General features: G+C 37.1%; 1 protein-coding gene and 1 pseudogene across 5 annotated transcripts; one reads left to right on the top strand and one right to left on the bottom strand.

The window, feature by feature from the left end:
- Positions 1 to 12980: 12980 nt before the first annotated feature.
- Positions 12981 to 161125, bottom strand: LIN28B (lin-28 homolog B). Of its 5 annotated transcripts, none has more exons than XM_047734770.1 (6): positions 160802 to 161125; positions 152036 to 152084; positions 144824 to 145078; positions 143809 to 143996; positions 79457 to 79641; positions 12981 to 18303 (listed from the first exon to the last, which is right to left on the bottom strand). In XM_047734770.1, exons 3-6 carry the CDS (start codon positions 144831 to 144833, stop codon positions 17934 to 17936), a joined length of 753 nt encoding a protein of 250 aa, XP_047590726.1. In that variant the 5' UTR covers positions 144834 to 145078; positions 152036 to 152084; positions 160802 to 161125; the 3' UTR covers positions 12981 to 17933. The 5 variants fall into 5 exon arrangements, with proteins under 5 accessions (XP_047590726.1, XP_047590727.1, XP_047590724.1 ...); XM_047734771.1 differs by lacking the exon at positions 160802 to 161125 and adding an exon at positions 159887 to 160275; XM_047734768.1 differs by lacking the exon at positions 144824 to 145078.
- On the top strand, positions 96221 to 106254 carry LOC125102554 (cytochrome c oxidase subunit 6B1-like; annotated as a pseudogene).
- Positions 161126 to 215050: the final 53925 nt, after the last annotated feature.

Genomic DNA, 215050 nt, shown 5'->3' with positions numbered 1-215050 from the left:
ACTCCTAGGCCTCGTTCTCATTCCACTTCGGCGCCATTTTCACAGTCCCACTGTGGCCTATACCAGCTTCCTGTGGGCTGCGACAGCCCTGGGTCTTGGACGTCAGACACTACACTAATATTTCCTTGCTGTTTACCAGGGACAGATATATCCCCAATGACTTTGAAGCTCCCCCAGCCTCCATCTTCATCCTGAGAAAATCCTCCTCCTCCAGCTTTTAACCGAGGCTTTCTAGGCTTCTTCCCCCAGTGGCTGGTCACAGCTGCAGGTTCCACTATAGGACTGGACGTGGCTGGGCCAGACCCCAGAGCCCATCCACCCCCAACCCCCATAGCAAAGTACGGCTGGAGGGGATTTGATGCTTGGACTCCTCGCATGACTGGCCCACAGGACAAAACGTGATGTGAACAACGCTAAAACTACCTCACACCGGATAAATGGAAGTCCCACAACAATAAGATGGCTCTTATAAGAACGGCAGCCAGGGAACCTGGGTGGCTCAGTCAGTTAAGCGTCTGTCTTCGCCTCAGGTGGGGATCCCCAGGTCCTGGGATTGAGTCCCACATAGGGCCCCCTGCTCAGCGGGGAGCCTGCTTTTCCCTCCCACTCTCCCTCTCTTTGTCTCTCTCAAATAAATAATAAAATTTAATTTAATTTAAAAATAAAGGAAGACTGCCTTGAGAGGAAAATGATTATAGCCGCTTACTTCTTGATATCACTGGCAGATGATGAACATTTACCCACCGGCTCATCTGTTGGTGGTTACAGACAATTACCCTGTTTTTGCAGGGACTGACGGGCCTGAACACAAGTCCCTTCGAAGGAGCTCAGACAGAGGCTGTAGACAATACTGCTCGTCGAGACACAAGACCCCGTTTTCATCTGCTCTGAATTCATTTCTCTTAAAATAGCTGCTATCTTGGGGATCTAGCTAAACTTTTTCAATGTGCTGCTCACTATTTTTGTTATTCTTATCTGATCTCTTTAAATGTCCTTCCTTAAGAGTATGGATGTATTTTGCTCGTAAGAATGATTATAATATTTTACATTTTTTGGTACCTGTATTATATAGAGAGTTTTTTTTAGAAAGAAATACTAGAAACTGATATTGAGAGGTGTCTGGGTGGCTCAGTTGTTAAGCGTCTGCCTTCAGCTCAAATCATGATCCTAGGGTCCTGGGATCGAGCCCCGCATCAGGCTCCCTGCTGGGGGTGGGGTTGGAGCCTGCTTCTCCCTTTCCCTCTGCTGCTCCTCCACCTTGTGCCGCCTTCTAGCTCGCTCTGTCAAATAAAAAAATAAATAAAATCCTTTAAAAAAATCTTGATATTGACCTTCAAATTCATCTATCCTTTATGTGAAAATGTGGGTTTAGTTACATGTTACGTGTCAAACAGATTTCTTATCTCTGTTGTTCACCTCAATCTCCTTTTTGGCTCAAGGAAACTTAAAAGCACTGGCCTGAGTCCTGCCCTTCTCCTTGGACATGGATTTGAAGTCAGACAGATGCAGTTCTGAACACTGTCTCTGACTATGGGATCTTAGGCAAGGTGTTAAACCTTTTAAAGCTACTGTGTCATCATGCGTCCACTAGAACTTTTCCCAACACATAGTTGGTACTCAGTAAATGTTCTCATCCCTTTTCCCTTCTTTTCCTTTGGTTTTCAAGTTCAGTCCTTAAAGCTTCTGGAATCTTGGCAACCACAGTTCTTATAAGGAGCCAGGGTGCCAGTGCCAGCAGGACCTGAGGGACAGGCAGAGCAGGGAACTGTTGCCATGACCCCTTCTGCTTATAGCAGAAATGACTGAAGTCCCCAGGAGCCCTGTGCTCCATGTCCTTGGATACATTTTTTTTTTAAGATTTTATTTATTTATTTGACAGAGAGAGATCACAAGTAGACGGAGAGGCAGGCAGAGAGAGAGAGAGAGGGAAGCAGGCTCCCTGCTGAGCAGAGAGCCCGATGCGGGACTCGATCCCAGGACCCTGAGATCATGACCTGAGCCGAAGGCAGCGGCTTAACCCACTGAGCCACCCAGGCGCCCCTCCTTGGATACATTTGACTGGGGAAGAGAGAAGAGCCCATCCTGACTTCAGTAAGTGGCCCCAGAAGGCGGTAGGCAGGAGAAGAAGGCTGTAGGCACCTCTCTGAGTTGGCTAGTGGGTAGAAAACAATAGCTTTAGGCTAAATAATGCTTTCCATGAGGTTCTTCTCTAAGAACCTTAAGCACCAGTCAACATTTAACAAATTATCTGAACTAACAACCTTGCTTGTCTCTCCGTGGTGATGACTGAATTGTGAGCAGGTGGGATGGATATGCACGCAAGACATTACGGGTAAGTTCTAACAATAGGAAGGATGGAGAAAAGTTTATCTTGACCCCACAGAGTGTGGGAGAAGGAAGAGAATTTATTCCTGATGCAGTTTGATTCCTAAAGACAGTTTGATTGCCAGGATATCAGGAAGGTCACATTACCTATTTGGATCTCAGTTTTCTCTGGAAAGTGAGGTTACATCAGGAGAGGACTCTTCCGTCTCCGTTGTCTGTAATTCCAAGTGTGTGCCCTTTTTAAAAGCTGACATAGTATCTCCTCATTTCACGTGTCCATTATCCATTTGAGTTAGGACTTTTTTTTCCTGGTTGAGGATGATTTGGGAGGTTAGGCAAACTCTCAGCAGCTGTCCCACCTCTGGCTGTCCTACTTACCAAGGGCAGTCGCATCCTTGCCCTATCCTTCATAAATGCCGTGCTGGTTTGAAGTCATGAGAGCATTATCAATACCCAGGACTGTGTTGGGTCCTTTCATCAGCAAGCACACCATGTTTCCTTTTCTACCATTGAAAGGGGTTCTTGAAAGTTCTTGCTGAAAAACCGCTTCTTAACTCTTCTCGAATGGTGATGTCTGAAGTTTTCCTCCAAAGGGGACAGAACTGTAGAGTTTCAGAGCAGATAGAATATGTAAATTTCAATGAGTTCTCAAACTTGAGCAGGCATCAGAATCACTAGGATTCTCCTTAAAACCCAGCTTGCTGGGTCCCACCAGCAGTGTTCAGCTTAGCATATCTAGGGAAGGGTCCAGAAGGTTTCATTTCTAATAAGTTCCCAGATGGTATTGACCCTGCCATTAACATGACCACATTTTGGATCCCCTTAACTAGCCCAGCTCCCTTATTAACAGACAAGGAGACCATGGCTGGGAAAATTGAGCCCAAGAAAAATTAAAGTCCAAGTATTCTCATTCGCTACCCAATGGCTTTCAGTCAAAAACAACTTTTTTCTTTTGGCTGTAGGCCAATAGTTTTCAAGCTTTTAATTAAAAAAAAAAAATCCCTTAGGGCACCAGTATAAATAAGAACTGCTAGATCCTGACTCAAGGTACCTAGAACAGGGTTCTTCACCTGCCGCACATTGCCTTCAGAAATTCTGATGTCTTTCATCCAGGTGTCAGGCTTCCCAGAAGCTCTGCAGATGATTCCACAGGTGGGAAATGGGAGAAGCCCTGGTCTGGAGGAAGGCCTGGGCATCACAGGTGATTTGGGTACAGCTTCTGGCTGGTCCAGATTTTGCAGGCAAATGCTTTCTTGGTCCTGTCTCCTGCTCTAGGAACCATAAAGGAGCAGCAGTGGTGCCAGTTTGCGGTTTGAGAGGCAAACAGTAGAAGTGGGCAGCATTGATGGAGAAGCTCAGACCAAAGAGAATGGAGGCTGTCTGGTCGGGTAGGGGGGTGATCTTTTTTTTTTTTTTTTTTTCCCTGTGTATGTCAACATTTATTTTTGATATATTTATTCTTTTTTATTGAAATACAATTGACATAGAGCATTATATTTAGATTTAGGCATACAACATAATGATTCCATATATGTATATACAGCAAAACAATCCCCACAGTTCAGTCTAATAACCAACGGCAACCACAAAGTTAAAAATTTTCTTTCTTGTGATGAGACCTTTTAAGATTGACCCTCTTAGCAACTTAGAAATACACAACACAGGGGCGCCTGGGTGGCTCAGTGGGTTAAGCCGCTGCCTTCGGCTCAGGTCATGATCTCAGGGTCCTGGGATCGAGTCCCACATCGGGCTCTCTGCTCGGCAAGAAGCCTGCTTCCCTCTCTCTCTCTCTCTGCCTTCCTCTCCGTCTACTTGTGATCTCTCTCTGTCAAATAAATAAATAAAAATCTTTAAAAAAAAAAAGAAGAAATATACAACACGTATCACTAACTATAGTTACCGTGCTGTACATTACAACCCCAGGACTTCTTTATTTTCTAACTGTAGGTTTATACTTTTTTGACTACTGTGGATGTGTGATTTTATTTTTTTAAAGATTTTATTTATTTATTTGACAGACAGATCACAAGTAGGCAGAGAGGCAGGCAGAGAGAGAGGGGGAAGCAGGCTCCCCGTTGAGCAGAGAGCCAGATGTGGGACTCGATCCCAGGACCCTGAGATCATGACCTGAGCTGAAGACAGAGGCTTAATCCACTGAGCCACCCTGGTGCCCCTGATGTGTGATTTTAAATCTTTAAACTCCCTCAGTCACCTTCCTTGGCCCCCTGTAGCTGCCTTTGGAAAACCAGAGTCAGAAGCTTACTGCCTGCTTCTGATGCCCAGAATGAGAGAATGCTTTGGCTTTGACTTCTGAGGTGTCTCTTCTAGCTCCAAGACTCATTATGTGACCTGAGCAGTCGATGTCTTCTCCCTGAGTCCAATTGTAATTCTTTTGTAATATAGGAATATTAATATCTGCCATCTTTACCTTTGAAGAACTTCGTGAGAACCCAACTTAGCTCACTGTGGAAACTAGAAAGCACTATAAAAATGAGACCTATTACTGTATTAACCAGTGACACATACACGGGGCCTTAAGGTGAAAGAAACATCTCTTGACTAACTCATATCCAGAAATTCTCTTGGACTTTGTATCTCATTTGTCCTTGCTTCCAGGTGCATCTATTCAAATCTAAAACCCGGAACACCTGAGTGTACGATCCTGTGAGCATTTTAACAAGATAAGTTTCTTCTCAGATAATGGGGAAACAGATCTTTTTAAAGGTGTCTGAGAAGAACAACATCCGAATTTTAAGGAATAAAATCCCAACTAAAAATTCTAGAAGTCTTGTATTTCTTATAGATTGAGAGGTGGATGAGTAACTTATGGGTTAGTAATGCTGTGTGTATATTTAATGCAGTATGGGTATTTATAGGTTGGAAGTTTCTTATGACAAGAAGTCCTAGAAATGCTTAGATAAAATACTTTGTCCTATAGGGCACCTGGGTGGCTCAGTCGTTAAGCCTCTCCCTTTGGCCCAGGTCATGATCCCAGGATCCTGGGATTGAGCCCTCCATCAGGCTCCCTGCTCAGCAGGAAGCCTGCTTATCCCTTTCCCACTCCCCCTGCTTGTGTTCCCTCTCTCACTGTTTCTTTCTCTGTCAAATAAATAAATAAAATCTTTAAGAAAATAGAATAATTTAAAAGACTTTCTCCTAGACAAGTTACCTTATCAGTGCCTTTTCAGCGTCATGAACTCTACATTGACAGCCTGTGTCTTCTGCATAAGAACCCATAAATTTATCACTCACAATTACATATTTTTCCTGGGAGGAATTTTCCTAGGCAAATTTATCAATCATATGAAATATTGAGAAATCCAGTAGTAGCTAGGAGGCAAGGTTAAAACGGTTTCAGAAAGCGAGTGAAGAGTGCCCTCTGGTGGTATCAGGCAGTAACTGACATGCGTCAATGTTTGGTCTTCGATCGTAATTATTACAGTTCTACAGTTCCTTAAAGTCAGACTTTCATACTAACCGTTAGAAATTTTTACACTTCCAGCGATCCACTATGCAATGCACTACATTAGGGCATGCTGTTTATATTATGTTGTGTTATGTTATGTAGGTTATCTTTTACACAGCGCTAGAGAAAATTTTAGTTAGACTGCTCCATTAAGAAATGATATTTAGGGGCACCTGGGTGGCTCAGTCGTTAAGCGTCTGCTTTCGGCTCAGGTCATGATCCCAGGGTCCTCTCCGGCTCTCTGCTCAGCAGGAAGCCTGCTTCTCCCTCTCCCACACCCCCTGCTTGTGTTCCTTCTCTTGCTGTGTTTCTCTCTGTCAAATAAATAAATACAATCTTAAAGAAAAAAACGTGCTTTTAAAAAAATGATTTTTAATTAAAAAGAAGCACTAAAGGTTGTTAATATGACACTTCCAAATGAGATCTCTTAAATAATTAGATCTTGGCCCGCAGCTTTTTATTGCTTGTTTCCTTATTTTGTTTTTGGGTGGGGCTGGGGTTTGCATTGGAACATTTAGCTATTGTGATGGGGTTCTAATGGAACATGTGGAATCTTTGGCAGGTTTGGGGACTAACCACCTGGGATAATCTAGTGTAATTCTAGAGGAGCACAGAATATTGGACCAAATGATAGTCCAGGGTCCCTTCCAACCTCTCCGTCCTATGTTAAATTTTCCCTAGCAATCTGATGTATCTCACCAATTTGTAAATGTTGTACAGTATTTATACACAAAAAGAAAATAATGACCTGGAAATAGAGCGGGCACGCCTCCAGATGGCTTCAACAACAGCTCCTCTCACTTCAGCCCCTCCTTTGTATTTTCCAAATTTTCCACCTTAAGAAACTTGGTCTGATTAGATTCTATTGTTGTTTTTATTTTTTTATTTTTATTTTATTTTAAGATTTTACTTATTTATTTGACAGAGAGATCACAAGTAGGCAGAGAAGCAGGCAGAAAGAGAGGGCAGGAAGCAGGCTCCCTGCCGAGACCCTGCCTGGTCTCTCCCAGGACCCTGTGATCATGACCTGAGCTGAAGGCAGAAGCTTAACCCGCTGAGCCACCCAGGCACCCTTCTATTGTTTTTATTTTTATTTTTATTTTTTTAATTTAATTTTATTTATTTGACAGAGAGAGATCACAAGTAGGCAGAGAGGCAGCCAGAGAGAGAGAGAAGCAGGCTCCCTGTTGAGCAGAGAGCCTGATTCGGGGCTCGATCCCAGGACCCTGGGATCATGACCTGAGCTGAAGGCAGAGGATGAACCGACTGAGCCACCCAGATGCCCCCTATTGTTGTTTTTAAAGGATTGTTTTGGGTAAGTGGCCAAAGCAACTTCAACCCAGGACTAACTAAACTAATATCTGGACCAGCAATGAAAATTACTTGTACAGAATTAATTTCACAAAGAAAAAAGGGGAATTTGAAGAGCCAATGTAGAGATAACTGTCATGGCCTGAGTATGTGACGTAATGATCTAAATGAAATAAGTGAGAAATAGAACTTGAAATATCTGACATGTGAGTAGTGAAGCCACACTTCTAGAAGAAAACATGGAAAAGCACCAAAGGACCACGTATCAATAATACATCTATTTGAACCAATTCGAATGTAAATATGGTTTGATTCTTAAGTTGTCTTTCCTTGTACTCTGACTTTGCCATATTGCTGTTATGGTAACAGCATAAAACAGAGAAAACAGAGTCCAGTTTTCTCAACAAAAGAGCAAAACTAACCATGTTATTTGGGGTACAAGCAAAACCCACAAGGTTAGAGTTGGTACTTTAAAGAAATTAAAACTGGAGCAGGCAAATAGCTACAGATCCTAAGCAGGTTATAAATTAAATAATGATGGGGCACCTGGGTGGCCCAGTGGGTTAAGCCTCTGCCTTCGGCTCAGGTCATGATCTCGGGGTCCTGAGATTGAGCCCCGCATCGGTCTCTCTGTTCAGTAGGGAGCCTGCTTCCCCCTCTCTCTCTGCCTGCCTCTCGGCCTACTTGTGATCTCTGTCTGTCGAATAAATAAAATCTTTAAAAAGAGAGAGAGAGATTAAATAATGGAGGTTCTTGTCCTTCAGAAAACAGCTAGCATTTTCAAAACACTGATTAATTTTAGAAACAAAGTACACAACTGTATCCTAGATAGGAAACTTTTTGAAGTAGAAATTTTGTTTTGTTTTTAGAGATTTTATTTGTTTGAGAGAGAGAGAGAGAGCGCATGGACACGCACACAAGTGGAGGGGGGAGGTGGGCAGAGGGAGAGGCAGAAGCAGACTCCCACTGAAAAGGAGCCTGACTCAGAGTGGATCCCAAGCCCCTGAGATCTGACAACCTGAGCCAAAGGCTGACACTTAACGGACTAAGCCACCCAGGCGACCTGAAATTTTTTTTAAGAAACATGCAGTCTCAGAAGTATTAACCATTTTCCAAATACCTAAAACCATTTCAGAAAGTGTGTGTGTGTGTGTGTATGTGTGTGTGTGTGTGTGTGTGTGTGTGCGCGCGCGCGCGCGAGCTGGGGGAAAGGGGATTATAAAGGGTAACATATGCTGATTTCTAAATTGAGGGTGACAAATAATTTGAGCAGAGGTAAAAGCTTTTCTTTTAAGTTTCAGTTGTTTCTAGAAAGTAAAGCAGACAAGAGAACCCCATAGTTTTTTGAGAGGAAAAAAATCAATTTCATGAAAATAATGAGAAAACTGGAGCAGAATCTATCACAAAATGATAGATTATAACATAAGCAATTTTTTTTTATTTAGTAGCCTACCAAGCAAAAGCTTCATATAAAGGTTCTTACAAAAAGCTTATGTAAGAGGTGAAAATGGGAGTAGGTTGTACAAATGTAGCATTTTGTGTCCACATAAGGAAAGCCTAGGATTCTGGGGTTTTCTATTATTCTGCTGTTCTTTATTACAAAAAAGGAAAAGAAATATTAATTGTGGAAATATCCTGGATTCCCCCTATTCAGTTGTCAGTCTCCTACCTATGGTTTAAGCACTGTAACTTCATTCTTTTCCCCAGTGTAACTCCCTGGAGAGGACAAATACAGTGAACCAGGCTTCTCCAAATCAGCACTTGGGTGAGCCGCCGTAAAATGCTTGTGTATTTCTAAACATTATAGATGTTCAGAACACCTGAAGCCACTGCTTCTCAATGATGCTCTAGGGAGCTTATGCCCACCCCCTTCAAATGGCTACTTCAAGTCCTCCAAAATGGCAACCCCCCAGCACTGGATGATGAGGAAAGCACCGTTCATTCCGTTAGCATCCAGCCAAAGGCTGGACTAAGGTGAGACCAGAGAGGTGCTCAGGGCAAGGTACCACCCTGAACATGGACACTTCTTTAAATTTTACACCCTAGCCACCTCTTGCCTCCTAGTTGTGGCCCTGATTTCCTCAGCTGCAGTTTTCTGCTGAGTCTTTTCAGTCAGTGACTTGAAAGGAATCTGTATAAAGATTTCAGGGAATACCTTCTCTGCGACCCCTCTTCCCTGAGATTGGTCTCTCAATTTTCTGTTGTTTTGGCAGTCCTGAATTTGTTTCCTCAGCTCAGGAAGAATGCCACTTTCCTTTGGGGGTTTATCATTCTGTGGTGTCTTCAGGGAACTGGAAAATGCCCTTAGGGGGCAAGCTGGGGGTAAATGGGTGCTCACCTCCTATGCTTTTTTTTTTTTTTAAGATTTATTTATTTATTTGACAGACAGAGATGACAAGTAGGCAGAGAAGCAGGGTGGGGGGGGTGGGAAAGCAGGCTCCCCGCTGAGCAGAGAGCCAGATGTGGGGCTTGATCCCACATGAGATCATGACCTGAGCTGAAGGCAGAGGCTTTAACCCACTGAGCCATCCAGGCGCGCCCCCCCTTTTTATTAACATATAATGTATTATTTGCCCCAGGGGTGCAAGTCTGTGAATCATCAGGCTTACACACTTCACAGCACTCACCATATCACATACCCTCCCCAATATCCATCACCCAGCCACCCTATCCCCTACCACCCCCGCCCTCCAGCCACCCTGTTTATTTCATGAGATTAAGAGTCTCTTATGATTTGTCTCCATCCTGATCCCATCTTGTTCCATTTTTTCCCTCCCTACCCACCACAACCCTCCACCCTGCCTCTCAAATTCCTCCTATCAGAGAGATCATATGATAATTGTCTTTCTCTGATTAACTTATTTCGCTTAGCATAATACCCTCTAGTTCCATCCACATCATTGCAAAAGGCAAGATTTCATTTCTTTTGATGGCTGCATAGTATTCCATTGTATATACCACATCTTCTTTATCCTTCATCTGTTGATGGACATCATGCCCTTTCCATAATTTGACTATTGTGGACATTGCTGCTATAAACATTCAGGTGCACGTGCCCCTTCGGATTACTACATTTGTATCTTTAGGGTAAACCCAGTAGTGTGATTGCTGGGTCATAGTGTAGCTCTATTTTCAACTTTTTGAGGAAACTCCATACTGTTTTCCAGAGTGGCTGCAACAGCTTGCATCCTTACCAACAGTGTAGCAGGGTTCCCCTTTCTCTGCATCCTTGCCAACATCTGTCATTTCCTGACTTGTTAACTTTAGCCATTCTTACTGGTGTGAGGTGGTATCTCACTATGGTTTTGATTTGTATTTCCCTGATGCCAAGTGATATTGAACACTTTTTCATATATCTTTTGGCCATCTGGATGTCTCCTTTGCAGAAATATCTGCTCATGTCATCTGCCCATTTCTTGATTGGATTACATGTTCTTTGGGTGTTGAGTTTGATAAGTTCTTTATAGATTTTGGATATTAGCCCTTTATCTGATATGTCATTTGCAAATATCTTCTCCTACTCTGTCACTTGTGTTTTGGTTTTTTGACTGTTTACTTTGCTGCGCAGAAGCTTTTGATCTTGATGAAGTCCCAATAGTTCATTTTTGCCCTTGCTTCCCTTGCCTTTGGCGATGTTTCTAGGAAGAAGTTGCTGTGGCTGAGATCAAAGAGGTTGCTGCCTCTGTTCTCAAGGATTTTGATGGATTCCTGTCTCACACTGAGGTCTTTCATCCATTTTGAGTCTATGTTTGTGTGTGGTGTAAGGAAATGGTCCAGTTTCATTCTTTTGCATGTGGCTGTCCAATTTTCCCAACACCATTTGCTGAAGAGACTTTTTTCCATTGGATATTCTTTCCTGCTTAGTCAAAGATTAGTTGACCATAGAGTTGAAGGTCTATTTTTGGGCTCTCTACTCTGTTGCATTGATCTATGTGTTTGTTTTTGTGCCAGTACCATACTATTTTTTTTTAAAGATTTTATTTATTTATTTGACAGAGAGAGATCACAAGCAGGCAGAGAGGCAGGCAGAGAGACAGGAGGAAGCAGGCTCCCCGCTGAGCAGAGAGCCCGACGCGGGACTCGATCCCAGGACTCTGAAACCATGACCCGAGCCGAAGGCAGCGGCCCAACCCACTGAGCCACCCAGGCGCCCGACCATACTATCTTGATGATGACAGCTTTGTAATAGAGCTTGAAGTCTGGAATTGTGATGTTGCCAGCTATGGTTTTCTTTTTCAACATACCTCTGGCTATTTGGGGTCTTTACTGGTTCCATATAAATTTTAAGATTATTTGTTCCATTTCTTTGAAAAAAGTTGATGTATTTTGACAGGGATTGCATTAAATGTGTAGATTGCTCTAGGTAGCAAAGACATTTTCACAATATTTGTTCTTCCAATCCATGACCATGGAAGGTTTTTCCATTTCTTTGTGTCTTCCTCAATTTCTTTCAGGAGTGTTCTATAGTTTTCTGAGTACAGATCCTTTGTCTCTGGTTAGATTTATTCCTAGGTATCTTATGGTTTTAGGTGCAGTTATAAATGGGATCGACTCCTTAATTTCTCTTTCTTCCGTCTTGCTGTTGGTGTATAGAAATGTAACTGATTTCTGTGCATTGATTTTGTATCTTGACACTTTACTGAATTCCTGTATGAGATCTAGCAGTTTTGGAGTGGCATCTTTTGGGTTTTCCACATAAAGTATCGTATCATCAGCAAAGAGTGAGAGTTTAACTTCTTCTTTGCCAATTCAGATGTCTGTTATTTCTTTTTGTTGCCTAATTGTTGAAGCTAGGACTTCTAGTGCTATGTTGAATAGCAGTGGTGTCCTATGTTTCTTTCTTTTGAATTTGGTGGCCCCCCCAAGTGTCTGGCTACATTGGTTGACCTCCAATCCATTCATAAAGTTTTTTCATAATTTATACCATCAAATTCATCTCTTTACTGGTTGACTGAACATGAACTACTTAGTCTTGACTCCAGTTTTTTGTTGATGCTGTTTCTTCTGTCTCAGAGTCTCTTCCTTCTCCATCCAAAACAAACCCATCCCTCCCCCTCCACCTCAATCTCATTTCTTCAAACCACATATGCAATTATCAAAAACTTGTTTTTGAAGAATTTTTCTTGATAAGACATGTTTAATGATGTTAATGGGAAAGTGTAAAAGTTCCCAATCCTATTCAATAAAACCTAATTTTATTTTAAATCTATATTAACTTATGGGAAATAAATTAGAAGAGAGTTAAGGAAAAATATTAATGGTTATTTCTAGATAATGGATTATATATTTTTCAAAATGTTTCTCATATTTGAAATTGATGAAATATGTCATTGGTCATTTCCAGGTGATGAGATGATGTACTATCTTTTCTTTCAAGGCTCTCCATATTCTTTATAACAAAATACAATGCTACTTATATAACAAAGATACTCTTTTAAATAATAATTATCAGTGAAACATTTATGCACTCACTGTCTCACGAGCATGAGATCTTCCCATCCTAAAATCACCTCCGCACAAGATGAAATACTTACCACTACTGAATTGGACATTTAAAAAGGGTTAAGATGGTAAATTATGTGTTTCGTACCATAATAAAAAAGAAAAAGCGGCAGGAGTCATGGTACCACACACACACACACACACACACACACACACACACACACACCCAAAGAAAAAGGAAAAGGAAAAGTGAATCATACAGGTGTAGAGCAGAAATGAAAATGAGTTTAATTGTCAGACTGGTCAATTTATAGAACACAACAGTTTTATCAAATTGTTTTTATAGTATGCCAATACCATATACATAGTTTGATAAATCTACATTCACATTTTAGATATTTGGTACTGGTATAATCTGGCTTTGATTGTCCTTTTCGAATACTTTAAAACTACTAGGAAAATATTGTAGGAAAATTCTAAAATGGTTTTTCCAAAAGGGTTGAAATTTTTGTGTTTGGGCCACTTTTCATGACCACATGAAGTATGTGTCTTGACTCCCATGCTTGCATACTCCAAGTTAGCTAACCCAGGATGATTCCTGATGAGGACAGGACTCACCTTTCCTCATTAAGATTTAGACTGAATGTATTCACCATCTGTATTGTCATAAGTTCCACATTTCTAATCACTGATATCTGAAGGTAAGTTAAAACTTATGTTCAGATAGGTGTAGATACTGCCTAAATGGCCTTTTATCCATTCTTTTCTTTGAACAATCATACAAATCATGAAAAATCTCGAAAACTCATCATAAATGCCAACGTTATATGTTTTATTTTTTAATCAAGTAATTTTTTAAACCTCAAAATATCCATAATTGACAGAATAAGACATTAGGCATGAAATGAGAATATAAAATCCATGGTCTGCAGAAAGGCAAACAGTACTCCAGTCTATCAAGATGACTGTACATGAGTGAAATGCCATTCCGAACATCTACTCCTTTTTTGTCCTTTAAAAACATATAGTTCAAGTGTTTTTTTATTTTCACTTGTAAACAACATGAGCCAAAATGGACAATGAGGTAATCTAATTACTACACAGGATAATTTAAAAACACTAGATAAAACACCATATTAAAGACATATAGAAATCAGTGTTCACTTTGGTCTCTAGTATGGTTAGAGTTGTTAATACCAAAAAGCAACACACACTAATTAAAGCCAGCTTGGTGGTGGGTGCCAGTGGTTGATAGATACTAAGTAATTCAAGAGGTAGTCAACACCATCATTTTCAAGCTGGTAACACTCAGAGGTGTTAAGCCACAGATGTATTAAATATTGTAATAGTTTGTCACAGTACAGTACTTTACCATAACTTCGCAGCTTTGTTCCAAATATAAAATTTAAGAACAATTCATAGGTCAACCTCTCACGCTAACTGAACAACTATGACACAGATCACAGAACCACCACATCTTAAAGAGGCTGCTGACAGCTATGTAAGACAGAACTTGAGGCTTTTCACGAGTTGTTCTTTTCTAAAACAAATAAATCTCATTAAGACATCTAGAAAATTAAAGTCAGTGCAGCTGCACTTGTACACACTTTCCCAAATTTTATAACCGAAGGGGAAATACACATATATATTTTATGATAAACATTTCTTAGAGAAAACAGATAAATTAATTTAAATTAACTTTAAGACTTAATGAGATTTCCCATGTCCTGTATAATTCATCTTACAGTGAATGTTACAAAGTCTATTAACACTTATGGGCTTCTATTCACAAACTAAATACAACTAGCAGTAACTTGGGGCCACACTGGTGCAAAATAAAACTGGGCCAGAATATCTTAAAATATTGGCATTAAAACATCCTATGTTTATAGATGGATCGATGTTAATACCGTGATGTTTCTTGATCTTTTTCCCTACATTGCACGCCAAACTTCCAAGTTATAAGCAGGTAAAAATCTTTTAAAATGTTTTAGTTGTAAAAATAGATCCAAAGTCTTCGAGTAAATACTAGAAATGCAAGTATAAAAAGGTTTCTACTATAATCTGCCATGTAGTGATGAATAGCTCCCAGGGCTAAGAGACGGGCAGAGCATCTTTCTTAGGAATTACACTTGTGTTGACATGGGGGTGAGATCAAGGGGCAACTAGTTCACACACCTCCTGCCCAACCCATTAGTAACCCCCGTAAACCGATGCTTCACACAGACCCTTCTCTTCAGTAGCCAGAAATGGCATTGCACATTTACTCTATGTTCACTCCTTGGCAAGCCAGTGCTAGTTAGTTATGTGCCTAGGGCAATAATGCTGAACTACGCTTGGCCTCAGGGCAGCACGGACACACAAATGGAGATTGGCATCCTTTATACTTTTGCCCAGCATGAATACACTCATACACCAACCTCTTCTCCTGCTACCCCTTCCTGCCCTTCACCTCTGGGCAGAGCAGCTATTTCCAAGATTGCCTCTGTGTTTTGTTTTGCTTAAGTGGAAGGGTGCCCATAAGTCTTTAAATTAAATACCTGATAACTTTAAAGAAATGCTTGGAGACTTTGCTAACTAAATGAGATGCGTCCTCATTCACAAGTGTTTGTTAGAAACACAGAGTTGTGAATTGCTATCTACAATACAGATTAAAAGGTTCTGTACCAGAAGATATCAGCCTCTGTATGGCTGGAGCAGCACAAAGGTGAGCTATGCATCAACTATGAGGTAGCCTTTTGCTGTAAACAGAACATTTCACCCATGTAAATGGACATGTGCTCACATCAGTGATATTCACATATGCAAGGAGCTTGGGAATTTTGCTTTAGCATACTTTTCACAGGAAATAAAAATAGGAAAACGGATATCTGATATTTGGAAACTGTGATCAAACTCAGAGGTAGTTATGACTAACATCAGTACATAATACTTATACAAAGGTCTAAATTATTTGGTTTGTTTTGAGTAAGCAGGACTGTAGACTATTCTGGAAAGAAACAACAACATTATATGGTATGTTCCCTGAGCAAAGTTCTTTGTCCTGAGTATGTTATGTAATAGTGATAATATTTTTATATAAAAAATAAACCCCAGCTTTTAATCATAAGATAGGTTTGGTATGTGCTCTTAGTTCAGTCTGGTAAGATGCTTAAAATGATTTTAAATTGCACCCATAAGGTCCAGTTATAAAATGCTTTTTTTTTTTTAAACCAAGATCTTAGCTCTGAACTTTTTATATGTAAACAGGGAATGTCCAATTCTCAAGTCCATAACTTCCTATGTCTATAAGGTCAAGGAACTTTGGTTTGAATTTTCAAAGTGACTTCTTATGTTTTGCATTTTTACTGTTAAACCTGCTTATTTTGCCTGCTAAAAATTAAGCAATGCCACTTTGATTTGTCTACATAATTTAAATAAGCTTACAATCCTCACATAAGGCAAGGAAGTACTTCTCTATAGCTATTTATCACATTCAATATCGTCAAAGGTAAGCTTTGCATCACAGCACGTGGATATTCCAGAATACACCGTGGAGAGTCTCACAAACACTGTCCCAGAATTCAAGCTGAGAGGTAAAGGGCTGGCGGCCCAGCCGGAGGCATTTCCTCCGAGGCATTTGCTCCTGATGGGGGCTTGCTCAAACCCCAGGAACTGCCTACGACCCTCAGGGCAGGACAAGTTGGGGAAGGAGCAGAAGCTGCTCGGCAGAATGGATGTCCTTTGACTCATGCTTTTGTCTTCTTCTGATTATCTGAGCTTACACCAACAGGCTCACACACAATGTTGTCTATTGCCAATGTTAAGCATTATAACTAATCGGTACCTTCTTGGAGATGTTTCAGAAATTTACACATAACATCTAGAACCAGGAGGACACCAACATTTTTTTTTTTTTTTAAATGACTGAAACCTAAAGGGACCAATATGAGGACTGGTCCCAGGCCAGTTGACTCACATAATTGAGGACCAACCTGAGAAGCGTCTCTATCTCCATTACTGAATGTCCACCCTGAATGCACCATTTCGGTTACTTCAGCATGAGTAATGAAGGGAACCTCTGTCAAATTCACTTTAATGTACGAAATTCTTGTCGCTTCTGGTGGGACAGGCCCAGCACCTCGGCCCCAGGCCTATCACTCCAGCTGCCTGCCACCAAATGCTGAACTTTTCAATATCCTTCACAGGGCAAACGTATTGGGTAATTATGAACACCCACTTAAATTTTCATTCTCAACCCCGGTATTTTATTCTCACCTGTGCTGTTTTGTTTTAGAAACAAGTCAGATAACTCTCTTGGGGGAGGGGGGGTAATAAAAAACAGCCACAAAAAAAAAAAAAAATTACACCAATGACTGGAGCTTTCCTCCAAAGTCTTCAGTAGTAAACAAGGAGACCCCTGCTCGAAGGGATGGTTTGGACTGACTTCATCAAGGGAAGCTGCTGTTGCCACAACCCCTTCAAAACTTCACAACACATAAAAGATTATAATGAGCTGGTATCAAAATACCACTGAAAACAATCAAGTCACTACATTTCTACATTGCCCTCCCCCTTCATTTTTCTGAATAGGCATCTAATTCACAATCAAAACGTATGAATTAAAAACATGGAAATATCGGCACGGAAATTACACATTCATTGTCTTTTCTGGAGCTCTGTATCCCAGATTCCAAAAAGCTTACGGCAGTCAGAGGCATGTGGAGTTAAGGTACTGCCTTCAAAGGGGGTAGGGGTAGGGAGAAAATACTCTATAGATAACAAGAAAAAGAGGCAATCCCAAACTTGGGAAAACTGATGACGTAAAACCTTTAGTACCATATGATTGGCAGCTCTGAGATCTGAAGTAGCCTTTGGTTCACACAAAAGGTAACAGTCATGTTTTTATTTTAATGTAATATAAAGGGAGTGGTATTTCAAGAAAAAAAAAACAAAAACAAAAACAAAAAAAACTCCAGGGGTTAGCTTTGAAACCATCTAAAATGCTTCCTACAGGTTTTCAATTCTCGGGGCTGTCCAATTCCGTGAGGGAGGGTGTGTGCTTCTATCTATAGACGCACATACATAAAGACAAATCCGCTTTATATACGTGTCTACATTCCTGTATCGATGCCTCCTACACACACACACACACACACACTCAGTCTCTCTCCCTCTCACACATGCACATACAGATATACATAGTATTTCATTCTCTGAATAACATAAAACATGACACCCTGCTCAAATGTAATTTGCTTAGAGTGATTTGTCTGTTTAAAAAAATTCACAGTTCCGCAACAGTAGTTAAAAATCCCGTCAGCTGCTGCTGTGAAATACTGCTCCCCTGTACTTGCATGAGGTAGACTTCCCAACCGGGGAAAGAAAACGATACACTTAGGAAGAAACGTTATGTCTTTTTCCTTTTTTGAACAGAAGGCCCCTTTTTGCTTGGTTCTTCCGGCGCTGAGGAGGACTTCGCCGAGGAAGCTTCTTGAGGGGACCTGCCTGGCCATTCTGAGATCTCGAACCTCGCCTCCTGAGGAAACGGCGGGGACGTGCAGCCATGCCCTCCCCCCAGCTCTCGAGGAAAAGTCGAAGTGCATGGCTGTGCTTCTGCTTCCTGTCTTCCCTGAGAACTGGCAGGCGGCTGCACCACAGTCTTGTGTGGGCAGTTTGCCACCATGTGTGCGATGCTCTGACAGTAATGGCACTTCTTTGGCTGAGGAGGTAGACTACATTCCTTAGCATGATGATCAAGGCCACCACAGTTGTAGCATCTGCAACAAGAACAGCGGAAACGTCTCAGCCGCGGGGAGCAAGTGTCATAAAATGTGTTACAAATTTAAAAAAAAAAAACAAAAAACTGACGATGAGATCAGCCTGTTTTAATGTGCCCTCTTAATAAGTATGTAATGCTATTTTTAAAAAAGATTTTATTTATTTATTCATCAGAGAGACAGAGAGAGAGAGACCGCACAAGCAGGGGGAGCAGCAGGCAGAGGGAGAAGCAGGCTTCTCACTGAGCAAGGAGCCCAATGTGGGATCCATCCCAGGACTCTGGGACCAGGACCCAAGCTGAAGGCAGACGCTTAACCCACGGAGCCACCCAGGCGTCCCTGAAATGCTGTGTGCTTCCAAGACCAACTCACCAAAATGCTCTCACAAGGTTATAAAGCTATTTGTGCTAAACACAACAGTCAATGAAAAACAAGAGTACTAAAACATGAAACACTAGTCACTTCCACAGAGAAATGACTTTTTTTTAAAGACTTGACAAGTTCTTTTAAGAGAACAGTGTAGTCCACTAGAGGGCAGCCAATGTTCAACAAAAAACCACCAGCTCGCTTTAAAAAGAAGCCTTTTAAAAAAACAAAGCTGTTGTAACATAGAAATACACACTGGGAATGCGCTTCGCAATTGAGAAAATTATAGACCAAATTAAATTTAATTTCTTTAACAGTTCTTTGCGTGTTAACTATGTTGACTGTGGAAACCAGATGAACTGAAAGAATTTTTATCCTTTGTACAAATTAAGTAATGGAGAGAAATTTGATATATAAGAAGTCCGATGTCTTTGGTGAGTGATATCTGGAAAATTACCAAGTAATTTTAAAGCAATACAGTAAGTATTTGAATCAGAGGAAGCTATAAAAGAAAGCTTCTAAATTCTGGGAAGAATTTATTTTCTTCTCCCTCTGTAAGAAATTAGTTTTCCTTTCAGGTAACTTCTTTTAAATTGAAATAAATCTAAATCTACCCTTAATTAGTATTTGAATGCAGACTGAGGGCATGGCTTTGTGTGAGATGTCCGAAAATCTGACTTTGTTTCTAAAAGCTGAACAAGTAAATTATTTGAGAGATATATTTGCTCAAATTTAGTCAGATTTTCTTTGAAAATTTTACATTCAAAACAAGCGGAGAAAATAATATTGTATACTTAACAAAGGTTTTTAGTCTACTTGTTGAGTATAGAATGTTCTTGTTTTGTCTCCAAATGAAATTTTTTAAGAGTTTTCTGTTTTAAATTTATTTCCAAATACATTTATGAGTCTGTAATTCTTAATATGAAGCACAGACGACAGGTCACAACATTTTTTAAAAAGATAACAAAAAAGTGATACCAGTGAGCATCAACTTAAGACTATAATGACAAAAATTAATTATAATTATGTATGTATGTGTGAGAGAGAGGGAGAGAACAGCAAGTTTAACAACTTATACTACCATATATTTCAAAGACAAATGACTAAACTACTAACCAACCGAGCAGTATATGTAGGACAATTAGTATTCTGTTTTCTGGGTCAACGTATGAAGAATATTTTGTTGTTATGTGTTTTGTTTAGTTTTTACCAAGCAGAAATTAAGGGAACCTATGGCCTATTTCTTCAGTTACCAATATTACCTTACAGATACTAGAATAATGGATTCACAACGTGGGCTTTTGTTCTTTGTAATAATTAACAAGTATTTTATCCCAGGGAAAAGGAATGCATCATATTTTTAAAAATTTAAGGGAAGAGCTGAAAATCCACTTTTTCTGATTATTTATTGTGCAATTATATACCTTAATATAATAAATTAATAAAATAATATTACAATCCAGATTCAACACTGTTTCAGCCATATATTCTAAGAGATAATGCAAAATTCAAGAATAAAAATTACCAATGAATGGTTGAAATTCGGGTCCCCCAAATAATACCCTCAAAAATGGCATCTTTGAAAAATATAACCGTATTACTTCTCAATAATGTTTTCCCACACAGTTTTCTTCTACCATGGATTAAGTGAATTCTTAAATTAAATTTGCCCATCTACAAAATGTCTCCTTTTGAATTTAATTCACTTCCTTGAGGATAACATCCACTCAGGAGCTCATTGTCGAAGAGGAGAAAATAGGTTAAAGCCTTCAGTAATAGAACAGGCTCTCCTGCGGACACATCAATTTCATCCATCACTGTGGTGTGCACAGCGTTATCCAATGCAGGGATCCGTTCTGCCTACTCAATTTACCAAGGGCCTCATGTCAGGATTCCACTTTTACAAATGGGGCCTTCCATCGTATTTTGTATGTGCATTTACCATTACATTTGGGTTTAAAACATCATTTTAAAGGATACTGTATAATTTTTTGTTTCCTTGCATCTTGATCTACTCCATTCATTCACTTTCCTAGCTTTTCAGATATGTGTTATCATGAGGCCAGACTGTCTTCCACAGAAAAGATTTGCATTCAGTGGATATGTGCTCAGTCTTAAAAGCAGAGGAGTGGTATTTATTCCCCCTCTTCTATTTAATCATTCAGCGTCAATCATGCTTACTAAGAGTGCAGATCACACCCCATTATGAAGCCCTGTCCTTCCCCAGGGACTGATACCAAAATGGAAATGTTCAGCTACCTTTCAGCCCACAAATGATACCACACCACACACCCCGTACAAGCTCTACATGGTACTTGTTTCCTTTGTTCAGTGTCCACACCTCTCCCAATCAGCTGGCCTTTGTTAGTTTGAATGAATCTTAACATCTGATGTGAGCATAAAAATGGCATGTGTGCCCTTGTATAGTTACATGCTTAAGAAATATAAGGACCCAGACTCACAAGCAAAAGACTACACATGAAAAAAACCATAATCATACTTCATTATACATTCCTATACCCAACAATAGAAAGTAAAATCATACATAGTATTTTATAAAATGATGAACCAATAGCACAAAGGATATTTTACCTATTGAACATAAAGTAAAATAAAAATGTTTAGTCTCAGAACTTTATCAAGTTCTTTGTAAAATTATAAATACTTTAATTCTAATGAGTTCCACATTCTACAGATATTACTTCTTATTTAAGATGCTTTTGAAGATGGAAAATAACAATAAAAATGGAGCCTATTTTTTAAAAAATTATCAAAATAAGATGAACATTTTTAAATGAAACAATGCCAACAATAGATATAGTAGGATAGAAGCATCTAAAATAGCAAAATAAATGCAAGCAAATATTTAGGGCTTGAGAACTATATAATTATGTTATGAAATTGGGGGGGGGTCTTAACAAACTAAGCCCAAACAATGACATTACTTAATAAGTTAATTAAACATATGCAAAGTTCTGAGGATTCCAAAACAAAAATGAAAATTCTCATCCTGAAATCAGAATTCAGATCTGCTATGACCCTTTGAAAAATTCTCATTTTTGAGGTCCAAGCTGCAGAACAACTAAATTATGTTTTCAAATGATAATAGTAACAATGATTAGAACTGAGCTCAATTGAAAACCATTAGGTTAGATATGGATGTTAATTTTTTAAATGATACCTCAATGATTTAGATGAAATAATTAATTAATTGTATGTTCTGCCTGGATCTCAAAAGTGATAATAACTTGGTGAGAGGGATGATACTTCACGGAGAGCCAGCTTTGCCTATCTATTTTTTTTTTAAGATTTTATTTATTTATTTGACAGAGAGAAAGATCATAAGTAGGCAGAGAGGCAGGCAAAGAGAGAGGGGGGAGCAGACTCCCTGCTGAGCAGACAGCCTGATGCGGAGCTCAATCCCAGGACCCTGAGATCATGACCTGAGCTGAAGGCAGAGGTTTAACCCCCTGAGCCACCCAAATACCTCCAGCTTTACCTATCTAAAAGTGTAATGGGAATAACAGAAGATAGGCACTTCTAAGTATTTGGAAGTGTTAACTTTGTAAGAATTTATATGGAAAATTAAACCTACATTCTGGGGGGCTTGAAGGGGCATTAAGGACAAGGATACAGAGATCTGTAAGCTTCTCAAGAACAAACAAATACTGAGACAACAGTGAGTCAAGTTATTGAGGAGAGAAAATGGAAAAGAGGACATAAAAATCCATGGAAAAGAAAGATGTGAAAAACAATCAATAAAGTTTCCAAGCGGGAGAACAGAAAAGTCACAGATTGTAAAGAATTCCAGAAACCAATTTGGAGAAAGAATAATTCACTCTTTGAAGAGACTGTTTATCAATCCTGATACAGTCCAACTAAAATCCGGAAATGATACTAATGACATTCACGACTACAGTTTTTTCATTTTATTTTTAAAGATTTATTTATTTTAGAGCGAGGGTGTGAGAGAGTGCGAGTGGGGAGAGGGACAGAGGAAGGAAGAGAGAATCCTTAAGCAGACTCCCTGACGAATGCAGAGCCCCAAGGGGGCTCGATCTTATGACCCTCAGATCATGACCTGAGCCAAAACCAAGAGTCGGATGCTTAACCGACTGAGCCACCCAGGCCCTCCAGTATAGTTTTGGATTTTAATATGACTGACACTTGTTCTCTAATTCAATTGTCTGCCAATCAACCCAGCCACCTGGGAGTGTGAGATGCCAGTGTGGGAGTGGGAGGAGGTAGATGGCAGAAATGCCATCAAAGAACATAATAGAGAGCTAAAGAAAAGGAACAGATCCAGAGAAGCTTTTGATGGAAGCAATCTGCCCACCCCGTACCTCCTGAGGGTCACCTGGAGGGCTTAGTCATTAAGTGTCTGCCTTTGGCTCAGGTCATGATCCCAGGGTCCTGGGACTGAGCCCCGCCAGGGTTCCCTGCTCAGTGGGAAGCCTGCTTCTCCCTCTCTGACTTCCTTTGTTTGTGTTCCCTCTAGTGCTGCGTCTCTCTCTGTCAAATAAATATATAAAATCTTTAAAAAAAAAAAAGTTTCTTATGGAACAAATACATATTTAACACCAAAAAAAAGGTATGTGTATCTTTTGAAATACAGAAGCCAGTATCCCCCTAAATTACCATAATTCATGTGAAAAATAAAATGAGTTATAGAGTAGGGCTGAACATATTGTTAGCAGAATTAAAATAATAATAGAAATAATAAGAGGTTTAATTTATTAAAAGCTTACTATGTTCCAGACACTGTACAGAAGGTTTCTAATGTGTTACATAATTTACTTCTCCCCCCAAACCCTATAAAGTAGGTACTATAACATCTCCTCTGTGTTGATGAAACAACTAAAACCTGAGTTTACAAAGAAGGAAATTTTAATTGAAAATAATTTCCCTTGCATTTTCTTTAAAGATTTTTTTTTTTTTTTTGGACAGAGATCACAAGTAGGCAGAGAGGCAAGCAGAGAGAGGGGGAAGCAGGCTCCCTGCTGGGCAGAGAGCCCAATGCGGGATCATGACCTTGAGCCTAAGGCAGAGGCTTTAACCCCCTGGCCACCCAGGTACCCCTCCCTTGAATTTTCATTATATGAAAAATTATACCTAACAATAGATGTAAATTTTATTACATGTAAGTCTAAAAAATAGAGTCCTGAATTTAAAACAGCAACACACACACACACACAGATTTGTAACAGATTATTTCCCAAGATTTGGCTCACTGCTGTCACTATGATAGAGGAGATGAGTGTCTCTCACTGAATGATCCCATCTATGCCATGAAGGTTGGGACTAATCTAGTCCAGAGTTTTCAATGCCAATGCCCAGTTTTATTTCTACTCCTCTTGTACCATAGGTGGAAAATTTTTGTCTAAAAATTAGTAAATAATTTTCCCATTTTCCTTAGTCATATATGTTTAAGTCTGTAAGTCAGAACTGCAGGATGACATGTTATAATCAGAGCTATCAAACTAGCTCAATAAAATGCCAGTCAAAATAAAGAACTCTGACATTTTAGTTAGCCCATGAAGACATATTATGATGTGAATGATTTATTTAGGCCTTGAAATAAATACTATGATGAGATTCTACTGGTTGGAATGAATGTTAATTGAGATGGCGTCTTTTAGAGGGCAATTTGACAGTGTATTTAAAAATATTGTATGGCACATATATTTTAAAAATAAAATAAGTATTATATAGTACATATATTTTAAAAATAAAAATATGGTACATACCCTCTCACCCAACAACACCAACTCCAAAAATCTGTCTGTAGAGATACGCTACTATATTAGAAATAGTGTTGCCCGTATCAGTAAAAAATAGAAAAATCGAACAATAGTAATACTAACAATAATAATAAATGCTTGTGATCAAAACTGGATGATCTGCTACAGAATCGACGTTCTTCACCACTGAGCTACAAACGTGTGAAAATGGAAAGGAAATGAGAGCCCACTCATATCGAGAAACACTGCAGATCTAGCAAGAAATGAAGTAAAAGAACATTTTTTTAAAAATAAGGTAGATTTGTATGTATTCAAATGAAAAGATCTCCAAGATAAATTAAGTAAAAAAGGCAAACCACTGGATAACACATACAGTATAATACTACTTATGTTTCAAAAACTGTATATGCTTATAGGTAATAGTATGCATTTTTTCAAATGCATGGAAAAACCACTGGAAGGATAAATGGTAAACTAAAAGGGGTTACATCTGAGGAGAAGAGAGGTATAATGTGAAGGAGGACTTTCATGTTTACTCTCTAATTTTTGTAGAGTTTCCTTTTTATTTATTTTCTATTATTTATGTCTTTATTTTTATTTTTAGAGAGAGAAAGAGAGTATGCGTGGTGGCGAGGGACAAAAGGAGAGGGATAAGGAGAATCTTAAATAGGCTCCATGCCCAGGGGGGAGCCTGACATGGGGCTTGATCTCACAACCCTGACATCATGCCCTGAGCCCATATCAAGAATCTGACGCTTAACTGACTGAGACACCCAGGAGCCCTGAATTTCTTTTTTAAATAACAGGTAAGAATTTATATGTTGTTCGTGTAATTAGAAAAAGAGCAATTCTATAGCTTCTTCTCCATTTTGTAATTCAACCATTATTACTGTTTGTCACTGGACGGTGAACTTGTATACCAGCAGTTCTAGAATCATCTTGGAAGCTTTTAAAAAATACTTATACTGAGATGCTACTCCACACCAATTAAATTAAAATCTCTGAAGTTGGAGGCCCACGTCTGAATACCTTTTGAAAACTTCCCAGGTGGCAGTGAGCAGCTTCTCGAGAACTGTGTACAATCCGAGTTAGCACTGACGACCGTACGAGGAGGTCATTCATAATCCCAACCATTAAGGAATGTGGTTCAAAAAAGAATAAATCTTCCCAAACACTGTTTCAACAGATCACAGATGCCTCAGAAAGGAGGAAGGAAGGAAAGGAAGGAAGAAAAAAGTGTGTATGTATTTTATTTCCTTACTGGGAACGAAAAAAAATCTCCGGTTGTGGGAGCACAAAAGCCCATCACCTTTTACCATCACTGATCCCTGCTAATTGTGGAAGTAAACCAGTGCAAAGAACTACTGCGTTTAGCTTTAGAAGTAGTTTCTCTACTTCTGAGACCATTATTCAATTCTGAATTCATCAATCAAGGATGAATTCAATGTGTAAGAACCCATGTCATCAAATGGGTGATAATTTACAGCTCTTCATCAATTGCTACTTTCTCTTAACTCCACCATCATTACCAATTAACATTTATTGATTTCCTATAATAACTCAAGTTTCCATCTTCTGTTGCTTGCATCTAAAATAATTCTCAAAAGCATATAAATTTAGTATAGATAAGACTCCTGCAAACATTTCTATGACCAAGTTTTGTTGGCTATTACATAAAAATTACTTCCTTATGAATATAAATATAAAACCAAGATCTTTGCTTTTTATATAAATCTATAAGCCATGGCATTTTAAAAAGTTCAAATATTTAAACTGCATTTCACCTGAAAGAGTGCCATGGATAAAGTAACTACTGCTCACTCTGTCTTCCTTAGAGAAAGGGAAAGTACAGGATAGGTGGTTGAAAGAAAACTGGCTTAGTTAGACCACCTTAAGGGTAGGTTTTCAATATATTTTTTAAATAGCGAAATTTAGTTAGTATAATTGCCATTCAGTTCTTTCTGGTGCAAAATTAATGGCAGATGTCTGGATGGCTCTGTATTGTCTAGTTCTAGTCAGAGTAAGGGTCAGTCTGTTGTGGCATAGAACTAATGTGAATTCTAAACTCTAAAACTGCTGGCAGTGGAGGGGCACCTGGCTGGCTCAGTCGGAAGAGCATGTGACTCTTGATCTCGGGGTTGTAGGTTCGAGTCCTAAGTTGCGTGTAGAGATTACTACAAAAAATAAGTAAACTTAAAAAAAAAAAATTGTTGGCAGTGGAAATAAACACTCTAGGTCTCCTCCAAACTTTAGTGTTCAGACCATTTAACTACACTGATCTGGGGTATGCACTGAGTTCAGAGGGTATTTTTTACTTATCAACTATTGTTCTATCCTCTTTCATCATCTGGTTCTATGATGGGAAGTTGTCTAGATACCTTGTCTATCAGTGAATTAAACTGCTTCTAATACCCATGTAATCATTTTCATAAATTGAAAGGAAGAACAAAAGAAGCACTTACGAGTATCTACTATGGGCAGGGAGAAAATTATCTGAAAAGTAATGTTAAAAAGAAAATCCATACTAAAGGATCTAAGTTTCCAGAATGAAAAGGAGATCAATTTCCCAGGGCAACCGATTAATTAAAAAAAAAAAAAAAAAGTCAACATAAGAAATATTTTATTTATATTTCAGAGCACTAGGGATAAGATTATAAAAATTTTTCAGAAAATTGTATCAACAGTAATGAACATTTGATGATATTTAGATGTCTTACAACTAAGACTGGAAAGAAGAAGAAAATTTAAAAATGCCCTTAGCATTTTGGAGAAAATTATTTCCAATATAGAAAAAAATATAAGTACAACTTGGCACTAGACAGTAATGGAATGTATGTAAATAGTGAGCTGAATGGTAAGACTTATGTATTTACACATTTTATGTTGCTTAATGTCTTCTGACTGCTTTCTGAACCATCTTATGTTTATTAGTTTTGGGACATTCTCTCTGATAAATGCCATGGCCTGTCATCTGTATCATAATGCCAGCCAAAAATGCACCAAAGTATCTTGAAAACCAGCTAAAATATTGTAATAGTGCTATTTGCAAACCTTTCATCATCTTATGATAACAAAATGGTAAGATGGAAAATGTGGGGGGCAGGCATGTGATAAACGGCAGTGCCGGGTTTCCAGCAAAGCAGGGATGAAACGCATAGCAGTTTTAAAAGAGAAGAGGACACGGAAGGAGAGAGAAATCACTGAAGAAACAGGGACAAAGGGAGCCTTTCTCATGGAAGGGCACTTCAATCAGGTATAATTATAAGCCAGACATTTTGGTATTTCATTCCACTATGGGGAGAAGTACTTGGTAGATCTTGTGGCAATCCCACAGAACAATGATCATTTGTTCAGAGTCTGTACCATAGCTTAAGAAAGAGCATAATAATGAATTCTAGGTCAGAAGCTAAATCTGTATTTCAGATAAAAATGTTATCTCCCTTGTAGGTAACAAACAACATTCCAGTCAGGTAATCGGTTCTGTCTAATGGAAAAGTTGAAAAAACAAGGAGAAAGATGTACTTAAACACAGATAACTCAATGCTTTCCAATGTCTTGGAAGAAAAACCAGTTTGTTATGGAATTGGACCCAATCTCACAGGCAGTGGACATTCTGCCAGCATGGCTTTTATGATCCAACACAACTAAGGAGGAGTGTCCAGCTCAGGATCTCTCTCTCTCTCTCTCATACACGTGTACACACACACACACACACACACACACACACACACACACACAAGCATGTGCCACAAGCTGTCCTACAGTGGTAGTGTGTAACCATCCAAACTGTGGATTTAAATGTATCCTTGTTGAAACCAAGTTCAGTTGATCTACCATATTTGTCACAGTGGCTTTTAGGTAGAGAGTATTTTTAAGTTACTGCTGGTATCAAATACAAAGGAAAGGAAAGACAGTCAATATTTAACTAAAAATGGTTAAAACTGGGTGTCTGTTTAATTGGGACAATCAGATTATAATATGCAACCTGAAAATGTTGGTTCATTTATCTATTTTAGCAGTCTTCCTGAAAATTTAAAACCCCCAGGGCTGCTTGCATTTCCCTAGACCATTTCACATCACCAGTGACAGAGGGGCGACATTGGCTGTAGGTAAGCCTTGGTACAGGCGGAAGAAATGCAATTCCCCTGCTGCTTTTGTGGCAACTTTTATAAATTTTTTTTCTCTTGGTCATCACATGATTTCTTTCTTTCGCAATGTAAACCAGCCCTATTTTTATGCTATTTTACAAGTCATTCTAAAGTGATAGCTCTCTCTTTAGATATACGCTGACTTTTTTTTTTAATCTATTAAAGCACAAGCAATTTTAAAAGAGTAGTTTCATCATGACTACTTGATGTGTGAAATAATCTGTTATCTAGAGAAATAGATGTAAACATCAAAACAATATATGAAAGAATTTAAATACATAATAAAAAACACCTTAGGTTTATAAACAAAGACTATAGAATAAAATTGACTGGCTCATATCTTATCACACCTTGCTGTTAAAACACAGAAGGAAGAGAAGGCATGAGGAATTTCAAAAGAAAGAAAGATGTACAGAGGTCAAGAATCAATTTCGCTGGCATGACTGATGCCCTGCACAGGAGAAGGTTAGATTATAGTTCCAGATTTATGCTGGTTGTTTGCAAGCTGGAGGCAACAAGAGGGCTAAATTAGAAGATTTTAGCCAAGTGAGCTATTATTTAGCCAAACGGGTTATTGAAAGCATTGAAATTACTATGACTAAGTTACTTTTGGTGCAAGTATCAATACTGGTAGTATTTGAGTTTCTATGAAGATAGAGGGTTTAAACACCTCCCAGTTGTTGTATTACTAAATTAATATTAACACTGAATTTCCGCTATGTTATTGAATTAGTAAGAACTATGTATAAACTTTCCATTTTGACAATGTTTATATGGGTAGCATTAAACATATTTATAGAGGTCCTGTTGTTCTAGAGTATGTTGCTTAGTACGATCTACCCAAAATGTATCCTCAGGATGAATCGTGTGTGGGAGGCCAAAGAAGACTGTGCCAAAACATCCCCATTTCTAGGGCTATTCAGGAATCTGGAGTTAAAACTATTCTGCTGAAATCACCAATGAGAGGCTTCTAATGATCAGTAAGTTTGGTCTCCTGTTTCAGCATCAGCTAGTGCTGAGGAAAATGATGAACTACAGATAAGAAGTACATGACCTCTGTCCACTCCTCCTCTAGCCCAGTTGGTCTTTCTGTGACTGATGTCTTTTGCCAAGAATCAGCAGCAATTAAATTGTTCACCACGTAGGTAGGTAGGTGAAAACCGAATGAAGAAAAATTGTGACTATGTCTAGATAACCTCCCTAAACGGTGATATCAAGTCCTTTCTGTATAAGACTGATCTTGGGGGCACCCGGGTGGCTTGGTGGGTTAATCCTCTGCCTTCAGCTCAGGTCATGATCCCAGGGTCCTGGGATCGAGCCCCAAATCGGGCTGTCTGCTCAGCAGGGAGCCTGCTTCCCTCTCTCTCTGCCTGCCTCTCTGCCTACTTGTGATCTCTCTCTGTCAAATAAATAAATAAAATAAATTAAAATAAAATAAAAAGACTGATCTTGAAAATTAAAGCTTAAGGTAAAGTCATGGATGGCATTCTTGGCTTCACGGCTACTTCTTTTTTCCCTTCCTAACTGGTTGCAGCTGCCCTTCGTGGTTTCCAGCTGTTTACATGAATAAAAGCTTGAGGGTTTAGCTGCTAAGGCACCCCTGGCAGATCTTTTCTCTGGTCACGGATCCCTTAAGGAGTCTTGTTTTTTCCCTATTTGAACATTTTAAGGCTGTGACCCTGTGAACACATGGCCACAGTTGTAAAAGAAATGGCTGTCAAGCCAAGGATGGAGGTTAAAAACTGGAGGTAGGCATGAGAAAGGCAGACAGGTCCTCCTCAGAGCCAGGATAGTTTGCACATGTCACAGTACTCCTAACTGCTAAGATTCGGGCTAGATTCTACACATTAACAGATTTGTTTGTGCATACTCTGTAAGCCAAGACAAGCTCCTGAGTATCTGAGCAAAGGAATTTTCACCTCCTCTGGACATACTCTGAATTTGGCTGATAAGAAGTTTGTGTGAAGAATTTAGTTTATTCCTTTAGTGAGACAAAAGAAACAAAGCCACTGAATGATTTTTTGATGTTTTCCTAACAAAAAATAATATTGAAAAGTATGGCAGATATAGTGAAAGGCAGTAAATTTGGCTAACACTTAATCTTTTTACTTTAAAAATGTACATATTTCAGAAAAGTAAAAATTTTAAAATATGGTAGCTGCAAATGGAAAAGTGCTATTTATTTATCACACTGAATGTGAAGTTCTCTTTAGATGGTCTATTTTTATAACTTAATTGAATATAACACATTTATAGGGGAAAAGCTGTACTTCAGTGAGAAACTGCATTGTCTACATCTAGAGCTCACACTTATGGATTAACTGATGCTGATTTAAGAGAGTAATTTTCCAGCTCTTTAAATCGCCAATAACTGATAGCAATGCAAAGCTATTCTTGGCCATACAGAGGCAAATTCTGTCCTGTCAGGTTCCACTGACTTTTCCCACCCTGAAAGAAGCATGTTTTTCATTCATTGGATATTGATTTCAATATTCCTGATCTACAAATCTGTCTGTTCTTTGGACCGTACTTTGAACAGGTTATTCCAGCTGTCTATTTTCCTCATTTCATTGGATTAAATAAAATCTTTAACACTTGCTCATTTTGTATCTGTATCAGAGTCAAGATGTTACCATTTTTTAAAATTATCCTTTAATTCTCACACAGTAAATATTTAACCATAGAAGCCTCTGGTTGAGATGCAAAGTTCATTATGACATTGTTAGGATCTTAGTCTTTAAGCACGTAGAATCTAGACTAAAGTAAATGCGCAACTAACTTTAATCCCCAGGGTTACTGAACCCGTACTAGTTTCTACGTTTATTCTCAGTGATCTTATTTTTTTTATACCTTGAAATATTTTGCTCTTTCATAATCCTGGGAATTACTTCCAACTTCACTAAAAAGGAGATTAAAATAATACAAAAAATTTAATTTTTCCAAAAAAGACATGTAAATGGCCAACAGATACCTGAAAAGGTGCTCAACATTGCTAATTATCAGGGAAATGCAAATCAAAACCACCATGAGACATCTCACTCCTCTTAGAATGGCTGTACCAAAAAGACAAGGGATAGCAAGTATCAGCAAAGATGTGGAAAAAAGGAAATCCTTGTGCACTGCTGGTAGGATTGTAAATGGTACAGCCACTATGCAAAATAGTATGAAGGCTTCTCAAAAAATTAAAAACAGAAATACCATATGATCTGGGCATATATCCAACTGAAATAAAATCACTATCTCAAAGAGATATCTGCCCCCCTCCCTTGGCTATTCACAATAGCCAAGACTAGGAACGACTTAAAGGTCCATTGATGAATGAATGGATAAAGAAAATGTGGTATACATACACATAAGAGAATATTATTCAGCCATAAAAATGGAAATCCTGCCATTTGTGACTACATGGATGGATCTTGAAGGCATTACGCTGAGAAATTAGTCAGATGTAGAAAGACAAATACTATGTCATTTTACATTTGTGGAATCTAAAAAAAAAAGAAAAAGTCAAAGTCACAGAAACAGAGAGTGGAAAAGTGGTTGCTGGGCTTGGGGGGAAGAAGAAGTGGGAAGGGGTTGGTAAAAGTATACAAATTTTCACCTGTAAGATGAATAAGGTCTGAAGATCTCAGGTATAAATAACATGGTAACTACAGCTGATAACATTGTATTGTATAACTGACACTTCCTTAGAGAGTAGAACTTAAGTCTTCTGCCAAAGAAAAAAGAAAAGAAAAGAAAGATAAATATGTGAGGTGATGAATGTGTTAGTTAACTAGTTAACTAGATAGTGGAATCTTTTCACAGCATATACATACACCATGTTATCACAAGTACATTGTATTTTACAATTTTATCTGTCAATTAGACTGCAATAGAGCTGAGGTGGAGGAGAAAGAATATTTCCATACAGGCCTACATGACACCTTAATAGCTTTTTCTCTTATCTCATATTTTACAGAATTTTCCCCTCAGCTTTCCGGCTTTTTGACTCACTGTGATGGAAAACAATGAAACAAAGGTCAGGAATCTTTGGCCCTTCTTTTTAGCTCTAATACTAACTTTCCATCTCACTTGTAAGACCGTGCTAGGATTTGAATTCTCTCAATTCTCTCCCATGATCTTGGTATCACTGTACCCTTGTAATCAACTCAGACTGGTTTTATAACTTTCTCCAAGAAATATGTACCAGCCCAGTAGTGGGCAAAGCAATGGGAGGCAGAAGAGACCCCAATTTTTTTTTTTTAAAGATTTTATTTATTTATTTGACAGAGAGAAATCACAAGTAGGCAGAGAGGCAGGCAGAGAGAGAGGAGGAAGCAGGCTCCCCGCTGAGGAGAAAGCCCGATGTGGGGCTTGAACCCAGGACCTGGGATCATGACCTGAGCCGAAGGCAGCGGCTTAACCCACTGAGCCACCCAGGCGCCCCCAGAAGAGACCCAAATTTATCTAGAGATGCCGTTGGCAAAGTGGATGTTGGGAAAAAACAGGAGGGTCAGGAGGACTTAATTCATTCATAAAAAGCCTTATTGAAATGAGCACTCCAAACTGAGAGGACAGGCAACTGAGACCAGAAGAACTCAGATGATGAGAAAAAGGGAGAGAGGATTTCTGATACCTATACTCAACAGCTCAATTTCTTCTACTTTCATAACATTAATATCAGTAACATTACATGTTCATTTGGAATCAAGATTATCTAAATCACCTCTCAACTGCCTCATGCAATCCTGGAATCCAAAATTGGTGGCACAAAACTTAAATCAGCTTAACTGATTCTGCACTGCCTCCACAATATTCTATTAATTATACAATTAAATAATTTTCTGATAACTGGGAAATAACCATTTTGAACATAAGGTTTTCACTGAAAAAAAATTTTTAATAATGTAATCATCTAGAGGAGTAGACAAAAGAGTGAAATAAATCATCACATTCCATCATCCTTCAGCTTCATTACTGCATTGTCCAAACTCAGGAGATAGAATTTTTGTAGTCGTTTTCTTTTTAACCTTTTATTAAACAACATTGAAAACTCAGAATTTTTCACTTCCTGTCCATAATGGCAAAGAGAAGAAAATTGACAGAAGATGTTTTGCAATTGTTAGACAAGTAAGAATACAAATATAAAAAGAATAGACAGCAGTACTCCAGGCTAATGATGATGGTAAAACTACATATAAGCTAAACCTCAGATTATGAGTCGTTATACAAGATAATATCCTAAATATATTTTCTCTAATTGAAAAACAGACGAGTGGACAATATGTTTCTATGAAAAACAATGAAATCTGTTATCCAGTTAGTCATCCTACAGGGAGGACGCTGTCATCATGCAGTATTTTCTTGACCAGAAATTTTTGGGAAAAGACATGTATTCTTTCATCTTTCATCAAGTTTGTACTAAGAAATTTACTTGCTATGGTTCATAAGTGGGCAACTGCTGAAGGCATTATTGAAAGGAGGTAAAGAGCACAGAAATCAAAAGGTTCACTGAACTGATCATTCTAATCAATAGTATGAAGGTATTTTGCTATTACGACTGAAGAAATTGACCACCCTATCTTCGACAAAACTATGAGCCATGAAACTTTTCAAAGCACTGAATTTTGTGGATAAAAGTGTAAGAACCAGGGTGCCTGGTGGCTCAGATGGTTGAGTGTCTGCCTTCGGCTCAGGTCATGATCTTGGGTCCTGGGATCAAGTCCTGCATCAGGTTCCCTGTTCCTTGGGGGGCCTGCTTCTCCCTCTGTCTCTGCCTCTCTCTGTTTCTCATGAATAAATAAATAAAATCTTTTTTAAAAAAGTCCAAGAACCAGAGGTAATAACAAAGCTGGAATCTCTTAGAAATATATTTAAAATCTGGAGCAAGATTTGTAAGATGAGTATGTTCCAGGCCATTCATGAGCAATTACTTGCATTTAAAGGATAATGCCTATTTTGGATACATATATCTTCATACCAGAAAAATATGAAATAAAGTTTTTTTAATTACATTTAAATTCTTATTAATTTCCAATATAGCTATTTTTCACATCCCTTTATTTTTTTATCTGTAAATTATTTGTAAAATGACTTCCAAAATGTGTTTTAAAAAGGGTTCCTTGGACTCAAATAGCAAATAGTAATGATTGTTCTTCCTCACCTACTGCTGGCTAATAACATACAGAATTTGATAAATAGTATAAAATAAAGTGCTGTACCTTTTCAAGAGAAAACATAATCACAGTCATTGGGAACAGGAATGGTTTTGTAAAGGAGATGGCCTGGTTACAACAAGCTAGGTAAAATTAATTAAAAATTATTGGGTTTGGGACACCTGGGTGGCTGAGTTGGTTAGTGTCTGACTTTTGATTTCAGCTCAGGTCATGATCTCAGGGTTGTGAGTTCAAGTCCTGTGTTGGGCTCTGCACTCAACAGGGAGTCTGTTTAAGATTCTCTCTCTTCCTCTCCCTTTGCTCCTCCCTACCCTGCACTCACTCTTTCTTGCTCTCTCTCAAATAAATAAATAAATATTTAAAAAAATAAATGAGGTTTATATAGATGGAAGGAAAATATGCCAGAATATATGGCATGAATACAAAGACAGAAGTGGAAAACTAGAGGATATGTTTAGGAAAGTGAGTTGGGTAGCCTGGAAAATAAAATGGAAACCAAGATTACAGAACAGAATTTTAGATATATTTTATAATTTACTACTTTAAAAACCTTTCACCTTATAGTTGAAAGAACTGAGTTTTGAAGTTGATAGATAACATTGCTCATGACCACAAACCTACTAATGGAGAGCCCAAGATTTCAGCCTACAACTCCAATGATCCATGAAAATCATTTAATCTCTCTGGGTTTCCTCATCCGTAAGTAATTTTCATCATCTAGGAATCCTTTTTTAAAAATGATAATAACTCCCACTTACTTCTTGTGGTTGCTGCTGGTCTTGAATGAGATAAATATTTTAAGATGCTTTGCAAACTACAGAGTTCTATATAAATAGTAGTTAGATCTCTTTCCCTAATCTCGGATATTATATTCCCAAAACACTTTCACCCTACTTGTAGTAAGATAATTAATGGTAGAAGAGCTAAAGTTCTCATGAATTAGGGGAGGCAGGCAGAAGAGCAAAAATAAGTAACAGGAAAAGCTTAAAGTATTTTTTTGCTTGATATTCTGCGTATTTATTTATTCTCTGTAATTAATTTGCATTTAAGATTCCTTATGTCACTGTGATTTCCTTTACCATCTCCTCCTCTTCTATACTGGTAAATTCACTTACTTTGTTGTAGATGTCACACAGTTAGTGTATATAGGTCACTGTTAAAATGTTCACTATTTTTCTGGTTTATATTTTATAGTCCCTAAAAATCAAATCTCAGAATAACTTTGTTTTAATAAACTGTATCAGAAGACTTTGTAGATAAAGGAAATTATAAAGATGTTAATCTGTGTATCATACAGTTTAGGTATGGGGAATTTGCTCATTATTCTTATATTCTATAAACTCTTCTTTCATCTGGCCTTCAGGATACTTTATTTTATTGGATTTTTCCCTACCTTTTTCCCATTATTTTCCTACCTTACACTTTGTGCCTTTCTGGATTCACCAAGATCTACATTTATGCTTGTCTATCATCTCCCCTTCAAAAAACTGATCCATTTCCCTTAACAAATTACTTTCTTTATGCTGATCACTCACAAATTTTCCCACCTTGATGTGTTCCTGTAATCTCCAATTCAACTCATCTCTTTGAGGTCATTTGACCCCTCGTTTCCAGATCTCTTCCAATATTGGTTGATTTTCCTATAAATTCCATCATTCATCACTATATTCACACTGTTCATTGTGAAGTTACTTGGTTGACTCAAAGAAAAGGAAAAGATATTAAACTATTCACTGTCGTTTGTCTTTTAAAAGCAAAATGGAAACATAAAGCTTACACTTAGGCCAACTCTCTTAAACCTATGAATAATTTCCTCAACTTCTTGTCCATTTGGGGACAGATCCCCCATCTCCTATCTTTGCACCATGTCAAGATCAATCGTGCTAACTCATACTTCAGGTACATCTATTAGCCCATTTGGCCCACTCAGTCACCAACCAGTGGTGACTGGTTACCTTGGTTAATTTAAATGATACAAACAAAAATTTACAAAATCAGTCACCCTGTATTACTTTTTAAAAATAGTGTAACAGAAGAATAAAAACCGTGAAAGGGAAAACTATTATAAGCTGTTGGAACCTGAGGGTGAAAAGAAGAGTATTTAGTACCAAAAGGGCAGGATCATTAAAGTGAGAGAGGTGTTGAGTAGCCAATGTCAAAAAGACATAAAAGCATGAATTCCCACCTAACATACTTTTTGTTCTGAATATTAAGGTCATGGACTCTAGTCAATATTACAGAGTAACAGGGACTCACTGAGCTGTCATGTAACCCTATGGCAGAAGCCACATCTCCTGGGCAAAAACTACCAAAGTCAGATCAATTTCCCTTTATCTAGACATCTTTTGACAAGTCCTCTTGACTTTCTGACTAAGTTTGAGTAGTCACTATTTAAGGAGTTTTCAAAGAAGTAGTAATGGCAAAAGTTAACTATATGCTGATGTGCATCTCTGGAGATACCAGATAGAAGCTGGAAGTCACAGATTTGGGGGAATATCACGGGAAGGACAGACAGTCTTAAAGCCATGGGATGAAGGTCAAGCAGCAAAGTGTGAAAAGTGAGAAGAGGACTCCAGACAAAGACATTCTTCTATTTAATAATGTTCAAGTGTTAAAACCAGTTAGGCATCTAAGAAGGAAAAGTCAGAGAAGTAGTAGGAAGGCAAGAAAAGAGACATTTTCCTAGTTAAAAAAGAAGATGCAGTTTTGGGGCGCCTGAGTGGCTCAGCTGGTTAAGTGACTGCCTTCTGCTCAGGTCATGATCCTGGAGTCCGGGGATCTAGTCCCAAATTGGGCTCCCTGCTCCCTTCTGCCTCTGACATTCCCCCTTTTGTGCTCTCTCTCTCTCTCTCTCTCCCTCTCAAATAAATAAATAAAATCTTTAAAAAAAGAAAAAAAAGATGCAGTTTTGTATTGGAGAAAGTGGCTGAAAGTGATAAAAAAAAAATGAAGTATTAAAATAGGTTGATGTAAATCCAAGCAAGCCGGAGAGAAAGAAGCCTCAGGTAGAACATACAGTGAGTATAAAAGAATTAAGGAGCTGTAACTGAACTGCAGTGTCAGTATTAAACTTAACTTCCTTGGGCACCTGGGTGGCTCAGTTGATTGGGCGATTGCCTTTGGCTCAGGTCATGGTCCTGGAGTCCTGGGATCGAGTCCCGCATCAGGCCCCCAGCTCCATGGGGAGTCTGCTTCTCCCTCTGACCTCCCCTCTTATGCTATCCCTCACTCTGTCTCTGTCTCAAAATAAATAAATTAAATCTAAAAATAAATAAATAAATAAAATATTAAACTTAACTTCCTCAAAGTCCAACATGCATATCTTAGGAAAAATAAGTCTTCTGAGGGGATTCACTTCCTCAGAAAGCCCTTTCCAAAGCTGTACATTACATATTCTTTTAAAAATCACCAGAGTCCAATAGAAAAACATTCAAAAGACACAAACAGGAAATTCACAAATATAGAAAGAATAACAACAAATAGCTTTAAGTACACTCACCCAAACAAAAAAATTTTTAAAAATCAATGATACAACGAACCATGAGAGACTGTGGACTCTGAAAAACAATCTGAGGGTTTTGGAGGGGTGGGGGGTAGGAGGTTGGGTGAGCCTGGTGGTGGGTATTATGGAAGGCATGTATTGCATGGAGCACTGGGTGTGGTGCATAAACAATGAATTCTGGAACACTGAAAAGAAATTTTAAAAACTAAAAAATTTTTAAAAAATCAATGATAAAAAAAATGAATGATATACTTTTCAAAGTAGCATATAAAATATTCTGACCATATCATCAAAAACAATTAAAAATACTAGATAAAATATTTTTAAAACATCTTTTAAAATGCATTACTGATCAGGCAAGAAAATAAGGAATGCTTAGAAGTAAAAAAATGAAGTGAAAGCAGGAAACTAGGGCAGTAAGTGGAGCATTGAAACAGACTCTCACCCTGGAGGCATCACAGAACACTGCCAACCTTAAGCTTTGACCTTGTAAGGTGGGGGAGGGGTCAGAGGGAGCAGAGGGGTCAGGAAACAAAGTCCAGGACTTGCCTGGAAGCTGGGAGTCTTATTGGAGATCCTGTCCCACAGAGCTAGAACCCCCCCTCCCCAAAACTCCACTCACAGTGTAAAGATAAAAGATAAACTTGCCCAGAAAAAGGGGATGGCATGGAAGCTTGTCTACCCAGAACATGACATTGGGAGGAACGTCAGGGGAGGAAGTTCTCCCCTGAGAACTGGTAACTATAACCCAGACTCTGTATGGTGTTACAGCTCAAGCGGGCATATGGCACACACTGAGACTGAGAGTTCATTATAAAAGGGTTCCCAGTTGGTTCAGTGCCTCCAGGCACATGAGGAAGCAAACACAGAAAGTCTCTGGAAAAAATGCACCTTTCAAGCCAGGAGTGAAGAAATTTGTATAGATAAAAGTCCAAGAAATATAACTGGTTAAAAAAAAAATCATAAAAGATGAAAGAAAATAGGGTACCATGAACTACAGACAGTAGAATCAGACCCGAAGACTTTTATTGGGTTGATCAGATTCAAGCTGTAAAATAAGTAAGTTTTGATATGTTTAAAGTAATGGCTCTTAATATTATCAGGCCAATGTCTACCTTTTTTTTTTAAAGACTTTATTTATTTATTTGAGAGAGAGAGAGACAGAGAGTGAGAGAGAACACGAGACAGGAGAAGGTCAGAGGGAGCAGACTCCCCACAGAGCTGGGAGCCTGATGCGGGACTCAATCCCGGGACTCCGGGATCATGACCCAAGCTGACAGCAGTTGCTTAACCAACTGAGCCATCCAGGCGCCCTAATATCTACCTTTTATAGTAAGTATTTTTAATGCTCTTGTTCCTATCCTGAAAGAAGTGTAAAATAATATAATCTATAGACACACATCATGCATGCATATATATAATTCTTATTCCTTAACTATAATATATAGAAGAAAAAAGTAATTTATAGTAAAAGAATACATACATAATAAAATATGCAGAAACCAAACTATGTTAGAAGACAGTGTACTTGTCTATGTAAATAAATTTGGATTTAAGAGAAGCCATTCCATACAAGTACAGGAAAATAAAAAAAGAAGAGTCACAGAGAAATACTAGAATAAAAATTAGTGTGAGTACCCCAATATACAATAAGAAAAAGGAAAATGGGGTGCCTGGGTGGCTCAGTTGGTTAACCATCCAACTCTTGATTTTAGCTCAGGTTCTGATCTAAAGGTCGTGAGATCAAGCCCCACGTCAGGATCCATGCTGGGAATGGAGCTTGCTTAAGATTCTCTATTCTTCTCCCTTTGCCCAGCACCCACCCTCTACCCCTGCCCTTAAAAAAAAAAGAAAAGGAAAGGAAAGTCATCTTAATTAAATCAGCATAACATTTCAAAATAAATTTAAAAACACTCAACACATAAAAAATGAGAAAATAAAATATTCTTCAAATGAGCTACACCTCACTTATACATGTAGTGCCTAATTAATTCCTCATGCTATAACATGGTAGATGATAATGATGAAGTACAGGAAAGAAATTTCTACCACATGCTGATACATACATGCAGTATCAAGCATATCATAAAGACCCTGGAGGCCATATCTTTTAATGGGTGATAAGACTTGAAAACGGCTAATGGACTGGAAAACAAAATATAATATATTCTAAAACAATTGTTTTTGGAAACAGTATCACAGTAAGGATGAAAAAACAACTTGCAACTGCAAATAAATAATTTCTACATGTAATTTTTCAATATAGATGTTTTATCTCTGTTATTAAAAAATAGGAATATGTAGACTATGTAGGGACCATATCCTAGAGGAGGGGCTGCACCCTAAACCAAAACACATTTACACTAACCTAGAATAAAAACAAGGCTGGCAGAATAAAAATTTACCAGTAATTCAACTGCCTGCCAGAACAACACTCAAGAAAGAAGATAAAGACCCAGACTCCCTAGAACTTACCAGCCACAACATTCTGCATACAATGAAAAAAAATTAGTAACATGTAAAGAAACAGGAAAAACCAATTCCACATTCAAGGAAGTATTGGTATACTCCCACTAATTTTTATTCTAGTATTTCTCCGTAGCTCTTCTTTTTTTATTTTCCTGTACTTGTATGGAATGGCCTCTCTTAAATCCAAATTTATTTACTATATACAAGTACATTCTCCTCCAGCATGGTCTAGTTTCTGCATATTTTATTAAATAGGTATTTTTTTACTATAAATTACTTATACTCACACACGTTATCATAGCTCAAAACAGCTATGATAAATACATTCAACTCTATGAAGGAGAAGGATATGATAAATGAAAAAGTGGGGAATTTTGGCAGAAAAACTAAAAACTATAAAAAATAAGCCAACTGGAAATTCTAGAACAGAGAGCCATATCTAAAATGAAAAAGTCACTGATTAGGTAACAGCATCATGGAAACTGCAGAAAAAGTCTGTAAATTTAAAGACAGATTAAAAAGGAAATAATACAGATGGATTACAGAGACCATAAGGGACTGAAAAATATGAACAAAGCTTCTCTGACCTGGGGGGTGATAAGAAATGGTGTATTATAAATGTAACTAGAGTCTCAGAAAGAGAAGAGACCTACCATGGGGTAAAAAAAAAAAAAAAAAAAAAAAAAAAAAAAAACCACACCATGGAATAGAGAAATTAATGACATTTAATGTCTTTGCAGAAATAACAGAGGCTGGGTGATAAATGAGCACTCGAAACATGTTTGTAGCACATGAAACATCATTAACCAAGAAGAAAGGAGAAAACGAAGAATAGAGGGGGGAAATGAGAAAAACAGATAACAAATAATAGCAAACTGGTAGGCTTCTATCTAAATATATCAATAATTAACTACAAGCAGACTCAATTCTCAAATTAAAAAGTAGAGATTGTCAGGTTTGATTTTTTTTTAAAAAAGGATCTGAGCGCCTGGGTGGCTCAGTCAGTTAAGCATCTGCCTTCTGCTCAGGTCATGATCTCAGAGTCTAGGGATCAAGCCCCGAATTGGGCTCTATGCTCAGCAGGAAGCCTGCATCTCCCTCTGCCTCTCACCCAGCTGATGCTCACTCTCTCCTTTCACTTCTTTTTCTCAAATAAATAAATAAAATCCTTTTTAAAAAGACCTAATTATATCCTGACTATTGGAGACACACTATATATAGAGTCACAGATTATGTTGGAATTAAAAGGAAACATAAAGTACTCCATGCACACAATAATCACAAAAATGTTGGTATAGCTATATTAGTACCAGACAAAAGATACTTCAAGATGAGATATATTACAGGAGAAGAAATGGGAAATTTTGTAAACACAAAGTGTCAATCCATCAGGAAGTATAATAATCCCACTATGAATGCAACGAATCTGTTAGCAACAGAGTTTCAAAACAGGAAGCAAATACTGTCAGAACTCAAAAGAAAAAAAGGGAGGAAAAAAAGAAGAGAGAAACCCACAATTACAGTTGGATTTTTATGACTCTTTCTCAGTAACTGATAAAACAAGTAGACACACATCAGTAAAAACATAGATAATTTCAGCAACACTATTACTAAGAGACATCATAGAACAATGCACTCAATATAAGCAGAAAATACATTGTTTCCAAGTGCACATGGAACATTGGCCAGAACAGAATAATAACTTAGGACATAAAAGACGTCTTCATGAATTTCAAATATAGAAATCCTATGAAATGCATTTTCTGATCACAATATAATTAAATTTAGAAATAAATAAGACATACAGAAAAAATATTTTAGAAATTACCTAACACATTTTCAAATAGCACAGATCAGAGAAGAAATCACAAGAGTAATGAAAAAAAATATGTTAAAACTCGTGCAATACAGGTAAAGCAGTGCCTAGAGAGAAATTCAGGGTTTTAAATGTTTATATTAAAAACGTTTAGTTTGGCTATTGTAGACATTGCTGCTATAAACATTCGGGTGCATGTGCCCCTTCGGATCACTATGTTTGTATCTTTAGGGTAAATACCCAGCAGTGCAATTGCTGGGTCATAGGGTAGTTCTATTTTCAACATTTTGAGGAACCTCCATGCTAGATGTCCATCTACAGACGAATGGATAAAGAAGATGTGGTATATATACACAATGGAATACTATGCAGCCATCAAAAGAAATGAAATCTTGCCATTTGCGACGACGTGGATGGAACTAGAGGGTATCATGCTTAGCGAAATAAGTCAATCGGAGAAAGACAACTATCATATGATCTCCCTGATATGAGGGAGAGGAGATGCAACATGGGGGGTCGAGGGGGTAGGAGAAGAGTAAATGAAACAAGATGGGATTGGGAGGGAGACAAACCATAAGTGACTCTTAATCTCACAAAACAAACTGAGGGTTGATGGGGGAGGGGGTTGGGAGAGGGGGTGGGGTTATGGATATCGGGGAGGGTATGTGCTATGGTGAGTGTTGTGAAGTGTGTAAACCTGGCGATTCGCAGACCTGTACCCCTGGGGATAAAAATATATGTTTATTAAGCTGTAAAAAAAAAAAAAAAAAGAAAGAAAGAAAGGATGAATCCCCAAGTTTTGTAGCAACATGGACGGGACTGGAAGAGATTATGCTGAGTGAAATAAGTCAAGCAGAGAGAGTCAATTATCATATGGTTTCACTTATTTGTGGAGCATAACAAATAGCATGGAGGACAAGGGGAGATGGAGAGGAGAAGGGAGTTGAGGGAAATTGGAAGGGGAGGTGAACCATGAGAGACTATGGACTCTGAAAAACGATCTGAGAATTTTGAAGGGGTGGGGGGTGGGAGGTTGGGGGCACCAGGTGGTGGGTATTGTAGAGGGCACGGATTGCATGGAGCACTGGGTGTGGTGCAAAAATAATGAATACTGTTATGCTGAAAAAAATAAAAAAATTAAAAAAAAAAATGAACACTCTGGGAGAAATAAACTATATAAATCAAAAAAAAAAAAAACAACGTTTAAAAAATCAATGGTCTAAGTTTTCACCTTAAGAAGCTAGAAAAAGAGCAAAATAAATCCAAAGTAAGTAATATGAATTAAATAATTGAGTAGAAATCAATGAAATAGAAAACAAACAATATTGAAATTTAACAAAGCCAAACATTGGTTTGAAAATTTAACAAAATTAATGAACACCTACTAAGACTGATCAAGAAATGAATTACCAATATCAGGAATGAAAGAGGGAATATTGCTACATGTCTTACACATATTAAAACTATATAAAGTAATATTATAAATAATTTTATGCCCAAAACATTCCACAACTTAGATAAAAAGGACTTATTCTTTGAAAAAACACAATATAAGAAAACAAAGAAAATCTAAATTGCTTTCTATGATGGTTATTAATGTTATGCATCAACTTGGCTATATGGTTATTGGTCAAACAGCAGTGTCCCTGTTTTTGTGAAGGTCATTTTTAGATGTGATTAACATTTAGTTCAAGAGACTTTGAGTAAAGCAGATTATGCTTCCTAATGTGAATGGACCTGATCTAATCAGTTGAAGGCCATAAGGGAGAAAGACTGAGAGGTCCCTGAGGAAAAGGAATCTTCCTGCAGACTGCCTTTGGATTTGAGCTGCAACATCAACTGTTCCCTAGGTCTCCAGCCTGTTAGCCTGCCCTGTAAATTTGAACTTGTCAACTCCACAACAGCATAAACTAATTACATATTACTATACTTATAACACATATATAGTATATACATTATAACAATATACTATACTGTATATAATATGTATTATATGTAACAAAGTATGCTATAAAATATATATATATTATACTAGTTTTATTTCCCTGAAGATGTCTATTACACCTTAAATTTGTTAAAGAAACAGAATTTATAATAATAAAAAAATTCCTACAAAGAAAGCTTCAAGCCCAGATGGTTTCACTGGGTGAGTTCTATCAAACATTTAAAGAAAAAAATTTTAAACAAATAATACAGTCTTACAAAACCTCTTTCAGTATAAAGATAGAAATAGGTAATAAGATCTAAATAATCCAATACCAAAACCTGACAAATATACGAAAATAAAACTATGCAACAGTATTCTTCAGGAACACACAAATCATTAGTAAAATATTAGCAAAAAGAGTTAGCAATGTAAAAAAAGAATTATATATTATGAGCAACTGTAGTTTATCCCAGAAATATATATTGGTTGGTATTATCATCTGAAAAGTCAATTAATTAACCATATAAACAAAATAAAGGAGATAAAAACATCTGGTCATTTCAGTGCGTCCAGAGAAAAGCATGACAAATGCACATTCATTTATGATTAGAAACTCTCATAAGAATACTCCCTTAACCTAACAAAGGACTACCACTATAATTAATAGTAAAATATTGAATATCTTGCCCTAGAGACTGTGAAGGCAAGGATATCCACTCTCACCATTTCTATATAATGTTACTGACAATATAAGAAAATACCTTCATAACCTTGAATAGGCAAACATTTCTTAGAATACAGCTAACACCAACCATTAAAAATATGATAAATTGGGCGCCTGGGTGGCTCAGAGGGTTGAGCCTCTGCCTTCGGCTCAGGTCATGATCTCAGGGTCTTGGGATTGAGCCCCGCATCGGGCTCTCTGCTCAGCAGGGAGCCTGCTTCCTCCTCTCTCTCTGCCTGTCTCTCTGCCTACTTGTGATCTCTGTCTGTCAAATAAATAAATAAAATCTTTTAAAAAATATGATAAATTAGACGCTACTAAAATTAAAAAGTTTTTGTTCATCAAAAGACTGGTATGAAGAGGAAAAAGATAAAATTCAGAGGAAATTTTCTCAGTACATTATCTGTCAATGAAATTGTATCTAGAATAAAGAATTCTCATAATTCAGTAATAAAATGGCTACCCAATTTAAAAAACAAATAAGCAAAAGAAAAATACAAATGGCTTAAAATACATGAAAAGATGCTCACTCATCATTATGGGAATGAAAATTAAACCCAAAAGGTGATACCACTCACTATACAATCGGTAGGAAGCCTAAAACTAAAAACACTGAAAATTTAAATACTGAGGAGGATATGGAACAACTTCAACTCATAAAATTTGCTGTTGTAGAAAAACTGGTGGTTTCTTATAAAGTTTGGCAAGCTACTCTATAACTCAGCAATTCTACTTTTATGTAATTCTTTAAGAGAAACAAAAATACATGTCTACAGAAAGACTTTTGTAAGAATGTTTATGGCCCTTTTATTCATAACAACATACTGCAGATGAGCCAAATGTCTGTCAACAGATAAATAGTTATATAAATTGTGGTAAACTCATACTAAAAACTACACTAATTAAAATTAAAATGACCCAATAACATACAAAACAACATTAATCTCATAATCAAATGTTTAGTAAAAGGAACTAGATGTAAAACTGTATACGGCATGATTAATTTCATTTATGTTAAGTTCAGGCAAAAGCAATCTATGGGGACAGAAACCAAAAGTAGTTAAATATAGAAAGCATAGCCTGGTTGGAAAGAGGCACGGGATATCTCCTGGAATGATAAAAATATTCTATATCTTGATGATCATATTTGTTATATGGATGTATATTTTTATCCCAATTCACGAAATTACACATTTTAAATGTGCATTTCTTTATATATAAATTACCTCAAATATAAAAAAATTACAGAAAAATTGTTCATAATATGAAGTATTTTAAAGTAAACCTTATACTCATGTGTATATGCTAACTTGATATTTGAATTTAAATCTATTAAAATAAGTCTCAAATCTGCTTTGCAACATATTTACATTTGCCAACTACAAATGCACACTGATATCAATGTCCTTTATTGGCCATTCAAATACTAACAGTGGTATTTTTTTTTAATGTTTTATTTATTTATTTGACAGACAGAGATCACAAGCAGGCAGAGAGGCAGGCAGAATGAGAGGAGGGAGCAGGCTCCCTGCTGAGCAGAGAGCCCGATGTGGGGCTTGATCCCAGAACTCTGGGATCATGACCTGAGCCAAAGCTAGAGGTTTAACCACTAGCCACCCAGGCACCCCAACAGTGGTATTTTAAACAAAGTATTAAAAAAATCTAAAACAAAGTATAACCTTCCCTCAATTTATAGTATAGTTTTATTTCAATAAAATTTGATATATATAATAGACCGCAAAGTATTGTAATGTAAAACAAAATTTAGTTTGAGACTCTGATATTTCTTTCTTTTTTTTTTTTTTTTTAGGGGCGCCTGGGTGGCTCAGTGGGTTAAGCCTCTGCCTTCGGCTCGGGTCATGATCTCAGGGTCCTGGGATCGAGCCCCACATCGGGCGCTCTCAGCAGTGAGCCTGCTTCCTCCTCTCTCTGCCTGCCTCTCTGCCTACTTATGAACTCTCTCTCTGTCAAATAAAAAAAAAAAAAAAAAAACTAAAACAAAGTATAACCTTCCCTCAATTTATAGTATAGTTTTATTTCAATAAAATTTGATTATATATTATAATAGACCACAAAGTATTATAATGTAAAACAAAATTTAGTTTGAGACTCTGATATTTCTTTCTTTTTTTTTTTTAAAGATTTTATTTATTTATTTGACAGAGATCACAAGTAGGCAGAGAGGCAGACAGAGAGAGAGGAGGAAGCAGGCTCCCCTCTGAGCAGAGAGCCCGATGCGGGGCTCGATCCCAGGACCCTGAGCTTATGACCTGAGCTGAAGGCAGAGGCCCAACCCACTGAGCCACCCAGGTGCCCCGAGGCTCTGATATTTCTAAACAGGTTTTTTACTAATATGAGTACTGGCATGAATATTCAAAAGTCAAAATGTAGATAGGACAATGTGTAAGTTTTGGGATACTGTGTCATACACTGAAATTATCTAGCATTCCCACATAACAGTAACTATCCTTTCTTAACACTGATTATCATTTGTAAGGGAAATGACCAAAATCTGCCCCACCCCCAAATTTCCAAACACCTTCTTTGTGATGGTACAATGCTTGTTGAGAACTATTAATTTAAAGAAATTGCAAAGGTTTAAACATATGGTCAGGAGCAAAGGACTCTAAAAACAACACCAAGCAGATTTTTAAAAGAAAAAAAACAAATAAAATACTTAGAAATAGAAAAAAAATTAGCAATTGAAACAAACTCAACAAGGAGCACCTAAGTGGCTAAGTCAGTTAACCATCTGCCTATAGCTCAGGTCATGATCTTGGGGTCCTGGGATCGAGCCCTATGTCAGGCTCCATGCTCAGTGGGGGTCTGCTTCTCCTTCTCCTCCTTCCCTCCCCACTCCCACTTGTGCTCATGTGCTCTCTCTCTTCCAAATAAATAAATAAATAAATAAAATCTTTTTAAAATTAAAAAAAAAAAGAAAAAGAGCTCAATGAATAACTTAAAAGGAGCAGAAATAGGGGCACCTGGGTGGTTCAGTGGGTTAAAGCCTCTGCCTTTGGCTCAGATCATGATCCCAGGGTCCTGGGATTGAGCCCCGCATCGGGCTCTCTGTTCAGCAGACAGCCTACTTCCCCCCCACTCTCTGCCTGCCTCTCTGCCTCCTTGTGATCTCTGTCTGTCAAATAAATAAAATCTTTAAAAAAAATAAAAAATAAATACACTGGAACTTTAAAAAAAAGAGCAGAAATAGCTGAAGAGAACATCAAGAAATGCTTCCAGCAGTATGACCAGCTAGGTACCTAAAGAACACCAGGTACCCAAAACACACATTTCCATGCACTGCTGGGCTTGCAGAAAATAATGGAATTAACCCCCTCAAATAAACCCAGAGGTAGAGATAGAGGAAGGAGAGGCAGGGGTACCCTAATGGTGAATGATAATATTAGTACCTAACAGGTAACTAGACTGAGTCATGGGGCCAGCAGCATCTAGACTCATTTCCACACCAAGGCAGGGATCCCTGAAATTAGTTACACAAGGCTATTAAAACTCCTATTTCTAGGCAGAAGCAAACACAATTCTTTCAAAAGAAAACTCTTCTCAACTTAGGCCTGCACTATTTCCATAAATTATAATCAAATATGTATAAGCTCATAATCAAAGATCACGAGACACTAAGAAATAAACTACTATAAGGTGAGGGTCAGCTGAAAAAACAAATTACAGATTTAGACTCCCAAAACAGTTACTGGAATTGTCAAAAGCAAACTATAAAATAGCTAGAGACAAAGAGATGAAGTTTTTAAAGAAATAAAAGATGAAATCACATAAATGAGTAACAGCCAACAAGAGACCAGCAAAAATACCCAGGTACACTTGAAAATATGAAATTCAACAGAATATTTGATATTAAAATAATAGTGTTGAGATTTAAAACTCAGTGGAATTACTAAACAGCAATGCAGACATAGCTAAAGGTAGGATTAGTGAACTGGAAAATATATCTAAAGAAATCACATGAAACAGGGTAGACAGATAAGATTTAAAAATGTAAAAAGTTAGGAAATATCAATAATAAAGTAAGAATGTCTAACATACATCATATATGTGTGTGTGTGTGTGTGTGTGTGTGTGTGTGTGTTAGGGAGGGGGGAACAGAGAGAGAGAGACAGAGAGAGACATTAATTGAAGAGATGATGGCTGAAAATTTTCCGGAAGGGATAAGATTTGAACATGTATAGAGAGAGGGAGTATTACATATGCCAAGGAGGATAAACAAAAATGAACAAAAAGATCTTACAAGGAACTAGACAGAAAAGATCATTTGCCAAAGAAAACAGCAATTAAAGTGATGGCAGACACCTTTACCTGCAATAATGGAAACCAAGAATCATAATAATATCTTGAAATACTGAGAGAAAATATCTGTTAACTTAGAAATGCATATCATGTAAAGCTAGATTTTAGGAACAAAAGTAGAATAAAGACTGATTCAGATAAAAACAAAAGAATTTGCCACAAACAGATATTTCTATAGAAATTTTTAAAAGATATATATTGGGAAAAAGGAAAATGATTGAGAAAGAAATTCAGACGTTCAAGAATAATGAGTATACAGTTTGGTAAACATGTAGGTAACAATGACTGATACTACTACCAGTACTACTATTACTAATAATTATTTGTAAAGTTAAAAAGCAAAATTGAAGCATAGCCTATATGCTTGGAGGAGGAGGTTTCTAGGCCTTTAAATATTCTATATATTATTGTTTGATGGAAATGAAGTAATACTAAAAACATTTAACAACTATTACACCATGGGTACCAACCAGATGGAATGGTCAGTAAAATAAACAGTATGAGTATACCTGTGTGTAACTGCTTAATACTGGTCTTAGTTAAGCTGTGGACTAACTGAATACTTCATTAATTTATGTAAGCATGATAGGATTTCAAGGGAACCACGAAAAAATGGGAAATAAATAGACTGTATTACCTTAGGACTACTAGGTATTTTTGACTAAAAAAATAGATTATAAAAAAATTGTATGTTTTGGCAAATACATATTTGTGTAAACACATACACACAGATTTAAAAAAAAGATCCAGAAAACTACATAACTAAAGTTTTCACATTGGTACTCTGATAAGTGTATGGTCCTTCCTTTTTTGGCTTGTGGTATATTTTTAAGTTTTAATAATGCTCATGTATTGTTTCTGTAAGAAAAGTTTGTTTAAAAAATAAACAAACTGAGGGGCTCCTGGGTGGCTCAGTCAATTGGGCATCCACTCTTGATTTCCATTCTTGCTGTGATCTCGGGGTCCTGGGATGGAGCCGCCTGAAGACTCCCAGCTCAGTGGGAAGGCTGCTTTTTCCCTCTCCCTCTGCCCCGCCCTTCACTCACATACACATGCACACACCTGCTCTCTCTCTCAAATAAATAAATCTTTAAAAAAATAAACTGAGAAATAAGCAAGAGGCAAAAGCATATGTTATAGTATGCCATCCTTCATAAGAAAAGAATCTATTTGTTACGAGTTGCATACAATCTAGGGGGTTGGAGAAAGGAATGTGTTTATAGATAGGAATATATGCTAAATAGGAATATATGCTATCTTAAAGATCGTTGGTTAGAGTGAACACATAAAATAGAGCTACTACTTTAAAAAAAAAATTTATTTACTTATTTGACAGAGAGAAACACAGTGAGAGAGGGAAGACAAGCAAGTGGAGCAAGAGAGGGAGAAGCAGGCTTCCTGCAGAGCAGGGAGCCCGATGTGGGGCTTGATCCCAGGACCCCAGGATCATGACCTGAGCAGAAGGCAGACACTTAACCGACTGAGCCACCCAGGAGCCCTAGAGCTACTATCTTTTAAATGAAACATTCTGTAAATCCATATATGACTTGAGAAAATTTAAATATCAACACCAAAAATCTGAAAATGCAGGATCTGGGAAAAAACTATCTAGCCCAGTGAACTATTTTTTTTTCTAATTTTTCTTTTAAAGATTTTATCTATTTGACACAGAGAGAGAGACATAGTGAGAGAGGGAACACAAGCCTCAGGAATGGGAGAAGGAGAAGCAGGCTTCCCGCTGAGCAGGGAGCCTGAGGCAGATCTCGATCCCAGAACCCTGGGATCAGAAGCTGAGCCGAAGGCAGATGCTTAACTACTGAGCCACCCAGGCACCCCTAGCCCAGTGACCTTTTAAATGATAATACTTTGTTTTGATTTCAATCTCTCCCCACCCCCAGTTTAAGAACAAAAGACTGTGTAGCATGTACAGAAAAATGAATAGTGAAGTCACGTTTCTGGCTAGATAAGGAAGTAGTCATCTAATCTACCTCTTTAACCTATAAGCACCAGAAACACCGCTTTGTTAAAGTCACCACCAACCTCCGACAGCTGCTTCTCATCTGACTTTCTCAGCAGTGTTACCAACACAATCACTGTCTCTGAGACAAGGCTTTTGATGAACCACTCTCCTCATTTTCCTCCCTTCTGCCCACTTTTTTTTTTAATGCCCACTCTTTCTTAGCTGTACCTTTTATTTTATTTTTAAGGATTTTATTTATTTATTTGTTTATTTATTTACTTACTTACTTACTTATTTCAGAAAGAGAGAGAAATAAAGGAGAGCACAAGTGGGGGAGGAATAGAGGAGAGGTACAAGTCGACTCCACATTGAGTTTGGAGCCTGACATGCGACTGGATCTCATGATCCCAAGATCACGACCTGAGGAAAAACCAAGAGTTGGATCCTCAACCGACTGAGCCACCAGGTGCCGTTAGCTGTACCTTCTAATCTCAACTTATAAATTTTTGTCCTCAAAGTGCTATCATCCATCCCATAGCTTTCAATACCGTCAGGACATTGATGGTTCCCAAATTTAGATTTCCAGTCACTACCATTACCTCGAACTTCAGGAAAGAATCACCCGAATATCCATTTGACATCTCTGCTCTAGAGTCAGGTCAAAATTAGTATGTCCAAAACAGTACTCCTGACTCTCCACTCTGCCTGCCTGCCTCCATCCTCATCTCAGCAAATTTATACCCTCCTCCACCCAACTGCTTACACCAGAAATTAGAAGTCACCCCATTCCCTCTCTTTCTCTCATGCTTCATACCCAATGGAACAAAAGTTCTTGTGGGCTCAAATTACCTCCAGAATTGACACCTTCTTTCCAAGTCTACATCCCTGCCCATGTCCCCATCACTTCTCACCTGCCTACATTATTGTAGCAGCCCCCAAACGAGTCTCTCTGCTTCTGTTCCTTCCTCACCAACGCCTGTTTTCCAAACCTCATAAACAATATGTCCTCCACAGCCCTATCCAATCCAGCCCCTGCTAATTTCTCAGCACTCATCTTGTACTTCTCCCATCAGTTGCTTCATTCCCTACCAGCTGGCCGGCAGCCCCTCAAACAGGCGGAATTCATTACTGCCTCAGAGTCTTTGCATAGGTCTTGCCTTTTGAATAGAAATCACTTTCCCCGGAGCTGTACAAGGCTTGTTCTATCTTTGTACAAGGCTCAGATGTCATCTCCACAAGGCATTTCCAGACCACTTGACCTATATCAGTCCTACTGTTGTCCCCTGGCACCTTACCCTGCTGTATTGTTCCTCACTGCAATTACTACTACCTGACTTTACGTTATGCATTTATTTGTATATCTGTTTGTCTATCTGGCTCAAACTCTAAAATGTTTGCTCCAGAATGACAAAACCCTTACATATCTCATTTTCTGCTATATGCTCAGTACCCAGGACAAGTTTGGCCCACAGTGGATAAGCAACAAAAGTTGGTGGAATTAATGATTTTAGAGGTGACAGAACTGAAGCATAAGGAAAGTTAATTGCCCAAGGTCACAGCTACTTTATTCAAGAAACATTTACTGAGGACGTATATACCACACCAGGTGCTTGGACCTAGATATACACATTGATAAGGAAGATCAGATCCTGTCCTCATGGATTTTACATGTCAAAAAAGCTCAGATCACAGGTCTCATGGTCTACTGTTTTTTCTAGTACAAACACTTTTTTGAAACTTTAAAAAAGTCCTTTGGAAGAACCGAACAAAGCTAGACTACAACATTCCTTAGCAATTCAATTATAACCAGGTGTCCCCTGGATGCTTATTAATAACCGCATTTTTTCCTTTTTTTTTTTAAATTGAGGTATAATTCTCATACATTATATTGGCTTAAAGTATACAAAATAATGATTCAATACTTGTATATATTGTGACACAATCACTAACAGGTTTAGTTAACATTCATCACAATATATAGTTACAGAACTTTTCTTGGTGCTGAGAACTTTAAAGCTTTACCCCCTCACAGCAACTTTCCAATACAACTATGTTTGTTTTCTTTTAGATATACTTACTTAGCCTAGGTGAGCCTCATATACCTTTCACAGCATCATTTGTAAGATAGTCTTAAGTATTTTATACCGTGCCTTTAATTTCCTAATAAAACAAAGTACCAAATTCAACATTTCTCACTTTGGTGATCTAATTTAAACAAGAAACGAATTTTAAAGAAAATTAATGAAGCCTATAATTGGGCTGAGTATATAAAATATAAAGTGATTTTTAAAATATTTTAAATCATTTAGTACCAATTAAAATTACTAATTGTGAAACATGCCATTTCAGAAAATAGAATGAAAACAGTACATGGGAAAAAGAATATCCAAGCTTCAGATATATATTTTTTAAGTGGTATTAAATAGTACATCATATATTGCTCATTAGGAGAGAGATGTGGTCAAATTTAGAGTTCTGAGTACTGGCCAGTTTTTGCTCAGCATCCCACCTACTGGACTTTCAAAAGCAGCCTAGCCATACACTACAGGACATCGGACACTTCCTTCCTCAGCCAAAATACAAGTAATTTTTTTAGCCTTGTCCAAGTATGTGCAGATATGATAGTTTTTTTCATTTTTAAAGAAAATATAATTTTTAAAAAGTAGATTTTAGGGTTACCCAGAATTTAATTAAACAGGCCCACCTATATAAAATATATGTAGAATGAACAAAGAGTTCCTTCAGGTATTCTTCTATTTCTTCTTAATATATTTCCTCTTAATCTGTGATGAGATTATTTATCTGCTTTTTCCATTACTACTCTTAACAGTCTATTAGACTATTCAAAATACATATACCTGTAGCATTATTTTTCCCTTATTTGACATTGCCTTTCTAATACATCATAGATCTAAATTTTGCTAATTACCCTGTTATAAAATATTAAATATCAGAGGTAAATTATTATGAATAGATACTAAACTGTTAAAATAATTTCCAATGACTATATCAATTCAACTCTTAAGAGTATGGAAAAAAAATAGATGAAGCTATATGAAGTAACAGCTTACAGATATGATTAGATTTATGGCTTCATTAAAAAAATTAAAATTTCTATTTATTGAAATCTCAGATTTACAAACTATAAAACTGGGATTCCACAGGAATTCCATGAGTAAAATAACTTGAATTCCATCAAAATACCAATGGGATTCTTTTTAAATTCATTCAGAAAAATACATGAGAATTGCTACAAAAATATTTTAGAATGTAATAAATGGAGATTTGCCTTCCAGGTACTAAAAGGTATTACAAATGTATAAAAATTAAAACAATTGGTGGAAGAAAAAAACAGGACAAACCATGTAAAATTAAAGTGTCCTGAAGCATACATACTTAGAAGTATTATACAGAAGAAATCATTATATAATAAAAGTGGTTTCACAAATCATGGAAAGAACAAACAAGACACAGAGTGTAAGAAAATTCAGAATAATTCTGAATAAACTTTATATTACATGAATTTATGAATTAAATTTCAGATGGATTTAAGAGTTAAAAGAAATAAACCAGAAAAAATATAGATCAATATTTATAAGATTACCAGATGGGTAAGAAACAAAGGCAGAAACAAAATGAAAGAACTCACCAAAAGAAAAAGCAGTAACACTGGACATGCCTAAAATTATCACAGATGAGGCAAAATTATTATTTGTAGGTAAACATATTTTATACCTTGGAAGCCACAAATGCATTAAAAATTATTAAAATTAATAGAAGACATTAGTAAGGTGGCTAGTTACAAAATCATATAAAATCAATCCTATTTCAAAAAAAAGATTATAAAAATAGGACAAAAGAAATCCCGTTTTCAATAACACACACATACACGCACACACAAAGATAACATACCGCAGGATAGATTTTACGTATGTGTTTAGATGCATGCAACTTTTCTTTTATGCTAACAATGTACAGTTTTTGTTTTCTCCATTTAGGTCCTGCATACCTCTTATTAAGTTTTATTCCTAAGTGTTTTCATTTTTTTTGTACCTTTGGTAAATGGAATACATTCTTCAGTGAACAGAGGAAGATACAGAGAGGGTCTTTCCTCAGCCATCCATCCTCCATCCTCCTATCTCCCTTAGCAGAAGAGTCATGCTTTGATAAGTTTGTTTATAGCCAGCTCAGAAGAGCAGAAACTATACCTTCCACAGTTCAGAGATATGCCTCTGCCCAAGAAACACTAAAAGCCAGGTCTGTATTCTTGTTAAGTGAAGAAAAACCATGACTGGAGAAAAACAACAATAACTCATAGGGACAATGTAACCTAGGGAGGAAAGATACACTTTTAAGAAAATGTGGCTCCCACTGAAATTCTCTGAAGAGAATTTTAATGCAAACCAATTAGATTTGAACAGGAAACAAAAAAGCTCTCTGGAACTAAAAACATGATTTCAAATTTTAAAATTGAATAGAAAAAAAAAAACAGTAACAGGAGATAGTCACACCTGAGAACTCAATATTCTGGAAGTTCAAGAACAATCTTACAACAAAAAGCAAAATAGGACATGAGGCAGCTGAGAGAAAAATGAAACAAAGATCAATTTAGAAGCACTAACAGCTGACTAACAGAAGTTCCAGAAGGAGAAAAGGAAAAAAAAAGAAAGAGGTAAACAAGTAACAGAAGATAATTTCTCAATTTCTAAGAAACGAATATTTAGTACAGGTGACACGGTTTTTGAAGTAAGATTTTCTCAGTGTAGGAAGTATATATAACACTTTCATTTACATAATGGCACAAATTCCTCATATTGTTGGAAAGTGGAAAGAGTTTTGCATTCTCGCTTCTTTGGTGTAGCTCTGTTTTACGAACAAAAGTTAATTTTCCTGATCTCATCGAATATCTCTTTTTCCCAACACGCTGATTTGCCCCTTAAAGTCCTCCTTCCCCTACTTGTAACCCTTGTCATTTGGATAGGGCTCACCTCACCCCTCAGCTCAAGGGCTGGGCAAATGACTCAATCTAGCAAATCAGAGTGTTACCTTATAGTTCAGATCAATAAAATCAATCATAAACCTTTGTTGGAATTGCTTCTAATTCTGTCCCCCTAGGCATTTGGATTGAGCACTCAGATCTAGATGTATATGAAACTATTCTAATTCCTGGAATTATAAATTATGTGAGTCAATACATTTCCTTTTTTTCTCCTTACGCCAGTGGTTCTCAGACTTCAGAGTATAACAAGATCACCTGGTGGGTTTTTTGAAAACAAAATAAGACAGATTGCTGGGATCCATATCCCAGGAGAAGTCTGGATGAGGCCTGAGAATCTGCAATGCTAACAAGATCCCGTGTGATGCTGACACTGCTCCAGGGGCCGTGCTTGAGAACAACTGCCTTAAGCCATTATGAGTTGGTTCACATTTCTTATACCTGAAAGATTAGGGACCACTATTATCTCCAGTCAGATGAAAAACAATAACCCTTGGAGCAAAATTTAAACTGAAATTTTAAATTATCTAGAAAATAATGAAAATAAGTAGAAATTCATACCAAAACCTGTATGACAATAGTTTTTCTTAAAGGAAAAGGTCTAAAATCCTTATGACTTATAAAAACAAAGACTGGAAATATGCTAAATATTCAACTTAGGAAAATAGAGAAATATAACCAAATTAACAAAAACAGAGGACTTGATACAGGTAAGATCTGAAAGTTTAAAAAAAAATAGAAAACAACAAAAGCAGCGGAAAACATACATAATATTAAAGCTAATTATTTGAAAAGCCTAATAATCCATGAGAAACCTAAATAGGAAGAAGGAGAGAAAAGAGAAATGTAAATGCTAGGGATTGTTAAAGTTCACTTGCACATATGGAAGAAACTAAAAGAATATGAGAATCTTATTGCCAGTTTAGAAACAAGAAATCTAAAGGAAGTAAATGATTTCCCAGCAAAATACACCAAATATGACCTAACAAGACGCAGAAAAACCTAATAGATGAGATAAGTCTCTGGAAATATACAAAAGGCAAAGGGCTTAGATGTTCTGTAGCTTAGTTCTATCATCCCCTTTCGAAGCTGTGGGTTCCAAATTATTTTGATGATGCATACTTATTAGTAAAACACTTTTTTAAGGTTTCATTTATTCATTTATTTGAGAGAGCAAGAACTAGACAGAGAGAGAGAGCAAGCAAACACCAGTGGGGATGGGGGGAGAGACAGAGGGAGAGGCAGGTTCCTTGGTGAGCAGAGAGCGTAACGTGGGGCTTTATCCCAGGACACTGGGATCATGACCAGAGCTGAAAGCAGACGCTTAACCAACTGAGCTACCCAGGTATCCTTCAGTAAAACATTTTTTAACACCCATCCCAATATATGCTTATTTGTTTGTATTTATAAATTAGATATGCACTAGTATACACTACAAAACAACAAAAAAGTAAATAAATATAAAAACAGGTTGCGGTTTTTTTCACATATAAAGAAACTGAATCTATTATTTTGGAGTGTAGACTTTCCACTTAGGAGTTCATTATTTTAATTGTTATGCTTATTACATTATTCTATAACAGAGAAAGAGACAGAAAACTACCTAATATATAAAGCTAGAATAACCCTACTAAAAAAACATGATGCAGAAAACACATTAAAAAGTCCAAGTATGTGTATGGCCAATAAAATTATGAAACTAAATACATCAGAGCACATCATGACTAAGAAGGGTTTTGACACTCCCAAACCTCCCCAGCATATGAGAATCGTTCAACTTCATAACATCTACAGATATAATTCATTTTATCAATAAAATAAAGTTGAAAAATACAAATTATGTCAATAGATGCTTAAGACTTTTGATATAGTCCAGCAGCCATCCACAATAACTCTGAGGAAGAAGGAAGCAATTAAACATGATGATTATTTACTGAAAAGCAATAGCAAACAGATTACATTTGAAATATTAAAGCCATTTTCATTAAATTAGAAGACGGGATGCTTGCTGACATCAGCATTATTCAACATAGTTTAGGAAATTCTAGTCCATTCTATAAGAAAAGAAAATGAAATAATAGATATAAGTATTTTAGAAGAGTCAAAGCTATGAATCCTCCATACCTATAACTTTTCTTTATAGTAGCAAGAATTAGCTAAAGCTAAAGGAAAAAAATTCATTTATAATAGCACCCAAAATTATAAGAATGTGTTAAAAAAAGGAAGGTATGGAATGCTACTGAAGGACACAAAATAACTTGAAAAAAATGGTCCAACACAGTTTATATGTTCCTCCTATTCCCTTCCTTGCCTCCCTAGAGTAAGCACTATTGTGAACTAGGGTTTATCATGTTTTTATATTTTTACCACACATAGAAGATCTTTAGTATCATTGGTAGTTTTCAAAAATTAGTAAAGATGAAATAATATTGCATGGACCACTCTGCAGCTTGCTTTATTATTCAACAGTATAGTAGGCTTTTTTTTTTTTTAAGTTATCCAGATTGATAAAGGAATTCAAATTTGTTTTAACTGTCCTAAGAATATGCTATAATTTAACCATTCTTTTGTTAATAGACACTTAGGTTGTTTCCATTTTTTTTGCTATTACAAATGATGTAAGAAAAAAATAAACATTTTTGTAAAATTTTCTTTGTGTACATGTGCCCATGACCCACACTGAGAAAACATTTTGCATTACAGTTTCAATACTCAAACACACACACATACACACACACAGCATAACCCAAAAAGTTTATGAAATAATTACTCTTACTACATGAAATGCATTCCAAGGATTTTTATTCTGTAATCTTTCATTAAAAAATAATAATGCTGGTTATAATCCACCAAGTTAACATAAAGAACTAGTGGGCACCAACCCACAGTTCGAAAATTAATGTCCTAAGAAATCCACCTGGAAGTGGAACACAGGAAACACAAACAATTTTGATTCTACCAGATATTGCCAGTTTGCTCTTTAGAGTATTGTATTGGGGCACCTGGGTAGCTCAGATCGTCCAGCATCTGGCTTGGGCTCAGTTTGTGATGAGGGGGAGTCTGCAGCTTGGTGTGGGAGGAGGTCTGCTTCTCTCTCTCTACCACCCTCCCACCCCATGCTCTCTCTCTCTCTCTCTTTCTCTCAAATGAATAATAAAATCCTAAAATAAAGTGTTATATCAAGTCCCACCAGTATTATATAACATTCTTCACAATATTGTCAGACTTTGAAATTTCTGCTTAATTTAATGCGAGCAAAGAGATATCCCATTTAAATTAGTAATGCTAAGCATCTTTTTGTCCAGTGAATATATTCCTCTTTCATAAATTACTGTATATTGGTTCATTTCCTATTGGGTTTTTACTTCTTTTTTATTTGTAGTCCTTTATATATTTTGGATATTAAATTCCTTATCAACAACATGCACTGCAAATATCTTTCCCACTCTATTTTCTAACTTTGTTTATATTGCTGATGCTGGATTTTAGCATGTCAATTTGGCTAAGGCTGGTAACTATGTTTCTTAGAATCTCTTTCTCCCTAAGCACGCTGGGTTGGAGTTAGCCAAAAGAGAAATTTGTATAAGACCTGGAAGGCAAAAATGAAGCAGAAGCCATTATTCTTGGAGGGTCACCGTGGTCAGACATCTGCAAACACAGAGAGGCTGCAACTACAGAGACAGCTATTTCCATAGGTTTTCCCAGAGGCTCCCTTTGCAACACCAGATGTGCTTGGCTTTTTAGAATTCCCTACAAGGTCTGGTTCGTCTGTCTACTACAGGGTTTGTGCAAAATGGTTAGTCGCTATTTCTCTAATTCACTGACTCCTCCCTTCTCTAGCAACTTCCATATTTGCTTAAGATCTAAATCCCCCAGGGGCACTTGGGTGGCTCAGTTGGCTGAGCGTCCAGCTGAGTGACTAACTCTTGATTTAGGCTCAGGTCATGATCTCGGGGTCCTTAAGACTGAGCCCTGCGCTGGGCTCCATGCTCAGCGTGGAGTCTGCTTACTTGAGGTTCGCTCTCTCCCTTTCCCTTTGCCTATCCCCCACTCACTTGCATGCTCTCTCTCTCTCAAATAAAATCTTTTAAAAAAAAAAAGGACTATTAAGATCTAAATCTCCAATTTTTATAATACTTAGAGTTCTATCTTCCTGAATGAAACCTTTGCCAGGTATAAGTTATACATTCTGAAGTAGTTAATTTAATCTTACATCTTATGGTTTGTGCTTTCTATATCTGGTTTAAAATTATTTTTTGCCCAGACCTAAGAGCATAATGATACTCTCCTATATTTCCTTCTAATAGAGCTGTAAAGTTTTGCCTTATACTTTTAGGTCTTTAAATATGGTATGAGGTAGGGGTCCACTTTCATTCTTTCTCTATAGACAGGTATATTCCCAGGACCATTAATAATATTTTTATTATTTTCCAAGATCTGAAATGCCATCTCTGCCATGTATTAAGATTTTTTTTTAAGATTATTTATTTGAGAGAGAGAAAGAACAAGCAGTGGGTAGAGGTAGAGGCCGAGAGAGAGAGAGAGAGAGAGAGAAAGAGAAAGAGAAGCAGACTCCCTGCTGAGCAGGAAGCCAGCTGCGGAACTGCCATGTATCAAGATTTATATATATTCTCTTAAGGTCTATTTGTCTTTCACTGGGCCATTGCATCACTTAATTACATATTGTTACCTAGTTGCATAACAAATATTGATATCTGGTAGAAAGAGTGCTCACACTTTGGTTCTCGTCTACAAAACTGTGGGGTTACTATTGGCGCTATAAACTTCCAAATCAATTTTAGAATCAAGCTTACTGGAACTCTGAATGGAATTACATTGAATTTGTAGATTAATTTATGGTGAATTACCTTTTTAAAATATTGAGCCTTGACATTCATTATTTTGTTAAATATATCTTTCTCCATTAATTTGGATCTTTTATATCTCTCAATATGTTTATCATTTTCTTCCACAGTTTTGTTAGATTTATTCCTAGGTACAGTGTGTTATGGTTAGTGTTCCAGTTGTAAAATAAAACTTTTTTTGAAATTACAGTGATTTCCTGGAGTATAGAACTGTTTTGACATTGCTGATACTCAATTGTTTCTTTTTCTGATATTCAGTTGTTCTTAGTTCAATTTTCTTGTACTGAACTTAAAACTAGCAATGTTGTTAAATTACTTTATTTATTCCAACTATTCTGCTAATTTTCCTGTAGATTACTATGGATATAAAATCCCGTTGCTATGTATAACAAAGCATTTCATTTCTTCTTTTTCAATCCTTAGATTTTCAATTTTGTTTACTTTTCTTATTGCATCAGTAGTACCTCCAGTTCCAGTATTCTCAATAATAAACCCAAAAAAGGACTCTAAATGGGCTACTAAAACTGAGAGGACTAAAAGCAAATGCTTAAATCAGGGAACACAGTCTTGAGTCAGCCAAGTAGGAAAAAGCAGGAACTGACTTAATAGCAGTTTCATACAATGGTCCTGTTAAAAAACTGCTATCCAGATAAGCTTTTGTTTGTGACGGTGCAGAATGGCTAATGAGGAGGCAGGCTCTGTATGAAGAGCCCAGGTTCAAATTGAGCTCCTCTAACTATGACCATATCCTGCTTTCCCAATTAATGAGAAGAGTTTAAAAATTCAGCTGTCCTTGTATACGACTTTTGAAAGACAGAGTTTAACAAATAATTATAAAAATTGTAGATGGTATTTTTAGCCTTCATGGAAGGGCTAAGTAAAATTTTTTGCATTTCTAGGGATTCTTAACATTTTCTATAGCCACTAAGAGTCAACACAAACTCTCCCAAAAGAAAGGAAAACACCTGGGTTTTGTTCCTTATTAACTCCTATATTTAAAATAAGCATACAACAGACAAGACTAAACTTAAAAATTTTAGAGGCCAAAATTCTTGAATTCTTGTTTGACTTGAGATTTTCTTTTAAGAAAAGATGATGGCAAGAGCATTTTTCCTTTACAAAACATCTTCTAAATTAAATATTTATTCTCTGCTTATGCAGAGTGCAAAGGATTTACACTTTAAAAACCGTCCTTCATTATGTGAAAATGTATATGTTAAAAACATTACTTTATATAAAAGCTTATTATGAATCTGATTTTACTAAAATAGAACCTGATTTACTAAATTACTACTTTTTACTGGTAAGTGCAAGCAGATTAAAATTTATACATTATAAATTATAATATAAATAAGGTAATCCTATTTATACCAATAAAAGAAAATCTCATTGTACTATGAGTACAGTTCAAGTCATAACTCTCAATCTGTTCATTTTAACCAAATTTCAAAAAATTAAAATTCGTGTATAAATTTGAAAGAATCTTTGCATAGGCTCTTCAGATTCATCAGAACAAAATTTGACCTGTACTTCCTTATTAATGGAGAATAAAGAAAGGCTAGCTCAAAGCTGCTAACAACTTTGTAATTCCCTGGATTGTTCCTTGGGCTTGGGGCTTAGGACCAGTATTTCAGTGGAGGGATTTAGCAGTGTAAAGAATGGAAATTTTTGGTTGATTAGTCTCCATCTTAATCAGTTTTTATTGGGTTCACACAGAAACACAATGGATACCACAGTGGATATATAAACTTGATGATTTATGTTTTACAAATTTAAAAGTGATACTCTGAACAATGTCATATGTTCATTAAATATATAGAGTATTAAAGGTTAAATTAATTTCCTTTTTTGAAAAGATCTCCAAATTTTGAACTATTAGACAATTCTCATAATGAACCATACTATGAATATTTGATCTCACTTTCACCAGGACCATAGTTTAAAGGAAGAAAATCATATAAAGTTACTTATTAAACCCACAATTTCTAGGGGCGCCTGGGTGGCTGAGACAGTTAAGTGTCTGCCTTCAGCTCAGGTCATGATCCCAGGATCCTAGGATCAAGCCCTGCATGGGGCTCCCTGCTTTGTGGAGAGCCTGCTTGTCCCTCTCCCTCTGCTGTCCCCCCTGCTTGTGCTTGTACTTTCTCTCCATCAAATAAGTAAAATCTTTTAAAATAAATAAATAAACCCACAATTTCTACTTGAAATGTCATTAGAGTTGCTTCTGGAACATTTTTTTCTGCATTACTTTACTATTTATTATGCTTAGAATAAAACAGCAATCAAAATCAACCTAAAATTGTGATGATTTGCCACTTGGCTTCTGCCCACTCTCATCAGGCATCTGGGGAGACCTATGCAGCGCCAAAGGAAGCTCAGCCCCACACAATGTCTTGTGCAGGGTGATGAGAATGGCACATTGTCTGCCCAGTCTGAACAGAGGTCACAGCAGGGAGAGCATCTGCTAAGATAATGTGAATGAAGGAAACAACTATAATTGCCTCATTAAGAGATCTCTGGCAAAATAATCACAAGAAGAAAGGACTTGGGAAACCACCCTAAAATTAAGTCTACAATAAGGAAAATTTGGGGCAGAATAAAAAATGCTTAAGAATTAAGGAAATGTGGGTATTCCATTGGTTTTACTAATGCCCTTAGTCACTATATAGATGAATGGAAACTTCGATGCAACAGTTCAGTTATTCAACTCCAGCTCTGCCAGTCATTAGTAGGAAGCAGAAGATGCAAATCCACAGCTGTCCAGGATACAAACAAATGTGAAATAAAGGGTAGTGGGGAACTGTTTACAAGGGACAAAAACTAAGTAAGATTTAAAGTTTATATTTTGCAATTGTAATAAAATATAATTAAAGGAACATCTCTAGAGGGAAAAGTAAAATATAAAAGACCAAAGTCTAAGAAAGACAAAGGAGAAATTGTCTCTACTTGACCAGTTTACGTTCTTCTATTTTCTATCACTACCATTTAAAAATACATTTTTCTTAAAAGTCAAAAGTATATAATTACAACTAAATCCTGTCACTTTCTAATTATCAGCAAATATAGGTACACACACATTTCATTCAACATTGTTGAATAAAATTATCTCATGGTAAAAGCTAAAGTAAATGTTATTCCAATTTAAATTTAACTTAAACATCCAAACTGGACACAAGACTAAAATGTACTGAAACTGACAAGTTATTTTGCATTTTCTGACATTTTGAGATTAAGCTTGGTGAACTTAATTTGTGCTATACAGTTAAAATTTATTATTAAATAGAATCTTCAATTATGTTTACTAAATTTTTCTGATTCCAACAAAAACAGTAAAATTAGCTTGTTACACCCATAAGCCAGGTTTAAAATAAGCAAACTATTTGATGACTTTGATGTTTTGCACCCAAAATGTGCTGGCTAATTTTTCCATTCCATTTACCATTCCGGTCTTTAAACTGCCTTAATCTCCTGCCCTCAGATGTTGACCTTGTAAGAATAGGGGTCATAGGTCAGAATAGACAGACCTCAAAGGATCTGGACTATCAATTCATGCCTGAGAGATTTCTCTTCCACAATAGGAACCTACTAAACAGCAAATTCCTAAATCTAATCACACAAGTATCAGGGTGAAACAGTTATTTATTGGAATTTGTTGATTTACAGTTTTCAAACATCACCAGCATCTAAAGAGCATTTTTCTTTTTCTTTTGGGAGCAGGTTCTGGGATATAATAAACATGAAAATAAAATCACTGAAGAACTTTTAATGTGAAACAGATATCTTTAATAAAATGGCATCATAAACTTAAGTAGATTTATTATTTTCAGTGATGCTATGTATGTAGATTTCAAAATGAGAAAAACATAGCACTCTAATTCCTAACTATAAAGTACCTGAAAAACTTCAAGTTATACCACAAAGATAATGAGAGAAAAGACATTACATTCTTGAGGAAGGTGGGGGAGGGGGTGGAAGAGGGTTACTTCTAGATAGTTTTGAGCTCATTTGCTCTAAAGGTAAATAAGAGCATTAAATAAATATTTTTTCTTTTTAATAAATGAAAATACAGTCTTTCAATGAGAAAAGCCTAAGCAGATTTAAAAAAAAAATCTTACGGCTTTCAAAACCCTTTTCTAAATTTAAGGAATTTGAAATAAAAAAATTAATGGCTCTGTAAAAATAACTTTACTCTCATATATCTTCACTTTTACTTTTAAACAAAAGGCAAGTTAGCTCTTGAGAATAAATTAGACATACATATTGAGATTCTGTTTATATTCACCTTGGTCTTTTTGACCATAAATTTCCATTCTAATACTACTTTAATACTGGACTATAAGGAATGTCAAATTTCAAAATCAGTTTTTAAGTCTACATGAAGAACATCTTAAAAATGACAAATTAATCTTTTCAATGTGATCAAATCAAAGGAATTTCCTACACTTCAATGTGAAAAGCAGTAATACTAAACAGAACAATTAACCTTCTTTCTAAACAAAATATATTAAAACTTCAATTCGTGAAGAAAAATCAAAAAGCTTAATCATGTGCTGTTGCAGTGATGCAAATGAAATACTGCTTGAAATGAAATGAAAGCAGTAAAACATTGGTATTATATTTTGTTATTTTAAAAATCTCAGGTCAACACTGTTGAAAGGAACTGCATTATAATGAACACACTTCTTGGATTGTGTGGTTGGGTCAAAAGACATGGAAGGTTAAGGAGAACAAAGAAAATAGTTGCTACCCTAGGAAAAATTTAGAATTAAAAAGGGGGTAATAAAAGAAACCATAAACAAAAAAAAAAAAAAAAAGAAGAAGCTTATATGTATACACCTAATAGATACATTTACCATGTATATATGCACTTCAAATGTTTTTAAAGCTTACGTGCATTTTTATTCCTTAATTATTAATGATTAAAATCATGTAATCCTCATAGAAAGATTTCCAGACCATCTGTTTCAGTCTGTATCATTTTTACTAATATAATACATTTGTTAATATAAAATAAATTTTATTACATGGAACATTTAATTCTATATTATAGTCTGACATGATTATTCCACATAAATCCTAAAAATTAATAGTGGCAAATATAATAACCATTTTACTGTCTTTTCCCACAATTTCATTCTTTAGAAGTTACTTCTTTTACTTCACAGTAAATTGTGGCTTTATAAAAAATAAAAGTTATCAAGTATAGGCCAGATTTTGAGGGGAAAAGTACAGTTTTAAATTAATAACAACCTTCATTTTATTATAAAGAGACCTTTATAGGAACCATTAAATCTCTACTCTTTTGATAATGTACATTTAAAAAAATGGCAAATATAAGTCTGAAATTATTTCATTTAGAATTTTTCAAAAACATTTTAAATGCAGAGGATTCAAAATAAGATAACCACCCTGCTACTGAGTAACTGGACACTGGTAACTGTGTAACTAAATTCAGAAGAATTTTAAGACAGAATGAAAAAAAAAATCCCACTTTCTTTTGTAAAACAGTTTATGTAAAATTAAAACAGAATCCTTAAAATTATTTTATATTTCTTGCCACAAAGACATAAATCTTCACAAAATATTATTCTATCATATATGTATACACACACACACACACATATATATATATGATTTTAGAGTTGAACAAACACTTTCTTTTGAGTGATAGAACCAATTTCATATTTTTTAAGTATGCTAATTCCATGTAATAAAAATTTTAATAGAGTTTTAATTTTTTAACCTGAAATGACAGAAATTGGATTAAACATATTATTCATGAAAAAAAATGAGCCTGGATCTAAACCTCAACCCCATACAAAAATTAACTCTAAATAGATTGTTATGTAAATGTAAAACACAAAACCATAAAACTACAAGAAGAAAACACAGGGAAAAAAATCTCTGTGTCCTGAGGTAAGCAGTAATTTCTTAAACATAACATCAAATAAACATGACACAAAATAAGAGATTGATAAATGTCCTTATCAAAATGCAAAACTTTAGCTCTGTGACAGATATTTAAGACAGTGGTAAAAATAACCCTCAAACTCAGAAAAAAAAAACAAAAACACCTGAGTCATATGTCTGACAAAGGATTAGTAGCTACAGTTTTTATAAAATGAGCTCTCAAAATGCAACAATAACAATCCAGTAAAAACAGGCAAAAGGTATGAACAGACACTTCATCAAGGAGATATAAGGATGACACAAAATGTTTAAAAATGTTAATATCAGTAGCCATACAGGAAATGAAAATTAAAACCATGGTATCACTACACATCTTTTAGAATGGTTAAAATTTTTTAAAATTCTGATAATATCAAATGCTGACAAAGATACAGAGCAGCTGGAACTCATATACTGTTGGTGGGAATTCAAAACAGTACCAACACCCTGAAAAAAAAAATTGGCGTTTTCTTATAAAGCTAAGTACACACCTATGATCAAATAATCCAACAATCCACTCCTAGATACATGAAAACTTTGTTCACAAGAAAACCTGTATACAAATGTTTGTAGAAGCTCTGTTCATAATTGTCAAACTGGAAACAAGCCAAACGTCTTCCCACAGAAGAATGGATCTACAGTGTTATACCCATTCAATGGAATACTACTAAGCAATAAAAAAGCATGAACTATTGATACACTCAAATTGGCTTTTTTCACTCAGCATAATGACTATGAAATTCATAGTCATTATGCTGAGTGAAAAAAGCCAATTTCAAAAGGTTACAAACAAACTTAAGCCCAAATTAGTAGAAGAAAAGAAATAACAACGACCAGAGTGGAAATAAATGAAATAGAAACGAAAAAGACAACAGAAAGATCAGTGAAACTAAGAGCCAGTTCTTTGAAAAGATAAATAGAAAAGACTGGCATGCCTGGGTGGCTTAGTTGGTTGAGCATCTGCCTTCGGCTCAGGTCATGATCCCAGGGTCCTGGAATCGAGTTCTGCATCAGGTACCTTGATCAGCGAGGAGCCTGCTTCTCTTTGCCTGCCACTCTCCCTGCCTGCCACCCTCCCTGCTTGTGCACTCTCTCTCTCTGACAAATAAATAAGTAAAACCTTTTAAAAAATAAAATAAAATAAAATAGAAATGCCTTTAGCTACACTTACCAAGAAAAAAGGAGAGAGGATTCAAATAAATGAAATTAGAAATAAAAGAGGAGACATTGTAACTGACGCCACAGAAATACAAAGGCTAAAACAGACTGTGAAGAACTATACACCAACAAACTGGACAACCTAGAAGAAATGGATAAATTTCTAAAAACATACAACCTATCAATACTAAATTATGAAGAAAAAAAAATCTGAGTATACCAATTATTACTAAGGAGTAATAAAGAATTTCCTAATAAGGAAAAGTCAGGGACTGTATTGCTTCACTGGTAAACTGCACCAAACATTTAAAGAAGGCTTAATATCAATCCATGTCAAAGACTTCAAAAATAAAGAAGAGAAGGGAACAGTTCCAAACTCATTTTATCAGGCTAGCATTACCCTCATACCAAAACTAGACAAGGATACTGTAAGAAAAGAAAATTACAGGTCAGTATCCCTGATAAATAGAAATTCAAAATCCTCAACAAATTATTAAAAAACTGAATCAACAATACATTAAAAGGATCATACATCATTATTAAATGGGATTTATTCCAGAATTACAAGGATGATTTAACATCTACAAATTAATAAATGTAATACATCATATTAGCAAAATAGAGAATAAAAGTCATATGATCATCTCAATAGACACAGAAGAAACATTGGACACAATTCAACATCCATTCATGAAAAAGTGGGTATAGAGGAATACACCCCAACATAATAAGGGCCATATATGACAAGTCCGCAGCTTAACATTATACAATGGTAAAAAGCTAAAAGTTTTTCTTTCAACATCTGGAACAAGACTTGCCACCTTTATTCAACATAGTACTAGAAGACCCAGCCAAAGCAGATACATAAGAAAAAAAAAAAGTCTTCTAAACTGAAAAGGAAGATATAACACTGTCTCCATTTGCAGATGACATGATACAGAAGCCTCAGAAGATCCCACCAAAACACTGTTAGAACTAGTAAACAAATTCAGTTAAGTTGGAGAATACAAAATAAATATATATAAATCATTTGGCTCCTATACACTAACAATGAACTATTGGAAAGAGAAATTAAGGAAACAGTGTCATATACAATTGCATCAAAAAGAATAATATACCTAGGAACAAATTTAACCAAGGAGGTAAATACACACTGAAAACTACAAGACATTAGTGAAAAAAAAATTATAGAAAACACAAATAAATGAAAAGCTATTCTGTGCTCATGGAAGAAATAATATTGTTAGAATGTCCATATCACCCAAGTGATCTACAGATTCAATGGAATCCCTATCAAAATTCCAATGGCAGTTTTCACAGAAATAGCATACACACATCTAAAATCTGGAAGGAACCACAAAGTCACTGAATAGTCAAAGAAACCTTGAGAAAGAACAAAGCTGGTGGCATTACATTCTGATTTCAAACTTTTGGGGTTTTTTAATTTTTATTTTTTAAAGATTTTATTTGACAGAGAGAGACACAGCAAGAGAGGGAACACAATCAGGGGGAGTGGGAGAGGGAAAAGCAGGCTTCTTCCTGGGCAGGGAGCCTGATGCAGGGATCAATCCCAGGACCCTGAGACCATGACCTGAGCCAAAGGCAGACACTTAACGACTGAGCCACCTAGGCACCCCAGATTTCAAAATTTATTATAAAAGAATAGTAACTAAACAGTATAGTACTTACATAAAAAGACTCATAGATCAATGAAACAGAACAGAAAGATCAGAAACAAACCCACACATATATGGCCAATTAATTTAGACATAGGAGCCTAGAATATACAATCAAGAAATGAAAGTCTCATCAGTAAATGGTGTTGGGAAAACTGGGCAGTCACATGTCAAAAAATAAAACTGGGGGCGCCTGGGTGGCTCAGTGGGTTAAGCCGCCGCCTTCGGCTCAGGTCATGATCCCAGGTCCTGGGTTCGAGCCCCGCATCGGGCTTTCTGCTCAGCAGGGAGCCTGCTTCCTCCTCTCTCTCTGCCTGCCTCTCTGCCTACTTGTGATTTCTCTCTGTCAAATAAATAAATAAAATCTTTAAAAATAATAAAAAAAATAAAACTGGACCACTATCCTACACTGTGCACAAAAGCCAACTCAGAATAGATTCAAGACTTGAACATGAGGGGCACCTGGGTGGCTCACTGGGTTAAGCCTCTGCCTTCAGCTCAGGTCATGATCTCAGGGTCCAGGGATCGAGCCCCAATTCAGGCTCTCTGCTCAGCAGGGAGCCTGCTCCTCCCTCTCTCTCTCTGCCTGCCTCTCTGCCTACTTGTAATCTCTCTCTCTCTGTCAAATAAATAAATAAATAAATAAATAAATAAAATAATTTTTTAAAAAAAGAACATGAGACCCGAAACCACAAAACTCCTAGAAGGAAACATAAGGTTTAAGCTCTCTGACATCAGCCTTGGCAATGATTTTTTTGGATTTGACAACAAAAGCAAAAATAAACATATCAACTAAATAAAACTAAAAAATTTCTACACAAAAGAAACCATTAACAAAATGAAAAGGCAACATATAGAATGGGAGAAAGTATTTGCAAATTAGATATCTGATGAAGGGTTAATATTCAAAATATGTAAAGAACTAATACAACTCATTAGCAAACAAACAATCTGAGTAAAAGTGGACAGAGGAACTTAACAGGTATTTTTTCAAGGAAAACATACAAATGGCCAACCAGTACATGAAAAGGTGCACAATATCACTAATCATCAGGGAAAGTCAAATCAAAAACACAATAAGACATCATTTCACACCTGGCTATTAACAAAAAAAAACAAGAAATAACAAATGTTGGCGAGGATGTGGAGAAAAGGGAACCCTTATGCACTGTTAATAGTAGGAAAGAGAGGCTACATGTACAGCAGATTCTTATCACTGCTGCTCGTTATTTTCACTTGTTATTACATTGCCCTATTTATCACAGTTTCTTTTGAACAGCTTTTTAAATATTTGTGAAGTGTGTATTGCCACCTTCCCCCTCCTGGTTCTCTGTACCCAACTGTCCCACTATTGGTGGGAATATATATTATTCAGCCAAAATGGAAAATAATATGGAGGTTTTTCAAAAAATTAAAGATAGAATTACCATACGATCCAGCAACTTCACTTCTGGGTATATATTCAAAGGAAATGAAATCATTGTCTCAAAGAGATGCCCGGCCTGCAACATGTCCTCTGCAGCATTATTTACAATAGTTAAGAAACAGAAACAAACTGGGAGTCCACCAACAAATAAATGGATGATGAAAATGTGAGATACACACACATATACACACATGAATATTAATCAGTCATTAAAAAAAGAAGGAAATTCTGTCATTTGGGACAACATGCATGGATTTTGAAAGCCTTATCCTGGGTGAAAGAAGACAAGACAGAGAAAGATAAATACTGTATTACCTTACTTATATTGGAATCTAAAGAAACCAAACTCAGAAATAGAACAGATCAGTGGTTGCCAGAGGTGGGTGTTGCGGGCTGGGTAAAACAAGTGAAGGTGATCAAAAGGTACAAACTTGCAGTCATAAGACAAGTAAGTTCTGAGGTTTAATGTACATTAATGCATGGTGACTAAAGTTAACAATACGGTATAGTATATTTGAAAGTTGTTAATTGTAAATCTTCAAAGCTCTCATCACAAGATAAAAACTGCAACTGTAAAGTGATGGGTGTTAACTAAACTTATTGTGGTAATCATTTCCCAATATATACATATATGAAATCATTACGTTGAACACATTATAGCTAATAAAACTGAGGGGGAAAATGTATAATTACACTCCTAGTTATGAAAAGACAAAATTATAGTGATATGGGTCAGTGGTAGCCAAGTGTTTTAGGTGGAGTAGGAGTAACTACAAAAAACAGAGGGGGGAAAAAGACAGAGGGTCAGGACACTGGGAGGCTCAGTTAAGAGTCTGACTCTTCATCTCAGCTCAGGTCTTGATCTCAGGGTTGTGAGTTCAAGCCCTATGCTGAGCTCCACACTAGGCATGGTGTGGAAAAAAGGGAAATTTGGGAGGTGAGAGAATGTTCTGAATCCAGATTATGATGGTAACTACATGAACACATGTGTGAAAATTCATAGAACTGTGCACCAAAAGAAAAAAGTCAATTTTACTATATCACAATTTAAAAAATAAAATAAAAACAACTCTCTAAGCAAACAAAATATCCAGAAATATATCAATGCTTACTTTTTAAAATAGAAATTAATAGGAATTCTAGCTTTCTAATACTTTAGCAAACCAAAGCAATTATTTAATATCATTATTTAAAAATTTTGTAGGTTATGAGTTTGAAAATATCTTATGTCTATAAGTAAAGAAGTACTCAAAAACTGATGAGGACATGTCAAAAGGACACAGAAGGGGGGATGGGATAACTGGGTGATGGATATTAAGGAGGGCACGTGCTGTGATGAGCACTGGGTGTTATCCACAACTAATGAATCGTTGAACACTACATCAAAAATTAATGATGTATTATATGCTAACTGAACATACTAAAAAAAAATTAAAATTTTAAAAATAAATAAATAAATGACATAGAAACCAGCTGGAAGGGTCTCTTAGTGACAGAATCTAAAAAAAAACTGAGCATTAAATATTGTAATTTATTGAAAGAAACAGAAACTCATGATCTGTATTGGGACAATAAATAAGTGAAAAAATGGAAAGTCTGATAAAGAATGGGATATTTAAATAACCTCAAAGTGTCTCATCACAAATTGCTAATTAATTATGAAAAGAAAATGTAGCGGGAAAAATCAAAATCTTCTGCCATCTGATCGGATACAAGAGAAGAATGCAGCATCACTTCCATGACATTCTCGTCAAAGAGGACAATCTCAATCTAATCATAAGGAACTACTAGACAAACTCAGGCTGTGATCTGATTCATCCTGGTGTTTTTCCACTCGTCCCTCTAACCCTAATACCGCCTGTAAACTAAAAGTCAGATTGAAAGGATTTTGTTAGGTTCAAGATACACATTTTTGCATAATACTTCCAATTTAAGGAAACATAAGTGTTGGAGAAACAACTTTATGGCACATTCTATAAAACAGTTGGCCTAATCTCTTTAACAAGTTAGTGTCATAGAATTCCTTCCTAAAAAGGATGTGTGTGTGTGTGTGTGTGTGTGTAGGTGTGTGTGTGCACATGTACGCGTGTGTGTAGGGAAGGGGTGTTCTAGATTACAAGAGACTTAAGAGAGATAAAACTAGGGGTGCCTGGGTGGCTGAGTTGGTTGAACAATGGACTGTTGGTTTCCGCTCCGGTCATGATTTTGGGGTCATTGAATCATGCCCCATGTCAGGCTTGGCAGGGAGTCTGCTTGAGATTCTCCCCTCCCACTGCCACTTCCCTCTCTAAAATAAATAAGTAAAATCTTTTTTAAAAAAGACATATAACTAACTGAAAGCCATGTTCCTTAACTGCATTCTGATTTGAAAAAAGCAGCCAAAAAGATAAGTTTTGGACAAATGGGGATTTTTTTTTAAGACTTTATCTATTTATTTGAGACAGAGAGAGATCACAAGTAGGCAGAGAGGTGGCAGAGAGAGAGGGGGAAGCGGGCTCCCTGCTGAGCAGAGACCCCGATGCGGGGCCCAATCCCAGGACCTTGAGATCACGACCTGAGCCGAAGGCAGAGGCTTTAACCCACTGAGCCACCCAGGGGCCCAAATGAGGAATTTTAAAAATGGATCAGGTATTGCATGTTACTTAAAAAAAAAAAAAAGATTTTATTTATTTGATAGAGAGAGACACAGTGAGAGAGGGAACACAAGCAGGGGGAGTGGGAGAGGGAGAAGCAGGCTTACCGATGGGCAGGGAGTTCAATGTGGGGCTGGATCCCAGGACGCTGGGATTATGACCAGAGGCACCCAGGTACCACAGATATTAGATGCTATTAAGGAAGTACCATTTTGATGGATGATGAGGGATGATATTACATCTTTATGCACCTATAATATACTTTAAAACTTTAAAAAAATTCCCAAAATGTTTACAATTACTGCATTATAGATGTGGGTATATATGGGTGATGACCATACCACTTTTTCAACTTTTTTGTATTCTGAAAATTTTCATAATAAAAAGTAAAGTGGAGGGCAACTGGCTGGGTCAGTCAACAGAGCATGTGGCTCTTGATCTCAGGGTTCTGAGTTTGAGGCCCACATTGGGGGTAAAGTTTACATAAAAAAAGAAAAAATTAAATGGGGCACCTGGTTAGCTCAGTCAGTAGAACATGAGACTCTCAATCTCAGGGTTGAATTCAAGGCCCACATTGTGCATAGAGCCCACTTATAATTTTTAAAAACTAAGAAATTAAAAAGTAAAATGGAAGGAAATAGAAGCATCACACAAAATATTCAGAAAAAAACAGTGTAACAAAAATTAATCCAAGAACTGTTCCTTTAAAGATTTTTTTTTTTTCATTTATTTGACAGACAGATCACAAGTAGGCAGAGAGGCAGGCAGAGAGAGAGAGGAGGAGGAGGCAGGCTCCCTGCTGAGCAGAGAGCCCGATGCGGGACTCGATCCCAGGACCCTGAGATCATGACCTGAGCCGAAGGCAGAGGATTCAACCACTGAGCCACCCAGGCGCCCAAGAACTGTTCCTTCAAAACAAAATAAAAAATTCAAGGAAAAATGTAACAAAAATAGATAATGGGAAGTAACTAGAAAATCTAGACTATTTTAAGATCTTTGAGGATATTTTACATAACTAAGCAAATAAACATGAAAATCTGGATCAAAGCACAATTTTATTCTCTTTATTAAGGCTTTCTCCAGAAGCAGACATAGTTAATAACCATAGAAGAAGGCAAGAAAGTTACAAAAGATCTCTGAAGTCTTTTGAGCATTTAGGGCGCAAATCAGTGCATTGGAGACTGTTCTAAACATCAGTTAACACTGCCCCTACTGCTCTCTCATTGTTTCAGTTTCTACGCAGGGGTCTGTGCTTATTTGATTATTTTATTGCAGCCTTTGTCACTTTACAAAAAGGGTAGAATGCTAATCCTAGTGACAAAAACTATAAACATCTTGAACTATGCAGTTGGAAATTGTAAGATACCAAATTGTGTAAAAGCCTTCATCACAGTAAGACACACAACAAACACAAGCAGTTATTCACCCTCTGGTCACCACTAACTTCTACCCTCTCGTTCTTTCTAGCGCCCCAACTGCAGCAATTCTAGAACCCCATCTGTAACCCACCCACCATGAGCCTGCCACCTAGTTTATACTATATAATCCATCATTACAACTGCTCCCTTGCATACATTGTCAGTGCCTTTGCTTCTCTCCCTTTGTTATTCTCAACTAGGAAAGCCCCAACTCTAATTATATCCATCTCTGTGCCTATTCCACTGCTGTAGCCACAAAGTCACCAGTGGCTGGAGAAAGAACACAATCATACCAACCGACATTACTTTAAACTCATGTCCACTTATCTTCAGTGGGTTTTTGGTATAGCCTGGAATTCTACCTTTTCTCCATAATGCCTTCACTCTTTTAATTTCTTATTTCAGATTTTTAAAAAAAGTACTTATGTATTTATTGAGAGAGAGAGAGAGAGAGAGAGAGAGAGAGAGAGAGAGAATGTGTGCACTTGATTTGGGGGAGAGGCAGAGGAAGAGAATCTTTAAGCAGACTCCCCACTGAGCGTGGAGCCTGACATGGGGCTTGATCGTACAACCCATGAGGTCATGACCTGAGCCAAAACCAAGAGTCAGACATTTAACCGACTGAGCCACCCAGGAGCCCCTTGATTTCCTATTTCATACATTCTCTCTTTTTAAATCTCCAAACCTCCTTTCCTAAGCAAAGAAAACACTCCAGCAACCGTCTTCCTCTTTCCTGCATGCTCAGTCTTCCCTTTCCACTGGACACATAAGCAGGTTATACATTCTTTGCCTCAGCTACTGCTTCATTTTTCTGCTCTCATTTAGAGGAAAACTCAAAAAATTGTCTATACTTGCTGTCTCCACTTCCTCTCCTTTCTTTCTGTTGAAAACAACCCACTTAGACTTTCATTCTCAACAGTCCACTGAATCTGAGCTTGTCAACTTCACTGGTGACTTCCTTGTTGCTAAATGCTCAAGTCTTGGTGGTCATCTTAATCATTTCACCATCAGCACCATTCCAACACTGGAGACCCCTTCCTTCTTGAAATACTTCTTTCCTTGACTTCTCAGACAAAATCCTCTTGATTTTCCTATTTCCCTTTTTCTAACATAATGCCCTTTACTATTCCTCCTACTTTTCCTAATCTCTAAGTGCTGGAGTGCCCTTGGGCTGAGTTGTCTTCTCTTTTCCATGTATACTCCCTTTGACGGTGATCTCATTCAATCTTAAGGCTGTAAATATCTTTCTGCTGATTACCACCAAGTTTTTGTCTATAGCCCTGGAATTCCATACTCATGTATCCATTTGCCATATCTATTTTCCCATTTGGATATCTACTATAAATCTCTAGCTTATACATATCTGAGACCATACTTCTCATTTCCTGCTCCTTCCCTAATCTTCCCTGTCTTGGTAAATGATCCCTCCATCCTTCTGATTGCTCAGGCCAAACAAACCTTGGAGTCATCCTGAATATTCACTTTCTCTCACGGTCCACATCTGATCCAACAGTAAATCCTGTTGTCTCTACTTTCACAATGTCAGGATTTTTGTTCCTCACCTCTACTGCTACCATCCCAAACTGAACCACCATTATCTCTTTTCTGCATTAATGAAACTGTCTCAGAATTGAGTTAAATTATAGGACATCCAGCTGGGGTTACGGAGGACTGCTTAGTGTGGGGGTAAAATCTCCACACATTTGGTGTCAGAAACCAAGTGCTACGTAAAAGTAAAGGAGATACACAAGAGAAGAACAATAGGGAAGAACAGGGTTTTTCACAGTGGGAAAGAAGAAAACAGAGTTCTTTCCTAAATAGAAAACTTCCATATCAATCACAGCAAATGAACACCTTGATAGAAACATGAGCAAAAGACAAGAAACATATATTTCATAGAAGAAAAAAATGAAAATTGACATAAAATTATATTTAACCTCTAATCAAAGGATGCAAAGGAAAAAAATGAGCTGTATCTCTTAACCTATTTGAGAGAAAGAGAGACAAAGTGTGTGCACGAGCAGGGGGAAAGGCAAAGGGAAAGGGAAAGAGAGAATCTCCAGCAAAATCCCCACGAGCACACAGCCTAATAAGAGGCTCAATCCCTGACCCCGACCAAAGTCAAGAGTTGGATGCCCAATCAACTGAGTCACCCAAGTGCTCTGGAAAAGATTTTTTAAATGACATCATACAGGGTCACCTGGCTAGCTCAGCTGGTAGAGCATGTGACTCTTGATCTCAGGGTTCAGAGTTCAAGCCCCATATTGGGCATGGAGACCACTTTAAAAAAAATTCGGGGGAGTCTGGTTGGCTCAGTCAGTTAAGCATTGGTCTTTGGCTCAGGTCATGATCTCAGCATCCTGGGATTAAGCCCCACAGGCAGGCAGTCCAGGCTCTCTGCTCAGCAGAAAGTCTGCTGCTTCTTCTTCTCCCTCTGTCTTTCTCCACTGCTCATGATTTTTCTCTCTCTCAAATAAATAAAATCTTAAAAAATAAAATAAATTGAAAAAAAAAAAAAAAACATTCAAAATGTATATTTAAGGGGAGCCTGGCTGGCTCAGTTGGTAGAGCACGTGACTCTTGATTTTGGGATTCTAAGTTCGAACCCTATATTGAATGCAGAGATTACTTAAAAAAAATAATAAAAATCTTAAAAATAAAATAAAATTACATCATTCAATGAACAGTCTCATTTTTTAAGGGGTTGTATATTGGCCCTAATCATTTCTGGAGAATAGTTTGGAAATAGATAGGAAAAAATTTTAAATGCATTGTTTTTGATCTAAATTTTTCAGTATTTATTCCAAGGATATAATCAGACAATTTTTCAAAAATGTACACATATGGATTCCACTCTGGTACTACTGATAATGTTAAAACATTCAAAATAGCCTAAATTTAACAAATTACTTTAACCTTGTTTAAATTCTGGTGCATTCAAAAAATAAATTCTGATATATTCACACAGTGGGAATTTATGCAGGTGCTAATGACCACTATGAAATGTTCCTTGATCTACTGTTAAGTGAAAAAAAAAAATGCAAGTTTCAAAAATACTCCATATATATTATGATTCCCACCTTAGTTAGGATTCCAAGTGATTTTTTTCCTGATTTTTTATAATTTTTATATTGCTCGAATTTTTTATGTACCAGTTATCTTTTAAAAACAGACAAAATAATAAAGGTATTTTCATTTTAAAAAACAGGTGACGGAGCACCTGGGTGGCTCAGTGGGTTAAAGCCTCTGCCTTCGGCTCAGGTCATGATCTCAGGGTCCTGGGATCGAGCCCCATATCGGGCTCTATGCTCAGCGGGGAACCTGCTTCCCTCTCTCTCTGCCTGCCTGTCTACTTGTGATCTCTCTCTCTGTCAAATAAATAAATTAAATCTTTAAAATAAAATAAAATAAAATAAAAAGCAGGTGAGGTGTTAGTAAGTCCAAGCACTGTCTGTTGAGAACCTTGACTCCTCATTTGTGATCTCAGAACAGTCTGGTGAAAATAGTGCAGAGTTCAAACTGTAAGATAGGCTATATTCTTTTTTTTTTTTAAGATTTTATTTATTAATTTGTAAGAGAGAGAAAGAGAGAGCACAAGCAGGAGGGTAGCAGGCAGAGGGAGAAGCAGGTTCCCCTCTGAGCAGGGAGCCTGGTGCGGGACCAGGACCCTGGGATGATGACCTGAGCAGAAGGCAGCCACTTAATCAACTAAGCCACCCAGGCATCCTGATGGCCTATATTCCTGATAAAGTTTATTCCTCTATACAATGGTGGCATTTATTTACATTGGCTAATTTATTTACTACTGGCTAAGTCCAATAACATAATAAAAACGAAAAAAATTTTCAGAATTTTTTTCCAAATACAATAAACTCATAAACTAACAAAGTAAAATGATTACCTATCTCCCTTTGGTTTTCTTTTTTGTAGTGTCTTCCCTTTGGGTCTTCTTTCACTTCCTAAACAGGGGCTCCCACCAGGTCCAGTTACCCGTATTGATTCAAGGCCTTTGGAAGATTTTTTAAATGTGAATTCCACTGGTTCTCCTTCTTTTAGGCTTCTAAATCCTTCCATGAATAATTTGCTCTGTAAAGTACAGGGAAGGGAGAGAGAAAAAGAGAAATCATGATTATTAATACTTTATAAGTTTTTTCTATGAGTTAAAAATTAATATAGCAAGATAGTCATTACTACCCATTATAAATCATAAAGTCTCTTTAAGCTCAGTAAAAGTTATACCGTTTGGCAATACTTACAAAAATTTTAATGTGCACATTATTTGACCCAGCAATTCCACTCTGAGCACTCTCCTACAGACATACTCACACACAAAAGTTCAAAAACAGAAGGAGAAGACCTACACCAAAATTCACTACAGTACTATTTGTTAAAAAAAAATTACAACTACCCTCATGTCCATCAATGGGAAACCGATTACACAAATTACAGCAGAGCTATATTATGTAGTACTATTAAGCCATTAAAAGAAGATCTATATGTCTTGCCATTTAAGACATGGATGGACCTAGAGAGTATTATCCTAAGTGAAATGAGTCAAACAGAGAAAGAAAAAACTATGTGATTTCACTTTATGTGGAATCTAAAAAACAAAACAAACAAAACAGAAATAGATCCACAAATACAGAAAACACACTGATGGTTGGGGCAAAATGAATGAAAGGTAGTGGGAGATACACACTTTCAGTTACGGAAAGAATAAATCACATGGTAAAAAGTCACAGGGAATATAGTCAGTAATAGTGTAACAGCACCATATGGTAACGATGGTAGCTACACTTGCGGTGAACACAGCATAATGTATAAACTTGTCCAGTCACTATGCTGTACATCTGAAGCTAATGTAACATTTTGGGTCAACTCTACTTCAATTAAAAAAAAAAAACACATAATTTTTAAAAAGATCTACACGTATTAATGTGAAAAAGTAAACATGCAATATCATTGAGTAAAAATATATAGGGAAGGACAGCGTATCTACCATAATTCCATCTATGCAAATAAGTTTTTAACAGATAAATGCTTATTTTTATAAAGATAGGGTTTCACACAACAGATAGCAAATCATAAACAGTCATTTTCTTCAGTCTTTTTTTGTTTTTGTTTTTGGAAAATGTGGAAGGTTGTTGGTATACATATTATTATAATTTCAAAGGAAACAGATTTTTTAATTTGAAAGATGGTTGATTTTTGTTGGGAAAAATGTTCCTGATTGCAAAAGTGTAACCTTGGTTACAAATATTAATTGGCTCTTTTGATCTAACTCTTTTCATCAAAGCCAATGTGTGAATTCAAAATATACTAAAAATAATCAAATCGTTAGTTTTATTTCTTAAGATACCTTTGTGTATTTTATGGGTCTAATTTGGAACATCATGTAGTTTTCAAAGACTTTTATGAATTTGGGGGTAAAAGGAAGCAAAACTAAATATGATGGAGCCCTTAGGTCAAGTCCATTTCTTTAAGTAAATTGCTATGCAGCTTCGAATGAGCCATTCCTTCTCTTTTCTGTTTATCCATAAATTTAAGGGATTTGAGTTTCCCCACGTGTGTTCTGTGGCACAATGGTTCTGAGAAAGACTCCATGAAAAAAGGATTTTGTGGTCAAATAAGTTTGTGAAATGGTCTATCTTGCGTCTCCACAGTTGAGTCACATTAGCATATTAAATCTCTGAAATTCTATACCCCTCCCCTCCGCCACCTAAATAAAAATCTTGTTTGACTGTGTTTATTTAACCCAGCAATTTCCTGACCAAACTGATCCCTGAGCCCTTTTTTTTATGGCTGCGGTTGACAAGCACACTTAGCGAGATACTGGACCACAAAGTCTTTACTCCTCCCAAGTCCATGACTCTAAAGGCAGCTGAATAACAACATACAACCAAATAATTATATGGAACGAATAAAAACAACACTTCAAAATTTAAGATTAAAGGAGACTATTCACGGTGAAAGTGATATGACACATGAAAACAAGGTTTTTAACCAGTCATCCGTGGAAGTCTGCAAATTGGCACCACCTTCTTTGCTGTCAGATGCTATGCAGAAGTCAGGAGGAAAGAATCACAATTGCCTATGCTCTTTAAAATTAAATATATATATATATATATACATATTCATACATAGTTCTTAAAGCTTTACTTAATATTTTCATATCTTATTTTTCCCTCCTAGGCTTTATCCTCACTAATTATAAATAGTCCTTTTGCTTTCCTTTCCTTTCTTACTCCCTACTCAAGAAAGTGCAGATTATCAAATCAGATGAAAGTGGAGCATACATGAGTCAGTTATAGTAATTAAGAAAATGAAGGGAAAACAGTTTTAATTAGAGCTATCATAGGTTCATATGTTTTTTGCTGTAATAAAAATTCTATCACTTATTTTCTCACAGTTCCTAGTATATGGGTGTTCTTTATTTTCTATTATTATAATTTTTTTAAATTTTTTTTTTTATTTATTTATTTGACAGACAGAGATCACAAGTAGGCAGAGAGGCAGGCAGAGAGAGAGAGAGAGAGAGAAGCAGGCTCCCTGCTGAGCAGAGAGCCCGATGTGGGACTCGATCCCAGGACCCTGAGATCATGACCTGAGCCGAAGGCAGCGGCTTAACCCACTGAGCCACCCAGGTGCCCTATTATTATAATTTTTGATAGGTTTCATTAATAAATTGAATTGCTTCTCCAAGTTAAAGTTAAAATTCTACCTAATGGACCATTAAGTTCTGGCTTTTCTTTGTGGTATTCCTAAGGAATATTTTTTAAAAATTCTATCTCATATTACTCCTTCCCCAAATTAGTACATAAGGCAATTCAGATTCATACTAATTGACAAGAATTATTGACAAGGAACAATAACATCCCTAAGAAATTATAATCGCTTTGCAAGAAACAGATAAGGATTCAGAGATTCTTGTATCTTTGTTACTATATCAAAATTGCTGCTACTTAGGTGGGAAAGATTTGTTGAAAGATAGGGAATTCTCTATTATTTCTTCACAATAAATCAACTTCTCCCCTTGACTCAAAAATTTTTATTAAAGGTGCCTCCACTATTTCCGATCCTTAGTTATACCCAAACCATTCATTGAATCTTGTGAATTCTTACTTCACAATCTGTATCATTGGCCCAAACCATTTTATTGGATTGCCACTGCCCTACTTCAGGCCCTAACTATCTCCTACCCAGATGAGAGTAATGGTTTCCTCATTGGTATTTCAATGTCGAGTCTCCTCCCTACTCCACAGCATCTTCCATATCCACAGTCTCTCAGAATAAATCTTACCCTACTAGCCTCCTGTCTCAACATTCTACAATATCTCTCCTCGACTGTAGGTTGAGACAATTCATAATCTTATTTTTAGTATGCCTTCCAATTCTTTTCTCATTACTGTAAATCACAATTTCTCCATTAGTAAAGATGGCTGACGTGTACTTCCCTGGAAACACTTTATTTTCTCATCTCCGCACTCCAGCTTATGCTGGTAGAGACGCACACTCCTAGTCAGAACTGTCTGTCAAAATCTTACTCAATATTCCGGACACAGTTCAAATGATCCTTTGTGTAATCATCCTCAACAGCTGCAAGTTGTAAATTCTCTCCTCTTTCATTTAATTGATTCTTCTGTAGAGTTTTCACAATATACTGCTGTATATGAAGATACTTGTGGATGCCTTACTTTTTATTTGTTCTTTTGGCTTTATCTTCTCCTGAAGGCCAGGAATTTTGATATATATCTTAGTATTTCCCAAAGGGCTTATTTAGCAAAATGCCTGCAGATAAATATCATTCAGTATGTACTTAAAAGAAATCCAACTCCCCCTTGAAAAAAAAAAAAAGGTGAACTGCACTTGAAGGAGTGAAGTGAATGCTCATGCAAAGTCAAATTTTCCAGCTTCTACTTCTACTACATAAAATAAATTCTCCTATTTTCAATGTCAAGGAGACATTGTGTATGGTACATGTGGGATAAAATACTTACATACTTACAGGATTATAATGTTTCATGGTAATAGCATTATTCTCTAACTCCATTCCTTGTTCTTCCTTCTTCTACCCGTATTCTCTAATCATCCTCATTGAGATGCCATACAATCCATCAAATTCTGCCCATGGTGAACAGATTTATGTAGAATTTTCAGAATTCTAGATTTTGAAATACAGATTTATGTTGATTTTTCCTTGACCTACACATAAGACCTTCATAAGGCAAGACTCTGGTGTTTGGGCTTATATCCCAACTGTGCCACTTGTTTGGACAAAACGAAAATTTATTCTCTATAGGAGAGAATCACAGTTATTAAAGGAATGAATGAACAAAGGAAAGAAGAAGCATTTAGAAAAAGTTGCTGACATGAACACTAAGATATCAGGCACTTACAATAAGGACAGGCCAATTTTGAATGTGTTCCTACTAATTCATCTGACACTTTTCATTCATGTTCTTCTTCCTCCGATCAAATAAGGTGACCTTTTCTCCCACTTCCCTTTATTCCAAATTTTTAAATTCATTGCGGCTCAAATTTATTTCAGAAGTAGAAAAATACTGGCTTTCAATTTCCTCGTTATATTCCCTTTCCTCTTCCCAATCATTTTAAAATGACTTGCAGAGAATGGCAGTAATATGGAGACAAACGAGAATGGTCCAAATGCTATACTTTATTTGTCAAGTACCTTTATCCAACCTTCCAGTTAGGAATAGGATCACTTATTGCTCTTGGCACATGCTATTTCTTTCCAACTAGACTGGGAAGGCTCTGAAGTGTTGCTACAGTTTTGTGTTTGGTTATCCTTAGAAGAAAGAGTATATTTTCTTCTCTGGGAAGCTTAAGATGACTTCTAATTCAAGATGGTCTCATGTTATTCATTAAAAGCCACCAAACTGACAGGAAAATAATAAAAAGAAACAGACTCAGAAGAAGAGAAATAAGAGAGGAGCCATCAGGGTGTCTGGGTGGCTTCATTGGTTAAGTGCCTGACTCTTGATTTTGGCTCAGGTCACGAATTCAAGTTGTGAGATCAAGCCCTGTGTCAGGCTCCACACTGACCGTGCAGTCTGCTTAGGATTCTCTCTTTCTCTCTCCCTCTGCTCCCACCTTAAAATGAAAAAAAAAAAAAAAAAAAAGAGCCTCTCCCTCTGCCCCCCTAAAAAAAGAGGGGTGCCATCAACAGAAAGCTAATGCAAGAAATTTCTGGAAGTTAGAGAGCTGACTGGGGTACCAGGCTGGCTCGGTCAGAAGAGCATGTGACACTTGATCTTGATGATGTGAATTTGAACCCCACATTGGGTATAGACATTACTTAAAAAAAGAGAGCTTGTTGATTAATTAAATTGAAGGAGCCACACCCTAGAAAAACCAATCAAACAGGCTACAGCAGAAGGAGAAACCAATATTCCTAAGATACCCCAGAGAGACTGCATGGAGACTCAACATGTACAATGAAAAGCAAGAGTGAGAAGTGGGCTTGGAACTCAGGGGATTAACGGAAGGTTTGTAATGGACTAGATGCTCATTTATCCTCTATCCCTATTCCTACCTTACATGTGCAAACAGCCAAACACTATCCCAAAACAAATATTGTAAGGCTGTTCTCTTAAGACACTGAAGGTAATATCTGGACAACTGGTGAAATAATGGATCCTACACACAAATCCTTATTTATTCTGGCAATTTAGAGTGTGTTAGAGAAGGGCTATCTCCCTACCCACTCAACCTTCAATCATTCCTATCTCTCATTCATACATCTGCAGGGCCAACTAAGAATCACAAAACATGCAGCTTAGTAAAAAAAAGGTCAAGATAAATGAGGAAAGAAAGGAAATTTCATGCACCATCTAATCAGTATCTCCAGAGATATCCAAAACAATGTAATATCATAAAACAAAACAACCACAACCAGAGAATTAAAAAAGCACTCTCATAAAGTCAAAAATGATAGTTGAAATCAAGTGGGATGGAAGTAAAAGATTAGAAAGTCACTCGGGACATAGAAAAAAGGACCCCCAAAAATGAAATATATGAGAAAATATTTCAGAAGTAAAGAGGACTAATCTAAAAGGAAGAGATAACAAAGAAGATGAAGGGGAGCCTGGGCGGCTCAGTCAGTTAAGCAGTTGCCTTCGGCTCAGGTCACGATCTCAGGGTCCTGGGACAGAATCCACTGGGAACCCATTGGGCTCCCTGCTCAATGGGGAGTCTGCTTCTCCCTCTCCCTCTGCCTGCTGCTCCCCCTGCTTGTGCTCTCTTTCTCCATGTCAAATAAATAAGTAAAATCTAAAAACAAACAGAAAACAAAGACGATGAAAGAAGAAAAATGAAATATAAGAAAATTGCCCAGAGCTAAGGGAAATGCCAAGGAGAGGTCCTATATTGGGTGGAGGCATTACTGCAACTTTTATATAAGATGTACATTTTTTTAGTGCATGGAGAGAGAAATGTTAATGGGGACTGAAGATAATAATCCAAACTGACATAACAGTTTAACCACATGCTTGAGCTGTAGTATCGTTAATACATGTCTGTGATAACCAGAAACTTAGTTTAAGGGTACTATTAAGGGTGTGACCAAAAATGAGGTTGAAAAATGCTAGTTAAAGCCAGATAATGGAAAATTTTAATTGCCAGCCCAAGCATTTTATTCTATCTAAAATAAAAATCTACTTGATTTTTCTTTTCCTGGCTTTTTTTTTTTTTTTAAAGATTTTATTTATTTATTTGACAGAGAGAGAGATCACAAGTAGGCAGAGAGGCAGGCAGAGAGAGAGAGGGAAGCAGGCTCCCTGCCGAGCAGAGAGCCCGATGCGGGCCTCGATCCCAGGACCCTGAGATCATGACCTGAGCCGAAGGCAGCGGCTTAACCCACTGAGCCACCCAGGCGCCCTCTTTTCCTGGCTTTTAGATTGAATGTGTGTTTTAAAAAATTTAACTTCTTTGGCAATACTGTGGATGTAGGGGGATAAGAGCAACTTATGTGGGGGTGCCTGTTACAAGGTACTATCATAACCTTAGCAAGAGATTCTTACAACTAATCTGAAAGATGAAAGAAGGAATTGATTTTGCAAAACACTTCAGGAGTCATACTATCATCTGTTGTAAATTATTACTTGCCCCATGTAACAATTCACTGTTAAAATGGATAGTGATGTTGTAACAATAATACATGTTTACAAGATGGTCCAAGAGCTTCACCAAAAAAGGATCATCTAACTCAGTCACCTAGGAGACAACTCTAAAAATCACAATCTGGCTTTTTCCTTTCTTTTTCACTATCATTCCTTGAACACATCAATATCTTGATAGTTGACTCTCTCTCTAACTATAACAACAACTTTAAATGATTCACTCCATTTTTAAGACAGCATAATGAGAGTATAATCAAAAATTAAATTGTTGGGGTGCTTGGGTGGCTCAGTTGGTTAAGTGTCTGACTCTTGGTTTTAGCTCAGGTCATCATCTCAGGGTTGTGGGATCAAGTTCCAAGTCTGGTTCCCACTCAGCAGGGAGTCGGCTTGAGGGTCTCTCCCTCTCTCTCTCTTTCCTTCTGCCCTTTCCCCCATGCTTACATTCTCTCTCTCTAAAATAAAATAAATGAATATTTAAAAAAATTAAATCGTAGGGGTGCCTGGGTGGCTCAGTGTGTTAAGCCGCTGCCTTCGGCTCAGGTCATGATCTCAGGATCCTGGGATCAAGTCCTGCATCGGGCTCTCTGCTCAGCAGGGAGCCTGCTTCCCTCTCTCTCTCTCTCTGCCTGCCCCTCTGTCTACTTGTGATCTCTCTCTGTCAAATAAATAAATAAAATCTTTTTAAAAAAATTAAATCGTAGAAGAATTCTAGTCCAATAAAGCTGGGTGGTAGAGGTATGTTTAAAAAACAAAAACAAAAACAAAAACAAAAAAAACACAGATTCCTGTATAACAGTTAATAGTAGATTAAAGAGCTGAAAAACTTCATGAAAATTCAAATATATTGTTTCTTTTCAATATTTTTATGAGGCAAAGACTGTTTTTCTCTAATGTAGTAGTGGAAAAATATACCATTAGTGAAGGGGAATTAATTATTACACAATATACAGTTGTAGAGGTATTATATAGGTAATTCTGGGACTTCTAAAGATTATATGCTTTTGATCTACATGCCAAGATACTCCAGGATAATTAAGCCTGCACCCACAAGAACACAACAGAAAGATCACTAGAGTAAGCAGGGATCTAGCCTTGGCTCCATAACGTAAGTGTGGTACAACCATGGACAAATTGCCTACAATTGAGTAAGTCTCCACCTCTTCTTTTTGTTATAGACACAGATCTCTAGCCTTTATTATAACTCTCCTGGAAAAGAATCTGTGTCTTCACTGTCCTTGTAGACATAAATGGAATATATTTTAGCTAATGTTGAACTATCCTTTTATGTATTATTATTATTTCTTAATTTATTGAAGAGTAGCAAGACTTTAGTTCTTACTTAACTCAAATTCCTTAAGAAAACAAAAACTAATGATGTCCTGCATGACAACTAACATAACATAATAAAAAAAGAAAAAAAAACTAAAAGAAATATGGTAGCAGTGTCAGGTATACTCAGGAGAATTAAAAAAAACAAAACAAAAACAAAAGGGATGCCTAGATGGCTCAGTCGGTTGAACCGTTGCCTTCAGCTCAGGTCATGACCCCAGAGTCCTGGGGTCCTGGGATCCTTGCTCGGCAGGGAGCCTGCTTCTCTCTCTGCCTCCGTCTGCCTCTCTGCCTACTGTGTGCTCTCTCGTTCTCTGGCAAATAAATAAATAAAATCTTTAAGGAAAAAAAAAAAGGAAAGAAAGAAAGATGCATGCTGTACTCCAGAAGTTGAAGTTTACTGACCTTTACCTAAATAGATCAAATCCAGCTGAACCCCAATCAAATCACTACATTTCACATAAAAAATGGGATTTTTCTACTTTCCTTGAATATGAATGGAAGCCTTTGGAAAGTCCCTCCGTTTGGCCTGTCCTTCAAAATTGAGAAGGGCAGCACTAAAACTAGCAACACTACTAGGATGGCATTTAAAAAGGCATCATGGAAAGCATACAGGTTTAAAGCATACACAGTTTAAAGGATTTGAATACTGGGTTTGAATCCTAATTCAAACCCAGTATTCAATTTAATTAATTCTAATTAATAATTCTATTAATTAGAATTCTTACAACCCCAAGCTGCATGACCATACACATATTTTAAAAAAACAAAAAACAAAAAACAAACTGGGTTTGAATCCTAATTCTATTAATTAGAATTCTTACAACCCCAAGCTGCATGACCATACACATATTTTAAAAAAACAAAAAACAAACTTGTGCTCTCGTTTCTTTATCTGTCAACCCATGATAATAATATCTTCTAGAAATAGAAAATATCTACTACAGTTATGGTTAGATTCCAAATAACTAGTGTAAAATGCCTACAACAGTGCTTAGCATACTGAATAGGACTTCAATAAATAGTTTCTACTATTTTTGTAAGTATCCAGTCTGCGCCTCTACCTGCTGACACAAGTATGGGAGATGCAGAAGAAAACAAACAGGTTCAGGAACCCATTCACAAATAGGCACCGTGCTGAATGCTTTCACCTGTTGCCACATTGGATCCTATTTAATCCTACCCCTGACCCACACTTGGCAAATGTCTGCATGTTACTGAGTTTTGGTTTGAACATCATCTCATCTTCAAACCCCTCATGACATTCTTGAGCAAATACACGCACCGCTATTCTAGTGCTCCAATTATACATGGTATATATCACCATTTTAACACTTAGTATGCAGCATTATTACATGTCTGTTTTCTTATAAGGCTATAAACTTCCTGAAAGGAAATATTATAGTTTTTCATTTCAATCCTCATGCCTAAAGCCAGCCCAGAAACACACAAGGTACTCAAGATATATTTGAGGCAGGTGAGAAGAATCAGGGTGGTTGGGAGGAAAGGAAAGAGGAAAGGAGGAGAAGAAAGTAACTGTGACCTTCTCTCTTTCAGATGACAACACTGAGAGACCCAAGACCAAATCTGATGAAAGGTAGAGCCAGGACAGAGACAAATGTTTGACACCAAAACCCCTTAAAAATAGCATGGTGTGGGGCACCTGGGTGGCTCAGTGAGTTAGGCCTCTGCCTTCGGCTCGGGTCGTGATCCCAGAGTCCAGGAACTGAGCCCTGCATAGGGCTCTCTGCTCAGCGGGGAGCCTGTTTCCCCCTCTCTCACTGCCTGCCTCTCTGCCTACTTGTGATCTCTCTCTCTCTGTCAAATAAATAAATAAAATCTTAAAAAAAAAAAATAGCACGATGCTTAATGTAGCATTCTCCAGAATGTTTCATTATTTCCTCAATACCATAATCATAATATGAAGATTTAGAACATTGAAGTTATAGGTCTCCTCAATTCATGTTCATCTTTTATTCCTTGTTTTAATATTGCTTAAAATTTTTTCTGTAAAATTTCTTACCTGATGTATTAAATTGTATGAAATTAATTCTCATTGTGGGACATCTTATTTTACAGCCTCTCTTTGAAAATAAGAGATACTTAATACATGATGGCTACAAAAAAAATTTTTTTAAATCCCTATCAAATCTAAGCTTCAATGATATTCGTGTTTCATGAAATTGAAAGGATTATACACTTCAGTTAGATCTTACTTAAGAAAATACATCTCAACAAATGATGCTAGATTAACTGAAATCTGTATTCAAAAAAAAAAAAAAGATTCCAAACATTTCTTTCACGAAAATTAACTCGGCATGAATCTTTTAGTTAAATTTAAAACACAAACTATAAAACTCCTAGAAAATACAACCGGAGAAAAACCTAATGACCCTGGGTATGGTGATGACCTTTCAGATACAACCGCAAAGGCATGAAACAGAAAAGAAATAATTGATAAGCTAGACTTGATTAAAATTAAAAACTTTTGCTCTGCAAAACACGTGTCTGATAAAGAATTGTTTTTCAAAATGCACAAAAAACTCTTAAAACTCAATAATAAAAAAAGACCAACAAACTAATTTAAAAATAGGCCAGAGACCTAATGTATACCTCACCAAACAAGATATATGGATGGCAAAGATGCATTAGAAAAGATGTTCAGCATCACATGGTATCAGGGAAATACAAATTAAAACACCTGGTAGAATGGCCAAAATCTGAAACACTGACAACACCAGATACTGGTGAGATATGGTATAGTTACTGGTAACAACAGGACCTCTCAATCATTGCTAATGGGAATGCAGAATAGCACACTCACTCTGGAAGACAGTTTCAAATATCTTAACAAAACCAAATATACTCTCACCACGGGATCCAGCAACTGTGTTGTTTGGTATTTACTCAAAGGAGCCGAAAACTTATGTCCACACAAAAATCTGGATATGGATATTAATAGCAGCTTTATTCATAACTGCCAGAACTCAGAAACAACCAAGATGTCCTTCAGTACATGAATATATAAGCTGTGGCATATCCAGACAATGGAATATTATTAATCGCTGAAAAACAAATGAATTATCAAGCCATGAAAAGATATGGAGGAAACTTAGGTGCATATTACTAAGTGAAAGAAGCCAATCTGAAAAGGCTACATATTGTATGATTCCAATTACGTGACTTTGTGTAAAAGGTAAAATGGCAACAGTGAAGAAATTAGTGGTTTCTAGGGATTGGGAAGAGTGGAAGATGAGGAGGGATAAATAGGTAGAGCATGGAGGATTTTCAAGGGAATGAAAATGGTCTGTATGAAACCATAACAATGGATAGATGTTGTTATACATTTGACCAAACCCACAGGACATCAAGAATGAACCATAATATAAACTAAGGACTTTGGGGTAGTTGTGATGAATCAGTGTAGGTTCATCAATTGTAAAAAATATACCCCTGTAGCAGGGGATGTTAAGAATGGGCCCCAACCCACACCACACCCCAAGCTCTAGGGAGTGGAGAGGGGGCTAGAGATTGAGTTCAACTACCAATGCTCAATGTAGGTATTGTAGGTCAGTGTAGTAGGTTTTGCAATGAAACCTCCATAAAAAACCTAAAAGATCCGGTTTGGAGAGCTTCCAGGTTGGTGAACCCGTGGAGGTGGTAGGAAAGTCTTGTGTCTAGAGAGGGAATGGACGCTCTAAGCCCTTCCCACATACCTTGCCTTTTGCATCCCTTTCATCTGCTTATTCCTGGGTTATGTCCTTTTATAATATACCAGTGATTTAGTAAATAAAATGTTTCTCTGTGTTCTATGAGCACCTCTAGCAAATTAATCAAACCCAAGGAGGAGATCACTGGAAACTCTAATCTATAGCCATTAGATCAGAAGCACAGGTGACAAAGTGGACTTGGGACTACTGTCTAAAGTAGGGTTCTGGGAGCAGTCTGGTACCAAGATCCCTTAACCTGCAGGATTTGATAATAACTGCTGGCTGACAGTGTCATAACTGAGCTGAACTGTAGACTGTATGACCCTCAGCTGGTATCAGAGAATTTGCTCGGTGATATGGGAAAAAATTTCACAAATCTGAATTGGAATCAGTATTTTACAGAGCAACTAGAACTCCCATACATTGCTGGGAGGAATATAAAATGGTAGATCTACTTTGGGATTAAGTTCAACTTCCACAATTTCTAACAGAATTAAATATATACCTGTCTTATAACCCAGCATTTCACACTCCTATTTATTTATCCAAAAGAAATGAAAACACATGTCTACTCAAAGATTTGTAAACAAATATTTATAACAGGTTTACCCATTGTAGTTAAAAACTAAAAATAGGTTAGCCTTCAGTAATAAAACAGATAAATAAATTGTGCTATGCACATATAATAGAATACTACTGAATAAAAAAAGGAATGAACTACTAGCATACACATCACAATACTTTTCAAAAACTGTAAAGGGTCTTTGACTTTTACCTCAAATGAAAGGTGAAAACTTAGCCTACTAGAATTTCACAGGTGCTTACAAAGCACAGTACTATGGAGTCAAAGGACAGCTTATTAATCAGAGCAATAATAGTAACAAGTAATCAGCATTTTTGAGCTGGTTCTACAAGTCCTTATTCCCACAGGGTGATAGGAAGAAGGCCAAATGAAACGTACACATGGTGTGTTGCATTACAAGAGAGGAACACTGAGCTTAGGGAAGCTGAATTTTTCATAATGGGCAGTAAGCACTCTTGCCCTTTACTCTGGAAGGAAACACTATCTCTGTGTTCCAAGGTAGTTTGCTGTAGAAACATCCTCGAAAAGGTAGCCCAGAACAAAGAAGAGCCGTTGCCTCACTCACAAGTCATGCAGCAATCTGAGAGAACTAGGGAAAATTGTCTCCCAACAATACTGAGTGAACGCAACTTTATACAAAAAAAGAGTACAGACTGTGCATTCCATTTGTTTGAATTTCTAGAACACACAGATCTGACCTATGTAGGAAAAACATTTAGAATAATTGTTGCCTGTGGATGGGGGTGGGATAACTGAGGAGGGACATGCAGAATCTTCCTGGAGTGATAATGTTCACCCTGACAATGGTTCAGGTTACAAAAGTATAGACATTTGTCAAAGTTATTGAAAGGTACACTTAAAATTTGTGCATTTCATCATATATCAATTTTACCTCAAAAAAGATATTGAACTCTAGTTAATGATAGGCATGATGAAAGATTCAGGGGAAGTATATTGATGTCTGCAACTTCTTTAGAAATGCATCAAAAAGTTAGATTAATGGATCCACAGAGACATAACAAGTATAGAGTTATGTGACAAAAACAAGTATAGAAAAACATTAATTACACAATCTAGATGTTGGATGTAATGGTGTTCACTGTTAAAATTCTATCAACTTCTTTGTTTCAAATTTTTTATTCAAAAATATACAAAAGTACATCTTTAACAGATACTTTATGGGTGAGAGACATCTTGGCATACTTGATTTTTTTTAAAAAGTAATAAATTGAAATGGAAGTTTTCATTATTATATTTATAAAGTATCTAGTAAGACCAATGTGTACATGGTACTATATTGGACATTACCAACAAATTTCAGAAAATCAAATATTCTAGTGACTTACAATCTGACATTTTATATTACTTATGTAATTGGAAAAGGACAGAAGGTGAATGGCAGGATGGTGAGAAATAGAGAGATGAATAAGAATTAAGAAATGAACATGAATGAGACTAAGGAAAATGAATAATATATTTATAGTCATCTACAGAGAGAATCTTAAGAATTAATGTCAGGATGTACACTCTAGACTGCTGGGCTGATGCCCAAATCAGAAAGGCAGCAGGAAGGTGATTTAGGGAAAAACACGTGGGAACATAGATCATGAAACTAAAGCAAAAAATGATACAGAGATCATGCTTTCCTTTTATGCATATTTTCTGAGGAGTTATACTTGATCCTTTCCTCCCAGATAATTTCTACCTTCTGCTTGGGGCTGATTTAGCTTTGAAAACAGTATGATATTCACTCTTTATTACAATGGGGATAAGTATAGGGAAGATGAATCAATGAGAAGTGTGTCTACTTTCCCTTTAGAGCTGGCAAAAAATTAGAAACCTCTCAAACTGCACATATAATACTAAAGATTCTGAACTTATCTTTCTGGTTTTATCCAATGGAAAGAAAAACAAAAACAAAAACAAAACACCACATCAGCTATCTACAGCTAATACTACTTAACCCCCATCTGAAGCCCTATGAAAGAGTGATTTTTTAAACTAAATTTTTTTCTTTTTCTTTAAGTAGGCTCCACACCCAGCATGGAACCCAATACAAGGCTTGAACTCACAACTCATCTTAAGACAAAACCTGAGCCAAAAAAAGAGTTGAAAGCTTAACTGACTGAGACACCCAGGTGCCCCTAAACTAAATTTTTTTTACAAATTTAAACTCTAGAGTACAGGGAAATGCTTCAGTGACTCTAAAATTTACCTGAATTTTTACTTTTAAGTATATTTTTAAGTGCATTAAAATCTATAACATAAAACAGTCATATTATGCTCTTAATTAAGTCAGTGGAAACCATAATGTTACTTGGCATCACGAGGTTTACAAATTTCGTGTGTGTTTGCAGATTTCCGAAGCTTCTACTGGTATCTTTCAGTGAGTGTATTAAAACTTGTGCTTTTGGGGTGCCTGGGTGGCTCAGTGGGTTAAAGCCTCTGCCTTCGGCTCAGGTCATGATCTCAGGGGATCGAGCGCCGCATCAGGCTCTCTGCTTAGCAGGGAGCCTGCTTCCTCCCTCTCTCTCTCCCTGCCTCTCTGCCTACTTGTGATCTCTGTCTGTCAAATAAATAAATAAAATCTTTAAAAAATATATTTAAAAATATACATGTTCGTTTTCAACCAAGAAATAACCATTTAAGATGCCTGAGGTATCTGGTCATTTAAAACCTCCCAAGTAGACATTTATAATTCAAGGATCCAAGTACTTGTTCAATATTGCCAGTGATTCAACACAGAAACAAAAATGTCTTGCAATTCTGTCAAGCTACTGAATCTCTTTTTATTTAAACCACTGTTGAGAAAAATAGCTCCCAACTTTTAGGGAATATTAATGTTTTTATTTTTGCTATATTTATTGAACACAGTAATTTTCAACAAGTTGTGCGGGGTGAGTGGTAGTTTTTAAGTCACACAGCCAGAGTGTTAAAGCTGGAAGGGAACTTAGACTTCTTATTCTTGGAAGATACAAATATTACAAAACTCATTTAAATAATAAGAGCATAAAGAAATTATAGAACATGAATAAGTGGAGTGCCATTGGGGTAGCCATTACAGATGCTACAAATATGTTGTTTGCCTTCTCCTTCAGGGCAAATGGCAGGCTTGCTTGCACTTCACTGCTACATTTTTAGTGAGACATGGCCATGTGACTTGCTTTGGCTAATGAAATGTGAGTATAAATCGTGTGGCCACTTTTGTGTAGAAGCTTTTAGAGATAGTACACAATCTGCCATATTCCCCTTTCCTGCCTCAACAATTCTAGAAGTATGTTTCATGACAGAGCTTCCATTTGTCTGAGTCCTGAAATGAGAACCAGGAGCAGTACTTACTGCAGACCACATTGTATATGTAGTTTGAGAGAGATAAAACTCACTGTGTAGGCTTGGCTACTGAAAATTTGACATTGTTTATTGTCAACCATAACCTAGACTGTGGTACAGACAAAGAATCTGGAAGTGAGTTGTGGCCATACCCAAAACTTAAAATATCTGGCATTATCTTACAGGTTGTTAAGTGGAAGGAAAATTATGCTCGATGGCAATTCATGCTAGGTGGTGGCTATGCATCTTAGTAAAACTGTCACATAAGAAAATATCTCAGTCACTCTTAAAACTGGACAGCCAAGAATCACAAGAAACTTCAAATTGAAGAAAAGAGCCAAAACAACCAAACAGAAAAAAAGAGCGTGGAGGAAATAAGACAATGTAGGGAGAAGAAATCTTAGAATCTGCAATTAACATCTTCAGACAGATATGATTATATTGCATCCATGAAACCGTTCTGGATTCTCCTGAAAACAAGAGAGAGCTCTTGAAAATTGATTATATAATTAGGAAAAATTCCATGGAAGTGTTAGAAAATTGACTGCACATTCCAAAAAGAGCACAAAGCAAAAATGGTAACAGTAAGAGTGAAAGGCTTAAAATAAAATAAATCATCTACCAGTAGGAGTTAAAGAAAGAATTCAGGAAGGAGAAGGCTTTATTGAGAAGAGTACTAGGAAGAGAAAGACAGAAGGTTTCACATTGAAAAGATCAAGTCATTTAAAAAATCCATTTAAAAACTGCACATCACTGTAAAACCTCAGAACAAATAGGGTTCTGTGCGGAAAAGGGGACCTAAAAGCTTCTAAGGAGAATGAAAAAGGGGGGGGCTCTTATGAAAAGGAGTAAGAACCAGGATAGACTCAGACTTCTCAAAGCAACAGTGAACATTAGAAGATAATAGAAAAATATTTTCAAATCTGATGAAAAAGCATTTGTATATGAATTGTATATCAAGCCAAACAATCACAGAGTCTTAAAAACTTTACCTCTTTAGTACTCCTTTATTTTAGAGTACCTCAGGAGGTTCTCCAACCAGACAAGGAGAAAATCCAAGAAAGAGGAAGACACGAGATCCAGAAATAGTAATAAAGCAAAGGAAATTCCAAGGTGAGAGTAAAGGAAAGCATGGGTACAACTACTATCCAGCAGACCTGCAAAGAACAGCAAAGTTCAGACTGGAACAGGAATGTAGTAAGCTCTAGGAGAGATGCAGCAAGAGAAAAAAGGAAAAAAAGAAACTGGCAGATGACCTGAGAAGTCTGAAGCTACTGAGCAATTTCCAGTTCTGCTGTAATTTTGGAAACATGCTGATGATACAGATATAGAAAATTAAGCACAAATAAATAAATGGTAATTATCAACTTTAAAAGCTGTTTTAATCTTTAAGATTTTATTTATTATTTAAGAGAAAACATGTGCATATGCAGGGTGGCAGAGGGCACAGGGACAGGGAGAGGGAAACAGAGAGAATGCCAAGCAGATTCCACGCTGAGTACTGAGCCTGACTTGGAGATCAATTCCACACCAAGACCATAATACCTGAGCCAAAACCTATAGTCAGATGCCCAACCAAGGGAGCTACGGAGGCACTCCTAAAATCTGTTAGTTAGTTAACTAACTAACTCCAGTTAGTTAACTAACTAACTCCAGTTAGTTAACATACAGTATTGGTTTCAGGTGTACACTAATTTAACACTTCCATACCTCACCCTGTGCTCATCACAAGCCCACTCCTTAAACCTCACCTCCTATTTAACCTATCTCCCATCCACCTCCCCTCTGTAAATTGTTCTCTATACTTAAGAATCTGTTTCTTAGTTTGCCTCTCTATCTTCTTTTTATTGCCTTTGCTTGTTTGCTTTCTTTCTTAATTCTACATATGAGAAAAATCATATGGCATCTTTCTTTGACTGATTTATTTCACTTAGCACTGTATGCTCTAGCTCCATCCATATTATTGTAAATGGCAAGATTTCATTCTTTTTAATGGCTGAGTATATTCCATTGTATATATAAACCACAGGTCCTTTATCCATTCATCAGTTGATGGAGACTTGGTCTGTTTCCATAATTCAGGTATTATAGATAATGCTGCTATAAATGTCAAGGTGCATGTATCCCTTTGAATTAGTATTTTTGTATTCTTTAGGTAAATACCTAATAGTTTATGAAATACGGCAGTAAATACCAGAAGACACAGCTAGACTAATTTTACTTTGGCTTCCTGTATAAAAAGTATAGATGGAGAGAAAAGGGACATTGGTTTGCTTTTCCTTTTTTCCTTCCAAACCATATAGAACTATTTGATTTTTTAACTATTTGATTTTTTTTAAGATTTTATTCATTTATTTGACAGACAGAGACCACAAGTAGGCAGAAAAGCAGGCCTAGAGAGAGGAGGAAGCAGGCTCCCTGCTGAGCAGAGAGCCCGATGCAGGGCTCGATCCCAGGACCCTGGGATCATGACCTGAGCTGAAGGCAGAGGCTTTAACCCACTGAGCCACCCAGGTGCCCCACTATTTGATTTTTTAACTCTTACTTTTATAAAACTAAACTTAAAAAACAAAATCAGAGAAAGAGATCTAAATTTACCATTTCTATTGCCTTCTGATCCATTTATTCCTCAGTCCTTGGTAAAGTGACTTCTACACCAAACTCTAAAGAAATGCTTTCACTAAGGTCAAACTTTGACTTCTTCGGTGCAGATCCAGAGGACTCTTCAGTCTTACCGTATTTGTCAGCTTTATACACCTGGCATTAATCACTCTTTCACTGCTCTTGGCATGTGGGACTCTGAGGCCTAACTTTATTTCTTTTTTTTTTAAGATTTCATTTATTTATTTGAGAGAGAGAGAGCACAAGAGGGGAGAGGTTAGAGTGAGAAGCAGACTCCCCAGCTGAGCAGGGAGCCTGAGGTGGGACTTGATTCCGGGATACCAGGATCATGACCTGAGCTGAAGGCAGGTGCTTAACCAACTGACCCACCCAGATGCCTGCCTAATTTTATTTCTTATACATCTACTCTCTCCCCCTCAGTCACATTTATAAGCTCGTCTTCCTTGACTTTTAAATTATCTTTGTTCCATAATGTTCCATTTTTGGCCCTCTCTCTATATCTGCTTACCCTGGGTATTTTCTTTTCTTTTTTCTTTTTTTTCTTTTTTAAGATTTTATTTCTGTAAGAGAGATAGAGTACAAGCAGACCCCCCCATGGAGCAGGGAGCCCTATTCGGGGCTTGATCCCAGGGCCCTGGGATCATGACCTGAGCCAAATAGAGATGCTTAACCAACGGAGCCACCCAGGTGCCCCTCCTTGGTGTATTTTCCATATTCCCTTTTCAACTACTACTTATATAACCTCCATTATGGTATTTCAGGCCCAGACTTCTCTACTGGACTCTAGTCTCATATTATATAACTGCATATTACATATTTCCATATGACTTTCCCTCATGTCTAAAAGTGAACTAGCCCATATCCTCTACTACTGTTGGTAAACACATACAGAGCTTACATGCCAGAAATTATTCTAAGCATTTCACACATATTAACTCATGTATAAATGAAGCTAATGAAATAGGTGAAGAGGATTAAAGGTACCAACTTTCAGTTGTTAAATAAGTCACAGAGATGAAAAGCACAGCATGGGTAAGACAATAATATTGTAACACTGTCGTATGCTGACTGTACTTAATATAGTGAGCACGGAGTAATGTGTAGAATTGTTGAATCACTATGTTGTACACTTGAAATCAAACACACCTGTCAACCATACCTCAATAGCAAATTTTTTTAATGAAGCTAATAAATGAAATTAAGGCTCAAGAAACTAAGTAACACACCCATGGCAACAAAGCTAGTGAAGGGGAAAGCCAGGATTTTTAAACCAGGCTTCAAAGTGTAGCCTCCTAAATACACTGCATTACCTCACTAGTCAATTCTTAATATACTCCTTACCAAGTGAAAAGTCACCAACATCCATTCTGTCACCTGAGACAGAAATCTCCACCTTCCTCAACCCCACACCAACCACCAATTAATACTAATTTTACTTCCTTAATATGTGTAGACTCTGTTCCCCTCCTTCATTTTCCTAATAAAACTCTTAATTACTTCTCACTTAAACTAGGGAGAGGAAAAAAAAAAAAAGCTTCCTATGGTCTCTTTCCTTTTAATCCATTCTCTACATTGTTGCTAGAGTGAACGTCCTGAAGCAAAGATTTTCTCCTTCTCTCCCTTTGAGTTCACATTACCCTGCTCATCAATACAGGCTTTAAAGTTTTCAGTGTGATCCCACAGTGCTCAGCATGAAGTCTGAACTCTGAATCCTTTCTTTTTTAGCCTTTGCCTATATTCCCAGGCTTCATTTTTACCATACCCTTCTACTCCTTCTCTATGTTTTAGTTGTACACCTCACATACCAGGGTCTCTGCACACACTACTCCTCTGCCTTGGAATACACCCTTCCACTATTCTCTTCTCTTCCTTCTCTACCATGGCCAGGTGTCAGTTAAATAACCTTTTCTGTTTTTATAATATGTGGTACACATCTATAACAAACTTTCTCACCCATTACTGTAATAATGTGTCTATTCTTCTGAATTGGCTGCAAGCTCTAGAAGATAATGGTAAGGTATCATTTCATCCATCCAACAGGAAACTGAGGCAGACAGATTATGTAACTCACTAATGCCAAAGAGCTAGTGATCAGAGGAAATGATACCTAAATTCAGATCTACATGACTCCAAAGCTAATCAGGGTCTTTATAGAGAAGGAATGAACATGATGAAAGCAGTATCTTGATAAGCTGCTACAAGTTAAGACCAACAGAATCATCATACTTCTTGGTATTGGTTTAGTGATTTACACAGCTAAATGCTGTCTTAAAATAATTGTGTAGGACAGCCTTCTCTCAGCAGCATCAACACACCTCTTCTTTCTTTTTGTATTAGCTCTTCCATTCAAAACCATAGGTCAGGGGCACCTGGGTAGCTCAGTCCTTAAGTGGCTGCCTTTTGGCTCAGGTCATGATCCCAGGGTCCTGGGATAGAGCCCCGCATTGGGCTCCCTGGTCTGCAGGAAGCCTGCTTCTTCCTCTCCCCCTCCCCCTACTTGTATTCCCTCTCTTGCTGTGTCTCTCTCTGTCAAATAAATAAATAAAATCTTTTAAAAAAACACTTATAGGTCTTTTATAAAAGTTGTATCAGAAAAAAAAGTAATAGCAATTAACTTACAACAAAAGACTTTTTAAAATATTTTATTTAAAACTACAATTTAGGGGTGCCTGGGTGGCTCAGTGGGTTAAAGCCTCTGCCTTCAGCTCAGGTCATAATCCCAGGGTCCTGGGATCGAGCCCCGCATCTGGCTTTCTGCTCAGTGGGGAGCCTGCTTCCTCCTTTCTCTCTCTGCCTGCCTCTGTGCCTACTTGTGATCTCTGTCTGTCAAATAAATAAATAAAATCTTAAAAAAAATAAAAATAAAAATAAAACTACAATTTAGAGATGAATAAATTAAGTCTCAAATTAACTTTGGGAAATCAAATGCCCAAAGTCTTAAGGCAGCAAAAGTAAAAATAAACAAATGAGACTGTATTAAATTAAAAAACTTCTGCATAGCAAAACACACACAGGCACAAAACAAAACCAAAAAATCAACAAAATGAAAAGGCAACTTACTAAATGGGAGAAAATATTTGCAAATCATATATCTGATACTGGGCTAATATCCAACATATACAAAGAATTCATACAACTCAGCTGCAAAAATCAATCTGATTGAAAAATGGACAGAGGGGGTGCTTGGGTGGCTCAGTCTGTTAAGCATCTGCCTTTAATTGCTTCTTGGCGTTCTGGCTAAGATCAAGTGAAGCATCTGCCTTCAGATCAGGTCATGATCTCAGGGTCCTGGGATAGAGTCCCATTCCCCCCTGCCCCTGCTCTCTCTTGCTCTCTCTCTCTCTCTCTCTGTCTCTCAAATAAATAAATAAAATCTTTTTTTAAAAAAGAAAAGAACAATGGACAGAGGATCTCACTAGACATTTTTCCAAGAAGACATACAGATGGCCAACAGATACATAAAAAGATGTTTAATATCACTCATCATCAGGGAAATGCAAATCAATACAACAATGAAATATCACCTCATACCTGTTAGAATGGCTGTATCAAAAAGACAAGAGATAACAAGTGTTGGCGAGAATGTGGAAAAAAGGGAACCCCTGCACATTGTTAGAGGGAATGTAAATAGGTACAACCACTATGAAAAATAATATGGATGTTCCTCAACAATTTTTAAATACACCTAACATATGATCCAGAAACTCTACTTCTGGGTATTTATCAGAAAAAAATTAAAACACTAATTCAAAAAGATATATGCACCCTCATGTTTACTGCAACATTATTTATAATAGCAAAGATGAGGAAACAACCTAAGTGCCCACCAACTGAATGTATTAAGAAAATGGGACACATATTATGTGTTTACATATATTATGTGTGCGTGTATGGAATGGAATATTTTTGAGCCATAAAAAAAGAATAAAATCTTGCCATTTGCAACGACATGGATGGACTTTGAGGGCATTATGCGAAGTAAAATAAGTCAGATAATAAAAGATAAATGTGGTGATTGCACAAGTGGAATCTTAAAAAGCAAACAAACAAAATTCCAAGCTCACAGATAAGGAGAAGAGACTAGTAGTTGCCAGAGGCAGAGGTGGGGAATGGATGAGACAAGTGAAGCAGGTCAGAAAATATTTCCAGGGGCATCTGGGTGGCTGGTTCAGTTGGTCAAGTGTTGGACTCTTGGTTTTTGGCTCAACATTGTGATCTCAGAGTTGTGAGACTAATCCCTGCTTCAGGTTCCACACATAGTGGGAATCTGCTTGGGATTCTCTCTCCCTAAAATAAATAAATAAATCTTAAAAGAAAGTATTTCTGATAATAACTTTCCAGATATAAAATTTCTGGTTATGAGATATATTTCCAGCTACAAAATACTTAAGTCATGGAGGAAAAATGCCCAAAGTCTTATATTTAGTTAGTGGCAAAGCTGGGACAAGATCACATTTTCTATATTGGAAGTAAGCATTCTTTTTCCCTACCTACATAATGGTATTTCTCAGAGACCCAACTTTAAAATATTTTATAGGTTAACACAGTAAATCTCAATGACTGAGTAACTTGAATGAAGCCTTCCTCATAGTAAAGTTAGCTAACTTGCTAATCTACTGTCATTATAATATATTGTCAAAGTTGTGAGAACAACCTTGGACCAACTTTAAAAAAATATGTTATTTCTGTTCAATAAACTTACACTTTAAAAGACATGGTTGAGGCAACATTGCTGACCTCCTCAAAAGACATGTATACATACATATCTATATCTCCTCTAAAGAAGTACAGACCAATAGAATTTTATGTAACAGATAGACATGTTCTACATTTGCGCTGTCCACGGTGGTAGCTAATAAGTAGCCATGTGTATGTAAATAATGAGCACTCAAGATATTGTTAGTGCAACTGAAGACCCGAATATTTTATTTAATTGTTCTTATTTTAAATTTCAAGAGCTATACAAGCTAGTGAATATAACTTGGAAACACAGTGTTAGAGTTACATCATAAAGATCTGAGAGGTACTTTGCAAAGAAGGTTTGGAAAGATTACATCTCTGTACTGTTCAGTCCTATTAATGTAAAATAATTAACACAGAGTAATGACTATGAGATATTACACTATTTTGAAATGTTTTTATAACTCCATAACTACCTTCTTCCTCCAATCTATGTCTCAGAGAGCAGGATATTATATGTTATGGGAGAAAACCTTTATAGCAGGTACAAGGTTGGGCAAAGAATGAACAAACCCTCCTCCTCTAAAAAAAATCAGAGGGGCGCCTGGGTGGCTCAGTGGGTTAAGCCGCTGCCTTCGGCTCAGGTCATGATCTCAGGGTCCTGGGATCGAGTCCCGCATCGGGCTCTCTGCTCAGCAGGAAGCCTGCTTCCCTCTCTCTCTGCTTGCCTCTCTGTCTACTTGTGATCTCTCTCTGTCAAATTAAAAAAAAAAAAAAAAAAATCTTAAAAAAAAAATTTAAAAATCAGAGAATCTCTTCAAGTGCCCAGCCTGCTCCAATGATCACAGAAGGGTCACGAAGCCCCAGGGGATCTTTCCAGGCATGAAACAAGTTCTACAACTCAGCTCTAATTTTTCCACTGGATACATGTAAGGCAAGGTCCCAGGTACACCAAATAACAATTTTTACATTACTACAAATTATACAACCAAAGACAAAAGAACCACATGTAGTTTTAGGCAAGGGCTTCATTAGTTTATGACTACATATGGATTTATGTGTTACATATGGATTTTCTAATGCTTAAATACTTATCTATACATGTCTAAATATTATCTTTCAGCTAGGGATACGGATTTTTTAGCATCAAGAAAAATGTGGAGAAGGGCTCATTTTATTCATTGAGATATCATAATCTTTCACTGATTAGGTCATCACTTTTTAGTAATACTGTTTTAATTTCTATATTTTCATTAGCACACTTCCCTATTCTGTATTCTCCATCCATTTCTTTGGCATCCTTCATTACCCTTGTTAATAATTCTTCCTTTCTCTTACATGACCCTTTTCCCTTATAATCTTTCCAACCGTCACCAAACCTAAATAGTATTTTATCTGTTCATTTTTGAAAAAAGCACATTACCTAGGGATTATTGGTCTCTAAATGCACTCAGTTGCCTCCTAGCTTTTTCACCTAGCTCTGTTAAGGCCCGAAGGGTCACAGATAAGAGAACATGTGGATGGGTCAACACAATCACTTACTACCATAAATAAGTCAGGCATAAATCTTGCTGACAGTGGGAAGTCAAACCAGGAAATAATACCAAACAGAATGCCATCTTCAAGTATAAAAACACATGATTTGTGTATGTTCCAAGGACAAATGATTTCTATGTTGTTCCAGAGGCCCAGCATGTATAGACACTGTACATTATCTGTATGTATGTGGTGCTCAGTTTGCTTAAAAACAAATAGTAACTCAGGGCCAGGGCTATCACAAACAGGTTTCTAAAAGGTTGTTGTTTTTTTTTTTTTTTAAGGTATTTATTTATTTTTCTTTTTTTAGAGAGGGAGGGAGAGGTGGTAGGACCAGAGCAAGGGGAAAAGAAAGAACCCTAAGCAGGCTCCATGCCCAGTGCAGAACCGGACATAAGACTCGATCTCACAACCCTGAAATCATTACCGAGGCTAATAAATCAACAGTTGACACTTAACCAACTGAGCCACCCAGGTACCCCTAAAATGTTTTAATAAGGATGAGCATCTGATCAACTTAGAAGATCCTGTTTCCTATCTGCATATGGTGGTGGCAATGAGTGAAGTTATAGCAAGTCAAAGGTTTTTTTTTTTTTTTTAATTTTTTTATTTTTTTCAGCATAACAGTATTCATTATTTTTGCACCACACCCAGTGCTCCATGCAATCCGTGCCCTCTACAATACCCACCACCTGGTGCCCCCAACCTCCCACCCCCCACCCCTTCAAAATTCTCAGATCGTTTTTCAGAGTCCATAGTCTCTCATGGTTCACCTCCCCTTCCAATTTCCCTCAACTACCTTCTCCTCTCCATCTCCCCTTGTCCTCCATGATATTTGTTATGCTCCACAAATAAGTGAAACCATATGATAATTGACTCTCTCTGCTTGGCAAGTCAAAGGTTTCTAACAGGATGAGACCAACAACAACAAAAAAGCCTGAAAATACAAGCAAAATACAAAATAGATAACAAACATGTCACTATATCTCTACATTTTCACATTTAGCACTTATAAACTACTTTTGAAATTTATGGGAATTGGTTATATGAGCTGGGGTTTAATAAGATGGAATTCTTTGTAAATAAGAGGTAATGTATCAAGGAGATTCAATCAGCAGCATGACTTTGCTCACATTGTATATATTAATAATACCTAACTAGGATTGTTATAATAATTAGATGAGTTAATACATGTCAACTGCTTAAAACAGGAGCTGGCATGTAGTAAATCTGATACTTAAATCATGCCAATATTAAAAGCAGACTTTGCATGTAAATGTGATAGCATTTAAAAAGTATTTATAAGTAATTGCTATTGCTTTTTTTTCAATCTCATCATACATAGCATGTGTTCATTTTATAAAATACAGATAAGAAAAACAGAGGGTAGACATTGAGCTATGAGCTGTGGAGGGTGTAGGAATTAGCACCACGGCAGAAGAAACCGTGGTGCTAATCAAAACCAAAATCAAGAACTACTGGGCTGCCCCTCTGAGAGACACTTCCCCAACCAGAACCAGACCAGGATACATAATAATAATAATTATTGTTATTATTAACAATAATAATTGTTAAAATCTAGATAATAATAAAGTTCTGCTGGCAGAACTATCTTGACTTCCACCACTATGAGTAGACAATGACTGATAAAGGGGGTGGTATCTCCACATGTGAATGGTACCAGTACGTGTACAAGTCCCTCTGCCCCATAGCCTGGGTGTCAACCTAGGATGACCACCAGGCAGAAGGCACATTTTCTGGCAAGATTTGAACCACCTCTCCTCTGCCCTCCATCCTTCTCCCAGTGTTGTGAAGAAGGTACATGGCGATCCTCATCCTGGGATCCTGAATCATGACTTAACTAATAATAAATACTTCTTGGAAATGTGTTTTAAAAAGAAAACAAAAGAGAAGAGAAGGTAAAAATCACCTGAAATTCCATCACATCACTACTGCCATTTTTTTATGATTTTATTACCCTATTTATTAACCATAAACTTCTACTTTCTTATAGGATAGATGGAGATACATTTTTTAAAACATTGAGACCCAACTATACCCAATGTTTTATACTTTACTACTTCTCATCCAACAAGGTAACTAAATATCTTTCCTTTGCATTGAACACTTTGAGGCTGTGTTTTTTAGCAGCCAAATGCTCCCCACTCCCACCTTTTCTCCAGGTGTATTCTCAATTTTTGAAACTTCTATATTAAAAAACAGGGACAAAGCTTCTCCAGTTGAGCAGAACGAAGTTGTGCTCATCCTCCCCATCTGCCAGTGGTCCTTAAAGTACCCCCAAGGAAATCAAAGAGACTTCTGAAAACAGTTTAACAATATAAGTTAAAAAGCATCATTTTTAAAAACTGGCTACATTACATGGAGGTTTATAATTTAACCAATCATCTAATAACAAACATTTAGTTGTTTCCAATTCCTTGTTTTTATAAAAAGTGCTATGAAAAAAAATCTTTATGTACATCCATCCTATTCATAGGCTTTTGATGTATACTGCCAAATTATACTGTAGAAACTTGCATTAGTATATATCTCTGCCAGAAGTATAGAATATTTCTCTCCAACTTCCACAGCATCAAGTATTATCATTAAAATAATAATAATAATAACTTGTCAAACTCTCATCTGTTAAACGTTGCTTTAAGCTTTTATTTGTTTAGTTTCTGTATTTTTACTTTCATGAATTTCTACATTCCTGTCCTTTGTCTGTTTTTGACAAAGATGCTTGTTTTTTCTTACTAATTTACAAAACTTCTTTTTACTGCAAGGACATTTACCCTTTGTCGATGTATTGTAAATAATTTTCTTAATTTGTACTCTGTCTTTCAATTTCCTAACAAGTTTCTCTAAGAGATTGAAGTCGGGTTAATGATACAGTTAATATGAAAAAGACCTACACATATTTAATTTATACTTAATATATTCACTTTACTTAAATGTCTGAGATTCTGATCTATAAATGAATTGTACTTTATAAAATTAAAATATATTTGGAATAAAAGATTTCACTTATTATATAAACAGCCATCATTACTTTTATAAGTAACAGGTAATCTATATATAAATTTGACTTTAAGTGTCAACATCAGTGAATGACTAATGGTACTGGATTCTAAGAGGAAATGAATGAGCAAGAAGAAATTAATTTTTTATACATGCAGTTGTAACATGACACAGCTGTGACATTTGGAGAGAAAAAGTAGTTTTAAAAATGGTGAAGGTCAAAAAGATTTTTAAATCACAAATAATAACTTGATTATTATCTAGACATTACCATGCTAAGAGTAAATTTAGATGAAATAAATAATCTAATCCTAAATTATTCGGGTATATGTTCATTGTTAAGTATATTCCCTATTAAAATTTAACACTGAAAAATCTAAATAAAATGATAAAATGTTAATGAATGTTACCCTCTTTTAGCTGCACTTTATGGTTTAAGAATGAAATGTGGTCTCAGGATTTCAATTATATGATGGGTTTGAAGTCCAGTGCAACGGACTTCAATCATTTCTAGGTTTTCCCTTGTGGAGTTTTATAATATAAAACACTTCTTAAAATTACAGACCATGAATTAGATAGATTGATTTTAATATTTTGTTATAGGATTTATATAACATATCATATCTAAAATTATTTTATATATATGGTTAAAATAAGTTAGGTATAGTACACCTTTTAACTTTTATAGTGTAAAAAGATTTAAAACAATCTTTCAACAATCAGGCTTCTCCAGTAATAGAAACTTTCTCTCCTTAGTTTATTATGGTGTATAAATAAGACTTTTTTTTCAAAGGCATCTAAAGAAGACAACCTTATTAAACAAGCACAAGGAAATGAATTAAGGATAAAAGGCTAGTGTTCCTTCCAATGAGCACCACCAACATTAATGGGGATGCCAGGCATCTTAAACCCGGAAGTATCAGCCTTTGCTAATGCTCTCAGACTAATTTTTATAGGATATGAACCCAGCCACATGCAGATTATAAATTCTGATTTCAGTATGAGTATCCACATCATACCAATTGCAAATTCTAACCTCATCATTATTTTCTAATATTTTTAACATTTTTCTTTTTTAAGATTTTATTTTATTTTATTTTTTTAAAGATTTTATTTATTTATTTGACAGAGAGAGATCACAAGTAGATGGAGAGGCAGGCAGAGAGAGAGAGAGAGAGAGAGAGGGAAGCAGGCACCCTGCTGAGCAGAGAGCCCGATGCGGGACTCGATCCCAGGACCCTGAGATCATGACCTGAGCCGAAGGCAGCGGCTTAATCCACTGAGCCACCCAGGCGCCCCTAAGATTTTATTTTTAAGTACTTTCTACACCCAGCGTGGGAGCTTGAACTTACAACCCCGAGAACAAGAGGTGTGTGCTCTACTGACTGAGCCAGCCAGGTGCCCCTCATTGTTATTTTCTACCATTGTCACCAAATGTCCAATCCCCAACCTAAAAATACTTTATCATTTTAACCATCAGGTATATTTTGCAGCTTTCAGGATATCTTGAAGAAATAGTGTTGGTGGGTGTTACAAACTCTTGTTTATATTTTATTATTATACATCATCCAACTGAGGAACTATGTATATAAATAATGGTTCAACTTTGTCAGTTTCAAGGATTCAAAAACAATTTTTTTAAAGATTTTATTTATTTATTCATGAGAGACAGAGAGAGAGAGAGAGGCAGAGGGAGAAGCAGGGTCCCCACTGAGCAGAAAGCCCAATGCGGGACTCAATCCCTCGACCCTGGGATCATGACCTGAGCCAAAGGCAGATACTTAACCATCTGAACCATACAGGCACCCAAGGATTCAAATTTTTTTATTCTCTTCCCTTACTCCATCGCATCAGTAACAGATGTTTGTTAATTCTTCCTCCCAAATGTCTATTATATCCTCCATATTACTGCTTTTCCCTTTCTGAGAAAACAGCCTCACCGACAACTACTACAATAATACTTATCAAACAAGACAAAAACACAGAATAAAGTGTATGATGGTATATTAAGCAGATATTTTTTAAAGTTCAGTACACAAAATAGTAATTGTAAGAATGTAAAAAAGTATATGGACAAATATTTTGAAGGAAAATATTTTGAGTTATAGGCAAGGTAAAATGTTCATTAAAATCATTTTTAGATATTTAATAATTTTAAAAGGCAATAGTACTGTTCACAAACACTAATTTCATCATACCATAATCTGATTCAGAAATCTACTTAAACTATATTCAAAGGTGATCATTTAAAAACCATTCACCTGGGCACCTGGGTGGTTCAGTCAGTTGGGCATCTGACTTTTTGTTTAGGCTCAGGTCATGATCTCCTACATCATAGGATTAAGCCCCAGGTAAGGCTCCATGCTTAGTAGGGAGTCTGCTTGAAGATTCTCTTCCTCTGCCCTCCCCTCCCTCTCTCTCTAAAATAAATAAATCTTTAAAAAATCATTCACCAGTTGGTCACTCTTCTCCTTACCTTTCCATCCTTCTAAAGTTCCCTTAATTATCTTCCTTACTATATCCCAACGATAAACTTACTAGAGCATAGAGCACTCCTAACAACACCTAACATTTGTCTCTGCCACCAAGACTTTGCTGAATTCTCTTATTTCTGTTAGAGACTAAGAAAGACAAAAACGAGCTCTGGACAGCCAGGAGTTGGCCTGTCACTCTCAGTCAGGTCTTGTGTTGCTGGGAGTTGGCTTGGCACTTAGAGCTATGCCAGGGTGTTCGTAACATTTTATTTGAATATAAACAATTTCAGAGAACAGCCAAAATCAGACAAGGCCACTCTGACTTTATGTGAACAGAGACAAAAACAACACTGTCCACACCAAAAAATGGTCAAACACTCCCCTTTCATGGCTAATATGTCTGTTTCCTTACCAACTCTAGTTTTAGCACCATGATGTTCTTCCTGCCTTCTAGGTAAGAATTATTAGGATCCCTGGGGCCCTGGAGGGGGCTCAGTTGGTTAAACAGCTGCCTTCGGCTCAGATCATGATCCCAGAGTAGCGGGATAAAGTCCTGCTTCCGACTCCCTGCTCAGGGGGTAGTCTACTTCTCCCTCTGCTCCTCACCCTGCTTGTGTGCTCTCTCTCGCTCTCTCTCTCAAATAAATATATAAAATCTTCAAAAAAATTATTAGGATCCCCAATCACAAAATTACTTCTGCTTTTTGACAGCATCAAACCCCTGTTTTCTTGACCTTTCCCCAAATCACTTAACATGAACCCAAATCCTAGAAGTCCTTTCTTTTTTTTTTTTTAATTTTATTTTTTATTTATTTGTCAGAGAGAGAGAGAGAGAGCGAGCAAGCACAGGCAGACAGAGTGGCAGGCAGAGAGAGAGAGAGAAGCATGCTCCCTGCCAAGCAAGGAGCCCGATGTGGGACTCGATCCCAGGACACCGGGATCATGACCTGAGCCGAAGGCAGCTGCTTAACCAACTGAGCCACCCAGGCGTCCCCTAGAAGTCCTTTCTAATGCCTTCTCACTGAGATGCTTCAAGGTTCCATGTCCCTTAGTGCTACAAGTTAATAAATCCAATTTTTTTTATTCAGGTGAGTTCCTGATGGCATTTTTTACATATTTATTATTAACAATACTACTTGCTTTTTAAAAAAAGATTTCTTTTTAGAGAGAGCAAGCAAGCACGCAGAAGAGACAGGGAGAGGGATTGAAAGTCTTAAGCAGAGTCTGTGCTGAGTATGGAGCCTGACGTGGGGCTCGATGTCACCACCCTGAGATCACAACGTAAGCCAAAACCAAGAGTCAAATGCTTAGCTAACTGCACCCCCCAGGGGCCCCAAATACCATTACTTTTTACAATGGTTTTCATTTTTATATATTTTAATCTTATCCCCCCAAAAATCTGAAAAGTCTCTTTTATTTTCTAACATGAAGCTGTTTTTAGTTTCAGTATATACTCTTATAGTTCATACCATGTTTCATCCATTTAACTTATATGTTAAGTAATTTTTTCCATCACAAGCACATATACATTTGCTCTTTAATTCCATAAAATGGTTAAGTTCTGGGATGCCTGGGTGGCTCAGTTGGTTAAACGTCTGACTTCAGTTCAGGTCATGATCTCAGGGTCCTAGGACTGAGCCCCACAAGGGGTTCCATGCTCAGCAGGGAGTCTGCTTCTCTCTCTCTCTGTTTGCCCCCAGCCCTTCCCTCTCTCAAATAAATAAAATTCTTTTTTAAAAAGGTAAGTTCCTTAAGAGTACAGTCATTGTGATGCACATTGAATAATATATAAAATTATTGAATCATTTTATTGTATAACTGAAACTAATATTATACTGTTAATTATATTTCAATAATAATAAAATGATAAGCTCCATGTTGATCAAAATATTTATATTTTTATAACATTACAAAGAAGGCTGTCATTAATTCCTTTTATTTACTGGAAATTCTGATCCTGGCTTCTTTTCTTCAACTCTACATTTCCTTCTTTTAAGATGCTTTCCTACCTTAGTTTCATGACCACCTAAATATGATGGCTTCTATCTAAACCTATAACCATAATCGATACCCCTCTTCTAAGACCCACACGGATATCCAACTGGATAGTCTCACGTTCCCCATTTCTAGAACAAAACTCAGTATCTAGTCCACCAAACTTTGACACTCCATCTCCTTCTCTAACTTCCATCCTTGTGTCTCTCCCAATCACTCAAACACTCAAATCAGAAATCAAGTAGTAATTCATATTCTTCCTCTTCTCTCACCTCCCACAACCAACAGTTTGCCAAGTCTTGAATATTTTGGATATATTCCTTAACTTTACTTATCTCCCAGTTTATATCTAGTGTAACTAGCTTAGTTAAGACCCTCACCCCCTCTCCCAAACTGTAGTTCTCTTACCTATCTCAAAATCCATCTTCAACCTAACACTGCAGCAGAAACCATCTAGAGTAACAATCTGTTCAAATTAATTCCCTGCTTTTAATTCTTTAATGACTTAAAATCCATTAAAATCCTTCAATGGTTCCACAGTATCAGTAAGTTAAAGGCCAGACCTACTTCTTCCACCTCCTCAACGGACTCTCCCACACTGTCCCCTCACCCTTCATCCATATCCAGTGATCTGAAGTGTTCAAAAAAATGCCAGGCACCAGGGATAATGCTCCCTCTGTTGAGAAGCACTTCCTAGAGATGTCTGACAAATACTCTGCTCTCACAAGCTCAGTTTAATATTCACCTCATATATAATAAACACTTTGACAAATCAAGCATATTCTCCTTTCAGAGTCCAATATACAAGTTTCCCTGACAGCATCGAAATCACTAAAAATAGGGTGGCATGGGTAGCTCAGTCGGTTAAGCATCTGCTTATGGCTCAGGTCATGATCCCAGGATCCTGGGATCGAGTCCCCTATTGGGCTCCCTGCTAGTGGAAAGCCTGCTTCTCCCTCTCCCCTGCTCATATGCTCCCTTTCTCACTCATTCTCTCTCAAATAAATAAAATCTTTAAAAAATTAAAAATAAATAAATCACTTTAATATATTTCAGTATTTACAGTTTCTTCTCCTACTCTGAACTGCAAGGTCCTTGAAGACAGAACCCGTGACTTAATATAATTTGTATCCAAAGTAACTAACACTATGCCTGGCACAAAGCAGACCTAAACAAACAAGTTAAGTAACTGATTTGCTAATTCACAGCAAAAGAAAAATTTTATTTTGCCATGAAACCTCATCTAATTAAGGTTAAAGGCAAAGAATATCATATCAAGCATTGCTGTACTTTTTAAAGATTTTTTATTTATTTATTTGACAGAGAGAAATCACAAGTAGGCAGAGAGGCAGGCAGAGAGAGAGGAGGAAGCAGGCTCCCTGCTGAGCAGAAAGCCCAATGTGGGGCTTGAACCCAGGACCTGGGATCATGACCTGAGCCGAAGGCAGCAGCTTAACCCACTGAGCCACCCAGGCGCCCCAGCATTGCTGTACTTTTTAATGACAAAAAAGCTTCTTCATAAAATGCTGCAAGAAAGAATAATTTTACAAGAAAGGGTAACGTTACATGATGATCAGCTTATTGCTTTCAGAATTGCTACTTATGCCGATGCTCATAAGAAATAAGATTTACGATCCTACCTATAATACTATGTTTTAGTTTGGGGATTTTTTGTTTTTTTTTTTAATATTTTATTTATTTATTTGATAGAGATCACAAGTAGTCAGAGAGGCAGGCAGAGAGAGAGGGAGGCAGGCTCCCCGCTGAGCAGAGAGCCCTATGCGGGGCTGGATCCCAGGACCCTGAGACCATGACCTGAGCCGAAGGCAGAGGCCTTAACCCACTGAGCCACCCAGGCGCCCCGTGTTTTAGTTTGTTTAAACAAACTATACAACGGCTGCTCTATAATAAGTTTTAAAATAATGCTAATATAAACATGTAAAATCAGGCACTGTTTACAAGTGAAAGAGAGCATTTTAAAGCTTTAAAAATAAAACAAAGGAAGACAACTTTATAATCTCAGAGTACAAACTGATATAACCAATGTAGAAAATAATTTAACATTTCTTAATCAAATTGAAAATACACATGTTCCAACACAAAAATTCTATTTCTAGGTTATATACTCTGGAAAAATGTTTGCATACATGTACCTGAAATTTTGTAAGAGAATGCTCAGTATAGTATATTCATAATAGCAAAAACATTTAAAAATCAATTGATTAATAACAACAGAATATAGCATATTCATATGATGGCATACCCCATGACAGTAATTATGGATATATGAATATCTATATATGAATATGAACTATACCTATATTCAATAACATAATCTTAAAATATTAAGTACAAAAATCAATTTTGATATAGTAAAATTATAATAAAGAATGTTTTAATTTCTAATTTACTTTTAATCCATTTAAATGGGGAAACTATAGTGTCACTGCCATATTAGATAAGAATTTCTCTTTAGGGGAACCTGAGTGGCTCAGTTGGTTAAGCATCTGACTTCACCTCTGGTCATGATCCCAGGGTCCTGGGATCGAACCCCAGATTGGGCTCCCTGCTCAGCAGGAAGTCTGCTTCTCCCCCTCCTTCCCACTTCTGCTCTATCTCTGTGTTTCTCAAATAAATAAATATTTTTAAAACAGAATTTCTTTTTATGTTTTTTAAAGTATACTTACTTATTTTATTTATTTTTTTTTAATTTCCACACCCAAAGCAGGGCTCAAACTCATGATCCTGAGATCAAGAGCTGTATGCTCTTCCGACTGAGACAGCCAGGCACCCCCAGATAAAAATTTCTTTTTTTTTTTTTAAGATTTTATTTATTTGACTGAGAGAGATCACAAGTAGGCAGAGAAGCAGGCAGAGAGAGAGGAGGAAGCAGGCTCCCCACTGAGCAGAGAGCCCGATGTGGGGCTTGATCCCAGGACCCTGAGATCATGACCTGAGCTAAAGGCAGAGGCTTTAACCCACTGAGCCACTCAGGTGCCCCAGGTAAAAATTTCTTAAAGCAAAAAATTAAGCTCACAACTACCAAACTGAAATTATTTCCTATAGAATAAAATGAAGAAACAAAGTCAGCACTGTCCAGTAGAACTTTCCATTATAATGGGAATGTTCTATAACTATACTGTACAATAAGATAGCTACCAACTACATGTAGCTACTGAGCACTTGGCTACCACAGTAGAGAAACTACATTTTTAATTTTAAGTAATTTAAAGAGCTACATTTTATAAGTGGTTATCATATTGGACAACGTAGCACTAAATATTTCTTTGTAGAAACATAACCTAGAAGAATAGTTATACAATACATACTCTAAAATATCTAGTTTTAGCACCTAGTTGTTACTGATTTTCCTTGATAAAAAAAACTTTTTTTTAAAAAGATTTTATTTATTTATTTGAGAGAGAGATCACAAGCAGGCAGAGAGACAGAGAGGGGAGGGGAAGCAGGCTCCCTGCTGAGCAGAGAGCCCGATGTGGGACTCGATCCAGGACTCTGGGATCATGACTTGAGCTGAAGGCAGAAGCTTAACCCGCTGAGCTATACCCAGGCGCCCAATAAAAAACTATTATTTTATAAAGTTCTTTTCCTTCTCCCTTCTCACAATTTAAAGCAAATTTCAGATGTTTGATGTATAGGAGCTTTGGTTATAAAAGACATTTTAAATACTTACTCTAGGTCTTTTTACATCTAAAATCTCCAGTGAAACTATGTAACTACTAAAAAGCACACAATTAAATTTCCATTCAGCCACTAAAAATATAATAGGAAAAGGCTCTGTTCTCATGGGTGAGAATACCAGTTCTAACTTCACTTACTAGTTCTGGCACTTACTAGTTCTAACTTCAGTCAAATTTATTTAACCTTCTGAGCCTCAAGCTTATCATTTTAAATGAAATATATCTAACTCAGATGAATATAAAGTGTAAGTGAAATAAAATGATAAACTCGCATTACACAGTGTCTGACCCCCTGCCCCCACCTGCTTCTCTGCCTACTTGTGATCTCTCTGTCAAATAAATAAGTAAAATCTTTAAAAAATAAATAAATGCATTTTGATCAGTTCTGTTTTCTTAAGCACAATTATAAAGAGGCTGAACACCTTCCTTTCTTAGCTACTCCCAATATTTAACTCTAGTGATCTATAAAACATTGCTGAGTTCATTTCACGATGTGTTACATGTCTGTTATGACTTTTTGACATATACCTATATATATTTTTTTTAAAGATTTTATTTATTTATTTGACAGACCAAGATCACAAGTAGGCAGAGAGGCAGGCAGAGAGAGGAGGAAGCAGGCTCCCTGCTGAGCAGAGAGCCTGATATGGGGCTCGATCCCAGGACCCTGAGATCATGACCTGAGCCGAAGGCAGAGGCTTTAACCCACTGAGCCACCCAGGCGCCCCAGACATATACCTATATTTTGACAAAATGTTTTTAAATATGTTAAACTGTTATATGTTATAATGGTGTGGACTATAGCATGAAATATTTTTCTGATGCTCGGGGTACATAATATTATGTTTTTTCTAAGTTATTTAGAAGAAATCTCTAAGAAAAAAAAATGAAGGAAAAAGGAAAATGTCATTTTACTCAGAAATAAGAGAAAAAAACATGGTGTGTTTGTTTTGGAGAAAGCAAAGGCCTTTTATTTAGGAAGGAGGGGAAGGAGTGGCAAAGGTACATGACATTTAGTAAGTATCTAATAAGGGTCAGAAAGAATTTTTATTTACTCTGAGTTCTAAGCTTTTCCCTTAACCTTGGTGAAACTCCCTCTTCTTGAGTAAATGTATTAGTTGGGCTGCTCTGGAACAAGGCTCTGTATTTTATACATTTGTACTAGATATATTGTTTTTAGGTAATGTTTACAGATCTTTGAACTTTTTTTTTTTTTAAGATTTTATTTATTTATTTGACAGAAAGAGAGATCACAAGGAGGCAGAGAGGCAGGCAGAGAGAGAAGAGGAAGCAGGCTCCCTGCTGAGCAGAGAGCCAGATGCGGGGCCCAATCCCAGGACGCTGAGATCATGACCTGAGCTGAAGGCAGAGGCTTAACCCACAGAGCCACCTTGAACTTATTTTCTTAACCAACATTTAGGTAGTATCCAAAATAAGTTGCGTCTTTAATTTACTCTATTAATTACTTAGACTTAAGAATTAAATACAATCTTGGGGTGCCTGGGTGGCTCAGATGGTTAAGCATCTGCTTTCAGCTCAGGTCATGATCGAGCCCAGAGTTGAGCCCGGAGTCGAGTAGGGCTCCCTGATCAGTGTGGAATCTGCTTCTGCCTACCCTTCTACCCCTCTGGCTCATGCTCTCACTCTTAAATAAACAAATACAATCTTTAAAAAAAAAAAAAAAAAAAAGAATACAATCTTGTTTTCACTATTTTATTATTTTCTAAATGTTATTATCTTTGTTCCGGTAGCTCCATGTTAATTCAAGAGATTAAATTTTTATGTGTACCAAAATTAATTTCTATTCTGAAGGAAATAGTTATTGGATCCAAATATAATTTTTATTTTTATATTTTTTCAGACTTTATTTCTAGATAATAATTTTAAAGTTTTATCACTAAGTTGAAGCTTTCTGAATACCCATCATTATGATTAAATGATGTATCTAGTATTTGTGGTGGACAGAATTCTAGGACTCCCAATTACCCTAACCTTTCAAAATTCCTTCCTTCATCAAGAAGACTGGATATCATTCCTATGATCCTGATTATAGATATAATTAAAGTTACCAACAAGGTGACTTTAAGTTAATCAAAGGAGATTACGAAGTATGTTTCTTGAACTCTATGTAATCATACGTTAGAGGAAGAAATTTTTCTCTGGCTGTTGGCAGAAGGGAAAGTCAAAGCTTTGAAGAAGGATTTGACCCACCCTTGCTGACCTGAAGACAGATGGGAGGGTCCTCAAGGCAGGAATGTGAGTTTGGCCTCTGGGAGCTGGGAGTGGTACCTGGCCAACATCTGATAAAAACATGGAAGACCAGTCCTACAGCCACAAGGAATGATTTGTACCAACACCAGGAGTGAGTCAGAAAGAGAACTCTGAGTGAGAGATAAGAACACAGCTGGTCAACACCTGGACTTCAGCCTTGGGATATTCTGGGCAGAGATCCCATTTACATTGTGTTGGACTCCTGCTCTATAGACCGTGAACTAATTACTGTGTATTGTTTTAAGCCACTAAGTTTGTGATAATAAGAAACTTAATTCAGTATCAAAGTGGGAAGAAGGAAATGATGGGCAAGAGGAGTGTTTTAAAAAATGCATATACATCATAAACTGCAGGGAGTAACGTACAAAGTAGTGCTCAAGACCTACCCAACAGCTGAAAGATAACAGTCCCAGGGTAGTAGAACCTCTTACATAGCATCCGCCTAGTGAGGCACTGTAGAAGATTTAAAAGAAGACCTGCACAAAATTTTAAGTCTTTGAGATTTGTTTTCTAACATTCTTTTTTTTTTTTAAGATTTTATTTATTTGGGGGTGCCTGGGTGGGTCAGTCGGTTAAGCGTCTGCCTTCAGCTCGGGTTATGGTCCCAGGGTCCTGGGATTGAGCCCCACATCAACTCCCTGCTTCTCCCTCTCCCTCTGCCTGCCACTCTACCTACTTGTGCTCTCCATCTCTCTGTCAAATGGATAAGTAAAATCTTAAAAAAAAAAAAAGATTTTATTTATTTGACAGAGAGAGACACAGTGAGAGATGGAACACAAGCAGGGGAGTGGGAGAGGGAGAAGCAGGCTTCCCGCTGATCAGGAAGCCCGATGCAGGGTTCAATCCCAGGACCTTGGGACAAGGACCTGAGCTGAAGGCAATCGCTTAACCAACCGAGCCACCCAGGTACCCCTGTTTTCTGACATTCTTATCTATGAGTGACTCTCCTTATGCCTTCAGATTATAAGGATTCTGAAGACCAACAGTAACCTGCCATCTGTACAAAACAGAAAAGTATCTGGGTGATCATTGGTACTTATTCACTAGACTAAATGAAAAATAGCTTCATCTCCTTATTGCTATACTACTCAGAGGATAGTGATGTCTAAATAGCTATGTACGAACTCAACTTATGTTTTAAACCCTGTGTTAAAGAAATGTAAAAAATAAGAACAATGGCTATGCTTGTAAGTTGTCTTCCTTAGGGTTTTTCTTTTACTCAGAGATGATATCCCTCTTATGAAATGACATCAATTACAAATAAATAAACGTCCTTCCATGGCAAAACAGCCACTGGAGGAGTGTGCTGCCACGGGCTTAGACCCGCTCAAGAGAACTAACTGTTAATCTGTAAGAATTCTATGAGATCATTGTTAAAAACAGCCATTATTAAAAATTAAATTGTAAAAACATAAAATTATATGAACAAAAGAATAAAAATACTTAAAACTCATTGCTTCCTAGTTATTGTGCTATATTTTACTATTATCTTTACTATTACTTTACATTTACTGAATCTGTACAGTAGAATTACTACATAATGGTGCATCACCGTGCATTTCTTCCCAACTCCACACAGACATCACACTGATAGCTTGAAACTAATTGGCAAATGCTACAAATCAGAGCTTTTTAAACAATTTTGTTGATTGTCTAGACACTGAGGAAAGTCAAGGAGAAACTGTTAATAAAGCAAATGAATTGTAACAGTGTATCATGTCTATAGCTGTTACAATGTAAATACTATAAAATAGAGGAATTCTTAGTGTTCAAAAACTGTTTTTCAATTCAGCAAAGGAGTCACTTTTAATAAAGTTCTGATATACATCTTTGTCTTTGTCATTTAACTTTTGTGTTGTTACTCATTTAACATTCATATAAAAATTACCCTTGATCATCAATTGCTATCAGAGTTTAGCTATAGACATAAGAGTTCCAGAAAAAAAAAAAATCAACAAAAGCATTCCATGAGAAACAAGTGGCTACACAGAGTTTATAATAAAGAATACTGTGTATGTATTATTATTATTTGTAAACTGTATTCTATATCCTTTATGTCAGTAAAATGCATAATATACACAAGATGATTTTTAGAAAGCCAATTATTAAAAATTTATCAAATCATCCACATTTCTTGAAATGTTTTCTGGTCTATAAATTACCAAAATTACAATCAATGACATAGAAACAGCATTTACATTTTTAAATAATTTTTTTTCCCACTTGTAGAACTGTTAGTCCTCAGTAGGAAACACTATAGGCAGTTGTAAGCAGCGAGACATACTCTAGTTGAGAGCATGGTAGAAGTGGTGATAATCCAGTCACAGTGTAGGTATGGTCAGAGGATCAGCACTGCCAGTAAACTGTTCATTACTAGACCACAACAAGTATGTAACCTGAGGACAGCATTTGTGCAGAAGTATTCGAGCTGCAACAGATCAGAAATTTTTAAAAATTAAAAAAACAAACAAACAAACTTGGAATCACTGCTCTGGGACACCAACATTTGCCACAAAACTAAAATGAATTGTCCTCTTAACAGGGGTAAGTTACCTTCAAACAAACTGCTGTTACTCAAAAAAAAAAAAAAAAAAAAAAAAAAAAAAAAGCCCTGGACTACAGGCCAGAGGCTATTACCAGAAGCTGTAGTTAAAGGCAACTGTGTATGACTGTGTATCACTTGTTTTTTTCATCTGATTCAGAATCTATCCTGGCCAGATTTCAGCTTCCCTATACCACCACAACCACCATTTATCAATCTTGAGCTATCCTCACTCTCCTTTTAAGTTGCCCAGACCCACGGTTGATGTTTTCTAATACTTACCTGATTTTATCTCATCTGTTAAGCGACTTTCATTCAAGGAAACACTATCTGCTCCTGGGTTTTCCGGATGTCTTAAATACTAGTTAGGTCTCTGGTTTTGTAAAATAAAACATTATCATCACTAAAAATGTTTAGCAGATATTTAAAAGAGCTTTAATTTTTTCTAACGTACTGATAAATTATAACCTGAAGAGTAAGATGTTAATATTGATTAATGCACAGATTGTTGGCCATCAGCCAGGAGTTTCTGAGTGTTTGCCCCATGGAACCATGTCCTATGAGACTGATAGCACAGTACTGTATGACAAGGCATTAAGAAATCATGTATTAAATGAAGAAACAGGCTGAATTTGTATAACCAAGAATGTCCCAAACTTACTGAAGATGGACTTTCTTTTCTGCTCAAGGAACACTTAATATACCATGAAACAACTTACTCATAAAATATGCTTTAGAGCATTAGTCATCATTCAATCTTACCACTGAACCTAAGGCCATTCAAATTAACTCCTTCCTATGATAATCCTGTCTATTATCTAATATCACTAAGTGCAAACACCTTTTTTTTTTTTTTTATGTGACAGAGAGAGAGAGATCACAAGTAGGCAGAGAGGCAGGCAGAGAGAGAGAGGGGAAAGCAGGCTCCCGGCTGAGCAGAGAGCCCGATGTGGGGCTCGATCCCAGGACCCTGAGATCATGACCTGAGCCGAAGGCAGTGGCTTAACCCACTGAGCCACCCAGGTGCCCCTGCAAACACCTTTATGTAATGTGTAAGAGGTATCCCAAATACACTTTGCTCATTTTGTCAATTTTCTCTTCAGATCTTATAATCTACTTTTGAGGCTTTAACTTGGCTGTTCAAACTTGTCCATGACCTAAAGGCACATTCTTTTAATTCTGTTTCTAAATATAACAGTATTTAACATGTTTAAAGAAATATCCTTATTAATAAAGAACTCCCCCTGTTTTTTTTTGGATTTCATTGTATTAGTTTTCTATGTCAGCATGATTTCCTTTTATTGAGTGCTCTGGAATTGCTCCGCCTGGGTTTTTGTAGGAAAGTCAACACAAACTAGGAAAAAAATGCACTCATTTTGCTTTGTAGGCACTGTCTTTTGAATAGGAATCAGCTTCATAAATTAAATTATGCAAGTACCAGAATTAATAAGAATCACTGAGGATATATGAATTATAGGAAAATAGCTCTTCACTCTCCATTACAAATGAGGTAACGAAAACCTAAGAATTAAAAGTTTGTAATAAAAACATAAAGTGACAGAGAAAGAAGAGCAGATATACGCAGGGCAGCAATGAGCAAATGATTGAAATTTCAAGCTAGTTTTCTTTTGTTAAAAGCAGCTTCTCCAGTAAAGAAAAATTGATTAATCAGAGAAACTGACAAGGATCACAGGAACCTGGTCAATTTCTCTTAACAGCCAGCTCCACTTGTTAAAGACTTTGAAGCAGAAAGACACCGATTGTCAATTTCCTACAGAAGCTCTTTACACCAGGAAGAGAGAGTGGGGGTGGAAGTTGAGAAAGAGGAGAAAAAAAAACACACACACAGAGTGGTGAGAAGAACAAAATGAGTGGAAAATTTTAAAATAGTGTTTTAGAAAAATGGGAAATAACAGCACAAAGAAAACAAAAGCTAAGGTGAATTTATAGTGTGTGAGGATATGTCCCACATCCTTTGTGACACTCTATTTTTGTTAGCTAAAATAAGATGTTTCAGAACCTACTGTGGTGTCCAACCTCATTTCTAATTAGCATTATCTTAAGAATAGGCCAAGCACCCAGGAGGCAAAAGAAAACTTACAACAGAAAATGATAGCAATAGGCATACCTTTTAATATATGGCAGGAATTCAATTAATAACACTAGATTAGGGATGGGCAGTTCCCTGTGTTTGTGTTGAGAAAATGAGTAGGATGGCCAACAGTTTAAAACATGATATGAAAAGGTTAATTCAGTCTGAGTACAGAGAGGAAACCTCAGTGTATGGAGAACTTACATGGATGACAACTAATGTGTACGACTAGAAAATGAGTCAATCACTCTGGAGAAAGGTATATTTAAAGAGGATATAAAGACTGTTTCCTTTCATATTAAATGAAAATTTTTCCTTTATTTTTATTTCCTTTATTTTTATAAATTATACAATCTCTATTGTGTAAGACAGAACCTTAAGTGTATTTGCCACTTAAATTCAGGTCAGCATATGACCCGTGCATAAAAAGGAATATATACATTTGTGCATCTCTGAAACCAATTTAGGAATTTAAAGTTGAGAAGGGCTCCTGGGAACTCCTTGTCATAGAAAATTTTCAAACTCAAAGGACTGCTTCTACCATTTAACACCTGCATCATTTTCTGTGCCCAGAATGCTCTTCCTTTTTGCTATGTGGCCAAACATCTTCCTTTCGAAAGATACAAAAATTCACCTTCCCAGAAATGCAAATGACAAGGATATGGTATTTAATATACTTTGGTTAGATATACAGATTCATCTACACTTGCATAAATCCAAAAATTATAGTAACAATTATTTCATGGCATTTTATTAAACTTACAACAACTATGTTACAGAATTTTAAGTAATATATTTTAGAAGTGAAGGTCATCTCTAAATGTAGTTAGCAGAACTGAATTCCATTATCAGGAGAAAAAATATTAATTTGCCTATAAAACTGAAAAACTAGCTTAAGATTTCATAATGACCTAATTTTTTAAAATTTTTATACAAAATAAAAACTTTTTCTATACTTTGCATATGAAAATAAAAACATAGTAATATAATTCTGTTACTGTTTTTCCCAAATGGCAAAATTTCCCAAAGGATTTAAATTTAAAAAATAAATGTCTCACATATTCAGAGGTGTGAAATTATGAGTAGATTAAAGGAAGAAATAATAATAATATAAGTTGTTAGGCTTAGTTTTATTCCAAAAAATTTATATTTCATCAACAAATATTATTTAGAATCTATCATTCAAATGCATAGTATGTGCTTCCCTATACTTTCTTTTTGCAATTTCCAAATCCCTATTTTTTCCTATTACAATTTAATTAGTTTTAAACTCTTTTTTTTTTTTTTTTAACTCTTCTAACTTAGGACTGGCAATAACTTGACAAAGGGAATTGAAAATTCTTTTCCCTGTTTTTAAAAAAACTTTAAGACAAAGCGCATAAAAAAGTAAATGACTCAAAACTAGAATTTAAGTTACAAAGAGAAGAAAAACAGTAAAACAAAATATAGTAAAAGTTAATAAGCAGTAATTTCCTCCGGGTGACAGAGGAGTAAGTGATTTTTATTATGATCTTTGTATTCTTGTCTAAATTTCTTACACTCAACATGTACTACATCTATAATTGGAACAATACATAACACTCTTAAACTTAAAATGTTAAAATGTTTCATATTTAGCTTTCAGTCCATTATGTTACTTAAATATGAGCTTAGTGGTCATTTCTTATACCAAATGTCCAGGCTTTCTAAAGTCATTTTAGACTATATTTCTGCCTAAAGAAAAGATTATATTCATTATGAAGTGTAATATATTTGGTAAAGCACTTATCAAAGTCATTAAAGCAGAGGTTCTTAAATGGTGGCAATTTTGCCTTCCAGGGGACATTTAGCAATGTTGGAGACATTTCTAGTTGTCACAACTGGGGAAGTGTAATGCTGGCATCTAGTAGATAGAGGTCAAGGATATTGTTACATACCCTACACAGCACAGGCTAGCCCCTCACAGCAAAAGAGTTATCTGGGCCAAAAGGTCCAACCTGACCCAAAGTGCCAAGGTTGAGAAATTCTGCTGTGGATCATTAACCTATATTTCTCCTTAACATTATTACTATAGGTACCTCACGGTATAATTTTTTGAATGTTCTAGAATTCAGACTTAGAGTTATTATTATTTTTATCTGCTTCCCCCCAAATAAAACACCTTCTTTTACTTTGTTCATTATGTTTCAATTTTCCTGAAATTGATTTCTGGAGTTCAAATATTATTGTAAGGTTTTCAAAAAATTAAAGATGCTCTATTTTGTACTTGATATGGTTAGTCTATGTTCCTAGTTTTCACAGTGGAGATAGAAGATAGAGATGGGGGGAGTGAGCACTGGTGCATGAGGGCAGGTATTTAAAATCACCCATCTTGTTCTGCTCACTGCTGTAGCTCACATATTAAGTGTTCAATAATTTTTGTTGAATAAACTGATGGAGCTAAGTCCTGACTAGACAGACTGCTTACCGCTGGATTCCCTCTGAGGAGTGACGTACCTGCAGAAGCTCACCAGTGGAAGACTCTAACATCAAGTCATACCATATGCCAGAGCTTCTTTATCTGATATGCCGAACTTTCAGGCGCATATTCTTCTAGGTACTAACACAAGAGCAGCCGAATGAAGGTTCTGCTCTGATGAACACATCAAGTATAGATGACAGGAAGCTGCACGGCATTTTAAGATTATTTTTTAAACTATCGATTGGACATGGGGGATAAGGAAGAGCCATGAGTTAGAAATGATACTAAATTTTCTTTTTTTTTTTTTAAGATTTTATTTATTTGAGAGAGAGAGAGAAAGAGCGTGCACACGCAGGGGGAGCAGTAGTGGCAGAGGGAGAAGCAGGCTCACAACCAAGCAGAGAGCCCGACACAGGGCTCGACCCCAGGACCCTGGGATCATGACCTGAGCAGAAGGCAGATGCTTAACTGACCGAGCCACCCAGGTGCACCAACACTAAATTTTCATATCCAAATAACCCAATTTGGTGGAAAGCCTGAGATGCAAGAGGGTGAGAGCTGTGTCCTCCAAACTGGAATTCAGTATGTATCAAAGGAATTGTTTCTGGTGAAAGTTCTAACCAAGGAAATAGAATGAAGGGAGAGAAGAGGTAAGAGTCACAGAAGTAAAAAAAACCAGTAATCTTTTAATAGTAAAATGCAAATAACTGTTCCCTCATGACTGAATAAGCCAATTTAAGTCTTATCCCTGCTACTGGATTTAAAACAGTTTATAAGAGAATGCCATGTACTTAGACTGATTGAGCTACCCCTTATCTTAGAAGTGGAGTCATCTTTCCCAGGGACACAGAAAGATAGAGGTGAATACATGAAACAAAGAAGTAGGGTTTTGATCAGAAGGATGGAAGGAAGAAATGGATACTGGTTATGCAAATAACGGCTTCCAACAAAAATTTTAGATCTTTTTCACACAAGCAGATATTAAGATAGACTAGCCCCATCCTATACTTAAGGAAAGGACTTACATTCATTATGCTCTTTAATTTTGTTATGAACAAAGATGTGGATAACTATATTTTTCTCCATTATGTTTTACAGTGTGTGGGTAGTCTCACTTAACTCCTACATTTGGACCCTGCCATCCCTTTTACCAGATATCCTTTTCTGCATTGTATCAACTGTAGCATATCTGCATTTTTTTTTTTAAGTTAAAAAACAAAGAAACAAAAAGAGGAGAACAATCAGGATACCCGGTACTCCGGTTTCAGGCATGAGGCTAGACACTTAAAATTCATTACCTCAAATCCTCTTAACTCTAAAATTAGTACTGCTAACTGATTTCTATAGATAGGAAATGTGAGGTAAGGTAATGTGACAAAATTCAAACAGCCAGTAAGCACTGGAGCTGGGATTCCAACCCAGGTCTATCTTACTGCAAGGTTACCACTATTTCCATTTAATATCATCTCATCTCCCTAATGGTATTGCCACTTAAAACATTTATTGAACACCCATGTCAGTTTTCTCTGGACTTAAGAAGAGAATTAGACAGGTAAGTTCTTCCCCTCCAAAAAACTACAGACATTTGACACTTATCAATAAACTATTGTAATAAATATAGCACAAAAGCCAGTATCTTTTCTGCTAAGAGCTGGGGTACAGAAACCCAAAAGTGTTCTGGGCCCACAAGTGCAGCGTTTACCAGACATAACTCAATGTATAATGAACACGTAAGAGTGACATAAAAAGGGAACTGAAAATAAGAACACTAGGTTTTCTAAACAAGGTGAGTTCACATATGCTCTCTTGGTCAATATCAATTTTGTTAGTTCCCTATGAGCCATATCTTTTTTTTTTAATAAGCCATATCTTTTTATCCAATGGATGATAAGGAAAAAATGTTCCTAATGCAATGTGATTTCTTCATTATTCAAGAAATGTTTTTGAGTAGGAATTACATAAAAAGCATGCACTTCTGTATTGTAGGAAATACAAAATTTGGTAAAACAATTCCACTTAGAGTTAACAATTTTTTTTTGAGGGAGAGTGAGTGTGTACAAGTGCGGTTGGGGGCAGAGGGAGAGAAAGAATGTGAAACAGGCCCCATGCCCAGTGCTGAGCCCAATTAGGGGCTGGATCCTACCACCCTGAGATGACCTGAGCCAAAACCAAGAGTCGGATACTTAACCGACTGAGACACCCAAGTGTCCCAAGTTTATACTTTATTTATTTTTTTTAAAGAATTTATTTATTTATTTGACAGAGATCACAAGTAGGCAGAGAGGCAGGCAGAAAGAGAGAGTGGAGGAAGCAGGCTCCCTGCTGAGCAGAGAGCCCAATGCAGGGCTCCATCCCAGGACCCTGGGATCATGACCTGAGCCGAACGCAGAGGCTTTAACCCACTGAGCCACCCAGGCACCCCGAGTTTACACTTTAGTAGGAGAAACAAAACAAAATATAACAGAAGACAATCTATGACAAGTGTCCCATTATTTATAAAAAGTTTTGGAGTTTATAAGAAGGAACTAAGCAATTCTAGCTAGAATAAGGAAAGGCCTCAGGAAAGAAGAATCCGAATCTGGGGCTGGAATCCGAAAGATGGCAAAGATTTCCCAAAGTGAAAGAATGTAGGAGGAATTTAGGGGAAAGGCACAGTACAGTCTGTGCAAAGGAGCAAAGACAAAGAGGTACACAGTATGTTTACAGTGGCAGATTCTAATTGGCAAATCAAACAATTTAAATAAGAAGTATGAAAAGAAAAAGTAGATAGGTGGACTCAATCAGATGATGAAGAGCTTGGATACCAGGCTAAAAAGTCTAAATTGTATTCGGAAAACTAACAGCCAATGAAGCTTTAGGAAGAGTACTAAAAAAAAAAAAAAAAAAATCACAGATAGCTATGTCCATGGTGAGGACTAATGGTGGCTACACCTGCCTGATCACAAGCTGGCCTAGCCCCAGCACGAACCTCATCTTCCACTCCCTTTCCTTGCTCCTTCTGTACATCAAATACCCAGTAGCATAGCTACACATTGCCCTGTCCAAGAGGCTCTTTCACCTCTCCACATCTTTGCACATTTATAACATGGAATGCTCTTGGGGTTGGCAAGGTTCTAGGTATCTCCAATCTCAAATGGTCTCTATCTTTATAAAGCCTTTCCTGCTGCTAAAAGCATGAGCAATTCCTACCTTTATGCTCTTATCTGAGCATTTATCACTCTGTTGTAACTGTTAGTCACACACACACACACACACAGTCACACACACACACACACACACACACACACACACACACACACACTGCAAGCTACTTAAAGACGGAGACTGGATATTAATGATCTTTACAATGCTATAATGTCCAATAAAGTTTAAAGTTTCATTTTCCCTCCTGCCTGTGTACAGCCCCCCCAATTCCTCTATTATAATATTCTTTTCCTTGTTGTCTACTCGTTCTTCATCCCTCATCATAAATTTACCAATCCAAAGAAGCCTTCTGACCCAAAGACTAGGTCAGGTCCCTCACAGTTAATAGACTTACAGCACCATGAATCTTTTTTTCATAGCAGTCACAGCAGTTTTTATTTTATTTTCATTTGTGTGATCTGACCGTCTGTCTCCCCTACTGTTCTTTAATCAACCCCAAGTCAGAATCCCTGTCTGCTTTTTTGCTCACAGTTCAATCTCTAGCACTTAGCATAAGATAAGCACATTAATATAAAATTTGAACAGCTAAAAATGTTGCTGGAACCCAGAGATTTAAGGGCACAGCTCTGGAATCATACAGCTGGCTCAACTACATGAAGTTAGGCATTTAGGCATTCTAAGATAATTTCTTCATCTACAAAAAGAAGACAGTAATAGTAATTCTCTTTCAGAGTTGTGAAAATTTGATGGATGTAGAATGCATACTATAGTAGTTGGCACAGGCAAGCTCTCTATTAAAGTTACATGATAACTACTGTTATCATCCTGTGTCATTGTTACTGATGTCATGATTACCAACATTGCTTCAATACTGATTGGCCATAGCTGAAGGGCTTTCTTATGTCGGCAGAACAGAAGCATTGGTTGAGGGGAGTTACAGCAGTGGCTTTGGATGAATGGCACACAGGATCAACTGGTAGCAAACTGAAGTCTATTCCTGCGCATGCAGCAGTGGGAACTCAGTATCAGCAAGCAGCCAAAAAACAAAACAATTTGTTTATCTGGAGGAGGGCTGGACCAGTAGAAAGAAATATATGATTGCATTCTAACTATATTTTTAAAGTTATTCTATCGAAAGATTGCTTACAGTTACCATTTTTATATTACTTGAAATATGCTTGCTATTATATGTTGTATTTGCCTTTTAAGTACATAATATTTAAATTTTTCAAAATATCTTTGGCTCATTCCTTAAAAACGTAAGTATTATGTAACACTTGCTTTTACATTTATCATTTATTGTTATATTTATCATCTGTCAGATATAATTAGACTTCTAAAATCCTCGTTGGGCTCATTGTGAGATCCCATGACCATTCTGCTTAAGTTTTTCAAACCAAGGTCAACAAATAGAAGAGATTTAAAAAATGCATGTGGAGCTAAGTAAGCGATTGCCCTTTAAGATGAGGAAATGCTAGCAGAAATATGTCCAGTACAATGGAAGAAATTTGGACCCTTCAGCAATCTTACACTACAGTTTATAGTGTTTACCCCACTGTATCTGCAGTTTTTACTCATCTTGGGGAGGGGAAAGAGATTTTGTGAACAATCTCTCCAAGGAAGCAAATAATTACAATTCTAGATCCATCAATAACAACTTATTTTCACTGTTGGCTATTTTATAATTCAATTTGTGGATTCAAAAGTCCTCTTCTACGCAAAAATATGTTATACACAAAAATATTATTTTTAAGGGTGACTAGGCGGCTAAGTCAGTTAAGCATCTGACACAGAGTAAAACAGTTCATACATACTTTCTTTAGAAATTTAGGTAAATGCTATAAATATCAGTTAAGTGTTCAGAAATGTTAAAACTACCTAACCATCCACTGCTTTTGTTTATAACTCATCCTCCTCCTCCATGTTAGGAAAATCACTGGCAGCAGCCATTAGATAAGGTACAAAAGATTTAACCAAAAGCTAAGAGAGGAAAAGTGGTGAAGGACTAGGCGGGACTTTGCTAATGCCTAAAGGGATGAAGTAGACTTCTTTTTCAGTAACAACAGTAATATCTAGTGTACCAAAAACGAATTTTGAATTAACTTAGAATAAATCTGAAAAACTCCTATATCTATTATTAACATTTTCTCAACCATACTCTTCTCTAAGGGATGATACTTCTGCTAAAGACAGACGCTTTGTGCTGAGTGATTGCTTTTTTCCTGGTATCTCTAGAGTGAGGGCCTCAGGCTTCCTTCCGAAGGGGTAAGAGGAGGGGGAGGGGAAACAGGGTAGAAGGAGACTAACTGGAGTCCACTTAGGGCCTTCATCATTCCTAGTGGCAGATCAAATGATAATGTTAGGACAGGGAATACTTTGGGAATATCATAGTGCTTTAATAATCTGAGTAATTTCTTTCTCCAATTTACAGCTAAGAATTTTTTAAATGTAAGCTAAAGTAATTAACTCTCCTGTCTTAAAATCTTACTCTGAAAACATTTTTTTTTTTTTTTTTAGTTTTTCATATAATGTTCAATGATTCACTAGTTGGGTATAATACCCAGCGCTCATCATATCACATGCCCTCCTTAATGCCCATTACCCAGTCACTCCATCCCCCCCAACCTACCTCCCTTTCTACAACCCTCAGCTTGTGAAAACATTTTCCAATATTTTATGAGATTTTTCAAAAATCGTTCACATTTTGTTATTCTGAGTAATTGAATGTATGTCAAACATTGAATCTCATAGGAAATTCTAGACTAACTTTACCCATATTAATGGTTTAATAGTGACCAGATATTTTTTAAAAGTAATGGCAGAAAAGATGGAAAAGTGGTCAACACCTAACAAAGCAAGTCCCCAAACATTATCTCTTAACATTTTTAAAAATCAGAATGTCTTTACAAAAATAAACATGAAAACCCTAAGATAAAGAATATGTACTGAAACAAATGTTCATGTTTCTTGGCCTGTCATTCATTTCAACTACTTAAACAATTATTTCCCATTTATTATGAAGTTCATTTTAGGAGAAAGAAAATCTAGAAATTAAATCATTCATGAACTGGATAGTCAGAATAACCTACCATGAAAACGAGTAGCAATATCCCAAATGATATTACTTCCACAAATGAGCCTTATACATTTGAACAAACATGAAGTCACTTAGAGCCATCCAAATTCATTATAAAAATTATTTTCTCTGTGCAAGTTTAAAAAAATTTTGCAGAAAAAAAACACAGAGTTATAAAAGGAAATCACTCAACATTTCACCTTCATATATTAAAATTTGTTTGAGGTAGGAGAAAAAAAGCATAGTACACATACCAAAAAATCCCAGTAGCATTTTTTTAAAGTAGGCTTTTGTTTGTTAATAATTTTATTTTAAACTTACAGTGACACCAAGATACTAGATTATTTCAACAATAAATATCAATACTAGATTTAAATACTTAATAATAGCCTTGATGTTCTATGAATAACTTGCTACCTAAATGAATATGAAGTAAAACCACAGAATTTAAAGATTTGGTATCCTAAGCCTTTCCCCAAAGCAAAATTTTAGTGATAATTTAAACATTAAATAAAATGTCAATAAATATTTATATTAATTAAACAGAAACTGAAATATTCTGTAGTAAAACACATGTAAAATAAATCACTTGCTATAAATTTTAATGTCAATAAAGCATGGACCAGCACATTAATTACAGACTTCATACCAGATCCTAGTTATTGAAAAGCTGATATATCTACTTTTATTAATAGAAACTTAGGAAATTTTTCTATATGTCAACAAATTTTTCATATTGTGAAATCTAATTAATCAAGTTATCCAAGACTGATAACAAACTCATAGGATTAAATATCAATGCTTTGTAAGATCTTCAAGACTATAAAAATAAAACAACGTTTTTCTATAGAAAAACAGTCTGGAACATTTTATTGAAATATAAGATTTTAAATAAAAATGAATCCTAGATTTGAAAATAGTATTGTTCTCAGAAGTCTTTTAAAAGTATTTATGTGCTTGGAAATATCATGTGCCAAAGAACACTATATCTTGGAATCTTTGAAAAGATACTCTTTTAAAACTATCATTATTTCAAATATTTTACTTATTATTTAGTGAGAACTATATGCTTTACTAAAATAGAATTTAAATACTTGAAAAGATAGCTTAAGAGCAAGTTCAAATAACCTTAAAGATTAAATATTTAATGATTCATAGTAAATCATAACATAACGACTCAATCACCAATTAGAACAAAATATCAACATTTTCCTCAAATTATTTAACTTCATAATAAAATATTTGTCCGTTGATATTAATAGCTTAAGAGCTGCTTAGCATTTTCTCCCAAACAGCTACCTATAATTCTTATTATTACTGAAAGGTTAGACTGAAGAGGAACAAGAGAAAATGTAACCAATTAATTTCTTCTTATATTTACATGCAATCCTGTAGAACATTTCTTTCTTTTTTCCTACCAGCAGCTTTTCCTTGCTAAATCATCCCAACCACCATTCCTACTTCCTTTACATTGTTGAGTTCTAAGAAATAAGCCACAATTCAGAAACCCCAAATGATGCTAAAAGAAAAGTAAGTACACCAAATGTAGATAAGAAGAGTAGTATTATTTAAAAAATCTATTTAGTGACCTTTTTTTGGCTTCCTAAAAAAACAACAGCATGTATGTAAAATGAGGTATAGTTGTTTGAAAACAAATATTTTAATGCATAAAACACATGATTTCAATAAATATTTCCATGAATATTTCATACATGCATAAAACTTTGATATCTTACTCATTTTGAGATTCACTTCCATCCTATCTGTAGCTAACCAAAAGGGAAGTCACATGACTTACACAATGAAAGAGAAAGAACAGTTTTCTTTCCTTTCCTTTCTACAGAAAGAAACAAAAGCTCGGTATTAGCTATCCAAGGCCAATGGGTGGGGCCTGCAAGCCAAAAAGCTGTAATGGATTGAGGTTAATCTTAATGGGGGCCCACTCAAACCTTCTGAAAGCATCAAAAATGTGAAAACAGCAACCAAAGCTTACAGAAAATAAGAAGCATTTAATGTAAGTTAGTTTTCACATCTGGAAAGTTCTATAGGGACCTAATTCAGTTTATAAACAATGTTGCTGCTTTTGTTGGGATAAAATCACCTAACTGTGATTCCCTATACAGATACACACACCATCCCCCACCAGCACACAGATACTTCACAAGCTTCTTGAATAAATAGGAGTATCCAATGTCCGGGGTGATGGGTGGTCCTGAGGTCCTGAACCAGAGCTGTATACTTTCAAGGGATGCTGAGATAAGAACAAAGTGTTTTGTGTTTGTTTAAACCTGGCTCTATATTTAAAGTCTTCACACCATTATTGATACGGTTCATAAACTTGTACTCTAATTGATTCAAGCAAATTTTAACTGTCAGCATAAATACTGGAAATTAAACATATCAAAACAAAATAAATACTTTGGGACTTATTATAGATCTGATTGAAATTAACTAATTCAATTTACTTAAAAGTAATCACCACATTTCAAAGCTGTTAATTCTCAACCCAAGATAGAATATAGTTATCATCACACTTTCACTACCAACAGGGTACTTTTATAATATCTTATGAAATAACATGTATTTAAATGAAATTATATACACCGAGTAAGTTGAAATGTAATGAAAAACTTCTAAATTAGTGAAATCAACCCATGCTGAGTCACAATCAAGCATCAACTATTATGCCCATTTTTATACACCAGGCTTTATTATAAGTCTAATAGAAAGAGATTTTTTACAGAGCAGAAAGGCAGGATTTTCAAGTGGCCCAAGGAAAAGATAAGCAATGAATAGTTCTGACCCCAGCTTCTCTGGCTTGATCAAGTGGGTCTGCAACCTGAGCCAAAGGACGCAAATTCCTCACCATTCAAAATTCTTCAATGGCATGGGGGAAGAAAGAGTGAAAGGGGCAAACGTGCAAATCCAACTGTCCTTAGATTTAGTATTCAACTAAAAATTTTAATTAGAGAGTTAAGTAAATGAGCTCAATACTGTGTGATTAAACTTGGGATTCATAGATTAACCAGTCCTAAAAAAAGGAAGCTTTATTTACTTATTAAAAATGAAAAAAAATTATTCATTTATCTTCTTAAATGTGTGACTTAAACAGAACTGTGTTAGGTATGTGTCTCTGACATAATTTATTCTATTTAAGGAAGTTGTTGATAGTGGAATTAGTCTCCAAGTACCAGTGTTTCCATATCATAAGCAAAATGATGTATTATTAAAATCATACTTTGGTAAAACAGTTGAAAGAATTCATTTCAAGCTCCACAATATATCAAAGATCCATGAAGTTTTTAAAGCAATAGGTGGAAACTGTGTTGTCAGACTTCTGTTACAAACTGAACTAAGGATAAAGAATTCCCCTGAATGAAGAAAATGTTAAGATAAAAGAATTTAGGCATTATAGTATCTGGGAATATTCTAGCTACTATCAGTAATGGTCTAGGCAACTGCTTACAAAGCCTAAGGAAATAAATGGTCATGAAGAAATCATGGCCAGAGTAAAGTTAATTTGAATTTTATATAGAGTCTTTAGATAATACAGCACAATAAAACTGAACAAAAATAAGTTTTGAGCAAACTTAGAAGATTTTGAAATAAATGCCAACTTTAAGACTAACAAAGTAACAAATTAAAGTGGGTTTTGATTTTAAAAAGTGGACTGTTATGGGGCGCCTGGGTGGCTCAGTGGGTTAAGCCGCTGCCTTCGGCTCAGGTCATGATCTCAGGGTCCTGGGATCGAGTCCCGCATCGGGCTCTCTGCTCAGCAGGGAGCCTGCTTCCCTCTCTCTCTCTGCCTGCCTGCCTCTCCGTCTACTTGTGATCTCTCTCTGTCAAATAAATAAATAAAATCTTAAAAAAAAAAAAAAAAGTGGACTGTTATAACAAAATGTTAAAGCAGCTAGTAAAAGTTAAGTGTGTTATTAATAGCACAGTAAAATGATTCTAAACATTGGTAAAGAAAGTTTCTACATAAGAAATCTGAAAACTATGTATTTTAAGACTGATAAGAAATCACTGTATTTAGCTCAAAATTTGAAAGCTAACATTTATTATTTTGTCATCGTTGACCCCAATTTAAATGGGTAGAAGCTGCAAAACTAGGTTTCATAAAAAAGTGAATGGTTCATGGGAAAAATGATCCACTGCTTTTATACCTTGTATGAAAAGAATGAGAATTGGAAAAATCTTATTAAAAAGTTCGCTAGAAAGAAGAAAATAATATGTAGCAAACTGGAGAGCAGAACTCTTTATCACCCAACAGTGCTTTACAACTACTATGTGATCAATTAAAAAATACTTGAATAAATATAGAACCAGAAATTTTTCTAGAGTAACCATTTTCTTACAAGTTAGTACTTTTACACAGTAAACCATCTTGTCAATTAACACCTCTAAGATTGTTTACTCAGTTGAGATAGAAATTCATTAAATTTGGGGGCGCCTGGGTGGCTTAGTGGGTTAAGCCTCTGCCTTCGGCTCAGGTCATGATCCCAGGGTCCTGGGATCGAGCTCCGCATCAGGCTCCAGAGAGCCTGCTTCCCCTTCTCTCTCTACCTGCCTCTCTGACTACTTGTGATCTTTCTCTCTGTCAAATAAATAAATAAAATCTTAAAAAAAAAAAAAGAAATTCATTAAATTTCTAACAAGAAATATGAGTATCAGCAAGCCTAATTATGCCCTTTAAGTAGGCAATGAGTTTACATTGCATGAAAAAGTACCATAAGGATAAATGAAATCAACACAGAAGACCAGTGAAATGCATACTAATTAATCTCACTTTCACAAACATAGAAACTACTAGTAAAAAAGCAAGCAGAGGGTCCCTGGGTGGCTCAGTGGGTTAAGCCTCTGCCTTCGGCTCAGGTCATGGTCTCAGAGTCCTGGGATCGAGTCCCGCATCGGGCTTTCTGCTTGACAGGGAGCCTGCTTCCTCCTCTCTCTCTCTGCCTGCCTCTCTGCCTACTTGTGATCGCTCTCTGTCAAATAAATAAATAAAATTAAAAAAAAAAAAAAAGCAAGCAAGCAGAAATAACTCTGAGAGAAACAAAAAAATAAAATAAAATAAAAATCAAGTGTGGGCTGGATTTGATAAAGGATACTGAATTGTAGTTTATGTCTAAGGTGATAAAGTTAAAAAGGGCCAGGTCAGTTAACCAGTTACTATGACATATCAATAATCATATAGAACAACTAAAATTCTTGTCTTCAAGGGTGAATGACTATAAATAGACACAAGGGAACTTTGGGGGGAGATGAAATGTTCCATATCATGACTGTGCTGGTGGTTACATAATTTGTCAAAACTCATCTAACTAAAACTTTAAGTTAGAGAATTTCATTCTATATAAACTGTATCTTAATAAGCAGAGAATGCCAAAAATAAATGACATGAGCTTACTATCTTTTAAAAATTTTAACGGTTTACACGATGAGAGTATTAATAAAAATATAGTGCTCAAAATAGAAATTTAAACTAAAACCCGGTATTCTTACATTCTTAAATTATTTTCATGTATATTACCTCAATGAGCCCTTTCCCTAACTCTGAAAAATGGGGAGGAAATATATTAGTGAACACATTTCACCTATAGGAACACTGATGCTCGAAGGAAATGACTAGCCAAAACTAAGAAAACCACCAAGTGGCAGATCCAAATCCAAACTTCCATTTCTGATCCTTTATCCCTTAGTCTACTGCACTACCACTTCTTAGTAATATTAACTATGTACAACAAACATCACTGAGTGCTTACTATCTCTCAGGCTCAGTGCTAAATGCTTTACATGTGTAATAACATTTAATCCTCATAATAACCCTATACAAAAGTGGTTACTGTTTTGTCCCCTCCCTTTATGGGACCCTAGACACTGACAAGATAATTCACTTCCCATACAAACAATGAACTGGAATTTGAATACTGATCCATTTGACCAAAAGCTATACCACTATATAGTACCTCACAAAGATTAAATACTTAGTTATACAGCAAAAAGTATTAAATTGTCATAGCAGGTCTACTTAAAATAATACTTTTTCTTCAGCTTATACTTAAGAATATACAAACTGGATATGTACAACTGAATACTCACATAAAATCTCATGATAAAACAAACTATTAAAACAACCTGTATAACTAATTCATTTTCAAGTCTCAATTTATATCCTGTATTTTAAACAATATTAAACAATATGACATAAAATTATAATAAAATGTTTTGTATTTCACTGTAATGGAAATTAAGCTGTTAACATTATAAACACATTTTCCCCAATTTTAAAGAGACCAATCAAAGAAGATACCAATTTAATCTTCTACTATGAATATATGCCACTGAAAATAACTTATCTGTGATTTTATTGTGACTAGGTTACATTTTAGTTTATTTATTAAACACACACTTGCTATACAATTTTTATAACAACCTCAAAAGTTAGGTATTAATTACTCCAATTTGCTGCTGGTTATAAAAAGATAAGACAAGACTAAATCTATCAAATGTCTATAAATCTTAGGTTAGACAGCATTTCCAAATTGTCAAATATTTAGACACTGGGGGGTTCTGTAATTTTCAGATAATTTTCCAATTTGTTGCCAGATGGAAAATAAGACAATCCTGATATATCAAAATGCAATATAACAAATACTTTTGCTACTCATTCAATAGAAGTACTCATTAAAAGATAATTTCTAAATGTACCCCACTGATCTACAATATATTTTCTTGAATATGTTACTGTTAACTTTTGAGTATTAGAAACTGTTATAATCAAATTATTTTAGAGAAGAATATAAACCATTTAAGTTTCTTATTGACTGTATATGTTACAATGTCATAACCTATAGTAACTGTATGTTGAACAAGCTGAATTTCTTATTACTTAAAATTCAGTGAGAAATATCTCAAGATATAATTATAGAATTGATAATAATTTAAAAACTCTATTTCATATGTAGTTCGAAATCAATCAAAAGAATATAGTATTTAAATATATTTCCAGTTTAATTAATCAGAAATAACCTCACTTTATTTGTTTAGGTTATACTTGGATTAGAAATAAAAACACAGCACACCATATTTTTAACTAGTAACTTTTAGGTTAATCACAATACCAAAAGAACTACTCAGTTAAGATATATAAAACTATCTGTAATTTCTGAACAGAAAGAATTCTGGCAAGTTTAAATAATAAGGCTTTCTTGCTGCCCCAAAGCAACAAAATTTACAATGATCTCACTTTTTATCCACCATGTTGAATGTAGGCAACAAAAGAAGTTTTTAACCTCCTATGAAACCCAAGAACTCTAAGATTCTGTTAAAGGTATGTTAAAGTTGTTATGCTAAATACTTGTAAGTGGTTTCTCACATATTTGTTTAAAAAACAATTCTTTGATTTATTGCCTTCATTTTTTTGTGAATAGTCTTTAAAAAAAAGAAAAATAAAAAATAAGAGGAAAATACAATAATCTTTATTCATTTTTTTACTGAAGTATAATTAATATGCATCAATAATCTTTAACATGAGGAAGACTATTTTAAACATGTGGCCATTTCACACTTCATGTTTAAATTGAATTAGGATAAAAATATCTTTTAGAAGTAAACAAAAACAAAACAAAAAAAGGGTCTTGAAAATGGACCAGCATTTGAAAATTGGAAGGAAATTATCTAATATCTTTTAAGACAATAAAAGTCATAAAATTTTGATTTAAATGTCTTTAAATGTAATTTTCTAATTAAATAGCTTTAAAGCATTTCATTTAGGATTCTTCCAAATTGGTCAACTCAGCAAATCATCTTGAAAATTTGGTAATTTTAGGAACCATTTTCAAAATATTAAAATGTGTAACTCACTAATAAATGAGCTGTAACTGTTAAATGGTATTTTTATAATTGCTAAGATTTTACTTTATCTAAATAGTTTTTGACACTGACATTTTCAACAGCCCCAAGAATAATAATAACCACAATTATTTTCCATGTGAAAGATGTTTTCATGCTAAACTATGATAAAAATAAAGATGGCTAATAAATTGGTGATGAAATATTATGAAAAAAAATCATTAAACAAGAACATACTGGTGTAAATTTGTTTTCATAAATTGTATAATTAATAACCACTGAGACATGAACTTTCTGCTACATCAATTGAACTGTGTATAATACATAAAATTTTCATATATTTAAAAACTATCCATCTCCAAAAGTTTTCATATCCTCTACTGTTAATAAAAATGCTTTAAATTTATCTCAGTTATACTAATTATTCTTATTTCTTCTATTTCCATTGCTTTGAGATATTTTCTGAGCAAAGTAATAAAAGGAACATAAAAAATATAAATCATTGTAACACAGACATTTGTGTTTTTCATTAAGATCAAAGTATAAGTCAGAAATAAAGAGCATAAGAAGAAAACATCAATACATGGAAGGTAAATTAAGAATTCAAAACCAAATTATTAATAAATATTTAAGCCTAATCAAGTAATGGTAGCTAAATTATAGACATTTTAAAATTACACTTTTCTCTCCAGAAAAAAAAATTGTTACATAAGCAGTGAAATAAATGAAATACATCTATGTTAAGAATTCTTTATACCATAGTGATGGCAAAGAATTATAGATATATAACTGAAAAAGCAAAGAAAATATTATTATGCAAATGAGCTGAAGAGAGGAAAATAAAGAGAATGGATTCTGCACCCCACCCCCAACAAAATAAGATTTACTTTTTCTTATTAGGTAAGAAAAATGACTTTGGAAATAAATACCAAAATTTATGTAAAGAAAAACTTACATGATAATAAACATCAATAAGTAGTTATTAGGGAACACTGCCCTTCTCCAAAAAGATCTAACTTTAATATGTGAGTCATCTAAACTATCATTAAATATTTAAGGTCTGTCAAAGTTTATAATATTTCAAAAGGTTGTAAGAGACCTCTCCAGGTAATTTAAACATGTTATCCCACAACCTAACTGTGGATGCAATTTCTTTGAACTTATCAGTAATGATAAACTAAAAGAAATATTAATTATTAGCACTTACAAAATAATTGTACTCTCACTAACGAAATCACCTTAGTAGCAACCTAGACTTACAAATCTGAACTAACCATGTATGTATATTCTTAATTCAATTAAGAGACAAATCTCTATGCTTTGCACTGGACTCTCAAGTAAGAAATTCCTACAAACGTATCCTATTTACAAACTAAATCATCATCAAGATTTTCCAATTTTAATTATCAAATATTTTAAGGAACAACTCAAAAACAATAAGCTGTAACAAAATTCAAAAACATAGTATCTATATATTCTTGTAAGTTTTTAAAACTATTATTAAATGCTATCAAGTGTCCATATTAACGTGTGTCAAAATACACATATTCATTACCAGTTCATAATCATATGATCATTTAAATCACAAGTTAATATTAGGAAGTCAAATGAAGACTGTCATTTTTAAACTACCAATGGTCACATAACATTCTCAAATAGCAGAATCTCACTGCATTTATCAAAAAGTCTAAAGATAAGAAAAGTACAGCACCTAAGTCATCTTTATTTTTGAGATGTTGGTAACACTACAGAGACTAGAAGAAAATGTGATTGTATTCTTGCCAACAAATTTTAAATAGAATTATGTTAACTATGAATGTACAGCTCTATTTTAAAACTACACATGCATGTATTCTCCTAATTTCATAGCAACTAAATTGTTCTTAATGTGCAATTCTTTGCAGTAGAGATTTTTTTTTTGTTATTCCTGTTTATTTTTATGTATTTTATGTATTTATTATTGAAGTATATGTAGTCAATATTTTTTAAAGAAAAAAAATTCCTGGGAGCCATGGCATGAACTTTGAAATATTATGTCAAACTAAATCATTTTTTTATTTCCCCAAATATATACAATTAAAAATGTTTTGTAATACTTAAAAAATACCTAGTAACACATGTATTTCTAAAGACTAAAAAGAAACCCCAAAACTATTCCATGTACTTAAAATAATGAGTAGATATTGGTCCAGCTGAACATTCAAAATTCCTAATTACCAACAATGATTATTCTTTCATAACAAAATAGTATATAGACATAATGGGGGAAAATCTAATTTTAATTATACATTAAACATAGTATGTGTTCCAAAATTCTCATACAGTAAAAATGGCAGTAAAATAGTAATTTAAAAAGTATTTTAAAAACTTTTGTTATGTGGTCCTGAGCTGCAACCTGATTGTGTAAGTGATGCTGACATCATGCCTGCAGACATCATTTATAAACATCTAATTATTGCAATTGCTTGGCTAAAATCTGTAGGATTCCTGCCTTGTTCAAAAGAATTATTCATATGATTTATATGTAATAATGTGAGTCCCAATATAAGAGAAACTCCTCTACCAAGGCATCTAAATCAATAAGAAAAAAATAAAAAAGCAACTGAAATCTACATAATTTTCCCCTAGGAAAAAAGTGAGATATGTTTCAAAAAAACAAATACTGTAGCCATCAAAAAGACTCCTTAAAAAATCATTTTCTAATTTTAATTTACAGAGTATCACTGCTCTGGTTTTTTACATCACAAAAATTCTAATACTTAAGTTTTATCAACTTTTTTACATACTTCTTCCTAAAAATGTAAGAATACAAATATACAAATTTTATGAGAATTTTTCTCATACACCATTTTAATACCGTTTTATTAGTAAATATGTGATTTGTAACATAAGATTAAAGCAAGTTTAATATTAATAACCAATATCTATACTCTAGAAACTCTTCACTATCTGTAAGTAAAACTTTTCCAGCAATATGGTATTTCATAATTCAGTGGATACACTTGAGTTTGGCAACATATAACCATTAAACAGCTTGAATTTGGATTAATTGTGATTCTAAACATTAATGCTGGTTAATGAAATGTGTAATATTTGAATGTATTAAAAGGTAAACACAGGAAACCAAATTATAACAAGGTGTGATCAAAGAAGAAAAGGGCTATTCTTTTTCATTCATCTATAAAACAAATTTATGAGATCGTAAAGAACAATTTAACAACCTCAAGAAGGTTCAAAGTGGGGAAAGCCAGAGCCTGAGAGAAAATGGATTTGTCAATGATTTCAGTCATTCAGTATAGGGAGAAAAAAAAAGCAGAAAATGTAGGTTCATTTTGCAATATAAAGTAGGGGGCATAAAATCCAGTAGCCTGTCTATGGACTTCTATTTATATATTTAAACCTTGTTTCAATTCACAGATTATGCTGATCCTTCCACATGTAAACAGCCAATATTGATGGCAAGGCCCTTAGGAAAGGAAAACACACACCACACAGCAAGGTCAGGAAGCTACCAACCACCACAGGACAACAGATCAAAACAGAATGGTTTCATATGTTTCTATTGTTTATATACTTAATTTGAAGATGATATTCCTTGGGGAGTATAGGAGGTTGTAAATATTACCAGGAACATGCAACACAGTATCAAATAAAATATATACTTTTCATGCAAATATACTAAGTGTTTCCTGCACTCAGTCAACCTGTAGTATTGAGAGCATTTCACTCAATTTTTTAAACTTAAATGTCAAGCCAAAATAAACCTCTTTGGTCTTAAATCCCTTTACTCCTAAGAATTCCTTACAGAGAATTACCTTCTTTCAATGAAATAATCAAGCTCACAAATTGTATTTTTTTTTCTTTTTACTAGATTAAGCAATAGAGGAGTGAAAATGAGTGAAAATTCACTTGTTTCCAGGTTAAAATTTTGAAAATGATAAGCAATGACATTCTGTTTGGTATTTAAGCATCTTACAAATTACAACATGATATAAGCAATGGTGGAAATTTATTCAAAGTAGCAGAGGAGAGCATTTTAAACATAAAAACTAGAGCCACAGCTGGCCACATGTTTTTTGAGTTCAGTTTCTTAAAGAGACAGTATCCTTGGACCCATGCCCTAAAAGGGAGCACATTTCCAAAATGCCTGATTACCAAACATCTTCTCTTGGCATTTCTTCAAACCCACAGTAGGCCAACAGTGTTCTATTTTATTTTACTATAAAATCAAATTATTTTTATTTGGCTCTACAAATGACTCTCCGGGAAGCAGAAACAAATAAATAGGGGAAGCTACTGCGACTGAAGATACCAAAAGTAAGGGGATCCAGACATTTCCTATAATAGCAATTTTTTTAAACTTAAAATGATTACTGTCTCTTCATTCATTTCCCCATTCGTTCACTCTGCCTAGGCGACAGACAGAGTATATTGTAACCGGTAACACCGGAAGCCACACTACAGCAGTTTCGCTGTCGAATGAAGAGGGGAACTTGCTAATAAAGTCAACCAGCACCATAGCAATGAAATTTCAAAGACTACATTTTCTGATTAGAAAAAGATACATAGTAAGGGGTCCGTACACATACCCTAAAAACCGGATTAACTCAGGATGGTAAGGAAGAGTTCCTTTTTCAGTGTATGTCCATTGACAAACCTACTGACCAACTCTGGCACATGGAAAAAAAGAGAAGGGGGGGTAAAGAAGTTTGGCTTACTTGGTGTACAAACACATCGACTGGAATTTCCAAGGGGCTTCCCTCTCGGTTTATCATGGAGATGAATCCAAATCCCATTCGCACATTGAACCACTTACAGTGGCCAGTTCCGTGCAGAACCTGGGATTCTTCCTCTGCCTGCTCTGGCAGCTTCCCGGGCTCTTCTCCACCACCTTTGCTTGCCCCGCCTGAGTAGAACAGGACAAAAAGAGTCAGTTAGTCTGGATTCCCAAACTGTTCACTGAAAGAGAGGGGGGGGGGGGGGAACCTGATTGGGGTGTGGGGGGTAAGAAATAGAAACTCAAAAAAATGGTTGATTCCTTTTTTCTACAGAAAATATTTAAAAGGAAAGGGTTAAAAGGGGGAAGCGGGGGAGGCGGGAGCCACACTATTCTATCGATCACATCAACTTCCACTTTTCTGTACATACGTGTACTTTTTCATTTAACTCCATTTTCCAGCCACATAATACAGTACAGCATGCGATATTTTACTTGCATATTGCTGATTTAACACTGATCCCATTTACAAAGAGAAATTTTCAGCGAAACTATTCTCTCCTGAGGGCACGAGGAGGAAAGAGAAATCCTGAAGATGGTTAGAACTAGTTAGTGCACATGCGGCAGCAGCGAATCCAGGGTTATTTGCACTGTGCATTCCCCTCCCCCCCAATAACTTTCAATTAAAGTTGGGGTGGAATGGGGGAGGGGGCAGGTGTATAAAAGTTTTCTTGGGCTCACTAACTGAAACTGCGCTTAATCACACTCAAACAATTCAAACAATAGCCCACTGAAAGCTTTTCAAGTTGTGAATCAGTGTGGGCGGTACAAAACATTTTTGGAGATCTATAACAATAGGTTGCAGAAAGCCCTATTGCGCGATGGGGAGCGGGGGTAAAGCCCAGTATTGGGGTAAAAGGGGAAGGGGGGGACGGGCAAAGAAGGGTGGGAAAGGGGGAGGGTGGAGAGAAAGGAAGAGAGAAAATCACAGTAAAACAATAGAAAAGAAAATTAACCTTCGGCCATGTTGCCCCACGGGCCCTCAGCTCCAAACTCGTGAGATGAAAAGTTTCCCTTTGGAACGGAGCGATCTTCTGCATCAATCTAACATCTTGATTTTGTGCGATCACAAATTTAGCTCGCATGGTCTAATGTGCTTTCCCTCTTTTGATTTTTTTCTCTTCTCTCTCCAGTTTCTGGCCCCCTGAGCCACGTGACTTTGTCAATTACATGCTTTCTTGCTACTAATTTCACCTCGGATCCTTAAGGGGCTGGCAAGAGGAAGAGATAACCAATCGCCATTTCATCTATGCTGACATCAAAATAATTTATGAATGAACATGAAAAACTCAAACATGTTATCTTAAAGAGAATTTGAGACGCTTCTTTACGATAAATCAGATTGCTGATTTCGTGCTTTTACTTAAACACAATGGAGGGTTCCTATGAATCGTCGATTTAGAAAAACGGCAGTCATATATGTGCACACGCGTGCCTTACACACAAGCCTGTCTAAATAATCTCATTTAGGGGGAAAAAGCCATTTAAATAAAGCAACCGATGTTACGCTTTTTTTTCACCCCTAACAAGTCAGCTGCTCCATAGTAGTAAACCTGCCCGGAGTGCAAATTTCATATTTAATTCAATTCTTAGAGGAAAATATATAATTTACAAACGATCTAATTAAACCTAATTACATCTCCACGAAACTTTGGATAATAGTAACATACACATACAATAAGACGAAAGCGTACAATTACCTGATCGTGCCCAGAAATTTTTTTCAAATTTAAAATAAGACCCTACCGGAAAAATCGCTAGCACCTTCACGTACTCAAATTACGTTTAGGTTTATCATTTCTGAACATTTTGAAGGGGGAATTGTACTTCACAGGTTTCTCCGCCATCTCTTTCCGGGGGAGGAGATGTGATTAATGACTTCCTAAATAACAGACCAGTTTTCCAGCCTAACATAGAGTGAACCTCAATCAGCGGCGATTGTTCCCCAAGAGCAAGACGACGTAAGGCAGGGAGGGGGAGGGGAGCGCCAGGCAGGGGAGGTGAAGAGGAGCCGCCAGCACAGGCGGCTGCAGAGCCAGAGAATGAGGTGGGGGAGGGAAAAAAAAAAAAAAAAAAAAAAAAAAGCGGTGGCAGGCGGGGGGGAGGGGAAAGGAAAGAGGACAAGTGGGAGAAAAAAGGTAAATTCATATCATATTGATCGGACCCTGACATTTAAAAAGTCCACTACCAATGGACAGACGAGTCAAATAAACGAAAATGTAATAACGGATTAGGCTCCCACTGTCTCTTCTCTGGCCTGGCCCCAGTTTCAAAATGCTTATCCTTTACCTTTCAAATTGATTCAAACGATCGTTGATCACTAGATGCTGACTCCAATATTACCGCCCTCATCGAATACAATAAATATTATGGGTCAACTAGAAATGCTTTACTTCCTTTAAAATATAAAATACAACCTGTTTTTGAAACCTTAAAAGCCCCACCACTCTTTCCCCTACTATACCCCCCATTTTCTTAAACAAGCAGTTTACGGAGAAACTGTACAGATACCACTTCCCTTGGGCAAAGCTACAGCGTTGACCCTCCCCCACCTTACCCGCAATCCCCCTCCCGGCGCTTCAAACAGGACTACACTCCTAACTCCAGCCACTGTTTCTCACAAACTAAAATGTGGGCACTCTGAATCTAAAAGCATTTGAAAACCCACAGAATGCACCTATTTACACCTCGTCCCCATATTAAATAACTAAATATAAATTCATACTAATTGGTTCAGAACTGAAATAAATGGGTGTATCTAAATATGTTTTTTTCAGCCTTTTTTGGTAAAAGGCATCAATCAAGACTGATTAATTTGGAAAGATTTTTCGTGTTTATTTCTTTTGTTGCTTCCCAGAAAAGGAGATAAAGCTTTCTCATTTTATTTACTTTGGGGAGAATAACCATGTTCTAGCTGGTAGGGAGGGAAGCAAAAGTGTAAAAATCCAAATGATTTTGCAAGAGTAACAAAAGTGCTCAAAAAAATTATTTGCTAACAAAACATTTTTAGGCATTAATTACGCTGACCTATAATGAAGTAACTTTAACGATGGCATTTCAGTTTAAACATCTTACATAATATTGAAATATAAAAAACTAATTTAAAATAAGTTATTTGTTTTTTATATCTTAAATGAGAGAATTGTTTTTTAAAATCAACATATGATAAAAAAAATTAACATCTGATAAAATCAACATCTGGAAACAGAGAAAAACAATCTGAAAAAGTATTCATGGAAATTAAGGGTTAAGTGCCATTATTTATTAAAGTAATTATCATAAAATTCATAGACCAGTATAGTCTAGTGTTGTCACCAACACACATTTATGGTAAACAATATTTTATCTGTAAGTTTATTTTTAATTAGAAGATAGTTAATCATCATAAAAATCAGAAACCATATATAGGTGGATTCTGAAACCCTTGCTAATTGTTAAATTTGATGAGATTCAAACCTATCGATCTATATATGAAAAACTGTGAAATACCATAACTGAACCACATTGAATGGTATGGTTATGAGAATCAGAGCCTCGCCTGATTGGGGGCCTCCAGTATTAGTGGAATTAAGGTAGGGTTCACTGGACTGGTCACTGGTGTCAGAGGTTATCGACTCATTCATTTCCTGAGAGGGACATCAGCCTTTCAAGTTGTGTAGAAGGCTTTTTCCAACTGGGAACTCTGAGAAATCCTCTAACATTCATTCACAAAGAATTTAAGCCAAATACGTGTACATACCTGGGGGATGGGGAGGAAAGACAGAGGGAGAGAAGAGAAGAGAAAGAGTAAAAGAGGAGGAGGGGAGCAAATTGGGAAGGGAGTGAAGGAAGGAGACACAGTGAGACAGAAAATATCACTATTTCAGGGATATGGCATTGTCGTTCAAATAGATTCATCTTTTCTGCTTAAAATCCTTTTATAAAACTGACCATAATCTCTTTAAGCTCTAAAAGTGCTTCTTTCACAGAAAATAGTCCTATGAATCTCCTAGAATGCTTTCCAATTTGTCACCTTCCTGAAGTCTTCTGGTTTTAATTTTTTTCTCATTTCCTACTTGTTTTTAGTGCCAGAAAGACCTGTGTTTGACTCAAAATGCATGTTTTGTGAAAGCCAAATCTTTTAGTAGCTTGGTTTATCATAGTTCTTTCAAAATGTTTCAAAAATGAGTTCAAGTAGTGACAAAGAATCATCAACACACTGGGGAGAGAAATTAAGGAATTAACCTATCCTATGCCTATTCGTCATCACAATCTAAGATCTCTTCTTCATTTAAAAAAATGAAGTACATATTTTATTGGCTGTTTTCTTTCTTTCCTTTTTTTTTTCCCCCTCCAAAAACTCCAACAGTACAATGCAAGGAGCCTAAAGAGGTGCCAGAGCCACCAAAGTTGCTGTCAACTATAAGCAATGAGTGACTTCTATTCCAGCAGAAACAATGCTTTGGTTCTTCTTAAAACTAGGAGGAGGGGCCGTGGCACTGCGGCGAGCGACTCCACCAGCGCTCTCCTCCCGGCAAATAAGGCTGGGGTCTGCAGCCCCAGCGCCGCCTTCGCAGCCGCGAATCTTCCCGCGCAGCTTGCGCCCCAGGGTCGCCAAGACCCCCAGGCCAGCGGATCCGCCCTTTCCCTCCACCTCCCGCCCCAGCAACTTCCTGTCCCCTTTCTCTCCCCAGTCACCTTTCCCTTTATTCATCACATCCCCACCTCCTCTCCAGAAGTCAAACCATTCCAAAGAGGCTGGTGATTTCTCATTAATAAGGGCTTTTAAATTTGTCATTTTTTCCCCAAGAACACTAAACAAAAGAAACCCATGCCTTCACTATTATGAAGGCAACACTTGGCACAATCTTCTTTTACTGCATATGTATGGCACTTATAATTTGGTCCCTTTATCTGTGAGATGTCAGATGTCTGCTATCTAGGAGAAGTGAAGTCAAAGGGGAGCGCAATCAGAACCCGAGATGGACCACCACCACCACCTCCACTCCCCCATCAAGTCAAACCTAAAATGGAGCTGTCTTCAGACAGAACTCTGGCGCCGTCCTTTCGGGAAGCCGGGAAAATGTGGCAATGCGCCTTTGGAAACCAGGAAAAGACTTATGCAGGGAAGGGGGTGGGGGGCAGCTAGGGATCATTTTAGGGAACCAACGCTGGAGCCCGGAGTGAGGTTTCCCTGCCAAAAGCTGCGCACCCACACGACGTGCAAACTGTTCCCGATCCCTCCCACTCACTGTGTATCAGTAAACTACTCGCAAATTACTTTTCTTGAAATTGTTACAATACGGAGTCAAATGAAAGAGTACTTGCCTGGGTGCACTGGTCTTACAGTAGAGGCACTTCAGAATTGGGGGAGGGGGATAATTTTGTTTTTGTTTCCAAAAAGCAAAATTCCATTCTCATTTAATTTCCTTACCTGGAAGCAAAATGCTCTGGCTTAAATACAATTGTTCCAATTTGAGGATTTTTTGATAATTTTTAGACAGCTGTAAAAATCTCTTAATTTTTTTCCTTAAATATCTTTACACATTTCCCCAGGTATAATTAAATTACAGAAAAACAGGAATTGATTAGCATAAAGCTGAAGTTTTCCAGATAAATTGCCTTCAAATTTCAAAAGCAAACAACTTTCTTTCCTTTTTGATCAGTTATCTTTCAGCAAAATATTTAAAGCAACACAATTAATTCAGAAAAGGAGGATTATTTTAAGACCACCATTTTGTAGAAACTTTCTTTTAAAAAAAAAAAAACTGGAATAGAAAAAAATCCTATTCTATTAATATACTTCTCCCCCAATGAAAAGGAGAAATATAAATTTTGTTATTATTCCTCCCAAATATTTTCTGAATTGTTCTTAAAACTTCCTTAAATGATTTTAATTGGAATAGAAATAGGTTTGAAAGATCATTTGGTGATAAGCATTACATTATTTTGCCCAAAATAGCACAAAAAGAAGCTTCATGTTTTATTTGAAAAAATGAGTTATATTTTTCACCTATAATATTTGAACATGTATTTTTCATAGTTTAAGAATATTTTTGCAGTGAATACTTTCTGTTTATAGAAATTACACTAAATAATGTAAACATACAAGTCTTTCCCTGTAATGAATGAAAATTTATTCTTTAAAACTTGATCTCATCAAAAGAAATAATAAGCTGAAATAAGAGTATAGACTGCTTCCAAGTTATTTCTTTAATATCTTCACTTTGGGTTTATTTGCAGGAAGGAGACGGGTAGATGGAAAATGGAAAGGAAAGAAGAGAGCAGGAGTAAAAGATTAGGCAAGTGAGAAGAAATCTTCAGACTTTGAAGATGCCTACATGAGAAGCAAATCTGTGGAGAAAAAATATCTAACTATATACTGAAGACCAGGGTTGCCTGGCTTGCTCAGTTTGGTAGAGCATGGGACTCTTGATCTTGGGGTGGTGAGTTCAAGCCCTATGTTGGGTGTAGAGATTACTTAAACTAAATAAAATTTGAGAAGGGAAGAAAGGAAGGAAGGAAGGTAGGCAGGAAGGAAGGAAGGGAGGAAGAAAGAAAGAGGGAAAGGGAAAAGAAAAGGAAACTGGAGGCCAGAGTTCTGGTCCCATTTAATGACCTTATGACCGAAGGCTAATCATTGACCTTCTCTGGGTCTCAGTTTCCTCATCAGCAATGTGAGGAGACTGAACCAGTCAATCTTCAAGTTTTTCAGCTTAAACGTAATCTCTGGAAATAAACTTTCTTTTGGTCAAAGTGGAGCCTCTCCCTGGCCAACACTTTTTTAGTCACAAGGAAACACAGACATGAAACTTTATTGCAGTCACTTAACACGTTGGTGTTAACATTATTTCCCAACAGAAAAGAAAAAGGTCTCTGAACTGCCTCCAATTTGCCACCAGAGAAAAAATATAACCAGTAGTAAGGAGCAACTCGTTGGTAAATGAAAATATTGTAGCAACTTTTCAGAATCTTCTAGTTCAGGATACTCATTAAGAGCATCATCTCCATGTCAAAGGATTCACTCTAGAGAAAAGTAAAGTGTTTGTCAAATAGCAGAGCCCATCAGTGGCTTCCTCATTAAAAATTTGATCTCCACTACTTCCTCTTGCTACATGCAATCTTATATTTAATAAGTTTACAGAATAATAGAATAACAGCTTTTTATTTGTACTTACTAATGCTCATAAACCTTGTCATATTACAGCACTTAAGTATGTTTTCAAACTAGTATTTATCAAAAGTAGACCCAAGACACTAAATTCAGCACAGCAGAAACCAAAATACTACATTATCATCAAATAGAATTATTACTGAAAAGTAAGTTTTCAGTTAATTTCAGTAATAGAAGGTTTACTTATCATGACGTCTGGGTGGCTCAGTGGGTTAAGCCTCTGCCCTCGGCTCAGGTCATGATCTCAGGGTTCTGGGATAGAGCCCCACATCGGGCTCTCTGCTCAGCAGAGAGCCTGTCCCCCTTCTCCCCCGCACCACCCCCATGGCCTTCTTCTCTACTTGTGATCTCTCTCCGTGTCAAATAAATAAATTTTTTAAAAATCTTTTAAAAAAAGGTTTACATATCAAAAGTCTAGGTTTTATAGCACACCTAAAGAAATAAAAGGGTATGTATTTTTTAAAGTCTAGGTTTAAATTATTATGAGTTCATATGATTTATTTTTGCAGTACAATGAGGAACAAATTTCATACATGTTCTTGAAAAGCAAAATAAATGGAGCTTCCAGATTAAGAAAATTTCCTGAATCACTGAAAAATGTTTAATATATTGTGCTGTTTATGTTATGGTAAATTATCTGGAAATAGCACCAAGTGTTACCTTTAATTCAAACAGGTATCTCTAAGTTCCTATTTTGTTATGGGAGTTATAAAAATGAACAAGCCACAAATCTCCATAAGCATTTAAATATCTGTTATCTATCTTGCATGAATAACAGAAAAGGAAATCACAAAATCCAATTCTGCTAAAATAAGAAGGAAAAGGAGTTAATTAGAATATTTCTTCCACACAATTCTGGTGGGAGTATGAGTTTATAGATGAAATCATCTGGAGTACAGTAGGATATGGTACCCTTCTTGCCAAAGTGGAGTCAAGTTTTCTTATATGCCCCCAGTAACCTTTTCATAACCTTAGTCAAGTTAAATATTTAATTGGAAAAAAAGTAAAGACTAACCTGGGGCTGATGAAACCTGGTTGAATGACCTCATCATCTTCTGAAGAACCTAAAATCAGAGAACTCAAGTCAGTACTACATTAATTGCCTACATAATTGCCTCTTCTTCAGTTTAATGGCTTATTAGAAACCAATAAAATGCTTAGGTGTTTGACTCTGTGAAGTGACCCGTAAACTTTTTTTTTAACAATTTAAGACTTAACCAGCAAAATCACAACCAATTGGCATAAACTTGCCTTTCATTCCTATTAAAGGACATTGGTTTAAAAAACATCTTAAACAAAACCATTAAGATTACTCTTAATTGTTCACGACCCAATTTTATGAAGAATAGTTTTAAATTTTTTCAGTTTTACACTGTAATTAAAAAATCCTATTTTTGAAGCCACTGTTAAAAATCAATCTAACTTAACAACATTTTATTGATGAACTTATTTGACTCTTCAGATATTTTAGAAGATAAATCATGAGAATATAATTGTGGTACTATACCATTCATATTGGGTCCATTACATTCATATACTATGTGAAAAAAATTGCTTTAATGGTAGTATGCTTAATCACTAAGTATATTTAATTAAAAGTATAAGATATATGAACCTACAATTTAAAAAGAAAAAACAGTTTTATTTCAAAAATATGAGTATGTACTAATGTTTTTAATACTTCCACTGGCAGATCTCATGACACAATAAAACTTGAAATAAAGAGGTTACCTGGTAATGAAGTATAGCAATTGGAAGAGAAACTGCTGCTGACCACTGATTTATCATTTTTTCCCTGGGTTTAGAGTTATGGAGGTTTGGAAAATAGATTGGTTTGAACATGCATCCACTCACCTGCTACCACCCAGGATTGTCTTTCTTCCCTTAACCAACCTTTATACACTACATCTACCATATCAACTCACAGAAAATAAACCATTATGTGTAAATTCTTTAAGTTGCAATCTAATTTTCTTCTGAAAACGAAATGAAGGCTTTTCCAAGTGCAGAGTTCTACTGAATGTTGACCCAAGATTCTTCTTACAAAGGATGACAATTCCACTGAGCAAGATTTGGAAAGAATAGAGGAAGAATGTGAACAAAAGGCACGTGAACCCCTGTATATTAAATCCCTCAGTTATCCGGTGTTTACAACCAAAAGACAGAAGACAATGACAGACCCTAAAGTTAACAAAATCCATTATTAAACTTATTGAAATAGTTTCCCCTTGTATTGAACCTATATTGTTTTGTTTTGTACCTCTAAGTGGGAGTGTACTTAAATATTGTACATAAATTTCAACAAAACCCTAGCTCATGTTTTCCTATTCTAAAAACCCACAGCCTATGCTTGATCTTCTCTATGTGCTTATAGTTACAGAAAACTTCAAACCAAGATATTTGAAAGACGTGTAAAAATCAATAGGGATTTGTCTAAAATTTTTTCAAATACTTCATTTAATTATAAATGGCAGATTTAATAAAGTGAAAATCAAATGGTGTAAGAAAGTTAGCTAAATGCTACTATAAATTTGAATGATGACGATGTTCAGATTTTTCACTATCTAAACTTGACATATGATTTTTTTTGGTTTTGGGTTTTTTTTTTTTTTTTTTTGACAGTTTTAATATTATCATCCCTTTCAAAGAAAAAGTAAGATGGAATTATTTTGACATTAATATACTTTATTGAGGTTAGGTAATGGTTTAAAACTTTTCAAAAACAAGGGTAGGAAAAAAATAGAATTAAATTTAAAGATGGATATTAAAATCTGTCCATCCAGTGTTTACTGAACAACTATTTCAGGAATGAGACAAATTTTAAATGTTCCTATCTTTACTATGGGTGACTATTTTATGACATGAATAATAAAGAATTAAAAAAAAGCCTTTGAATGCATGAAAATTCCAAAAACATCTTTTTGTAACTTCATACATGGGCATTTTCATTTAATAATAAGAGTTTTTGGTAAATTTTAGAAAACAAAAATCTAATTGAAACTGTGATATCCTAAAATACCCTTCTCTGCTCCTTCACTAGAATAATCTCTTAATCATTTAAATCTCCACTTAGATGTCTTTTTCTTATTGTTCCATACTGAGTACAATGCCTCTCCCATATAATACTGTACTGTAATTGGCTGTAATAGCCCATGAAAATGTTCCCCGTCCCAACCTGACGCTATGCTCTGTGGTGGTAAAGGGCGGAGGGGACTGTGTATATTTAGCTCATCATTGTAATCCTAACATTCCTTAGTGTTCAGTACATATTTTTTAATGAACCAATGACTTAATGAATTTCTGAACCCCAGCAGACTACTTCTAGGATGGTTTTTATGAATTAAATGGACTTGTATACAAAATTTTCTTAAAACCATCTTTTCATAAAAGAGAATGTGATAGGCAATTAATCACTTGACAATTGCTAATATGAAATATACACATATGAAGTGATTTCAATAATTTTACTTTATATATACATATACTATTACAAAATTGCTTAACTTATAATCACTGTTTACTACATTCTTAGATTTCATATTTCCTCCTATTAAAATATGTAACAACATTCTTCTCAAGTACTTTACATATTGTTGTTAATCCACTATTGTAACTATTCAATGTAAAAGAAAACTATTCTTTACTATACGCTCTTATTTTAAAATTGCCAAGCTCTTAAGCCCAAAGAATTGAGTAGTAATAAATAAAAAATGCTACTACATATTACTCAGAACTTTATTTCAATTCAATTTACATCATGTTGGTTTTTACTTCTTAAAAGAAGTTACTTTAAGTTGCCAAGAAACAATTTAGCAATAAAAAATATTCACTATAATAAAAGGAAAATTATTTCATTACTTATTCTCATCACTATAATTTCTCTACATTTAAAAAGATATCTAAAATAACAAATTTTGTTTCTCTTACTATCAGTATTTTCTAAGATAATGTAAATGCAAAGTACATTATGGTTTACTAAATAAAATATTCACTTTATGGCTTATAACAAAAATTAGCCTATTTACAATATATCTCAATTATCAATGAACTAAATAAATTCTTTGGAAAGCAAAATAGGTAGCAATGTGACTCTTCCTTCTTAGAATATTTGGGAGGAAAGCTTTTAAAAAATTACTATTTAAGATCATATAGCAAACATTCTACATAAACACCACAGTAAAGCCTAAAGCACAATACCTTTATGTTTATCGCAACTTAAATATAACATATACACATTTGAAATAAAATATTAGATATAGAAGTTCAATATTAAAGTCAATGTGTGTGCTTTATGAAAATGTTTTCTTACTCTGTTCTCTAAAGGAATGGTAGTATGTATTAAAACCCTTCACTGTAATTATTTTTTGCAAATTGAGTCAATAGATAAATTCAAATGCTGCCTAAGTAAAATCAGGATAAATAATTTTGTAATTTCACTGAATATCCTACTGTAATTTTAGATAAAACTGAAAATGCTGTATTCTCACCTACACACAGACACAGAAAAATCAAAGAAAATTACCTACTTCAAACTAAGGTAAAACAAATATTTCCAGGTGACTTTACACCGTTGAAAACCCATTGTTATTGGAATGTTAACACAGAAAAATTCACATTTCTTAAAATGCTTAGAACATTATCTTGAAGAATGAATTTTTATTACTTTAAGAAAACATTTTAAAATTGCATTTTTATACTTATGAAGTAAATTATAATATATTACTTTTTAGTATTTATAATACATTATGTAAACACTTAACCTTAGAGGCTAATATCTATAATACAGCTGAAATACAGAGATGAATTTAACTTTCTCAACTATTTTATAAACTGCAGTTTTATTGGTTTCACATAAAATATGAGCAGCTCTAGCAACCTCTTCAAACACTATAGTAAAATTTTATTCTAGAAAATAAAAAACTTCAATAAATAATAACTTAATTCAACTGGCAAACTGTCAAGACCATTTAAAGGCACTATGTTAAACGTTAATTGGTAAACAATTCTTTAACTTGAATGTGAGTGTTGTAGCACAATTAAGGCACAGCAGCTGGTTTTGCTAATGAAAACTGTATTTTTCACCATAAGAAAGAATAGTTTTATATACTAAAGCTCATAGTTGAGTCACTCTTGGAGTTACACTGAGTAAAATAAAAACAATAGTGGTTTTAGATTAAAGAGTCAAAATAATGGCAAAATTCCTGTCTTAATGAAGCTAATCACATATACTTTGAAGGCCCACCATAACTGTAAGATGAAAACTTTAGAGTAGCTTCTTGATATGGTAAACAAAAATGACTCTAAATAAACCTAAACACTTCCAGTTAATTAGAGTATTAACAAAACAATTTTATTTGATAATACATTTTAAGTTTTAATATATAATATTAATGGTTAAAAATTTATACCACAAGAGATTAATGACTAAATGAGAAATTTCAGTGCATTTGAAATACTTTCAATAAACATTTAACAAAGATCAAAAAATGTTTTAGAGGCTGCTCACCCTTATCTCACTGCCAGTGATCTAATGGTATAATAAATGTAATACTAAATAAAAATAATAGGATTTTAAATAGCAGAGAAGATTATATACTAAGAGAATAATGCAAAAAGATAAAACAATTTACAGATTTTTTTCAAAAAAATTTAAAACTACAGAAAAAGTAAAATCTCTTTTTAGTCTGTACAGCATAGAATATTTTAGCTGAAATATTTTTGAAGAATCTGAAAAAAATGTTACATAAAAGAATTGTTTGAAAAACATAAAAGTAGCATTTTGGTTCTTGAATTCCCAAATAACAAACAGTGATTTGAAATATGTAGCAAATTTAAAACATGTTTTTCCACCATTAGAACTGGTCATTCAACACTAAGTCCTTTTTTCTATATAATTAAGCTTTTGTTCAGCCATGAAAAAACTAGAAACTGATTGCTTGAAAATGAGCTGCATGCCCTTTGTCCTGGTTTGTCACCTTTGACCCTTAATTTGATGATCCTGCATATCAACCCATTCTATTTTTAAGAAAATAATGTCAAAGTTCTATGCCTAAAATAGTACTTTTTACAAAAATATTAAATGTATCACAACATTCCTTTTCAGGTAATTTCTACAATGGTTTCACACTAGTGTTCATTTCACAGAGTACAGAACTCAATAATATTGTAAGCAATAATAGCCTGGTATTTATCCTGCTTCAGACAATAGAAAATTTCCTCAAAGTACTAAATCAAGATCATTATAATTTCAAAATTTATATTTTTCTCTTTCTTTAGAAATTGCTTATATTATTGTTTCTAAGTAGAATTTAGTTGAGTGATTTCTAACATTATTAATTTCAATAATCACAAGTTGTTATGTTGATTTTGATAGTGCCAGAAAATAAACCAGAATAAAAATGCAAATATCAAGTTCTTACTGAAACTTACAGTGGTATCAACTAAAAGTGTAGTTTTTGAGAACTCATTCGTTGCTTAAATTGGTTTTAAAACCTTGTCTTCATCTAAGTGACAGCTTTTGAAAAAAGGAAAAAACTCTAGCATTGATCCCATTGATTTTACTGACATTATTCAAAATCAATTTTATACAATAAATTAATATACTTAAGAAATAAAACTCTATCACAATTTCTTGTTCATTTCAATACAGCTGGGTAAAAAGAATACATAAAAATATGTATGAAATGTAATGTATATATTTCCTACAGTGATGATGTAATTGAACCTCTATACAATTTCTCTGTACAGTTTTCAGTCAGATTTAGCAGTGACCAATATGGCTGTCTTGGTTCAGCACTATGGTCAGCGACTTTATAGAGTCATTGTGTCAGAGAACTACACCAGAGTATACATGCACACAGTGGGCAAACCAATGTGAGTCTATATTTCATATATTCCTATATATGTTCACATGAATCAATCTTAGTTTTTTAATGTAAGGAATTTTCATTGTTCTGAGTGGCAAGCTAGAAAATCTTTTTTTTTTTGTGACTCATCAAAAACAGTACTTATTTAAAAAGACAATATAGTTCCTTTAAAAGGCAAGAAAATTAGGTACGGGTTCTAAGCATTTAAACATTAAAACTGGAAATTTGTAGACTTACAGAACTTTAAAAGGAATTAAGATTCCACTAAAAATTATCAAATAAGAAAACTCTTTAGCTGACAAAAATTTGCAATGGCCCTTTCATAATCAATTACTTCTAAATTGTTTCATCTATGAATCTCCACTTTCTTTCTTTAAAATCAGCTCAGCTATGGATTAAGATAAATGTTTATAGGTCATTTTCTGACTGGAGCCTTCTAATATTGTCCCCAAAACTGGTATTTATGAATAGCACTTTAATTATTTTAAAGAGACATCAGTCCTAAACCCGAGGACTGTTTGGCATGTATGTTTTATTTAAAAATTTAGTTTTCCTTTATTCATAGTTTGTAAATTATAATAGCAAGGTGTTACAAATACCAAAAAAAGTTATACATGATCAGATAGCAAACAGTATCAAACTATCAGAGAGGTAAGATATGCTTAATCTTTTTCTTCAGAGTAAATAGGATTAAAAAAACTTTAAACCACTTTATTTACAAAAATCCTGGTGTTTTTGGAATTTACATGTGCAACACACTTTAAATCATTCTGAAGACTGACTTTGACCACTACCATATTAACACTCAATTTGCTTCACTTACAAAATCTAGTGTATTTCCCCCTTAACAAAGATTTTTTTATTTAAATCCTGATTAATTTCACAACAAATTTTTCATTGTTTCTGAAAGAAGTTTGGCATAGACAGATAATAAGATACTGCAACTGGACAAGGATTAATGAGAACTGATCCTCGAATCATTTGGTTCCAGATCTGTTGGCACAGAAGCACCTATAACTGGTTCTTATAACCAATATGCATTACAAATTGATCCAGACACTTAAATTCTTAATATTTTATTATCAAGCAATGATTAGTTGATCCTATTTGCAAAACAGAAAAGTCAAATAAAGCATTTTATTCATTTGTAGTATCCTCCCCTCCCTACCAAGTACTAGAAAGAGGCCTGTATGAATTTAATTCCTGAAAATGTTCAGTAAATTTAGGCATGCTGTATTGTCCTATTTCATACATTCAGAGATAAATAATTTGGGAAGAAAGAATTCTCCCCCAAATGGACAAGTGTCTAATTATTAAGCTCAGTGGAATACTGATTATTACACGTTCTGTTAACTTACAGTATAACTCCTCTCACATATGTGCATATCCATAGCAGAAAAAAATGGCATAAATTTCATCACAAATTTGTATTTTGAGAATCACATAAACTGGCATAAATTTCCAAGAATGTAATTTTAAATTTTAAAGTTCCCCTGAAATCTTTTATAAAGTTAAATTGTGATGTTTCATAAGTTACTGTTGGACTTAAAATTTTGCTATACCAACAAATGCGTTTCAGAAAGCATTTTTACATGTCACCTAGCTAACTATGATAATCATCTGGACAAAAAGGAAATATGAGGATTTTTTTGATCAGAGTAAAAAATCACAAAAATCCACCGATATTGTAAAATGTTTTAAATTCATTCTAACACTAGTTGCCATGTATAATTTTAACTTGCACAATATTTGCGACTAAGAAATAAAAACAATAAAACAGTAGTATAATTTATTCTTCCCTTGCATTAACAATTGTAGATAAAAAAATCTTCACTGGAGAATTTAGTTCCATGAACGGCAATCATACCTGGTAACCTTAAAAACGTATGGGATGAAAACAAATCCACAGAAAGAACAGAAAGGAACTCAAAGAAACACAGGAACCTAAGATTTCAGTCTGTGTTACATGAAACAATTCAAAATGGCGGACTATTACTTACATTTAAGAAATTTCCGCAATGAGGACACTAAATACATACTGTAAGATGTTACTCGAAAACACTCAATATTTACCAACGTGCAATTAAAAAAAAAAAAAAGTTTTGCAGTACAAATCTTCGTAATGCACCCGCTTCCGATGTTCCAGTCAGTAGTCAGTTAATGCTCCTGCGAATGCATCGGGGTTTTTTTCCTTTTCAAAAGCAACCTAAATCCAAGTGGGTTTTTCTCCGTTTTCCTCAAACCCTTAGTTTTAATTCATTAATGTATACCACCACTACCGAAGCAAAAAGGATCCCCGACGCCTGCCTGTTACAAAGCAGCACCGCTGGCGAAGTGCGCGAAGGGCAGGTGCGGACGCCCTCTGCTGGTGCGGCCCCGCGTGTCCGAGGCGCCAGTACCGGCCGCGGGAACCGGCCGCCGGGACCCCAGCCGGCGCCGCACCATTGCGACCCGAGTCGCCCGCGCCCCCTCCCTGCTCCGCCCTCAGCTTCCAGCCGGCTCCGAGCGGCGGGCGGCGACCGCGGCGGAGAGACTGGGTGGCCGCGCTGGCGACGCAGCGCCGGCACCGAGCGCCGACCCAGCGGCACAGAGCGGGGAGAGAAAGGTGTGAACCCGGAAGTACATCGACCGCCCGCATCTCAGTGGTAACACGGGGGCAATAAATCAGGGCCGGAGAAGGAAGGACGCGGCTCCGGTTCCCGCACGACAACTTGCTGCGAGACCTGTCACTTCCCCACCTTGCCCTGTCCTTTCCCCTCCCTGGCGCTCGCGCCTCCTCCTTGCTTCCTGCTCCCCGGCACCGAGCTCCCCTCGACGTTGCTCACGTGCCAGACCCGGGGCCGCGAGCGGCGTCCGCACCCGCGCGCACACCCGGCCCCACTCGCACTCGCCCGGCTGCGGGGCGTGCTGCTTACCTCCGGGGCCTCATGGTCGTGTCGCTAGCCCGGGTGTGAGCGGGAGAGAGGGTGTGAGTACGTGTGTGGCGTTCAGTCCGGGGGGACGGGGCGGAGGAAGGGGCCTGGAGTCTGTCACTTCCTGAGGGAGCGCGGCGGACGGAGACCCGGGATGCGCGCGGCGGGGCCGCGAGGGTCAGCACATTGTGAGCGGGAGGGGAGACGCGATGCGGAGGGGCCGGGGAGCGAGGGCGGCGCGCGGCTGCCGGGCGCGGAATCTGCTGTCGCCGCCGCTCCGCCGCCGCAGCCCGGCGGGTGGCTGGGCGCGGGGAGGAGGGGGCCGGGCCGGGGGGCGGAGGGGGGCGGCGGGCGCGGCGGCGGCGGCGGCGGCGGCGGCGGCAGGCTGCTCGACTCGAGCCTGCGTCAGGCGGCAGCACGCGCACACCTGCCCGCCGCCGCTCCCGGCCGCGTCATTGGCTGCCCGCGCCGAGCGCGCGAGATTGAACTTTCCATTCATCCTCCGGCTGGGTTGGCGTGCTCGGCGGTGGCAGAGCTTTCCCCGCCGGCTCCGGGGGAGGCGCACCGCCTCCTGCTGTTGGAAGGGCGCGTCCCCGCGCGGGGTGTGGACGCGCCGGGTCGTCGCCGCCGCCTGCTCCAGTGAAGGCTTCGAGTGTCCGGGCCTGTCACTCTGATCCCACGGCGCTCTGCGCCTGATCCTGGAAGAGCCTTAGTTGGAGGTCCCTGGGGTGCGCCTGGAGGGAGGCAGGAGCGATACCGTACGAAGGTATCAAATCGCATCCTCAGCCCGGGTCGTCTTCCGCTTAACAAACGCTCTGGAGGTACCATGCAATAGTGAACGGCCAACTGTGCACTTCCAAGTAATAATGGTACGTATCTCAGAATCCACTATTACCTACTATCAGCTGTGTTCCATATTACACTTCAGTTAACAATAATTACTCAGCCTTAAATTGAATACAAACATTAATTATCTCACAAAGTACCAAAAGATCTGTGGATACCTAACCGTGGAATTTTGGTATATTTTCCCAAATATCATTGCCTTCTCTCCTCTTGTTTTCTATTTCATGACTTCGCAGTTCTTTCTCATCAAAAGTTTCTCTTTCTACTCTCAGAACAAATAGTCCTGGTGAACCACTGTCTGACAGTGGTTGTGATCTGTGATGTGTGATCTGGACTGATCCAATACAGACAGTCCCTGACTTACATGACTTACCCATTTTTCGACTTAAAGATGATGCGAAAGCAATAGGCATTCAGTAGAAACCGTTCTTCGAAATTCTGGGTTTTTATCTTTTCCAGGGCTGGGATTAGGCTGCAGATTCTCTCTCCTGATGGTGGGCAACAGCACCAATTTGCAGCCCACCCCACCTGCCACCTCCCTGTCAGCCAAGTGATCTCAGCCAGATTCACTTATAACCATTCTGTAACTGTACAGCCGCTGCGTTTTTCACTTTGAGTACTTCACTTTTTCACTTTCAATTTGAATAAAGTACGTGAGGAATTCAATACTTTATTATAAAATAGGCTTTGCGTTACATAATTTTGCCCAGCTGTAGGCCAATGTAAGTATTCTGAGCAGTAAGTATTCTGAGGTAGGCTGGGCTAAGCAATGACTTTTGTAGGTTAGCTGTATTAACTGCATTTTCAAATTACGATATTTTCAACTTGGAATTGTTTATCAGGTCATAATCCCATTGTAAGTATAGGAAGAGCTGTATTCGGTGGAACTGATTAAAGGGGTTAAACATTTCTGCAAACTAAAAGCCAAATGTTTTTTTAAAAATAAGCACATATGGTATAAAAACAAATTAAAAGTGAAAAACTTTTAACATGACTAATAAAGGCCAGTTAGCTGATAACCTATGACTAAAAAGCATATCTCCAAAGCATTACTATTTGATGATGACCACATTCTCCCTTCCAGTTCCTAAATTGGGATGAGGAAACCAGTTCATCTCTCAGGGATAACCAGAGTCTAGAAAAAATGTTTCTGACCTGGGGATGAAATAAGTGCAGACAAACTGATCAGAACCGAAAGTCCATTGTGACCCCCCTAAGAATTTTCTGGACTGGCTACTTTTGGCAAATTCCCTAGATGGCTGCCTGACTTTCTGTTGAGCCTGTGTAGAATGTGCATGGCTTTAAAGATGCTTTTTCATTGGCAAGTACATAAAGTATTTCTTACATTACTCACTGACTAGTGCAGAGTAGTACAGAGGATTCTCTTACATGCAATTGTTAGTTATAGCCATTGTATCAGTCAATTGCATTTGTTATAATGCTATATACTTTACACTATGATTCCAAATATAATTTAGTGGAAAAGGCTGCAGACATTGATCACTAGAAATGAAAAACAACAATTAATTGTATATTGCCATCTGAAATATATACTTTGACTTAAAAGCATTATAGTAATTTTTTATTTATGAGTAGGGCTTACAAATGATGCACTTACAGAGTGGGCTTTATTTTCTTTGAATAAATATGTCTTTTAGGTGCCTTATCAGACTTTGGGTATATTTATGTAATACCTACGTGAAGTCCTGAGAAGAATTGCAAACAGAATATAAAAATTAAAACTAATCTAGAGAGTCATTATTCTAGACAAATCAAGAGATATTTTTCTTTTTTATTTCAAATTAATTACTGTCATGGCATCATGCTGCTGTCACAAAAATGAAAAATAGGACTTATAATATTTAATATATAATTTCATATCAGGTGCCAGGAAGGGGAGATAATGAACTCTGATAGACTAAGCACTAGCTGAAGAATATCTTAGTGTGATTAGGAGTGGATGAAAAGCTACAAGAGAAAGTTAAAGGCAAATGAATTTATTATTTGTATATGGCTTTTGGCAATTTCACTCAAAAAACATTTTTTTTTAATATTTTATTTATTTGGCAGAGAGAAAGAGAGCACAATCAAGGGGAGCAGCAGGGAGAGGGAGAAGAAGGCTCTCTGTGGAGCAAGGAGCCCAGTGCGGGACTCCATCCCAGGACCTCGGTACCATGACCTGAGCCGAAGGCAGACACTTAACTGACTGAGCAACCCAGGTGCCCCTAAAAATGTATTTTGCTAACTGGGGCCACGGTGATAAGTTACTTTACTCTTACAGTTATGTCTGATAATTACTCTCTGAGAGAACAGGCTCTGTCTTACCATTCTTAGTATTTCCAGTGTCTGCAACATTGCCTGGCACATGGTGGGTATGAAAGAAATATTGTTTCTTATTTTTTTTTATTTTTATTGAAGTATAATTAATATATAGCATTGTATTAGTTTCAGGGAAAAATGTGTTTTTTAAAATACTTATTTCCAAAGATTTTATTTATTTATTTTTTAAGATTTCATTTATTTATTTGACAGAGAGAGATGCAGTGAGGGAGGGAACACAAGCAGGGGGAGTGGGAGAGGGAGAGGCAGGCTTCCTACCAGGCAGGGAGCCCAATGTGGGGCTCGATCCCAGGACCCCAGGATCATGACCTGAGCCAAAGACCGCTTAATGACTGAGCCACCCAGGTGCCCCTAAAGATTTTATTTTTAAGTAATGTCTGTACCCAATGTGCGGCTAAACTCACAACCCTGAGATCAAGAGTCATATGCTCCAGTGACTGAATTGGCCAAGGGCCCCAGAAAAATGTTGTTTTTTAATTGGTGTCTAAGAATGGTCCCTGATGGGGCGCCTGGGTGGCTCAGTGGGATAAAGCCTCTGCCTTCGGCTCAGGTCATGATTCCAGGGTCCTGGGATCAAGCCCCACATCGGCTTTCTGCTCAGCAGGGAGCCTGCTTCCTTCCTCTCTCTCTGCCTCTCTGCCTACTGTGATCTCTGTCAAAAAAAAAAAAAAAAAAAAATCTTTAAGAATGGTCCCTGATTACATTATCAAGCAAATAATTAACAAGGTATTTAGAAAATACAAATGCAGTTGCAGTGTCTCATATCTCATCCCCCCCCTCCTACCTGGCTGGCTCAGTTGGTGGAGCATGCAACCGTTATTCTCCAGGTTGTGGGTTCGAGCCCCACAATGGATGAGGAGATTGCTTAAAAATAAAGTCTTAAAAAAATAAATGACTGGAGTATATGAAAGTAAATCCTATAATATCATGTCCTTTTGCTTATGAATTATAAGTATTGAGCATTATAATACTGAAAATGAGGTATTTTGCATATTTACTCACCTGTTCTAAAACAATATTTATTTTTTAAGATTTTTATTTATTTATTTGAGAGAGAGAGAACTAGCTGGGAGAAAGGCAGAGGGTGAGGGAGAAGCAGGCTGCCCGCTGAGCAGGGAGCCCAATGTGGAGCTCAGTCCAGGACCCTGGGATCATGACTTGAGCCAACCGCAGACACTTAACCAACCCCTCAAACAATTTTTAAAATAGAGTTTTAAGAATAGGAAAGAATACTATTGTATTTGTTTGCTAGAGCCCATCCTAATGACCTCATCTTAACTTGATCATCTGTGAAGACTTTTTCTAATTAAGGTCACATTTGCAGGTATTGGAGGTTAAGATTGCAACATCTTTTGGAGGGGGAATAATTAAAACCCCTAAGGTATCATTATTAGAAGTAGACGATTTTGCTTCTTCACTGAAAAATGAGTATCTTTCTGGGCACCTGAGTGGCTCAGTTGGCTGAGTGTCTGACTCTTGGTTTTAGCTTAGGTGGTGATCTCAGGTCATGGGATCAAGTTTCATGTCAAACTCCATGCTCAGCGTAGAGTCTGTTCGAGATTCTCTCTCTCTCCCTCTCTGTCCCTCCCCCTGCTCACCAGTGTGCTCTTTCTCTCTACATAAAGAAATAAATAAAATCTTTAAAGAAAATTTAGAAATGAATAACTTTCTGCAGAGAACTGATTAGATCCACATCAGTTTTTTTTTTTTTAAATAGGTATAAACCCTTTTGGGTTTTTTTATCTTCTTGTTTTAAAGATTTTATTTATTTATTTGACAGAGAGATCACAAGTAGGCAGAGAGGCAGGCAGAGAGAGAGGGTGAAGCAGGCTCCCTGCTGAGCAGAGAGCCCGATGTGGGGCTCGATCCCAGGACCCTGAGATCATGACTCGAGCCGAACGAAGGTGGAGGCTTAACCCACTGAGCCACCCAGGTGCCCCAGTTTATCTTTTTTTTTTTTTTTTTTTTTTTTTAGTATTCTCTACACACAACATGGGGCTTAACTCACAACCCTGAGATCAAGAGTTGCATGCTCTTTCAACTGAATCAACCAGTTGCCCCTCACATCCGTTTCTCCCCCACCATTGTAATAGAAAAAGAAATAACTCCAGGCATAACTGTTTGCTTTAGGATTCTGTATACTTATCACAAATATAATTTATCTTGTTTTCAAAATTAAAAGTTTATAAGGGAAGCACTACCACCCAAATTATAAGTTATCTAATGGACTCTCCTTCACATATAGAAAGGAAAAATGAAAACTAGGCAGAAAGTTTTGCTTTCCTAAAATTATGACAAATTTGTGCTTGCCTATCAAACAGACAAAAATCCTGAGGTTTGACACTCTTTTGGCAAGGCTGTGGATAAACCACTACTGTGGGAGTGTAAAAGGAACACAACATTTAGAGAGGTGAAATGAAATGAAAACAGAAAAATTACAGACTAATAGAAGCTTTATCTCTATTCCCTTATTTCTGGAAAACTAAAATCCAAGACTTAATGATGGTACATCAGTAGTGTCATTTTCATATATTACAACATAATTTAATTTAATCCCATGAGGAGGTGTTTTTCTTGCTTTTATACTTCGGGTAAGTACCCAATAAATAGCTGTAGAATAGATTAAATAAATAGCTTGCACTGCTTTCATCCAATTCTCCCAAGCCTTGAGGCAGAGAAGGATTTATTAGTGCTAGCCACAAGAGGGTTAGAAATCTAGGGTCTTGGAATACTTAAAATGGCAACTGCATTTTTACTTCATGTGGTAGAACATAAAAGTTTGTAAAGGTTTGGTTAATTAAAAATTGGTCTTGGAGCAGAAGTTGAATTAAACAAAAACCTTTAGAGGAATTAAGAGATCTCAGAACAAAGATCAAATTAAGGATGACATATTTGGAATATATCTGAATATGTAAAAGCAAAAAAAGAAATACAAAACAGTGGCCTAAGTAAAATTTAGTCCACTTCAATTCTAGGGGCTGGATCCTTGGCTCGGTAGAGTAAATGTGAGAGAAGCATTTACCTCTGACAACTGCCTTCAGTTTGCGCTCTCTCCCAGTGAGAATCACCTAGCCAACCCAAAGATACATGAGAAATAATTGTGTTTGAAGTTTTAAGCTGCTACATTTCGGGGTGGTTTTTTACACATCAATATTGATATGAAATTCTGATCCTTAGGTCGTTTTCCAGCTTCAGTCCTATGATGTCTCCAGGTCATGGGAACCTACTCATCTGCAACTTTTGGAGAAATGCGTCAGATCATTTTTGCATGGCCTCTTTCTTACCCTTCCATTTTCATCCAGACCCACCTGCTCTTTGATGAGAACTAACCTGGTAAGTAAACTCTTTGTGCACATGTAATCATAGGCTAGTATTTTTTTATGTGGCTTCTCACACATTTTTTCCTATCATTGCTTTCTAACCAGGACTTGGGGAAGAATTACCAAGGTAGGCAAATTTGTTCTGAGACACTTGGAAGAGTAGGGAGTGGTATTTGGGGAGAAGAGATGGAGAACACTTTGCTAACCTTCAGACCATGTCCATCTTTTTTTTTTTTTTAAGATTTTATTTATTTGACAGACAGAGATCACAAGTAGGCAGAGAGGCAGGCAGAGAGAGGAGGAAGCAGGCTCCCCGCCGAGCAGAGAGCCCAATGTGGGGCTTGATCCCAGGACCCTGGGATCATGACCTGAGCCGAAGGCAGAGTCTTTAACCCACTGAGCCACCCAGGCGCCCCATGCCCATTTTTTTATCCAAAATTATTACTGACTCAGGGCACCTGGGTGGCTCCTGTGGTTAAGACGTCTGCTCAGATCATGATCCTGGAATTGAGCTCTGCATCGTGCTTCTCCCTCTCCTCCCCACTCATGTTCTCTCTCACTCTCTCTTTCTCTCTCTCTCTCAAATAAATAAACAAAATATTTAAAAATAAATAAATAAATAAATAAATAAATTATTACTGACTTACTGGCCATTGAATAAAAAGGTTAAAGAATGACATACAAATAATGATAAATTCAGGAACTTCCATATTTTTACATTTTTCCCTTCAGTAGTGTTACTCAGAATTTTCTCTATATAATAAATTATAAGAGGTACTGAGGCAATATGGTTCAAGGTTCTGTTGTATGATTATTGTTTAATCTAGAAAAGGAGTTCCTGGAATCATCTGCTTTTAGTTTCATCAGAAGCACAACCTACAAGGCAATACATTTAAAATAATTTTTGTAATGCTTTAAAAAAAAAAAACTAGAGACCCCTTTTCCCCCATCAGGGTTGTAGGTAGTGGTAGGTATGAAGAGGTCTCTGCTAATTTTTAGAGTCCATTTTCAAGTTTTAAATACAAGATTTGTCCCCCAAAAATATTCACAAAGAGTTTACGGATTGTCCATAAAAATAGATTTATTGAGAAAAGAAAAACACTGGATTTTTTTCATTGCAACATATTTTGAAATGTCAAGGAAAACAATGGAGGATGCCTCAAAATTTTGCAGATTCATATACACCTTTTGTTACTTAACTTTAACATAGATTATATTAAGTGCTTGATTTTAAAAACTTTTTTTTAATTTAATTTAATTTTTTCTTTTCAGTGTTCCAAAATTCATTGTTTATGCACCACTCCCAGTGCTCCATGCAATACGTGCCCTCCTTAATACTCATCACCAGGCTCACCTAATCCCCCACCCCCCTCCTCTCCAAAACCCTCAGTTTGTTTCTCAGAGTCCACAGTCTCTCATGGTTTGTCTCCCCTTCCAATTTCCCCCAAATCATTCTCCTCTCCATCTCCCAAAAGCATCCCACTTTTGATTTCAGTTCCAGTCACGATCTTGGGGTCGTAAGATTGAGCCCCATAGCAGGCTCCACACTGAGCATGGAGCCTGCTTGGGAGTCTCTCTCTCCCTCACCCCCTGCTACTTCCTCCCCCTTCACACTCCTGTCTTTCTGTCTAATAATAATATAATACTAATAAATAATAATAAAATAATAAAATTTAAATAAATAAATTTTTATTTTATTATTTATTTATTTATTTATTTATTTAAAATAAAATAACATAGAAAAATTACTATAGAGTTGGGTCACCTGGCTGGCTTAGTTGGTAGAGCATGTAACTCTCGATCTCAGAGTCATGAGTTTAAGTCCCATGTTGGGGATAGAGTTGATGGTAAGGAATTCCCAACCAGTGATCTGCCTGGAGTCATTTCTTCCATTAGTCCTACCTTAATAACTAAAATTGCTGTGCTTTTAGCCTTACAGATCAATCATGGAAAGATAGTGTTAAAGTACAAGTGGTGGGCGCCTGGGTGGCTCAGTGGGTTAAGCCGCTGCCTTCGGCTCAGGTCATGATCTCAGGGTCCTGGGATCGAGTCCTGTGTCGGGCTCTCTGCTCAGCAGGGAGCCTGCTTCCCTCTCTCTCTCTCTCTCTGCCTGCCTCTCCATCTACTTGTGATCTCTCTCTGTCAAATAAATAAATAAAATCTTAAAAAAAAAAAAAGTACAAGTGGTATTTGGTATTTAAGATAGTGACAAACAAGTTGACTCAAATTACAGGAGAGAATTAAAAAATTATAACAGCCATCTTGATTTCATGTATTAAAACATAGTATAACGGGGCGCCTGGGTGGCTCAGTGGTTTAGGCCTCTGCCTTCGGCTCAGGTCATGATCTCGGGGTCCTGGGATCGGGCCCCGCGTCGGGCTCTCTGCTCGGCGGGAGGCCTGCTTCTCCCTCTCTCTCTGCCTACTTGTGATCTGTCTCTCTCTCTCTGTCAAAGAAATAAATAAAATCTTTAAAAAACAAAAACAAAAAAAAACCAAAAAAACACATAGTATAACGGATGTTAAACTGGAGTAGATGGTAGACCAGTCTTAAACAGTCAGTAAAGGTATTCAGAAATAAACCTAACGGAACACCAGAATGCATTTATTGTGATGTGATTGAGTAGAGAGAAATTATATTGTAATTCAACACTTGTCCTTTTTGTATAGTGGAAAGCAATTTCTAAAATAAGAAGGGATTGGGACGCCTGGGTGGCTCAGTGGGTTGAGCCTCTGCCTTTGGCTGGGGTCATGATCTCAGGGTCCTGGAATCAAGTCCCGCATCAGGCTCTCTACTCGGTGGGGAGCCTGCTTCCTCCTCACTCTCTCTCTCTGCTTGCCTCTCTGCCTGCTTGTGATCTCTCTCTGTCAAATAAATAAATAAAATCTTTAAAAGAATAAAAATTTAAAAAATAAAATAAGAAGGGATTTGGGGTGAAGAATTAACATGTGTTGAGTCCTTACTAAATGCCAGACTCTAAGTATTTATATCTCCTATCTCATTTATATCACATAAAAAAGCCTATAAATGATAAAAAAGCATATAAATGATTATGCTCATAATCATTTTCATTTCCAGAAGACGATTCTTTTTTTTTTTTCCTTTTAAGATTTTATTTATTTATTTATTTATTTGGAGAAAGAGAAAGGAGACAGAGAGCGAGCCAGGGGAGGAGCAGAGGGAAAGGAACAACAGGACTCCACACTGAGCTTGGAGCCCGACACAAGGCTGAATAATGTGACCCAGAGATCATGGCCTGAACTGAAATCAAGAGTTAAAAACTTAACTGACTGAGCCACCCAAGTGCCTCTTCAGAGGAGGATTCTAAGGTTATTTATTTACTTCTTGTTTCTCAAAGGGTGTTCTACAAATCACTCACATCAAAATCTCCTGAAGAGCTTAATAGAAATTTAAATTCCTGGGGCACCTGGGTGGCTCAGTGGGTTAAGCCTCCACCTTCGGCTCGGGTCATGATCTCAGGCCTGGGATCGAGCCCCACATCGGGCTCTCTGCTCAGTGGGGAGCCTGCTTCCCCCCTCTCTCTCTGCCTGCCTCTCTGCCTACTTGTGATCTCTCTCTCTGTCAAATAAATAAATAAAATCTTAAAAAAAAATAAAAAAGAAATTTTAATTCCTGGACCTCAATTCAGATTTCCCCGAATCATAATTTCTGGGACACTTTCAAAAGAACCAATGAACTAAATGATACCAATTTGAAAAATACATGAAAGTTTTCTCTTTTGGCAAGTGGGTGTTAAAGTCATTGGTTAACCTATCTCTGTTCATGATAAAGTTGTTTAGTGACCAGTATCTGTATCTACAATTATATTTCGGTGTAATCAATGGTCAATTACTAATTTTTTGTCTGCACATAAAGGCAGCATTATAAAGAAAAAAGAGGTCAACATTCTAGACTTTAGTCTACTGAGTCTCCTTCAACTGGCTATCAGGAATAGCACTGAAAGCAATTGTTAGTGCCTTTCTTATCACTTTTAGTTGTTTTAAAAGTATATATTCCTTTGTTTTTATTTTGCTTTTCTTATTTCAGTCTCTCTTTTCTACTTTTTTTAATAGTTATTTTATTTTGTTTACTTTTTATTTTTTTATTTTTAGAATTCTTTTTTTTTTTTAGTTTTAGGGGTTTTTTTTAGTTTCAGTTTAGTTTTAATTCCAGTTACTTTATCTTTTCTACTTTCTTACTGTACACTAATTTTTCTTCTCCCCTTGCTATACATTGCTATTTTCTTCTCCCCTTGCTATGCTATGAAACTGGTTTGTCACCAGTTTCAGTTAACTTGGTAAGGCATTAAATAATACTCCATTTTCCTTTTCCCAGTCTGAACCAGTTATGATATATACAGAGAGGCAAGACAGATGGAGATTAAAACAAAAAAGCTATATTGAAAACTAGGGCTTAGATCAACAACCAGTCATTCCTCCTAATACTTCTCACCAAGTCTAGACCCTGAAATGACCTGCTGACTTAGAATCACTATAAATGTCAAGCCCAGGGATCAGTAACAGAGACATGTAGTATCCTTCGGCCATGTTTCTAGAAGATTGTCTAAAGTTTTGGTATTAGTACATTTATATTGAACATATTTAGAATACATATGAATGTAAATAAAGACAACTTTTTCTACAAAATGGGGACCTAAGTAAAATTTAGTCAGCTTCAGTTCCAGAGGCTGGATGCTTGGCCTGGTGGAATAAATGTGAGAGAAGCATGTACGTCTGACTACTGCCTTTAGCCTATGTCCTCTCTCCCAATGAAAGTATACAGAAATAAGAGGGTGCCTGGGTGGCTCAGGTGGTTAAGCCTCTGCCTTTGGCTCAGGTCATGATCCCTGGGCCCTGGGATCAAGCTCAGCATGGGGCGTCTGCTCAGCGGGCAGTCTGCTTTTCTCTCTCCCTCTGCCCCTACCCCTAGCTCAAGCTGTCTCGCTCTCTCTTACTCTGCTCTCTCTCTCTCTCTCTCTCTCAAATAAATAAATGAAATCTTTAAAAAGAAAAAAATATATACAGAAATAAAATGATGTCATACAGATTTCCTACCAGGTTCACCTTGCTTGAAAATCCACCTTGCTTGAAGAGATTCAAAAAATCATATAGAATCATGATTAATTAAGTGAATAAATTATGCTACATCTTCCAGTGAGAATTAATATATGTTTCAAGAAGTCACACAGTGACAGTTAGAAATTCAGATGCCCGGGCTCCTGTGCCAATCCTCTGTGACTCTGAATGGGGTTTTGAGAAGTAAAGAGCCAGGGATATCTCTACTGCCTTCTGATATATTTGGTGATATCATAGCAAAGCAAGCATTGGAGTCCCCACCAAATTAGAAGGCTGTTGTGGCAGGCATTTTGTAGCCATGTAGCAGAGTTCTGGTTGGAAAAATGTGACAGAGTCGGTGGCAAAGGTGATGTGAGTGGTGGCAACAGAAGCCATGAAAAGGGGTCAGTCACTTTCAGATGAAGCCTCCCAAAATGGTAACAGAGATGATGAAGACTGTCCTGACTTCACAAAATTTATAATTTAGTAAATAAAGGGTATGGGAACAACTTAATTCAATGATAAAGAAGAGTGACAATAGCTAACATGTATCAAGTGCTTACTATATTCGAGGCACTGTTGATCACCACAGTTGATCTTCCCACAGAATCGTAATATAGTACTCATATAATTCTCCATTTAAAAAATGGGTAAACTGAGACTTGGGGGGCTGTTAAATAGTTTACTCGGACACACCGAAAGTAGGTCCTTAAACTAGGATTTAAACTCAGGAAAAATAATATGCAAAGTAATATGAACACAAAACTCAAGTTAATCAGATGGGAAGAGCGGCTTGACTGGGGCGATGCTTCGGTGTGGCTGCTGTCAGCTCCCTTTTCTCAACAGACCATTACCTTGCCTGGAATACTGTAAGCACTTGTTGAAATTTATTTTTTAATAACCGTATGAAGTTATGAATTTGGGGAGAAAGATGTGGCAGGAGCCGCATTCTGTGATTTGTCAGTTGAGTCCATGTTTTCCTCTGTTATTCTCCCAGTCTAAAGAGAACCAGGAAGGAGTGGGTTTAGCCGGCAAGCTTCAGAACGGAATGAAGCCAAATCTGACAAGTGAGAGAAGTGCCAAGAATTCAGGTCTCGGAGATTATGGTGGATTCAGGGATAGATAGCTAGGGCAATTAGAATATGCAAGCAATTAGCCAGAGCTAATTAGTTAACAACAGACTTCCCCTAATCTGAAAACCTAGTTACAGAGCATTTGAAACAGCTAAAGTAAGGCTTTACATGTCAAAACGTTTCCCAAAGTAGTACACACAAATTGAATCAGCAGGCGTAACTGTGAGCAGTTTCAAAATACTGTTAAGTAGAAGATTTATATTTTTCTGGGGTGACTGAGGGGCTCAGTTGGTTAAGGGTCTGCCTGGGCTTCCTGCTCAGTGGGGAGCCTGCTTCTCCTTCTGCTGCTCCCCCCGCTTGTGCTCTCTCCCTCTCTCTCTCTCTTAAGTAAATTAATTAAAAATCTAAGGGAAAAAAGATGATTTATATTTTTCTTAAGGATCGCAAAGAAAACCACAGATTAAGGAGTCGTTGAGAAAAGTTAAGATTTACTCTGAAAGGGGGAGGACTTGTACAAAATAAAAGTTTCTTTTATACCGCTTTTTGTATATTTTTCACTTTGTATAATGAGTAGCTAACTAATTTATAAAATCTCAATAAAAGTTTATATATTTAGATTTATAGAGCTATATATTTCAAATTTATAGAGCCAATTTCTCAAGTTCAAAGGATTGTCATAGATTCTAGCTAGGAGACTGTGCTTCTGAGTCCTGATGGGGCAGCCCAATGCTATCTCATCAGGAATGATTAGAAATATGTTAGATGGGAGATGGAAGGATTCAGAAAGTGACATTAGTTGTTAAGCTACCCAATGTGAACCTTGAAGCAGGTTACAAAATTTCCTTTTTGCTTAAAGTCCCAGGAGCCCTTGGAGGAAGCTTTGGGACTGATAGCTACGTCCCTGTGATAATGAAATTAGGACAAAGAAGGGAGATGAAGTCCACCCAGCTGGACAGGAGTGGGGTTTAATACATCAGGATGGGAAACAATTCACCGCATAGCAAAAGAGGTTCTTTTTGATCATCAGGGAAAGGGTATTCTTTTCATGAAGTCTATTTTTTTTTCTGTTATTCAGATTTGGTGAATTCTATTTATTCTCAACTTCACTGATTCTGTCCTGTCATCTGCATTGTACAATTGAGCCCATCTAATGATTTGTTGGTGTTGGTTATTATATTTCTTTCAGCTTTCTATTTTCCATTTTTTTAACATCTGTTTCTTTACTGAGATTGTCTACATTTTCCTTTGTTTCAAGAGAATTCACATTTGCTTGTTGAAGCATTTTTATGATGTCTGCTCTATAATCCATGTCAGATAATTCCAAAATCTGATTCATGTTGGTGTTGGTATCATTTCATTGTCTTTTCTCATTCAAGTTGTGATTTTCCTGGCTCTAGGGATGACAGGTGATTTTCTATTATATACTAGACACTTGGGTGATTCTAGGTCTTATATACATCTTCTATTTTAGCAGGCAGTCACTCTGTTTAGGTTTACCATGCAGATCATATTCTACTTATAGACTGTGGTTCCAATGACAATTTAATTTTTGGAGACTTTGCTGTGTTATTTTGGTCTGCTTTCCTCCCCTGGTACCACCAGGGTTCTGACTGATCTCTGCTGATGCCATCTGCGGAGATAAAAGGCACTTCCCCAGCCAAGCCACCTGCGCCTCTAGGTGGGGAAAGGAATTCTTCAGCTCACAGGGATGAAGAGTAGTTCCCCAGAGCCACCTGTTGTCAGAGGAACTTCTACTCTGTCCCCCTGGTCAGTGCCACTGGCCTGCCTTGTGTTATCTGCAGGACTCCTATTTGATCCAGGGGGCGAATGAGCCTACCTGGTCCATTTCCTGCCATTGGACAGGAGACATGGGGCCTGGGTTGCTTTCTGTTTCTGGGTGAGGAGGACAATTAAGATACCTGACCGCTGTGTTGTTCCTCTAGTCTTTGGTCCCTAGCCAGTCTGCCTTTCCCTTTTCACCTTTCAAAGGCCTCCTATGATTGCCTCTTTCATTGTTTCCAGGGTTTATAGCTGTACTTGGCAGGAACAAGGAGAGAAGTCTATGCTGTCTTGTCTGAAAAAGTCCACCAGAGAGGATATGTTTAAAGTCAATGTTGTCATTTATGTACTCTCTAGCCAGTCCTTGAAGGACTTAGACCATTCATTGAACAAATATGATTGAGCACTTACTATGTGCCAGGAGGTATCCTAGAAATATGGATGGTTTTGTACCTGCCCTCATGGAGGGAGCATTTCAGTACAATGAAGAATCATTTCATAGTAAGACTTATATTTGGAGACCAAAAGAGTATCACAAAAAAACAACAACAGCACTTTATCGTCTCTCTGTCTTCCACTGTGGGGTCAATACAACAAAGACCAGGAGAATATTGTGGGTGGAGATACAAAGACATGTGCCGACATCAGGATGATAGTGAAAACAGTAATCCAGAAAGTACTGCCAAGGAACAGAATCCTTCAGTGATTACAAAAGAAGAGCATGAGCCACATGGGCTAGTCAAAGGAATGGACTTGACCTGGTCCTGATAGTGGGTAGAAGCTCTAGCAAATTCTCATTGCCTCCTAGAACCACGTTGAGCAGAGATGTAGGGGATGGTCTGACAATCCCAAGGGTTGTTTGGATGATAATAAGGCACACAAACATGAGACAGCTGAGGCTATGTTTCACACAACTAATAAGCAGGATTGGGACTATAAAATGTTATCTATATTGATTTATAAAACACTGTTTTCATCTAACCACCCATTTCACTGTAGTGATGCTCATCTTCTAAATAATAAGAAAATAGCCTGTAGAAAAAATAGATAAAATTATGATTAAAGAAGTAGCAGTAAAGAAATTTTTTCCAAACGAAGATAAATACATTAGAGCAAGTACATGGGCTGAGGAAGGGCACTAATTTTATTTTTTATTTTTTTAATTTATTTGACAGAGGGAGCAAATGAGCAAGTTGACCCATTCCATATTTAAATTTCCAGGGTACTAAATTTTATTTGCTGCAAAATTGAAGCTGACTAATTTTTTAAAACTTTTATTTTTTTTTTAAAAAATATTATTTATTTATATGTCAGAGAGAGAGAGAGCACAAGCAGAGGGAGTGGCAGGCAGAGGGAGAGGGCGAAGCAGACTCCCCGCCAAGCAGGGAGCCCGATGCAGGGCTCAATCCCAGGACCCGGGATCATGACCTGAGCTGAAGGCAGATGCTTAACTGGCTGAGCCCCCCAGGTGTCCCTAAAATCTTTAATCTTAAAATTATGGAAATGAAACAAGTTTATTGAAAAAAAATAGAACATGATAGGGTCCATAATGTAACAAGTAGAATTCTCAGAGTTGAGAGTTTTCCCATGGCATCAACAAAGCATTTCCTTGCTTGAGGTCATACAATATTATCAGAGGTAAGTTAGGGTAATAGGGTACCTACCGTTTTGAAGATGCAAGACTGAAAGCATGGGAGGCTGTAAGAAAGGCAAAAACCGAGTCTCCTAGAGCCATTTCTCCATTGCAGAGGGTAAATTGTAATACATCTGTGGCCACTAACATTTAAAAGTTTGTCTAATCTAGCTCCTTAATCAGGATGAGGGGGCTCTGAAGGGTAAGAGGGGATTCTATATTGGGAACTAAATTTGCAGCAGATGAATATCCAGTTGGATGGAGAAAAGGACAAGTTGACCTGTAAAAGAAAGGAAAGAAAGAAATGGAAGGGAAGAAAAAAAAGGAAAGAAAGAGAATTAACAAACATGAGCTGTCACATTAACCTGATTTTTTACCAAATTCTGTAACACGCCCTTAAATTACAGAATAAACCAACATCTGTGGATATCCCACTGAATAAGAAAGATAAAGTATTTTTCATAATTTGGCATCAGTGTACAATGGTTGAACTGTTAACATAAAGCCCTAATACTGTGGGCTACCTATAGCCACTGGTTTTTATACCCATCACTTGCCCCTTTAGGCCTTGGGAACTAATTATAAAATAATGACATCAAAAAGAAACTTCCACATTGTGTCTAAGGTAAGGATTCAAAGGGTCTCCAAATGAATAAGGGAAGGTATTAAGATCATTCTATCTCACTCTTTTTGACAGGTAATAAACACTCATATGGGACCTGTACAAAAATGCTGGAACAGAAACAGAATGAAGTAGAAGATGTGTATTACAGATGAAGAGCACACTTCAGAAGAACAAAATTTTACATAATTGCCTTGATTCCCAAAGAGATTAAAAAAATTATGAGCTCGACAAAGTAAGAAAAGACCATGTAAAATAACCCTATCTCTGACCCATCATATAATCTTGACTGGAACAAAAAAATAAAATCTCTTGTGTGTATTTTTTTTAATGTAAGCTCTATACCCAACACAGGGCCCCAACTCATGATCCCAAGACTTGGTCACACACTCTACAGACTGACCCAGCCAGGCACCTCAATAAACAAAAGTACTTTGAGATTTCTCCGTCATAAGGCACCGTGAATAGAAATGCTAATTCTGTAATGGGATTTTAGTTTTTGTTTTTGTTTTTTTTTTTAAATTTTTAAGTAAGAATAAAAACAGTTTTCACTTCCTTAAAACTAAGTGCAGGTGGTACAAGAAACAGGGGCTATTTAATTAGTCTCCTGTATTACAGAATTTCAATATGGAAGAACTCTCTGAGGCTACCTATGAAAGTATCTAATGGCCTAACAGATTCTATTGTTTCCTTTCAGGCTGTGATCAGAATGATGCCAGTCAGCTGAGCCAAGTGTGTACATTCCTCACTCAACCCCAGACAGCTTAATAATGGTTCATTAAGCAGCTAATTAGACTTGCATTACTCTCAGCCATAGGCTCACAGACCCCACCCTGTGGACACACCTTTGCAATACTCCTTGCTTTTTTTTTTTTTCCCCAAGACTTTTTTTTTTTTTTTTAAGATTTTATTTATTTATTTGACACAGATCACAAGTAGGCAGAGAGGCAGGCAGAGAGAGAGGGAGAAGCAGGCTCCCTGCCAAGCAGAGAGCCCGATGCGGGGCTCGATCCCAGGACCCTGAGACCATGACCCGGGCCGAAGGCAGAGGCTTAACCCACTGAGCCACCCAGGCGCCCCTCCCCCAAGACTTTATTAATTTATTTGACAGAGAGAAAGAGAGTGAGCACAAGCAGGTAGAGTGGCAGGTAAGGGAGAGGGAGAAACAGGATCCCAGCTGAGCTGAAGGCAGATGCTTAACCGACTGAGCCACCCAGGCGTCCCACCATACTCTTTGATCATGATACATCTTTCTTTGTTTGCTATTTAGAAACGGCCAAAGAGACACTATTTTTTTTGTTGTTGTTGTTCTAGAAAAAACCAAAACGAACAAAGGTTTGTAATTTAAAGGGCCTGTCAGTGCACTGATTTTTTTTTTTTTAAAGATTTTATTTATTTATTTGACAGAGAGAGATCACAAGTAGACGGAGAGGAAGGCAGAGAGAGAGGGAAGCAGGCTTTTTGCTGAGCAGAGAGCCCGATGTGGGACTCGATCCCAGGACCCCGAGATCATGACCTGAGCCGAAGGCAGCGGCTTAACCCACTGAGCCACCCAGGCGCCCCTTTTTTTTTTTAAAGATTTTATTTATTTATTTGACAGAGAGAGATCACAAGTAGACGGAGAGGAAGGCAGAGAGAGAGAGAGTGCACTGATTTTGATTTGTTAAATATGCTTCAAAAGCAAAGGATATTTAGTGATCGGATGGCTTATATTTAAAAGGAGAAACTGGGGTGTCTGGCTGGCTCTGTGGGAGGAACATGAGACTTGATCTTGGAGTCTCGAGTTTGCGCCCCATGTCAGGTGTAGAGATTACTTAAATAAAACTTAGAAAAAAAAAAAAGAAACGGGAGAAAGTTGATGGTTGACAAGAACCAACAAAAGTCCTAACAACTAGTATGGTTTTGTGAAGAAGAACTTCTTATTGTCCTGATTTGAAGAAAATCCCAGATATATAGATTCAAAGTCCACTTTTTCAGTTTTTGAGATGATAGGGTGTTGCCTGTGGGGACTCCTCGCTAGGAGAATCCTGTCTTGAGCTGTTTCGGCAAGGTACCGGTTGGTGAACCTCCCTCCAGTGTTTGCAAAATGGTTACTTAAAATGAGATTTTTATTCTTGTTAGAATTGTTGCCATAGAGTTTATTTCCTAAGCAGATTATTTTCCCTATTTCAAACAAACATTACAAATGTTTTCTAATTGTCTTTTATCATAAATCATAATCTTGAAAACAAATTCAACCGACATTAGAGACATTGGCGGGGTTATAGTTCTTAAGTGCTGACATCTAGTGGTGGTTGCTCTTCCTCGAAAAGTACTTTCGAGGTAATCTCTTCTGTGGGTTCTGTCATCAGTGTTTAAAAAAGTAATTACTTTAAAACGTAAGTCATTTGATTTCTCCTTGTAAAAACTCTATGCGTTTAAGATACTTTGGTTAAGAAAAATAATTCTCAAACCTTCAAATTAAACAATTTTCAAATATTTTCCCCCTGCAAGTATGGCATTCACAAGCACTTTCCCTCAAAGTCTGCTATATGCAATCAGGAGGGTCTGCTGTATGCAATCAGAAGGGTCCTGGAAGAAACATGGGAAGTCCTAGAGTACAGGTAAGGAGTTTGCTAAACCTCTTGAAAAGTAGTTTTAAGTTTTTCTTCAGTGTCTGCTTATGAATGCAGATAGCATCAGGGGTGGTCATAATACTTAATTGGGATTTTGAGGAAGCTTAGATCTATTTTGGTGATCACAAGGAACACTGAGAATGAAAACATAAACTTATTAGTTGTGTGCTACTCCCAGATTTGCCCTAGGGATGCAAAATGAACTTTTCTGGACACTAACAATGAGAAATTTTAAGGTAAGGAAAACAAATGTTTCCATGAGATCACTGCCATTTAGTATGATAGGTAGAATTTTTGACTATGATAGGTTGAAAAGCAGAAAGGAAGAAATTATTGAAGAGGGGGAGAAAAAACTTCATATAAGAATAATCTCCAGGGGCACCTGGGTGGCTCAGCCGGTTAAGCAGCTGCCTTCCACTCAGGTCATGATCTCAGGGTTCTGGGATCGAGCTCCATGGGGAATCTCCTTGCCTCCTTCTCCCTCTGCTCATGCTCTCTGGCTCTTTCTCAAATAACTAGCTAAACTCTTTAAAGAAAAAGAAAAGAATGATCTCTAAAACAGCTTTGAACACTGAATTAACCAGGTGGCGAAAAAGAGGCTTCTACATAGCCATTTATTCATTAGCCACTCATCGAATACTTATTGAGCACCCACCATATGCCTAGGTACAGCGTGTGCAAAGGCTTGAGAGAGAAATGCTGCTTTAGAGTATGTTGTTGCTGAAGCAGAAAATAGAAGAAATTACGGGAGAAGTAGGAAATGACAGTGTGTAATGGGAAAGACAAATCTGAGTTCCAATCTCATATCCACTACACTTAGTATGTAAAGTTAAGCAAGTAACATAAGCTCAAAAAATACCACTTCTCCCATCCATACAATGCAAAACAAAAACAAAAACTTTCACGATTTATTGAGAAAGTTAAATGAGCTAATAGGTGTGAAACTTCCTGACATGAAATAATAAATTTTAGTTATTTTGCCCATCAGAATTTGCTGCATAATAAACAACCACAAAACATCTTCATGGCCTACAACAATTAGCATTTATTTTCAGGCTCACTGGTCTGCAGGTCAATGGCAAATAGCTAATGTTGGGTTGCCTGGGATGTTCTGCTTCACATTGAGGGTCCAGCCCACATACTCATTATGGGTTTAGGATACAGGGACAGAGGCTATCAGGTATGTTCCTCTAATAGTGATGGAAGAAGTGCAAGCCTTTGTTCATGTCACATTCCTAACATCCCAATGGGCAAAGCAATCACAATGTCAAATCGAAGGTCAAAGACTGAAAAAGCACAAAATGCCTCCATGAAGCCATGACGTGGGTATGAAGTATATACTACCAGGGGGAACAAGATTTGGGAGTGATGTATTTTGTTAGTTGTCTGTTTGTTTGCAGAGCTGTACATATCCTAAGGAGCTTGGAGTTCATCCCGCAGGTAATGTGAAACACCTGATCAAGGCTGTGTTTTTTGTTTTTTGTTTTTTGTTTAGAAGGCTCATTCCGTTGATGCCATGGAGGGTAGAATTGAAGAGAAACAAGATGAAAAGCAGAAATACCAGTTACAGTAAGTTCTTAGTCTAGTGATGACAAAGACCTGGGCTAGAAAGATGCTTTGGGCTACAGAGAGGCAGGAAACTATTGAATGAAGAGAGTAGTGTAGTTCATTGAATCCTGAGTCTGAATCCCGAAGAATTTATTAGTTTTATCTTATTTGCTTTTTTTTTTAAGGTTTATTTATTTAACAGACAGAGATGACAAGTAGGCAGAGAGGCAGGCAGAGAGAGAGGAAGCAGGCTCCCTGCTGAGCAGAGAGCCCTATACTGTGCTTGATCCCAGGACCCTGAGATCATGACCTGAGCCGAAGGCAGAGGCTTTAACCCACTGAGCCACCCAGGCGCCCCTTATTTGCTTTGTTTTTAAAAATCACTGAATAACTCTAACTAGAGTTGTTCTTCTTAAGGCCATGGAATTTAGACTTGATAAGCTAGAAATAATCTTATATTATAAAATAATGTCTTTGGGAGCCTGGGTGGCTCAGTTGGTTAAGCGACTGCCTTCAGCGCAGGTCCTGATCCTGGAGTCCTGGGATCGAGTCCTGCATCAGGCTCCCAGCTCCACGGGGAGTCTGCTTCTCCCTCTGACCTTCTCCTCGCTCATGCTCTCTCTCACTGTCTGTCTCTCTCTCTCTCAAATAAATAAAATATTAAAATAAAATAAAATAATGTCTTTGCCAACTGATGCAGAAAGTGAAGGTCAGGCAGAGGTGTGCTAGCCTATACTGGCTTGTGAGAGCCAGTTAAAATCTCAGGAATTTTGTAGCCATGTAACCTACACAGCCATTATTAAATACTAAACTGTATAAACTTATACTGAAATAAATTGTACTAGTAATGAAGGTAATCACTTTCGCTTCCAGCCAAGATGAAGTAATAGGAAATAGATTTACTTGTCCACTTGGAAAAAAAAAATACGTGATACAATTTTCTAGCCACTGGACATCAAGTAACAAAAGACAGTGATCTCTAAGAGATGAGAAACAGTTGCCCCCAGCTCACCTCCTTGAGAAAGTTTCCAGGCCAGGAGCAAAGAGGAAAAATGTGGGCAGAGCCCAAGACTCTCTAAGCTGAGGAGACAGAGCTGAGAGTCCCGAAAGACCAAGGCAGCTAAAGTTCTCAGGACAGTACCAGAAAGGAGAGAGCTGCAGAGAGAAAACATCTCAGAGCTCTGTAGGGTGCTCTGCAGAGTACTATCAACACATGCAGTAAGGGAATCTCTTGAGGCCTGCCAAATAACTATCTGAAAGGAGTAGAGGAAATAGTATTCTGGGCTCACAGGTAATCTGAAATAGTGTCTGTTCCCACAAGCTGGAAAAATTCGTAATTTGGGTACAATACTCAGAGGGGTCTTGCCTCAGGAGTGGGGAATAATTAATTCTAGACTAAATGCTGCTGTGGCCCTACCCTAAGAAATCTGAAAATTGAGACCCCAAAGATAACAAACTGTTTTCAAGTAAAAACTACTTATCAGAGGGACGCCTGGGTGGCTCAGTGGGTTAAGCCGCTGCCTTCGGCTCAGGTCATGATCTCAGGGTCCTGGGATCGAGTCCCGCATCGGGCTCTCTGCTCAGCAGGGAGCCTGCTTCCCTCTCTCTCTCTCTCTGCCTGCCTCTCCGTCTACTTGTGATCTCTCTCTGTCAAATAAATAAATAAAATCTTTAAAAAAAAAAAACTACTTATCAGAAATAGCTCAAAAAAATTAGAGGAGTATAAAAATATGCGGCACTCAGCAAAGTAAAATTTACAGCATCCAATCTAAGATTCCCAGGAATGCAAAGCAGGAAAGAAGGAGCCATTAAAAGAGAAATCAATCCACTAAACCTACTCAGAACAGATGCAAAGGTTACAATTAAGGAGTATTTATTTTAACTATATTATTTACTTATTTTTAGCTATATTGTTTAAATTATATCCCATGTATTCAACGTATAAGTAGAAACTTGGGAGATATAAAAGAACACCCATACACAATTTCTAGGGATGAGAACTACAATGTCAGAGAGGAAAAAACACTCTAGATTGTATTAACAGCTGATTAGACAGGACAGAACACTGGCAAACTTCATTCAACACGTAGCAATAGAAACTCTATCACGAACCCCAAAGAGTAAAAAGAATTTCTTTCTTTTCCTTTGCAATAAAGTATTTCTTTTATTCATGTTAGAGAAGGGGGCTTACAACAAGCAACTAAATAACCTGTGTGATAATTAACCTCAGGTGATCTTTTATTTCAAATTCAGTATTTCTTGTTTTGGTTTCTTAGCATCCTAGAAGAGCATAACGGCCTCACATATTAAAGCTATGACTGGACTGATTTAACCTGGTTTAACTGTTTCTCCCCCCGCCCCCGCCAAGTTTTTATTTACATTTCAGTTAACATACAGGGTAAATTTAGTTCCTGGTGTACAATATAGCGACTCAGCACTTCTACACATCACCTGCTGCTCATCACAAGTGCTCCCCTTAATCCCTATCCCCTATTTAACCCTTCTGCACGCCCACTTCTCCTCTGGTAACCCATCAATTTGTTCTCTGTCGTTAAAAGTCTGTTTCTTGGGGCGCCTGGGTGGCTCAGTGGGTTAAAGCCGCTGCCTTCGGCTCAGGTCATGATCCCAGAGTCCTGGGATCGAGGCCCGCATCGGGCTCTCTGCTCCACGGGGAGCCCGCTTCCCCCTTCTCTCTCTGCCTGCCTCTCTGCCTACTTGTGATCTCTGTCTGTCAAATAAATAAATAAAATCTTTTAAAAAAAAAAAGTCTGTTTCTTGGTTTGCCTCTCTTTTTTCCCTCCTGTTCATCTGTTTCATTTCTTAAATTTGACTTTGGAGTGAAATCATATGGTATTTTCTTTCTCTGACTTATTTCACTTAGCGTAATACTCTCTAGCTCCATCCACATTGTTGCAAAAGGCAAGATTTTGTTCATTTTTACGGCTGAGTAATATTAATTTTGTGGATTGTTTCCTTCACTGTGCAGATTGTTTTTTTTTTTTAATGAAAAGAGCATCACTGGACTTTGGGATAGAAACAACCCAAACACCCATCAACACATGGGTGGAGGGGGGCCTGGGTGGCTGAGTCAGTTAAGTGTCTGCCTTCAGCTCAGGTCATGATGCCAGGGTCCTGAGATGGAGTCCTACATTGGGCTCCTAGCTCAGCGGGGAGTCTGCATCTCCCTTTCCCTACTGCTTTTATTCCCTCTCTCTCAAATAAATAAATAAAATCTAAAAAAAAAAATGAGTGGATAAACAAATTATGGTATATTCATACAATGGAATACTGCTCAACAATAAAAAGGAATAAACTATTGACATATACAACATGGATATATCTCCAAATATTAGGCCATAAAGAAAGCAAGATAACAAAAGATGCATAGTTATGATTCTACTTACATAAAGTTCTATAAAATCCAAATTAATCTGTAGTTGACAGAAAGCAGATACTGGTTGCATGGGGGATAGAGGACAAGAGGAATAGGAAAGGGATGATTACAAAAGGACACAAAGAAACTTGGAGATGATAGATATGTTCTCCATCTTGATTTTGTTGATGGTTTCATGGATGCATACATATGTTGAAAATTATCAGAGTGTACATTTTACTTTTTTAAGAGTTTTTTTTTTTTTTTAAGTAATCTCCAAGGGGCTTGAACTTATACCCCCAAGATCTAGAGTCACATGCTACACTGAATGTGCCAGCCAGGCACCCACCCCCACAGTGTACACTTTAAATATGTACTGTTATTTTTTTTAAGATTTTATTTATTTATTTATTTATTTATTTGAGAGAGAGGGCATGAGCCGATGGAGAGGCAGAGATACAAGCAGACTCCATGCTGAGAGTGGAGCCTGACACAGTACTCAACGCAGGGCTCGATTCCAGGACGCTAAGATCATGACCTGAGCCAAAGTTAGACACATAACTGATTGAGCCACCCAGGCGCCCCTAAATATGTACTGTTTATTCTATGTCAGTTATACCTCAAAGGAAAAAACAAACTGAATACCATGGGAAGAATATTTGAAATCTGGGTTTTACCAGAATATCCATATAAGCTAATTCCTCAGTCTTCACCAGCCTGTGGGTACAAATGGACTTAAATAAGTGATCGATCATATTTCACATTCCTGCCCCCACCTTCCTCCACCCCCACTATCACAGGGCTTCCAGCCTCTCTCGAACTTCCCAGGGCAAGCCTCGCATCATCTTGGGAAGCCCTCTTATATGCTCTGGAACTCTGGTCACCTGGTTAATGTGCTGCCTAAGAAAGGAAGCCTCCAGAAGTGATGCCTTCCTTTGTTGCCCACACCCAATATAATACTGGATCTGTTTAAAGTGCCATCTTTCTTTGTTTTCAGAGCTGCCAAATATGATGCCAGGTCATGCTGTACTGTGAGAAAACATGGAGAATGCCCCCTTCCTTGCTTATATCCAGCTGTGTTCCCTTGGCATCTAGAGTGCCATATAAAGTATTCCTTGGAATTCTTTTTGTAACTTCTCTTTCTGGAGGGTTCCACTAGGAATTAATGGAGCTGAGCTAGAGGACAAGTATCCAAGGCATAACGTACTATTGGGGTGTGACTTGGATGACTGGGGGTGGGGTGGTGCAGAGCAGGGTGGGTTGTGCAGGTGTAGGAAATGACAGGGAAGAAAAGAAAAAAAGCAACTTAAAAATCAGGGCAAGGGACACCTGTGTGGCTCAGTCAGTTAAGCATCTGTCCTCGGCTCAGGTCGTGATCCCAAGGTCCTGGGATTAAGTCCCAAGTCAGGCTCCCTGCTCAACGAGGAGCCTGCTTCTCCCTCTGCGTGCTCTGCCTGCCACTCCCTCTTCTTGTGCTCTCCTTCTCTCTCTCTCTCTCTCTGATAAAGAAATAAAATCTTTAAAAAAAAATATTCAGGTCCAGACGTCTAAATGTTTTTTTTTTTTCTTAAGGGCTTAAGTTTATTTATTTAAGTAATCTCTACACTCAATGTGGGGCTCGAGCTCACAACCCCAAGATCAAGAGCTGCATGCTTTTCCGACTGAGCCAGCCAGGTGCCCCTACATGCTGGTTCTGACTCATTACGTGCCTACTTCGTGCAGTCATGTGAATAACCTTCAGTTATTCCTACAGTGGTAAAAACTGGTCTTATTTAAACTGTCTAATCTAATTCTCATTACAAAGAGGAGCTATCAAGGAAGCACATACAGAGATGGTCTTTGGTTGCCTAAGAAAATTAAAACAAGTGTTGACCCATATTGCCCAATAGCTTAACTTTCTTTTCTTTCTTTCTTTTTTTTTTAAATATGGTCTCTGGGGGCGCCTGGGTGGCTCAGTGGGTTAAGCCTCTGCCTTTGGCTCAGGTCATGATCCCAGAGTCCTGGGATCAAGCCCCGCATCGGGCTCTCTGCTCAGTGGAGAGCCTGCTTCCTCCTCTATCTCTGCCTGCCTCTCTGCCTACTTGTGATCTCTGTCTGTCAAATAAATAAATAAAATATTTAAAAAAATAAAAATAATAAATATGGTCTCTGATCTTTCTCATTCTATTACTGAATCTGGTATTTTTATTTTTGTGAAGATTGAGAAGGGTGCATTTGAAAGGCAAGGAGTAGTGCAAAATAATGATGTCATTTTCCTTCTTTAAGATAACTTTACCATTAACTGAAGCATAGATGCTAGCATGTGAAATCAGTTTTATAAAGAGAAAAATGAGGCACTGCAGGGTTAAACATCTTATTTCACAAAGCTCCCCTTTTTAAAAAGTTTTTTTAATTTATTCGTCAGACAGCACATAAGGAGGGGGAGCCACAGGCAGAGGGAGAAGCAGGCCCCCTGCTGAGCAAGGAGCCAACACAGGAGACTCCATCCCAGGACCCCAGGATCATAGCTGAGGAAGGCAAACTCTCCACTGACTGAGCCACCCAGGTGTCCCTTCACAAAGACCCTAGAGGCAGATATGAACTAAGGTCTGTGTCTGTTAACTCCTAGGTCAGCAAATCCTCTGTGTTTGCTGCCTGTCACCTTATATCATCTACTAAAATCATAAAGTCCTTCCTGCTGATAATGTTATGGAGGACCATCTTAATGCTACATTTTGATACTTGTTCATGACTGCACCGCATGTAGTTGTTGAAGGTTTTCATGTGCAGAGCATTTCTATAATGGGCATTAAGGAAATCATGAGAGCCTTACAGAATTGGGAGGGGGGTGCCTGGATGGCTCAGTCGTTAAGCATCTGCCTTCAGCTCAGGTCATGATCTAAGAGTCCTTGGATTGAGCCCCCCTCATCGGGCTCTCGCCTCGGTGGGAAGCATGTTTCTCTTTCTCCCACTCCCCCAACTTGTGTTCCCTCTCTTGCTGTCTTTTTCTCTTTCAAATAAATAAATAAAATCTTTAATAAAAAAAAAAAGCCTTACAGAATGGGAAGCTCTTTTGCCAAATTATAAACCTCTAGGAACACAGTTTTGTTAGTGTGTTTTTATATCTCTTGTAATTCTTCAGAACGTGATTATATTTACATCTCTTAAAATTCTTGAAGAAGACTAGCAAATATATGAAAATTAAAAACGCCAAGTGTTTAAAACCACCTTTAAGTTCCAAAACTGCAGAAGCAATTGGATGATTTAGTTCAGGCAGGGGGTTTGTAGGGCTTGGTTCTAATATTAGACAAATCAGTTCACTCATCTCTAGCTGACCTATTTGCTCATCCATCCAAGTCATTACCCTAATCTCTCTATAGCTTCCGTGTTCTGTAAGGTAATTAGCACATGAGAATCATTTGTAGCAGGCAGTGTCACCTCGTTGACAATTTCTTTTCATTTTACATTTTTTTTTCACATGGACTTGAACTCACAACCCTGAGATCAGACCTCAGCTAAGATCAAGAGTTGGATGCTTAACCGACTGAGCCACCCAAGCGCCCCTCCTTGGAAGTAAATTTAATCTAAATACATACATGTATGAAAAACTTCCTCTTACAAGAGGAGCAGCTGATCAGTTAATGGAAATGTGTGTGATGTACCTTGGCCATGGCTGTCAAGCAAGTGTAGAGCCCTCATCACTCTAGATATGAGTACTGCTCTGTAAAATGAAAATGACACTGGAGGGGCGCCTAGGTGGCTCAGTCAGTTAAGCATCTGCCTTCGGCTCTCGTCATGATCTCAGGGTCCTGGGTTGGAGTCCTGTGTGGGGCTCCCTGCTCAATGCGGAGCCTGTTTCTCCATCTCCCTCTGCCCCCCGGCCCCCACTCCCACACCCCCGCTCAAACTTGCTTGCTCACTTTCTTTCTTGGGCACTCTCTCTCTCTAATAAATAAAATCTTTAAAAAAATAAAATGAACACTGGAGACCTCTTTGCTATATGAGGGTGTATATCCTGTACCTTATGGGCACAGGAGGCAATTATTGACAAAGCTAGTTAACTAGATGGCTGAGCAAGGACCACTCCTACTCACTCAATTATACTTTATTAGTTCCCTTACATACCTTTTGCAGTTATGAAAGCTGTGTTCTGCAAAAGTAGGACCTGTGAATTAGATAAAATATATAAATGTGTTTTATGCATATGTATTTATTACATATGCATATTTGATATATTCATTATTACATAATGAGTTACTATGTTACATGTGTTACATATTACATATGTAATACATACACACATTACATATTACATATGTAAACATGCACATACATTTTCTCTATTTCCTAAATATATACACACACATCACATACAGTTATTTTCTACATAATATGGAAAGAAAGTTTTCTTTCAATTTGTTGCTTAGGGGCACCTGGGTGGCTCAGTTGGTTAAACGTCTGGCTTCTGCTCATGTCCTGATCTCAGGGTCCTGGGATGGAGTTCCACATCAGGCTCCCTGCTCAGCAGGGAAGTGTGCTTCTCCTTCTCCCTCTGTCCCTCACCCCTATTCGTTCTCTCTCTCTCTCTCAAATACATAAATAAAATCTATAAAAATAAAACAAAGACAAATTGTTGCTTAAATAGCTGATATGAGGAAGAAAATCGCTGATAGGAGGTAGTGAATATTCCACCTGAGTTTGTCAGAGTGTTTCCTAGTTTACTCCTATGAACATCGTTGCTTATGTGGAATGGACAAACCATATCCTTTTCCAAGGGGCAGATTAGTTTTAGTTGTCCAAAACATAGATGGCATTCCTTTGGGAAAAAAAAATCACTTTTTTTCTTTTTTTTTTAGAAAGTTATTTATGTTATTTATGTTCCATTGATGCATCTTCATCCTACTCCTTTCTTTAGGTCAGGTAACTCTAATCTGCTCACCTTTTTCCTTGCAGAAGATGGTAAACTAGATCTATGGGTCAAATCTAGTTTGAAGTCTGTTTATTTTTTTTAAAGATTTTTTTTTATTTATAAGACAGAGAGAGATCACAAGTAGGCAGAGAGGCAGGCAGAGAGAGTGGAGGAAGCAGGCTCCCTGCCAAGCAGAGAGCCCGATGCGGGACTCGATCCCAGGACCCTGGGATCATGACCTTAGCCGAAAGCAGAGGCTTAACCCACTGAGCCACCCAGGTGCCCTTGAAGTCTGTTTTTTTTTTTTTTAAAGATTTTATTTATTTGTCAGAGAGAGAGGGAGAGAGAGCAAGCACAGGCAGACAGAATGGCAGGCAGAGGCAGAGGGAGAAGCAGGCGCCTGCTGATCAAGGAGCCCGATGCGGGACTCGATCCCAGGACGCTGGAATCACGACCTGAGCCGAAGGCAGCTGCTCAACCAACTGAGCCACCCAGGCGTCCCTTGAAGTCTGTTTAAACTAAGAATGTTTATATATATATATAATTTTTTTAAAATTTGACACAGAGAGAGAGAGCAAAGCGGGAGAGTGGTAGGCTGAGGGAAAGAGAGAAGCAGGCCCTCTGCAGAACAAGGAGCCCAATGCAGGACTTGATTTCAGGACCTTGGGATCATGACCTGAGCCAAAGGCAGATGCTTAACCAACTAAACTATACAGGTGCCTTGTTTTTTATATATTTTTTAACTGTTAAGAAAGTTTATTTTTTAATTTTTATTTATTTATTTTTTTAAGATTTTATTTATTTATTTGACAGAGAAAGACATAATAAGAGAGGGAACACAAGCAGGGAGAGTGGGAGATGGAGAAGTAGGCTTTCTGCCAAGCAGTGAGCCTGATATGGGGCTCAATCCCAGGACCCTGAGACCATGTCCTGAGCTGATGGCAGACACTTGACAACTGAGCCACCCAGGTGCCCCTATTAAGAAAGTTTAAAAAAGAAAAGAGATTATGTGATCAAGAAGAATATGTGGCCCACAAAGGCCTAAAATATTTACTATGTGGTCCTTTACAGAAAAAGTTTGCTGACCCCTATTCTAGAAGTTCACTCGAAGCCCCTAATCACGGTATCCACAGAAGAAAAACCATATGGTCCAAGTGTGGCCCTTGATATTCCTAGATATTAGGCAAGACCTGAACGTGCTTTAAGCAGAAATGTAGTTTTTTGTATATTTCTGAACAAAGAATAAGTCTCTTATCTAGGAAGTTATTCCATAACCAACAAAGCATAAATTTGGAAAAAGTACATATGGAGCATTGAAGAAGTTTGAGAACATCCACATTATCACATCGTATCAAATCTATTGCAAAGGCTGGTGAAGAGACTTACCTTAGTGCCAGGTGACATTTGCACCCATGATAATGATGCAAGTGATGCAGCAAAATCAAGTAGGTATGTGGTCTTCCACTAATTCTGCTTGCGTATTTGCCACTCTCAAACTTCTCTTTACAATTTCTTCCCACTGAGCAGCATTGTCAGTCTCTGAGAAAGGGATCTCTGATGTTAAGATCTTACCCACTGTATTCTTGGATTGTTTTGTCTAATGAATCTGTCCTTTACTTTATATATATATATATATATATATATATATATATATATATATTAAGTAATATATAATAATATATATATATTAAAGATTTTATTTATTTATTTGACAGAGAGAGAGGTCACAAGTAGGCAGAGAGAGAGAAGGGGAAGCAGGCTCCCTGCCAAGCAGAGAGCCCGATGTGGGCCTCAATCCCAGGACTCTGAGATCATGACCTGAGCCGAAAGCAGAGGCTTAACCCACTGAGCCACCCAGGCACTCTACTTAGTATATTTAAAAAGAAAGTATAAAGAGTCTCTTATTCTTAAGTAAGTGGCACTTTTCTTCTTAAGAAAACTTTATATACTGTACTTAGTTGTCTATTTTTCTCAGTTGTGTTGGTACCACTTTATCTGTTTGGATAAAATCAAAACAAAATTTCTCAATTTTTACACACATGTACACATGCACACAAACACACATGTGGTTTTCTTCCTAAAGGAGGTCCATATAAAGTCATTGTTTGTCTAGAGAAATTGAAAAAAAAAGTGTTAAAATGAAACACCTAATACGAGGGTGGGGATAATCGTGTAAGTACTCCTCAGTTTCCCCTTCCGCAATGACCTCATTCTTCTTTCATTCTGTTTTCTTTATCTTCTCTGAGTTAGTGCTAAAGAATTGACAGTGAACTAAGGTACTGTTTCCAGATGTCAAGATCTTGAGGCTGCAGAAGATCTTGAGACTCCAGAAGACCTAGGCCACAGGTATAATCAGTAGCATCTGTTCAATCTTGTTTATACCTCTAACCAGTGAAAATCTGTTAGCTCTTATCTGTCCACACCAAGATTACTGCCTAAAACCATTGTCTCACTATTGGTGTGCATTGAATGCTTGTGGATTTGAATTCATTTGAATTGAATTGAATTCAGATCCAAAGGCAAGGACACCTCACTCTTGTGTAGATCTTGTTGCCTGTTTCTATACTTGAAAGTGCTGTTTCTAGTCCTCATCTTTAAATGCTTTCCCTTTTCCATTGTATTTGGCCTTAGCTTATACTCCAGTCCTTCTTTTTTACCTCAAATTTGACTTTTCATTTCCCTGAGTGTGATTCCTGCATTTTTGTCTTCAGACTTTAAGGCCTTTACCATGCTTCTGCCTGGGCTGTGTTGATGCTAGACCGGCTTCTGCATTTGGTCTCTGAATCTTGTCTGTGCCTTAGCTCTAGCCACTCCCAATACACGGTAACAGATGCCTTTCTGGAGGAGCAAACTACCACAGGAATGAGAAGGGAGGCAAGAACACCACTGTCCATGGTTCTGAATCACCATTTTACTGAAACACCATGTGATTACATTCCATTCAACTTGCTATCCAGCCTGATGCACGGTCTTCATCTCTTGAGTTCTACTCTGCCTTGCATTGGAAAAGAACACTATTCTAACTTGCAAAGCACTCCAGGAGGATGCTACGTGGAGTCACTGAAATAGTGAACTGGGCTTGCATCTGCCACCTGGCTTGTTTTCATTTAACCAAAAGATGCTTAAAACCAAAGATCATGAAAGAAAATGTTAAGTGTGGAAAAACTTTTAGGTCATTTCCTGAAATTATTTTCTTTTCTGATGCCCTCTATTTTACTCAACTCTTTGTCTGTCAGTGCATACTGATAGCTTTAAATACACAATTATCATTGTAGTTCTTTGCACAGGATTTTTATATTTTTGAATTGTCACAGGGACAGAGAAAATCTTAGGGGATTTAGGTTTTAAATAAATTTGCCCCAGTTACTTGTGGAACTCTGATAAATAACCATGTTGTTAATGGAAGATGATTCTAAAGGTTAATTAAAGTTGTAGAGAATGGTGAATGGACCAGAATCCAGATATTTATGAAATCTCTTCTTCATCTTTAGATAAAGATGATTACAAAGAAAAAGAAGTTATATGAGTGGAGAAAGCAAAGTTTTCACTTAAGAAAACCTGTTTGGCCATAAATTAATAATCACTGAAACTGGGTTATAGATACTTGGGGGTTTCTTGTATATATGCTGTCTAGTTTTGTTTTTGGGAACCTCCATAATAAAAAGATTTTAGGACACATGGGTGGCTCAGTCAATTAAGTGTCTGCCTTCAGCTCAGGTCATGATCCCAGGGTCCTGGGATCAAGTCCTGAGTTGGGCTCCCTGCTCAGCAGGGAGTCTGCTTCTCCCTCTACCCCTCCCTACTTCTTGTGATCTCTCTTTCTGTCTCTCTCAAATAAATAAATAATTTTAAAAGTTTTTAAAATTGTTTTAAACAATTGGAAACAAAAGACTTATGAATAAAATTATACTGTGTCTGTATAATAAAATACTGGAAACATTAAATTATTTCTAGACTGTGTTATGTAAACATGCTCATAATGTAATTGTTTCATAGTATCAGAGCTATTAAGGGCATAGGAAATTTTATCTTGCCTGAGTCAAATTCTGCTCTATCAAGTCACGAGATTTTTGTTGTTATTTTAACTGGCAAAATTAATAATACAACTTGGGATATTTTTGGCAAAACTTAAAAAAATATAGAGACATATAAAGTGTAAATTGCTGAATGTGACCTTAATTTATCTTCTCTCAATATGATGTCTCTCCTCAAAGGTGATGCCATTATGAGGTTTATGGGTATTATTCTTGTGACTTTTAAAAAATGAATTAATATTGATGTATTAAAGTATAAATATATAATTATATTATGTACATATATGTTATGTTATACAATGTTTTTCTGCCAACTGATTTTTTTAAAGATTTTTATTTATTTATTTGACAGACAGAGATCACAAGTAGGTAGAGAGGCAGGCAGAGAGAGAGAGAGAGAGAGGGAAGCAGGCTCCCTGCTGAACAGAGAGCCCGATGCGGGGCTCGATCCCAGGACCCTGAGATCATGACCTGAGCTGAAGGCAGAGGCTTAACCCACTGAGCCACCCAGGTGCCCCCTGCCAATTGATTTTTAAATTTAACTGTATTTGAGACCTAGTAATAGTCATTACATAGGTATTTACTTCTCTATTTAAAATTTCTGTTGCATTTGTTAAATAACAAAATTCAGTCAAGTAAATTTGAAGATCTAATTTGCTTTATTAAGTGAATTTATGAATCAGGCAACACCTCTTCTAGGAAGTAGAGAGGTGCTACAAGGAGTTGTACAAAATGGAAGGTTTTTATAGAAGGAGAATAGAGGCAAGAAAGTTATTAGCAAAAGAAAAGCATTGTCCCAGGTTAGGCCACTTTTAAGAGGGAAAGCAAAGTGTCTAATTGTCTTATACAGATTACTTCATCTTTTTCTGGGAAGTTATGAGGACCCAGGTGGCAGATTCATGGATGCAAGTTGAAAAATTCCAGATTGGCCAGTTAAGAGTACATTTCTGGAGTAAGTTGAAATTGCAATTAGATTATATATTAAGCACTTGTTTGGGAACTTTGTCTAAGTGACACCATATTGAGCCTGTGTTTTGGGGTTTTTTTGTGTTTGTTTAAACACATTTTAGGACTATATCTGTTGTCTCATTCTAATGAGAAGCTTCTGAGTCTTCCTGGTATAGAGAACAAAGGATGAAATGCCAAAGATAAAAGAAAATATTTACAGCCTATTATAACTGCAGTCCGTGTAGATATGATAATCTGTTAACCTGAGTTTATAAAACCCCTGAGACACTAGCGATTTGGAAATACTTCTTTAATTTTCCAGGAGCTATGGTACTGAGGTATAATTAGACTTCTAGTCATGGTGGATTCTGCTCTGATCTTATCATTATAGCCTCACACACAAAATCTAACAACTTTACTCTCGGTCATCTATATGCTCATTGCTGCTTGTCAGTTGCTTTCTGTTACTTTTATTTTATTTATTTAATTTATTTATATACTTATTTATTTCTTTATTAAGGTAATCTCTACACCCAATGTGGGGCTCACATTCAGAACCCCAAGATCAAGAGCTGCATGCTCTACCAACTGAGTTGGCCAAGCACCACTCTGTTACTTTTACTGAACAACTACTACAATTACAGCATCTAAGCACTGGAGAGAATCAGTGATCTGATTTGCTTAATAAGAGTGATGGAACAAAGCCACACTATTTTACTGACATGTTGATACCTTCAAACTTTACCTGCTTCCTTAAACCCAGATTTTTTTCTTTGCATCAGCTTTTTTCCCCTTTATTGAGATGTAATTGACACATAACATTGTGTAAGTTTACGGGTGTTGATTTGAGGTATTTCTAAATTACAAAATTATTACCACCATAGTATAAGCTACCACATCCATTCCATCACATAGTTAACCATTTCTCTTTTGTGATAAGAATATTTAAGATCTACTCTCTCACCAGTGTTCAAGTATATGATATAGTATTAGATCCACAAAGTTGTTAGTCTTATAACTGGAAGTTTGTACCGTTTGACAGGCATCTTTTCAATTTCCCCACTCTCCAATGTGATGTCTCTTCCAATCAGACGAGGACCCCCAAAATGTAGGGTGACCCTATCATGTGGAAGCTGGAGGCACGGGCAATGAAAGGATTCATGGAGGCAGAACAAAGGAGATAGTTTATTGAATACATTGCAAGGGAGCTGTGGGAGAGACTGCCACAAGGCAGTAGGTAGGGGTTGTTTTTAAGTGGGAAGGTAAAGTGGTAGGTATGGAGATGAGTGGAATTTTCCCTTATTTGGAAACTGCCTGGTCCCATTGGTTAGTTAGGATCTATGGATATTTTGAGGTGGGGTGTCTGATGGGCCTGGCTGTATTCAGCCAGGGGGCTCACTGTTGGCTTTTTCTACTTTCCATTCTCAAGCCTGTTGCCTAAAAGAGGCATCTACATCCAAATTGGTAACCATCACTCTAGTCTCTGTCTCTCTGAATTTGTCTTTTTTAGATTACACTTAAGTGTTATACAGTACTTGCCATTTTAGAAAACCCAGATTTTTGCCTTAACATAAGTACCATCATTTCAAACATTTCTAAGGCACGTCACCTGACTATGTTATAAGATAATGACTTTTAAGTACTTTATGTTGGAAAGAATTTCTATGTATACGAAATTAATACAATTTAGGTAACTTTTCCTGAGATGCTATATAGCCTCTTATTCATAAGAGTTGCTTCTGGGGGTGGGTTGCAGGTGCCTGGGTGGCTCAGTGGGTTAAAGCCTCTGCCTTCAGCTCAGGTCATGATCCCAGAGTCCTGGGATCGAGCCCCACATCTTGCTCTCTGCTCAGCGGGGAGCCTTCTTCCCTTCCTCTCTCTCTGCCTGTCTCTCTGCCTACTTGTGATCTCTGTCAAATAAATAAATAAAATCTTTAAAAAAAAGGCAATATACCTTTTAGAAGAGAAGTTGTAGTAGAGTAGAATGAGTAATGTATTAAGAATTCTATTTTGGGGAAGGTTTGCCTGGCTGTCTCAGTCTGAAGAGCAGTTGACTCTTGTTCTTAGAGTCATGTGTTCCAGCCCCAAGGTGGGCATAGAGATTACTAAAAAAATAATAATAATAAACTTTAAAAAACAGAATTGGGGTGTCTGGGTAGCTCAGTTGTTTAAGCATCTGACTATTGATTTCCACTCAGGTCATGATCTCAGGGTTGTGAGAAAAAGGTCCACACTGGGTATGGAGCCTGCTTAAGATTCTCTCTCTCCCTCCCCCTCTGCCTCCCCCTTCTGTCCCCCACAACTCTCTAAAAACAACAGCAGTAACAAAGAATTCTATTTTGGGGCATCTGGTTGGCACAGTTGGTAGAACATGAGACTCTTGATCTCAGGGTCACGAGTTCAAGGCTCATGTTGGGGTTAGCGATTATTAAAAAAGAAATCTGTTCTTAATTTTGCTATAACTAGCTGTAAAGCTTTGGACAACTCATCTAATCCACTTAGATCTCAGTTTCGTCTGTCCAATGGAAATTCTTTTCTGCTTCCAGTGATAAATTTTATTCCATCACCAAATATTTATTGAATATTTAAGACAGTGAGGCTATAAAAAGAGCAAGAATTTACCTCAAAGAAATCACTAGTAAGGGAGACAGTAAAGTAACCTAACACATAGTGATTAAGCTGATATATGTGTATAGAATAAGCTATGTGATCAGAGAGGGTGGGCCCCTAACTCATCTAGGGGAGGCATGAGCTGAGTCTTGAAGAAAAATAGTCCTTAAGCAAGTAAATGAGATTGGAAGGACATTCCAGGGAGAAACAATAGTATATGCATAGATGTGATGTATGAGAACAAGTATTTTGTCATGATTGACGTGAAGGATTCATATAGCAGAATGTTGAAAGAAGATGAAGCTGAAGATGGGGCCTCAAAAGGGCCTTGCGTGCCATACCAATAGTCTCAGCTTTATTCTGAATGTGATGAAGGCCACTTGACAGACTTTAACTAGGGGACTGTTATGATTGAATATTAGAAAGACATTTGAGGGGCGCCTGGGTGGCTCAGTGGGTTAAGCCGCTGCCTTCGGCTCAGGTCATGATCTCAGGGTCCTGGGATCGAGTCCCGCATCGGGCTCTCTGCTCAGCAGGGAGCCTGCTTCCCTCTCTCTCTCTCTCTGCCTGCCTCTCTGTCTACTTGTGATCTCTCTCTGTCAAATAAATAAATAAAATCTTTAAAAAAAAAAAAGAAAGACATTTGTGTAATAACAACATGAAAGACTGAACTGGAGTAAAGGCTTGGCTCAGGGTAACCAAGTAGGACACGATAGCAAATATCCAAGGAAATGATGAAATGATGAAAGTTCAATTGTGGCCATGGTAATGGGGATAGAGGGAAAAGGCAGATAAAAGAAATGCTTGGTGGGGGGCAGGGAGATGGTGAAGATGGTCAAAAAGTACAAACTTCCCGTTACACGAAAAAAACTTCAAGGTTATAATGTATAGGAGGGTGACTATAGTAAACAATACTGTGTTATATAGTTTAAAGTTGCTAAGACAGTAGATCTTTAAATGTTCTCATCAGAAGAAAAACATTGTAACTATGTAAGATGATGGTTGTTAACTAAACCTATTTTAGTAATTGTTTTGCAATATACATGTCTATCACATCATTTTGTTGTACACTTTGTACTAGTGCATGCAATACCTCTTTTTTTTTTTTTTAACCTGGAGGGAAAGAAGAAAGGCTTAAGGGGTGGGTTTCAGGGAGATGCAATGAGACCTACTGGGTATATAGGTGAACAACTCAAAGATGCTGCCATGATTTCTGGCTTATCCATTTGGATGGATATAGATAAAGACTGAGATAAGGAACACAGCTAAATAGCCAAATAGTGGACATTTCTTGTGTTTGTGGCTTCCCAGCATCAGAACCCCCTTCTTTGTGGGGGGTAATTCCCCATAATAAAGCCTTAGCTATTGTCAGAGTGCACTTTCCAACATAGAAGCAAAAATGACACACTCTCCTAGCCTTCTTTGCAGCTTGGGCAGATCCACATGTCCTAGGCTCACCCAATGAGATGCTCCAGCCCCAGAGTTTAAACTGGAAACCTCTGATATTAAGGATTGATTCTCTAATCCTTTCTTATGGGAGTAGTGGCAGTAGCCAAAAATTCTGCTGTGGCAGCCAGTATTTGCTCGCAAGTGCTAACAGCTGAGAGTAGCTATGTGGCTGTGGTACCTGGCATTCATCAGCAGTCATGTCAGACTTGTTCTGTGAAATGATCCTGGTTGTAACTCTGGTTGCTGTTCAGACCTCCTTGCCTGGTTTTCAAGCCTGGCTGTATGCTTCCTAATGACTCCTCAGCATAAATCAGTGAGAGTAAAATTCTGAGGCTTGCAATTAAGGTCTTTGCTGGATACTAACAAATTTGGAGGTAAGATGGTGGGGGGTGCAAAGAAAATATTTTTAGGTTTCTGCACAGCCAAGGCTTGCTGAACAAATGTTACTGAAACATGGTTCCTGCAAGCCCTGAAAGGTAACTTACAACTAATTAGATAATGAGAGACTTCCAGAGAGATTTGCCTCACAGAGGCATGTTTTTATAGTTGTGTGTTTGTGGGGGTGTGAAAGCCAGAACCAGAGAGGCATCGCTGGGTTGTAAAGCTGAGGACAATGATCTTATCTTTCTCCTGAGAGATTATTTATAAGAGAATCCAGGATCATCTCCATCCCATCTCCAAGGACACTTCGGATAGGAAAGGAGACAGCTGCCTCTCTCTTTTATATAAATGTCCAGATTCTTTGTGTGTGGGGGGATTACTCTGCTATAATATAAGCCCCGTATTTGTAGAGCCATATCTGACTTTTGTTGTATCATTCCAGGGGAAAGAATTGGGACATGGAACACCATAGGGGGTTATTTACTTTTAAGTGAGTAATAACAATCTGTGTCTATTTTAGGAACCTAGTATATGTGCATTCAGGATAATATTAGTAAACACAGAGAGAGGAAGAAATAGTCAATATGTTCATGTATCTTGGGCACATCAATGAACTGAAGTAGCAGTTTTCAGGAGATCATTGAGGAAGGACAGGGGAGTATGAATTTAAATAAACAACTATATGGGTCAGGTGGAGATAAATATACTGAGAAAAAATGAAACAGGATAAAGGATCTAGAAAATGGTAGGAGGGGTTGCATGGGTATTGTTAAAAGATAAACTGAAGTGTGTTATAATTTTAAGCTTTATTTGAGCAAAAATCTATTCAAATTGGGTAGCATCCAACTGGAGGTGACTAGTAGTGCTCTACTAACAGGAATTAGGGACAAGACTTTTATAGAGAAGACATAGAAGCAAAGCAAGGAAATTTGATTGGCTATAGCTTAAATGGTTACCATATTTGGGACAGCCTAGTTGGCTGTTGGTTGTCCTTAAGTTTTGATTTCTTAAGGTTAAGTTTTGATTTCTTAACCTTGCGACATTTACAGTCTTAGTATATGGTTTTCTTCCATAGGCTGCTAAGGCATAAGAACCACCTCAGTCTAATGGCCTTCTTGTTTAATTAATTTAACACTTAATTTTATATAAGATGGTGGTCCTAGAAACAGAAAGTAGAAGAGTGTTGCCAGGGGCCAGAGATAGGGGGATGGGGAATTACTGTTTAATGGGTACTGAGTTTCAGTTTTGTAAGATGAAAAATGTTCTGGAAATGGACAGTGGTGATGGTTGCACAACAAGGTGGATATACTTAATTCCACTGAACCATTCACTTAAATATGGTTAGGGTGGTAAATTTTGTTACATAAATGTTACCATAATCGTTAAAAATTACCTTTACATATCTACAGGATTAATTCCAAGTTGAATGCTAGGTCAAAGACATGTGCATTTAAATTTGGCTAGCTATTGCCACACCGTCCTTTAAATGACTTATCTGAACACCGTCTTCAGCAATATATAGGACAGATGTTCTAGTTCTCATTAAACCCATTCCAGTCAGGTTTCCCACTAGTCACTCCAGGTAAACTACACTTACCGAGAACACAAACAACTTCTCTGCTGCCTCATTCAGTGGCCAATTTTCAGACTTTTTTCTCTCTCAGGTTCACTTGAAATACTTTCTTCATTTTGACTTCAAGTCCACCAACTCTCACTGCTGCTTCTTAGACTGCTTTGTTAGATCTATCTATACCTTCCTATCTGTACATGTTGTGTTGTTTATTACCTTAAATTTCTCTATCTACAGTCATTTCCTTTAGGGTCTCATTCAGTTCTGTGGTTTTGATACTACAATGCTGATGAGATAGGTAATATAAATATGGTAAAAAATGGAATGTATCTAGTATTGACCTCTTTCCTCAATGTCAGACTCATTTTCTCTCTTTCTTTCTCTCTCTCTCCCTTTCTTTCCTTTTCTCTTTCTTTCTTTCTTTTTAATTTATTTGACAGAGAGAGATCACAAGTAGGCAGAGAGGCAGGCAGAGAGAGAGGGGTAAGCAGGCACCCTGCTGAGCAGAGAGCCTGATGCGGGGCTTGATCCCAGGACCCTGAGATTATGATCTGAGCCGAAGGCAGAGGCTTTAACCCACTGAGCCACCCAGATGCCCATGTCAGACTCACCTATTTAGCCTTCTATTTGACATTTCCTCTTTGATGTCTAATAACCATCTCAAACATAAAGGACTCTTGATTCTTCTCCACCCCAACTAGCTCCTTCTCTAGTATCCTCCATATCAATAAATAGCAACTTCAGTCACCCAGTAACTTGGGCCAAAGTGCTTGGGCTCAAATATTAGACTCTTGACTTCTCTCTATGTCTTAAACCTCTCATCCTATGCACCAGCAAAATCTCAAAAAACATATATCTTACCACTTTCACCAAAATACTCTTGGTTCAAGCCACCACTGTTCCTCTGCTGAGTTGTTACAACAGTCTCCTAACTGACCTCCTAGCCTGTGGTCTTGCATTCCTACACTTTGCTTTCTACTTAGTAGCTAGGCAAATATTTTAAAAATATACATGAGATTATATCACTTCATTTGTTCAAACCATTTGGTTCATCAGACTATGTCTACCTCTTTGACCTTATTTCCTGCACTTTCTCCTAAACTCACTATATTCTAGTTAAATTGGGCTTTGTGCTATTCTTCAAACATCCTAAGCTCTTTTCCACTTAATGACTTTTTTACTTGTTCCTTCTGCCTTTTTCCCCCAGCACTTTTATTTTTTTTTAAAGATTTTATTTATTTATTTGACAGAGAGAGAGAGATCACAAGTAGGCAGAGAGGCAGGCAGAGAGAGAGAGAGAGGAGGAAGCAGGCTCCCCACTGAGCAGAGAGCCCGATGCGGGGCTCGATCCCAGGACCCTGAGATCATTACCTGAGCTGAAGGCAGAGGCTTTAACCCACTGAGCCACCCAGGCGCCCCTCCCCCAGCACTTTTATAGAGCAAATATCATACTATTTATTTTTATTTTCATATTTTAAGTTTCTTCTACTATAGTACTATAGTGTAAACCCACAAGGATAGGACTACTATCTGTCTTGTTTATTGTTATATCCCCACTACCTTGAGCAGCACCTGAAATGGAACTGATACACAATAAAAATGTGTTCAGTGAATTAAAATGTGCATATCTTAATCTATTTTCTGCCATGTATCTGACTTCTCTCCTATATCCACCACCAGTTCTCACTTGTTATTTTTTTTTTATAGATTAGGACAATACTTGTATTTATCATGATCTCTTTTTAGTGTGAAACACAAGGCTCTGTATGCTGTTCATCTGTTGAATACATGATGAAATAGGGATTTGGAGAAATAAGGAGATGTCAAAAGGATGAAAGGCTATATCTTTTAGCCTTACAGTCTGATGATATCTTCCAAAAATGTTTGAAGTTATAATCAACCCAATTATAAAAAGCTATTCAGAATAGACTAGCTACTATACTATTGTTACTATACCAACTATAGTATTATAGTATATAATAGCTATAGTATTATATAATATAGTAGCTATTTTAATAGCTATAACAGAATAGTGCCTGCCTAGTGGCACTTATCTGAGCATCACTGTAAGTAGTACATGGCCATGTAGGTCCCTCAGTGAGAATCAGACCTAGTTCCAGCTTCAATGCTTTTGGGAACAACTCCTTCCCAAAATGAGGGAGTCGGGGCCATGTAATCCTCTAACAGGAAGCTCTTCCAAGTATCACTGTGTCTGAACATAGGAATACAGATGATCTCCCGATCCCTCCCACCAACTATTTCTCAGGCACCTGGTCTAGAGTACCCACTTCCCCCTTTACCTGCCTTCTGCCCCCATCCTACCAAACCTTTCTCTGTAATGACCCAGGAACCATAACTGGATATATTGTATTGAAATTCTGAAAGACTAAAGATACTTCATAGATTTTTTTTAGGAAGATGAAAAAAAATCACCCCTCTCCAACTGATATAGTGATCAGCTAAGAAAGTACCATTAAGCATCAAAGATTTGCTACATTCTATTTCTACAGGTATCCACATTTTAGGCAATTATGAAGAAAAGATAGATCCAATTATCTTCCTTGTTTTTCTGCCAGGATTTCCATATGAAGCCATGCCCTGCCTTTGTGAATGCTATAGGCATAATAAGTTATAGATATAATTTGAAGATCCAGTGCCTAAAATGTTGAAATGTAGGGGTTAAGGGGCGCCTGGATGGCTCAGTTGTTAAGTGTCTACCTTCAGCTTAGATCATGATCCCAGGGTCCTGGGATTGAGCCCTGCATCATGCTCTCTGCTTGGCAGAAAGCCTGCTTCTCCTGCTCCCACCCCCCCTGCTTGTGTTCCCTCTCTTGCTGTCTCTGTCTCTCTGTCAAATGAATAAAAATCTTAAAAAAAAAAAAAAAGAAGAAGAAATGTAGGGGTTAAACTGTAACTATGAGATTAGGTAGGAAGCAGGTTGGGACACAGAAGTCAGTGGTTAATTAGGTAGAGCTTGAGGTTAGATAAGGACTTGGAGCTGTGATATTTGTCCAGGTAAAATAAAGCTATAAACTCAAGTTCATTCTTCCCTTAATAACATGAAATCTTCCACCTCCAAGGCTCAGAGTGGAAAGGCGGATCGAGTCTTCTTGACCCTGTCCCAAATGGCCAGTTGGGTCAAGAGAATGATGAGAGGGCACAGTCTTCCACAGCGGCTATTGTGAAGAAGAGATCTGTTAGATCAGTTTAGTGTATCTGTTTTCCTAAAGGCAACAAGTGCTAAGATACTAAATGAATCGAGAATTCCTGGGGGCATGGTAATGCCAAAAATGAAGAAGCATTCAGGAGATAAATGCAAGGCTAGAAGTACAAACAAACAAACAAACAAAAAACAAAACATTTACAGAATAGATGGAGAATAGATGTCAAGGATGTGCCAAAAATGTCCCTAGGCACTGACTTTTAGAGTTGAATAAATAAGTCCACTTATTTATAAGTGATAATAAGAACTATATCTTCCACGCACATGGTTCCTAAGAGAGCAGCCTATTAAAATAGCTTGACCCTGCACTCTGGTCTGAGATGGGCCATCAAGGAAAGCTTTTTTTTTTTTTTAAGATTTTATTTATTTATTTGACAGCAGAGATCACAAGTTGGCAGAGAGGCAGGCAGAGAGAGAGGAGGAAGCAGGCTCCCCGCCGAGCAGAGAGCCCGATGCGGGGCTTGATCCCAGGACCCTGAGATCATGACCTGAGCCGAAGGCAGAGGATTTAACCCACTGAGCCACCCAGGCACCCCGAGGAAAGCTTTAAGATGTGAAACTATGTTTCCTACTATGAAATACAGAATGAAGTGAGTGAAATAAGACAGATACTGTAATTACTCTTGCAAATCATGAAAACGAAGTCCTGCAGGGGTTAGAGAGGTTTTTTCCAAGACACACAGTTAGTAGGGATTGGCCCATGAATTCTTGTTTCCCCTCTAGGACAAATCCTGGTTGCAGTAAGTGCTCAATAAATGCAGACAATTACTGAAAGAAGACTGAAAAGGTGGTTTGAAAACAGATTGTGTCAGGTTTGCATAGTGTGTTTAGGAGTTTAGACTTTAAATTATGGAGAATGGTAGAGACTGCATAGATTCTGACGCGGAAAGTGGAATGTTTCAAGTTGTTCTCTAGAAAGATAAACCTGACAGAGACCAGAGAGAGTTCTAATGGTACTTCCTCCCTTGGGCGTCCATAAGCCATCCTATTGTATTAATAAATTCCTTACTTAACATAAGCTGGCTGAAGTCATATTTGTGTCACTTGCAATTGGACAAGTCCTGATTAAGAAATCTCAAGTTGCAGATGAAGAAACTTGAACCCGGACAGTTTGAAGGAATCACCACATTCTGGTGTCCGTGTCAGCACTAGAATGCCCACATCTCCAACTGCAGTCCTAAACCACTCTACTCCGGCAAATTAGACCATTTAATTTTTCATGCCACGATGTGGCTTGAAGAAAATGGGAACAAATCCAATTCTTATTCATGGTGATTTAAGGTGATTTTATGTAAATTAAACACAACTGACATGTGGCTGTGGAAAACCAGTACTCAGATCACAGATGCACTTATTAAATGTGTTTTTAGAGCATCCTGTACTCAGACTCAGCCTTGAGAAGGCTCTTCAGAGTTTGTAATCTAATGATTTAGAGCTAGAGATATAGCATGTGCACATGAATAGTAAGAAACATGGTAACATGTGTTTGTCAATAAGTACACTGCACCAAGTGGAGGGGAGCCAGAACTAAACATACCTAATACTAACTTAAAATGCCAGAGACCTAGCTTTATGAGAAATGGATGACTGGAATTTAAAATAATTGTCATCTTTCGTGAAAATCGGTTTAAAAGTTTTTAACAACTTTTTTAAAAAAAGATTTTATTTTTAAGTAATTTCTACACCCAATGTGGAGCTTAAATTTACAACCTGGAGATCAAGGGTTACACCCATTACCATCTGAGCCCGCCAGGTGCCTTAGTTTTAACTTTTGAACAAGGTTTGCTCCCTCAGAAAGACTTACTCCTGATTACCACTCACTTTGGAGTCATCTTTAACTCTTCCCCATCTAGTCTGCTGCCCCTCTACATTCTAGATTCTGCCTCCTGTCAAGCCCCTGTATCCACATCCATCTTTTTTCCTTATGTAATCGTGTTTTATTTCCACTCACCTGTGTGATTAGGGCCTGTTAACTCAGTCACTTGTTGCCACTCTCTTCAAATACTGTCTAATTACGTTGCTCCTCACTTGCCGAAGTGGCCTCAAGTTCGTACACACAGCATCAAGGCTAACTACACTCTAACACAGGTTAGCCTTCATTCTCCAACTGCCTGTAAGCTTCGGCTAAATCAGCTATTAATGCTCAACAATTATCAGCTGTTATTATTTGTTAATCAGATTGTCCTGCTTGTTTTTATTCCCCATGTGTTAATGTAACCTCCTTTGGGGCATGAAAATTTCCTTGATTCCATTCCCTCCCTGCTATGAAGTGATCATTCCCTCCTTACATCTCCAGGGGTTTTGGCACAACTTGAAGGACTCTCCACAGTTTGCCACGTATTACCCATGTATTTGTACATGTCAGAACTTTGTTGAAGTTGAACTCCTTGCATAAAATAAAGAAGGTTTATTCTTTATTCATGTCTACCTTCTTCTTGCATATAAATTTTTGTTTGCATCGAATTTGGGACTAAGTTGCTGATGATGACACGAACTCACCAACATCTTTTATCTAACCCAAACTGGATGTTTTTAAAAGGCAGAATTTTACGGAAATGGGAAAAAACAATATGTATAAAAGTATATAAATATACTCAAATTCAATGATACTAGTTTTCTTGACACTATTATTTTTTGGTAGGAAACATGATCTTTCACACTCTCAAGTGATCACTATGGCCATTAAACTTACTACAAAATTCATAAAATTCTTTCATAGGACTAATTACTGATTTCATTTATTTATGAAATTCAGAGACTTCTACAAATGCTTTGAAATTTTAAAATTCTCAGGATGAACCTCATTTTGGAGGTTGCCTAATTTCTATTTACATTCTAATGTCCCACTTTGGAAGACATAAAACTGTTTTTAATATTAGCATAAACCATGAAATTTCGCAACAGTTATATGAAGGTTTTATTTATTTTATTTTATTTTTTTTTAAAGATTTTATTTATTTGTCAGAGAGAGCGAGAGAGCGAGCACAGGCAGATAGAGTGGCAGGCAGAGGCAGAGGGAGAAGCAGGCTCCCCACAGAACGAGGAGCCCGATGTGGGACTCAATCCCAGGACGCTGGGATCATGACCTGAGCCGAAGGCAGCGGCTTAACCCACTGAGCCACCCAGGCGTCCCTATATGAAGGTTTTAAACATCAAAATTATTTTTGCCATAGCCAGAGCTTCTACTTTACACAGTCACAATTTATTTATGGGCTTTATGGAAATCCCATGATTTACATTCCTCCCAAGAGTCGATACATTTCTTTAGGGGTTCCTGGGTGGCTCAGTGGATTAAAACCTCTGCCTTTGGCTCAGGTCATGATCCCAGGGTTCTGGGATCAAGCCCCACATCAGGCTTTCTGCTCCGCAGGAAGCCTGCTTCCTCCTCCCTCTTCCTGCCTCTCTACCTACTTGTGATCTCCGGCTGTCAAATATATAAATAAAATCTTAAAAAAAAAAAAGGATGAATACATTTTTTAATCTTAAATTTCATGTAGGCTTGCAATAATCTACTCCTGAGGAAGTTCTAGTGTTTTGCAATTTGTATCCACGAGGAATCACTATTGTTGGCATGTACTTAACATGTTTGATATGTGGAGAAGAGAATTGGTATCTATAGTGCTTTGAATTCATAAAATTAGGTATAGATTTTTAATATATATGTCCTCAATATTTGTAGTGTGTTATCTCAGAACTCAAAAAAAATTATTTTACTACATAGGTTTTTTCAGGACTAATTCTTTCCCATGTATTAAGCATGAATGTTGTCTGGAAAGGAGAACATCTTCTACCCTATTCCTGTATTATTTCATTTTAGTCTTAGAGAAGAAGCCTCCTACTTTATTAGAATGAATACTAACTTTGTGTGTCATAAAAGTATTAAACTGTGTTTCTATCTCAAGGGTGACATATTTTCTGGATATTCTATAGCCCAAATAATTCCAATTTATTAGGTCATTTTTATTTCTTGATTTACAAAAAAATTTCTTTTAAGCAAACTCTATGCCCAAAATGGGGCTTGAACTCACCATCTGAGATCAGAAATCTTATGCTCTACTGACTGAGCCAGGTAGGCATCCCTACTGGGTTGTCTTTTAAATGGTAGAAGTTTTTCAAATAGAAAAAATTTTTAAAGCTTTTATTTATTTATTTATTTGTGAGAGAAAGAGAGAGAACATGGACGGGGTGGAGGGGCAGAGGGAGAGGAAGAAGCAGACTCCCCGCTGAGCTAGGAGCCCAACATGGGGCTTGATCCAGAACCTGGATATCATGACTTGAGCTGAGGCAGACATTTAACCATCTGAGCCACCCAGCAGCCCTGAAAAATATTATTTAAGATATATGGGGGGCACCTGGGTGGCTCAGAGGGTTAAAAGCCTCTACCTTTGGCTCAGGTCATGATCCCAGGGTCCTGGGATCAAGCCCCACATCGGGCTCTCTGCTCCACAGGGAGCCTGTTTCCTCCTCTCTCTCTCTCTGCCTCTGCCTACTACTTGTGATCTCTGTCTGTCAAATAAATAAATAAAATCTTTAAAAAAGAAAAAGATATATGGTACAGTGCTTGGATCATGGGACATACTCAATACATACCTCTGAATGAATAAATGAATATATTTTTAATTTAAAAAAAATTTAAAAGACTATTTATTTGAGAGAGAGACAGAGAGCATGAGTGGGAGGAGGGACAGAGGCAGAGGGAGAGAGACAAGCATACTCCCTGTTGCATGCAGAGCCCGGGGCTCAGTTCAAGGACCCTGAGAGATCAGGATCTGAGCTCAAGGCAGGCACTTAACTGACTGAGCCACCCAGGCACCCCTGAATATAGTTACTTTTACATCTTTGTCTTTATTTCAGGTAATTTCTTGAGCTATATTCCCAGAGGTGAAATGAATGGATTAAAATGTGTGCAACCTTTTTTTTTTTAATTGGCTTAAAACAACATTTATTATCTCAGTTTCTCCAGGCTAGGAGTCAGGGTGCAACTTAAATGAGTCCTCTGCTTCAGTGTCTTTCACAAACCTGCAAAGTATCAACCAGGGCAGTGGTCAACGGAAAGCTTGACTGGAGAAGCATCTGCTCTTGAGCTCACTCAAGTGGTTGTTGGCAGGATTTTCCGTTCCTTCCTGGCCTGAGGCTGGCCTCAGTTTCTTACCACACTGACCTCTTCATAGAGCTAAAACTATGCACAACCATTTTTACATGGTTTTTAATAGATGGACAATCAGATGTATTCATAAATGATGAAAACTTCTCCCCAAAAGAGCCCATTAATGAATCAAAGAAAATCTAGGAAAAGTTTTAAGTGGCAATTCTAAGTAAGTTTTTCTTCAACCGCCTTGTGTTTTTGCACTTCTTTTAACTTAAATCTCTATAGAGGCAAGTTCGTCAAATCTGCACAGGATATACATCACAGAAGGATATTAAACACCTGTGTAGTAGATGCAGGATCCAAAAAGATCTTTGCAGGTATAATAATGGCTTCAGTATTACAAGATGAAATCCAATAAGGCAAGTGCAGGATCCTAAAGTTTTTTGTTTGTTTGTTTGTTTGTTTTGTTTTGTTTTGTTTTAAAGATTTTATTTATTTGACAGAGAGAGATCACAAGTATACAGAGAGGCAGGCAGAGAGAGGTAGGGAAGCAGGCTCCCTGCTGAGCAGAGAGCCTGATGTGGGACTCGATCACAGGACCCTGAGATCATGACCTGAGCCGAAGGCAGCGGCCTAAACCACTGAGCCACCCAGGCGCCCTTTGTTTTGTTTTTAAGATTTTTCATTTATTCATTGAGAGAGAGAGAGAAAGACAGAGTGAGAGCACAAGCAAGGGGGAGGGCCAGAGGGAGAGGGAGAAGCAGACTCCGGGCTAAGCAGGGAGCCTGACTCAGGGCTTGACCCCAGGACCCTGAGATCATGACCTGAGCTGAAGGCAGACACTTCACCGATGAGCCACCCAGATGCCCCAGATCCCGAAATTTAAAAATTCTGGGGGTACCTGGGTGGCTCAGATGGTTAGCCAGATTGTAAGTCAATCTTAAAAATAATAATATAAATAATAATAAGATAAAATAAAAAGTCTGGGGTGACTCTTTTCCCTCTCTCAGATAGATAGAATCTTTAAAAAAATAAATAAAAATAAAATGTGTTGCTTGTACACTGAATGAGAGAGTGGTTTAATGAGACCTGTAGCTGCTTCTTTTGGCTAAGCTCCAGTTAGTTTTTCTGGTTTCTGTGTCCCCTGCCTTCCTTGACCCACAGCCTTCTTTGTTTTCCTTTGATAGCTCCCTCTGTCCACTCCATTCCTTGGGGTTACCATCCTACCCTAGCCTGGCTTCTCTCATGGTCTCCTCAGTTGCCCCAGTTCATACTGCTTGGAAGACAAGCACTACTGCCCTTTGTGTTTTTGTAGATGTAACTTAGGTACTTTAAAAGAATGTGTATTCCTTCTCTGTTAGGGGAGTGAGTGTTTCACACATGCCCTTGATGAGGCTTATATTTCAATTTTCTAAGTCTTTATTCTCCTTACCTTTTTCTTCTAGCTCTAGTTTCAGAGTGAAGGGTATTAAAAATCTACTGTTTGGGGAGTCCGCTTGGGATTCTTTCTCCCTCTCCCCCCATTAAAATAAAGAAATAAATCTTAAAAAAATTGTTTTTTGGGGGGAGGTGACTGGGTGGCTCAGTTGAGTGTCTGACTCTTGATTTCAGCTCCAGTCATGATCTCAGGGTCATGGGATGGAGCCTTGTGTTGGGCTCTGAGCTTGGCAGGGAGTCTGCTTGGGATTCTCTCTCTCCCTTTCCCTCTGCCCCTCCCCCCTCTCAAATAAATAAATCAATTTTTTTAAGACTTTTTATTTATTTATTTGAGAGAGAGAGAGAGAGTGAAAAGCACATGAGCAGGGCAGAGGGAGAATCAGATTTCCTGCTGAGCAGGGAGCTCAATTAGGGCTCAGGTCCCAGGACCTCAGGATCATGACCTGAGCTGAAAGCAGACGCTTAGCTGACTGAGCCACCCAGGTGCCCCAATAAATAAATCTTTAAAAAAATCTACTCTTGGTGGTAGAACTTATTTTTGTGATTCTGTCAAGTGTAGATATATTTTTGGTCTGAGTTGTTAGGTATAGATTCAGGGCTATTACAAACTTCTTGGTGACTCTCTTTGACTCTAATAATGTTTTTTGCTCTAAAGTTTATTTTGCCAATATTAATAGTGTTTGTAATGGTTCACTTTATGTGTCCCTTTGGAGGATCTTTTTGGATGAGATTAACATTTAAATCAGTGAACTCTGAGTAAAGCAGACTGCCCTTCATAATTTGAGTGGACTTCATCCAGTCTCTTGAAAGCCTGAATAGAATGAAAAGATTGGCAAGAGGGAATTCTTTGGCAGACTCCCATCAGATTTGATTTGTACCATCTGCTCTGTTGGGTCTCCAGCCTCCCTGCCCACACTGCAGATTTTCAGTTGGACAGCTTCCATGATCACATGTGCCAATACATTATAATAAATCTCTTTCTATATATGTGTATACATCCTATGGGTTCTGTTTCTCTGGAGAACCTGGACTAATACATAACAATACCAGTTCTTTAAAACTTATTAGGCATATCTTTTTTCCCATTTACCCTTGGAAATGGTGGTCTCCTACAAATGGTGGTCTTTTGTTTTTTATTTTTATTTTTAAAAGATTTTATTTGAGAGAGAGACAGAGAGATTGGGAGAGAGCATGAGCGGGGTGAAGAGGGGGAGGGTAGAGGGAGAGGGAGATGCAGACTCCCTTCTGAGCAGGGAGACCAATGTGAGGCTCAGAGGCTCAATCCCAGGACCCCAGGATCATGACCTGAGCCAAAGGCAGATGCTTAACTGATTGAGCTACCTGGGCATCCCAAATGGCTATCTTTTAGAAATAGCAAATAAGTATTTTGTGTTACATTTTCATGTAATCCAAGACTTCTGTCTTTTGACCACTAAATTTCCTCTGTTTATAGTTTCTGTGACTATGGCCATGGATATATTTCGACGGATTTCTACCGTCTTATTTTTGTGTTTTGTTTTTACAATGATGTTCCTTGTTCTTTTTTTTTTCCCCCTCCCCCTGCTCTCTTCCTGCTTTTTGTCAAATTGATTGTTTCCTTATTTCAAATGGAGAAACTTAAGCTTTGGTATCTCCAATAAAGCCAATATTCAGAAATAGAAAAAAGTAAGTTAAAATGGGGCCATAGAATATTCTGGCTTTTTTTTTTTTCTTTTTAAGAGAGCGAGTGAGGGGAGTACAGAGGGGCAGAGGGAGAGGAAAAGAGAGACTCTTAAGCAGGCTCCAGACCCTGTGCGAAGCCTAATGCAGGATTTGATCCCACATGCCTGAGATCATGACCTGAGCCAAAATCTGATACCATGTTTGACCAACTGAACCACCCAGATACCCCCCAAAATCTGGATTCTTTTCTTGCCTCAAGAAAAAAAAAACTGGATTCTTATAAGTAGAAAATCTCTATGCTTTAATAATAGAATTTTTTATAAAAATGACCTTTAAAAATTTTTCATTTGTTATTCTTGGTATTGACTTCCACAGGACAAGTGAGAAAATCTTCAGTTCTTTAGCTAATTTGATTTTTCTGTTGTTGTTATCCTTCTTGGTCTTGGTGTGATAGCTGCCCTATTCAATATGGTAGCCACGAGGCAGATGTGGCTATTTAATTTCAATTAATTTAATTAATTACATTTAAATACATATTTTTTTAAAAAAATTATTTATTTATTTGAGAGAGAGAGAGAGCATGCACAAGAGCGGGGTAGAGGTAAGGGGCAGAGGGGTAAGAGGAAGTAGACTCCCTGCTGAGCAGGGAGCCCCATGCAGGGCTCAACCCCAGGACTCCGGGATCATGACCTGAGCCGGAAGCAAATGCTTTACCAGCTGGGTCACCCAGATGCCCCTTAAATATGTATTTAAAATTCACTTGCACTAGCCGTATTGCATGCATTTAGTACCTCCACTTGGTTAGTGGCTACTATTTGACCCAGCCAGGAATGGCTAGCAATCCCTGTACCGATGGATGAAAGATTAGTCCAAACTTTGCTGTGAAAGACATAAGGCAAGGGGGTCATTGCTCAGTGATGAAGACCCTTTGCTCCTCTTTGCTTCTGCTTTTATCGGTCCTTCAGGATAATCACAAAACCTGCTCACCGTTTCCCAAGCACACGATGTGTGACAAGGGGTCTTTCTGGAACTAGGAGAATCTGTTTAACAGGAAAAAGACAATATGCTAAACTGCATCATCTATGAGTTCAGCTAAACGCAGCCTGAGGAACAATGCACAGGTCTCAGAGCACAGGGTGGCTGTTTGGGCTAAGAAAGCTTTAGGAAAGGCAATTTCTCGAGGCATTCCAACTGTAGAATGGTCAAGCAGGCCTCAGCATTCCAAAGGCCTACGTCCTTCTCTGAAACCTTCCGTCGCCCCCAGCGGCCTCTGTGTTACATTTTTGAACAAGCCAGGCATTATGGCTGATTTCATGCTCTACATTAACTCCAACATTAGTGCAGATTATAGAACATTTCAATCTTTGTTTTTTAAATTTGTTTTTTCGGGGGAGGGGCAAAGGGATGGAGAAGAGAGAGAATCTTAAGCAGGATTCACACCCAGCGTGGAACAACAACCCTGAGATCATGACCTGGGCCCAAGTCAAGAGTCAAATGCATAACTGACTGAGCCACCCAAGCACCCCGAACATTTCTATCTCTGTAGAAAATTCTGTTGGATAGGAGGTGATAAGCCTGTGATAGTACTATAGCTTCGTACCCCTTGGAGCTATTTAGGAGACTGCATCACGTTGCAGAATTTAGACCTGACAATCTATAGCAGCAATCTTCCAGCATCTTCTGCTCCTATGTAGAGCAGTGACCGGCATGGGAGCAATGCTCCCTATGGAGACTACTGAGGAATCCTGCCCCTGTACTCAGACTTTCAGGCTTGATGCCCACAGGACACTGGAAATAATTTATATGGAGTAACAGCTTAGGGAGTGGTAGTGATAACAGGGGCTGAGCTATTAACTTCTGTACAGTAGTGGTTTTGACCTAAATGGTAATGGGAAGGCCAAGAAAGGCTGAAGCATTTCTAGTTGAAACAAAGTTGCAAAGGGTTGGGCATGACCCAGACTGGGCTGTAGCATTTGGGTTTCCTTTGAGCTCTGACTTCCCAATCCTGTTAGACTGGTTTAGGTCTCATCTGAACCAACTAGTTAGGAGGTCTGCCTTGAGCCTATTGCACCACTGACAAAAGTGATCAAGAGTTGCAGGGTTTTATTTACTTATTTATTTATTTATTTAGATTTTATTTATTTGAGAGCAAGAGAGCGAGAGCGAGAGAGCATGGGAGGGGAGAGGGTCAGAGGGAGAAGCAGACTCCCTGCTGAGAAGGGAGCCCAATGTGAGACTCCATCCTGGGACCCCAGGATCATGACCTGAGCTGAAGGCAGTCACTTAACCAACTGAGCCACCCCGGTGCCCCCAACAGTTGCAGTTTGAAACTGATTTAGGCTGGCATTGGTAGGGAACACCACGCCTGCTACCATCTACCCCTGCATATCCTGGATGGGCAGGTGAGACTCTGTTGGTCAGCCAACATACATCATCAACACACATGTGCCCCATTCATTGCAGGAACAGCTTTGCTGCCTTTTTTGGGGAACAGCTTTGCTTCTTTGAAGGAGAAGTTGAGAAAGTCCAAGCTCTTTACTTCTTTATTACTTCAGCATCCAAGAAAATTCCTCCCATAACTTTTCATTGTCAGTGGTGTAGCCAGGTTTGTATTTACCTGGATTGGGTTCTTTCAAGTTTCAGTGCTCAAATTCCTGTTTTTACCTTGACTTGCGCTCAGCTTCTGGGCAGAGCTGACAAATATGATTTTTTTTCTGCTGGTTTCCTCATAATTCATTTCTTCCACACTTTGTTCGTA

Source organism: Lutra lutra, chromosome 6, assembly GCF_902655055.1.
Source record: "Lutra lutra chromosome 6, mLutLut1.2, whole genome shotgun sequence".
In the NCBI taxonomy this organism is placed as follows: Eukaryota; Metazoa; Chordata; class Mammalia; order Carnivora; family Mustelidae; genus Lutra; species Lutra lutra.
This window is presented reverse-complemented; position numbering and strand designations above follow the sequence as displayed.

Coding starts and splice junctions, on each gene's coding strand:
- LIN28B (XM_047734768.1), bottom strand. CDS start 152,072: ATGATGAGGTCATTCAACCAGGTTTCATCAGCCCCAG. Junction 143,997..152,035: donor CCAGGTTTCATCAGCCCCAG/GTTAGTCTTTAC, acceptor TGTTCTACTCAG/GCGGGGCAAGCAAAGGTGGT. Junction 18,304..79,456: donor AGAAAACCAAAGGGAGATAG/GTAATCATTTTA, acceptor TTCTTGTTGCAG/ATGCTACAACTGTGGTGGCC.